This window comes from Bos indicus, chromosome 16, assembly GCF_029378745.1.
Source record: "Bos indicus isolate NIAB-ARS_2022 breed Sahiwal x Tharparkar chromosome 16, NIAB-ARS_B.indTharparkar_mat_pri_1.0, whole genome shotgun sequence".
Lineage (NCBI taxonomy): Eukaryota > Metazoa > Chordata > Mammalia > Artiodactyla > Bovidae > Bos > Bos indicus.
The window spans coordinates 72,117,684-72,347,691 of NC_091775.1; the positions used below are offsets into that span (position 1 = coordinate 72,117,684).

General features: G+C 41.6%; 2 protein-coding genes across 2 annotated transcripts; one reads left to right on the forward strand and one right to left on the reverse strand.

The window, feature by feature from the left end:
* Window positions 1-95,421: 95,421 nt before the first annotated feature.
* Window positions 95,422-145,896, reverse strand: DTL (denticleless E3 ubiquitin protein ligase homolog). Its single transcript, XM_019976916.2, has 15 exons — window positions 145,697-145,896; window positions 139,747-139,872; window positions 138,851-138,949; window positions 134,588-134,649; window positions 134,382-134,502; window positions 126,933-126,998; window positions 125,561-125,673; window positions 124,247-124,320; window positions 122,449-122,552; window positions 122,043-122,147; window positions 117,353-117,465; window positions 111,478-111,567; window positions 108,753-108,888; window positions 99,225-100,057; window positions 95,422-97,390 (listed from the first exon to the last, which is right to left on the reverse strand). Exons 1-15 carry the CDS (start codon window positions 145,746-145,748, stop codon window positions 97,292-97,294), a joined length of 2,193 nt encoding a protein of 730 aa, XP_019832475.2. The 5' UTR covers window positions 145,749-145,896; the 3' UTR covers window positions 95,422-97,291.
* A 181-nt stretch (window positions 145,897-146,077) lies between these two features.
* On the forward strand, window positions 146,078-229,496 carry INTS7 (integrator complex subunit 7). Its single transcript, XM_019976615.2, has 20 exons — window positions 146,078-146,296; window positions 163,125-163,254; window positions 164,408-164,554; window positions 165,889-166,026; window positions 173,010-173,056; window positions 177,346-177,545; window positions 178,145-178,267; window positions 191,375-191,492; window positions 198,285-198,419; window positions 199,743-199,840; window positions 201,149-201,388; window positions 203,268-203,405; window positions 204,251-204,457; window positions 213,232-213,426; window positions 213,988-214,091; window positions 215,331-215,399; window positions 219,444-219,576; window positions 222,878-222,976; window positions 224,312-224,497; window positions 227,982-229,496. The coding sequence occupies exons 1-20, from the start codon at window positions 146,203-146,205 to the stop codon at window positions 228,267-228,269; spliced, it is 2,889 nt and encodes a 962-aa protein (XP_019832174.2). The 5' UTR covers window positions 146,078-146,202; the 3' UTR covers window positions 228,270-229,496.
* Window positions 229,497-230,008: the final 512 nt, after the last annotated feature.

Here is a 230,008-nt window from a genome sequence, read left to right on the forward strand (position 1 = left end):
TTAAAGCTATAAGGAAGCTTAGCTACAACATGGAGGAGAGCAGAAGGAACACCTGGTCAACCCAAGAACACTGGCTTGGCCATGTGCTGTGCTGTGCAGCAGGCAACAAGGCGTGCAGAGTCAGCATCCACGTCTGAAGACTGTATAATCTCAAGCTTTTGAAAATTTTTCACTGGCACTGACAAATGACTTGATTTCCAAGTGGAGAGGTGCATTAAGAGGTTGCCCTCAGTCCAGCTTGTATAAATTAGGTTTGGCTGTAGTTGAGAGCAGTGGCGACTAACATTTCTGGGACGGGCACCTGCCAAGTGGTCGTCGTTATCCCGGGCATTTGCAGACTGCCGCAGAAACTGTTGGTGCCCTACTCAAACTTGCAGTTCTCCCTTTCTTTCATGTTGACAGGGCCCCAGTCTTGTTCATCTCTTCTTTCATTTTGAGGCTTGGAGAAAGGTGATCTATCCCCCAATTCCAAAGATAAATATTAATCCATCTAAACCAATCACAATATTTCCATTTTCCTTGATATTAACTAACTGGCATAGGAAGGGTCATGTGATATAATTCTGGCCAATAAAACATAAAGGGAACTCTTTTTGGAGGGGAGAGGGAGGGTTCTTGGAAGAGACACAGAAAGAGATAGCTTTTCTCTCTGGGTATTGTGTTTGGATGACATTCCTGAAATTGTTTGCATTCATCCTGTATCAGCCTCAGGATAAATGTCAGCACAGACAGGAGGACAGAGCCAAGAGTCCTGATATTCTCCCCTGAAGCCTGGGATAACTCTGGACTTCCTAGCTCATGATGTGATAACGTTTTTATTGCTTGAACTTCCCTGGTGGCTCATATGGTAAAGCGTCTGCCTATCATGCAGGAGACCTGGGTTCAATTCCTGGGTCAGGAAGATCTCCTAACCCATATTAAATTGGAGGTTTTGGTACTTGCATCAGAAATTGTTCTGATATCCATAGGTTAGTCCACTTAATCTTCACCATTGTCTGTGAAAAATATAGCTCCTTTTTACAGTTTAAGAAATGTATTTAAGTTAATACACCTGGTAAATAGCGCAAATTCAATGCAGTTCTAACTTTATGAAAGAGATGGAACCAGGCATCAACCTGAGGCCAAGGGCAGAATTTTGTCCGCAATGTCTAGTACAGTGCCAGACATGCAGTAGCCATTCTAAATGAACTAGCCCAAATCCCAGGTTTATATTATTACCGTATGCTACTACTTTCAGTTCAGTTCAGTTTAGTCGCTCAGTCATGTACGACTCTTTGCGACCCCATGGACTGCAGCACTCCAGACTTTCCTGCCCATCATCACTTGCTCAAACTCATGTCCATTGAGTTGGTGAGGCCATCCAACCGTCTCATCCTCTATCATCCCCTTCTCCTCCTGCCTTTAATCTTTCCCAGCATTAGGGTCTTTTCCAGTGAGCTATCTTTTCTCATCAGGTGCCAAAGTATTGGAGTTTCAGCTTCAGCATTAATCCTTTCAATGAATATTCAGGACTGATTTCCTTTAGGATAGACTGGTTGGATCTCCTTGCAGTCCAAGGGACTCTCAAGAGTTCTCCAACACCACACTTCAAAAGCATCAGATCTTTGGTGCTCAGCTTTCTTTGTAGTCCAGCTCTCACATCCATACATGACTACTGGAAAAAACATAGCTTTGACTATATGAACCTTTGTCGGCAGAGTAAAGTTTCTGCTTTTTAATATGCTGTCTAGGCTGGTCACAGCTTTTCTCCCAAGGAGCAAGCATCTTTTAATTTCATGGCTGCAGTCACCATCTGCAGTGATTTTGGAGCCCAAGAAAATAAAGTCTGTCACTGTTTCCATCGTTTCCCCATCTATTCGCCGTGAAGTGTTGGGACTGGATGCCATGTCATTAGTTTTTTGAATACCGAGTTTTAAGCTAGCTTTCTCACTCTCCTCTTTCATTTTCATCTTGAGGCTCTTCAGTTCCTCTTCACTTTCTGCCATAAAGGTGGTGTCATCTGCATATCTGAGGTTATTGATATTTCTCCTGGCAATCTTGATTCCAGCTTGTGTTTCTTCCAGCCCAGCGTTTCTCATGATGTACTCTGCATAGAAGTTAAAGAAGCAGGGTGAGAATATATAGCTTTGCCATACTCCTTTCCCAATTTGGAACCAGTTCGTTGTTCCATGTCCAATTCTAACTGTTGCTTCCTGATCTGCATACAGATTTCTCAGGAGGCAGGTAAGTAATCTGGTATTTCCATCTCTTGAAGAATTTCCCACAGTTTGTTGTGATCTACACCTTAGCACTAGCAGATAACTTCTATTTCCCATAATATGGTGGAGCAGGCATTCTTAAAAATCCTGTCTTTAAAAAAAAAACCTAAAATATCTAAAAATAACCTAAAATTTTTTTAAAAACTTTAAAAACATATTGCTGAGCTGCTGTGCCTATACATCACCCCCCTCCTCATATACACACAGACCGAAAAGGAAAAACTAAAAGGCAAAAAAATCGAAGCAATAGAAAAATCTAGAGAGGTAAGTGAATGCTAAAGCTAGAGGTACCATGAAGAGACATCTGTCAGTTTCTAGCAACCAGAGGGCCACAGAAGCTTAAGGATCAGATACCCCAGTAAAAACCTGGACTTCTGCAGGGTCGAATTGCAGTGGAAGTGGGGTGCCCTACGAAAGGACTTAAGGAATTACTTCTCTTGGCTTTTGCTCCCAGTTTGAGAGAAAAAAACAAAAAGTTCCCTTGAGATATGTGTCAGCATAAGCCATTTCTTGACTCAGGTTTAGGGTTCAAATTCACTCTACTTACATATTCTAGAAAACCTCAAATTGAGAATTTTATTTAAATTGTTTCTGGGTAGGTGGTGACTCCGAGCACTTAGAAGAAGCAAGTGTAAATCCTCTCTTGTGGAACACACCAGGCTTAGCCAGGTATCAGAGAATCCCAGCAGGTAAAGACCCAATAAATATAAACTCACAGTTTTTTTAAGGAATTCCCTGGTGGTAATGGTTAGGACTCTGTGTTCTCACTGCTGAGGGCCCGGGTTCAATCCCTGGTTGGGGAACTAAGATCCCACAGGCCATGTTGACATGGCCAAAGGAAAACAAAACTCACAGTTTTAAAAAACAAATGGTAAAATATATGAGGAAATAAAACGCCACGAATGAGAGTCCAAAGAAACAACCAACAGAAGAATCAGACTACAGAGACTGTGCACTGTTTAAAGCATACCCTTTAAGATTATTTGATTCTAACCTTTCGTTGCCTTTGATTTATTTTAAAACTCTGTGGGTAGTAGAGAACTGATAGCATGTATAAATTAATTATGCTCACCCATGGACACTCAAATGAATTCTGTCCAGTGAAGGGACAACATTTCTTCTCCCCACCCTAGAAAAACCAGTTTTGTATCTATTTGCAAATGCTTTGCAATATTCCTGATTGACAAATGTGCTGCCCTTTGGATTCCTGTGAGTCAGCTGTAACATCTGCCTAGTCTTCTCATTGTGTGTGCTGTGCTTAGTCGCTCGGTCGTGTCCGACTCTTTGCGACCCCGTGGACTGTAGCCCACTAGGCTCCTCTGTCCATAGAATTCTCCAGGCAAGAACATTGGGGTGGGTTGCCATTTCCTTCTCCAGGGGATCTTTCCAACCCAGGGATTGAACCTGGGCTCCCACACTGCAGGCAGATTCTGAGCCACTAGGGAAGCCCGAAAAAGAACATATATATATATAAAACGGAATCACTTGGTTGTACACCTGAATCAACAGTTGAACAGTTGTAACTCAACTGTACATATGTATATATATGAAAAGTGAAAGGGTAGTCACTCAGTTGTGCCTGACTCTTTGCAAGCCCACGGACTGTAATAACGGATACAAGTTGGAGAAGCGATGGTGACCAGTGCGAGGTCATTCAGAGCGTACTCCCCTACTCCTGGGCAGAGTCCACCACTCTCCTAAAGGCTGCTCCCAAGGTTAGCAGCTAACCCAGTTTTCTTTGGAGCAAGAATGCCAGGCTTCAAACCATGGCCCCAACATTCAAATCTGAGAGACTTGGGTCAAGTTACTTAAACCTTTCCTACCTCGGTGTCCTCACATAGAGAATGAGAATAGTAATACAGCCTTCCTTAGTGGGGTTCTTGTAAAGATTAAATGAATTATATTTGTAAATTACTTGAAATAGCACGTGTGGCCCATGGGTGAAAGCAAGTATTAGCTAACATTATTTATTATTGTCAGCATGACTCGGTGGCCTATTTTTTTTCAGGCCAATTTCAATCGGAAACAGGATCACCCCTTCCCAATAAAGTGGTGGCTTCTTAATCTTTCTCTTTGCTATTCCTTTTCACTCACTTACTGTTTCTGGTGGTCCCAGAAACAAACTGTATGGGGTCGATGGGTGGGTGAGTGGGGACACAGAGAGCAAAGAAGTAGGGGTAAATGCCAGGAATCAGTGGAACTGGCCATCATCAGAAAAGCTGACATATCTGTGGCAGCTGACCTGAAGTAGAAAAGGAGGGAAATGTTGAAAATTGTTTGTCTCAAAATATTCTACCCACCTCAGGCCTGTGGTCAGGGAGATATTCCTACTAGTCAATTCATGTCCCCAGAGGGAAGATATTTTCCCCAGAAGACCCTGTTAAGAGGTGGCAGGGTGAGTGGTGAGCCATGTGGTGAAGTGAAAGTCACTCAGTCATGTCTACTCTTTGTGACCCATGGACTGTAGCCCGTTAGGCTCCTCCTTCCATGGAATTCTCCAGGCCAGAATAGTGGAGTGGGTAGCCGTTCCCTTCTCCAGGGCATCTTCCCAACTCAGTAATCGAACCTGGGTCTCCTGCATTGCAGGCAGATTGTTTATCGACTGAGCTGCCAGGGAAGCCCTGAGCCACGCGGGGCAGTGGCTAATTCCGCAACCTCTGATGCTAGGTCGCCCATGTCTGTGTCCCTGGTCTGCCATTCTCCAGTTGCGGTATCTTGCATGATTTACTGAAATTTCTTTACTTGACAGGGCTTTAAGGAGGAGCCTGGTAGGCTGCAGTCCATGGGGTAGCGAAGAGTCAGACACGACTGAGCGACTTCACTTTCACTTTTCACTTTCGTGCATTGGAGAAGGAAATGGCAACCCACTCCAGTGCTCTTGCCTGGAGAATCTGAGGGACGGGAGAGCCTGGTGGGCTGCCGTCTGTGGGGTCCCACAGAGTCGGACACAACTGAAGCAACTTAGCAGCAGCAGCAGATGAGATAAGAAATATAAAATGCCTGGACAGCAGTCAGTACCCAATAATCCAAGGGTGGTACAGTGTGGGCATAGAGAAGGCCTCGTTCAGTGGTCTTTGACCAGGATTTCCCATTGGAACCACCAGGAGTGTATTAAAATACCAGGGCCCAGGTCTTTCACTGGTGGGGAAACCCTGGGGGCTGAGCAGATTTACTCTCCCAAGAAGGGGAGGGGCTACAAATAAGCCACAGTTGTCTCCTGCCTTGGCTGGCAGTTCTGCACCAGAATGTGAAGTTGTTACCCGTGTGGTGCCCAAAATACCAGGTGACACGGTGGGGATGGCACGGGCCTTGGTGTTACACAGCTCTACAAGGAGACGCAGGCCCAGTCTGTTGCTGGCTGTGTGACTATGGTCAGGGCACTTCATTTCTCTGAACCTCAGTGTCCTCATCCGTGCAGCAGAGATCTCTATAGATTTCTTTCAGCTTGTGGTGAGGATTCATTCAGGCCCAACAGTGCCTAGCGGTCAGTCAACGTCAGCATCACTTGCCTTTTCAGGCTGGGGCCCTCACACCATTCAATACCAAGCCCCTCTGAGAAGATGGGAGATGAGCTTCTGAGAGCATCCCCGGCAGTAATGGAGCTGTTCTGGTATGCAGCTGGCCTTTAGGCATTAAATGAAACTGAATTTTCTGCCGGGGGAACATCTGCCAGGTCACTGGTCAGTGTTCCTGGTGGTTGGGTCACTGAGGACGGGTAACAGCTCAGAGGTTACAGTAGTTGGGAAGCTGGGCAGGGCCGAGACAGGCAGTGGGGAGGGCCACTGGCTTCTTCCTTACTGAAAAATGAACTGTTCGTTTCAGAAGCTAAGAGCCTTCATATTAGCCTATAGGATATTCCCTCCCTGCCAATGGATCAAAAACATCCCACCTGTTGAAGAGCAAAGCAAGCTCTGTGATGGTTGGTGGTGGTGGGGTTCCCCTTCATCCAACCACCTGGCTAGAGGAAGAGTCTCTTTGATCTGCCTGCATTTGCTCCCTGAGTTACACTCTTGTGATGAAATATCTAACTTCCAGGATTAAATTCACAAGCAGAGTCACACACGTTATAACACAAAACCAGTGATACACAGCCAAACCAGAACCACAAGAGGCTTAGTCAATGGAAACGACAGACACTACATCCCCTTCTCATCTCCCATCTCCCACCCTGGCACCCCAGCTGCAGCCCCCCATCTGTCCAGGTGAGGAGGAAGCCCTCAGATGGGGGCTGTTCCCACTGCTCTTGGGGTCAACTAGAGCAAGGTATGGCCAGTCTTTACCAAGACCTTTCTAGCCACAAGACATTCCCAGGGAATATTGGGAACGGGGGTGGGGTGGGGAGCTTAGAAGTCAATCAGCTTTCTTTGCGGTTGTCTCTTTCACGTTCACATTGTGACTCTTCTTGCTTTGGGGCTCTTGCTGACATTTGCCTTTACTCTGACTTTTGCTGCCTCCTGCCCTGTTTCCAAGAGCACGTGCACCCCATTTCTCTCGCAGGTGTGCAGTAGAAACCTCCAGGAACCCCTCCTGGAATGTGAGTTCCTCACCTGTCTTGTCTGTCTTTACATCCTCAGCACTTAGCCCAGTACCTGGCACCAGGATAGTCCCCAGTCAAGGGTGCTGAGCCAGGGGCCAGCTTGTTACTGTCCTAGAACTGAGACTCACTTAGAGAAGGGTGGCTCTGTCACCTTTCTCTAAAAGGTGGCTCTCTCCATCGCTGGCTTGACTGAGCAGAGGGCCCACGAGGGGTGGTGGGAGGAGAGGAATCAACAGCTTTCCAGCTCCTTCTCCAGGCGACAGAAGACACCTGGGAGGTGGAACCTGATACCCGAAACCATAAGGACCATTAACTTAAGCCCTCTGAACCTCAGTTTGTTTGCTGATTTCCAAGAAGATACAGGATTCTCCTTTCTTGACCCACAATCACAGAGGTTCTGACAATTCAAGAACAAAGGTTTCTATGAATATGATCTATAAAGAAGTATATGAGTGACAGCCTTTATTTTTTGTAAAGTGGTTTCACTAGTGGGTTCAGTGTGGTGGCTCAGAGGTTTTAGGCACTTACCGTGTGTTAGCACTGGGCCGGGGGTTTCAGGAAGTCCGCAAGGTGAGGAGAGCACTCTGAAGGGATCCCAAAGAAGCTAGCCATTCACAGACCGAGCTCAGCCTGGGGGTGTCCTAGAGGTTTGTGTTGCTAAAGCAGCCTGGAGCCTTTTCTCCTCTGGAGTCTGAAGCTGTAACTAACACCCAGATCATTCCCATTTGGCTTCAGGACCACCCCCAACCCCCCAGGCTGAGTCTGTGAATTACTCTTGATGCTGCCCGCATTAGCACCAGTGCGGGCCACATCTCTGAGAATATTGAGAAATAACTGAATATAATCTATGCTGAAGCCACATTTGAATTATGGACATCATATGACTTCAAACATCAGCATCCATTCTAATAGGAGATAATAAAGGAAAAAAAAATTAGTAGACAAACAGAGCTGCTTCTATTTCCCTCCCCTCCCACATCAGATCAGATGCTACAGATATGCCAAGTCCTCTGCCAATAGCCAGTGCCACTGATTCCTGGCACCTACTTCCTACTTCTTTGCTCTCTGTGTCTATTCTTCGTGCAGTTTTGCTTCCGAGAGTCCACAAGAAACAGTGGGTGAGTGCAAAGGCATAGCAAAGAGAATGATTAGGGAACTGCCACTTTAAGAGGAAAGGGGAGGGCCAATACTAGGGTAGAGGGGCAAGAGATGCAAATTACTAGGTATAAAATAAGCAATAAGGATATATTGTACAACGTGGGGAATATAGCCAATATTTTATAACTAAAAATGGTGTGTAACCTTTAAATATTGTGAATCACTTATATTGTACAGTAACTATACTTCAATTTTTTAAAAAACTACCACTTTATTTTAGTCCTAAAAGATGATGCTGAGTAAGTGTGGCACTCAATATGCCAGCAATTTTGGAAAACTCAGCAGTGGCCATAGGACTGGAAAAGGTCAGTTTTCATTCCAATCCCAAAGAAAGGCAATGCCAAAGAATGTTCAAACTACCTCACAATTGGTCTCATCTCACACCCTAGCAAAGTAACGCTCAAAATTCTCCAAGCCAGGCTTCAACAGTACATGAACTGAGAACTTCCAAACGTTCAAGCTGGATTTAGAAAAGGCAGAGGAACCAGAGATCAAATTGCTAACATCCGTTGGATCATAGAAAAAGCAAGAGAATTCCAGACATTACTTCTGTTTTATTGACTATGCCAAAGCCTTTGACTGTGTGGATCACAACAAACTGTGGAAAATTCTTCAGGAGATGGGAACACCAGACCACCTGACCTGCCTCTTGAGAAATCTGTATGCAGGTCAGGAAGCAACAGTTAGAACTGGACATGGAACAACAGACTGGTTCCAAATAGGAAAAGGAGTATGTCAAGGCTGTATATTGTCACCCTGCTTATTTAACTTTATGCAGAGTACATCATGTGAAATGCTGGGCTGGATGAAGCACAAGCTGGAATCAAGATTGCGGGGAGAAATGTCATTAACCTCAGATATGCAAATGACACCACCCTCATGACAGAAACAAAGAACGAAGAGCCTCTTAATGAAAGTGAAAGGCGAGCGTGAAAAAGCTGCTTAAAACTCAACATTCAAAAAACTAAGATCATGGCATCTGGTCCCATCACTTCATGTCAAATAGATGGGGAAACAGTGACAGACTTAATTTTTGGGGGGCTCCAAAATCACTGCAGATGGTGACTGCAGCCATGAAATTAAAAGACGCTTGCTCTTTGGAAGAAAAGCTGTGACCAACCTAGAAGGCATATTAAAAAGCAGAGACATTACTTTGCTGACAAAGGTCCATCTGGTCAAAGCTTTGGTTTTTCCAGTAGTCATGTATGGATGTGAGAGTTGGACTATAAAGAAAGCTGAGCACCAAAGGGTTGATGCTTTTGAAATGTGGTGTTGGAGAAGACTCTTGAGAGTCCTCTCAAGGAGATCAAACCAGTCCATCCTAAAGAAAATCAGTTCTGAATATTCATCGGAAGGACTGATGCTGAAGCTGAAACTCCAATACTCTGGCCACCTGATGAAAAAAACTGTCTCATTGGAAAAGTCCTTGATGCTGGGAAAGATTGAAGGCAGGAAGAGAAGAGGACGACAGAGGATGAGATGGTTGGATGGCCTCACTGATTCAATGGACATGAGGTTGAGCAAGCTTGGGAGTTGGTGATGGACAGGGAAGCCTGGTGTGCTGCAGTCCGTAGGGTCACAAGGTGCCGGACATGACTGAGAACTGAACTGACCACTGTATTGGGAAGCAGTGATACCATTTTAGATGAAAAGATGCCTAAAAATAGACCATGCAGTCCTACACAAAATAATAAATTATATGCAAACACTAAACAATTATGCACATTTTAATACAAGTATTCCATGTGGTGCTTCAGGGTATTTGGAGATGGTGTGAGAACACCCCCAAGTACAGTCTAGCGATTAAGAACTAGGTGCTGAACTCCATCAGATCTAGGTGTTGGGCACAAGCTGTGCTGATTACTAGCTGCAGGACTTCAGGCAAGCTCTATGACCTCTCTGTGCCTCAGTTTCCTCCTCCATAAAATGGGATGTAATGTAGTACTCACCTCTGGATAGGCTGTGAGAACTGAGTAAAGCACTGTAGACTCTCCTTGATAGTGGCTTGAAGGAAAATAGTGACCCTAAAGGGATTCATTTTTCTGTTTTCCTCAATCCTTGTCAATGACATCTCCCACACAAGGGCACCTAATTCAATGCAGACTCTTCTGCCTTCAAGGTGGGGAGCTGTGTTCTTGGCTTTAAAACAGATTTCTTAAATTGTCTTCCACAGTTACAATGACTCAGCTGTTGCTTAGGGATTTAATTAACTAGCAATCAGAGGCTTGAAAGACACAAACGTCTGGGGACTTTTGCTCTGGTTGGCTTTCAGAAGAGGGAGAATGGAATATAAAGAAGCTTCCAGAACTTCACTGTCCAGTATGGTAGCCACAGTGGCTACTGAGCCCTTGAAATGTGATTGTCCAAATTAAGAATATGCTGCAAGTATAAAATACACCCCAGATTTTAAAGATTTGTATTAAAAGAAGAATATGTGTCTCATTAATAATTCTTATTAAAAGTTGAAATGATAGTATTTTTGACATATGTGTTTACTTTTGTTGATGTGGCTACGGGAAGATTTCAAACTACCTCTGTGGCTGTTGGAAGGTGCTGTTCTAGAATTTTCATGATTTAATAGTGACTTAACAGGCCAACACTATTTAAAACATAGATCACCTTTTAATATTTTTAAGAGGTAGATATTGTTATAACCAATTTTCAGACAAGGGCAGCAAGACTATAACAACTCATTCTGTGTTGACAATCAGTAGACCTGAATAGATCTAAGCTGGGGGCTAATCAGAGGGAAGAACACTGACTTGGGAATCAAGAAACCTAGCTTCTTGTCCTTGCTATATCTCTAAATAGCTGTGTGACTCCAGGCAAATTACTGCCCCTCTCTGGACCTCTGATTTTTACTTGAAAAATAAAGGGATTGGCTGGATTTGAATTTAAGAGTGGGAAGCTAGAAGCCTGTAGACCAAATGCAGCCATAGATCTGTGTGTGGGGGGCAATGCCATTTTTAATTTACACGGTTTTAAGTAGGGGTCAGCAGCTCTTCCATTGCCCAGGGCTCCTACCATTCCCCTTGGACTCTCACTCCACCACTTCACAGAATTTGTTACTTGCCTCAAAATCCTTAGCTGCAAATTTTAAACTCCAGATACAATGACCCCATGGAGAACGGTCTACTTCCTTCTATTCACTCCAATTCTGACCATTGTCAGGACTGGGGGTCTTAAGTGGTGATCACCAATCTACCCTAGGCCAAATTTTGTCTCTCTTTTTTTTTAAATGATGTATTCCAACAAAAATAGTGCCATACCTTCCTGTAAATCATAAATATTAAACTAGGAAGAAACTTAAAAATAATCTATTCAGGGTAAACTTCTCATTTTACAGATAAGGAAACCAAAGGAAATTTAGAAGATATCATGCTTTTATACTTACTATGTCCATGATTTTATTCTCTGTTTTGAAAAGTAAGATAAAAAATTATTTTTGAAATCAAATCTTATTTGCATTTCCTTTACATGAAATCCAGGTAGAATTTTCTTCTTCCTCTTTTTACAAAAATTCAATGGGATGACTAGCTACCAAAAAAAAAAAGGTGGAATAGAACTGCTTCCCTTTCCTTGTGATTATGCTATATAAAACTTGTAACAAAAAATAGGTAAATGTAACCCACGCAATGAAAGTAAATAGCTAAAGGATTTTAAAGCATTGAAAGAAATCTTTTTGCAAGGATAATAGTAAGTGGGACGTGAACTACAGCTTTTGCATATTAAACGCAGGCCTTTGTCTCTTTCACCTAAGTAGTGTGAGAAAGCAAAATCTAATTTGATGGGGGAAAAGGAAAAGACCATAAATAAAAGGGTATGTTGTTTTCTGAGTGACAATCTTCCTATTGGCATTCTGCCCAGAAGCCCTTTCTTCTTGTCTAAACCACATGATCAGGATAAGTTGAGTAACCAAATTGAGACCCCAGAGGGTCAGGAGATACCGCAAAGCTGATCAATACTTTCAGGGTCCAGATGTCAGCCAGACCTGACCGTTAACCTGGTCAATATTGCTGTTGGATGAACACAGAAATTCCATCTGTGATCTCGGTCAGGGGACACTCAAGGTCCGGGATGGGGGAGGTCCTTCCCAAGGTTAGGCGGTCACAAGGCACCCCAGAAGTGTCTGAAGATATAATTACCCCTGCCCCCCAACACTGCTCCCAGGATCTCTTGCCAGGAGAGAAGTCTAACCTTGGGTCCATGCCAGATTCAGGCAAGGAATAGCTCCTTGTATTTTTCCCAGGAACTTTGCTGCCCATCACAGCCATGACCTCTACCCTCAGGAAGTCAAGGTCCAAAGCACAGAAAAGATAGACCTATTTTTCATCCATGGAAATATAAAAAGGTAAATGCTAGAGGTTGCATCAAGGATTCAAGAAGAGGTGAAAGCAAAAAAAAAAAGCCTTTGCAACTGGCAAAAGCCAATCCAACCAACTCAAGTTGGAAAGAAGATGAAAATTAATAGTAAAATGTTTTAAAAAGATACAATTTTTCTTGATTTTTCTATTCATTTCCTCCCCTGCTTTTACACTTTCTGCACAGCAGGTCCTTAATTTTCCCTCTGTTTCTCCAACAATCTATTCTTTAAAGGTGCATCAAAGATTTCACTTATTAAAAAAAAAGAATTCCACTTCTCCCATGAAGCTTTTCTAACCCTTCAACCACAGAATATCTTACTTTACTATCTGCACTATTCATTTGCCACTTAACTATGGTCTTGATGCGACCAGGCTGTAGACCCTTCCCCGGCGAGCTGTGTGAGTGACAGTGTCTAGCTGAGCTAAGCAAGGAGCTATAGAGAGCAGCCCAGGGAAGCAGCTATCAGCCTGGACCCTTCCCGCTTCCCATTCGCAGCATGCCCTTGGACACTGCACCTTCTGCTGACTCCCTCCTGGTTCCCTTCTGGACCAAACAGGAACCACTTCTTTCCTCAATAAGAAGGCTGAGAAAACTAGAGGGCTTTATCTTTGTTTAAAAGATAAAGTATCAGGGAAACAGAAAGTATTATCAACTGTTCAGGGAGTTTTATAACAGCAATTACCATTATCTGTATTATTAAGATTTTCTTAGAAATCCAAGTCTTTTCCCATGGAACAGACTGAGACCATTAAAAGAAAAAAAGGAAGCAAAGAAAAACCTTTCACAGATTCTTTCTGGATACTGTTACCATGATTCTGAGGACTTTTTTTTTTTTTTTTTTTTTAGCAAATATGTATTCATTGGGTTCGGGGGCTTCCCAGGTGGCTCAGTGGTAAAGAATCCACACGTAACCCAGAGACACCAGTTCGATCCCTGGGTGGGGAAGATCCTTTGGAGGAGGAAATGGCAACCCACTCCAGTATTCTTACCAGGAAAATCCCATGAACAGAGAGGCCTGGTGGGCTACTGTCCATGGAATTGCAAAGAGTCAGACATGACTTAGCAACTGAGCACACATTCAGTGGGTTTACACAGTCCACAAGTTAAAGGCAGGCAAGTCCATAAAACAAGCATTAACAACAAAAATACAGTCCATGTTGAACTGAACGTTTAAAATGGGTAAGATGATGTACTTGATGTTGTATTTTTACCACAATTAAAAACTGAAAACAAACCAACCAACCACACAGTCTGTGTATGGTGCCAGGCACTAAACTATGAGCAGCAAGTTGAAAATGGAACCTGCGAGAGTACAAGTTATGGTGCAAGATGCGTGAAGATTTTAGCTTAATTGGAGGGAAGTACAATCGATAACTGCGATATAACGCTAGCTAGGCAAGGAAGAAAATGACTTAAAAACTCAACCATGGAACAGAGGTAGGCATTTGTTAAGACAAATTATTATACTTGGAATGCACATGGAACTGAATGCAGAACTAAGCACTGTATTCATTAGATGTCTGTTTTTATTTACGTAATTCACTCCCTTCGAAAAAGACTACGAGATGGAGTCAAGATTTGCAGTCTTATATGGCTGAATGCGTGTGTAACTTCATCCTTTTCCCCCTAAGTTAAGTCAGTACGTGCCAAGAACATAAGATTCCAGCCGGACAAATGAGGAACAGAGGAAGGAAACGGCCGCTTTGGCCGGCGCCTTTGATGGGCACATCTGTAGAGAAAGTACGAAGCTGGGGGCGGATTCTCCCTGCTCAAAACCCTTAAAAAAAAAAGATTCCCCATTGTTTGTTGCAGTGTTTCTCAAACACATCTGATTTCAGGACAATTTTTATGTATAATACATTGAGAAAATTACCAGGAGGAGCTAATAAATTGCATCACCATAATGATGATAACAGATAGCATTCGCTGATACTTACATGCCAACACTGTTCTAAGCACTTCATACACATTGACTTGTTTAATCCGCAGAGAAACCTGCAAGGTAAGTATTGTTACTACATCAGCCTTCTGATCCTCCAAGTTTCATACTGGAGGATTCAACCAATCTTGGATAGAAAATACTCAAGAAAAAAAATTCCAGAAAGTTCCCCCCAGAACTCGAATTTGCTGCATGTCAGCAACTATTTCCATAGCATTTACATTGCACTTACAATTATTTCTATAGCATTTACATTGTATTAGGTATAGTATGTCATTTTAGAGATGATTTAAAGTATATGGGAGGATGTGTGTATTATATGCAAATACCACATTCTTTTATATATAATGGAGTTGAGCAACCCTGGATTTTTATATCTATGGGCAACCCTAGAACCAATTCCCCTCAGATGCTGGATTTGAGGGCTGACTATATCTCCCATTTTACAGCTGAGGAAACAGAAGCATAGACAATCACAGAGTAATTTGTTCAAGGTCACAGAGATAATAAGGGGCAAAGTCAGGATGCGAACCAAAGTAGTTTGACTCCAGAGTCCAGAGGCCTTAACTGCTGCTGTGAACTGAATGACAGTGTTCCCCCAAAACGTGTAAGCTGAAGTTCTAACCTCAGTGTGATGGTATTTGGAGATGGGGCCTTTGGGAGGTAATCAGGTTTAGATGAAGTCATGAGTGTGGGACCCCCTACCTAACCCCCCCGACCCCTGACTGGATTACTGTCTTTATTAGAAGAGACATAAGAAAACTTCTCTCTGTCTCTCTTTCCACAAAGAAGAGGTCCTGTGAGCACACAATAAGATGGAGGTTGCCTACAACAGGAAAAGGACCTCAGAATGAAACCTACCCTTGTTGATATTTTGATCTTGGACTGCCAGCCTCTAGGACTGTGAGAAATAAATTTCTGCTGCTTAAGCCACTCAGTCTATTTGCTGTTTTGTTACAGCAGCCTGAGCAGACTAAGACAATCACTATATTTCACCTTCCTGCCCAGCACAGAATTTTAAGGAATGGTGTGTAAATGTTTAGGCCACAATAAACATGGAACAGCATAAGAATGAATGCTGAAATCACAGGATGCCTGATGAGAGGTGACTCTTGATTGGTTAGTCTTGCTGCCTCTCTTAAGCTCCCAGAGCAGGCTGGTATGCTATGCATAACATGCTTCTATAGAAACATCATTTTTAAAGGAAAATGGACTGTAGGGGAGAAAAGATAAATGTTTTTAGTGTCTTTTAAAAAATAAGTTTTAGCTTTTAGAACACTTTTAGATTTACAGAAAAATTGCATGTGGCACTATTTAAAATAGCCAGGACATGGAAGCAACCTAAATGTCCATCAGCAGAGGAATGGATAAAGAAGACGTGGTACAAATATACAATGGAATATTAGCCATAAAAAGGAACAAAAATGGGTCATATGTAGAGATGTGGATGGACCTAGAGATGGTCATACATAGTGAAGTAAGTCAGAAAGAGAAAAACAAACATTGTAAATTAATGCATATATGTGAAATCTAGAAAAATGGTATAGATGGTCTTATTTGCAAAACAGAAATAGAGACACAGATGTAGAGAATAAACGTATGGATTCCAAGAGGGGAAAAGAGGTGTGGGGTGAACTGGGAGATTGGGATTGTCATATATACACTACTATGTATAAAATAGATAAGTAATAAAAACCTACCATTTGGCTCAGGGAACTCTCCTCCATGCTCTGTGGTGACTTAAATGGGAAGGAAATACAAAAGAGAGGGGGAAAATGTATAGCTGGTTCACTTTGCTTTATAGTAGAAACTAACACAACATTGCAAAGCAACTATACTCTGATAAAAAATAATTTTATCAGATTATTTATCTGATAATTTAAAAAAATGAAAAAAGAAAAATTGCAAAAATAATATAGCCCATTTATTACAATTAATAAAACAATATTAATACATTATTTCCAACTGAAGTCCATACTTGATTCAGATTTCCTTAGTTGTCATCTGATGTCCTTTTTGTGTTCTAGTATCTCATCCAGGATGCCATGTTACATTTAGTTGTCAAGTCTCCTTAGGTTCCTCTTGGCTATGACAGTTTCTCAGACCCTGGTTCGATTCCTGGGTCGGGAAGATCCGCTGGAGAAGGGATAAGCTACCCACTCCAGTAATCTTGGGCTTCCCTGGTGGCTTAGCTGGTAAAGAATCTGCCTGCAATGTGGGAGACCTGGTTTCAATCCCTAGGTTGGGAAGATCCCCTGGAGAAGGGAAAGGCTGCCCACTCCAGTATTCTGGCCTGGAGAATTCCATGGACTGTATACAGTCCATGGGGTCAAAAAGAGCAGGACATGACTGAGTGACTTTCACTTTCACTTTTCAAGTTGTATAATGATAGGTTCTTGCTGTTTTTTCTCTGCCTTCTACAATCTGTTTTTTTCTTTTGTAACCCCCATTTCCGAGTTCTGAGGCATATTTCCTCCTTTGTATCACCAGTTGCATAGGTGGGCCATGGTTTAGTCTCTCAGTCGTGTTCAACTCTTTGCAGCCCCTTGGACTGTAGCCTGCCAGGATCCTCTGTCTGTGGGATTCTCCAGGCAAGAATACCGGAGTGGGTTGCCATTTCCTTCTCCAGGGTAGAGAGGTTTTTCTCAGGTACAGTCCTGCCTGGGAACCAGTGGATGTCAGAATGGTTGTTTGGCTATCCCTAGATCTGTGTATTTTGGAAACAATGAGAACATTTGTGGGACACGGGCAAAAGCCCACATGGACTCCCATGTACCTATATCTAAATATTTAAAGTTATGAATCAAGAGAATAAACTGTTAAATAAAATGTTTTATTCTCCTACTTTGACAAGTGCACCTTCATCATGACCTAGAGAGGCCGTTTCAAGCGCAGAATTCTGGATCTCCTTGGAGTTCTGTGCTGAAATGGAGTGGGTCCTGTTTCCCCGCTCAGTCCCCACTTGTGTTTCTGCTCCTGGCTGAGGGGCCTCCTGAGCAAGGCCACGGCTACCTCAGCCTGTGGTCCAAACTCTGTCCACAGTTTTTGCAAACAGCTGCCACAAGGCCGCCTGAAGATCTTACAGGCACAGAGAGGTTAGCGCCAGAGGCAGGGTCCTGGGAAAAGGTCACACAGGCCCTGGAGGCAGGATCAGGAAAGGCCCTCTGCATGGAGGATTCGGGCATCCCTGCTCCTTGAAGCATCCCTGCTACTTGATGCATGGTCTAGAAGGGGCGGTGGGCCCTGGTGGCTGCATCTCCCAGGCCCAGAGGACTCCGCATCCAGTGAGGACACAGCTGAAGGAAGCCCATTTCTCAGACTCGAACGTGCATGTGAATTACCCGAGACCCTGTTTAGTGGGTCTGGGGTGGGGGCTGAGGTTACAGGTCTAAAAGGCTCCCAGGTGATGCCAATGCTGTGGTCCAAGGACCATACTTTGAATAATAAAGCTCTAAAGCAGGGCTCCCCAACCTCTGGGATCTAATGCCTGAAGATCTGAGGTGGAGCTGCTGTAGTAATAGTAGAAATATAACGCACAATAAATGTAATGCACTTGAGTCATAACAAAACTATCCCCCTCTCCCCCTAGTCCTGGAAAAACTTGTCATCCATGAAACCAGTACCCGGGTCAAAAGGTTGGGGACCACTGCCCTAAAGTATAGGTCCAAGGTAGGGGTCCTTCTTGCCTTGGCAGACTAATACCGTAGGCAAAAAATGATATAATTGATATTAATTTAATCACACCCATTGTTAAATTGGGGCTTCCCAGGTGGCTCTAGTGGCAAAGAACCCACTTGCCAATGCAGGAGACACAAGAGATGCGAGTTCGATCCCTAGGTTGGGAAGATCCCCTGGAGAAGGAAATGGCAACCCACTCCAGTATTCTTGCCTGGAGAATTCCATGGACAGAAGATCCTGGTGGGCTACACAGTCCATGGGGTCACAAAGAGTTGAAACAACTAAGCGTCTGAGCATACAAGCACAGCTTGGGTAAATTACCAATAGAACTTGGTATACTTTCACTACACAGACATGTAGATGAAATACACATTTGAATGTAGCATCAGTGCCCATTCGGGGAGTTCTTTAGTTCAGCAGGACCCAGTAAGGGTCACAGCTTTCAGCCCTGACAGCTGTCCTTTTCTTCCCCTTCTGGTGTCCTTGACCCCTTCCTGCATGTGGCTGGCCCCAAGTCCCTCCCTGTCCGGTTACTGGCGTTTCTCTTGGAGCTTTGCTGTCCTTTCTGCAGATTCTTACAAACATTTCTTACTTTTCCTCATCATTTATTCCACTCTTTCCTCTCATGTGCTTTCCCACACTCTCGGCACCTTTCTTCCGGCAGTGATTCCAGCAGACTTGCTACTTTTCTGGGTCCCTCTGCCCTTTGCCCTCAAGCCCTCAAGCCTCCTCCTCTGAGTCACCCTGCTTGTCCTGCAGCTGCTGCCCCCGTCCTCAGGCTCCCGGAGGCGCTCACTTTCCTGATACTGGGAAGCACCCTCCTGAGGTCTGCCTTCTGGGGCCTGGGGAGGCGTCTTCAGCCAATTCCATGTGGCCAGAGAAGCTATTTCTGCCTTTCGGAAACCTCCTCACTGGGGTAGGAAGTGACCAACTTCCTGGCAAAGAGTTCTCAAAGGGAAAAAAAGAGAAAACATACCTCTGACGTACACGATGGTTTCCTCACTTTTAACCGGCCCTGCCTGCAGCCAGTGATGTGGCTCAAGGCTGATGAGCTTCTGCTGGTGGCAGACACCTACCCTGTGCAGCCCACTCAGACTCAGGGTGTTGGATGTGTCAGGCGTTAAGTTAGCCTTGACTGAATCCAGTTTAGCTTCCTGGGGCTGAAAACCTGTTTCCTATTTACTCTCTGCTTCTGTGGCTCCTTCCATGGGGCGAGCCAATGGTAAAGAACCTGCTTGCCAATGCAGGAGACATAAAAGACATGGATTCAATCCCTGGCTGGGGAAGATCCCCTGGAGGAGGAAATGGCAACCCACTCCAGTATTCTTGCCTGGAGAATCCCATGGACAGAGGAGCCTGGTGGGCTACAGTCCATACGATCACAAAGAGTCAGACATGACTGAAGTGATTTATCATGCACACATGCTGTGGCTCCTTTCAAGGGACACCGCCAAATATTGATTAATACATAAATTGAATTTTTTGCTAAAGGATTCGGACATGTCAGATGCTGAGTCAAGCAGATCATGCCACGGGCATAGAGGAGGATGCAAGCTTTCCTCCAGAAAGAGAAATGATGTAAAGTGGAGCCAGAATGCTTACCTCGCCCACTCTGACCACCTCCCTAAACCCCCAGAAAACAAAAAACAGAGCAGAAAAAAAGTTCTGTGTTGACTGGAACACATGAGGATGTTGTTTTAGGATTATGTACTTTGGCCACCTCATGCGAAGAATTGACTCATTGGAAAAGACTCTGATGCTGGGAGGGATTGGGGGCAGGAGGAGAAGGGAACGACAGAGGATGAGATGGCTGGATGGCATCACTGACTCGATGGACGTGAGTCTGAGAGAACTTCGGGAGTTGGTGATGGACAGGGAGGCCTGGCGTGCTGCAATTCATGGGGTCGAAAAGAGTCGGACGAGACTGAGTGACTGAACTGAACTGAACTGAAGAGATGGCTTTAAGGGGCAATAAACAAGCTCTTTCCAAACAGTAGCATGTTGATACATGTGTACATGCTCAGCCCCTCAGTAGTGTCTGACTCTTTGTGACCCCATGGACTGTAGCCCGCCAGGTCCCTCTGTGCATGGGATTCTCCAGGCCAGAATACTGGAGTCGGTAGCCATGCCCTCCTACAGGGCATCTTCCCGACCCAGGGATTGAACCTGCCATCTCCAGCATGCAGGTGGGTTCTTTACTGTTTGAATCACTAGGAAAGCATGTTGATATAAATGGACCCCAAACCAGTTTACTCACTTTGGTTGTATGTACTGTAAGGGCTTGTTAGACTTCAGCAAAGACTACAGGTGAAATCACTGCTGACTGTGGTGTCGTTTTGAAGTATAATTTTTTTCAAATATTCTATTCTAAATTCTAGCACTCAAAGATGTGCCTCCAGCTCAAAAAGTTTAAGAACTGCCATCCTACCGCCATCTAAGATGCAACAGAACTATCCCCAAGGGCAAACTGAAACAGAAGTGTCGGTCTTCAGGATGTCATTCCCTCTTCCTGCTACCAGCTTCTTGCCCACCATTGTTGGTTTTATCTCCGTGCAGAAAACTTACTGCTCTATAGTTCTTTCTCCCCAGGTTAGCAGTTCCAGGGTATCGTCTAGCTAGCCTAATGGACTAATCCATGCACACCTGTGTGCTAATGTGCTTCAGTTGTGTCCGACTCTGCCAGGCTCCTCTGTCCATGGGATTCTCCAGGCAAGAATACTGGAGGGAGTTGCTATGCCCTCCTCCAGGGGATCTTCCCAATCCAGGGATCGAACCTGCATCTGCTGCATTCCAGGGGGATTTCTTTTTTTACCGCTGAGTCCCTGAGGAAGCCCAATCCATGCTATCATGCAAATGGACATGGGCCCTTCCCTCCAGTCAACGTACATGTTCATGGAGGTCTCAGGAGACTCGACCTCTCTAGTGCCTGACAGGACAGAAGACGGACACATGAGGAAATCTTGCTGAAAGAGAGACTTTCTCACAGGTGTGATCTTGGGATCCTCTTGTTCTCCCCTGTTACACTCGTCGTCTCCTACACAAGTGATTCAACTTCCCTGAATTCCATCCTCTCAGTTCAGTGAGACCACCAGGCTTTGTTTGCTTTCCCCATCCCCTGAATGAAGCCTAGAAACTGCCTCTAACTAGTAACCTAAAGGTGAAAGAGGAGAGTGAAAAAGCTGGTTTAAAACTCAGCATTCAAAAAACTGAGATCACGGCATCCAGTCCCATCACATCATGGCAAATAGATGGGGACAAAATGGAAACAGTGACAGACTTTATTTTCTTGAGCTCCAAAATCATTGCAGATGGTAACTGCAGCCATGAAATTTAAAGACACTTGCTCCTTGGAAGAAAAGTTATGACCAACCTAGACAGTGTATTTAAAAACAGAGACATTACTTTGCCAACAAAGGTCCATATAGTCAAAGCTATGGTTTTTCTAGTAGTCATGTATGGATGTGAGAATTGGACCATAAAGAAAGCTGAGCACCGAAGAATTGATGCTTTTGAACTGTGGTGAGAAGAAGACTCTTGAGAGTCCCTTGGACTCCAAGGAGATCCAACCAGTCAATCTTAAAGGAAATCAATCCTGAATATTCACTGGAAGGACTGATGCTGAAGCTGAAGCTCTAATTCCTTTAGCACCTGATGAGAAAAGCTGGCTCACTGGAAAAGACCCTGATGCTGGGAAAGATTTAAGACAGGAGGAGAAGGGGATGATAGAGGATGAGATGGATGGATGGCCTCAAGGGACATGAGTTTGAGCAAGCTCCAGGAGATCGTGCAGGACAGGGAAGCCTGGTGTGCTGCAGTCCATGTGGTTGCAAAGAATTGGACATGGAAGAAAAGTTATGACCAACCTAGATAGCATATTGAAAAGCAGAGACATTACTTTGCCAACAAAGGTCCGTCTAGTCAAGGCTATGGTTTTTCCAGTGGTCATGTATGGATGTGAGAGTTGGGACTGTGAAGAAAGCTGAGTGCTGGAGAATTGATGCTTTTGAAGTGTGGTGTTGGAGAAGACTCTTGAGAGTCCCTTGGACTGCAAGGAGATCCAACCAGTCCATTCTGAAGGAGGTCAGCCCTGGGATTTCTTTGGAAGGAATGATGCTAAAGCTGAAACTCCAGTACTTTGGCCACCTCGTGCGAAGAGTTGATTCATTGGAAAAGACCCTGATGCTGGGAGGGATTGGGGGCAGGAGGAGAAAGGGATGACAGAGGATGACATGGCTGGATGGCATCACTGACTCGATGGATGTGAGTCTGAGTGAACTCTGGGAGTTGGTGATAGACAGGGAGGCCTGGTGTGCTGCAATTCATGGGGTCGCAAAGAGTCGGACACAACTGAGCAACTGAACTGAACTGAACTGAACTGAGTGACTGAACAAATAAGCTGAAGCAATCATAGGACTGACCTTGATTTTTTCCCGTTCTTAAGGGACCACAGTCCTGTGCTGACTATTGTCCAAGGTCTGAAACCACTGTGTCATAGTTTGCCCAGATTTTTAGTTACTTGAGGTAAGAGAGTAACCTCTGGAGCCTGTATTACTTCATCATGGGCAGAAGCTGAACTTCTCTTAAGGCAGATTTAATGAAACAACATATGACGTTTTAAGTCATGGTGTTTTTATTTAGTAGATATTGGACATTTTTTCCATTTTGTTGCATAATTTTGGTAAACATCATTTAACAACATTTTAAACTGTGTATACATTCATTCACTTACCAAACACATTGGTTGAGTAATTCCTACGCTCCAGGCTCTGGATAAAGCAGTGTATTGAGATAAGATCGCCAGCCTCCCAAAGCTTTTATGCTAGAGGAAAGAAGATAGGTAAAAGATAAACCTGTGATAAGAGCTAGAAAACAGGGTGGTATGTTAAAGAGTGATAAGGGCAGCTACTGAAGATTTGTATTTAGGGAAGCCCTCTCAGAAGGTATGATGTGGGAACTGAGTGATTTGTGGGGCAGTCACGTGCAGTGTTCCAGGCGAGGCAGGGATGTGCCTGAGCCCCAGCAAAGTGGCAAGCCTGGTGCGTTGGTGGAACAGAGAGGAGACTGGCTTGATGAGAGTACGGTGAACCAGGCAGGAGAGTGATACTAGATGAACGCAGGGGCCAGGCTCTGTGGGGCAAAGAATGTCGTACAGAGGCAGAATTTATTTACTTAATTTTATCGTCACATATTGACTTCCTTATTCCTGTCCTGTGAAACTTAGATTTTTGCATTTTACAACATCGTATCATAAATAACACTGCAATTAAAACCTTTGTTCTCCACAATCCCCATACTTAGACTTATTTCAATATGGCAGAATTTCAAGACTGGAATTAAAGAGTCAAGAGGTAGCAGCAGGAGCTGATGGTGCCCTTGGGGTCCCTGTTACATTCAGGGGTGTCTGTCCTCAGCTGCGGTGGAGCTGCTGACACATCACACTTTGCATGACTAGAGCCACCTCCCCACGTGCCTGGGAATGACACCCCTCCAAGCCTACAGCCAGTGGCTGACTGGTGTGCAGATACAAAAGCTCCCACCTCCTTGCCTCAATGCAGGACAAACTCTGTGGTGCCATTTACACTCCAGAGCTCCTGAAAGGACCAGGCGGAAGCCATGATTCTCCCGAAGTCACATTCTTGCTTAGTTTTTCCTGTCGATTACCCTACTCCCCCCTCCCTCCCTCCCAGATTTATTCCAGAATGTTCCCCCTAAAAGTCACCTGCACAGGAATCCCCACATCAGGATCTCCTCTAGAGAACCCAATCTAAGACAGGATATGAGGTTTTTGAAGATTCCTGATTTATCCCTGGTGGCTCAGAGGGTAAAGCATCTGCCTGCAATGCAGGAGACCTGGGTTCGATCCCTGGGTCAGGAAGATCCCCTGGAGAAGGAAATGGCAACCCACTCCAGTATTCTTGCCTGGAGAATCCCATGGATGGAGGAGCCTGGTGGGCTACAGCCCATGGGGTTGCAAACAGTTGGACACAACTGAGCAACTTCACTTTCACTTTACGCAGGAGATGCAGGTTCGATCCCTGATCCAGAAAGATCCCACATGCCCTGGAGCAACTAAGCCCGTGTGCCACATATATTGAGCCTGTGCTCCACAGCAAGGGAAGCCACCTCAGTGAGAAGCTCAAGCATCACAGCTACAGAGTAGCCCCTGCTCACCAAACTAAAGAAAAGCCCACACAGCAACAAAGACCCAGCACAGCCAAAAATAAATAAATACATACATACATAAAATTATATAAAAAAAGAAGAAATTCCATTTTTAGAAACACTGTCCACTGAAGGCAATTTGAAAGGCACACAGTTCCCATGAAGGGTAGAAATTACTAGGAGGTCGCAGATAGGTAGCTGAAGGATAACTAAAGGTCTGGAGGTGAAGGACTCATGGTAGCTGATGGCTCCATGTGGGATGAGGATTAAGATTGCATTGGGTTTGGAGGAGTTAGGAGCACAAGCCTGTGAAGACTTAGGAAGAGCCAGACTTGACCTTCAGCAGCAGGAGGTCATTTGAGAGCATCAGGTGAACTTGGTCCTTCTTTCAGCGACACCGAGAGCCTGCGGGTTATCCCACTGGTCCCAGAGCACCCTCCCATTCTCCCCCAGGAGTCTGCCATTTGATCCCAGGGGCTCTGTGACTTTAAGATAAGAGGACAAGAGAACAGAAACACTGAAGCCGGGGATGGGAGCAATGGTCAAGAGAAAGAAGGAGACACATTGAGAAATGAGAAAGAGGGTTCAGAGCAGGGGAGGAAAACTTAAGGGATCCTGACACTTTAATTATGATTCTTGTTCTCCTCTGTGCTATGGGAGAAGAAGGCAGTCACACAGGAAAACTGAAGATCAGCAGTGGCTGTCACATGGGTGTGTGTGCTCAGTCATGTCTGACTCTTCGCAACCCCATGAACTTTAGCCTGCCAGGCTCCTCTGTCCATGGGATTTTCCAGGCAAGAATACTGGAGTGGGTTGCCATTTCCTTCTCCAGGGGATTTTCCTAACCCAGATAGAGACTGAACCTGTGTCTCCTGCATGGGCAGGCAGATTCTCTACCACTGCGCCGCCTGGAAACCGAATGACTATCACACACGCACACACGCACCCTGGTACTCTTCCCTGGGCCCCCATCTCCCCATCCTTTGAAGAGAGGATCTTAGATAAGGGAGCCCCAGTAGAGGGTTTGGAAGCACCTCTTATTGAGAGTCTGGGCAGATGCCAACCTGGCTTCCAGAGTAGATGACAATTCTACTGCCAACCATTTCTGAAGAGGCTGATAACTGAAGAGGCTGTGATCTAGAATCATTAACAAATCTGACCAAACATCAGGAAAGTAAGAAAAGACTACGTGCAGGAAGGCAGTTGGACTTGCTCTGGATTCTTGTGCTATCTCTACCCATCAAAACGAGAATAGCGATGATTAGGTACACACTGGACCATACCCTTCATGTACTGAACACACACACCCTTCCAGCTCTAAGGTGGCATGGTCCCAGAGCTGCTTTCCAGGACTGTGGATGGGTCTCACTGAGCCAGTTTTCAGGATGATGGTAATAACTGAGACTTACACAGGACTCTATAACTTACAAAGTATTTCAGAAATACTACATTTAGCTGCCACTCATCTGTAAGACAGCTGCTCTTTATCATTGTGGTTTTCATTTTTTCATGACGAGTACACTGAGATGAGTACATTGAGGGTCAGAGCAGTGAAATAACTAGCCCACACTCCCATAGCCAACATGAAGCAATCCTTTTCTAGTGCATCTGCATCCTGTTCGTTCTCACACTCTATTTGCCTGCCTTGTCCCTTTCTCTGACTACCGGAGTCTTCTTACATCCTGCTACTCAAGGCTAAGAGGTCTAAGATCCTAAAAAGGGCAATAGGGCATTGGCCACCCATGGACTCCTGAAAGCCTATACTCTCTTTCTAAAGGATCTTCTCATGCTTGATGGGAAAAGACCATGATGGTACAGCCTTTTTAATTTGGGGGTACAGCTCCCAACTTCCTGAACTCACGAAGCACTCCCTTCTCTGCCTAATTTGCTCCTCTGTTGCTCCCAATATGGCAGGCATCTTCACATCAGTGGAAAGACAACAAGATGCATGAACCTATCCCTGCATGTGCATCCTCTGCACCGCAGGGCGTGCAGGAAGTGAGAGCTCAGGTCACCGGCCACTGAATGCCAAGCACATCGCTTTATAACCTGCCCCACCAGCTCCCTGTTACTCCCCCGCCAGCAGAGCTGCCTGTGTGACTAATCTGGGCGGATAGAAGGCTAATTCTTTCTCTCCTTACCCTAAATGAAGTCTCGTTAGGAAGGTAAATGCTCTGCCTGGAACAAATACATCACTTAACATATTCCAGAGACACATTTAAATTATCTAAATTATTTTTAGATGATGTGCCCCTTTGGATTATCCAGACCATTGCTGCTTTCCTTAGCAAGAATAATTGACACAAAAAGAAACTCACCTGAAGCCCCAAACCCCAGGGCTTAAGCCAACTTGCAGAACAGGTATAGAGCCTACTGTGGAAGGAAATCTACAGCGATCATGTCTGGGAGAATTCATCAGCCTGAGGAACGTGGTGGTGGTAATTCCAGCCTTTGCAAGCCCTGACTCACAGCAGAGCGTGCTGCGCGATGGCGACAGACCCAGCTTTGGCTTGGATGACTTTCTCAGGTGGAGACACCCCGCAGGCCTGGGAGGCTCCATAATCCTCACCAGGGCATTATTACCATTGCCAGTGCTAGCCGTTAGTAGGCACAGATGCCCTGCTGAGGTTCCCAGGTGGGACGTGTGGGGCCAAGACTCCTCAAGAAAATAGAAGAGCCTCTAGACTGGAGGTTCCTTCCCCAGCTCACAGCAACAGGGGCGCTTAGTCCAGGGAAGCTACGATGGTGGCAGAGAGGCAGGGAGGGAGGAAAACTGTGGGTGGCCCACCTCCTAGAGCAGTGTGCCTGCCATGCCTTGGCACCGGAAGCAGGCTAAACAGCCACGCCGGCGCCCACAGGTCTGTTGGCTAGCCCAGGAGGCCCCATGAGGGTGATTAGAACTAGAAGTGTTTGTCAGACAGCAACACCAATCACAGACTCTGGAGGAAACCAGGCGAGAAACAAGAAGGGTTTCCTCTTGGAGCTGCTGCAATGAGGCAGGGAGAGTTCTGGGTCAAAGGCCAAAGACCAGCAGATTTAAGGAACAGGCTGTGGAGGTGATCAGTGAATTAGAGTCCCTCCCATTCCTAATGTTCTGTGGTTCGAGTTTATGGGAGGAGACTGGATAAACTCACTTCGAAAATACACAAATGCTCAGCACCAGGAAATGTCAGTGATGCAGTCAAGACTGTCTGCCTTGAGCATGATCTTTGTAGGCCACTGACAGCAGAGCTGAAGACTGGACGCCACAGACAGAGGGTGTGGGTATAAGAAAAGGTAGGTGATTCTAGCTGAAATATCGGGGAGCTGGTTATGGAACAGATTGGAAGGGGAAAACTCCATAAAATGAACTCTTTATTTTTTTAAACTCAAGGCTGAAGATCTCATCTTTCCTCCTGGGGAGAGAGATTCTGCTACTGTTTCAGCCAAGGTGTGAGCCTCCTAAAGGAGGAGACGACTCAGGTGTTCCCTCTGGAAAGGTGGCTGCTGGTGAGAGAAGGGGGGCTACAGGGGACTCAGGGCTGACTTAGGGTTTGCCACAGTGATTGAGATGCCCAAGACCCTGACTTCCATGGGTCAAAATCTTGAGTTAGGTCCCTCATGCAGACACACAGGTGGTTGCCATGTGGATGGTCTGAGATGCTTCTGGGACGACGACTTATAAATGTCTCAAGGGCAAGTCACTACGCAGTTAAGCTAGGGGAGGGGACAGATGTGATGCTTTAAAGCTAAGCAGATTCATGCAGGGCCAGGAAGGTGTTCTAGAAAATGGGGTTTCTTTTTTAATTTGTTGCTATTATTATTTTTGCTGCACTGGGTCTTCATTGCTGCCCATCAGTTCAGTTCAGTCGCTCAGTTGTGTCCGACTCTTTGCGACCCCATGAATCACAGCACACCAGGCTTCCCTGTCCATCACCAACTCCAGGAGTTCACGCAGACTCACGTCCATCAAGTCAGTGATGCCATCCAGCCATCTCATCCTCTGTCATCCCCTTCTCCTCTTGCCCCCAATCCCTCCCAGCATCAGAGTCTTTCCCAATGAATCAACTCTTCGCATGAGGTGGCCAAAGTACTGGAGTTTCAGCTTTAGCATCATTCCTTCCAAAGAAATCCCAGGGCTGACCTCCTTCAGAATGGACTGGTTGGATCTCCTTGCAGTCCAAGGGACTCTCAAGAGTCTTCTCCAACACCACACTTCAAATACATCAATTCTTTGGCGCTCAGCTTTCTTCGCAGTCCAACTCTCACATCCATACATGACCACTAGAAAAACCATAGCCTTGACTAGACGGACCTTTGTTGGCAAAGTAATGTCTCTGCTTTTCAATATGCTATCTAGGTTGGTCATAACGTTCCTTCCAAGGAGTAAGCATCTTTTAATTTCATGGCTGCAGTCACCATCTGCAGTGATTTTGGAGCCCCAAAAAATAAAGTCTGACACTGTTTCCACTGTTTCCCCATCTATTTCCCATGAAGTGATGGGACCAGATGCTATGATCTTCGTTTTCTGAATGTTGAGCTTTAAGCCAACTTTTTCACTCTCCTCTTTCACTTTCATCAAGAGGCTTTTGAGTTTCTCTTCACTTTCTACCATAAGATGGTGTCATCTGCATATCTGAGTTTATTGATATTTCTCCCGGCAATCTTGATTCCAGCTTGTGCTTCTTCCAGCCCAGCATTTCTCATGATGTACTCTGCATAGAAGTTAAATAAGCAGGGTGACAATATATAGCCTTGATGTACTCCTTTTCCTATTTGGAACCAGTCTGTTGTTCCATGTCCAGTTCTAACTGTTGCTTCCTGATCTGCATATAGGTTTCTGAAGAGGCAGGTCAGGTGGTCTGGTATTCTCATCTCTTTCAGAATTTTCCACAGTTTATTGTGATCCATACAGTCAAAGGCTTTGGCATAGTCAATAAAGCAGAAATAGATGTTTTTCTGGAACTCTCTTGCTTTTTCAAGAGATGATCCAGGGGATGTTGGCAATTTGATCTCTGGTTCCTCTGCCTTTTCTAAAACCAGCTTGAACATCTGGAAGTTCACGGTTCACATATTGCTGAAGCCTGGTTTGGAGAATTTTGAGCATTACTTTACTAACGTGTGAGATGAGTGCAATTGTGCAGTAGTTTGAGCATTCTTTGGCATTGCCTTTCTTTGGGATTGGAATGAACACTGACCTTTTCCAGTCCTGTGGACACTGCTGAGCTGCTTCCCATGGGCTTTCTCTATTGTGGCGAGTGGAAGCTACTCTCTAGTTGCAACATGCAGGCTTCTTGCTCCAGTGGCTTCTCTTGTTGAGGAACATGGGCTAGTCGCAGCATGCAGGCTCAGTTGTTCTGCGGCATATGGGATCTTCCGGGACCAGAAATCGGACCTGCATCCCCTGCACTGGCAGGTGGGTTCTTAACCACAAGACCATGAGGGAAGTCCTAGAAGAGGGGTCCTCTGATCTGCCTCTCTGGGGAAAGAACTGTCCTGGCTCCTGCATGATCTGCCAATGCATCTCTGTGTATGCCCACTGCACCTGTAGCGGCGGGACTGTTTAGCTCTGGTCCTTGGACTCTTTCATCAATGGAAACTGATGAGGTCAGGTGAGGAGTTCAGGCAAGGCTTTAACTGGGACTTATGCTGCAGCAGTGGGGAGCGAAAACAAGTGATAGTGTCCATCTCTAGGGAGGGTGGGCTGGTCCTTAAATGAGGTGAGGGTAGGGGTGGATCAGTGCGTCTGATTGGAGGAGTGGCTTAGGTCTGCTCACCCGCTTGGTGGTGCTGTGGGCAGGATCATATGCAGTACCCTGCTTTTGCTCCCAGCACCTCAGAGTTGGCTTGTGGTCTTTTTGTATCTTGTTCATAATTGCCCCAATAGCTCATGCATGCAGTTATTTTTCGTCGCTTATTGTAGGAGTCCCCAGACTCTAGGATCTAATGCCTGATGATCTGAGGTGGAGCTGATGTAATAATAATAGAAATAAAGTGCACAATAAATGTAAGGCACTTGAATCATCCCCAAACCATAAACCCATCACGCCCCCCCGACACTATTTCGTGGAAAAATTGTCTTCCACGAAACTGGTCCCTATGTCAAAAAGGCTGGGAACTTCTGCCTTAAAGTTTTCCCTGTATTCTGTTGCTTGAGGAGATGTTTGTCCAGGTGCAAGCCCTCTCGTGGCTCAGATGGTAAAGAATCTGCCCGCAATGTGGGAGACCCAGGTTTGATCCCTGGGTTGGAAAGAACTCTTGGAGAAGGGCATGGCAACCCACTCCAGTATTCTTGCCTAGAGAATTCCATGGACAGAGGAGCCTGGTGGGCTACAGTCCATGGGGTTGCAAAGAGTCGGACACGACTGAGCAACTAACACCAACACAAGCCCTGCAGTAAAGGTTCCCGTCTGCCTCAGTACAGCTTTTAAGCATCCAGGTAGATAGAATCTCCTTGATGGGTCAGGGTGAGCTGGGGATGGGGGGCATTTACTGAGCTCCTACTGTCCAAGGAGGCTGGTTCGTATGTAGGAAAGCCCTTGGGTTGCCAGAAAGATCTGGGTTCAAGTCCTGCCTGACTATGTTGCTGACCTCTCTGATTCCACAGAGTCCTTGATTATAAAACGGGGACAATCACTCCACAGGGCTGGAGTGAGGATGTGATAAATGTGATAATATACAGCCCTAGGTCAAAAGTAGCTCCAGTCATTTCGCTTCCTGTGCGTGTCAGAAACACAGTAGGAGAGCAGGACCTGAGATCGAGGTGGATTAAGGAGCTGGAGGAACAGGTGTGCCCAACTCGGGGCCCTCACTGTGCTCGCCTCTCATCCAGTGCCGTGAGGAGGGGAACCAGCCTGAGCCCAGGGCACCTTACGGAGATGGCAGCCCGTCACTCCAGAGACTCCTCAACGCAGAACCTGTGACAGGCCCGGGACACACGAGCCGTGCAAACTGTGCCTCAGCACTGCCTTTGGCAAACAGGGTCACCCCGGAAACCCCACTAAGCCCAGACTCTCTGGCCCTGCCTGCACAACACAACGCAAACACACATTAAAGCCCAAGGTGGTACACCGGCCCAGCCTGTGGTGCGTCTCCTTGGTTGAGACGATAAGGGCGGAGAAATGAAAAGTAATTTCCAAAGGGGAAACGTTAGTTAAGATCATGTGGGCAAACTGCCAGTGGATAGACTTTCATTTTTCTTTTTACATTTCAGCCCTATTTGTGTGTGCTTTTTAAAAAATATTTTAATTTATTTTTGGCTGTGCTAGGTCTTCATAGCTGCTCGAGGTTTTCTCTAGGTACGGTGAGCTGGGGCTCGTCTTTGTTGTAGTGTGTGGACTTCCCTGGAGTGGCTTCTTTTGCTGCGGGGCACAGGCTCTGGGTGGATGCGGGCTTCAGTAGTCGTGGCACGTGGGCTCAGTATTTGCAGCTCCCGGGCTCTAGAGCACAGGCTCAATCGTTGTGGCGCGTGGGCTTCGTTGCTCTGGGGCATGTGGGATCATCCCTGACCAGGGACCGAACTCGTGTCTCCGGCATTGGTGGGCAGATTCTTTACCACTGAGCCACGGGGGAAGCACCCTATTTGCATCTTCTTGTATGAGACTGTGTCTGCCAGGTATTAAATGTGTCAAGCCAAAAGAGAAATAATACGTTCTGGGTTCCAACTCCAGCTTTTGTTAACTGAGAGAGACCTTGGGCAAATCCTTTAATCTTGTTGAGCCTCAGTGATCTCATTAAAATGGGGAGACTAGTGTCTTCTTAAAGGGTTGTATGCTATGCTATGCTAAGTCGCTTCAGTCGTGTCCGACTCTGTGCGACCCCATAGACGGCAGCCCACCAGGCTCCGCCGTCCCTGGGATCCTCCAGGCAAGAATACAGGAGTGGGTTGCCATTTCCTTCTCCAGGGCATGAAAGAGAAAAGTGGAAGTGAAGTCGCTCAGTCGTGTCCGACTCTTAGCGACCCCATGGACTGCAGCCTACCAGGCTCCTCCGTCCAAGGGATTTTCCAGGCAAGAGTACTGGAGTGGGGTGCCATTGCCTTGGTTAGGATCAAATAAAACAACGAGTGTAAAAGCCCTTGGTGAACTGGAGGCAGAAGTGATACAAGTGGAAGCTCGTTTTTGCACATTGAATGTTCCTTGACTGCTTGAAGCGTCTGTTATTACCAGGTCGACGTCCAGGTTATCGAGTGGTATCTTGGCAGACATCTGAGCCTGCCCCTTCTCTGCTCATTCAGTCCTTAATTCGGTCTCACACCTCCATCAGGTCAGAAGAACTGAGACAGTGTTGGCTCGTGCCTGGGGCAGGTCGGATGTTGCTGAATAGTCGTTGAGGACTCTCAGGCAGCGGCCCCCAACCTTTTTGGCACCAGGGACCAGGGACCGGTGTCATGGAAGACAGTTTTTCCCCGGACCGGGAAGGAAGGGATATTTTGGGGATGATTCAAGCACACTAAGGTTCTCACTCCTATGAGAACATAGTGTTGCCTCCGATCTGACAGGAGGTGGAGCTCAGGCGGTAACACAAGTGACAGGGAGCAGCTGTAAGTACAGGTGAAGGTTTGGTCACTTGCCTGCCACCCACCTCCTGCTGTGTGGCCCGGTTCCTAACGGGCCACAGACCAGGATCGGGTTGTGGGGCCCCTGCTCTGAGGGACAGAGGTGATGTGACAACTTGCTGGTGTGAGTGTGGGAGCCATTCAGTGCTTGCCTTGCACACCCTCTCAAAGCTCCTCTTGCCCCAGCCTTTCCCTCCACAAGGGCAGCCAAAGAGGAGATGAGGAAAGACAGTGCACAGGGTGCCGACTGCCATGGCCTCCAGGTTGCTCCACCCACAAAGCCTCCATCAAACACTTGAATCCAAAAGAAAGAAACACAGCCTCTCAGGTTCTCCCTTTTCTCCTCACGCTCTCCCTTCCCACACGCTGCAAAGATGATCAGAGACGAGACTGTAGACATACAGCTAGGAAGCCAAGGAGCAGGTGTGATTCCCAACCATGCTTCGTGAGTGGAGTTTACTGTCTCTTGCTCACCATGCTTTGAGCAGAAACGACCTTGTCAAATCAATTTTATTAAAAAAATTAAAGCCACTTGCTAACCATAAGAGAACACACACTTGTTGTAGAAAATTTAGAAAAGAAAGTGATAAAGAAGAAAAAAAGACTCTCCATAATTCCACCATTACTGACATCTTGAGTGGGCTTCCTTTCCGTGTTTCCTCAGTCACAAAATCTGGGTACTGGGTGTACAGTTTTGTGGGCTTTTTTACTTAATGTTCAGGAAAATTTTCTCATAGGGCTAAAATCCTCAAAAAAGAAGGATTTTTAATGTTTGCATGAGGTCTATCACATAGATGAATCACAAATTGTTTAACTGATGCCCTATTGTTCAACATGGAGGCTGTTTTAATTTTTTCCATTCAAAATAACACTGCTATTAATATCCTTGTACATGAGTGTCCATGTCTCTGATTATTTCCTTAATATAAATTACTAGAAATAGAGCTACTGGGTCAAAAGAGTAAGAACATTTCTGAAAGTCTTGCTTGATCTGTGCTGCCAAACTGCCCTCAAGAAAGTATATACCATCTATTAGTGTCCTCTTTGATTTCTTTCACCAGTGTTTTATAGTTTTCTATATATAGGTCTTTAGTTTCTTTAGGTAGATATATTCCTAAGTATTTTATTCTTTCCGTTGCAATGGTGAATGGAATTGTTTCCTTAATTTCTCTTTCTGTTTTCTCATTATTAGTGTATAGGAATGCAAGGGATTTCTGTGTGTTGATTTTATATCCTGCAACTTTACTATAATCATTGATTAGTTCTAGTAATTTTCTGGTGGAGTCTTTAGGGTTTTCTATGTAGAGGATCATGTCATCTGCAAATAGTGAGAGTTTTACTTCTTCTTTTCCAATTTGGATTCCTTTTATTTCTTTTTCTGCTCTGATTGCTGTGGCCAAAACTTCCAAAACTATGTTGAATAGTAATGGTGAAAGTGGGCACCCTTGTCTTGTTCCTGACTTTAGAGGAAATGCTTTCAATTTTTCACCACTGAGGATAATGTCTCTAGTAATTTTCTGGTGGCATCTTTAGGGCTTCCTATGTATAGTGTCATGTCATCTGCAAACAGTGAGAGTTTTACTTCTTCTTTCCCAATCTTGATTCCTTTTATGCTCTTACATTTAATCTTAAATGTATATAATTATTTAGTAGTTTTTTTAGGAAAAAACACACACACACACACACAAAACCCTCTGTCTCCTCAGTTGGGTCAGTCACTGGAGGGCAGGGGATACATGCCTTTTATTTCTCTTAGAAGAAATGAGTATAGCACCAAGCACACACTGACGTTTAATTTTTCATTTCTTAATTCTCTTATTTAACAAGCATCGTTGAGCATCCATTAATATGTCAGGCATTGCACTCAGTGCTGAAGAAACTAGCTCCCCTTCTGACAGGAGTGGGGTATGTCAGCACACAGGCTGTTATGAGAGCATTAAGCAGAGATCTCACACCAGGATTGGAGGAAATAAGGAGGACTTCCTGAAGGAGATGGTGGCTGACAGGAGCTGGCCGATAAGTAATATGGCTGAGGGGATGGGTGTTTCAGGAAAAGAAAGAAGTACTTGTGGAGTTATAGTCGACAAAGAAGGTATGAGGCTTGAAGGAATTTACTACTGGCTCAACACAGCCAGAACTTCGGGAGCAACAGAGAAAATGCAGGAGATGAGAGAGTTGCAAACTCTGTTACATGTGACCAGCTTTGGGCCTTACCAGTCAGTGTATATATAAGCAATCCCACGGCGTCAACACCCAGCTCCCGTGTGCTCTGCATCCCATTGACCACAGGAAGTCAAGATCTTGGAGGCAGTCAGAGTTCAGCGTCTTTCCCATCGAGTGTTCAGGGGACTCTTTGGGAAGTACGTCCGTGCTTCAGTGAAACAACCTAGGTCACCCCTCACTGCCATCTCTAGCCAGGCTGCAATACTGCAGTCCCAGGCCTTGGTGCTTCAGCAACGGTGCCAGTGCAAGACTGGAACAAATACCCAGCAGACTGAGGAGCTTCATGTGTTGAAGTCGGAGCATTACTGCTGCATCTGAAGACCAGAGATTATTGCACTGCTCTAGCAAAGTGTGAGGGAAAATGCTCTTACCGGATACAATTCATATAAGGGTTCATAGCAAGGCTGCTCAGCTTCACAGAACTAGCTCTTTAAACATCCATACAAGCCCCCTTTCTTCCAGGAGCCGCACATGCTGCCCACACGGCTAGGGGAGATAAGTCCTAGAGTTAGCTTCCACTGTGAACCCGGAACACCATCCTCCTTGGGCACCTGGGCCCAAATGCTAGACGAATTCAGGGAGGCAGATCCCTTCTTCTCTATGATTGCTGAGTTCTCAGGCCTCACTACCTATAATCATGCCTCCCTCAGTGCCACCCCAGTTCATCAGGTGGCTGATTCAATCAGGAGTAAGGTTCAGACTCTTTCTCATAGGTCTCAATCAACAGGTGTAAATGGATACATGGAGGGAAGGCAATGGCCCAACCATTCTTATTAAAGGCATCTGAACACCATCTCCTGCTCAGACAACACATTTGGCTTTTTGAAAGTGTTTTATTTTTATTTTTTGGCCGTACCATTCAGCATATGGTTCTTAGTTCCCTGACTAGGGAACAAACCTGTGCCCCCTGCAGTGGAAGGACAGAGTCTTAACCACTGGACCATCTGGGAGGTCCCCACACCTGGCTTTGTTATAGTACATAGACTTTATTCTGTAAGCAAAGAGGATCCAATAAAGTTTTCATGTAATATATTAGTATACTAACTGTACTATACTGCTGCTGCTGCTAAGTTACTTCAGTTGTGTCCGACTCTGTGTGACCCCATAGACGGCAGCCCACCAGGCTCCCCCGTCCCTGGGATTCTCCAGGCAAGAACACTGGAGTGGGTTGCCATTTCCTTCTCCAATGCATGAAAGTGAGAAGTGAAAATGAAGTCGCTCAATCGTGTCCGACTCTTCAAGACCCCATAAACTGCAGCCTACCAGGTTCCTCCGTCCATGGGATTTTCTAGGCAAGAGTACTGGAGTGGGGTGCCATCGCCTTCTCTAATTAGTGATTAATATCCACAAAATATACATGGAGCTCTCAGAAACTGGTAAGGAAAGACAAACTTGGTAGAAATGGATAAATGATACGAATATGCAATTCATGGAAGACAATATCTAAATATCCAGTAAATGTACTTAAAATATGCTAAAGAAAATTAAAGCAATAATGTAATTTTACTTTCTACCCTTCAGATTGGTAAAAATTAAGAATGATAACACCTACTGCTGGTGGCAATAAAGAAGAAACAGTTTTTATTGCTAGATGAAATATAAATTGCTACAAACTCTTCGGCAATCAGGCAAAGACTATAAAAACTTAACACATACGTCCTTTATCCCAGTAATCCCATTGCTGCTAATTGACCCTATAGAAGCACAGTTAACCCTTGAACAATACGGGTTTGAACTTCGTGGATCCTTAATGGGTTGTTTTTTTTTTTTCTTCTGTAGTAAATACTGTAGTAGTAAACAATCTGTGGTTGGTTGAATCAGCAGATACAGAAGAACCACAAATAGAGAGGAGCTGCTTCCCAGGTGGCGCTTGTGGTAAAGAAACGGCCAGCTGATACAGGAGAGATAAGAGGTGTGAGTTCGATCCCTAGGTCGGGAGGATCCCCTGAAGAAGAAATGGCATCCCGCTCCAGTATTCTTGCCTGGAGAATCCCATGAACAGAGGAGCCTGGCAGGCTACAGTCCATATGGTCGCAAAGAGTCAGGCATGACTGAAGTGACTTAGCATGCAGATACCTATATATATAGCAGGCAAAGTATGGTGGCTCAGATGGTAGAGAGTCTGCCTGCGACGCAGGAGACCCGGATTCAATCCCCGGGTCGGGAAGATCCCCCTGGAGAAGGAATTGGCAGTCCACTCCAGTATTCTTGCCTGGAAAATCCCGTGGATAGAGGAGCCTGGCAGCCTACAGCAAGCACATGGGGTTGCAAAGAGTTGGATAGGACTGAGAGAGTAACACACGCACCAGGTACACACAGGTTTTGGACTGCGTGGAGAACTGGCTCTCTAATCCCTGTATTGTTCGGTGTCAAGTGCAAAAGCAAAGGACAAAGGATACGTGTAGGAAAGTGTTTATTGCTCTATTGTTTATGGTTGGCAAAACACTGAAAACAAAGCGAAATCCCACTATTAGGGGAATGACTGAATACGTAATGATGTACACAGGCTGTGAGGAGTTGTTTAGCCTTAAGAATATGTTAGATTATACTCATTGACTTAGAGGGATTTCCATGAAGTGTGATTAAGTGGGAAAAGCTATATGCAAAGGTGTATATGTACTCTGATCCAATTTTAGAAAATGCAGGCAGCTACCGATTGCAAAACAACAACCCTAAAACCTTGTGTGTGTGTGTGTATTGTCCTGCCTTGCAGATAGGAGTGACCAATGAGATATAAGTGGAAGTTTTGGATGGAGTGTTTGCTGAAGTTCATTTTTACTCCAGGTCTTCCCCTTTTCTTATTTGAAATAAGGATGTGATAGTTGGCATTTTTACCGTCATTTTATGGCTTTGAAGATATGAAGTGTGAAAGACTACAAGGCAGATGGAACCTGGCTCCCTGATCACTTTATGGAGCGCTGGACTTTGTACATGCAAGGATAAAACCTCAAGTGACTAAACGCCTGTAGTTTGGTCACATAATGAAGGACCAAATATAATTATGATTATAATGAAGAAAAAGTATGAAAGTACACATTCTTAGCATTGATTACTTGGGGTGGGTGTGGGGGTGCAGGAAGTACAAAGAGAGACCGGAAGGAAGGTACAAAAAAAGTATCTAAATAAAAGGTGTCCTTTATTCAAAACAAAGCATTATGATATAATTCCATTTGTTTCCAATTATGTACTCACTCTTTCCAGGCCCTCTTTGTTTCTACTTAAAATTATTCCTCCCTCAGGGCCATCCATCTGAATCCCAAAGAGGGACGAGGTTTAGACCCTTCTATCACATAATCAATCAATGCAAAAAGGAGCCCATAGTGATAACCATCAAAACATTAATGGGGAACGGGGCTATCACAGGGAGGAGGATTTCAGGTGATCATTTCTTTCTTCCTTATATTTGTATGAGTGTTTTAATTTTTATATTGATTTGTATTATTTATATAATCAGGGAAAAAAACAATGTTATTTTCATTGTGAAAGTGAAAGTTGCTCAGTTGTGTCTGACTCTGTGATCCCATGGACTGTAGGAGTTCTCTGGGCCAGAATACTGGAGTGGGTAGCCCTTCGCTTCTTCAGGGGCTCTTCCCAATCCAGGGATCAAACCCAGGTCTCCCACATTGCAGGTAGATTCTTTACCAGCTGAGCCACAAGGGAAGCCCAAGAATACTGGAGGGCGTGGCCTATCCCTCCTCCAGAGGATCTTCCAAACTCAGGAATCAAACCAGGGTCTCCTGCATTGCAGGTGGATTCTTTACCAACTGAGCTATCGGGGAAGCCCATTTTCATTGTGGAACAACAAAAATAATAAAAAGACTGGAGTGAGGCAAGATTGGAGGCAAGATCGACTACAAAGGCATTTCAATCATCCAAGTAAGAAATGATGATGGGTTGAAGGAAGGTAATGACCATTGGAGATGGAGAGATGTAGAAAGACATAGTAAGAAATAGTAAGGAGATACACTGGGGCTTCCCAAGTGGTAAAAAATCTCCTACCAATGCAGGAGATTTGGGTTTGATCCTTGGGTTGGGAAGATCCCCTGGAGTAGGAAATGGCAACCCACTCCAGTACTCTTGCCTGGAAAATTCTGTGGGCAGAGGAGGCTGGTGGGCAACAGTCCATAGGGTCACAAAGAGTCAGATATGACTGATCATACATGCATGCACACCAAGGAGGTAGATTGATAGGATGTAGTGATTAATTGGAAGAGGAGGAGAAGGCAAGGTTTCTAGATTGAATGAACAGATGGAGAGGTGTGCCATTCCCAAAACGAGCAACAAGGAGGGAAAGTGACTGAGTGGAGGACATATAACATCCGCAAAATACTGATGCCGAAGCTCAGTGTGAATCACAATCTCTAGGCACATACTGCAAATGATTCCAGGGCACAGTCAGTGCTGAGAAAACACTAGTAAAGACCCCGACAGAGGACTAAGGACCAGAGGACAAGGAAGTCTGAGACTACGAAAACAGGATAAGAGAAAGAGGAAAGCTGAAACTGAGGTTTCATGTGCTCACAAGGTTTGCTTGTTCAACGCTTTTGGGAAAGAGTCTGAAAGGGTTTGTGGGTGAGAATGGCGGCAAATGTTTCCGAGAGGGAGAAGGGAATTGAGTATGAGAGCAGTGTGAGGAATTGCCTTGGACAGGACATGTCTTCCTGTGACTGGGGAAGGAGAGAAGTGTTCAGTAAGTATAAATGCAATAATTTGTAGGTGCAGAGAGAGAGAGGAGATGGAGAAAGTTCATGACTGATAGTCTTGGTGTCTATTTACAGCCAGCAAGGCTGTATTCGTCTATTTTTTTAAATGTGTATTCATTTGGCTCTGTTGGGTCTTAGTTGCAGCACCCAGGATCTTTATGTCCTCATGTGGATCTTTTGTTGTGGCACATGAACTTCTAGTTGGGTGTGCAGGCTTAGTAGCTCCGTGGCACATGGGATCTTAGTTTCCAGACCAGGGATCAAACCCATGTCCCCTGCATTGCAAGGTGAATTCTTAACCACTGGACCCACCTGGGAAGCCCCAAGGCCGCCTTCTAAGAGAGGTCTTGAATAGCCACCATAGGGAATGACGGAGGAAAGGGACACATGGAGACATTGCCAAGTGGTACCGAGTGCCTGGCTTTGAATGGAGATGTGACTCTGTCTTGGCCCTGACCTGCTCCCATGTAGCAGATGTACCCACTGTTCTGTCAGACTGGGTTTTTTTTTTTTTTTGGTCTGTATTCTTTTACTTTATTATTTTTTTTAATATGTTATATATATATATATATATTTAATTGGAGGATGATTGCTTTACAGTGTCTTCTGCTGTACAACAACACCGGCATGAATCAGTCGTAACTACATGCATATCCCCTCCCTCTTGAGCCAATGCAGACCTAGAGATCGGACTTGCAGACACAGCAGGGGAAGGAGAGAGTGGGAGGAACTGAGAAGGCAGCGCTGACAGTGTACACACCACGTGTGTCACGCAGCTTTGGCGTACTTGTGGCTTGTCCCGGATTTGTCCCTGGGGACCCTGTGGCTTCTGGGCTCAGGAACCTACAGAAGCTCCACATGGCCGTTTCTCTCTGAGAACCTGTGGAATCTGATCATGAAAGAGTCATTTTAGGACAGGGGCTTGCCTTGAATTCTGACTTCCTGATGGTTTTTGATTGGGGGCCAGTATTATACTCAGTCTGTGTGTGAGCAAATGTGCTTCCTTCACTTCTGCTCTTGGGGACTTAATTTACTGGAGGGGAAGCACCTGTAATCCCTGTTTGGAAAAATGTCTGCTTAACGGCGAGTCTCCCGGATGTGACGCGCTTAACAATAAGAGTTCTAATGGAGTTAGGTCTCACTGTAGCCCAGTTTACGTATAGATATGATCAGACATTTGACTGGCTAGCTGGAAATGACTGAGTCCTCAGAATGATCTCCCTTATATGTATTCTCTGACTTTATCGGGATCTCTGGTGTTTCTTGATGAAAGTGAAAGAGGAGAGTGAAAAAGTTAGCTTAAAGCTCAACATTCAGAAAATGAAGATCATGGCATCTGGTCCCATCACTTCGTGGGAAATAGATGGGGAAACAGTGGAAACAGTGTCAGACTTATCTTTTTGGGCTCCAAAATCACTGCAGGTGGTGATTGCAGCCATGAAATTAAAAGACACTCCTTGGAAGAAAAATTATGACCAACCTAGATAGCATATTGAAAAGCAGAGACATTACTTTGCCAACAAAGGTCCATTTAGTCAAGGCTATGGTTTTTCCAGTGGTTATGTATGGATGAAAGAGTTGGACTGTGAAGAAAGCTGAGCACCGAAGAATTGATGCTTTTGAAGTGTGGTGTTGGAGAAGACTCTTGAGAGTCCCTTGGACTGCAAGGAGATCCAACCAATCCATTCTGAAGGAGATCAGCCCTGGGTGTTCTTTGGAAGGAATGATGCTAAAGCTGAAACTCCAGTACTTAGGCCATGTCATGCGAAGAGTTGATTCATTGGAAAAGACTCTGATGCTGGGAGGGATTGGGGGCAGGGAGGAGAAGGGGATGACAGAGGATGAGATGGCTGGATGGCATCACCGACTCGATGGACATGAGTCTGAGTGAACTCAGGGAGTTGGTGATGGACAGGGAGGCCTGGTGTGCTGCGATTCATGGGGTCACAAAGAGTCAGACATGATTGAGTGACTGAACTGAACTGGTGTTTCCACCCCTCCATTTTCTTCCACTTCAGCACACCTCCTGGTGTATCTTCCTTCTATATCCTGCCTGAAATTCATGGCCTATCCTCTGGCATTCTTAGCATCCAGGCTCCAAGATTTTCCTGTCACTTCTTCTTTATCAATCATCAGCCTTGGATTAATCTAGCCATTTCCTCTGCTTCTATGTCAGGCCTACTGAGCCCTTCATCAGGGCCTGGGTTTTTGCTCCAATATGGTCAGCAGGGATTAGAGGGGAAGGATCCCACTGATGGGAAACAGTGACTGCAGAACCAAGAACTGGCCCCAGAGTAGCCAGGGTATTGGTTACATTCAAGAGAATTGAGCAAATATGTAACATATTAAGGATAATGACAGTGACTCATTGTTAGTGAAAGGAATTCCAAATATGAGAAGGGTAAGGCTAAGATAAACCCTGTGATACTAAATTGAAACTGGAAGTATTGGTGAGAACTTGTGGTTTTTAGTAGGCCAACATGGAAATAGATATACAGATGTGCATGTGTATATACGTTTATGTTTTCCTAACTCTGTCTATTCCAAGGACGGGGGCCTTAGAAGTAATAAATGACACTCCAGTAGCAATGAGCACACTGAATACCCAGATCCTGACTTATGAATATCACCTTCCGATAAAAGGAATCAAGTCTCCTCAGAGAAATGGCTAATTTAGGGGCCAAGGCAAGGAGTATAAGATGATTCTAGATCCTATTACTAAAAGTAACAAAATATTCAGAGAATGATGGAGTCATACCGTAAGGACACAGGAGATAACTTGAAGAAATTGCTACTGGTCATATGTATGGACAATTTAAAGATAAAAAATAATAATAGTAATAGATTATAAGTCATTGAATAAAATAGAAATTCATGAACTTTCACAACTGACTTTTAACTACAAATAAACAATTTATGGGGCTTATAAACTGTGTAGAAATAATTAAGCCTATTACAATAGCACAAAAATCAGAAGGGGTAAAATATAAGTGTATTACTGTATGTTTCTTACATTATACATGAAGTGATATAATATTTCTAATATACAATATCTTGATTTCAAGAGATACCTGTGAAAAGCTAAGCATGGATATTGTAATTTCTAGAGCAACCACTAAAATAAACAAAAATCTCATGAGAAATAGCTAAAATGTCGAAAGAGAAGACAAAATAGAACAGTTTAAAAAATGTTTGTTTTTTTGCTCTATACAAAGGAAAGCAGGAAGAGAGATTAAAAAAAAAAAGAACAGAGAACAAATGGGGTAAATTGAACATAAATAGCAAGAGAGTTGACTTAGAAGCCAGTTCTGTCAATAACTACACTAAATATAAATAGTCTAAATACTACAACTAACGGGCAGGCTGGATAAATAGAATGGTCTAGGAAGGCTTTACCACAAACGTGACAGCTAAGCGAATACTTGAAGGAGAAGAGGGAACAAGACGTGCAGATGGGTGACAATGTTTCAGGGAGAAGAGAGTGTGTGAGACTGATTTGCACTATTTTAAAAACAGAGAGCTGATTAGTAGACACTGCTCAGAGGTGAAAGTGAAAAGTGGAAGACGCTCAGTTGTGTCTGACTCTTTGTGACACCATGGACTATACAGTCCATGGAATGCTCCAGGCCAGAATACTGGAGTGGGTAGCCTTTCCCTTTTCCAGGGGATCTTACCAACCCAGGAATCGAACCGGGGTCTCCTGCACTGCAGACAGATTCTTTACCAACTGAGCTATCAGGAAAGCTCAGAGATGAAGCTGTCTGGATTCTCACTGAAATATCCAGGAATATTCTTAGGATTATATTCTAGTAAATTATTATGGCCTCAGAGCTTTGCAGGAATATCCCTTAGAACATGACTAGTTCTGGTTCTCAACTATGCCTTTTCTGAGCTCACATGTTCACTGTTCTCCATCACAAGCCACTATCCTTTATCACAAGCCTTTAAAGGTTATAGTGATAATAATCACAGAGTCATGGAATTAGGGATTGGAAGCTATCTCAAAGGTCATCTGGCTCCAACCTCATATCTGTGACATGGCTGACAAATAATGAGTCAGAGTCACATCCAGTGGAAATGATTTCACACTTCCCAGGGCCAACTCTTCATCTCACGAAAGGCCTTACTAGAAAGTTCTTTCTTCTGTGCCTCACTGCAGTTAGATTTCTTTCTGCGTCTAAGCAACCGTGATGAATGTCTTACCACATGTAGTGAATGAGAAAGTGCAAGAATTTCAAATTGACCATAAGTTTCTCGGCTTTCATCACCTTCACAGGGCCTGTCAAATGGTTTAGGTTTCAAAACTTAAACTCTTGGCCTTCACTAAACCTTCCCAATATCTTCTGTCAAGAGGCTTCCTGGACTTTTGAAGGGAAAGTAAACCAAATGGGCGTTTGTTTCTCATCAGCGAAAGCAAAGTGCTCGCAGAGGCCAGCCGGGCTATTTTTGTCTGTGGGTTGTGGACGGTTGCCAAGACTGAGCAGAGGTGTTTGCCTGTGGTAAAGACACAGACAGGGACTAGTGGAGATGACTACTGACGCAGGAGAAGGATTCAGAACCTGAGAAGCTTGTTGAGGTGATCCCAGCTTGGCCTGCAAGCTCAGACCTCTCGTTCTCCTCACTTGCACCTCCTCGTCTGTGGGCTCAGGACTGCTATGGGATTCCTCTCCAGATAGAAAGCAGACATCAAGCCTTTGGTTGGGCCTGGTCATGTAGTGCCTTCATCTTACTGTATGATGCTCTCAATCCTGGTACCCTGAGTCCAAAGTATCCTCACCACCATCCTCCCTTGTGGGACTCTGCACTGCTTTGGCCAGATGCAGACAGCTGGGGTGGGAGGAAGAACCACCTGAGATTTTTGTTGTTGTTGTTGTTTGGTGACTACATTGTGCCCAGATCTTTGTGACTGTTTGGACTGCAGCATATCAGGCTTCCCTGTCCTTCACTATCTCCTGGAGTATCTCCTGGAGTTTGCTCAGACTCATGTCCATCTGATGCTATCTAACCATCTCCTCCTCTGCCACTCCCTCCTCCTTTTGCCTTAAGTCTTTGCCAGCATCAGATGTCACAAAATCTCAAAGGGGTCAAGTTATCTGAGGGATCTAGGGACAGATTCAGATTCAAAGACTAAATGTCATCCAGAAAAACACCAGCTCCACCAGCCCCGGAATGCTAGGATTTCAGAGCCAAGAATTTGTCATCAGGTAGATTTAAGATTGGGGCTTCCCAGGTGGCTCAGAGGCAAAGAATCCGCTTGCCAATGCAGGAGACACAAAAGATGCAATTTCGATCCCTGGGTCAGGAAGATCCCCTGGAGTAGGAAATAGCAACCCACTCCAGTATTCTTGCCTGGGAAATCCCATGGACAGAGGAGACTGGCAGGCTACAGTCCACGGGGTCACAAAGAGTCAGATGAGACTGAGAACAGATCTAGGGTTATAAGGAAGCAGTTTGGGAACAAGCCAATGCAGTTCAGTTCAGTTCAGTCACTCAGTCGTGTCCAACTCTTTGCGACCCCACAGACTACAGCACATCAGGCTTCCCTGTCCATCACCAACTTCTGGAGCGTGCTCAAACTCATGCCCATCGCAGGGTCCTGAGTTATTTTAGTATTTGCATTTTCCTTTAAGAGTCCATGCGTATTGAATACATGCACATGAATGAGTGTGAATTCAGGGTGATTAAAACAATTGTTTTTATTTGGCTTGCCCGGTTCTTAGTTGCAGCTTGCAGGATCTTCAGTTGTGGCATGTGAACTCTTGGTTGTAGCATGGGGGATCTGGTTCCTGACCAGGGATTGAACCTGGGCCTCCTGTTTTGGCAGTGTGGAGTCTTAGCCACTGGACCATTGGGGAAGTCCCAGAGTGATTTTTTTAAAAAATATAGATTTTTAAATATAGATTTTTAAAATATAGATTAAAATACAGAGTTCTGGGCCCTGCTTTTAGAAATTTTGATCCAGGCAGTCTGGGTGGGACCCAGAAAGCCATCATTTGGAAATTTCCTGAGATGACTCTGGTTTGTGTTTGGGAATCATCAGCTTAAATGGCTGGGGGTGAGGCAGACACCTGTGCTGGGTCTCTTTGCTGACCTCTGAATTTTCTGTCCTCAACTGTGGTACTGCGTGGACCGTATCTTTTCTCTCACCTACCTGGATGCCTCTTGTGACTTGATTACCTCCCTGCCTGGTTTTAGCGGGTCTCAGGGCTGCTGTGAGCTAATGATAAAGAATACTTAGCACAGCGCCTAGTATTCAATAATCATCACTCAGTGGAAGTCAGTTGTTATTATCTCTGATTACAATTATATAATAGGCCTGAATTGGACAACCTATTAGACTTTGCAATCATATTCCTTGAAGACAGTGTAACTAGGTCAACCTCCTACCTATTACATTAATCCCTGGAATCTTACATTAATCTCCTCCAGAAAACTTCCTCCTATTTGGCCCCACTGGGTCCTCACTTGGTGCCAGTCCGATTTTCTTGGGTTTGCTTTCCCTGTTTTTGGCAGGAACCGGAGCAGGTGTAACCCCGCTTTGTTTAGCAATTCTCCCCAGTGGGTGGGAGGAGCTGGGCTCCCACTCGCCGTGTTCTGGTGGTGTGTTTCCGTTCCTCTGTGCTTGTGGTTATGCTTGTGGTACAACTACTTGGAACTGAACTGCAGTTTCTTTGGAGACAGGGGTATTCTGTAGACATAGTGTGAAATTCTTTGGACTGAGAGGTCCCTAGAATGTAATATAATATCTCTGCTGGCTCTAGAACTACCCGGAGTAGATAGGACTCTACTGTTACAACTAGAACTAGAGTAAATGCCGGATTCACTCATTCGTTCATTTGCTCAACTAATGTTCATGAGTACTTTGAGTGTGCGGGCACTATGCTAATACTGGGAAGAAAAAGAGGGCCCCACATTTCAGCGCCCTTTGTCCCCTCTCCAGTCCATTGATTGCAACACTGCCAAGTTAACCTTCACTCGTTCATACTCATAGTTACTGAACACCTACTGTGTGCTGGGTGAAAAAGTTGGTAGGATATAGTTCCTGTCTCCCAGGAGCTCACACTGACAGGAAAGCAAGCTCAGAACCACATAACTATTCTATTTCAAGTACTGTTTGGAATGAGTGAAATGTGTTTATTCTACCAAGGCCTTAGTACTAACTCAGAGCTATAACAGAAATGTGTGTAGAGTAAAGGAGCATAAGAATTAAATTTACTTCAGAAGTGTCATTCATTTAATAAGCGTTTACTGAATGCCTACTATATGCCTGGCATTATTGGCAACCCACTCCAGTATTCTTGCCTGGAGAATCCCCATGGACAGAGGATCCTAGCAGGCTACAGTCCAGGGGGTCGCAAAGAGTTGAACATGATTGAGCTGCTAAGCACATGCTTGGCTATAGAGAAAAATAGCCTCTGCTTTTATGAGATAGACTTTAGAAGTGTGGACTCTAAAGAGTAAGAGAAGGATACAAATTCACAGGATACTGAGTCTGTATCCTGGCTCTTCCATTGATTAGCTGTGTGATCTTGGGCAAATTACTTACCTTCTCTGAGCCTCACAATTCTCATCTATAAAATGGAGGGAATAACATCTACTATACATAATGGGAAGGTTAAAGAGGATTTTTTAAAAAAGCTTTCGGTTTAATCACCCTTCCCTCTCATCTCCTACCTTATATAAAAGTTAGGCAGTGCCTGACTGTTGCCCTGGACTCTAATTTCCCAAGGGTGGTGACTGTGTCATATACAGGTTTGTATCTACTGTGACAGCTTCCTGTTGTCTCCCGCCCATGTCTGGTTTATGGTCCCTCACAGTTGCTGTTCCTGCTCCCAGACCTGGGGCACCATCTGCTGACCAGGGCCCTCCGGCCAGGCTGAACTGACTCTTATCGCAGAAACAATGCAAAACCGGGGCACGGAGCAGGAAGCTGGTGTGGTCAAGTTCGTTCCTAGTCTCCTCCAGGTTCTGATGTGCCCCTCAGTTTTAACCTCCACCTCCTCCCAGCTTCCTGAACCCGGCCCTGCCCCTGCCCTCTCCTCTGCCATCCAGGTTGCACTGCCTTGTCCGACTTCCTGCCTGACCTCATGCTCCGCGCTGGCTCTCGGGGCCTGACTGATACAGCACTGTCTGCTTTGGAAACCTGTGCTCACACACTCGCCCCAGCTGGCCTCTAACCTTCCCACTAACCCTCCCACTCTGACCAATGCCCTAGTGGAATCCTTGCTGTCAATTTTTCTGCCCCAGTTGGGCTTCTGCCCACCCCGACCCCTCCACAAAAACGCATTGAGTTCTAAAGTGTGCCAGGCTCTGGGTTGGGGAACACACAGATAGATGAAATGGTCCGTACTCTGAACCACATATGTGACTGACCTGGTCTTCAACTCCCTCAGGATAAAAAGAGTTGTGTTGGAAAAGGAGTCTCTAGTCTCAGCCATGAGGTTTTCTTGCTCACTTTGATGAGCAGACAACAATGTGCCTTCTTGCGGAACCCTTCAGGCACCCCTTTTATCTGACCTGCAAGAACCACGCAGGGTAAGGAGCAGTGGATTGATAAACAGTTAATGAACACTCACCATGTTCCGCGTACTGGGCATACAACAGAGACTATGATCTACTTTCTGTCCTTGTAGAGCTTGGAGCCTGTGCTAGACAGAATAGAGGAACCCAAAGATGTCCGTGTACTAATCCATGGACGCTGTGGACGGACTATGCTACCCAGCAAAGGGAATGAAGGCTGCAAATCAAAGTTAAGATTGCTCACCTACTTTTTTTTGGCCAGGCCACGTGCCTTGTGGGATCTTAGTTCCCCGGCCAAGGATCAAACCCAGGTCACAGCAATGAAAGCACCAGGTCCTAACCACTGGGCAACCAGGGAATTCCCTAAAGTAGGGAGGGTATCCTGGCTTATTTAGGTGGGATCTGTGTACTCACACGATCCTTAAATGTGGAAGGGACAGGAGAGTTGGTGTCTGAGTGATGTGACATAGGAAAGACTCAACCAGCCATTGCTGGCTTTTCAGTTTTTCTTTTTGTTTGTTTTTTTTTTTTCCTTGCCACATGTCTTATGGAATCTTAATTTCCTGACCAAGGATTGAACCCAGGCCACTGGCATCGGAAGCTCATAGTCTTAACCTCTGGACTGTCAGGGAATTCCACTGCTGGCTTCGAAGATGGAAGAAGCTATGTGCTAAGCATCTACAAACTGGAAAAGGCAAGAAACCAGATTCTGCCTGGAGCCTCCAAAAGGAACCGAGTCCTGCCGCCACCTTGGTTTCAGTGAAATCCATTTTAGACTTCTGACCTTCACAACTATAAGATAGTGAATCTGTATTGTTGTCAGTCACTGTGGTGATCTGTGACAGCAGCAGTAGGAAACGAATCCAGAGCTCAACTCAGAAGATGGAAGTTAAAAGGGATTAAGGTTCAACGTGATGAGTGCAGGGACAGAAGTATTGAGCTCTGCAAAAGTACACACAAGAGGCCCCAGCCCAGTCTTAGGGGCGTCGGTAAGGGGGCAGTCAGGCAGTGCCTCCTGGAAGAAGAGGGCTGGGCACCTACAGGACAGAGAAGGAGTCAGAGAAGAATCTTCTGTAATCGTGAGAAGGGACAGTGATCTAGTCCAACAAGAGTCCAGAGGTGTGGGGTGTCTGGGCTATGAGAGTGAGAGAGGTACCCAAAGGACTGCTCTGGGCTAGTCCCTCTGCCTGCAGTTTCTCCTTTTAGGAGAGGAATTTTGCTCACGTTTTCAAAATGTAAAAGATGGATAAATTACTGGTAGCAAATTCATACCACAGACAATTATGCCTCCATTAAAAAGTAAATTCAAATATTATTTTCACAGAACAAAATGTAAAAGGCACAATTTGACCCAGCAAGTCTCATTGCCAGTAATTTATCCTGCACATGTACCTTTACAGTTCAGCTCAGTTCAGTTCAGTTCTTGCAGCACTCCAGGCCTCCCTGTCCATCACCAACTCCCGGAGTTCACTCAGACTCATGTCCATCGAGCCAGTGATGCCATCCAGCCATCTCATCTTCTGTCCTCCCCTTCTCCTCCTGCCCCCAATCCCTCCCAGCATCAGGGTCTTTTCCTATGAGTCAACTCTTCACATGAGGTGGCCAAAGTATTGGAGTTTCAGCTTTAGCATCAGTCCTTCCAATGAACACTCAGGGCTGATCTCCTTCAGAATGGACTGGTTGGATCTCCTTGCAGTCCAAGGGACTCTCAAGAGTCTTCTCCAACACCACAGTTCAAAAGCATCAATTCTTCGGCACTCAGCTTTCTTCACAGTCCAACTCTCACATCCATACATGACCACTGGAAAAACCATAGCGTTGACTAGACGGACCTTTGTTGGCAAAGTAATGTCTCTGCTTTTGAATATGCTATCTAGGTTGGTCATAACTTTCCTTCCAAGGAGTAAGCGTCTTTTAATTTCATGGCTGCAATCACCATCTGCAGTGATTTTGGAGCCCTCCAAAATAAAGTCTGACACTGTTTCTACTGTTTACTCATCTATTTCCCATGAAGCGATAGGACCAGATGCCATGATCTTCGTTTTCTGAATGTTCAGCTTTAAGCCAACTTTTTCACTCTCCTCTTTCACTTTCATCAAGAGGCATTTTAGTTCCTCTTCACTTTCTGCCATAAGGGTGGTGTCATCTGCATATCTGAGGTTATTGATATTTCTCCCGGCAATCTTGATTCCAGCTTGTGCTTCTTCCAGCCCAGCATTTCTCATGATGTACTCTGCATATAAGTTAAATAAGTAGGGTGACAATATACAGCCTCGAGATACTCCTTTTCCTATTTGGAACCAACCAGTTTGTTGCTCCATGTCCAGCTAACTGTTGCTTCTTGACCTGCATATAGGTTTCTCAAGAGGCAGGTCAGGTGGTCTGGTATTCCCATCTCTTTCAGAATTTTCCACAGTTTATTGTGATCCACACAGTCAAAGGCTTTGGCATAGTCAATAAAGCAGAAATAGATGTACCTTTACAGGAGTTCAGAGATGAATGTACAGGAAGCTGAATGGTTTCTAACAGGTAAAATGAGAAATATCCTGTGTCCATAGATGGGTGGATGCTTTCGAACTGTGGTGTTGGAGAAGACTCTTGAGAGTCCCTTGGACTGCAAGGAGATCCAATCAGTCCATCCTAAAGAAAATCAGTCCTGAATATTCATTGGAAGGGCTGATGCTGAAGCTGAAACTCCAATACTCTGGCCACCTGATGAGAACTGTCTCGTTGCAAAAGACCCTGATGCTGGGAAAGACTGAAGGCCAGAGGAGAAGGGGACGACAGAGGATGAGATGGTTAGATGGTATCACCGACTGGATGGACATGAGTTTGAGCAAGCTCTGGGAGTTGGTGATGAACAGGGAAGCCTGGCATGGGGCAGTCCATGGGGTTGCAAAGAGTCGGATATGACTGAGCGACTGAACTGAACTGATAGATGGAAGATTAGTTATATTAGTATTTGAGGTGCCCATGGTGTTACATTCTATGAAACTTACTAAAAGCAAGGCATGAAATCTATTTGACCCGATAAGTAGAGACACTTATCCAAACCAGGATGCTTTGGGAATGGGAATCTGTTGATAATTATACAGGATGGACTGTCCCAGGAAAACTGGGACATACAACCATTCCAATGAAAAGAATGATCTCCAAGGAAGATCTTTAGGTGAGAAAGCAAGATGTATAACCGTATGCATAGCATGACTACCTTTGTGTGAGACTTTGGTTTTTGTGTGAGATCTTTGTTTCTGTTTTAATAATATTTGTTTATTTATTCTGGACTGCGCTGGGTCTCCACTGCTGCCTGGGCTACTCTCTACTCGTGGTTCTTGGGCTTCTCACTGTGGTGGCTTCTCTTGTTGCAGAGCACAGGTTCCAGGGCATGTAAGCTTTGATAGTTGTGGCTCCCGGGCTCTAGAGCACAGGCTCAATAATTGTGGTGCACAGGCTTAGCTGTTCCTCGGCATGTGGGATCTTTCTGGATTGGGGATGCAACCTGCGTCTCCTGCTTTGGCAGGCGGATTCTTTACCACTGAGCCACCAGGGAAGCTCTGTGCGAGTTTTTTAAACAAATGATACACTGTCCTAGTTAGCTATGCATAAATGCTTTTTCATAAGACTATGTAAGGAGCTGATCACCACAGATCTGGGGAGAATGCTGGAATGCCTCCACACGAGGTTCTTATATTCATTGTGTAATATATATACTGGATATTTAAATTACTTTTATAATAAAAACACCAAGTTGACTAGGTACATATATTCCTTTCATAATAAAACTTCAAATTCAAATAAAGTCATAGAAAGTCAAACACAATTGAGTTAGCTGTTTGCTCCCAATCTACCTCCAGTCCTTAGGTCAGCTCCCTCATCCGTCTCCCCACTCTCAGTCTGGTCCAGGGTCTTCACACACTACTGAGTTTGAATCCCAGCAGTTTCAATAGAAGGTGATGGAAAACCAAACATAGTCAATAAATAACACATCAATATCACATATGAAAAAATTCCTCTTGGTGTCCAACTGGGACAATTATAAAAGTAGAGGCTACATTTTCCAGAGAAAATTTTCAGCCTCCTCTTTAAAGGAGCCAGTTCTTGCCTCAGAGGAAACAGGTGCCCCTTTGTAGAAAATGTTTCTCTTCTGTTAATATATTCTAAAACCTACTGCTGGACAGTAACTTGTTCCTGCCACTCCCTTTTCCTTCTGCCCTGAGAGGAGCACATTTGACAACTTCCCTCCTTTAGACGATAGGTTTCTTCCACGAAGGGAAGGGTTGAATTCTAGGTCATTCATCCACCCACTTCCTGAGAAAAGGTCACTTCCTCAGTCCTTATTACGGATCCGCCTGAGAGCAGGGTGGGAAGGACTGTTTTTCAGCTGGTGGGGTCACATTTGCCTCAAGACCTGTTGGTTTCCATGGATGTTTATCTCCCTGGAACTTCACTTTCAAGGAAAAGGAGGCCCCAAAGCAACCAGTTGAAGAGACTGAGAGGGTGGAGGTTTTTCGGTGTTTCCTTGAACAACTTTTTGACAGAATTCCTGTCAGACTCATTCGGTTCCTTCCCTTTCTCCACCCCTCGAGACCACTTAACTCTTCTAGCCTTGGAGAGCTTTCCCTCCCAGTGAGGCTGCAGGATGAAGGGGAATAATAACACTAGTAAGTGGTTGAGCTAGGGCTTGACCAAGTCTGTCTGCCTCAGAAGGCTGTGCGAGGAACTTCCTGGTGGTCCAGTGGTTAAGAATCCGCCTTGCAATGCAGAGGACACATGTTCAGTCCCTGGTCAGGGAACTAAGAGCCCATGTGCTGCAACTATTGAGCCCATGGGCCACAACTGATACACATGATGCAAGGAAAATCTGATGCAACCAAAAAAAAAAAAAAAGCCTGTGAGATCTCCATACACCTGGCCCACTCCTGAAACTGAAAGTGTGTATCACTCAGTCGTGTCCAATTCTTTGTGACCACGTGAACTGTAGTCTACCAGACTGCTCTGTCCATGGAATCTGCCAGGCAAGAATACTGGAGTGGGTTGCCAAGCTCCTCCAGGGGATCTTTCCAACTCAGGGATTGAAACCAGGTCTCCTGCATTGCAGGCAGATTCATTACTGTCTGAACTACCAGTTAAGTTCAGCTCAGTCACTCAGTCGTGTCCAGCTCTTTGTGACCCCATGGACTACAGCACACCGGGTCTCCCTGTCCATCACCATCTCCGGGAGCTTGCTCAAACTCATGCCCATTGAGTCGGTGATGCCATCCAATCATCTCATCCTCTGTTGTCCCCTTCTCCTCCCGCCTTCAATCTTTCCCAGCATCAGGGTCTTTTCAAATGAGTCAGTTCTTTGCATTAGGTGGCCAAAGGATTGGCGTTTCAGCTCCAGCATCAGTCCTTCCAGTGAACATTCAGGACTGATTTCCTTTAGGATGGACTATCAGGGAAGCCCTTTACTGTTGCAGCACCTGGGAAGCCCATCCCATCCCCAGCTCATCCCATCTCTCTCCTTCTGGAAATTCAGTGCCCGATTCAGGCAGGACTCTTCTCAGCTCTCACCTCCCCTGCACCTCCTCTTCTCCAGATATGCTCCACCCCATCCTTCCCATCCTTACTCCCTGTTCAAGTACCTCACCTGTTCAGAGTACCCTTTCAGTCCTATCTCTTTCATAGAGATTTCCCTGAGCACTGATGTTATGCTAAAAAGATATCAGATTTTAAAAAAATTATGTAAAAATGATATGCAGAAGACTGTTCTCATCATTAATGATAATAAAATCATTGTCGTAGGGGGGCACATTCAAGCTTCAGGCTTTGCCCGGTGGCAGCCTGTGTGAGAAGCACTGGATCCTCCGGGCTGCTTTCCCCAACTCTGACCGAGAGCAGCAGGGGTACTGACAGCCCGAAGGGCCCCCAGGCTGTCCTGCTGTGCAGGGTGAACACTAAGCCAGCCAGAACCAGCCTGATGGCAGGAGGTACTTCGAGAAAGCAGACTGCAGTTTGCACATCAAATCCCAAGCTGCTTGGCCTCAAATACAAAGGAGTCACTTTCTAAGAGGAAGTCAGTTCTTTCCATGACTGATGTGATGCCATTGAAATATCTCCTGGTCACTCTCTCTCTTGGGGTATGGCAGGGAGTGGTGTGGTCTTCAGATGGATCCTAGACACTCATGCATCTGGCTCCTCTGACCAGGGCATTCTAGCTGACACTGCCAGTCCAGGGGTTTCTATTTCCAGCTGTTAGTGGAAAGAGAATCTGGGATGGAGTCAGAGAATCATTAAATGTTCGGAGGTGGAGGGATTCAAGGAGAAATCCAATACCCTCTGATAAGGTATTAATAAATGAGGCCAGAGAGATTTCAGAAGTTGGTCCCAAATATGGATCCTGGTATCTGCCAGTCTTCTGAAAAGCAAAAAAAAAAAAAAAAAAAGGACAAAGTTGTTCAGTCGCTAAGTTGTGTTTGACTCTTTGCAACCCCATGGACTGCAGCACGTCAGGCTTCCCTATCCTTCACCATCTCCCGGAGTTTGCTCAAACTCATGCCTGTTGAGTCGGTGATGCCATCCAAAAGTAGTGAATTTAAAAAATAAATGAAAGTTATTTAATTTTAAAGACACCCCCTTTATTCTGGTATTCTGGTTTTGCCTTGTTTTACTGTTAAAATGCCTTTTCTTCTATGAAGTGATGTTGATAGTAGATGGCAGGTGATTTTTAACGCTCTTAAAAGGAAAGTAATGACTGTCCTTGAAATTCCAGCGTGTGGATGCTACGGCTTGGGTTTACTTAGCAGTGGCTGTTCACATATATACCTCGCCAGGGCGGAGCTGAGTTTGCATTTCTGTTACTCATTGTTTTCTAAGAGACATGTACGCCTGACTGCGTAAGTGATTTTACATCCTGGCTTCATGTTTTGCGTCTATAAAATGAGGGATAATAAAACCTGCCCTGTCACAAAGGCTAAAATGAGATAACGGAGAGGAAAGAACTTCAAGAAGTAAAATTTAGACACTAAACAAGGGCTTGGAGTGATTATTGTGTCTGTCAGTTGATTCTTGATGCTCCAGCTGTGTGGACTGTTTGCTTTGAACACTGTGTTAGTTTCCTAGGGCGGCTGGAATGAAAAACCACAAACCAGCAGCTTACAGCAACGGGAATGTGGTCGCTCACAGTCCTGGAGGCGAGGTCTGAAATAAGATGCGGGCAGGGTCATGCTCCCTCCAAAGCCTCTAGATGAGCTTTCTGCGCCTCCTCCAGTTTCTGGTGGCCCCAGGCTGTCCTTGGCCTTTGACAGCTTGTCTCCTCTCTCTGCTTGTGTTTTCCCACGGCTGTCTCCTCTCTGAGCGTCTCTGCCTCTTCGCCTGGTGTTCTTTTTGTAAGGAAACCAGCCATACTGGATGAGGGGTCCAGCCTCCTCCAGTCCGACTCTATCTTAATTGAGTTCATCCGCACAGACTGTTTCCCAATAAGATCACTTTCCGGGTACTGAGGGCGTCCCTGGTGGCTCAGACGGTAAAGAAACTGCCTGCAATGCAGGAGACCCGGGTTCGATCCCTGGGTCGGGAAGATCCCCTGGAGGAGGATGGCACCCCACTCCAGGATTCTTGCCTGGAGAATCCCATGGACAGAGGAGCCTGGCGAGCTACAGTCCATGGGGTCTCAAAGAGTCGGACATGACTGACAAACACTTTCACTGAGAACTAGGATTTCAATATATCTTTTCTTTGCGCGTAGGGGGAACACAATTCAGCCCACCACAAAGATCATCTAGGTACATTTTAAAACATGTTTATTTATTTCGTTGGCTGCCTTGGGCCTTAGTTTCAGCACACAGGGTCTTCACTGCGTCTTTCATCGTGCTGCGCCGGCTCTCTAGCTGCGTTGCGGATGGGCTCAGCAGTTGTGGTGCGTGAGCTTAGTTGCTCCACGGCAGGGGGGGCTCTGTTCCCCTCACCAGGGATCAAACCCGAGTCCCCTGCGTTAGTAGGTGAATCCTTAATCACTGGACCACCAGAAGTCCCATCTAGGTAAGTTTTAAGTTGTATTTTAAGTAGCGCCAGCTACCCTGATTTTAAGAAAAGCAAATTTTATTCTTCCACCCTTCTAAGAAGAAACGCTATGAAGCAGAAAGGAAGAGAAGTGGTGGGAGGGGAGGTGGAGAATTTTGGAGGAGAATTATAGCAGCTGATTAATCCTTGGCTCCTGAGAAATGGAGCCCCTTGAGCAGCAGTGATCAGAGCTGGAAAGCAAATCCCAGGCTGGGTTGATTCCTCAAAGAGCTTTTAACTGGAGTGCGGCCCCCGCAGAGCGATCTGCAGGGCCAGGGAGAGGTGAAGGAACCACAGCTTCTTCGGTCAACAGGCTTGGGCCTGAAGCAATGTTTATTCATGACGGGCCTGAGCTGGGTTCTGCTCTGCCCAGAGCCGACACACCGGTGGCAGGGACACTGCTGGGCAGTGCGGCCTCGCCAGGCCCCGGGGCCAGTTGAATCAACACCAGCACCTTTCTTTCCTAGCTGCCAGCCTCCACTTCCTTCCAGAGAACTTTTTTTTTTGTTTTTATCCTGACTCAAAGGTCAAAGGCAGCTGTGTTTAGTTCTCCAAAGGACTGGGCCAAGGAAGAACATGATCGCAGAAGGAATTCTGCTCCGCTCTTGTAAAGAAGCCATTCTCCATCAGGTTTATGGACCTTTAAAAAGCTGTTACTTAAGGAAGACAAGGCTGCATTATGGCTTTTGCTGGCCCTTGACACTTTTGCCCTTGTGGCCCCCTTCCTCCACTAAAATATATTTTAAATTATATTTTATATATAATTTGTGTAAAGAATATAATCTAGGCCGGCTTCATTCCTATATGCTGTTGTTCAGTCGCTCAGTTGTGTCCGACTCTTTGTGACCCCATAGATTGCAGTACACCAGGCTTCCCTGTCCTTCACTATCTCCCATCAAACTCATGTCCATCAAGTCAGTAATGCCATCCAACTATCTCATTCTCTGTTGTCCCCTTCTCCTCCTACCTTCAACCTTTCCCAGCATCAGGGTCTTTTCCAATGAGTCAGTTCTTCTCATCAGGTGGCCGAAGTATTGTATATATATCATTACTCTCTCTCTCTCTATATATATATATCATTACTATATATCCACTATTATTACATTCTTTTTTCCTTCTAGTATTAAAAGAAGTTAAAATATTTGTGTCAGTCCTTAAAATATCACAGGCCCTTAGCACTGAGCCTACTCTCTTTGGATCAGTTGGCCCTGGGGAGAGATTGTGCTCTTTTTAAGCATGTGGGAGATGGGTACAGTGAGGCATGTGTGTGTGTTTATTAGATCTAGGAGAAGACTTAAAACTAGTCCAGTCTGGACACAAGGGAATGACTAAAATGATCTTTTGAGACCCATGGAGCTGAAGGAATGAGATTGAAGGTACCATGCCCTTTCTCTATATAGTTAGATGCTTCTCTTCCTCCTAAGGACTCAGATATATATCCAAATGGAAAGTGTATCTGATGTCCAACTTCAATATCTGGATACCTTGTCCAACCTCAAGATAAAAGCGTGGAGGAAGATGGACAAACAGGGTTGCGAGATGGGGAGAATGCCAGGACTAGTCTAAACAGGGGCCCAGGGCCTGACAGTGTTGCAAATCAGCACAGATCCTTCCTAGCTGGGGTCCCCCCCTAACAGTTTTCTCTCAGGCTGTAGCTATTCATAGTTTTGAGTACAAAGTACTTCATCTTCCACCTAACCGAGCACTAATCTACCTTCTCCTCCATCAAGGGAAGTTGTACCAATTTTACAGAGTCTGGGGAGCATTTATTGAGTTTTGGGGTTGGCAAACTTTTTCTGTAAAGGCCCAGGCTGTACCTATCTTAGGCTTTGCAAGTCCTTTCGTCTTTTTGAAACTATTTAATTCTGCTGTCATAGAACAAAAATGGCCATAGATAACCAATGTGTATGCTGCTGCTGCTGCTAAGTCGCTTCAGTCATGTCCAACTCTGTGAGACCCCACAGATGGCAGCCCACCAGGCTCCGCCGTCCCTGAGATTCTCCAGGCAAGAACACTGGAGTGGGTTGCCATTTCCTTCTCCAGTGCATGAAAGTGAAAAGTGAAAGTGAAGTCGCTCAGTCGTGTCCGACTCTTAGCGACCCCATGGACTGCAGCCTACCAGGCTCCTCCGTCCATGGGATTTTCCAGGCAAGAGTACTGGAGTGGGTTGCGATTGCCTTCTCTGAACCAATGGTTATGGCTCTGTTCAAATTAAACTTTATTTATAAAAACTGACAGAGGGCAGGATTTGGCCTGTGGGTTGTAGTTTGCTGAACCCTAGACTAACCTATTTTTCATTTCCTGACCATACCCTATTTTTCCTGCAACTTTTCATGAGTGTCTATTATGTGATATGAACTATGCTAAAAACATCATTAGGGGAATTTCCCGGTGGCCCAGTGGTTAAGAATATGCTTGCCAATGCAGGGTCCAAGGAAGATTCCACGTGCCACGGGGCAACTAGGCTCGTGAGCCACAACTACTAAGCCCCTGCTCCACAGCAAGAGAAGCCACTGTGGTAGGAAGCCCACGTACTGCAGCTAGAGAGGAGCCCTCGGTCGAGACGGCTAGAGAAATCCTGTGCACGGCAACAGAGATCCAATGCAGCCAAAAGTAAATAAAATAAAATAAAACAAACATTATTAGACTTTGTGATATTGGAGTTTTCCTGTATTTATTTCTTGTTTCTCCAGTGACCTCAAAGGCCCTCTTTTCTTTCATCTCCTCCTTGAGGTTGAACACAGTGCTGAGCTGAGCATATTTTGGTTTCTTCTGATATTTCTTGCTTCAATTTTTCTGGTTTTGAAATCACTAGGGAAGGAAATAGTTAAATTCACTAAAATCCACTCATCTGTATTTGGTGTTCAATCACCTTTCCGAATTTCAGGCTTCTACTTTCTTCATGGAGCAACCTTCAGCTCTCCCTGCAAGGCCCATCCGACAGAGCTTTTCTTGCAGTTAACGACATTCATCATTTGTCAGTCAACAAGTATTTATGGAGTGTCTACCAATATACTCTAGAGTATGCTGGTAAATGTGAACACTAAAAAAAAAAAAAAAAATACAGTCTCAACTGTTTATAGACTGTGTTAGATATTGGTGGACACATTCCCCCCCAAACCATACTGCCCATGAGTCATACCCTTTTGAAGTCCTCTCTCTCATTGATCTGGGTTTGGTCGTGTGACTCCCTTGTGAGATATTAACAAACATGAAGCGACTAGATAAGTGCTTGCACAGCAGGGCTCTACTTCTGGAAATGCTGCCTTCTGGAACTCAGCTGCCATGCTGTTAGAAAGCCCAGGATGACCTGCTGGAGAGGAGGTTATGAAGAGAGGCCCTGGAGAACAACACACCACATGCAAAGAGGGGCCAGCCAGTTCCTAGCTGTTCTAATCTGCTCAACTGAGAATCAGACACGTGAATGAACCCCTCTTGGGTTTTTCCATCATTGTTGATCCTCCAGACAATGACAGCTTCGTGAGTGACATCAAGCCAATCACCAGGAGAACCACCAACTGATTCTAGCCCGTATTATAGAGTTGTGAGTAAATAAATAGTTGTTTTAAGTTTTGGGTTTTAAGTTTTTAAGTTTTAAGTTTTAATTTGTAATGCAATAAGATAGACACAGGTTTCCCCCACTATCCAAAAACAGAGTGCTTCTACAAAGCTTTTCCTAAGCAGAAATGGGATAAAGTGAAGAAGCAATTATCTTTTCTCATAAAAGTGAAAACCCCTTTGGATTTCTTTTGGTTAATGAAAACAGGTACTAATGTAGGTCGTTCGTAAAAGCTTTCGAAAAGTGGGGGTACCTGTAATGGACAAACAGGCTGATTAGGAAGTGTATGAGCTGCTGCTGCTGCTAAGTCACTCAGTCGTGTCCTACTCTTCGGGACCCCATGGACTGCAGCCTACCAGGCTCCTCCATCCATGGGATTTTTCCAGGCAAGAGTACTGGAGTGGGGTGCCATTGCCTTCTCTGAAGTGTATGAGCATGCACACACAAATACACACAACACACACACAGAATCCAACCAAGAAGCCACACAAGACCAAATCTGCTGGATCAAAGTCTCATACCAGCAGTATGAGTCCTCCCAAAGAGGAAGACAGGCCAGAAGAGAAGCCCTGAGGAAGTGCTCTAGACATGAATGACTCCAAATAGGCTTTGAATGTGTGTGGAAAACAGCAACCTAAGCAAAGGAACAACCAGAGCAAAGGCACATCTCTCTCTGGAGTAGATGCTTTTAAAGGAAGACTTTGAGGGCTAAAAGTGTCCTTGAGGACCACCTATGATGATGGACTTCCAGGAATAGTAACACAGGGAGGTATTTTGGCATTCCCCTGAGGCACCCTCTCGTTTCTCTCAGAGCACACACGTGGGTGGCAACCTACCCACCTACTCATAAAGCCAATACAAATATTTCTCTTGTCATTTTAGAAAAATCGTAAGGCAAACCCCCGGGAACCCTACTGGGGCTTCTCTCTTTGGAAGAATAGCCAAGAACAGCCGGGTTTACACCTTCTACTTTATAAAACGGTCAAATGCTAGGTCTCATTTTCCTGTTACCATCCTGGTCCTTCTTGTTTACAACATGATTTGGTTTCTTGTTTTTATTTACGCACTACCCAATTAAAGGCTGAGTGCTTCTCTGCCATCTGATTGTTGGTTCCCTGATGGCAGCACCCTGAGTTAAGATCCAGAGCTGGACAACTCCCACAGTGTACGGTTGTTGATGGCTTGCTTCTCTGCAGTCCCCACTACAGCATGAGATCTTCAGACGCAAAGATTTCTTCTACTCGGTGTTGTGTCTCCAAAGCTTAGATAGTGGCCAACGTGGATGGATTCAGTAAATGTGTAATGAATTAGGGAGAAAACCCAGAAATATAACAACCACAAAACCAGGCAAATTAGGGTGGAAGGCATACTTGGCATAAAACTTCACTAACATTTATTGGCACAGCCTGATTCCAGATTCTGTGCTAGCCACTTTAAGAACATTTTGTTCTCTCTCTTTTAAGACAATTTCTATTTATTTGGCTGCACTGGCTCTTAGCTGTGGCGTGTGCGATCTAGTTCCCTAATGAGGGATTGAACCCAGGGATTGGGAACTTGGAGTCTTAGCCACTGGACCACCAAGGAAGTCCCTCTCTCTCTTTTTGTGTTTGCAAGTTTTAATTAGATTTGGAGAAGTTAAATTACTGACCCACAGAGCTGTAATTCAATTAGGCCCTTCTGTTCCCAAGTCCACACTTCTCTTTCCAGCTCTTCTTCTGGGTCATGAATTCTACCCACTTGCTCCCTTTTGGAGGTTACCAAACAGGAGTGGCACAGTGGTAAAGAACCCACCTGCCAATACAGGAGATGTAAGAGATGCGGGTTCAATCCCTGAGTTGGGAAGATCCCCTGGAGTAGGAAAAGGCAACCCACTCCAGTAGTCTTGTCTGGAAAATTCCACAGGGAGAGGAACCTGACAGGCTTCAGTTCATGGGGTCACAAAGAGGCAGACGTGACTGAGTGTGCACACACGCAAACGGGCAGAAGATGGAGACTGAGGTGGCTCCCTTAGGGGATTTTTGCTTGGGGCTCAGGAAGGACTTACTTACCCCTGAGCGCGTGCTGGGGAGGACTAGGTGCAGACAGAAGGGGCCTTTACCATCTTTGCAGACCTTTTCCCGGGTGTCAGGAGGAAGGGTTTGGCACCCAGACTGCACTGGGGGTCATAAGCACAAGTCCCTCCCAGGCTGATCTCTTCCTCCTCAGGACAAAGTTACTGTTCTCTGGAAGGACTGGCAGGTACAAGAAGGCAGCCAGGCCTGCCCGGGCATAGGGTGGGGCATCATGATTAAGACCAGGAGCCAGAGGTGGGGCGGGGGTGTGGCACTGGCGCTGAGGCAGAAGAGGAAAATTCAGGCTCTTGTAGGGCCGGGTGGAGCTGGGGTGACTCAGGGGGCAGGGTACAGGGCAGCCTCCGGGCGGCAGGGGCAGAGCCGAGAACAGCATCTAACCACGATCGGTGCCTGCAGCAGTGCGGGTACCCTCTGAAAGCTGCAGAGGTTACGGAGCCCGGGGCTGGGTCTCCACTGTCCTAGGCTCAGAACCGAGCTGTTGACTGTCTTTTTCACTTTTTTCAAAGAATTTATTTTTATTTATTTATCTTCATCTTTGGCTGTGCTGGATCTTTGCTGCTGTGCCCGGGCATTCTCCAGCTGCGGCAAGCAGGGCCTACTCTCTAGTTGCGGTGCGTGGGCTTCTCATTACGGTGGATTCTCTTGCAGCAGAGTACAGGGCTTCAGTAGTCGTGGTACACAGGCTTGGTTGCCCCTGCGGCATGTGGGATCTTCTCAGATCAGGGATCAAATTGTTCCCTGAATTGCAAGGCAGACTCTTAACCGGTGGACCACGAGGGAAGCCCGGCCATTTACTGCCTTGATGGCGACAGGTGAAATCACATCACTGTTCAGGGCTCCAGTTTCCCCTTTGATAGCATAGGGCTGAAAAGATGGATTGGGGCGACAACCCAATGAGAAAGCCTGCTGAGTGTCAGCTCCCCTCCGTCTCCCTGTCCTGCTGGCTCTTGATATTCAGTTCCATTCAGTTCAGTTTAGTTGCTCAACTCTTTGTGACCCCATGGACTGTAGCACACCAGGCTTCCCTGTCCATCACCAACTCCCGGAGCTTGCTCAAACTCATGCCCATCGAGTTGGTGATGCCATCCAACCATCTCATCCTCTGTCATCTGGCTCTTGACATTAGCCAGAGCTTTAAAGGCGTGCTGTGTCAGGCAGGGCCACAGTGTGGCTTTTGTGGGTCCCTTCCACCTTTCTGGGTTGTTCCCTCCATAAGAAAATATAAAAAATTCCATCTCATGACTGTTGATATAATAATCCAAGCTGGATTTATTATCAAATATTAATTATTATTATGCTCATCTCTCTTTTGATTCTCTTTTGATTCTAAAAGGAATTACAGCTAAAATATTTTTGTGAGCCCCTAAAAGTATCATGCCTCATGAACACCCCCTTCCCACTGTGGCTAAGTACCAACTAAAGGAACTCTTGCAGGCTCAAGTCTCTTACTTCTTCTGGAATCTTTGAGTCTCATTGTGATCCAGATGGTTCAGGACAGTGAATTCACATCTGAGAGGCACTTCCACTTGAGGTGTGTATTGGGTCACTGAGAGGGTGTGTTGCACATGATGCCTGGTGCTCCCATGGTGGTCTTGGTGTGTCTGCATTTCAGGATGTAGTTATTCTGGAGTGCAGGGGGTGGGTAGTGTGAAAGCCTAAATTGTAAAGTCCCTGAAACTTGATTGGTTCATCCAACAAATATTTATTTTTTGAGTAGGTACTATATTCCAAGCCCCGTTATAGAAACTAGAGAGATGGTGCAGTAAACAAACAACAAAGTTCCCTTTCTCATGTAGCTTTCCCTCTAAAGGAGGCAGGTAGACAAACAAACAAACAAACAAATTGATGTCGGTTGGTAAGGACCAAACAAGGAGGGTTGGGAGAATGGGGTGGTGATAAGGTGGGGATGGTGTTTTGCTGTTACGTGTAAGATGGACAGGAAACATGTGCTGGATGAGGTGATATCGGAGTGGAGCTCCAAGAAAATAAGGGGTGTGGCTATCTCCGGGAACAGCATTCCAGGCAGGGGAGAGGCAAGTACAAAGGCCCCGTGGCAGGAGCATCCCTGGCGGGCTTGAGGAACAGCATAGAATAGAGGCTGGAGCAGGCAGAGGGAGGGGTGGGGTGGCTGGACTGGAGGTCAGACAGGTGGTACAGGCTGTTGTAAAGGTTTTGACTTGTAGTCCGGGTGTGATAAGAAGCCTCTCGGAGAATTTGTTAGAGACATGATGATCATTTTGTCTGCTTGCATGGAAGAGAGGAAAGGGACAGGCACAGAGGCAGGGGGCCAGTTAGGAGGCTGTGGTGTGTTGCGGTGAGAGATGATAGGGAGTTGGAGCAGACGGTTAGCAGTGGTAGTGCTGAGAACTGGTCAAATTGTGGCCACGAAGGTACGGCCAACAAGATTTGCTGGTATATTAGATGTTCGGGAAAACAGAGAGAGTGAAGTCAAAATTCCAAGGTTTTGGACTGGACAACTGGAGGCATGTGATTGGCATTTACTGAAATGGAGAAGTGGACACGTTTCAAGAGGAGTCCAAGAGTTTGGTTGCTGGCCACTTTAGCCTTCTGAGATGGCCAATACTCTGTCTGTGGAGTGTGCTTCTCTCTAAATAAATCCACTTCTTAACATTAAAAAAAAAAGTTTGGTTTCTTTTTTTTTTTGAAAAGTTTGGTTTTGAACAAGTTAATTTTGAGATGGTTCTTGGATAGAGATACCCCATACTGAAGCCCTGAGCAAGGATTTGTAGCCCCACATTGACAGGTCTTTGGTTGTGGGCCCCCCCAGCGAGGGTGTGCAGAAATGAGCCAAGAAAGCTCCTTTCAGCTGACAGCGCTGATCAGAGAGGGACACAGCCATGAGCCATCATAGGCAACACTCCTGGACGCTGAGGGAATGCAAGTCTCAGTCCTGAAGGGGGACCTGGACTGTCTGTTACGCACCCACCTCTTGTAACATTCAAATCCACTCCATCGGGGAAGAGCTTCTCAGGGATTCTGGCTGGTCTGTTCCCCTGGGGGAACTTAAGGAAGTTTAGCAAGATGAATGAGTCACCCCCGCCCCCACCCCTGCCCCCAGTACTGCAGTCCTGAGATCATAACGAATACGCAGCATCTCCCTCCTGTACTGCCCACTCCAGCGTGCCCTCACCCTCGGCTGGCACCTCTGCTGTTCCAAGTGGTGTGACCCAGCCCCTCATCCCCAAGGGATGTGAGCAGTGGGTTACCATGTCTTCCTCAGATCAAGGCTGCTACACTTTTCCATATACCTTTATGATCGGAAGGAGGACTATCAGGAGATGCTCCAATGGATTACAGGAATGCCAGAGGTGTTCCTCCCTGTCTCCACAGTTTAACACAGCCTTCTGATCATCAGGGTCAATCACCTCGGCCAGATTGGTGATGCTTTTACTGTCTGCTGGTCTCTTAGCATGAGGAGCTTGCAGTTACCAGGCAGCAGCCACGGCTTACAACTTACTGGAACACCTGCTATGCCTCCTCCTGGCGGAAGCATTCTCCCTGTGGGAATCAGGGCCTCTAGACCCATACATAGAGCCTAAAGTTGCAGGGGCTGGATGTAGAAATTCCACAAGGTCACTGGAGTCTACCATGTCCAGGTCTACCATGGTTCCTGGACATATGTGTTGCATCTACTGGGGACACAGTAGTATATATCGTTGTGCAGTTGCTAAGTCGTGTCCGATTCTTTGCTCCACGGACTGCAGCACACCAAACTTCCCTGTCCTTCACTATCCCTCAGATAGTGAATGAGTGAATGATTGCTCAGATTCATGTCCATTGAGTCAGTGATGCCATCCAACCATCTCATCCTCTGTCACCCTCTTTTCCTCCTGCCCTCAACCCTTCCCAACATCAGGGTCTTTTCCAGTGAGTCAGCTCTTCACATCAAGTGGCCAAAGTATTGGAACTTTAGCTTCAGCATCAGTCTTCATAGCAGAATATAACGGTGGTTGATTAGGGTGATATCAGCTCCAAGTTGGTGTCTCAGCTGCATCATTAAGCAGCCACTTTACCACTATCAGCTTCTGGATGTGAGCTAGGACTAGGGGATACCAGGTCATGTACCCACTCCCACCTTTGCTGAAGAGTGAGGCCCAGATTCCAAAGCAAGGTTACACTCAGTCCTGTGTCCGTGGATCTAACACTCTAACAAGCCTTTGGATTGTGGTGTTGGCTCAGGCTCTCCTGGCAGAAAAAGCTCATCCAAACCTAGAATATCAACCAGGAAGATGTCGTTTTAAAATTAAACCTTTATTTGATAATTATACATGCATATGCAGTTGTAAAAAACAATTCCAGAGAGATCCAATGTACTCTTTACCCAGTGTCCCCCCAAGGGTAGCATCTTGCAAAGATAGTACGATGCCGCAGCTGGGAGACACACACGATTACAGATCAGTGTGTTAGTCGCTCAGCCACGTCTGAGTCTTTGTGACCCCGTGGACTGTAGCCCACCAGGCTCCTCTGTCCATGGAAATTCTCCAGGCAAGAATACTGGAGTGGGTTGCCATGCCCTTCTCCAGGCGATCTTCCTGACTCAGGGATCAAACCCAGGTCTCCCGTGTTGCAGGCGAATTCTTTACCACCTGAGCCACCAGAGAAGCCCGTTAGAATTCAGATCGCCCCAATTTTGCCTCTCCGTCTTTCTGTGTCTGTGAGTCTGTGTGTATGTGCTTCATTCTATACAATCGTATCATGTGTGTAGGTTTGTTTATCCACCTCCGCAGTCAAGATACAAACCAGTTCCAGCCCCACAGAATTCCCTGTCTTGACTGTTGCTTCTCCCTCTCTTTTCCCCAATCCCTACCCTCTGACAACCGTTCATCTGTTCTCCATGTTTCATCATCTCTAAATTTTTTAAAAAGCTTTTTTGATGTGGACCATTTTTAAAGTCTTTATTGAATTTTGCTTTTTTTTTTTTAAAAATGCTTTGGTTTTTTGGCCGTCAAGCATGCAGTCAAGGGATCTTAACTCCCTGACCAAGAAGGGAACCTGCATCCCCCGTACTGGAAGGTGAAACCTTAACCACTGGATTGCCAGGGAAGTCCCTCAAAATATCTTAATAAATGGAATCATTCAAAGCATAACCTTTTAGAATTGGCTTTTTCCACTCAGTATACTTCCCTGAAGAGTCATCCAAGTTGTTGCGTTCACCAATAGCTCATTCTTTTCTATTGCTGAGTATTCTACGGTATGAATGTACCAGTTTGTTTAACTTTTCAAGCATTGAAGGACAGCTGGACTGTTTCCATTTTTTTTCCTTTGGCTGTCATGAATAAAGCAACTATAAACATTTGTGTATAGGTTTTCGTGTGAACAGAAGTTTTCATTTCTCTGGAATTAATGCCCAAGAACTCAATTGCTGGGTCATAAGGCAATTTTATGTTCAGTTTTGTTAAAAACAATAACAACAAACCTGCCAAGCTGTTTTCCAGTGCCACTTTGCCATTTCACGTTCCCGCCAGCAGTGTGAGGGAGCCAGTTTTCCCACATTCTCACCAGCATGTGATGTCACAATTATTTACTTTAGTAAATGTGTAGTGACATCTCATTGTGGTTTTACCTTATTTTTCTTTAATGGCTAATGCTATAGAACTTTTTGGCCATGTGTTTATTTTCCATCACTATACCTTTAGTAAAATGTCTATATTTTTTGTCCATTTTCTAACTGGACTTTTTTTTTTTTTTTACTATTGGGCTTTAAGGGTTCTTTATGTATTTTGGATACTGGTCCATTGATAGGTATATGCTTTGCAAACATTTTCTCTCGATAGCTTCTTTTTCATCCTTTTCACAGTCTTTTATCGAGCAGAAGCTCTTAATTTTAGTGAGGTCAGATTTATCACCTTCTCCTTGTATGGATCAAGCTTTCGGGGTCAGTTCTTAGAACTCATTGCCTAGCCCTAGATCTCAAAGACTTTCTCCTCTGTTTTCTTCTCCTTAAAGTATTTTATACCTTTACATTTTATAAATAAGTCCAGGATCCACTTAGAGTTAATGAAATATGTTTTTTAAGTTGGGGCTTCCCTGGGGGCTCAGATGGTAAAGAGTCTGCCTGCAATGCGGGAGACCGGGTTATTTAAGTTAGACATTTAAAAAGTATACTTTATTATATAGATACAAACTTCAAAAATTTCTATATGCTATTATTCTAATATCAAATAAACATACTATTTAGTTTTTCTTTTTATTCTTCTTGAATTGAAACTGTAAATAATAATAGCTAATAATATTAAATATTGGTAATAATAAACTAATATAAATCTTAAGTGATCTTATAACTGGACTTATTTAATATGCAAATTAAACTGATAGGTTGAATGCACACCCCTAAAAAATTACCATCAGGTGTCTGAAATGAAACTTGGTCCTTGATTTTGGGTAGTCTAGCAGATTAGTGCCTGCTTTGGAGTTTGTTTGCCCATTGATCCCTCTGTTCTTAGTATTCTTTGCCTGATACATAGCAGACACTCATCAGATGTTTGTCGAATGAACTAATGCAGGGCATTTGGGAATACAGAGGTCCTCCGTTGTACAGTGTTTTCTTGTTTGACAGAGAATAAGTATCTTTCTATAAAATGAGGCAGAAAGCAAATAACATTTTGATATTGACTTTCGTTAGGACTTAACTGTTCTTACAGAGACATTTTTCTGTATGGATATAGTTGAAAACTTGTGAAAAGGAGTGAGTTAAAATGGTAATTACCCGCTGTATGTCACAGGTACTATAATTCTGGGAGAACGGCTTTTTCCCAGGGTAAATGAAATATGTTTTAATCCCAGTCAAGATAAACTGTTATCTCTTCCATGGTGAAGAAGAACCAATGTAATCAGCTTCCCACAAGTGGCTGGTTCTTGTCCTTGAAAAAAGGTTCTGTATTGGGGGCCATGCAATCTGAAAATTGCCTCCGCCTCCACGACTGAGGGCTCACCTCATTTGCTTCCCTTCCCTGAGGGATCACAGTCCCGTCTTGCCTCTGATCCAATGTCTGGAAATAGTTGTTTCACATCTTTGATCCAGTTTTTCCATTGTTTATAGAGAGATAGTTAAGTCCCATTTTTCATGGATGAAGGCAAACCTGAATCTGTTTTTGAAGATCAGGCCAACAGGATTTGATTATCAGTTGGATGCAGGTTGTGAGAAAAAGAGGACGTCAAGGATGACTTCAAGTTTCTGGCCTGAGGATTTCCCTGGTGGTCCAGAGGGTAAGACTCTGCCTTCTGATATGATGGACCCATATGGGTTCTAACCCTGGTCAGGGAACTAGGATCCCACATGCCGCAGGACAGCTAGGCCCACACACCACATCTAGGGAGGCCACACACTGCGGCTACTGAGGCCGAGGGCTCTAGAGCCTGTGCTCCTCAGCTAAAGAGAGCCCGTGGGCCCCAACAAAGACCCAGCACAGAAAAAATTAAAAATAAATAAATGAATGAAGTTTTTGGTTTGAAACTGCAAAAGTGATATTGCCATTACCTGAGATGAAATCAGATTTAGCCGGGGAGGCGAGGAGGTAAAGTTAGGAGTTAAGCTTTATGTGTTAAATGTGAGATGCCTGTTAGACATCCAAGTGGGGATGTCAGCTTTTCATCTGGATGCACTGGTCATGTGTTTAGACTCGAGGTCAGGCTAGAGGTGTGAAGCTGGCGATCGTCTCTGTATGGATAGTGTTAATACTCAAAGCCGTGGGTCTGGGTGAGATCACGAAGGAAGGACGGACAGAGCAGGTGGAAGTCCAGGACTGGGCCCTGGGGCTCTCCGATAGGAAATACTGGGGAGATGAAGAAGAGCCCACGTTGTCTGTGCCAACTCTTCCTTTCCCCACAATTCTCTTTTGCTCTCGAGGCCATGCCCCATCCTGTCTGCTGTCAGCACACTCTTGCTGCCTTTCTGGCACTGACTTTTGCTGACGTATTTGTCCTGCAGCCATCCAAGTTTGGGCCTGACACATCAGGCCAGACCTCTTTTCATCTGAGGTGGTAACTTCCAAGTTGAAAACTTGGAAGAATAGGGAAAGAGCAGATATATATATACACTTGACCAAGCCGGGTTTTTTTCTGCCTGAGTCTGTCCTTCTCAATACTGCTCTGTGGGTTACCTAGATAGCTTCCTCCATGCTCCTGACCTCAAAAATGAAGTGTACATTTTCCCCAAATTCCCAGTTTCCATATAGCAGTTTCTTACTGACTGGATAGTAGTAATTCATATTAGCATCTCTCATCTAATCACATGCAAGGAGAGTCGTATAAGGGTGATTGTCACAGTGCTACTTATAAAGGCAGAAGTGTTAGAAAGGACCCACATGACCGACAATGGGCTTCCCAGGGTTCGATTGACCCTGGGTTCGATCCCTGGATCAGGAAGATTCCCTTGGAGTAGGAAATGGCAACCCACTCCAGTATTCTTGCCTGGAGATTCCCACGGACAGAAAACCCTGGCAGACTACAGTCCATAGGGACGCAAAGAGTCGGACATGACTGAAGCGACTTAGCGCTCATACACATGACGAACAGTAGGAGATTGAGTAAATAAGTAAATAAGTTATAGTACATGCATAATATATGCCCACTAAAATAATTTTGCAGATATGGGAAGATGTTTATAATAAAAAGCTGATTTTAACATTTTCACAAGGCAGTTCAGTGTAGTGTGCAAAAGCACTTTAGAATAAGAGACTTAAAGAGAACTTTATGCCTTGAACTCTAACCATGAATGGCTAGGTAGAGAAGGATAAGTTTGTAAAGGAGACTGAGCAAGGTGGTTAAAGACAGAGACATCAAACAAGGAGACTGTTGTATCGTGGAGGATAAGGGAAGTTTTTTTTTTTTTTAAGAGAGAGAATGGTCATATATAACCACTCAACAGAGTCAAATGCTAAAGAGGCAAGATGAGGACTGAAAAATGACCACTGTATTAATCATGAATATCCCTGATGACCATTGAAAAAGATGCTTCAGGAGAGTAATAACAGTGAAAGTCAGATTGGAGAGTACTGAACGTTAAAGGGAGGAATTAGATTGTGTACAGGAATAGAGAAAGAAGGCCGCAGACGGAGAAAGATGTATGTTAGTCTCTTTTTTAATGAGAGAGATATGAGTTTGTTTGAATAACCACGAGAAGGGGACTTCCCTGGTAGTCCAGTGGCTAAGACTCCTCGCTCTCAGGGCAGGGGCCCAAGCTCAATTGCTGATCGGGGAACTAGATCCCACATGCCACAACTAAGAGTTCGTATGTCTCAGCTAAAATATCCTACGTGCTGCAAGTAAGACCTGGTACAGCTAAATAAATACATTAAAAAAAAAATAAGTATGAGATGGACTGAGTACAGAGGAAGAGACTTAATATGCAACAGAAAGATTCACTAAATTACAGGTAAGATTCACTGTAGGAAGGTGGAGGAGAATGGGATATAATACACAAGTGGTGGGATGGCTCTTGGTTAGAGAGTAGACAGGAAAACTCTTCCAGCGTAATGGGGAGCAAGAAGGAGGGAAGTCTAGGTAGGCTGAAACATTTGACGGGCTTCCCTGGTGGCTCAGATGATAAAAAATTCGCCTGCAATGCAGAAGATGCAGGTTTGATTCCTGAGTCGGGAAGATCCCTAGAGAAGGGAATAGCTCCCCACTCCAGTATTCCTGGAGAATTCCATGGACAGAGGAGCCTGGCGGGTTACAGTCCATGGGGTTGCAGAGTTGGACACGCCAGAGTGACTGATAATTTCAACACAAAAGAGGAGGAACTGGAAGATGATGACTTCTGAGGAAAGGGAGGGTGGAGGTGAGGGCACTCAGGGGAGTGGAGAAGGTTTGGAACAGTGTTGATAGGAATGTGAACTGACCCAGAAATCCAGTAAAATTGTCAACCATGCTTTGGTGCATGCAGGGTAGATGATCCTCTGTTACAATGGAACCCATCTGCCTGGGGGCTTCCAAGTTAGCATAGTGGTAAAGAACCTGCCAGTCAATGTAGAAGATGCAAGATAGATGTGGGTTCGATCTCTGGGTCGGGAATATCCCCTGGAGGAGGGCATGGCAACCCACTCCAGTATTCTTGCTTGGAGAATCCCCATGGACAGAAGAGCCTGGCCAGCTACCATCCACGGGGTCACAAAGAGTCGGACACGAGCACGAGCCATCTGCCTGATGGTAAGACTTTCCTCAGTGGTGTTTGGGGTCTTGAGTGCAGACAAGAAGCAGGTAGAGAGATCAGTTCTTCAGGCGTTGGACTTAGCCGTCAAGAAGAGGTGAGAATCTTTCCCCTCCCCTGTTTGCAGGCCTGGGGGATGGGGATAACCAGCTCCCAGCTCTCAGTGGAAGCACAGCTTGGGGAAGGGGTCCTCTGTCTCCACAGAGTGAGCATCCCTGCAGTTCACCTTCCAAACTTCCTGCCCTTGGGACAGCCTGACTGATTGCCCACGTGGAGCTCAGCCTCCCTGCACTGTCTCAGCAGGCTTGTTGGGAACTATTCCTTTCAGTTTTCAGAAAGTGCTGTTCTTTGATCCGTACTGTGCTTGTGAGTGCACGGGAGGGACAGGGTTCGACCCCTGAGGAGGTCACTGTCCAAGTCCAGTGAGGACAACACAGCTTTCTTTAATGCTTTAACTAACTCGACAGTCTGGTGCCCACACTGCCTTCAAGGAAGCAACGGCTTCCTCTGGCCCTTGGCTTCTGCAGAGAGTGATACAGAGTGGAGATGCTTCTGTCCCTCCACTCTGGGTTTTTTACCCATGGAGGAGAAACAGGGCAGCCAGGTTATAATCTGTGCATGTGTGACAGTCCTAACCTGCTCGCTGGGCCAGAGGTGATGCTGAGAAGGGAAGGGCTGGTGGAGGAGGACAGAAGGAGTGGTGGATTTTAGGTTGCAGCTTGTGCCCAGGCCTCAGGGGTGGCATCTACTGTTTGGAGAACGGAGGAGAGCAGGTGAACACAGGGGCGAGTCGCTGATAGACCTGCTGAAGCATGGGCAGTGTTCCCTAAGCCGGCCACACTTGGGAAGAGAGCAACCCCACTCTCACCTAGATATACACACTCCAGCCAGGGAAAGGCCACACATGTCTCCTGTGTCTTAGCTCCCTCTGGGCAAGGGAGTGCCATTTAATTGATTACCCTCGGCCAGCTGATGAGTACTAGGTCCCTTGCCATCTCTGGGCCTGTTACTTCCCCTACAACTAAACAATATAATCGCTAGGTTCCTTCAGTTCCAGCTACAAACCTGACTGACCAGCAATGACATCAGAGTTTTATTGTCTTATGGTCATTGGATCCCAAGGTCTTAACCTCTATTGGGTAATTACACACAGAGTTTCAGCACTGCTCATAAGGCTGGTGGGGGTAGGAGGAGAGGATACTTTAGGATGGCCCTGCCCTGAAGAAAGGGTTGAGACTAGCTTTGATTCCACTTTTTAGGCCCCAGTTTCTTCAACTCTTAAATGAGACTTGGAAGCCTAGGAGATCTTTAAGATGTAGTTTTCTGAATTTCTATACCTAAGGTCTACCCTCAGGGAATTTTGAGCCCCAGTGGATAGGACTTACCAAACTATTTGCTTGGCATGTGTGCAGTGCTACGGTGGGACACGATCTCTATCTTCAAGGTGCTCACAATGTGTTTTTAAAAAATAACCCAGGGACTTTCCTGGTGGTCCAGTGGTTAAGAATCTACCTTTCAGTGCAGGGGATGCAGGTTCGATCCTCGGTCTTGGTCCAAGATCCCACATGCCTCAGAGCAACTAAGCCCATGCACCACGACCACTCAGCCCTCACGCTCTGGAGCCTGTGAGCCACAGCTGGAGTCCATGAAATGCAATGAAAGATCTTGCATGATGCAACACAGCCAAATAAATGGACAAAAATAATTAAATAAATCTTTAAAAATAAAAAACAATAACCCACATACATAGGACAATATATCATAAGATGCAGTAGCATCGTGGTCGAATGAATAACAGAGACCACAGAATGACTCTCTCAGCACACTGGAGGCTGGAGGAGTCACACTTACAGCTTGCTTCCCCTTGGCTTCCTGCTACTTTGGCTCTTAAAGGAGCTGTGTAGGGGCCAGACTGCAAAGTTTAGTTTTGGCTTTACCACTTGCAAACATTGGGGAAGTTACTCGAGCTTCTAAGCTTCAGTTTCCTGATCATTAAGATGGAGATAATAAAAGCACCTCCTTGCCATGTTATGGTAAAGATTACTAAGCCCTCAACAAACTTGGGCTTCCCTGGTGGCTCAGTGGCTCCCCAGTCATGTGGGAGACCTGGGTTCAATCGCCAGGGCGGGAAGTTCTCCTGGAGAAGGAAACGGCAACCCACTGCAGTATTCTTGCCTGGAAAATTCCATGGACAGAGGAGCTTGGTAAGCTACACCATGGGATTGCTTGCATATGGCTGAGCCACTTCACTTCTCAACAAACTGGGCATTGAGGAACTTACCTCAACATAATAAGGGCCATATATATAAGTTCACAACGAATATTACACTTAATGGTGAAAAGCTACAAGCTTTCCCCTTAAGATCAGAAACAAAATGGATGCCCACTGCCACTACTTTTATTTAACATGGTACTGGAAGGCCTAGCCAGAAGAATTAGGCAAGACAAAGAAATAAAAAACCTCCAAATCAAAAAGGAAGAAGCAAAATTGTCCCTCTATGTAGATGTCATGCTATTATGTGTAGACAACCCTAAAATGCCACCAAAGATTGTTAACACTAATAATCAAATTCAGTAAAGTTGTAGGACACAAAATCAATGTACAAAAATCAGTTGTGTTTCTATACACTAATATGAACTATCAGAAAGAGATATTAAGAAAACAATCTCATGTATAATTGCATCAAGAGAATAAAGTACCTAGGAAAAAATTTAACTAAGGAGGTGAAAGATCTGTACACTGAAAATTATAACACATTGAAGAAAGAAACTAAAGAAGACATAAATAAATGGAAAAATATTCTGTGCTCATGGATTGGAAGAATTAATATTATTAAAATATCTATACAATCTAATGCAAACTACAGATTCAATGCAATCCCTATCAAAATTCCAATGGCAGTTTTCACAGGACTAGAACAAACAATTCTAATGTTTGTAAAATTCTAGAATTCTAAAATTCCGAATAGCCAAAGCTATCTTGAGAAAGAACAAAGCTGGAAGTATCATACACCCTGACTTCAAATTATATTATGATGCAATAGTAATCAAAACAGTACAATATTGGTATAAAACTAAAAACAAAGATCACTGAGACAGAATAGACAGCCCAGAAATAAACCCATGCATACATGGCTAATTAATTTTTGACAAAGAAACCAAGAATATATAATGGGGAAATGATAGTCTCAATAAATGATGTTGGGAAAACTAGGCAGACACTCGCAAAAGAATGAAACTGGACTCCTATCTTACACCATACACAAAAATCTACTCAAAACGGATTATGGACTTAAACGTAAGACTTGAAACCATAACACTCCTAGATGAAACATACAGGGTAAGCCCCTTAACATCACTCTTGGCAATGATTTTTTGGATATAACACCAAAAGCAAAATAAACCAGTGGGACTACATGACTACGTCAAACTAAAAAACATCTGCATAGCAAAGGAAATCATCAACAAAATGAAAGGCAACCTGTGAGATAGGAGGAAATATTTGCAATTCATATGTCTGTTAAGGGGTAAATATCCTGCAAAGAGTTCCTCTTGGACCCAGTTCCAGTGTGTGTGGTAGGCTTCCCCGCACCAGCAAGCAAGGTGTCCAAAATTGCAACTCAATTCTGACACTATCTGCCTGTAGATAGAATCAGAAACCACAGGCAAAGAGCTCAGTCCCACAAGAGAGCTGTCCTCCACATCAGTGGTCATTTGTTCTTCCGACCTACTGGCTAAAACAAGAAGTTCCCACGACTGCCTCCTGGGCTTGATTAATTTGCTAGAATGGCTTACAGAACTCAGGAAAACCTGTGTACTCACTAGATTACCAATTTATTATGAAGGGGCAATAAAGATTATGAATCAATAGCCAAATGCAGAGATACACAGGGCAAGGTCCTAAACAAAGGCGCTTCTGTCCGCACGGAATGTGGTGCCGGACATGGTGGCACATGGATGCATTCTGGTTCCCCAACGTGGAAGCTCTCCAAAAAGGACCAAAAAGCCATCCTCATAGACATGATTGACTCAATCATTGGCCAATGGTGTCTGATTGAACCTCAAACAGCTCTCTCCTTTCTGGAAATCAGGGTGTGGAGCAGAAGGGTCCTGTAGTCACAGGGTTGGTTTACCTGGCCACCAGTCCCCACCCTTAGGTGCTTCTGAAAGTTACCTCTTTCACATAACAAAAAGCACCTTTATCATTCTCAACACTTAGGAAATCCCAAGGGTTTTGAGAGTTGTGAGCCAGGAACTGTACATGAAGATAAAATATATATGAGAAATACATCTTGGCCTTCTGAATAAGCAAATATATTTTTCTTATACATCATAATATCACAATCCAAAAAAAGAACTCACAAAACTCAGTAGCAAAAAACCAAACAGGGACTCCCCTGGTGGTGCAGTGGTTGACAATCCACCTGCCAATGCAGGGCACATGGGTTCAATCCCTGGTCTGGGAAGATCCCACACGCCATGAGGGAACAAAGCCGGTGAGCCACAACCACTGAGCCCGCCCGCCTAGAGCCCATGCTCTGCAACAAGAGAAGCCACCACAATGAGAAGCCCATGTACCCCAGTGAAGTGTAGTCCCCACTCGCCACAACTAGAGAAAACCCAAGCACAGCAATGAAAATCCAGCACAGCAAAAAAAAAAAAAAAAAAAAAAAATTAATAATCAAAGCACCACATTAATAGCATGAGTGAAAAAATAATATTAATAACACACCATCATCTCAATTGATGCCAACCCACCCCCAAACAATCCAATCAAAAGATGGGCAGAGGAACTGAATAGACAATTTTTCCAAAGAAGACATACATATGGCCAACAGGTATCTGTTAATAAAAACATGCTCTGTATCACTAATTATCAGGGAAATGCAAATCAAAACCACAAGATGATATCACCTCATACCAAGACTGTTGAATGGCTATCATCAAAAAGACAAGATGGCAAGTTTTGGGGAGAATATGGAGAAAAGGGAACCCCTGTACACTCTTAGTGGGAATACAAATTGGTGCAGCCAGTACGGAAAACAATATAGGGGTTCCTCAAAAATTTTAAAATACAACTACTACAGGATCCAGCAATCCCATTTCAGAGTATATATCCAAAAGAAATGAAAACAGGTTCTTGAAGAGATATTTGCATGCATTATTCACAATGGCTAAGACATGTAAACAAGCCAAGTGTCCATCTACAGAGGAATGGATAAAGAAGATGTGACACACATATACAATGGAATATTACTGAGCCACGAGAAAGAAGGAAATCCTGTCATTTGTAACAATGTGGATGGACTTTGAGGGCATTATGCTAAGTGCAATAAGCCAGACAGAGTAAAACAAATACTCTGTTACCATTTACATATGGACTCTTAAAAACCAAATGAGATGTAGAGAAATTGAGTAGAAAAGTGGTTTCAGGGTCTGAAGAGTGAGAGAATAAGGAGAGATTGATAAAGGGGCACAAAGTTTCAACTATAAGATTAATAAGGTCTTAGGATCTAATGTGGGCTTCCCTGGTAGCTCAGCTGGTAAAGAATCCCTGGTTCAATTGCTGGGTCAGGAAGATCCTCTGGAGAAGGGATAGGCTACCCACTCCAGTATTCTTGGGCTTCCCTGATGGCTCAGAAGGTAAAGAATCTGCCTGCAACATGGTAGACCTGAGTGTGATCCCTGGATTGGAAAGAGCACCTCTAGGAGGGCATGGCAACCCACTCTAGTAATCTTGCCTGGAGAATCCCATGGTCAGAGGAGCCTTTTGGGCTACAGTCCATGCAGTCGCAATTACCTCAGGCATGCAGATAACACCACCCTTATGGCAGAAAGTGAAGAAGAACTAAAGAGCCTCTTGATAAAAGTGAAAGAGGAGAGTGAAAAAGTTAGCTTAAACCTCAACATTCAGAAAACTAAGGTGATGGCATCTGGTCCCATCACTTCATGGCAAATAGATGGGGAAACGGGACAAACAGTGGCTGACTTTATTTTTGGGGGCTCAAAAATCACTGCAGATGGTGACTTCAGCCATGAAATTAGAAGACGCTTACTCCTTGGAAGGAAAGTTATGACCAACCTAGACAGCATATTCAAAAGCAGAGACATTACTTTGCCAACAAAGGTCCATCTAGTCAAGGCTATGGTGTTTCCAGTAGAAATGTATGGATGTGAGAGTTGGACTATAAAGAAAGCTGAGCGCCAAAGAATTGATGCTTTTGGCCTGTGGTGTTGGAGAAGACTCTTGAGAGTCCCTTGGACTGCAAGGAGATCCAACCAGTCCATCCTAAAGGAGATCAGTCCTGGAAGGACTGATGTTGAAGCTGAAACTGCAATACTTTGGCCACCTGATGCAAAGAGCTGACTCATTTGAAAAGACCCTGATGCTGGGAAAGATTGAGGGCAGGAGGAGAAGGGGACGACAGAGGATGAGTTGGTTGGATGGCATCACCGACTCGATGGACATGAGTTTGGGTGGACTCCGGGAGTTGGTGATGGCCAGGGAGGCGTGCTGTGGTTCATGGGGTCGCAAAGCATCAGACATGACTCAACGACTGAACTGAACTGAACCATGCAGTTGCAAAGAGTTGGATATGACGGAGAGACTAAGCATAGCACAGGATCTAATATAAAGTATTATCACTGTAGTTGATAATACTGTATTGTAAAACTGAAATTTGCTAAGAGAATATAACTTAAATGTTACATTAAAAAAAACTGATATATGTGAGGTGATGAGTTAATTAGCTAGATTGAGGGGGCAATCATTTCAGTGTGTGTGTGGTATATATATATACATATATATCTCTCAATCACCATGATGTACATTTTAAATATCTTACATTTTATATGTCTATTATACCTAAATAAAATTAAAATTTTTAAAAGTATAAACTATAACAAGCTCCTAATCAGAGTGTTTGCTCAGCATGTAAAAGAGCTAGTTCTGCCTACATTTAGTATAGGAAAATCACCTCCCTCCAACTCAGTTCATGATAGAAAAAGACCTTGAAGCCATGACCAGTGGAATCCCTGAGTGTGGACTGCATCTGAATTGATATCTGTGTGCCATGAAAAAAAAATACAGCATCGTAAGAAGGGGGTGTTGGCACTGATTCTGTGTGTCTGTTGATACTATGTTAAGGGAAGCTTGACCCTGATGGTAAATAGTACCTTGCATAGTGCCTGGCACTTAGTGTACATTAGATACGTATTTTTTTGATAACTGAATAAATGAACAGATGTATGATAGACACTAAGTAAATACTGGCTGCCTATCTCAGTTCGTGTGTTTAAAAATGAGGAGACTATGATCATGTGCTTTCCATCATATGCAAAATTATATCCCTGATTCACCATTTAAAGCCGTTCACTTGGTATTATGTGGTGTGGCCTGGGCTCTAGTCCTAGCCCTGTAATTACCATGTGACCTCAAGTAAATGACTAATTTTCTCTGTGCTTTTCTTTTCCTTTTTAATCTATAAAAAGAGGAGGTTGAACTAAGCACATACTAAGCCTCTTTCCAGGTCTGAACTTTTGAGATTATTCTGCGGTTCTGAGATAAGAGCTTCTGTGTGCAAAGTCAACTCACCCACAGAGGGACTAAATCCAGGAACCCTGTTCCACTACTGTTGGGCTGGAGCTGACTGTTCTGCAGTAGCTTGAGCCAGGCATCCTTAAACACAGACCTGCAGAGCCCCTGAGGCTCATCAATGGGCTTCATAAGGTCTATGAACCTGCAGACCCACAACCATACTCTTTCAAGCAACATTTTGCATATAATTATCTTGTGAATTTCTCTGTAGTGTGTCTCTGGATTTCAAAGATTCCCCCAAATGTGGATAATCCCCAGGTAAGAAAACCTTGAACTTTTCAGAGAACAAGTGTAGAAACTTATGCTCCCAACACTATTGCATTTAATCTGATAAATAAATTAAGTCCTGGCTATAGCCACAGAAAACGAATGAAATTCAGAATAGAAGTTATGTCTTCTGTGCACAAGACAGCCATTCTGACTACAGGGGAGTCATTGGCAGATGAATGACAGAAAAAAAACCCAACAGAAGCCATGACTACAGGACAATAATATTTGAGCCGGGAACAATAATATTTGAGCTGGGTAGAATTTCACCCAGCAGGGGTTATCACCGAAAGGTACGTGTCAGGTTTGCTAGGGTATTTATAATCTTCTACCTGATGTAGTGATGTCCAAGACTGTCCCAGAGAGACAGGTGGCAGTCGCAGAGAAGGAGCCTATGCCTGTAGCCATCCGTGGTTTGGTTTTTAGACTGGCACCAACCAGAGGCAAGCAGGCAGAGGTGGGCCAACGGAAAGAGGCAGGGACCCCACTGAGCTTCCATCACAGCTGTGCTGCAGAGTTCTTTCTCTTTATCATTTATGTGTTTATTTGGGTGCGTTGGGTCTTAGTTGCGACACTTGGGACCTCCAATCTTTGTTGTAGCAGGCGAGATCTTTAGGTGCAGCTAGCAAACTCTTAGCTGCAGCATGTGGATCTAGTTCCCTGTCCAGGGATCGAACCTGGGCCCCCTGTGTTGGGAGGGCGGAGTCTTACCCACTAGACCACCAGGGAAGTCCCCTAGGGTTCACACGATTCCACGCAAACCACTCAACCCTGTTGGACCCCAATTACTTTAGTTCATAGGGCTATTTAAGAAGAGAGAACTTGAATTCCTAAGAAGTCCCAAATAATTAAGAGAGTTTACTTTTTAAGAAAAGGAGGGGGTATATAGGAAGTCGAGATAGGAGACTCACCTCAGATCTAGACTTGGAACCCCTAAGAGACTTAAGAGAACTTGAGAATTAACCAGACCTACTATCATACATGAACAGAGAACTTTCAGATGTTCAAGCCGGATTTAGAAACCAGAGATCAAATTGCCAACATTTGTTGTATTATTGAAAAAGCAAGAGAGTCCCAGAAATACATCTACTTCTGCTTTATTGTCTATGCCAAAGCCTTTGGCTGTGTGGATCACAACAAACTGTGGAAAATTCTTCAAGAGATGGGAATACCAGACCACCTGACCTGCCTTCTGAGAAATCTGTATGCAGGTTAAGAAGCAACAGTTAGAACTGGACATGGAACTATGGACTGGTTCAAAATCAGGAAAGGAGTACGTCAAGGCTGTATATTGTCACCCTGCTTATTTAACTTATATGCAGAGTACATCATGCAAAATGCCAGGCTGGATTAAGCACAAGCTGGAATCAAGATTGCTGGGAGAAATATCAATAACCTGATAGGCAGATGACACCACCTATATGGCAGAAAGTGAAGAGAAACTAAAGAGCCTCTTGACGAAAGTGAAAGAGGAGATTGAAAAACCTGGCTTAAAACTCAACATTAAAAAAACGAAGATCATGGCATCTGGTCCCTTCATGGCAAGTAGATGTAGAAACAATGGAAACAGTGACAGACTTTACTTTTTTAGGTTCCAAAATCACTGCAGATGGTGACTGCAGCCATGAAATTAAAAGGTGCTTGCTCCTTGGAAGAAAAGCTATGACAAACCTAGACAGTATATTAAAAAGCAGAGATATTACTTTGCTGACAAAGGTCTGTCTAGTCAAAGCTATGGTTTTTGGAGTAGTCACGTAAGGATGTGAGAGTTGGACCATAAAGAAAACTGAATGCTGAAGAATTGATGCTTTCGAACTGTGGTGTTGGAGAAGACTCTTGAGAGTCCCTTGGACTTCAGGGAGATCAAACCAGTCCATCCTGAAGGAGATCAGTCCTGAGTATTCATTGGAAGGACTGATGCTGAAGCTGAAACTCCAATACTTTGGCCACTTGATGAGAAGAACTGACTCATTGGAAAAGACCCTGATGCTGGGGAAGATTGAAGTTAGGAGAAGGGGATGATAGACGACGAGATGGTTGGAATGCATCACTGACTCGATGGACATGAGATTGAGCAAGTTTTGGGAGTTGGTAATGGACAGGGAAGCCTGATGTGTTACAGTCCACAGGGTTAGAAAGAGTTGGAGACAACTGAGCAACTGAACTGAACTGAACTATCACAGAGCCACGAGTGTCCTCAGGGCAGTCTGTGGAGTCTTGCATTCAGAAACAACTAATGCAAAGGTTTGTCCCAGAGGCTCTCAGGGCCAGTTAGCTCTGGGTACTATGGGGTCAGAGATTTGACCCTTGTGTATATGTGACTGTCTCCATGTTAGACTGAGTCGTAACCCTAGCCAGCAGAGGGGACTGGCTGGGAGAGTGAGGGTGGCATTCCCATCTTTGGAAACAAACTCAAATTCACTCTAACTCAAACTACACACCTCAACCTCTCAGGTTCGGAGCAGAGTGTCTGTAGGTACCCCGCATGTCATGGTCATCTTGCAGTCAAAGAACGTGTGCAGGGAGAAATAACAGGCTTCACTGCCTAGTTGCCCAACTGGACTGACTGTTGATTCTCCTTGAGGAAGTAAGCACTCAGAATTTGCTATCTTCAGGGAAATCACAGAGCTCTTCTTTTCTTGCAGGGTCTGTCTCTCTGGGCACCTGTGTGAGCAGGGCTGGTCATTCAGACTCCCTGTGAGCTGTAGTGGAGTGTCAGGCACACGAACTGAAGGGCTGGGCTTTTGACGACAGCTCCCAAAATAAGGTGCCAAGCCCGAGTTCTCACTTTCCCCTTGTGCCCTGTGAGACGCTGGCACTTCCTCTGGGGCCATTACTCAGCAGCCTGAACGTTCAGAAATAGGCCGGGTGTGCTGACCCGGGAGCCCCGGACTTTTCCTCCGGCAGGTCCTGTCCCGGTGCGAGGGGCGCAGGCTGGGCTGTGGGGGGCCATTTCCTGGTCTTCCACATTCACTTCCTGTTGGGCAGCAATCCTATCACAAGATGGAGCTTCACAGAGTTCCTAGGCTTTTGAAGGTGTTTCCTTGCAGTCAGCCAGTGAACACACTTCCTCACTTTCATCATCTTTTTCACATACACATTTTCCATCTTCTTCTCCCAGTGAAAACATGGCCTGCCCTGTTCTCTGGTCCTCTCCAGAGCAGACCGTCCCATCTCCCTGGCCACCCCATTCAGTTGTCTATGGATCTCCAGCACACTCCCACTGTATTGAACATAACCTGGACGTGGCATCAGAATGGCCCATGGCATCACAAATTCTCACAACCTACTCTGCACGTGACCTATCAAACGCTTTCTGCCTGTGGGGGTATTTTGTTCCTCACCTGCTCACCCTTCTCAGAAACTCTTGTTTCTTCCATTCCTAGCCTGGACCCCTTGGCCTGCTGTCTCCAGGCTGCTCACTGATCTCGCATCTTTATTCTTCTCTGAGTCCTTCTCGGCTGACTCCCCATCTCAGGTAGTCCCTAACTCAGCTGTCTTTGCTTCTATTCCCATATTGTTGAGCTCTCCTGGAAATTTACAAGCTTTCTGTGATGTCTGAGCCCTCAAAAAACCATTCCTTTTAAGGGTCTGTATTTGTCAATGTCAGATTTCTTGAGTATGATAATTATACTGCGGTCATGTAAAGGAATTCATGTTCTCAAGAAATACATGCTGAATATTTATTAATAAATAAATAGTAATAGGCAGTCAATAGCAACAAAAGGACCACATGTGTCTTCAAATGAACTTAACTGTGAAACAAACAGACTTACAGATATTAAGAACAGACTTCTGGCTGTCAAGGGGGACGGGGTGGTTTGGGAGTTCGGGATTAGCAGATGCAAACTATTATAGAATGGATAAACAGCAAGGTCCTATTATATAGCACAGAGAACTATATTCAATATCCTGGAATAAACCATAATGGAAAAGAATATGAAAAAGAATTTTATATATATCTGAATCACTTTGCTGTACAGCAGAAAACTAACCCAACATTTTGACTATACTTCAATAAAATACTTTTTAAAAAAAGACCACGTGTGTCTGACTCTCTCCTCTACTATTCACTCTCCAAGGTAGGAATTTTGGCCCCTCAGAGCAGTTGGAAAAGATGGTGTAGGAGGTGGGAGGAAGGTTCAGGAGGCACCATATGTCTACCTATGGTATGATATATATATGCCGTATATCAACATGAATCCTGTTGATATATGGCAGAAACCAACACAATATTATAAAGCAATTACCCTTCAATTAAAAATATATTAAAAAGAAGCAGAAACTTATTACCTGCCTGGCCCTTAATTTGAGGACTTTACACAATCCAACTCATTGACTTCTCTGATGGCAATGAGAGAATTACTGTTAATACTTCTGTAATTTTTTTGATGAAGAAATAGGCTCAGAGGGATTAAGTAAATTGCATAATGTCACAGAATTACCAAGTGGTCGAGTCAAGATTAAGGAATCTGGGTGAAACATTATCTTATGTCTCATCATAAGATGATTGTAAACTCTGGGAAAAGTCTGTTGACTTTCATCAGAGCTCCTCCTGCAGTCAACAGTCTTATAAATCATCCCTTGTTTACTCCTAATTGGAGGTATGAATACTTCAATTCTGATGCTATCATTCTTGGTCAGGGGGGAACCAGAGACGAAAGGCATCACTGTGGGAGTTCCGGTGAGCATCTGTTGGAGTGTTGGGGTATTCTTCTGTTCTCTGCCTGTGTCTGACTGAACCAGTGCCCACACGAGCTTCCGGAGGTCAGCACTTGGAACTCTCCTCATTACTCACTAGCTTTCATGGGCAAATGGTTTAAACTCAGAGGTTCAGTTTATCTGTAAAATGGGAATAACAACAATCCCCTTGTAGGGTTGTATTTATCAAAGAGCCTAGCATAGACTGGGTCACAAATAGGCACATATTCGTCCCTTTCCCTCTTCCCACACCCACTTTGTTTCTTCATTCTCCGTACTCTGAAACTTTCCTTTTGGGTGAACTTCTTCAATGTCCTTATATCTCTATGAAAAATCTCTCATTTACAGCACCATGTTCTCAAAAGTAAGTTGGCACTTTTAAGGCAGGGATCTTATTGTTTTCCAGTCCCTTTGTCACAGTAATTCCGTCTCCAGGAATCTTTCATAAAGAAGAAGTAGTGGAAATGTGTATATGTATTCTACATACATACAAGATCTGGAAAATAAGTCAATTGCTTGTGAGTCCACTCTCCAATGCTGACTACTACTACTACTACATTACCTTTACAAATATTCAAATTCACTTACACCCTTAAAAGCAAAAGTAGATGTTACATCTACTATTTGGTAATTTATATTATTTCCTATCTTTTTTTCTGTCATTATAATAGCATCTTTCCTTTTATATCTTGAGTCTTCCCTGGTGGCTCAGATGGTAAAGCGTCTGCCTACAATGCAGGAGAACCAGGTTTGATCCCTGGGTCAGGAAGATCCCCTGGAGAAGGAAATGGCAACCCACTCCAGTACTTTTGCCTGGGAAATCCATGGACGGAGGAGCCTGGTAGGCTACAGTCCATGGGGTCGTAAAGAGTTGGACACGACTGAGCGACTTCACGTTCACTTTTCATACCTTAATTTATCTAACTAACACCCTATGATTGCTGGAAAATATTTTTATTTATTTTTTTAAACTTTTAAAAGGTTGAAGTATAGTTGATGTACAATATTATGTAAGTTTCAGGTTTATAACATAGTGACTCACATTTTTCATATTATTTTTATTTTTTCAAGATTATACGTAGCACTGTGCTGACTGCAGCGGCATCTCTGGGCATTTCCTAAATGACATCCTTGTCTGTCTCTGTTCCTGATGCCATCCCTCCTAAGACTCCATTGCCGGGACCCTGAGCCATTGCCTCTGGGCCGGCCCCTTGCTGTTGGCTTACAAACATTACAAACCTCCTCCAGGCACATCTAGCCTTCAAAACTCTCCCCCTTGATTCTTCTGGCCTTTCCTGGCATCCCGAAGGCCCCGCTGGCCTCACAGGGAGGGCTCTTCCTCCTCAAGGCAAAGCTTCCCTGTGTTCTGGATCCTCTTTCTTCCTGCCTCCATAGTTACCCCACTCCCGTCTTTGAACCCTCCCTCTTTCCTGCCTCCTTTCTCCTGGCCCACACATGCACTCAGTCTTTCTGTTCCGCAGATCTCGTCCTGACCACGACCCTGCCCCTGCATCCAGGGTCCGGACCTTCTCTTCCCTTCTCAGCCAAACGCCTCGGAAAAGGAAACCGTGTTTGCTACCTTCCGTCTCCTCCCGGACACAGCCACCCGACTCCAGTATTACCCTCTAAATTGTCAAATGCAATTGGCATTATTTGCTCTTCATCTTGTCCAACATTGTTCAGTTTTACTCCTTGAAACTATATCTTGAATCACCTCTTCCTAAAATGGCTCCCTCTCAGTCTCTCCTGACAGCTCTTCTTTCTCCCTGTGTTAATTGCTCAGTCGTGTCCGCTTGTGACCCCATGGACTGCAGCCCGCCAGGCTCCTCTGTCCCTGGGATTCTCCAGGCAAGAATACTGGAGTGGGTTGCCATTTCCTTCTCCAGGGCATCTTCCCAACCCAGGGATCCAACCTGGGTCTCCCACATTGCAGGCTGATTCTTTACCATCTGGGCCACCAGGGAAGCTTGCTTCTTTCTCTACTCATCCTGAAATGGGGGCTTCTCTCCACACAAATAAGCATGGTCCTCAGACCAGTACCATCAACCTGGCCTCTTGTTCAAGGTACAGCTTTTCAGGCCTCACCTCAGATCTCCTGAATTAAAAACTGGTGGAGTGTTCACCCAAGCTTGAGAACCACGGCTTGACATGTTCTCCCTGTCCATCTCCTCTCTGCTGCTAGTGCTAAGTCGCTTCAGCACCGTCTGACTCTGCGATGCCATGGACTGTGGCCCGCCAGGCTGCTCTGTCCATGGGACTCTCCAGGCAAGAATACTGGAGTGGGTAGCCATGCCTTTCTTCAGGGAATCTTCCTGACCCAGGGATTGAACCCACGTCTCATGTCTCCTGCATTGGCAGATTTCTTTACCACTAGTGCCACCTGGGAAGCCCTCTCCTCTCTAAAGCTCCACATTAACTATTCTTTTCACACCTAATACTCCTTAAATTCTTTCCAGCCCAGACTGCTCTCTGGAACTTCTATAGGGCATCTCTACTTGATACTATTCATCAGGGGTTTACAGGGAAAATAGTCTTTTCCCATAATCCTGTCCTTTCTACTGTATCCTTTCCCACCAAATGATATACCATTCACCAGTTGCCAGTATCAGATCCTGGGATTCATTCGATTCCTTCTCTCGTTTATCCACCTAGAAAACCACCAGTCTGCTGTCTCGGGAGCCTCTCTCAAATCGGCACTCTCCTCTCACTCACACTGCCACTGCTTCTTTCAGGCCTATTCCTCCTACTGCTGAGATTACTGCATCACCTCCTAACGGGGTCGACTTCCCAATTTACCTTCCACTCTGCTACCAGAAAAGTGAAAGTCGCTCAGTCCTCTTTGCGACCCCATGGACTTATACAGTCCATGGAATTCTCCAGGCCAGAATACTGGAGTGGGTAGCCTTTCCTTTCTCCAGGGAATCTTCCCAACCCAGGGATTGTACTCAGGTCTCCCGCATTGCAGGCGGATTCTTTACCAGCTGCTTCCAGAATCATCTTTCTAAAAGAAAAACCAGCTCGTACTTGTCTCCCGCCCAGTCACTCAGGGGCTGTGCCTGAGTCCCAACTAGTGGTGCAGTAGGGGCCTTCATGCCCTGCCCCCTGCCTGCCCCCACAGCCTCATCTCCTGCTGTTCTGGACACATTCCCTCTGCTCCAGCGCTAAGGAAACTGGAATTACTTGAGTTCCCCCAGCAGGCACGCTTCCTCACACCCTCAGACCACTGTTGATGTTATTTTGCTATTTCCTTTATGAGGAACGCTCTTTTTTCATTTACCATCTGTAAATTTTTTCTTCTCCAGGGCTCAGCATCAGCTTCTGAATAAAACTTTCCCTGGATGTCCAGGCTCGGCTGGATGTGCCCCGGCGCCCCCATCCATCATGCCTTCAGCAGAGACCTTAGCACATCGTGTCCGTTCTCGTCTGCCCTAGGAGACTGGGAGCAGCTTGAGGACAGGCCTTTGTCACTTCTGTTTAGTGCAAAGCCTGACACGTAGTATGTGCTAAGCCGCTTCAGTTGTGTCCGACTCTTTGCAACCCCATGGACTGCAGCCCTCCAGGCTTCTCTGTCCATGGGATTCTCCAGGTAATTTTACTGGAATGGGTTGCCGTGCCCTCCTCTAGGGGATCTTCCTGACCCAGGGATCAAACCCGCATCTCTTGTGTCTCCTGCATTGGCAGGCAGGTTCTTTACCATAAGCATCACCTGGGAAGCCCTAGGTGCTCAGCAAATAGCTATTTACTAGGAGAAAGACTAGGTTCTCTTGAGAGAAACCTACCTTGACTGCTCCTTTTCTAACCACTCCTGTTTTTCCCATCCCAGCCACCTTTCATCCCTGTGATGCTACTGGGATAGCTCTGGAGAAGGACAAAGACTTGCTGGCCTTACCATCAACTTCTCTGCAGCAGTCAATGACCCAGTTCGCAAAGAATTCTCTTCTCCGGGCTCCTGAGCAGACACTTTTAGAATTCTCTTTACGTTTTGGTCTGTGCTTCCACTGGTTCCCTTTCTTCCTCATGCTTTTTGCAACTGCTCTGCCAGGCACTATAGCAAGCATGAGGGTTGGTGGTAGTGGTGATGGGAAATATGCCTTGATGTGCAGTCTCTCTGGGGGAAAAAAGGGCCCTGATTTGTAGCTTTTGTTTCTTCCATGGTATAAATACTCTCACCAGTGATTCAGGCTACCATTTTAACAACCAGCTCACAAAATTCTTGAATATTTAATACTTGGTTTTCACGAGTCAGCTCTAGCACACCACTGGGCAGACAGGAATGAGTGAGTTCAGTTTGAATCTAGGAGGGCATAGTCTAGTGGCGAAATATGGAAGTAACTCTAAGATAAATGTGATAAGCACTAGTGTTTAAAAAAGGTGCTGGGGGTTCAGCGGAAGGCAGGCGTAATTATGAACATCTATAAATGCTTCCCATAAAAGTATATACTTCCCTTAGAAGTATAGAGAAAAGTGTTTGAACTGGACCTTAAAAAAGAGGATATTAAAGGCAGGCATAAGGGGTGAAAACTATTCCAGTCAGAGGAAACGCCTCGAACAGAGGTGGGACAGTCAAGCATTCAGGGGACGGGCTAATAGAGGAGAAGGACTGGCATGCAAACAGTGGGGCAGCAGAACGGGGGCTGCCACTATCTAGTTTTGTGATGCTGGTCAAATTGCTTCACTTTCCCAGGCCAGTTTCTACATCTTTAAAATAAGAATTTGATTTCTACGACCCATTTCTGTCTTAAGTTGATGACCGACTGTGGGAAAAGTAAGAAAACAAAAGATGAGGAAGAAGGAGAAAGGAAGAAACGTATATAGCATGGAGTTTTCAGGCAGCTAAAGGCTCCAGTGCTGCTGGATTCTCTTAACTCTTGGCTCAGTCCCAGTCATGAAAACTCCAGCCCCATGTATGAGCCACTGCACCGTTGGCTGAAGTCTCAGTTCTTTTCTAGTAAAGTGAACGAATATACTGAATCCTCACAGCACCTGTAGAAGCAACTCTTCATCCTTCTGCCTCAGGGGAGCAGAGGATTTTCCTTTTTCCTTAGAAAGTATCAAGAAGGTCTCCCAGGCTCCCCTGGTAGCTCATTCCCTTTGTGTAACTGTTATTTTCCAGTCGATCTAGAACTTCCTCCTCCCCACCTCCTGCCTGTCTTCTCTAGAGAACTCTCTCATTTTCATTCCTTTAAACATTGTAAATCATAAAATATGTAGAGTACATGAAACACGAATGCAATGTATAATCCTAGAGCAAACACGCATGTCACCACCAAGAGCAAAGGATAGAACCTTGCCGTAATCGGAAGCTGCCTCACTCCCCGCCGTATTACTTATACCAAGCACAACCCTCCAGAGGGAACTGCTGTCTTACTTTAATAGTCATATTTTTGTTTGGCCTTTTACCATCCATACGTATATGCCTCAAATGCTAGTTCAGTAACGCCTGTTTTTTAACACTTGATTTGAAAGGAATCGTACTGTATGCATTCCTTTGTTCTTTCGGTCAACATTCTAACATTCATTCACAGTGTGATGTATAGCTAGTTCGTGCTTTTTATAGTTAGTCTTCCGTTATGCGTAGCCTAGTTTATCCATCCTACTGTGAATGGACATTTGGGTTGTTTCCAGAATCAACGATGCTGCTGTGAGCACGGCTGCACACGTGCTCAGTGCAGGGCTTCCCTTGGACACACGGGTGGAGCTCTTGGTTCCTGGGCTACGTGGATACTCCTTCATTCTCCCCCTTATACGGGTGGGCAAGTCGTACTCCACTTTTCCTTTCCTCAAGAATTTTAACTTCTGTGCCTCTGCTCCTGTTGTTCTAGCTTTCGATCCTGTTTGTCAGTCTTCTTGTGTTCTTGTAATGTTATCAGTAGTGCTTCAAGCTTCTCGACTTGAGTGTCACCTTCCTCCTGTAGTTAACAATGGTTTCCTCTCTCAAGGAGTCATTTTTCAATTGCTCAAGTAGGAAATGTCTTTGGAGTATTTTGAGAGTTCTCTTGCAAATTTGCACAAAATGGAGAGCATATATGTGATGAATAGAGGGGCCAGGGTCAGGCTTTTTCCTGTGAGGCATTATAATACGGGAATTAGTACGTGGGCGTTTGAGTCAGCCCAGTCTACAAGCTGCTACTGGTTGGCTGTGGTGTCCTTGGGCGAGTTACTGAACTTTTTGTGCTTTAGTTTCTGCCTAAATGCGGATCTGTCAAAATGTGGGTAACAATTATAGTCACTTATGTGTGTATTGCATGAAATAGTCTATAAGTTTGATTTAAGAGGTTTATAAACTTGGTTCTTCAGATAGGGAGAACTAAGGAAAGACCAGAATTCAGAATGCCTTCAGGATGTGGGCACTGAGGATACAGACTCTTGAGTCTGTTCATCCTGAGCCTCAACACTATCCAGCCCCCTCCGTGGGGTGGCTGGCTAGGGGAAGCCTGTGACATGCTCGCTGCCTGTGGCCACAGAACAGAGTGAAGTGAATAGGCCCAGTTGGGAATCAAACTCACAACCCTGGCTTCATCTACTATTCAGCTGGCCAAAATAACACGAAACAGTGAAATGCTGTCCAAGTAAACAGGAAGGCATGAGGACACCACAGGATAACTCAAGTTAACAAGCTGCTCTTAACAGCATCCTCCCTGTGTGTAATTTATTGAACAGAAGAATTGGCTGGGATAGAAACCATTCCTAATAATCAAAAAACCACATTCTAGTTCTCCTAGTCCTGCAGGCACTCTTATGTAGAATTCTACACTTTGTCACTGACATTTCTTGGTTTTAGGAGGTAGTTTTCCAAAACCAAATACTTAATTATAGCTGCAACACTTAAAGGCCAATACTTCATTACCTAATTAGGGAGCTGAGAAATGTTTATTATGCACATCCTCTTCTCCACTGAAAGTTACTAATATTCATTTCGACTTGTCTGCTAGTCAGCTCATTGGTTTCTGGACTCAGAATCTTAACTTCCACATAAAGCTAGAAAAATTCAATAAGGTTTTTATGGCAGTAGCATTTCCAACTTGACATTAAGTGTTGGGCCAAATGTTAACCTATTATAAGGAGCAACAATGCCTACTGGATTTTAATTAAGTTTCTGTACCTTTTTTATTTGTTACACTTAATAAATCCTATAATGCTTCTTTTCAAATAACTCTTGGAAAGTTGTGTTTGAGTACACCATAGGTGATGGGGAAAAAGGTGGAAGAGAAATTAAAGAGGCAAAGGCTGGTATTGAATGATTATCAAGTGATGTATGACAGTATTTGCTAACTTTGTGTCAATATAGCAAGGCCAGATGGTTTATTTATGGTTTGCTGTTTCAGTAACATATATTATCTAGTGATATATTAAGGAAGGGTCCATTTGTATAATTACTTTTAGACTCTGACTTCAAAACTCTTAACATCTTCATCCAAATTGATAACTTTAGCAAAAACCCATGAAGAGGTCCGGCGTCAGAGGGAGATGCCAGCTCCTACTAAGATAAAGTTCTCATAAACTGGAAACCAGGGTCCTGAACAGCAACAGCGGCAGCACAGGCTGGTACTCGGGTGCCAACTGAACCCGTGCTGAGTTTGTCCACCGAAGGGCAACCCTTCATGGCTGGCACTTTGGCACTGATGTGATAATGGCAGTTAAGTACCACTGGCCTCGAAAAAGAACCCAGGGAAGATCTCATTCAAACGAGGGAAAAGAATCTAGAGTTCCAGGATACTTCTCAGCCAGATGTTCAGCAACTACCTTTCTTACAAAATCAGAGGGACTGACAGAGCAGAATGGCCTATTTTGAGTGTCACCTCCTCTCTCACCCGCCAGGGAACACAATAGGGGAACAAGCGATTAAGACTTGGCTCTAAGAGCGGACCAGCAGCAGCTTCCTCCCTAAAGGCCAACACATCTTAAACAATGTAGCAAAAATGAGCGCAGCCTTCAGAAAATGGGAGAGTGGCCTGGTGTGAGCAATGTCTTTGGCTGAGTTCAGGATACAGATCTGCAAATGATAGCCTCTTTAAACTGTGGCTGAGCCAGTATAGGAAATAACCTTGTATTTTTCATATATACCTGGTAAGAGTCATTTATCTCAAATATGTGGGGAAAAGGAAATTTTTTTCCCCAGAGTCCTCTTTGCTCCTTTTGAAAAATGCTAAGACTAGGAGACCCAGGAGACATTTTTTTTTAAAGCTTCCCAGGCGATTCTGATTTGGTTCCCGTAACTTTGAGACTTACAACTGTAGTGGAATAGGAATAAGTCAGAAATTACTGAAGTTACTTAAACCTGTCTATCCATTTATCAAAAATAGTTAACCCCTGCCCTCCCTACCTTATGGGAACAGCTAACAGTAATCATTCAATAAATTTAAGCTATTATGTGCTATTAGGCACTGTCCTAGGAGCTGCACTTGTAATAACCACACAGCCCATGGAAACTGATTCAGAGAGGTTAAGGAACTTGTCCAAGGTCACACAGCTAGGGTTGGAAACCAAAGCTGGGCAGCTCAGCCTAGAGATCATGTTTTTAACTGTTATTTAACAAGGTTGTAAAGAATATATGAAACATGCATGAGGGGACTTCCCCAAAAGTCCAGTGGTTAAGACTCCACATTCTGAATGCAGGAGGTCTGGGTTCAATTCTGGTCAGGGAACTAGATCCCATATGTTATAACTAAGACCTGGCGCAGCCAAATAAATATTTTTAAAATGTCATCAGATAAAAACAAAACACTTGAAACAAAAACATTCATGAGGATAGCATTTCCTGCTATCCTCATGAAAAGTTAAAGATGGTTTAAGTGGCCAGTGAATGAAGCTGCTGCAGGGAAGTCCGCATCTAGCCAGCACTTGCTACATTGTAGCTGCTCACGACTTCATTCATAGGACTTGAAAATCTGATATCTGCCTGTGTCCCTCAAATGGTGGCTTTGGCCTGTTGAAGCGCCACAGATATAAAGTGACTCCTGTGACAACTTAAAAGTAAAGGCAAGAACTCTGCAGAGTTCTTGTGCCAGGTGCCTCACACAGGGCTTGGCACTCAGGTGATGAATAAATAAGTGTTGGCTGAATTGAATACCTTCCAATCAAAGGCATTTGAAACGTACTATTCATATTCTACAAAATGGCTTGAACTATTTTGAATGTCAAAACAGGAAAGGGCATGTAGCAAGTTAAGGAAATTAAAGAGAAACTGGGTATAAATGGAGTATTAAACCTTTGAAATTCAAAATAAAGAACCTGGTTATGTATCTTTGAAGTCCTCTTCCCTGGCTTAGCAGGGAAGTGGGAGGGAGGAGCTTTGGGGATGGAAGAAGCCTGTGCTTCAATAATGTAACAGCTCTCATCTGTGTTGTACTATCTGCTGCAGGCATACTGATCCCAACAGGCTGCCCAGCAATGTTTTTAAAGGCTGAGTTCACCTTACATCATTGTTTAATGACCTTTACACTTTGCAACATGCCCTCAAACGTAGCTCAGAAATAAAAACAGGTTTTTCCTACCACTTTAAACGATAAAGTGGGTCCCTTATAACAAGCTGGGCATGTATTCTTGGCATTGGATCTAATGAAGTATTTGACTCATTTCACATCCAACAAAACGCTGTGTTTGGCCTGCCTGTAACTTCCAAGCAACCTCTGAAGAGCTCATGCCTAATACTGGTTCTCCCACAACTCCTAAGACTTTAATGAGTAACCGGTTAATCTGTGATGTGGCATGACCCAAACTGAGGGCAGGCAGAGAATCTCCTCTGAAGACATGTGTGGGAAGCGGTGCAATGCTCAGCTGGGTCACAATGCGGTCCTTCATAGAATGACGAAGCAGAGCTTTGCTGCACGGCCCCAAGGAGGACACAACTCAGTCGACACCCTCCCGTCAGTTGACACCCTCTCCCAGGGTCTCTTCCGAAGCACCTCTGTAAGATGATGCCCCCACCATCTAGCTGTGGAACCGATTCTCTTTGTGAGGCTGCTGGGCCTTTGCTTTAAGAACAGTGTGAGAGGAAGTCCAGTCCCTCTAGGGACTAGGAGTAGCAGAAAAACAGACCTAAGGGCAGTGTGTCTGCTACAACAGGTTCTCAAAATACACGTTAAACTGATATGTGTGACCTATACAAGAACACGACGTGCCTGCATGCTTTGTCATGTCTGATTCTTTGAGACCCTTTGGACTGCAGCCTGCCAGGCTCCTCTGTCCATGGGGTTTTCCAGGAAAGAATATTGGAGTAGATTACTATTTCCTTCTCTAGGGGATCCCCTGACTGGGATTGAACCTACATCTCCTGTGTCTCCTGCACTGCAGGCAGATTCTTTACCCCCTGAGCCACTGGGGAAGCCCTATTCCTCTCTCTCTCTCAAAGTTATCTCTAGACATCCATACTGGACAGTTGAGGTTTTAAAAAATGCCTCCTATTCAGGGTGTCCCAAAATAAGTCTTAAAGTTTTAAGTCATTAAGGCTGGGGATAAGGATGGTGAGCTCAATCTGCCTTCTGCAACCCTGGAGGCAGCTACACATGGTTTTATCACCAATTAAAAGTGTAGCCTAGATTAAGAGGCATTTTAAAGGACTAATTAGTCAACCCTCCCAAAAGTAAATTAAGAGCCCCTGTTGAAACAGCCAAAAGGAAACTCTAACACAGCTTTGTAGTAACAGTGCTTGGAGTGTATTCAAATAGAAAAGCTTGGGCTGGAAATACTTGTTTAGAAAAAGAACTACATCACTCCACCCTCTTTTATCAAGTAATCCAAGCCATCTTAAATGCTCAAGGTCTGATCAAGCAAGAGGTATTAAAACTTCTTTCAGCCTGAGCTAGATAGATTATGTCCTTGGGAATAAATAAATTTTATTCAATGAACAAGTAGAAGGGATTCTTGATTACTACTATAGTTCTTTTGTGTAGACAGACTGCTTCTAGGTTAATGCAAAAGCTCAGAAAGAACACCAGATCAGGTAAAAGGCTTTTTATTCAGAAGCAGCTCAAAGTCTGACAGGGACACAAGTAGGGATAATTATTAGCTTATTACCTTAGCTCACTGACCTTCAGCACCTATTTGAAGTACTAGTTTTCCAAGTGGGAATGTTATACCCATTAGACCCTCAGCAGTTTCTGACAGCCATACTTATCCCCAATTTCACTCAGTAGAGCTGTCAGGAGATGAGCAGAGACACAAAGAAGAAAATCATCTACTTTAGTTCTCTTCTTCATGGGTCACAGGCTTTCAAATCAAGAGAGACAGTGTTATTGGCAGGTATTGGTCATAAATAACACGTTCCCATAGTTGAACACTCAAAAATCAAACATCAAATATAACTAGAGTTCTTAAACATTCAGTTAATGCTACGCCATACTTTGTTTCAAAAACAGCATTTCTGTGGCCTTTTATTTACTTTTCTCCTTGGATAAAACCAGGAGAATCCATGCTTAATTGACCTATGTAGTTTTCGCAGATACAGCTTAATTTACAAGAATCAAAGGAATTATAGAGTTATAATTAAGAATACATTTTAAAATGACAGAATATATGAATAAAGTCTACACAGTCCTTAGGGAAATGGATAAAATGAATCAAGTTTCATGAGTGGAAGGGGACTCCCTTCTAAGGACATAGTACATAGAAAATACATGAAGCTTGTTTCTATGAGGTTACAAAGGGCTAAAATAGAAAACAATGGTTCATTTCAAGCTTATTGATACATAACTGTTAAGGTAAGAGATATTCAAGATATTTTGCACATTATTAACTGAGAGTCATCTATATACTCTATGTTAAATATCTATAGAGAAAATTCCACGACTTTCTGGCTCAGGGCTCTACTAGACAATCACTGCTTTTTAGTATATGAAGAGAATCCAAAAGATCAAGTTAAAGCAAAGATTTAATTTTTAGGTTCTGGATTTTCAGTATAGGAACTACTTACACTTTTATAAAAATATCAATAAGAAATCAATACTTTTTCTTAAAATTTGATAGCTTTTTTTTTTTTTTAAAGTAGCAGCCCCTAAAAAACCAAAGACTAAATTCAAACCCCAGCTTCAGCATATGACTACTGATTTTATAAACATCTTCCTCCAGGAAATGTCAAAAATCATAACATGAAGTTGGGTTGGAAACGCAGTAGATTGCTTAGTAAAAATTGAAAACCTCAGATCATATACGGGATATATATTTGGGGGGAGAAAAGACAAACGTTGCTAGTGTTCTAGTTTCGCCAACAAGTTGACATTTATAGCTGTTTTTAAAATAAAGATAATTTTAACTTAAGAGATTGTATTTTAATACTGAATCAATATAAATGTACTTATCTTAAAAATCGTATTTAACCACATACTTAAAAAAATCCACAAAAACGTAGTGAAAGGTTATATATTTTATGTGAAACTGTATTACTGTGTTAGAGGCAGCAGAGACCCAGGGTCCCGTTCGGCAGTCGACCTTCACAGACAGGCCTCCTGCTGTGGCCTGCAGAGGCATTCAGCTGCGCAGTCTCAGAGCAGAAGAGACAAGCCTTGTTAGTTTTTTTGCCTCTACAAACTGGGATGTCACTACTGTACAGGAGATACATCATTTGAGATGCATCATTCAAAATGTTACAGAGTGGCAAACTTACTCCATGAAATTTAAACAAAGCGTTCACTCTGAGGAAGCTGCACATAACTATGGTAGTGGAACCAGACTAGGTAAACTCTGGAGTCAAAACGATTTTCACTAAACATGAAGAAATGGTAGCTTTCTTAAAACCAGAGTTAGAGTCACTCTTGAATTTTTTATCTTGTTTTAATGAATCAAGCTTCAGTTAACTCACTCAGATGAGAATCTATAATTCTGTTGACTGTTCTGGACTACAGAAGTCATCTTGGGACTTTCTATGGAAGTATGTACAGATTTTCCGCATGGAGCTGGGAGTAATGGTGACCTAGAAGAAGAAAGTTCAGATTTCAGAGATTTTCTAAGATAAAGTTCAGCTATTACCTCAGCAAGTTATCACTATGGGTATTTTAAGTTAGGATGCCTGGAAATTTGCTTATGTAGCCAGATTTCAGTCTCAATTACTTGATGGCAATGTCTCTTTTGGTTGATTTGTACCAAATATAGAAAAACTGAAGGCAGCATGCATGAAAAGAAAACAGATTTTTCATGTGAATGGAAAATATGTACCAGTTAAGCCTCATAATAGGAACCAAAGAGGTTACAATTACCATCCTCTTTGATATAAATGAGTAAATAAGCCTTCCAAATTTACAAACGAGATAGGTATTTCAAATGGCAGATACTACCCTTTTCTGAAGTCTTTATCAACATGTACATAAAGAAAAAAAATGTTTTAAAGAAACTTTAGCTTCAAAAGGTTGAAATTATAAAGCCAGAAATATCTTAGATATTTTTTATCTATTTATTTAGACTATTTTTTAAAATGCCCTTAAGATGTACACATTCATGAAAATAATTTTTTATTGAAATTGTTTTTCTGCTAACACATAACTCAGACCAGCTCCCTTGAAAAAAAATAGAAATTTTGGCTAGGGGCAAAGATTACCTACAGTGCGAATTCTGAGAGAAGAAAGACTCCTTACAGCCTTTTTTCCCCTTTATACTCTATAGCAAGGCCTTGGACTTTGTGTTTGAAGTAATCTTTAAAATATTTCTAGTTTATCTTTCCTAAAATTAGGGGATAGGCTTATTGACAGTAGGAGCGGGTTATGAACATTTGTTAAATTAGTACTGGCCTAAGGTTATCCAATCTCTGCCCTTTATAAGGGCAGATCTTACTGGTCATGATACCTGGATCAGGTTTCATTTCTTCCACCTTCTCGCTAATACAGAAAGAGCTACGGGAGAAACTTCCTTAACCTGCCTCCATCCTTAACTTGCAACCTGAGTAGCAGAAGCTTTCTATTTTCTTTGACTGGTGCCCACAGCTCACCCAATGCTCACAGCTACTTCTGCCTCCATCATTGAGTCAAGCTTTTCAAGGTTCACAAAGGCATTTCTGCCAGCAATATCTGTTTTTGAAATTATCTAAGTTTAATGAAAAGATAGGTAAAATTAAGATGAATGTTTAAAAAAAAGGGAGATACAGGTGAGTTGCCAAAAATACCAGTGTGAGCAAGATGATCATAAAAGACTGGAAAAAAATCATATAACTCTAGAAGGATTCTGCACTTAAAACTGCTTTGTAAGTATCTTAATTTTGCTTTATTTTAAATAATCATAAGCTGTAATTACAAAATCAAAATCTATTTGTGGATGTTGGCAACTTGTCCATGAATTATAGCTTTCTCTATAAAAAGGGGAAGGAAATCTATAAAAAGAGGTTGCAGGAGCTGGGGGATGGTGAGGCAGACTTTTAAAAAGCAAGGAGTTGTGGGAGGGAATAATGTCAAACAAAGAAGGAAGTTATTTTTGAATTGATATCCTAGAGGACGAAGAAGGCTTTAAACAATTGGGCAAAAGGGCTGAGGGGTATGGACTTTGACAGAAGGGATTTTAACTGGAGTAAATAGGATTGCCAAAGAAAATACAGGACACATGCAGTTACATTTGAAATTCAAACAACATTGCAGTATGAAAAATTTTTAGTATAAATATGTCCCATGCAATATTTGTCCTATATTTTTATGTACTAAACCTGGTGATCCTAGGAATAAAAAGATTTACTTAAAAAAACAAAAGCATTCTGACTTCTGAGAAGGCATCTGTGCCTGCCCTGGCCAAGTTAGGAAATGCATTTTCTATCGCTGCCAACTTACCGGGCCTGGAGAAGTCTTTCCGCTCTGTCTCCTGGGATTGGGGGTCTGGGACGATGGACTTCGTGGAGATGAATTCTCCGCCTTCCGTTTGGCTGCCATGGCCAACAACCAGTTTTTATTCTCTGGGGAGCTATTCTCTTTGCCTACCACTTCAGAGCCTTCTCCACAAGATCCCAAAGGAAGAGGTAGCGTTCCACAGCCTTCCGAAGCATAAGGACTGGCAGGAGAAGGAGGCTCAGAGACACTCATACTAGCTCCTTCGATCTTGCTTGGTTTGGTAGGACCTAGCGAGTCCTTCCCAAGGTCTTCCTGGGCACCAGCAAGGCAGCACAGATCCAAATGAAGCTTTTCAACGGGGTCATCAAGCTCAGTCACACAGCTGCAACTCTTTACACACTTTTGTTTCACATTCTCCAGACAACTGGAGTCTAGCCTCCTCTTCACTCTATTTCTAGACTCAGAGCAAGCCACTGCCTGGGATGATTTCAGGCTCACAGGTATGAGGGCTTTTCTGGGAGACGTGATCTTGGTTTCGGAAGCAGGTGGAGTGACGGGTGGTGATAAGGAAGCCGTTCGGGTCATCCAGTTTCTAATGGACATCTTGAAAGATGAGGGTGGCTTGGGAGAGACGGAGGACACAGAGCCTCTTCTGCTGATGGGAGACCGGGCCTTGGCAGGAGGGGTCTTAAGAGAGAAGGTAGGTGTATTTGAAGGGAGGGGCAGGTCCCCGGCGCAGCTCGGAGCACAGGCTGCCGACGACGGGGAGGAGGTGCACGGACTGCTCTTTGCTCTGGGTGCTTTGGCCGGAGTGCTCTGGCTGCTGGGCACTGCCACTGAGAAACCAAAGAGGTCACAAAAGTCAGAGGTGAAAGCTACAGAATATCCCGGGGTTCTCATCAAAGAAAATTATGTCAATAGCTAACTTAATCATCCAGGGGCTGACTCCCCAGTGTGGATCACATAAATCATTTGATTCTTCCCATTTCCTAACTGCCAGCCCCTAAGACACCCTGTTGTAAAACATATGCTTGTAAAAGTCTAGAAAATACAGAAAAAGAAGAATTTAAAAGCATCCAGGTGAACCATTTTTTATACTTATGCATATGATATCTCTCAAGCTTTTCTATATAAAAATGGGACCAAGATGTACAAGATACTTAGTAACCTGCTTCTTAATGTATCATGAACATTTCCCACAGTAACACAGATCTGTACCATTTCTAACAGCTACAAAGTATTCTAAGGTAACAGTAAGACATCAGGGTTGTTAACGACACTTTGTTTTCCCTAAGTAGTGCTGCTCTTAGTATTTCTGTGATGCTTCTAAGCAATGCTGGGCCAGAGAGGCACCGCACGTCAGGAGTGCACAGGTCTCCACTCCCGCATAATCGCTTACTACGTCACCTGGGTACAACTGTTCTGTTCAATGGAGATAGCTTTTAATCTCCACAAAGGTAATCCCATCAATTACTTGTTAAGGTTATCAGGCCTCGTGTGCCTTCCACCTTAATATACAATTTATGATTTTCCACAGGCAAACAATGGCAAAGAACGTTTCCAAAATGTGATGCAAAACGAATCACACTGTGGGGAGCACTCTGCTCCATCTGTCCTGCCCCTTGTCTCTAGGCCAGGACCAGTACTTCAGGCAAACTCGCATAAACCTCGTGTTTCTTCCTCCTGAGGACCTGACACAGACATGGTATTTTCTCACTCTCCCGAGCTTTCCAGATTTCTGAAAAAGGGTTCCAGTCTTCAGATAACAAGGAAAAGGCATTTATTTCTCAGTTACCCAGTACTACAACTCTGATGTTTAATTCAGTTTAACTACTTAGTTGTATTTATACTCAAATAAATACAAGTCCTAACTCTGGTCAGTTAGTTTTCCTGTACATTTTACTTTCTGCTTTTCCCTACTCAAACAGCCTATCCTTGAGACAGAGAAGTTCTACAAACTGACTTTTGTCTAAACTTTTCTCATCAACGGTATGTTTAGAGACAAAGTGATACAGCTTCTTCAACAAAGATCATCACTAGAAAGCCCCATGTCATCATAACAAGCTATAGAAGGGGGGTTAATGATTAGGACCAGTCCATGCAGTGTTTCGGAGAAGGCAATGGCACCCCACTCCAGTACTCTTGCCTGGAAAATCCTGGAAGCCTGCAGTCCATGGGGTCGCTGAGGGTCGGACACGACTGAGTGACTTCACTTTCACTTTTCACTTTCATGCATTGGAGAAGGAAATGGCAACCCACTCCAGTGTTCTTGCCTGGAGAATCCCAGGGACGGGGGAGCCTGGTGGGCTGTCTATTGGGTCGCACAGAGTCGGACACGACTGAAGCAACTTAGCAGCAGCAGCATGTGGCGTTTGGTGATGGCTCTCACACTCATGTTTCTAGAGCCTGAGTACTGTTACTACTTCCGGAGAGAAGAAGCTTTCATTTGCTTCACTCCTCAGTGCAGGTCCACAGTCAATGCACAGCCCCTACAGTTATCAGTTTCATTAAATTGAGCTGAAGAGTATGTTTAGGGCAGAAAGTCCGAAAATACCATGGGTCAGATTCTAAGGCAGGATTCAGGGAGAAGGAAAAGTTGGGCCAGAGACAAACCAAATATATGTTTCTGACACTTCAGTGGCAGAAATCTGAAGTGTCTACTAAAGGCCAATGGAAAATCTGGTATGTGAAAAGCTGTATCCTCTTCAGGATGTTATCATCCAATTTTCTTCTCTTTTTCTTTCCTTCCCTTCTCTGAACAGCTACAGAGGGGAATAAGTTAACAAGCAAAAGGTCTTCTTTTCAACCATCTCATTTCACTCTCATGCTGCTGTGTATTCCACTATTTTCTATGTACCTATTAGCACTCACAAAGGTATATGTATATCACACTTAAAGATTACACACACATACACATTCTGCAATTTTCTCTTCTCTGAACATCTTCTCTTCTCTTTACACCTCTTCATAGAAGTACACTTAGATGCAATCCAGCCTTTTTAACAGCTGTATACGAGTCACTACACTGGCCTTTAGACTTAAAACACAGCATGCCTTTAGTTCTTCATCTACTAAGTGCAGCCCCAACTCCTATGGACCCTAAGTGCTGCATGGTATCTGATGACATGGTGGCACAGACTGGGCTACTGCCCTAAAAGCTTCATGAAAGTAGGTTCCTTTGAGGAATTATAGAGTTCACTAATCATCCGTCCATTTGGAGCTCCTTTCTTTAGAAGGTTTGCCATCTGGCCTCTCCCTACCTTCTCAGTCTGATCAGGGGCTCTGCCCCGAGGATCCTGTTACAGGAGACCACGAGCAGCTTCCTGAGCAAGCTGTGTGCACTGTCACATCTCGCTGTTCACGTGGTTTTCTTGCCAAGTCCACCCCTTCTTTTCCAGGCTCTGATGACAGTGTTATTAACTCCTTTGTGCAGATTTCACAAACTTCTTTCTTCCTCTCCCACAGGAAGCAAGTTCTCAAACCCTTTTGTTTACATAGCTGGGTGAAATGTTTACAATATACTATAGTTTTTGTAGCTGCCTCCTGGATTAGACTATGAGCATCCAGAGGGCAAGTGATAATGATTTACTCATTTTTAGGTCTAGTGCTGCTGTAGTTCCTAGCAAGGAATTATTAAACAATGTTTGTTAAATTTCATTACTGCTGACAGGGATGAGGGTCAAGTTCCAGCCATCAAAGAACAGATTGTGTAAGTACTGTGTTTGACTTTAAGTCTACAGCAAGCACTTGAGATAGAACAGCTAACATTTCCTTCTTTTTAAGATAATCATCTTTTCACTCAGTGATACCTAGCAGAGGTTCTCAGTCTGGCTGCATATCGGACTCATTTGGAGCTTTATGATAATACATGTACTTGGTCTCTACTCTAGGCCTACTTAACAATTTCTGGAGGCATACAAATTGTTTAAAAGCTCCACAAGTGCTTCTGATGCACAGACAGGATAGAGAACCCCTTGGCCTGACAGTGCTGAGATCGCTGGCTGAAACAGTAAAAGAATAGCAAGTAATGGAGCAGGTGCTGACTGGGAAAAGTAGGACAGAAGGGAATGGGGCTGTGTGTTGCGATTCAAAGCCTGCCAGCTAGTAAGTTTAAAAGGGCCAAAAGAGAAGACAGGCAATCCAGGACAGCAGTGAAGGGTTGGGGTGGCTATTAGAAGCTTGGGCAAGCAGAGGAACATAATTTTCAAAATGGCAGTGTGATTAGCAACAGCCAGTCTGTCGCTGGGAACTGGCGTAAAGGCCTGAACGGCCAGTGCACCAGCCTTTGGTCCCTGTGTCAAGCTGTTGCTTTCTTGCTCTTCAGAGTAACTCTAGCATTACCCAGAAACAGAAATCTAGGTCTAATTCCTGGACCAGTCTTCATCTAAACTCTTGTGCTGGGTTCTAAAGGAGGCAGTACTATAGGCATGAGCTTTAGAATCAGACTGCAAGGGTCTGAATTGGTTCTATTATAACTTCACAGCTGTGTGACTTTAAGCAAATCTAAGTTCCTTGAGCTTCAGGTTTGGTTGTTTGGGGAATTACTAATAAATGAGATAATACAAATAGGTCTTTAGAACAACTATGCTAATACTTAATAATGGCTAAATGTTATTAATATGGTACAAATTCGGTCAACATATGTAACTTTTTTGTGACTTAGTTTCCAAAACTAAGAATAATTAATACCTAGAAATACCTAGTTAAAAGACAACATATTTTTCTTCAAAAATGTTTATAGTCATTAACACAGAGATTTCACCTCTGGGAACCTATTTTAATGGGAAATGAAGACCCTAAATTTAGAAAAAACCATTCCCCCACCCCCCACAAAACACTGGAAATAAAATGTTTAACTACAAGAGAAGAGCTAGGTAAACTATGGAACATTTAAATGTTTTGCTAAAAAGGTAACAAGGAAAGTGCTTAGAATATCATGTTTAGTGAAAAAATCTTCAAGAAATCCAAATGTATACGTAGCATGACTCAGTTAACAAAAAAATCTCTATGGATAAAGGGATAAAATCTAAAAAATAAGTCAAAATGTTAACTAAAATTGTGTATGAGTGTTGGGGAGGTTGATGACTTTTTCCCTTATATAATTCTTTTCTTTTTTTCAAAATTAGGAAGCAAAATTAAAAGACAAGGCAGCAGAAAGACATCCCATGTTCATGAATCAGAAGAAAATACTGTTAAGATGGCAATACTCCCAAAACTGATCTATAGATTCAATGAAATCCCTAACAGAATTCCAGCTGACTATTTCTGCAGAAATTGACAAGCTCGTCCTAAAGTTTGTATAGAAATGTAAGACCCAGAATAGTCCAAACAATCTTAAAATTTAAAAGACAATTGGAGGGCTCAGAATCTCTGATTTTTAAAACCTACTACAAGGTACAGTAATCGAGACAATGTGGTAACAGCATAAGGACAGACTTATAGATCAATGGAATGGAATTGAGACTCCAGAAACGAATCCTTACATTTATGGTCAATTGATTTTTGACAAGATTACATTTATGGTCAATTGATTTTTGACAAGAGTGCTGAAAAAATTCAATGGGGTAAAGAATAGTCTCTTTGAAAAATGATACTGAGAACGTGGGCTATCCACATGCAGAAGAATTTAGACCCTTACCTACCTCATACTATACACAAAAATAAACGCAAAATCAACAGTAGCCCCCAAACTAAAACACTCCTACAAGAAAATACAGACATAAATCTCTGTGACTTTGGATTAGGCAATGATTTCTTAGATACAACATCAAAAGCACAAATTACAAAAAGAAAAAAACAGATAAACAGGTCTTCATCAAAATTAGAACACTGTGTGCCAAAGGACATCATCAAGAAAATGAAAAAACAACTTACAGAATAAGATAAAATATTTATAAATCATTATATGACAAGGGACTTATATCCAGAATATATAAAACTCAACAATAAAAACAATAGACAAATAACCCAATTAAAATATGGGCAAAGGATTTATTTGCATAGGCACTTTTCCAAAGAAAATTTACAAATGGCCAATAGGCACATGAAAAGATATTCAACATCATAAGCCATCATGAAAATATCAGTACAAATCACAACCACAGTGGGATACCACTGCACAATCAGTAAGATGGCTATAATTTAAAAAAAGAAATAATAACAAGTGTTGGCAAGGTTATGGAGACACTGGAAGCCTTATTTTGGGCCTTGAAAATAGACTAGAACTAGATTATGTTGACTGCCCAACTCTGAATATACTGAAGAACATTGGCCTGTACAAACAGGTGAATTTGTGGTATGCGAATATATCTTGACTTTTTTTTTAAGTCTGAAGGGGAAAAAAAAGTATAGGAAATAAAAAGAAACAACTAGTTACCACTTAGCTAAATTCTGAATAGAAAATACAATGACAGTAATAACTCTCGATCTAACCAAAATTATGACCCTATGTTGGGAAGCTAGGGGAATGTTGAGTGTGCAGAGGTTTGGTAATCATGGGGACATAGGAAAGAGCTAAGTGCTCATCTCACAGAGTAAGATGTCAATAGATAATGCTGAAGCAACAACAAAAAATCCCGTAAGAGATAGAAATGCACAAATATTACTTAGAGATATAGGAATAAGTATCAAAAAATTAGCTAAAAGATTTGAAGTTGTCACCCTGGGAAAAGGGAACTATGGTAGGGTATCTAAAGAATGCTATTTACCTTATGTAGCCCTGTAGAGTTAGTTGACTTGTTAAAAGTATCAACACTTAAAAAAATTTTTTTTTTAAAGAAAGCAGAAACCAAAATTAAACACTTTATAGAGGTAGACTTAGAGTGAAAGATTCCTCTGGAGTTTAGTTACGCTTGAGGTATCTTATAAAAGACTAAACAAGTCAGTAGAAAAATGAGCATATATTCTCACCCTCAAATCCTCATTACCTTAGGCCTTGACGGCTGACATAAGTTTTAAGCTGGAATTTCAAGCTTATGACTATCTATTGATAACATGTGGATTCCCTTTGGCTGGCTCAGTGCTTAGATTTTTGTTCTTGATTCCCTGTCACTCTCTTTAATTCTACTCGTCAGTTCAGACAAAACCCACATTCATAATCTTTTCAATATCCTGTTTTCTCATTTTCTTGACCTTCTTCTTCTACAACAGCCTTGTCCTTTCACTCTCTTATTCCTTGGCCTTATTACTACCAGTACCTCCATTACTACTAAAATCCTCCACTATCTCAATTTCAACCACCACCTATTTTCCCAGTTCTCTTCAGCACTTCAGTGCCATCAGCTCTTCATGCCCAGGGGCCGCTCAGTTCACTGACCCTACCACTTCTACCCTCAGTCCAATTATATCCTCACTTCCCTCTTTACCCAGTTTAACTCTGATGGTATATCTGTCCTCAACTCCCTTGGCCCTCCACTCACTTCATACTTGTGGATTTAAACCACATCCCTGATTAAAACCAACTTTTCCACCTACAGTCTGCCTGTACCTGTGCAGCAGACACACAACCATACCGACTGCTCATTTTCAATGAAGGAGTAGTAGTAGCCTCAGGTTGATTCTTCGCTCAACAATCATATTTCCCTGGCCTATTTGCTCTTCTATTCTCTATGTGACTATTTCAGACTTTCTTTTCTTTCGTCAAATCTCTATCACCTCTTCCGCTAGTCCTTATTCTTAATCAGCTGATGATCCTGATTCCAATGTCACTAAGAAGACGGAAACTTCCACAAGTTCTGACCTTCCCATTTTCTCCACCTACCTTCGCCGTGCGTCTATTTCTGCCTTCTCATCACTATGGACGAACAATCCACACCCCTGGCACAGGCCTGCTCTTCATCTTGTATATTTGAGATCATCCCCTCAGTCAAGGAAACTGCTCCAGCAAATTTCCCTGCATCAGTTTTCTCCTGGACTAGAGGATCCTTCTAATCACATACAAAATGCTATATTCTCACTAAAAACAAACTTCAACATTGCTTCGTCCTCTACCATTTCATTGTTCTCCTTTGCTTTCTAGCAAGATTCCTTGAAAGAGCCTCCTCTCTTTCTATCCTCCTGAACAACACTAACCGGGCCACTGACACACCACCAAAAATTGCCCTCACCAAGGTTGCTAAATAACCCCTGTACTGCCAAATCCAAAGGTCAGTTTTTAGCCCTCATCTTACTTGGCATGCCAAAAACATTCAACCAAATTCATCCCTCTTCCCTTTACTTACTTTATACGATATTCTGTTTTTCTCTTACTTCTCTGGTTGTACTTGCTGCTTCCTCTCTCCCAACTTATATTAGGATGCTCCACGGCTCAGACCCCAGACTTATTCTCTTTTCCATATATAGCTACCTTTTACCTATATGATAATAAATCCCAAATTTACAACTCTAGCCCTCAACTGCAGAATCAAATATCTAACCACCTCTTTGACATCTCCATTTAGATATCTAATAATCATATCAAACAACGTATCCAGTTGTTCCCTCCCTTAAACTGCTCCTCCTGCAGTGATTCTTATAGAGGTTAATGGTTACTCCATCCTAGCTTCTCAACCAAGAACTCTGATGTTATCCTTGATAACTCTCCCTCATATCCCATATCTGATCCCAAAGAACCTTCTGTTGTCTCCATCATGTAAATATATCCGGAATTTGAAGACTTTTAAAAGTTGTATCGTCTGCTACCTCTCTGATCCAAGTCACCACCATTGTTTCCTAGGTTACTTCAGTAAGTTTTTAAATTAACTTCCAGTTTTACCCTGATCCCCTTACAATTTGTTTTCAACACAGAAGTTAGAATGACCAAGGAGAGTCAGATCGTATACTTCTCTATTCAAAATCGTCCAACAGTTTTTTGTCTATCAAAATAAAAGCCAAAATTGTACAAGAACCTTATTTTCCACTACTATTTCCTGTCCTCTCTTTAGCCACAGGGATTACAGCTACATCAGCCTCTTTGAGGAACACAAAACATGCCAGGTCTGCTCCGGCTTCAGGGGCTTTGCGTTTGTTGTTTTGTCCGCCAGAAACGTTCTCAAACGTACCGCCATGACTTACTACTTCACTTTCTGTACTCAAGCACCATCTTTTTTTTGAGGTTTCTGTGGGCACCTAATTTAAAATTTTAACAGCATGCTGTTATTCTCCCATTCCTGCTTTCCTTTTTCCCTAATCCATGTATTACTACCTAACAAGCAAATTTTATTTAACTTGTTTCCTGACTCAAACTAATATCTAAGCTTCATTTCTGATTCTTGATTCTTTTGATTACTGCAGAATCCACAGCAAATCAGAATAGTGCTTAAAACACAGTAGATGTTCAACAAATATTTAAAGAAATAAATCTACACTGTATTCCAGTGCCTTGTGTAGATAATAAACATAGTGTTCAGAAAATATATATAAAAAAATGCCAGTAAGATGGTGTTTTCCTTCAAAATCATACTAAAATAAGATCAAATCTAGCTCATCATTCTGTACTGCAGAACTAAACCAATAAAAACATAAAAAACTTAGAAAAATGCATGGGATCCTTACCAAGGTCGGCTTTCACCTCTCTCTTCTTCTGAGAGGCCCATCCCACTATGGAGAGTTTATCTCCTCCTGATTTCTCCTCTAAATCTCTGTTCAAGCGCCAGACTTTCAGTGTATTGTCATCAGAGCAAGTAGCAATCTACAGAGAACCAGAAAGGGAGTTAGTAACTTTCAATCAAAGATTCACAACAAAGTAAAAAGTAGACATGTCTTTAAGGGCTCATGACTAGACAATTATACTTTCTGATATAGAAAATGCTACCTAAAAGGTCAGATACTTTCATTCCTTGCTTTCAGAAATCATTCCAGATTTCCAAAAGAAGTGGATCCTTTAGTTTCTTCTTTATATATACTCTGTGGGTATGACTTTTGTAACCAGTGATTTCTCAGCTAACCTAAAGCTCTACTATAAAAGCAGGTTCATGTCATTTTATTTTCAAGAAGTTGTGGAAATCATTATCACCTTCTGTATAACTATAAACATACATAATTAAGACGTCGTTTTTCTCTTACGTGATCGATCAGTGTTATGTCACTGACATTCAATTTATATGACTTTCTTCAGAATTCTTCAAGTTCTGGCTTATTCCAAGTAATGGGATCACTCCCAAGATCTGACTTAGCCCATGACTCTAGTATGCTGTGACAAGTAGAATGAAACGATTCCCTAAGATTCTTTTTCAGATAGGTAAAGGAGCAATCTGGGAAAACAAGTTCACTAGCCTGAAAGAAGTTAAAAATAACCTTTGCCCCTTTAAAAATATCTGACCGTTCCTGATCTTGGTCCCAAGCCTTTTATGGCAGAGAAAGTCCAGCTTGAAGAGCTTGTGGCAAATGGCCACTGGTACCAGAGCTGTTCCCTAGCATTTGTTTATATAATTTCTCTATTTCAGTAACTAAAGAGAGAGAGAAAAAAAGAACACACGTTCTCTTAAGTCTTGGCCCCCAAGAGGCTGGCAGCGTTTTCCTTTCCTTACTGGGAGGCCAAAAGAAGACACACACATTTAAGCGCTCAAAGAGATGCCTAGGATCCCCGTCGTTCTATAGTCTATTATCTAGTTGTTACTTACAGAGCAACTATTAAGTCTGAGTGTCCTAAAATTAACATTATCTTACTTAATACTCATTATATAGAAGCCTGACACTCAAATAACCTCATCTACAAAATAAGAATAAAGTTATTTGCCCAAGGTCACCACAATTCAGTGGCAGAGCTAGAATTTATTTATTTTTCAAACTTTAAACTTTTTATCTTGTATTGGGGTATAGCCGATTAACAATGTTGTGACAGTTTCAGGTGAACAGTGAAGGGACTCAGCCATATGTATACATGTATCCATTCTCCCCCAGACTCCCTTCCCGTCCAGGCTGGCACATAACAGTGATCAGAGTTCCATGTGCTATACAGTAGGTCCTTGCTGGTTATCCATTTTGAATATAGCAGTGTGCACATGACCTTCCCTAACTGCCTAACTATCCCGTTCTCCCAGCTCAGAGCTAGAATTTAAATCCAAGTTTTTTCAGTTTCAAAGTCTAAACCTTTTTTCTTTAAAGTGGGTATTTTACATTCCTAATTGTAGGGTAGGGACAAAATTATTTTAAAGACCCTTTTGAAAAGGTGGTCGTTAAATGAATATGGGAAAACAGCCCTGCTACTACTTCCTTTGAGTCTTTTTTGTGCATAGAGATAAGGACAATATACAATGGATGGAGAAAAATGATATGATTAACTGAGTAATTTGAAAAAATTCATCTTCAAGTTCTAAAATTCCTCATTAAAAGCAGATATTTCACTGGAAATCACATGGAAACTTAGAGGGAAAATGTCACTGGGATGTAATTATTGGTGATAAAAGCAATGATTTAAAAAAAAATGATTGAGCTATCATGAGCTCATCACAGAAATGGCTATACAGGGATATAGAAATAAGCAAATCCATAGTAGTACTTGAAAGCCAGCGGGGATGTCCTGAGTAGATGAGACCATGAGAGGATTCTAGAAGATAGAAAAACAGATAGGCACAAAAGGCAACAAACCTTTAAAACATAATAGACGAAATGGAGCTCTCCACAGAAGGAACATTTCCGGTAAATCCAAAATAACCCAGAGACCAAAGGTGGGGGGCTGGGAGAGTCAGTGGAACTGGGGACACTATTATATGAAATCCCTATATATATGTGGAATTTCTGGGACTTCTGCCTTTCGGGTTTTAAAAATTTGTTTGAAGTATCACTATTAAAAAATTATTTTAAAGTGAGTAGTATATTTTCTTCTTTTCAAAGTGTCTATAACAGTTTAGAGTTACTTCTTCCATAGTTTAGTCACAGATAGCCAAACATTTTAAGACTTCATAGTAAAGCATTTTCAGGCATGTGAGAACCCAAACTGGTCTGTGAAGAACAGTCAAGATGTTACTTTTAACACACATTAAAAATACATACAAAGTCAGAAACACTAGTTTTCTTCACTTTAGATTTTCTTTTCACCTTAATTTTAAGATGAAATTTTACTAACGTTAAAAACTTAAATTCTATGTTTAGGAAAGGAATGACTCTAAAGAACCAAGAAATACACTTAGTAGGAAAAAACAGAATGTGTGATTAATGATGATATAGATCCTGAATGGCCTCTAGATCTTTAAATGTTTATTTAAATGTAAAAGTCTGTATTGGGAAAATCTACAAATCTGTGATCTTTTAAACCAGCTACAGAGATTTGCTTACAAACCTTTGTGAAGTCTGATGGACACCAGCACACAGATGTGACCTCTTGAGAATGACCCAGGAGCACAGTGGGAGGATGCCAGGGCATGGAGACCTATCACACCATCAAAAACAAACAAGTCAGCAGGCAGTGTTAGGTCTCCAGACAGCGGCTTCAAATTTATCCATACTTGTACCTTAGACAGCTGTAGAGCTGTTACCAAAAATCCCTAGACATGCCTAGTTATAGCTCAGAACAAGAGGCCCAATGGGCACTGAAAGTATTTCTGTCATTAATCTGAGAAAATAGAAGGAAAACAGCAAAAATAAGTAAACAGTATGAGGTAAGATACCAGGACAGCTCTTATTTCAAATCAGGACTACTTCAGTTCAGTTCAGTCGCTCAGTCGTGTCCGACTCTTTGCGACCCCATGAATCGCAGCACGCCAGGCCTCCCTGTCCATCACCAACTCCCGGAGTTCACTCAAACTCACGTCCATCGAGTCAGTGATGCCATCCAGCCATCTCATCCTTTGTTGTAGTTATACATATTTTGATTAAAATTCAAGACTGAAAGGGTGAGTTTCAGCAGCTAGGTATAACACTTCAAGTGGAACCTAGACTAAATTTTAGATCTTCTCTAGTCAGTTACTTCCAGGAACACTGCACTTAACTAAATCCTGAAGGTACTTAAGAAATGTTAGCAGATCTCTTGGGACAAGGGGATAGTCTTTCTTCCAAAAGAACTCACTGACTTCTATGAAAGCCCAAAGTTATACTCCTTCATTTTAAAAGGGCAAAAGCTATATTCTACATGGCACTTTGGTATTTTTTTTGGAAAAAAAAATTCTCTGAAATTTTATTTTCAGTTCATTTGCTTAAAGAAACTGAATTTTAAAGTTAAGTATTGCCACATTTTAATGTACAAAAGAAGGGTCACATTGTGCAGTACTACACAGGTGACTAAGAATGATATTTTCTCCCTCACTGGATGCTATTAGTGACAGGCGTTTGACAGCTGTCTCATTCAAGAGCTGTCAATCCCTGTCAGAGGCCATGGGCATTAATCAGCACAGCACAGAGAGACAGACCCACGTAGCTATTATTAGCATACGTGTTTGAAAAAGAGAAATTATTATCTTCTCATTTACCTGAGACTCTTAATCATTGCTCATTCGTATGAAGAAGGAGGCGGCACTCTGGGAAGAATATTTGGAACAATGACTAAGTAACTTAATGGACTCCTCAGACTGTAGTTAAGAGATTCGACATACTGATTCATAAGGTATCCAACTCAATTATTACTACTCCTCTCCTTGGTTAAATGGCACTATGTAATGATTCAAAAAGCCAAAGACAAAGAGCAGAATCTGATTTGCCTTGCTGGATTAATTAAAGTTTACCAGAAAAGGAGACTTTTCTTTGAGCTCTAAAAGGATCTCACTGGCTACCTACTCCTACAATCCCACAGAACTCATTCTCACAAGGTGGCATATTTTAAAAAAGACTTTCAAGATAGACTCTAATGATCTCAACAGTCACAGAAATTCTCAATGGTCCCAGCCTATAAAGTTTCCCTTTACCCAAGACCCAAGGAGGATTGGTAACAGCAAATTAAAAGAGGAAATCCTATGTCCTTCTGACCCTCTCGGGTAACAACGTATTATTTTGCTCCATGTATTTACTTGCTTGTTGCTTCTAGCTCATCATCTCATGGTACTGTCCCTTCCTCAGTCTCCTAGGCATTACATATACCGAGGAGAACTTGAGTGTCTATATCGAAGATTAAAATAAATGTCAAGAAAAAAAATGTCCACCAATAGAATGTGTGTACATTTCTGCATTTATCTATAGGATTTAAGAGGGAAAAAAAAACCCCCAAAAGATAGACCTGTTGGAAAATTTTTTATAATTTGATAATAAGGCAGGAATAAAAATAGTAACAATAAAAGTCAGCATTTATTGAATGATTGCCATGAACCAGGTATCTTACATAGCATTAAAAGTGAGGGGAGGGTTTCTAAAAAGTTAAAAACATAGAATTAGTTACCATATGACCTAGCTATTCTACTCGGGTATACACTCCCAGGAGAATTAAAGACATGTTCAAACAAAACTTTTTACATGAATGTTCATAGTAGCTCTGTTCATAAAGCCAAAAAAGTGGGGACTTCTCTGGTGGCTCAGTGGTTAAGAATCCACCTTCCACTGCAGGGGACATAGGTTTCCTCCTCGGGGGTAACTAAGATCCCACATGCTGAACGACAACCAAGTCCACACAGCACACTCACTGGAGAGAAGTCTTTGAGATGCAACACACGACCCCGATGCTGCAACCAAGACCGCATGCAGCCAAATACATAAATAGATGGATAGTTTTTTTAAAAAGCCAAAAAGTGGAAAAGTTTAAATGTCCATCAACTGATAGATAGACAAATACGGTCTAAACATCCAATGGAATATTCCTCCATAAAGAGGAATGAAGTACTGATACATATAACAAAATGGATAAATTTTATGAAAGCAAAGCCAGACATAAAAGATCATGTCTCTATATAATTCCACTTATAGGAAACGTTCAGGATAGGCATATCTACAGAGACAGAATGCAGGTTACCGGTTGCCAGAAGTTGGGGGAAGGGAGGAATGGAGTGACTCCTAAAGGTTATGGAGTTTCTTTTGGGAGTGATAAAAATGTCTGGGAATGAGATGGGATGGCTGCACAATACTGTGACTATACAAAAAAAAAAAAAAATCATTGAACTGTACACTTTAAAATGACTACAGTGGTGAATTTTACAGTATTCAAATTCTATCTCAATTTAAAAGAAAAAGTTGAGGGAAGGGCATGCTGTAGACTGGAATGAGAGCTTATGTCCAACAAGTCTTTATGAACATTAGTAACAAGTGTTTTCACAGTTGAGGACTATCCTAGTATGGTAAAGTATATTGGGTGACTACTCCAAAGAAGATTAATTTCTTCTAATGAAATTCAGGTGACTTAAATCTTTGATTCTTATTCAAATATGTTTTTATTTATTGTCACTTCATTATAATATTCATTGTAATAATTATAATAAAGTGTTATCATAATGACATGATTTCACTTTTGAAAACCTCCCTCTACTTTTAAATAGGAAGAGGAGACTATTAAGTCCAAGGGACATTTACATCTATGCATTCTGGGAAAGGTCAAAACACAAAAAAATTGTCTTCTCTTACAAATTTTAGTTGTTACAGAATAAAGGCTTAACTCAAGGCAGGAGAAATTCCTAAGGTAAAACTCTCAGAACAATGAAGGTACCTTTAGAAGCAACTGGTCCTAAAGTACAGACCTCATAAAACATTTTGTATACTTTAACAGGCAAAAAAGATCAGCACCTTTCCTCAAAAAACCTCCTTACTCTGCCCCGTTAGAGACCAAACCTAATCTTCATTTCTGCCATGAGATCATTTACACTTCCTAAAGTGTCAGGCTCAATGTTTCGCCAGTCAGCGGTAGAATGACGGTGCCAAATCAGTTTATTTATAACCACTTCAATACTATTCAGGGGCTCTATCAGAAATGAACCAGGGAAGGGGGGCAGGGGTTAGGGGAGGACAAGGGGTAGGCAATTAAACAAGAAAAAAACATAATATTACATGTTTTTACTCTTGGGCCTCAGTGTCAGAAAGCCTAACTAAACCACATCTCCTTTTTGCTGGGCAGTAATTAGGACGGGAAGGCTATTCATTCTCTTCTGCCCTGAGATCTAAAACTTCAATCTTTCACCCCATTTTCTTGTGCCCATGGGCTTTTTTGGCATAGGAAAATCCTTATACCTGAGAGAATTCTGACCTAATGGCCTGACTACTCAGCTTGTGTGTAACTGTTTTTAAATTACACACTACATTCCACCCCTCTTTTCTTACCATGGAAAAGGAAAATTGAGCCACCTCACCAGGCAAATTCATTTTAGGAGCAGTAAGTTTGCCAAGATCTCAAATATCAGAACCTGCACACTGAGTTATGTGTGGACAGGCAGGAGAACATCATGTCTGAACCACATCACTCAGCACTGACATGTGACCCAGCCTAGAATTCAGAAAGGGTCACCCATGTGTGATACCCACTGACTGGATGTTTGAAAATGAGTTACTAATGAACAGCCAAGTATCTTTACTGCTTGTCTTTAAGGAGAGAAAGCATCCCTCAACCCAGATTTTCTGGAACCAAAAAAAAAAACAAAAAAACAAAAACAAGCAATCTTTTGTATCAGAGCTAAGAGGAACTTTAGAAATTGGCAATAAAAAAAAAAAAGAAAACAAAGCCAGAAAACAAACAAAAGTATTGGCAATAAACTATAAATACACACACACACACGTAACTATATAATTAAAAAACTGATTTTAAAATATGATCAGTGCCTAAGTTGTTTTTTGCATAATCCTTTATTAATGCTTTTTGATATGTTTGCAATTTTATTTTCAAGAAAAAAAATTTAAAAGATACTGACCTTGGTAGGAATAAAATCCTCTAGCTAAGTTGGGAACCAAAGCAGAAAAAGGAATGTAGGTAAGATAGTGAGGGAAGGAAAAACCAGAAGATAATAAATATGCAGCATAAGACCAGATTATGAAACAGAAACATCAGTGCTAGTCACATAAAGTTTAAAGCTCAAGTAAGAAGAATTTTATAGACAAGAAGTTATGTAAAACTCTTATCATAAGATGAGGGTCTCAAGTATATATTTTATAAGAAAATTATTTAAAAATACAGTAGGTATGTGTGAAGAAAAAGAGGCAAGGTCAACAAAAATGCATCTTGGATAGAACAATATCTCCACCCTGTGATTATCAAGGTTATTGTTACTAAAGCTTTTGAGAAGGTAGTGTTACATTTGATCATTTTTTAGTACCTCCCTCAGGACTAGTTGAAATTAAGCTGAAGAATTATTCCTCATATCTGACAAGATCTACCCTTGTCCTGCATTAAAGATATGACTTCCTAGAAGTTGGCAGGACTAAAGATGACACAAACTGTCTCCTGAAAAGGGATTTAATAATATTGAACCTACAAGTCTATGAAGTTTCAGTCACTATGATTCTAAAATCTAAAATCAATAGACTTTGATCACTTATTTCACCAATGTCTATGACATTTATGAAACTATAGGGCAATCCAGAAGATAATGATTTCTAGCCCTAGGAAAACACCTTAATGGTCTTTTTCTTTGAACTCAGACATTTCTATAATTAATTATTCCACAAGAGCCATTTTCCAGTGGTTAGGAAATGCTACTTGTATTTCAGTTTTCTCCTCTTGACTTCAAATGAATAGCTTTAAATTTCTTAGCCTATAGTAGCTGCTTTAGAACCACTATTTAAAATGAAAAAACAAAAAATTATAAATTCGTGTAACAGAAATGGGGAATCTGTAAATAAATGAATAAATAATGCTATTAAAGAAACACAAAACTGACAAAGCAGCCACATCTATTTTAATAACCTGACAACTACCCACTTAGAGGAGAGTAAAAAACACAATTATTCCATGAACATTTTTGAATGAGTGTTTTGTGCAAGGCTCTATGGGTGACTGGCGTGTAGGATTCAAATACTGTGCTCTGTTACTGTTCCAAATTTTATGAGAGTCCGAAAACACAGGGCAGTAAGGCAGTACAGCATGTTTTTCCAGGAAGCAGGACAAAGTATTTAAGAGTCTTTTCAGTCTTCTGAATTCTCAACTTCCTCATAATCTGTAAATCTGCTGGAGGATATGGATTTAGATTTCTGAGAAGCGTACAGTGAAAGTATGATATATTTTGTCACAGTCAGGGTGAAGTTTCAGCTGTATTTAGAGGCAAAAAGCAATTTTTACTTAACATCTGATATAGAAAGGCTAAAGTTTGGTAACTTACCTTCCAGATGTAGGCAGCTTCATCACTTGAGCCACTGACTAAAAACTGGTCATCTGGACTAATACTGGATTTAACATAAAAGGTAGAGTTCTGATGTCCACTGAAGACAGCCACTGCCAGAAGGAAAAAAATCAAATTACTTCATTTCCAGTGTTCAAATAAATGCAGACAGTATACATATCCTAATAAGTTTATTAATGTATTGACTAATGAAGCAGATGGTCAAGTAAGTCAGCAGTTTAAAAAGAACTGGACAGTGGCAGAAAAAGAAAGGAAATCCTAGGAAAAGGCTTTATATTAGACCCAATCTCATGATCTAAGCCCAAATACTTGGTATGGAGTTAGCTATTGAGAAGAAAGGGACAAAAAATATTCTCAAAGGAAGAACAGAGTCAGTGTCCAATCCTTTAGTAAAAATGCCTTTGTCAGACCCTCTCTTTCCACCCCAGGCTAGGTTTTTTCCATTGCATTAAACATTGGTCTTTCTTCCTCTTAAATTAACTTCAAACCTCTTAAGGATATATTTCACAAATATCTTTTTCTTTCTTTACTAGACTTCAGATTTTATAATGCTTTACAGAGGAAATCTTCAAACATTTGTTGTATGAATAGGTAAAAATCAGTGAAAGGAGAATTAAGATTTATGGATAGTCTATCTGAGATGCGGTAACCTTTAAACTCGACTTTAAGTAGGCTGAAGAGTAGAAGTGGCCAATGAGGTAAACTATATATTCATATATAAGATACTCCAACTAGGTTAGGTTTAGACTTCTCACTATCCAATCTAGGAATCTCCTTAATTCCATCCTAAGGAGACCAAAAGCTGAGGCCTCAGGCATTAGAACTCTACTAGGAAATTAAAGGAAAAACATCTCGGTCATTGGAAAATTTAAGGATACGTTCAGGAAGGAAAAAATACTTCACTGCAATCTTCTAACGGAGGGGGAAAAAAGAATTATTATTGGAAGGACTGATGTTGAAGCTGAAACTCCAATGTTTTGGGCACCTGAGGTGAAGTGCTGACTCATTTGAAAAGACCCTGATGTTGGGAAAGATTGAGGGCAGGAGGAGAAGGGGATGACAGAGGATGAGATGGTTGGATGGCATCAGTGACTCAATGACATGGGTTTGGGTGGACTCCGGGAGTTGGTGATGGACAGGGAGGCCCGGTGTGCTGCGGTTCATGGAGTCGCAAAGAGCCGGACACAACTGAAGACTGAACTGAACTGAACTCAACAGCTTTCTATAACTACTCACAAAAATCTCTTCCTTTTGCTAGAATAAAAAATTGGATTAAAAAACAAACTTTGTATTTAGAGCTTTTCAAGAAAAACCCTGCATGTCAAATACACTGCCACATCAAATACTGCAACTGTTAAAGTTAAGCAAGACATGAATCAATTCAGATACATGTATTATAGAGTTACTATGACAGATAAATCCTCACAAAATAAACAGGATCCTTTATTCTGAATACAATTCCAAAACTATAATTGTTCATCTTTCTCAGCTCTTAGCTATGAATGGAAAACTAGACCAAATTTTCCACTAAGCTCTTAAGTATTTATTGCCCTCTGCTGGTCTAAGAAAGCCAACATAAAGTTTATAGAAAAAAATCCTTCTAAACCTATATTGGCTTTAATTAGTTTAATTGTTGACAATTTGGGCTCTTAAAATGCTTCATTAAGATGCTTCAATTGCCAACATCTGCTGGATCATCGAAAAAGTAAGGGAGTTCCAGAAAAACATCTATTTCTGCTTTATTGACTATGCCAAAGCCTTTGACTTGTGTGGATCACAATAAACTGTGGAAAATTTTGAAAGAGATGGGAATACCAGAGCACCTGACCTGCCTCTTGAGAAATTTGTATGCAGGTCAGGAAGCAACAGTTAGAACTGGACATGGAACAAAAGACTGGTTCCAAATAGGAAAAGGAGTACGTCAAGGCTGTATATTGTCACCCTGCTTATTTAACTTCTATGCAGGGTACATCATGAGAAACACTGGGCTGGAAGAAGCACAAGCTGGAATCAAGATTGCCTGGAGAAATATCAATAACCTCAGATATGCAGATGACACCACCCTTATGGCAGAAAGTGAAGAGGAACTAAAAAGCCTCTTGATGAAAATGAAAGAGGAGAGTGAAAAAGTTGGCTTAAAGCTCAACATTCAGAAAACTAAGATCATGGCACCTGGTCCCACCACTTCATGGGAAATAGATGGGGAAACAGTGCAAACAGTGGCTGACTATTTTTGGGGGCTCCAAAATCACTGCAGATGGTGACTGCAGCCATGAAATTAATAGATGATTTCTCCTTGGAAGGAAAGTTATGACCAACCTAGAGAGCATATTCAAAAGCAGAGACATTACTCTGCCAACAAAGGTCTGTGTGGTCAAGGCTATGGTTTTTCCAGTGGTCATGTATGGATGTGAGAGTTGGACTATAAAGAAAGCTGAGCACCGAAGAATTGATGCTTTTGAAGTGTGGTGTTGGAGAAGACTCTTGAGAGTCCCTTGGACTGCAAGGAGATCCAACCAGTCCATCCTGAAGGAGATCAGTCCTGGGTGTTTGTTGGAAGGACTGATGCTAAAGCTGAAACTGCAATACTTTGGCCACCTGATGCAAAGAGCTGACTCATTGGAAAAGAACCTGATGCTCGGAGGGATTGTTGGCAGGAGGTGAAGGGGATGACACAGGGTGAGATGGCTGAATGGCATCACTGACTCAATGGACATGAGTTTGAGTGAACTCTGGGAGTTGGTGATGGACACGGAGGCCTGGCGTGCTGCGATTCATGGTGTTGCAAAGAGTCGGAAACGACTGAGCAACTGAACTGAACTGAAGATGCTTCAGAGTTGTCCTTATAAACATCACTTAGTATAATAAAGTGCTGTGAACTAAAGGTATAGAACATCAAGTACTGACTTCAGGACCTCAAGTTTTGAAAAAGACAAGCAATTACTAGATCTCTCTTTCTCTCTCACACACATATCTGTCAATTTCTAAGGAACATACCTATCTGCCTACCTACCTACCTATCTATATATGAGAGCCAATAAAACAATTTCAGGAGTACAGAGGAAAGGTTATTAAATTATTAGTTAAGTGGCCTTGGGCATATTTGTTTGATGGCAGAAGAACAACTAAATTTAAGGCCCCTTTTGGTGTCACACATAACAAAATGATCTTGGACATCTGATAATATAATTAGGCTTTCATCTTCTAGGGAAAAAATTTGAAGAGTTTGTTTTATATGGTTAAATAAACCAAGAGTTGTTCAAGTTCTAATTTCAATCAAGGAGATAGCAAGCAAAGTTATAAAACCTCTTTCCTTTTCTTGTTTACATTCTTACTCTTGTTTAGACAACATCAGACCTAACGCAGGGCATTAAAAATGCCATGTATGATACTGTCATAGGTACTGAAGTCCTAATAATGGCTTGGGGTCAGTCTTAGGAAACTTCTGTAAATGCCCAGCTAAATTCTGCACTATTTCAAGATTTCTTTTTTATCCATGTATCTTACTTTAGTGGGAACTGGGTAGCTCTAGGGATTGGTTATAGAATTCAAAGTCTTTTTCTGACAGTTATATATGAGAAATAAGTAGGTAGGTTACAAGTATGTAGCTTGCTTAAACAACTGATAATGTCCTCAAGATGATGTAACTCTAACCCTCTTGAGAGTATGCTTGAGAAACTAATTTTTTAAAATGTCATTTATTAGCTTTATATATTCCACTTATAAATATATGTAATATATATAAATATAAAATATATAAGCTTTTTATAGTCCATTTATAAATTATATATTCCACTTATAATTTTCTTAAAGAGAAAAAAATGAGATTAGGAAAAACATCCAGAGATAAAATAGCCTCTGTCCAACATTAATGAGAAGGCTGAGGTGGGTAGGGACTATTTTGAGGGCTTAAAACTAAGCCCCCTAACTTTAACAAATAACCCACATACAGGACAAAAGCTGAACAGAACAGCCTTCTCTATCCCACAAATATTGAAATAATCTTAAGTATATCTGCTGCTGCTGCTGCTGCTAAGTCGCTTCAGTCATGTCCGACTCTGTGCGACCCCATAGACGGCAGGCCACCAGACTCTCCCATCCCTGGGGTTCTCTAGCCAAGAATACTGGAGTGGGTTGCCATTTCCTTCTCCAATGAATGAAAGTGAAAAGTCAAAGTCAAGTCGCTCAGTCATGTCCAACCCTCAGCGACCCCATGGACTGCAGCCTTCCAGGCTCCTCCGTCCATGGGATTTTCCAGGCAGGAGTACTGGAGTGGGTTGCCATTTCCTTCTCCAATGAATGAAAGTGAAAAGTCAAAGTGAAGTCGCTCAGTCGTGTCCGACTCTTAGCGACCCCATGGACTGCAGCCTACCAGGCTCCTCCGTCCATGGGATTTTCCAGGCAAGAGTACTGGAGTGGAAGGGGCATAATTTCGGGAAAGACTTACTATTAAAATTAAGCCACCACATGGAGCAGGATTCTGTTCACTTGTGAAACCACAAGATAAGTACACCTATGAATTAAAACATCACTGGAGCTAATCAAAGACCCCAAAGCCCCTTTATGTCTTCATAAATTCAGTACAAAAACCACAAACAACATTAAATTATCATTAATGAAAAAAACCCATATTATTTTTAGGAAAGAATTTGAATGACTAAGACCCTACCTGGAGAAGTCTTTAATCCAGTCATATTGAACATGTAGATGTTGTCATCTGTGCAGTTAGCAAATAAAGTGGAGCCAGTAGAATCCAAAATCAGACTTGAGTATCCTGGAAAAAGGAATGAGTTAGCAAGGGCTGATGACCGAGTAGATCAGAGGTGAAAATGATCTTTTTAGATCATTTCATTACAAGTATCATCCCTATTCTGATTCCCCCAAATTTCTACAAACCAAAATTATTCTTCTAAGTTTTTGTAACTTCAAAAAGATACTTTCATATACTAGTTTCCTAAGTCAGCTGAGAATAACAGTTGCTGAAAACTAGTTTGATATTTATTTTAAAATTCTGACAAAACTTACATATCCAAAAAAGCCCTACAAAAGAGTCCAACAGAATGAATAAGGCTTACCTAGTTTTCGAGTGCTGCTACCTGGGTACAGGAAAGACTTGGATGCTATGGGTTCCTGTCGATAAGCAGTATAATTCTTACGTAAATCCCATATTTTGATTATGCTAAAAATCAAGGTTAAAAAATAGTTATTTTGTAGTCCTTTTCCAACACCAATCAGTTTCAACTACGTTTGAATGTGAAATGACTTTTAATCTAATTCCTCTGGCACATCAACCAGCTACAGTGAGGATATTTCATTGGGAAATAGATTGAACTATCTCATACTCTTGTCTCCAATGTCTGGCTAACAATTCTAGCAGAACGGAAACAGATGTGTTCTGACCCACAGATGGGTTTCCCTGAGTTTACTTGAAAAGAGCGGAAAAGGAAGATGAAGGTTGAGTGCTGATAGTCATTGTTTCATTGTTTTCAGAAAAAAAAAAACAAAAACCACACACTTCCTAAGCCTTTAACATTCCGCATGTAACCTTTGACATCATTAAGTACAAAACTGTGTCCTTATGGTTGTATCCCTATACATTAATTCTTTAAGAAATGTAGTCTAAACAAACTTTCCTGTGAAATAGAGTATTTTTACATTTCACCTATTGGGATAATTTTCCTAATTTTCAAGATCTACTTTGTAGACAACTTGAAAACACAAGCTTGGTTATAAGAGGGCAGTATTCCTTGGAAAGAAAGCTTTCACAAAGAAAGCCATTTACAAATATAACTAATAATCTTTAGATAATCCTTCATTTGTGCCTGAGAATTTGGTCCACAGAAGAGTTTTAGTGTTTAGAGGACACAACAGAAACCTTAGTTTATTAAGCCATTATATTTTTAAATTAAAATTTTTGAAGGGAGGGATATCTTGGGAGATATAATGGGCAAAAAGAGGGCAAAGAAGAATATTTTAAAAAGAAGGAGCCCCTGTACTCAATGAACTTAAATTTCAACAAAGCAAAAAATCAAGAAGTATCACAAACTTATACGGAAGTATAAAGTTCCCAAAATTCAGACCAATCATGGATGGAAAGTATGTGTAAGTCCTTAGGCCTTAACATCAATCTAGTTAGAGTACTCCCTGAAATGCCAGTTACATGCCCAGAATCAGGTTCTGTCTTTTAGGATACTACTGAACTAGAGAAGACAAAACCCAAAATATAGGCATATCTCATTTCACTGTGCTTTGCAGATATTTCATTTTTTCACAAATTGAAGGTTGTGGTAAGTCTATAGGTACCATTTTTCCAACAGCATCTTCTCATTTCATGTCTCTATGTCACATTTTAGTAGTTCTCCTAATGCTTCCATTTTTCATCATTATTATTTTTGCTATAGTGATCTGTGATGTTACCATTTTAATTGTTTTGGCATTTCCCAGCAATAAAATATTTTTAAATTAAGGTCTGTACATTGACATTTTTAGACACAATGCTATCTTACACACAACAGACTACAGTAAAATATAAACATATCTTTTAAATATAATGGGAAACCATTGATTAAATTATGCAGCTCACACAAGCAAGTTACCATCAAGCTTCTCTGTAACAGCAGCAGCAACAAGTGCCAATGCTGCTCCTAAGTGCTAGACAATGTGCTAACTGTGACAATTATCTCATTTAATTATTTGAGCAAGAGCTCTAATAACTAGATATTTTTCAGTGTGATCTAGAGTTCTTCTCAGCTGGGTACTATGTTGAAATTTAAAAGCACGCACATTAAATTACAATGGGATTAGGTGACTTCTCTATCACAGTTCATGAAAGAAAGCTCATCAAAAGAACCAATAAATAAAGACTCTTCTTACCCATCCACGGCTCCTGCTGAGACTAATGTGTTCTCATCCTGAAAGAGGACCACAGTAACACTCTGCTGGAAATCCTAATAGCACAAGGAAGAAAAAAAAGAAGGAAATCCTATTTGGGGTATAACAATCTTCACTATTAAGAGACCAAGGCGCTAAAATGATGCCTTTATCCCCTAAACTGAACTAGACTAAATCTTTCCCCTGCAGTATCAGTCAAACATATACTGTAGACCAAGAAGTAATTTTAGCAAGAAAATGACCTAAACATCAATTTATATCATACTATGAACATTTTGACTTGCATTCAAGAAAAAAACTGGTGATTAACACAGTATTTTAGTACCTAAGTCTACTTGCTATACTAAAAATCATTCCTACCGTGTATCCTTAGGAAACTCATTTAACTTGCGCATGTTTCATCTGCAAAATGTTGATATCTTTCCAGATTATCATATAGGAGTGTCTTAAGAATTACAGATAAAAGATGGTTACGTGCTCTGAAAAATCTAAAGGAGCAAGTGGAATTTTACCTCCTAATCGATGCTAAGTTTTCTTGGCCCCAGAATCTGATGAAATGTCTGAAAAGTTACTCATTTTAACTTTATCTGGCCTCCAAAGACTACATACTAACCCTGTCAGTTTCCATTCATGCCAATGTAATTTAAGTCCTAATGTTTTAGCAACCACACATCCCCAAAATATTAACTTAGACCCTACAGAACAGGAATACTAGAAAAATAAATTAAGAAACACTGATAATTTCTTTCTTTTTTTTTTAAGAAAAAAGCTATATTGTGGGCACTGTTTGAACTTTGACTGTAAAATGCTAAAGAGGTGCTTATATTTTTCCTAATGTTTCTCAAAATATTTTGAAATCTTTTGCCAAGTATGTTAAAAAAAAAAGAACATAAAAAAACTCACATCTGTTCTGCAGTTAGTATTATGAAAACAACAACAGGGATTCCTTTGCCCTACAGAATATGGCACCATGGCACTTAATATGCTTTTTAAACCACACATCTCCCTCTCCTAATGAGTTTAGATGATGTGCATGCATGGAGGTCTCTAGGTATGAGTTTCAGGAAACTGAATTTTTAACATATTTCCCAAGTGACTCCGTTGCACCCTAGAGTTTGAGAATTACTACTCTAAGTACTGAATGAGTATTAAACAATAAACCACTGATATCAAGAAGAAATAAAGACTCTCATTCACTAACTGAATCACTCTCATTTTATGCCCAACAAATTCCCCAAATGAGACTCAATGATGCTGTCAAGATCTGCACACATGTACACAGCTATAAAACCTTACCACAGAAGGAGCAAGCCCTTTGGAATTCTGTTTCTTCTTAGGTTTTGAAGGGGTTTGCTTGTCTAAGGTATTATGAGCTCCACTGATTTGGTTCACTTGCCTGTAAAATCCATCTGAAAAATATTTTTTTCAGAACATAATTGGTTTAGGTTTCAGAAATTTATTCCCATGCTGAATGTAACATTTATATATAAGATCCCATAATTATACTGTTTTAAATTAGTAAAATTAGAAGCCAGCAGGGTCACTGTACCATCATCTCTTGTGTGAGATTATAATATATAGAAAGGAAATAAACACATGGATATTTATAGCAGCTTTATTCTTAATTGCCCAAATCTGGAAGCAACCAAGATGTCCTTCAGTAGGCGAATGTATGAATAAAAGTGTGGTATAAGTAGACAGGTGAGAGAAGGCAATCTGAAAGGCTATATATACTCTAGGGTTCCAATAATATGACATTCTGATAAAGGCAACACCATGGAGATAGTGTAAAAGATCAGTGATAGGCAGAGTTTAGGAGGGAGGGTATGATGACTAGGTGGAGCACAAAGGATTTTTAGGGCAGAGAAACTACTCCGTAAGATACTGTAATGGCACACACATGCCAGTTACACATCTGTCAAAACCAAGAGCATGTGTAATGCCAACAGTGAACCATAATGTTAGGTAAATAAGATGGACACTGGGTGATAATGGTGTATCAGTGGGTTCACCAGCTGTACCAAATGTCCAGCTCTGGGGCAGGATGTTGACTGGGGGAGAGACTGTGAGGACAGCAGGTATAGCCATACAGAGAACTCTGTACATTCTGCTCAGTTTTGCTATGTATCTAAAGCTGCTCTAAAAAACAGTCTATTACAAATAATTTTTTTTTAATGATGTAAGCAGGGAGACGATCATTTGTTGTTGCTCATTTGCTAAGTCATATCTGACTCTTTTTGCGACTCCATGTACTCTAGCCCATCAGGCTTCTCTGTCCATGGGCTTTCCCAGACAAAATACTGGAGTGGGTTGCCGTTTCTTTTTCTGATATGATCATTGCTTTCTGCTTAATGGCATTAGGGGGCAATGTGAGTATAATTAAATTTAATTTAATCCAATTCTTTAAAGTCCTCAAACTTTTAAAATTAAAATGAAAGATCATGTACTAATAATTGCAATCCCATTAATAATTTAGATAAATGGCATTATAGTTCATAAGGTAAATATGGAGGGTAATACTTGAAGAAATCACTAAGAACCTGAGAACCAGAGAAGAATTAGGGATTATGAACCTGTGCCCCCTGGTGGTAAACAAGTGAAATCATCAATTCTTTCAAAATTATGGAGCAATACCACACTTGTCAGAATTGAAATGGAACTAGATTACCTTTTTTGTTGCACCTGGTATCCCAGACCATAATGTTGCCATCTCTACCCCCTGTACAGAAGACAGCTGTAGACATATAAATAGTTTATCAAGAAGTTAACAAAACCAGTTAATGACACATATATTTCAATTTATTAATAAAGTTTCAAGGGTATCTAATATATGCTAGGTACTGTAATTGGCACTGGAGACTAAAATGATAAAATATACATTTTATCATACACAAACAAGAGAAAACAATAAGCTCAACACAAATAAGAGAAAACAAAGCTGTAAAGGGAAAGTATTAGAACTCAAAATGCTTACATTGAACAAAAACTTGATAGAACAAACCTCTAAGTTTTCCTAAAGCCACATGAAATACTATATTATATACTAAAGTTGTAGTAAGAATAATGATAAATAAGCAATAACCAAAATATACTGAGTCCTTACTAAGTTCTAGACACTATCCTTTTTTATAGATGACCTTTTTTAAAGAACACCTCAGTGAGAATTATTATCCCCATTTTATAGATGAGCAAATTAAAGCATAGGGAGGATAAGTAACTTGCAAAGATTATTTTTGGCAGTATGTACCTGCAGCCCATACTCTGAATTTCCAAGCTATATTCTCAGTATAAAATTATAAACTAGATCAATATAAAATTTGTGAAAGGAGTTGCCTCTGGGGATGGAAGAAGGGCAGTGACATTGGAGGAAGAAACACAAGAGGAACTCCAATTTACCTGTCACATGTATAGAACAGTCTTATGGACTCTGTGGGAGAGGGAGAGGATGGGAAGATTTGGGAGAATGACATTGAAACATGTAAAATATCATGTAAGAAACGAGTTGCCAGTCCAGGTTCGATGCACGATACTGGATGCTTAGGGCTAGTGCACTGGGACGACCCAGAGGGATGGTATGGGGAGGGAGGAGGGAGGAGGGTTCAGGATGGGGAACACATGTATACCTGTGGCAGATTCATTTTGATATTTGGCAAAACTAATACAATTATGTAAAGTTTAAAAATAAAATAAAATTAAAAAAAATTATAATAAAAATAAAAAAAATTAAACCAAAAAAATTATGCTTCCTGTATGAGTGAGCACTTACCAAATTAATCCACATGCATTAACTTGCAGCCACTGTAGACAGATTAATTTGGTAAGTGCTCAGGTCAAAATACAAAAACTACTTGAGGGCCCTACAGACACTGAACAAAAATGCAACTTTTGAAGGAAGTCAACTGCTGAAGCAAGTGACTGGCCTAGGCTAAGGTACTGGTTTTTTGTGGTTTTACCTTGAGGGCAGCCAGAGTTGTACCATCAGGACCAAGAAGCTAAAGTACCAGTACAAAGACCACCTTTTGAGCTGGAGGAATTAGGAAAAGGAGAGTGGGGCAACGCGAGGTGTAAGAAGCAGGGAACCCTGGAGAGGGGAGAGAGTGGGAAACCCTAATACTGTGTTTATACTTAGTGCAAGTCTCTGGCTGACTCCTGAACCGTGTATGTATGAGCAGTAAGAACTGAACTGAGATCTGATCTTCTGAACTAACTGCTTTCCTAGAGGTCTGACCATGCAGTTTGAAAGCAATCAATCAATCCAGTCGCTCAGTTGTGTCTGACTCTGCGACCCCATGAACCGTAGCATGCCAGGCCTCCCTGTCCATCACCAACTCCTGGAGTCCACCAAACCCATGTCCATCGAGTCAGTGATGCCATCCAACCATCTCATCCCCTGTTGTCCCCTTCTCCTCCTGCCCTCAATCTTTCCCAGCATCAGGGTCTTTTCAAATGAGTCTGCTCTTTGCATCAGGTGGCCAAAGTATTAGAGTTTCAGCTTCAACATCAGTCCTTCCAACAAACACCCAGGACTGATCTCCTTTAGGATGGACTGGTTGGATTTCCTTGCTGTCCAAGGGACTCTCAAGAGTCTTCTCCAACACCACACTTCAAAAGCATCAATTCTTCAGTGCTCAGCTTTCTTCACAGTCCAACTCTCACATCCATACATGACCACTGGAAAAACCATAGCCTTGACTAGATGAACCTTTGTTGGCAAAGGAATGTCTCTGCTTTTGAATATGGTATCTAGGTTGGTCATAACTTTCTTTCCAAGGAGTAAGCATCTTAATTTCGTGGCTACAATCACCATCTGTAGTAATTTTGGAGCCCCCAAAAATAAAGTCAGCCATTGTTTCCCCATCCATTTGCCATGAAGTGATGGGACTGGATGCCATGATCTTAGTTTTCTGAATGCTAAGTTTTAAGCCAACTTTTTCACTCTCCTCTTTCACTTTAAGAAGCTCTTTAGTTCCTCTTCACTTTCTGCCATAAGGGTAGTGTCATCTGCATATCTGAGGTTATTGATATTTCTCCCAGCAATCTTGATTCCAGCTTGTGCTTCTTCCAGCCCAGTGTTTCTCATGATGTACTCTGCATAGAAGTTAAATAAGTAGGGTGACAAAATACAGCCTTGACGTACTCCTTTTCCTATTTGGAACCAGTCTGTTGTTCCATGTCCAGTTCTAACTGTTGCTTCCTGACCTGCATATAGGTTTCTCAAGAGGCGGGTCAGGTGGTCTGGTATTCCATCTCTTTCAGAATTTTCAGTTTATTGTGATCCACACAGTCAAAGGCTTTGGCATAGACAATAAAGCAGAAATAGGTGTTTTTCTGGAACTCTTGTTTTTTCGATGATCCAGTGGATGTTGGCAATTTGATCTCTGGTTTTTCTTGCTTTTCTAAAACCGGCTTGCACGTCTGGAAGTTCTGTAGAATTTTAAGCATCACTTTACTAGCATGTGAGATGAGTGCAATTGTGCACCAACTCTTTTCTGAGCAACATAATAGAATCCAGAGTCCAACATACCATTCCCAACGCACAGGGTACAATCTTAAATTATTTACCATATAAAGAGCCAGGAAAATGAGTCATTCTCAAGAGAAAAGAAATCAACAGAGGTCAACCTCAAAACGACCCAGATACTGATTTATCAGGTCCGGTTGTAAAACAGATATAACTATGTCAAGTGAAATAAAGAGACAATCAATGAAAAAGATGAGAAATCTCAGCAGAGAAACAAACAGAACTTACCAAAAACAAATACAGATTTTAGAACCACCACCCACAACTTCTGAAATGATAAAATTCACTGGATGGGCCTAAGAGCAGAATGGAGGGAACAGAGGAAAAAGTCTATGAACTTGAAGACAAATCAACAGAAACCATTCCATCTGAGGAAGAGTGAAAACTAAGACTGAACATTATGCTAAGTAAAAGAAGCCAACAACGTATTATATGGTTCCATTTACATGAAGGCATAATAGGCAAATCTATAGAGACAGAAAGAGAGACAGAAAGAAAGTAGGCTGTGTAAGGCTGGGGAAGACAGAAAGTACTGTTAATGGCTCTGTTGGCTCTGTTTTCTTTTTGGGCTGTTGAAATTGTTCTAAACTTGGACTGTGGTGATGACTGAACTCTATTAAAAAAAATTAAAAATCACTGAAACATACACATTAAATGGGTGAATTTTATGGTGTGTTAATTATATCTCATTTAAGAAAATGGAAAAAGATGAATAAAGCTTCAAGGATTCATGGGACAATTTCAAAAAGTCTAGTACATGAGTAATTGTGGAGTTCTAGGAGAAAAAACAGGGCAGAAAAAATATTTCAAAAAATAATGGCAGAAACCTTCCAAGATTGGGGTAAATCATGAGTTCAGTTTCAGATATGCTGAACTTGAAGTCCTAGCAGAAAAGTCAAAGTTGGAAATATAATCTGGTTCAATGTAAGTAGAGCAAAAAACAAAATTGGACTAGATGAGACCGTCCAGGGAGAAGGTACAGACTGAAAGGAAAACATGGGCAAATACCAAATTTTGGGCCATGCCAACATTTCAAGTTAGGTAAAGAAGCAAGAGTTCACAAAAGTACTTAGGGGATACACAGAAATACTGAGAACCAGAGGCAGTGATATCATAGGTTCCAAGGAAGAAAAAAATTCTCATGAGGTTTAAAATAAAAGGCCAAATGCACCAAATGTTGACCAAGTAGAAAGCAGGCTGATTTCAGGAAGAGAGCTGGGAATGGAAAACAGAACCAAACTGAACTAAATTGAGATGAGGACATTTAACCTAATTTTGATTACTCTTAAGAAACTTAGAAGAGACAAGGAAATAAGAAAGGGTGATAAGACAGGGTGATAAGATGTTCTTTTAGGGACAGGCCACAGATATGCTTGCATTTTTCCTAGGAAGAGCCAAGAAAAGGAAAACTGTGGAGACGTAAGTGATGGCATAAGGTCTTGGGGGAGGATCAAGAATGCTTCTCAACATTAGCAGCACGCTGGAATCCCTTGAGGAATTTTAACAAAACAGATGCCTGGCCCAGCTCCAAGAGAGTCACACTTAATTGGTATTTTAAAAAAGCTCCCTAATGTGTGTAACTGAGTCACATTGTTATACAGCAGAAATTAACACAACATTGTAAACTTCAATAAAAAAAAACCAAAAACCTTTCCAGGTGACCAGTGAGTCAGGATTGAGACCCCAGTACCCTAGAAGAAAGACTGGTCTTGAATTGGAGAATGAAGAATGAGAAAGAAGGTACAAATTCAAAGATAATGTACGAGGGGTAATAGAAATATATTTGTAATTACTTTTAATTACCCACTAGTAGTTCCAGCAACCCTTGGACCACAGAAAAACACATCTGGGAGTAACTGACAATTAGAAATGAAAATATTTTCTGGGTTTTAAGGTGGTAGATATTTAGGAAAGGCAAATTACACTAGTATTAATATAACTATGTCCTAACAGGGTTATTTGTATCCTGCTCATGTAGGGCTGAAAGAACTTGATCATGATCTTTTCTACCACATTGACTACAACCGCTCAAAAACCAAGAAAATAGACCAAGCATTTATATGCTCCTCAGTTTTGCTTTTTTCATTTGTTGCTGTTGTTTTGTGCATGCATATTACACCTCATTTTTATGCTCATAAGGAGATCAAACCATTCAATCCTAAAGGATATCAACATTGAATATTCAGCGGAAGGACCGATGCTGAAAGTAATACTTTGGCCACCTGATGTGAAGAGCCAACTCATTGGAAAAAACCCTGATGTTGGGAAAGATTGAGGGCAAGAGAAGGGGGCGACAGGGGATGAGATGGTTGGATGGAATCACTGACTCAATGCACATGAGTTTGAGCAAACTCCAGAAGACAGAAGCTTGGCATGCTGCAGTCCATGGGGTCGCAAAGAGTCAGACATGACTGAGCGACTGAACAACAACAAAAATGGTTTTGTAAGTTAAAGAGGATATTTATCTCACTAAATGAACATTCAGGGAGATAAAAATGACTTTGCCTAAGAATTTAGAGGCAGAAATCACAATAAAACATGAGGTCTTCTATGTATGGTGGTAAAAGTATGCCCTGCACAAGAACACTTGGCTAAGGAGAAGGGGTTAAAATCTGTGTTTTAGCAATCAAACTAGATGGCCCTGGGGGCAGTGTCCCACCAGACTAATTCATACTGGGGCAACTGTGGACTACTGGGAGCCAGGATAAGGTTTGTGCTTTCTCTATGCACAGAGTTTTCAAAATTAAGCAAAGGGACTGAATGATAATGGCGTTTTCCTTCTCTGTTTGTTTGTAACTAAGATTACAGCATCTGGTTCCATCACTTCATGGCAAATAGATGGGGAAATAGTGGAAGACTTTATTTTGGGGGGCTCCAAAATCACTGCAGATGGTGACTGCAGCCAGAAATTAAAAGACGCTTACTCCTTGGAAGGAAAGTTATGACCAATCTGCTGCTGCTGCTGCTAAGTCGTTTTAGTCGTGTCCGACTCTGTGTGACCCCATAGATGGCAGCCCACCAGGCTCCCCCATCCCTGGGATTCTCCAGGCAAGAATACTGAAGTGGGTTGCCATTTCCTCCTCCAACGCATGAAAGTGAAAAGTGAAAGTGAAGTCGCTCAGTCATGTCTGACTCTTAGCGACCCCATGGACTGTAGCCCACCAGGCTCCTCCATCCATGAGATTTTCCAGGCGAGAGTATGGGAATGGGGTGCCATGACCAACCTAGACAGCATATTAAAAAGTAGAGACATTACTTTGACAACAAAGGCCCATCTAGTCAAGGCTATGGTTTTTCCAGTGGTCATGTATGGATGTGAGAGTTGGACTGTGAAGAAAGCTGAGCGCCGAAGAATTGATGCTTTTGAACTGTGGTGCTGGAGAAGACTCTTGAGAGTCCCTTGGACTGCAAGGAGATCCAACCAGTCCATCCTAAAGGAGACCAGTCCTGGGTGTTCACTGGAAGGACTGATGTTGAAGCTGAAACTCCAATTCTTTGGGCACCTGATGCAAAGAGCTGACTCATTGGAAAAGACCCTGGTGCTGGGAAAGACTGAGGGCAAGAGAAGGGGGCGACAAGGGATGAGATGGTTGGATGGCATCACCGACTCAATGGACATGGGTTTGGGTAGACTCTGGGAGTTGGTGATGGACAGGGAGACCTGGCGTGCTGCGGTTCACGGGGTCACAAAGAGTTGGACATGACTGAGAGACTGAACTGAACTGAAACAAATTTACCTTAGGAATTAATATATTTTCATGACCTTAAATTATTTTCATAAACTCAGAATGACCTCTGACACAAGTGAAGTAAACTAGAACATAAGCATATATAACTGTACAAAATAGATGTGCTAGGGAAAAGTTAGGCAGATATAAAAACTGTGTCATATATTTCCCCTCATGGTTCCAGTCTCAATAGCAACTGATTTTTTTTTTTTAAAGTTCAAACCAGTTTCACAACTTGGTTTAGTACTCCTGAGTGCTCAGGTGAATAAAGGAAAATATTCCTTTAAAAAACAGAGTATTTTTTAATGATAAAGGAGACTATAATGTTTATTTCTATTATTATGAGACTGAAGTCAGATGGATCAGCCACTTCTTTGAGGTGAAAGTTTGTTGTCTCACTCTCATTTAGTGAGAAACAAATGGAAAAACAAACAAACAAACAAAACAGAAATTAAGAGCTAATTCAGAGACCCCTGCTAAGTTTTTCCCTAACTACTATAGTACTATTCTGTATTACAGCGCTCCTTAAACCTTCCTTCCCCACTATAGTAAATAAATGTAGAAAGATTAATTTTGAGTAATAGCTGAAAACAGAAGTATCATGGCTATTTGCAAATTTTTATCTCATCTGTAAGATTATAGAAAGAAATTATCTGAAGATGCTTGACTTTTAGGGACAAGTTAGAGGCAACATCCATTAGAACAGGACTAAAATCCAACTTGATTTCATTGAGGTTTCCAGGTCATCTTAAGAATCTCCATCATCTATGTAGGGAAAGGTGCAAACCTGATAAGTACAAACAACTGCAGCTTATTACTTCACCATGAAGGAGGTTAAGGACATGAAAGAGGATAAGCACATACTTACCTTTCTCAAACTTAGAAAAGGCAACTGACTTGAGGCTACACTGATGACCTTTGCAAGTTCCAATCAGCTCACCAGCATTTACATCCCAAAATTTGGCTGTCTGATCACCTGCTGCTGTAACCTTTCAAAAATAAGGTATCATGGTTTAATAAAACAACCCTTCACCAGTATTTACCCAGATTCCCCACAAAATGAAAGTCACTTACAAGCTTAAATTCACCAGGGACCCAGGCCAGGTCAAAAACAGCATTCCAGTGAGCCATCCATTCTAAACGAAGAAAATGGTGAATGTGAAATGTCTAACTATGTTCTGTGGTAGCCATACCAACAATTTAAATGGCTTGAAAACTGTAGTAAAAAGATCAGTGGTCAATACAGTAAGGTCCATGGGCCAAAGAGAATTTGTGGATTCACACACATTATGCATTCCCTTCACTACCTCATAAAACTACCATTTGATATCAAATTGCTTTCCATGAGGGGATATATTCTCTAAAACAGAGTATTTGTGAAACATTCTAAAAAATCTTCATCATGCTGTCTGAAAGGAGTCTAAAGTACTTTAGTTGGACATTCAAAGTTCTGCTCACGTTGGCCGTTTCTCTCATTGTTCTCTATGTACCTTATTCCAATCAAACTGCATTTCTCCCTCTATCCACACTACTTCTGACGCTTTCCTATCTTGAGGCCTTTGCGAATGCTTTTCCCTCTACTTGGAGTGTCCAATTCCACCTCCACCGGTCTAAAATACCACAGTCCACCTTAAACGTCCCATCCTTCATGAAAAATTTCCCTCACCTTCTTTACTAGATGAGAGCTTTCTGAAACCCCTACAGTGTTTTCTTTGTATTTCATCTACATCATCTAAAGCCTTTTTTCTTCTTTTCCCAACACCTGAATTTGCTGTTGTTGCTGTTCAGTTACTAAGTCATATCTGACCCTGCGATCCCACAGACTGTAGCATGCCAGGCTCCTCTGTTTTCCACTATTTCCCGGAGTTCCCATGCTCAAATTCATGTCCATTCACTCACTGATGCTATCTAACCACTTCATCCTCTGCCACCCTCTTCTCCTCTTGTTCTCAATCTTTCCTAGCATCAGGGTCTTTTCCAATGAGTTGGCTCTTCGCATCAGGTGGCCAAAGGCTTGAAGTTTCAGTTTCAGCAACAGGCCTTCCAATGAATATTCAGAGTTGATTTTCTTTAGGATTGACTGGTTTCATCTCCCTGCAGTCCAAGGTACTCTCAAGAGTCTTCTTCAGCACCACAATCTGAAAGCATCAGTTCTTTGGCTCAGCTTTCTTTATGGTTCAACTCTCACATCCATACATGACTACTGGTAAAACCATAGCTTTGATTATATGGACCTTTGTCAGCAAAGTGATGTCTCTGCTTTTTAATATGCTGTCTAGGTTGGTCACAGCTTTCCTTCCAAGGAACAAGCATCTTTTAATTTCATGGCTGCAGTCACTGTCCGCAGTGATTCTAGAATCCAAGGAAAGAAAATCTATCACTCCTTCCACTTTTTCTATTTGCCATGAAGTGGTAGGATTGGATGCCACAATCTTAGTTTTTAGAATATTGAGTTTTAAGCCAGCTTTGTCACTCTCCTCTTTCACCCTTATCAAGAGGCTCTTTAGTTCCTCTTCACTTTCTGCCATCAGAGTGGTATCATCTGCATCTCTGAGGTTGTTGCTATTCTCCTGGCAATCTTGATTGCAGCTTGTGATTTATCTAGCATGGCATTTCACATGATGCACTCCACATATAAGTAAAATAAGCAGGGTAACAATATACAGCCTTGTCATACTCCTGCCCCAATTTTGAATCAGTCAGGTCTTACCTCCTTGTCTGGTAACTGGTCTAGTACTCCTATCGCTTAGAATTTTCCAGTTTGTTGTGATCCACAGGTCAAAAGCTTTAACATAGTCAATGAAGCAGAAGTAGATGTTTTACTGGAACTTCCTTGCTTTTTCCATAATCCAACCAATGTTGGCAATTTGATCTCTGGTTCCTCTGACTTTTCTGAACATAGCCAGTACCTCTGTAAGTTTTCAGTTCATGTACTGCTGAAGCCTACCTGGAAGGATTTTGAGCATAACCTTGCTAGCATGTAAAATGAGCACAGTTGTATGGTAATTTGAACATTCTTTAGCACTGACCTTCTTAGCAATTGAAATGGAAAATGACCTTTTCCAGTCCTGTGGCTACTGCTGAGTTTTCCAAATTTGCTGACACACTGAGTGTAGCACTTTAACAGCATCATCTTTTAGGATTTGAAATAGCTCAGCTGGAATTCTGTCACCTACACCAGCTTTATTCACAGTGATGCTTCCTAAGGTCCACTTGACTTCACACTCCAGAAGTCCAGCTCCAGGTGAGGGACCACACCACTGTGATTATCTGGGTTATTAAGACCTTTTTGTATTCAGTTCAGTCACTCAGTCGTGTCCAACTCCTTGCGACTCCATGAACCGCAGCACGCCAGGCCTCCCTGCCCATCACCAACTCCTGGAGTTCACCCAAACCCATGTCCATCGAGTCGGTGATGCCATCCAGCCATCTCATCCTCTGTCGTCCCCTTCTCCTCCTGCCCTCAATCTTTCCCAGGATCAGGGTCTTTTCCAATGAGTCAGCTCTTTGCATCAGGTGGCCAAAGTACTGGAGTTTCAGCTTTAACATCAGTCCCTCCAATGAATATTCAGGACTGATCTCCTTTAGGATGCACTGGTTGGATCTCCTTGCAGTCCAAGGGACTCTCAAGAGTCTTCTCCAGCACCACAGTTCAAAAGCATCAATTCTTCGGTGCTCAGCTTTCTTCACAGTCCAACTCTCACATCCATACATGACCACTGGAAAAACCATAGCCTTAACTAGACGGACCTTTATTGGCAAAGTAATGTCTCTGCCTTTTAATATGCTGTCTAGGTTGGTCATAACTTTCCTTCCAAGGAGTGTCTTTTAATTTCATGGCTGCAATCACCATGTGCAGTGATTTTGTATAGTTCTGTGCATTCCTGCCACTTCTTAATTTCTTCTGCTTCCATTTGGTCCTCACCATGTCTGTCCTTTATCATGTCCATCCTTGCATGAGATGTTCTCTTGATATCTCCAATTTTCTTGAAGAGATCTCTAGTCTTTCCCAAGTTCAGTTCAGTTCAGTTGCTCAGTCGTGTCCGACTCTTTGCGACCCCATGAATTCCAGCACGCCAGGCCTCCCTGTCCATCACCAACTCCCGAAGTTCACTCAAATTCACGTCCATCGAGTCAGTGATCCCATCCAACCATCTCATCCTCTGTCATCCCCTTCTCCTCCTGCCCCCAATCCCTCCCAGCATCAATCTTTTCCAATGAGTCATCTCTTCGCATGAGGTGGTCAAAGTACTGGAGTTTCAGCTTTAGCATCATTCCTTCCAAAGAACACCCAGGACTGATCTCCTTCAGAATGGACTGGTTGGATCTCCTTGCAGTCTAAGGGACTCTCAAGAGTCTTCTCCAACACCACAGTTAAAAGCATCAATTCTTCGGCGCTCAGCCTTCTTCACAGTCCAACTCTCACATCCATACATGACCACTGGAAAAACCATAGCCTTGACTAGATGGACCTTTGTTGGCAAAGTAATGTCTCTGCTTTTCAATATGCTATCTAGGTTGGTCATAACTTTCCTTCCAAAGAGTAAGCGTCTTTTAATTTCATGGCTGCAGTCACCATCTGCAGTGATTTTGGAGCCCCCAAAAATAAAGCCTGACACTGTTTCCACTGTTTCCCCATCTATTTCCCATGAAGTGATGGGACTGGATTCCATGATCTTAGTTTTCCGAATACTGAGCTTTAAGCCAACTTTTCCACTCTCCTCTTTCACTTTCATCAAGAGACTTTTTAGTTCCTCTTCACTTTCTGCCATAAGGGTGGTGTCATCTCTTTAAGGTCATCAGAACTTTGCCTTATGCATAAAAGACACTTGTTCAATATAAGTATTTTGAAGCAATGTTTCCCCACATTAAGCATAAAAAAACTTAACTTTTTAAAAGAAAAATTGTTTTTAATCCTAAAATGTACTTTTCTTAACTCCCAGTAAAGATTTTGCTGTAGTTATTGACAGAAAGGCAGCCCACCATTTACTTTCAGGTCTGATCCCTAAACAAACTTAATCAGAAGTGAGTATCACTGAGAATTTATTCAAATAGTAATTTCCTTGTGGTGGTGGGTTAGTCGCTAAGTCGTGTTTGACTCTTGCGACCCCTTGGACTGTAGCCTGCCAGGCTCCTCTGTCCATGGGATTCTCCAGGCAAGAATACTGGAGTGGGTTCCCATTTCCTTCTCCAGGGGATCTTCCCAACCAGGAATTGAACCCAGGTCTCCTGCATTTCAGGCAAATTCTTTACCAACTGAGCTATGCCAGAAGCCTAGTTTCCTTGAGGCTTTATGAATTAAAAATATTAAAACAAATATTTTAAATCTTGACTTACCTTTGATGCACTTCTTTCTACTGGTTTGTGATTCTGTGTTATATAACCTAACAAAGCCTTCTTCATTGGCAACTGCTAGTATATGCTCCATACTGGGAGCTACGTAAGAAATAAAGAATAAAATAAAGAGTAAGAATAAATGTTAAAGCCAAGTTTAAAGCTATATATATAAACAACATAATATCGATTAATTGAAAAATACAAGGTAAACACAAAGAACCTATTTGGAAAGAGGCAAGACAATTCTGCCCATATAGCATCTGGTATAGTAGAGGTTTTTCTGAGTTAAAGATGGCTTAAAATTTGCCATAATATCTAATTTAGTAAGTGACTAAAAAATACTAATCTTCAGATAATCTCTTATTTAAAGGGGAGCTGAGTCAAGAATGATACCTGAACAAAACAAGAGTGGTACTGGCCAATGGCAAAAAAAAAAAAAAAAAAAAGAGGGGGCACACATGACATAGGCCTCCAGCAGGCTAACCCTATTAAATTAATATCCTTTTTCCTCAACTTTTTACTTTTCCTCTCTTAAACTTTTAGCAGCAGGGACAAGCACTTCTACTTCTGTGAATATGTTCCCAATGCACTGCAGAAGAGATAGATTCAATGAGATCAACATGATGGCTGAACTTTTGTAACCCTTTCCTGATATCAGATAAAAACAAACAAACTAAAAATGATGCTCTAAGAATCTTATGCTTTAGCAGAAATATATAATTATGCACAGAGATTAAGAAAAGTATATCTTATAAATGAGAAGAGAAGAGATATTAGAAAAACTCTACCATCTAATTTACTTTTTGTTAAAAGAGAGACAGCATAGGATATTTTCCCTCTAAAGAGTGAAGCAGATCATTTCTGACCAAGCCTCGCTTATTCAGTAACTCTCTTACCAGAAGAGAAGGTGCATCCAAAAGGAGGAACTGGGGTTCCTGTTTCTCCATAAGAAGTATGCTCGTCATTATAGTTGCACTGATAGCCAGTGAGCAGGGACTGTAGCGGATACTGTGAAGACCATCCTAAAGGAAGACAAAATTCCTTATAGATTCTAATATATCATCACATTTCAGTACTTCCAACAAATGCAGAGGCAAAAATTAACTTTTAAAAGTTCCATATACTTTACTATAGATCTATTCACTATCCATGGCCCTCTGGAATACAGTTTCAGGTATTCTCCTAAGTGGTCCTAAGGAAAAAATGAAAGAGCACTTCTCAACTTCTGGTGAGATAGAGCTTTGGGCTTACCATCTTGAATGAAGACTCTTGCTAACGTATTTAAGATGGCAAGACACCAGCGGCCTTTGTATGTTACTCCTTCCACCATCCTTTGGTGACAATCACGAAAAATAACCACAAAGATTACCCAGTCATTCTTATCAAGTAAAATTCCATGTTTTTAGAGTTCTAAATCATTACTGCAAACTTAAGTTACTAGCAACATCACACACAATCCAATGGTCGGAGTCAAAGGAAATAACGTATGAGGTTGGCCAAAAAGTTCGTTCAGGTTTCTGGTAAGGTGGTGTGGAAAAATCAGAATGAACTTTTTGGCCAACCCACAACGTCAATGCACCTACTGTAGCCACTAACATCAGTTCAGTTCAGTCGCTCAGTTGTGTCTGACTCTTTGAGACCCCATGCACTGCAGCACACCAAGCCTCCCTGCCCATCCATCATCATCTCCCGGAGTTTACTCAAACTCATGTCCATTGAGTTGGTGATACCTTCCAACCATCTCACCCTCTGTCAGGCCCATTCTCTTCCTGCCTTCAATCTTTCCCACCATCAGGGTCTTTTCCAATGAGTCAGCTCTTCACATCAGGTGGCCAAAGTAATGGAGTTTCAGCTTCAGCATCAGTCCTTCCAGTGAATATTCAGGACTGATCTCCTTTAGGATGCACTGGTTGGATCTCCTTGCAGTCCAAGGGACTCTCAAGAGTCTTCTCCAACACCACACTTCAAAAGCATCAATTCTTTGGTGCTCAGCTTTCTTCACAGTCCAACTCTCACATCCATACATGAACACTGGAAAAACCATAGCCTTGACTGAATGGATCTTTGTTGGCAAAGTAATGTCTCTGCTTTTCAATATGCTGTCTAGGTTGATCATAACTTTTCTTCCAAGGAGCAAGCATCTTTTAATTTCATGGCTGCAGTTACCACCTGCAGTGATTTTGGAGCCCCCAAAAATAAAGTCTGTCACTGTTTCCCCATCAATTTGCCATGAAGTGATGGGACCAGATGCCATGATCTTAGTTTTTTCAATATTGAGTTTTAAGCCAGGTTTTTCACTCTCCTCTTTTCACTTTCATCAAGAGGCTCTGTAGTTCTTCTTCGCTTTCTGTCATAAGGGTAGTGTGTCACCTGTGTATCTGAGCTTATTGATATTTCTCTCGGCAATCTTGATTCCAGCTTGTGCTTCATCCAGTCCAACATTTCTCATGATATACTCTGCATATAAGTTAAATAAGCAGGGTGACAATATGCAGTCTTGATGTACTCCTTTCCCAATTTGGAACCAGCCTGTTGATCCATGTCCAGTTCTGTTGCTTCTTGACCTGCATACAGATTTCTCAGGAGGCAGGTCAGATGGTCTGGTATTCCCATCTCTTTAAGAACTTTCCAGTCTGTTGTGATCCACACAGTCAAAGCCTTTGGCATAGTCAATAAAGCAGAAGTAGATGTTTTTCTGTAACTCTTTTGCTTTTTCGATGATCCAATGGATGTTGGCAGTTTGATCTCTGGTTCCTATGCCTTTTCGAAATTTAGCTTGAGCATCTGGAAGTTCACGTACTGTTGAAGCCTGGCTTGGAGAATTCTGAGCATTACTTTGCTAGCGTGTGAGATGAGTGTAATTGTGCGGTAGTTGAGCATTCTTTGGCGTTGCCTTTCTTTGAGACTGGAATGAAAACTAACCTTTTCCAGTCCTGTGGCCACTGCTGAGTTTTCCAACTTTACTGGCATATTGAGTGCAGCACTTTCACAGCATCATCTTTTAGGATTTGAAAGAGCTCAACTGGAATTCCATCACTTCCACTAGCTTTGTTTGTAGCGATGCTTCCTAAGGCCCACTTGACTTTGCATTCCACGATGTCTGGCTCTAGGTGAGTGATCATACCATTGTGATTATCTGAGTCATGAAGATCTTTTTGGTATAGTTCTGTGTATTCTTGCCACCTCTTAATATCTTCTGCTTCTGCTTCTAATATTCACAAGTAAATATTAGTTCTTATACTCTCTCTTTCCTTTCCAGCACTGAAATTCTAGGACTCTAAAACGTTAACGGTAACAAGTCATAGTATCTTAAAGTTTATCACAGCAATTTTAAGCCCTGAATAGTAGTGGTAGGTAGGGTCTGGAAGTCTTTAAAGAAGGTGAAATCAAACACAAGTTTTGAAAGGGGAGTAAGTGCTCAATGAATATATGAAAGAGTAAGAAATTCAGAGTGGAGGAAAAGCTTACTCTGCTTGGGTCAGAGACCCGATGTGTACTATGGTCCGAAAATAGTAAACCATCTACAAGGTTTTGTTTTACCATTTTGCTGTGTAGGTTAACATATTTCAAATATATAAAACATTCATTTAGTATACAGTTATTGAGAACCAAATATAGTAAGCATTGGAGGAAACAATGAAGCTACAATCTACAGAACAGTCTAAATAATTAAGAAATTCATGCACATTTTAGAGTACTCTCAATTCTTACTTTTGGTGATATAAAAACTGTCATTTGGAGAAGACATTTTAGCCTGATATAATCTCACACAAATCTAGTTCTGCAGGTTCACAGAAATAACCTGAAGGAATACAAAGGAGGCAAAGAAATTCAACTCAGATTTAGTCATTACTCCTGGGGGCATTGCCTTAAGGCCAGATATCATTGTAAACAAGCCATTGAAGACCACTAAGAGAATAATATGAATACAATAGTTAGTTATGTTGTAGAGTTCACAAATATCCATCTACAGACAGAAAGGCAGGCCTTAAAAGCCTCTGTTCTAAAATGATATTAACATACAGTTTTTTACAGAGTAAGATAGGGTGATCACAAAAATGACTTTTCAAGCTTAAAGTCAAATTACATTAGGATAAATCTGTGGGAAAAATAAAGTGGGAATATATTCAAGGGAAAAAAAACTATGTAGAATATCTAGCAGTTCATACTTTAAAAAATGGTTGATGTGACTATTAAATCATTACTATAATATTTATAGTGTATTAGACACAATTTAAAGACTGATGCAGCATTTTCATTTAAGAAGGTAAACACAATACGGTCAGAAATGATAGATCCTTTGCATCTGTTTAAACTTCTGAAGAAAACCTCAAGATCAATTTAAAAATACACAGAAGAGTAATCAGCTTTCATTTTAGAAAGATCATTGGCAGCAATATGGGAAGTAAACTGGAAAGAGGGAAACTAAGAGGCCATTCAAGAGACTTGTTATAGTCCAGACAAGAAGGTATAAAGGCCCAATTGAGGGAAACAGAATGGTAAGCATAATATAGATCCAAAATATGTGAAGAGGCAAAATCAGTGAAGACACAGAGAAGGAAGGATTCAGGAGATTTTAAGGGAACTTCTCTGAAAGGGTATCTTGAGGAAAATGGAGGAATTCTGATTGACTTTCAGGTTTCTGACTGTGAAGACCAGTTTAAAACAATGAGACCATTTCCTAAAGTAGGTAGTATAGCAGGTTAGGGGAAAAAGTGAGTTTGGTTTTGGTACATGAGTTTGAGATGTTTCTGGGACTGACCACCTGGATGAGGATGCTTATACACCTCTCACAGGTAGAAGGCTGCAGGTAGTAGTGGAAGAAATCCTGGTTACAGCTATGATAACCCATGGGAGTCGGTAGGGACAGAAAAGGGGCCTAGTATAGGTCACGAAAGAAGAAAGATGGTCCTACAAAGTTTGGTGCATGATATATAACAATGAATGAATTTCAGTGCCTAAACGCAAAACAATGAATGAGTATTTGGGGGCTTGGTGTGGGCTGTCTCAATACATACCATAACAGCATATTGATTATTTTGAACTGAAGTTGCTTGAGAAGCAGCTGATGCAAGAAGGAAACCCTGACCTTCCTGTCTCCCTGAAAAGCAGGAAATAAATCTCTATGAAAGGTGCACTCCTTGCAACTGGAGGTAGAAGGTCACCCTTATCCGACAGAGAGGAAATTCAGAGCCAAGAAGCCTGTGTAAACAAACCTTGTAACTTCTTTTAATTTACTACCTCAAGCCCAAACTCTGCTTAGATTCCTTACTAATTACGTAGCCCAAACTTAAGTTTCTTTGTCCTGTCAATTCCTCACAAATTTATTGCCTTTTTTTTTGGTCTGAAAAGTATAAAAGCTGCCTGCTTTGGCCACTTCTTAGGTACCATTTCTATGAGATCTCCATGCACATGAATTAAAATTTGTTTTTCTCCTGCTAATCTCTCATGTCTAATAAATTAGTCCAGCCATACATACTCAATCAGGGTAGAGGGGAAAATTTACCCTTCCCGGAAAAATATTTATGAATCAGAGATAAAAAGAAAGTTGACAGAATGCAGAGTTAAGAGAAGAATCTGTTTCAAAAGAAGACTACATAGCTTGATCCAGGTCACACAGACAAGTAAGGAGTGGAGGTGAAATTAATCAGGAAGACAGAGCTCTTAACTTCCATGCTATACTGACATTCATGACACCAAGGATACAGAAGTTAGTAAAGCAAGGTCGCAGCAGAGACAGAAAGGAGAGGCTTTTAGAATATAATTTAAAAGACTGTCTAAGAGATAAGGATGGTAGAATTTTAGATTGGAGGAAGGAAGTTGAGGAGCTACTCCCCAGTCTGCTCAATATCTTTTTTCAAGACCTATGCCTTAAATATAAAAAGCTCACTTCTCACATTTTCTTTTTGTTTTCCACACGGTTTCAAGGGGAAAAAGAACTTGTTCATCTTTAAATGAATGAGATTTCATTTGCAGCCAAGCTTAGTTTGGGTGGTAACTCCCTTATCAAAAACTTACCAGAAAGTTTCAGGTTGATGACACTAAAACCTAAAGCTCAAAATTCTTATTGCCAATGTTTTAACCTAAGGAACTTCAAGAACTGGAAAGAATAAATTGGAAGCCTATATACTAACATGAAGTATTTCCAAGTTCCATCGTAAAAGTAAAGAGATAAAACATTTTAATCCCACTTCCACAAATAACAATACTTCCTACTTCTGGCATTGAAAAACATTTTGGAATAAAATACTTCAATCTATTAATAGTGGTCATTTGTGGGAAATGTGCTTACGGGCATTTTTCACTGTATCACTACGAATTTTCATACCCTTGAATTAATCAGGAAGAAAAAATTCTGACCATGCTAGAAGCAGATGTTCTGTTCTCTCTGCCTGACTGAGTTCTTTTTAAGAGCCGATCCTATTCTCTGGTGTATATAGCAAACGGTAGGGCTCACTGTTTCCACTACAAATGAATGAATTAATCAATGAGTACGAGCCTTGACGATCTCACACAGCTGTTCGTTCAGAAAGCCACACACACGAAAATGCACGCGTTTTCCAGTTAACGTGCAAAACAGACATAAACCGTAATGGAGGTCAGTTAACTCAACGTCCCTCCCTCCCTCAGCCTACACGACTAAAAAAAGCCTCGATTACGACGAAAAGTATCTCGAGGGCACGCAAGTGCGGCTTTCTTCAGTATTCCTAGCTAGTACGAACTCATTCTGGCTGGGGGAGAACTCGGCGGCTGGGAAACTGAACTGAAATCGGCATTGGTCCGAAGAGTTGTTCTGGGGGAGGTGAATCCCGCCGGCAAGAGACAGCGGTTAGGGCCGTTACTCACCATTTCTCGGGACGCCAAACTGGGGCTGGCGGAGCACCGAATTGAAGAGCATCTGGGACGGAGGAAAACGCTCAACTGAGGAAAAAGCCGTGGAAATGCCTCCAGATTCAGCGGAAACTGTACCCTGCGCCCCTTAGACCACGACTAGCTAATGCCTCCAACTCCCGCCACTGTAAGCCCCGGTCACCAAACTCCCCGCCAAACTGACGTCACGCCCTCTGATTGGCTCTCGCCGCGGCGTCCGGGCGCGTACGAGTCACTTCCCCCTTCGAAGCCCCGCCTCCTTCTCGCCCAGCCGCGGGAACCTAGCGTTCCAGAGCTCCCTGAGCGCCTGCGCGGGGGGCCGCAGGGGCGCTGGCGAACTGCTGGGAGCCCAGGGCGCATGCGTAACACGGCTTGACAGAGCGCGGAGGAAAAATCCGCGAGAAGGTGGTGGAAGAAGATGGCGGTGGTGGGGCCGAGTTTGCAATCTCTATGAATAGGCTAATCGAGTAACTGTATGGGTCATGGCGTCAAACTCAACTAAGTCTTTTCTGGCAGATGCCGGCTATGGCGAACAGGAGCTGGATGCTAACTCTGCCCTTATGGAGTTAGACAAAGGTATTTCGAAAGAGCGGGCTGCGCGGGTGAAACGGATGTGGGGGGAAGTGGCGCCACCAGGTGGTGGTAGCCGCGCGAGAAGCTGGGAAGGCGCATGCGCGGTGCTTCCTGGGCATGGGCGGGGTCGGGCGCCCTTGCCTTTGGTGAGCCCAGGGCTTTTCGGGGCTTTGGGAGGCTGGCAGAAAACGGCAGCGTTGCTATATTGGCCTTGTACAGCTGAAAAAGTAGAGAGCTCCCGCGAAAGGCTCGTTTGGACCACTTGAGGGCACAGCCCCGCGATTTTCCACGCAGTTTCTTAAAGTGCTGTATTGAAATTATGAAATTATTTTTCAGTATGTGCAGTTGAGACCAGGTCTTCACCAAGACTGCTGCATCTTGCACCGACTTTACAGCGATTCATTTGATTTCTGTAATTCTTACCTGCCGGTTACTAGGCAGGTCACAAATAGGGCCAAGACATCCGAAAAGCATAGCCCCTACTCATTCTCTGCTTCCCTCATAGCTCACCCGGTTAAAGAATCTGCCTGAAATGCAGGGTTCGATTCCTGGGTCCGGAAGATCCGCTGGAGAAGGGATAGGCTACCCACGCTAGTATTCTTGGGCTTCGCTTGTGGCTCAAGCTTAGTGTAATTAAAGCAGTGTACTTTAAGGGCAGGGTCAGATCAATGGAAAGATTAGAGAATCCGGACTTACTTGGGAGCTTGTGTGTGATTGATGATTTTCTAACTATATTTCCCATATTTGGTAGTTTTAAAGGGGATATTTGAAGCCTATCGATAGAGATGAAGTAGTTTTACTTAGAAACTACAATTAAGTCCTAAAAACACAGTAAGTGAGACGACATATATCCTATTTCATCCATTAAGATACGTATTTTTTCACATATTAACATCTCTGAAACTGAGAGTCATCTTAAAAACCGGTAAAATAAAATCTTAGTTATTATTTAATTGGGCTCCCTTTGTGGCTCAGCTGGTAAAGAATCCACCTACAATGCGGGATACTTGGACTCGATCCCTGGGTTGGGAAGATCCTGTGAAGGGAAAGGCTACCAGTTCCACTATTCTGGCCTGGAGAATTCCCTGGAGTGTATAGTCCTTGGGGTTGCAGAGTCGGATATGATGGAGCGACTTTCACACACATTCTCTGCAGATGAGTTCTATTTCCTTAGGGCAGTGAAGGGACGGGACAGGCTTGGTGTAGTAGTAGAAGCTTTGGGGAGACTTGAGTTGAATTCTAATTTCGCTAGTTTTATGATCATGGACATGTCACTTAACCAAACCTAATCTTGTTTTTTTTTTCTCTGCAAAATGAGTAAAATACTACTGAGCTGGCAAGATTGTTGTAAATATTAAGTGATATAATGGTATGCAAAAAAGTCCTTATTAAATGCAGAAGAGATTTGCCTTATCTTTTAGATAGGGATTTGGAAGGCAAGGGCAGGTGTTTCTTAGTAGAGAACTCAAAGTATTTCAATGACTCTTTTGTTTCAGTGTACTTGTTATTTTTATTGAATGGGGGAAACATCACTTGGTATACAGTTAATTTTTGATTAACTGTAGCCAGTGTGTAATATATTAAGAACTGGACTAGAGGTTAGAAGGCAATGGCACCCCACTCCAGTACTCTTGCCTGGAAAATCCCATGGACAGAGGAGCCTTGTAGGCTGCAGTCCATGGGGTCGCTAAGAGTCAGACACGACTGAACGACTTCACTTTCACTTTTCACTTTCATGCATTGGAGAAGGAAATGGCAACCCACTCCAGTGTTCTTGCCTGGAGAATCCCAGGGACGGGGGAGCCTGGTGGGCTGCCGTCTGGGGTTGCACAGAGTCAGACATGACTGAAGCGACTTAGCAGCAGCAGCAGAAGTTAGAAGGATTTTAAAGTCCATTTGGAGCCATTTCCCAGCCCTCTGACTTGGACACTATGTTAACTTTTCTGGGACTTAAAATTTTTTTTACCCTGTAGACATTTAAAGTGCAGTTGGTCCAGATAAGAGTTTCTCAGACCTAAAAACAAACAAACAAACGTTTAACTTCTTTTGATCAACATGAAAGTGTCATAACACTTCAATGAGATATTCCTTTGGTTGAGTCACAGTAGTGCAAGTCCATCATCCAAGAAAATGATGTTGAGCTTTGCTTTCTCTTAAGGAAAACTATAGGGCTTTTTCCTTCTCAAACAGAAAATCATAATATCAGATGTGTTTTTTAAACACTGCATAACCTTTTCCTCCCCATTCTGTTAATTCCTTCCCTATTCCCCAATAAGAGTTGCAGGTCTACATATCTAATATTTCTACTAATTCTAAAGAAATTTTCTACCACTGTGGTCTGGGTGGGCTCATCCCATGACAGCAGAGCAGTACAGTAGTGTAGATCAGAATTGGGATAGGACTCTGAAGAGAGAGATCTAGAATTCTTTAATTCCTAAAAACTTGCAGTTGTGGTCAGAAAAAAATGTAACATAATTTTTCCTTCCCAAAAGTTGAAATAGGAATATTTTAGACCTGTAAGAAGTGTATAGATGGCTACTGAGTGTTTACCTGTAAACCAGGTGTTGGTCCTAGATCATTTTTAATCCTCCCAGCAGTGCCTTGGGTGATGTAAGATGTTATTCCATTCCATAACATCTTATGGAAGAACGCAAAGTAATTTTTTGACCAACCCAGTATTTTACAGGTGGAAGTTGGTCTGGGGTTGTCTGAATGCATGGATACTCCACAGATACCAGTGGGGCTACTGCTGTAGAGAGGAGGTGGTTGTAATAATCCAGGGAGAAGAGAATAGTGGCTTGGGCCAGGTTACAGTGAAGCTGTGTGAAGTGCTGAGATTATGTATGTATTTTGAAGGTAGGGCCAACAAGATTGGCTAATGAATTAGTTGAGGACGTGAGAATAAGAGGTCAGGAGAAACTCAGAGGTTTCTTGGTTTTTTTTGGTCAGAGTTATTGGAAGTATATATTGTCATTTACCGAGTGGATGAAAATCAGATCCTTGTGGGACTATTGAATTTGAGCTATCTCTTAGACATACAAATGGAGATGTTGGGTAGGCAGTTAGATATACAGATGTGATACTTGAATTCCATTATAAAGAAGTATCTGTAGTACAAGTGTCAAGAAACCCACTTGGGAAATATTGCCATTGGAAAAGACCCTGATGCTGGGAGGGATTGAGGGCAGGAGGAGAAGGGGACGACAGAGGATGAGATGGCTGGACGGCATCACTGACTCGATGGACACGAGTCTCAGTGAACTCCGGGAGTTGGTGATGGACAGGCAGGCCTGGTGTGCTTCGATTCATGTGTCGCAAGGAGTCGGACACAACTGAGCGACTGATCTGAACTGAACTGATAACCTGTTATATGGTTATGACTGTTGCACTTTGTTCTAAGCATTTTGAGCAAGCATGGCAGTAAGGTATTTATTTCTGATCTCTCTAGGAATAAATGGATGCTCTTTTAAAGCCGACTGAAGTCCGTTTGTTTAGGATGTAGTTAGTAACACAGGACAATAATCATTCATATAATAGTCATTAATTCATTTAATAAATATTTACTAATCACCTGCATTGTGTTAGGCACTTAAACTTGGAGCTGTATTAGTAAACAAAACAGCTTTAAGAACCTCACCTGAGGGAGGGAGGTTCAAGAAGGAGGGGATATAGACTATGGCTAATTCATGTTAATGTATGGCAGAAATCAAACCAGTATTGTAAAGCAATTATCTTTCAATTAAAAATAAATTATTTTTTTATTTTTTTTTTTAAAGACCAAAAAGTGGGCAGTGGCCCAATTCCTGGAAATCTCCTCCCCTCCCCGCAAATAGATAGACTAATCCTCCCATTCATTAGCCTATGAAATTGTCCGGCCCAGAAAAACTAACCATGGCCGCATTTCAAGACCACAGCACTTGCCCTCTGTAGTGGCCCACACTGTATCTATGGAGTGTGTTTCTCTTTGAATAAATCTACTTCTTACCTATAGAAAAAAAATAAAAAAAAGAAGCTCACCTAAGGAATCAGACAGGACTAGATTAAATATGGCCTTGTTAGGACAAGAAGTTTGGATTTTATGCAAAGTACATTGAGAAGACAATGAAAGTTTTTAAGTGGAGGACTGACATGGATTGGTTTACATTTTTGAGGATCACTTTCGCTCCTATGTAGAGGTCTTTTTGCCTTCCCCTTTTTAAAGTTTTAAGCTGATAACCATGCCGCCTGAGTTATGAAGACAAAGCAAACAGAATTAACTGTTAAATCAAGTACAACTTACGTATATTGGACATTTCATAATACAGCACATCGTCTCACATAATTTATTCAGTTAGTGTAACTTTTTCACTAAAAATTATCAGTCTAAAGATTTTTAAGTCAGCTGATGGGAAGTGTCCCGATGATTTAGGAAAATGTACGCAAGATCTCCACCCTGGGTGGAAAGGAGAAGCTACTGCAGAAGACACCACTCAGCATGCCTGCTTTCTGTGAGGTTGGTCTTGGGAGGGATGAGATCAAAGAGCAATGGAGAAGAGAGCAGTTTCCCTTTCCTGTGCCTGGGCAATGAGAAAGGAGGACATGCAGGGGTTGGAGTTGCTATCTGAGGTGCTGGTGAGCTTAATGCTGCATGGAAAACTTGACGGTATGTTCAATGAAGAAATTGATAATGAAATAGATCAGGTCAGATCAGATCAGTCGCTTAGTCGTGTCTGACTCTCTGCGACCCCATGAATCGCAGCACGCCAGGCCTCCCTGTCTATCACCAACTCCTGGAGTTCACTCAGACTCAACGTCCATTGAGTCAGTTATGCCATCCAGCCATCTCATCCTCTGTCATCCCCTTCTCCTCCTGCCCCCAACCCCTCCCAGCATCAGAGTCTTTTTCCAATGAGTCAACTCTTTGCATGAGGTGGCCAAAGTACTGGAGTTTCAGCTTTAGCATCATTCCTTCCAAAGAAATCCCAGGGCTGATCTCCTTCAGAATGGACTGGTTGGATCTCCTTGCAGTCCAAGGGACTCTCAAGAGTCTTCTCCAACACCACAGTTCAAAAGCATCAATTCTTCGGCGCTCAGCCTTCTTCACAGTCCAACTCTTACATCCATACATGACCACTGGAAAAACCATAGCCTTGACTAGACGAACCTTTGTTGGCAAAGTAATGAAGTATGCTGTAAATCAGGACAACTATCTTCTCTCTCTTATTTTTCCGTCTGAATTATCAGACAAGAAGAGCACAGGTTGCTTTTACACTGTCCGTATTGGCACAGATGTAGTTGGCATGATAAAGAAATGTGAGGCCTTACAAGTATCCTCATATCCCCTTCCAAAGAGGGAGATCTCTGCAGCCAAGATTGTACCAAGTGACTTAATTCCGTGCCATAACTGATTCAGAAATTGACATGTGATCCACACTGAGTCAAATTCTTTCTCTTTAAGAATCTGTACTACCAGATCACACTTAGTTTGATAGTGTTGATAGGTGGACCTCTTGGCGTTGGCACATGTGTGCTCAGTCGTGTCTGACTCTTGGTGACCTTCCTCTGTCCACTGAATTTTGCAAGCAAGAATAGTGGAGTGAGTTGCCATTTCCTACTCCAGGACATCTTCCCGACCAAGGGATCCAACCCATCTCCTGCATTACAGGTGGATTCTTTCCCACTGAGCCATCTGGGAAGCCCATGGACCTCTAAGATCATGTATAATAGAATTGAGGTGAAGGTCAGACTGTTAACTGAGTCACATAAAAACAAGCATTGTAATGGACTGTTTCTTAAAGCCAGTGATCCCTTGGCCAGCTGTGAGAACTGCTCCAAAAATTCAAGACCCTTCTTTGGTTCTTATTGAAATCCACAGATTCATTTTTATGTGTGGCTATTGCTCTCATCTCACATGCTAGTAAAGTAATACTCAAAATTCTCCAAGCCAGGCTTCAGCAATACGTGAACTGTGAACTTCCTGATGTTCAAGCTGGTTTTAGAAAAGGCAGAGGAACCAGAGATCAAATTGCCAACATCTGCTGGATCATGGAAAAAGCAAGAGAGTTCCAGAAAAACATCTGTTTCTGCTTTATTGACTATGCCAAAGCCTTTGACTGTGTGGATCATAATAAACTGTGGAAAATTCTGAAAGAGATGGGAATACCAGACCACCTAACCTGCCTCTTGAGAAACTGTATGCAGGTCAGAAAGCAACAGTTAGAACTGGACATGGAACAACAGACTGGTTCCAAATAGGAAAAGGAGTACGTCAAGGCTGTATATTATCACCCTACTTATTTAACTTCTATGCAGAGTACATCATGAGAAACGCTGGGCTGGAAGAAACACAAGCTGGAATCAAGATTGCCAGGAGAAATATCAATAACCTCAGATATGCAGATGACACCACCCTTATGGCAGAAAGTGAAGAGGAACTCAAAAGTCTCTTGATGAAAGTGAAAGTGGAGAGTGAAAAACTTGGCTTAAAGCTCAACATTCAGAAAACGAAGATCATGGCATCCGGTCCCATCACTTCATGCGAAATAGATGGGGAAACAGTGGAAACAGTGTCAGACTTTATTTTTCTGGGCTCCAAAATCACTGTAGATGGTGACTGCAACCATGAAATTAAAAGACGCTTACTCCTTGGAAGGAAAGTTATGACCAACCTAGATAGCATATTCAAAAGCAGAGACATTCCTTTGCCAACAAAGGTTCATCTAGTCAAGGCTATGGTTTTTCCTGTGGTCATGTATGGATGTGAGAGTTGGACTGTGAAGAAGGCTGAGTGCCGAAGATTTGATGCTTTTGAACTGTGGTGTTGGGAGAAGACTCTTGAGAGTCCCTTGGACTGCAAGGAGATCCAACCAGTCCATTCTGAAGGAGATCAGCCCTGGGATTTCTTTGGAAGAAATGATGCTAAAGCTGAAACTCCAGTACTTTGGCCACCTCATGTGAAGAGTTGACTCACTGGAAAAGATTCTGATGCTGGGAGGGATTGGGGGCAGGAGGAGAAGGGGACGACAGTGGATGAGATGGCTGGATGGCATCACTGACTTGATGGATGTGAGTCTTAGTGAACTCCAGGAGTTGGTGATGGACTGGGAGGCCTGGCGTGCTGCGATTCATGGGGTTGCAAAGAGTCGGACATGACTGAGCGACTGAACTGAACTGAAGAGCTGTTATCTTGTAAATTACAAAATAAGTTATTGAATATCCTGAAAGTTGGTGTTCATAACATTAATTTGTATATGATTCTAAATCAGTATTCTTTGTGTATATTGCACAATATTGCATACCTTCTCACCATGTATATTTATAGACAGTTTCTGAAATTTGGGGGAGGGATGCTTTGTTGACTATCATACATATGTCAGTTTTTTTTTCTTGCTTTTTAAATAATTTACTGAGATGTTACCATGATCAGTTTGTTAAGCTGTGGGTTGTGGGATGGCCTTGGTATTATGTGTGGTGCATGCTTGAGTTTGTATTTCTCCCTTCCTTCGTTCATTTTTAGGGAATAGAGTTTAAGATGTTACGGTTTAAGATGTTAGGATGTTACGGTTTCATTTTGAATCATCCTTACACCTTAGCTAAAGCAAATGTGTCCAATAATGTGTACTCTCATTACAGTTCGTATTGGCAGTGTTCTTTGTAGTGGATACTAGTAATATTGGTGGCCCCTTCGTGTCTTATGAACATTTTCCTATGCTTGAGGAGTGGCCCACATCACAAGCCTGTCTCATTGACGTGGAAGCAAAAGCTCACTTTCCTAGTTTCCCTTTCAAGAGCGCAGGATGTGAACTAGGCTTTGCCAGCCAAACTTCCTCCAGGCTCTGTGATTTAGAGACACAGGAAGGCAGAGTGGAAGAGTACACTGCCCAGGCAGCAGCGAGGGCTACAACATTCCTAGATGACAGGAGTGCTAATTCTAGCATTTGGTGCTTCCCAGCAACAAAAGTTTTAGTCATCTAATCAGTTTGGTAGGGTGGAGATAAGCATTCTTAAGAGTTCAGCCTTGAAACTGTTTATTACTTTAATAAACCCTCGGTCAAAACTCACTTCCTGCATAATCAGAGTTAGCTTCTGTTGCTTGCAGCTAAGAACTCTGACTGATACAGGCTACCTATAAATGCATGCTGTTTTAAAAACTTGATTAATAAATCCCAAGTTTACCATAGTTTATATTATTTCTCTTCAGTTCCTTGAAATTTGTCATCCTTCAGAAGTGTACTACTCGAAAATCCCATTGGAATCTCTTCTTTAGTTTTAACCTTTATCCTCTAGTTGCTTGCTGGAAATGCATTTTAGCATAATAATTAGGATCAGATTGCTAGGATTTGAGTTCCATCTCTACCACATATTAGCTGTTTTTCTTAGGCAGGTTGCTTACCTATTCTTTATCTGTGTATTTTTAAAATGGGCATTACTGAATAATATCTAACTTCTATTAGTATCAGATCAGATTAGATCAGTCGCTCAGTCGTCTCTGACTCTTTGCGACCCCATGAATTGCAGCACGCCAGGCCTCCCTGTCCATCACCAACTCCCGGAGTTCACTGAGACTCATGTCCATCGAGTCAGTGATGCCATCCAGCCATCTCATCCTCTGTCGTCCCCTTCTCCTCTTGCCCCCAATCCCTCCCAGCATCAGAGTCTTTTCCAGTGAGTCAACTCTTCGCATGAGGTGGCCAAAGTACTGGAGTTTCAGCTTTAGCATCATTCCTTCCAAAGAACACCCAGGACTGATCTCCTTCAGAATGGACTGGTTGGATCTCCTTGCAGTCCAAGGGACTCTCAAGAGTCTTCTCCAACACCACAGTTCAAAAGCATCAAATCTTCGGCACTCAGCCTTCTTCACAGTCCAACTCTCACATCCATACATGACCACAGGAAAAACCATAGCCTTGACTAGATGAACCTTTGTTGGCAAAGGAATGTCTCTGCTTTTGAATATGCTATCTAGGTTGGTCATAACTTTCCTTCCAAGGAGTAAGCGTCTTTTAATTTCATGGTTGCAGTCACCATCTACAGTGATTTTGGAGCCCAGAAAAATAAAGTCTGACACTGTTTCCACTGTTTCCCCATCTATTTTGCATGAAGTGATGGGACCGAATGCCATGATCTTCGTTTTCTGAATGTTGAGCTTTAAGCCAAGTTTTTCACTCTCCACTTTCACTTTCATCAAGAGACTTTTGAGTTCCTCTTCACTTTCTGCCATAAGGGTGGTGTCATCTGCATATCTGAGGTTATTGATATTTCTCCTGGCAATCTTGATTCCAGCTTGTGTTTCTTCCAGCCCAGCGTTTCTCATGATGTACTCTGCATAGAAGTTAAATAAGCAGGGTGACAATATACAGCCTTGACGTACTCCTTTTCCTATTTGGAACCAGTCTGTTGTTCCATGTCCAGTTCTAACTGTTGCTTCCTGACCTGCGTACAAATTTCTCAAGAGGCAGATCAGATGGTCTGTATTCCCATCTCTTTCAGAATTTTCCACAGTTTATTGTGATCCACACAGTCAAAGGCTTGGTTTTCCTGGAACTCTCTTGCTTTTTCCATGATCCAGCGGATGTTGGCAATTTGATCTCTGGTTCCTCTGCCTTTTCTAAAACCAGCTGGAACATCAGGAAGTTCACGGTTCACATATTGCTGAAGCCTGGCTTGGAGAATTTTGAGCATTACTTTACTAGCGTGTGAGATGAGTGCAATTGTGCGCTAGTTTGAGCATTCTTTGGCATTGCCTTTCTTTGGGATTGGAATGAAAACTGACCTTTTCCAGTCCTGTGGCCACTGCTGAGTTTTCCAACTTTGCTGGCATATTGAGTGCAGCACTTTCATAGCAGCATCTTTCAGGATTTGGAATAGCTCAACTGGAATTCCATCACCTCCACTAGCTTTGTTTGTAGTGATGCCAGAGGTAGCCAGAATTGCTGGAGAAAGTCATACGACTAGGTATGTTTGTGGCTATTATCAGAAATGATATGAACCCTAACTGGCTTTCTACACAGACCTGCAATACTACGATGTTTCTTTAGTCACGACTCTCTCAGCTTCTTCAGTGACATTTCAGATGTTTTAAATTTTCAGAAAAAGCCCAAATTCTGGGTTTTATATGAAATCTCATTTCATTTTTTAAGATTTGACAGTGCATTCAAAACCTTTAAAAAACATTGTATCATAAAATTATTCTCAGGGCCAGATTCAGGGGTCTACTATTAATAGTTTTAAGTCAAATAAGATACATGGCAAAGACTAGCCTGAGGATCTACTTGCCTTTCTTCTCAAAGCAGCCTCATGGCTGCTTGGCAGATCCCACCCTGGAGATTTGCTAGGTTTGGGGAGGAACCCTGCTGCTGCCGCTGCTAAGTCGCTTCAGTCGTGTCCGACTCTGTGCGACCCCATAGACGTCAGTCCACCGGGCTCCCCCGTCCCTGGGATTCTCCAGGCAAGAACACTGGAGTGGGTTGCCATTTCCTTCTCCAATGCATGAAAGTGAAAAGTGAAAGTGAAGTCGCTCAGTCCAGTTCAACTCTTAGTGACCCCATGGACTGCAGCCTACCAGGCTTCTCTCTCCATGGGATTTTCCAGGCAAGAGTACTGTGCATAGACATTTTTGAAAATTTTCACCAATGTTTCTGATGCAGAACCAGAGCTGATAAACCATTGGCCTAGCAAAATGTTCTGCACATTTTAAGTGAGAAATAGGAGAAATTTCACTGCTGCCAAATGAATTTTAATTAAATAAGCTGTTTACAGACAACTTGCTTTAGTTCTTCCTAGTCTCCCTGTGTGTTGTGACTAAGTTAAGCACTGTTTATCTCCAGGCACTGGAAGGGAAGAGAACTCTGCTTCTTTGGCGGGAGAATAAAAGGTAAAATACAGTAAAAGGCAATCATATCCGTCCACAGTAGGTCTTCACAGGAGCATTCTTATGATCACACTTAGGTCTTTTGATCAGGGCATTTCATCTCAGATTTGTTGTAGCTAGCATCAGAAGTAAAGTGAATAACCTCTCTTAAACCCCTCTAAGGGTAGAATCTGATTGTGCTGAGCCCCGGTTTTCGGTGCTTGGCTTATCCTGGAGTTAAAATTGGCCTGGAGCAAGCAAGCTGGATACCACACTGTCCCAGGCTAGGAATGATCTCCTGGGGAGATCAGTGAGCGGCTCAGAAGAGAGGTCTTTGCTCCCTTCTCCAGGATTGGAACCTGGGTAGCCTGGATGGAAAATAGGAATCCTGACCAGTAGACCGCCAGAGACTGGAGGCTAGAAACAAAATGGCCTTGGCTCTTTTCCCCATTTGAAAGCAAGAATGCTTTCAGGAGGCAAAAACCATGAAAACAGGTAAAAGTTTTTATTAGAGACACAGCATAACATGTGGAGGAGCACACAGAAACAGTTTAAGATAGAAGCAAGGCAGAATTACATACCCTGAGCAAAAGGGTTTGGGTGTCCTGTCTAATGAGGAGGAGCGCAGTAAACCAGAAACTAGGCAGAGACACACACCAGGGGAAGAGGGCAGGCATCCTGAATGAGGAGCGCAGAAAGAATGTGGTTAAATCACTTAAACAGGACAGTCCTTCTGGATCTTTGTTTGCATTTGGCCAGTTATCTTGTTTCTTTCTTTATGCCTGACTGGTCCTAGCACCCTCCCCAAGATGGGTGTGCAACTTTTTGTTATGACGGATCCCACCGCACAGGCCTGTGGTTACGTCTCCATGCTTACTGTGTGGGGAGGGGGTGGCAGGGGCTTCCCTTTTTGACCCCCAAGAAGCCTTCCTGTGCATGTATAGATAGGGAAATCTTCCCTGACCTCAGGAATGGGGACCTTATCTCTCTACTTTAGCAGAGCTCAGCTTTTGCCACTAGCTTTGTCCTTGGGGTGTCTGGATGAGAAGAAAGCTTCAATTTTATTCCACTTAACAAACACCAGCTGTTAGGCCCAGAGGTTCATCTGTCTCCTACCACAGGAATGTTGCTATATCATAGGCCTTAATGTACTTCTTAACCTCAGATATGCAGATGACACCACCCTTATGGCAGAAAGTGAAGAAGAACTAAAGAACCTCTTGATGAAAGTGAAAGAGGAGAGTGAAAAAGTTGGCTTAAAGCTCAATATTCAGAAAACAGATCATGGCATCTGGTCCCATCATTTCATGGCAAATAGATGGGGAAACAGTGGCTGACTTTATTTTTGGGGGCTCCAAAATCACTGCAGATGGTGACTGCAGCCATGAAATTAAAAGACACTTGCTCCTTGGCAGGAAAGTTATAACCCACCTAGACAGCATAGTAAAAAGCAGAGACATTACTTTGTCAACAAAGGTCCGACTAGTCAAGGCTATGGTTTTTCCAGTAGTCATGTATGGATGTGAGAGTTGGACTATAAAGAAAGCTGACCGCCGAAGTTCATGGTTTTGAAATGTGGTGTTGGAGAAGACTCTTGAGAGTCCCTTGGACTGCAAGGAGATCCAACCAGTCCATCCTAAAGGAGATCAGTCCTGGGTGTTCATTGGAAGGACTGATGTTGAAGCTGAAACTCCATTACTTTGGCCACCTGATGTGAAGAGCTGACACATTGGAAAAGACCCTGATGCTGGGAAAGATTGAGGGCAGGAGGAGAAGGGGACATCAGAGGACATCAATGGACATGAGTTTGGGTGAACTCCGGGAGTTGGTGATGGACAGGGCAGCCTGGCGTGCTGCGGTTCATGGGGCTGCAAAGAGTCGGACATGATTGAGCGACTGAACTGAACTGAACTGAATACGCTTCTCTCTTTTGCACCCTACCTTCTCATTTCCTCTCTCATAAGACTCTCATATCAGAAAATAAACAAGACATTTACTGTTCTTTAGCTCATGTACCCAAGGCTCTGTTACAGGAATAAATGTCTATCTTGAATAAAAATTGACCACACTAGAGAAATCAGAATATTTCTCTGGCAGATGCAAAATTATCTTTGGTACATTTTGAATTAGTTTAAATAAATTGGTCTGAGATTCTGTTTTAAAGGGAAGGTAAAGTGGATCATATTCTGTTGAGGAGATTCCTTGTACCTAGACTACTTCCTTCTTTCCCTTTTTCATCCCAACTAAGGTTAATTTATTACAAACAGAACTTTGCTGTCATGTGCATCTCTAAACCAGGGAGAGAGAGAGAAGGAAGGAAACCCAGTTGCTCTGGGTTCCCCCGGCACATGTACACAAGCGCACGTCTCTCCCTTCTCTGCCTTCATCTCTGTCTTGAGGCTTGCCTTTCTTTCCCTTCACTGCCCTGGCTTTGTGTCCCTTGACCGCCTTTTCAAGGCTTCGGGAGCCATTGCTAGTCCCCCAGAAGGTCTCTGTTGGCACTTAGTGCATTTAATGGGAAGAAAACTCCAAGAGCTCCTAGTGGCAGTTCTTGTGTGTATGGAAGTTGGTGAGTGAGGTGTATAGGGAGAGGGGAGCAGACAAAGAAGGGATATGTTCTGAATTTCTCAGAAATTAATTTTGGATTAATTTTCCCTTAGCAACTTTTATTATAAGCAGACATTAGATCACAGAGTACTGTTAAATACTGATGGTGCTATTTTTTTTCCTATGAGGAAATATGTTCCAAGTACCAGATAACTAAGCTGAGTGTGCCTACAGAACTTGAGTCATTAGTAAGTCGTAGAAATTGCATGTGCACATTTACTTTGTAAGTCTTCCACAATGAGACAAAGAGGCACCCAGGAAAGAGCCCTCTGTCCACTGGGAATCAGCCGCACAGTGTAAGAGCGGTGAGTTCAGTTTCAGTCAGTGTCTCACTGAGGACTATAGCCCTGGAGACAGCTTTCCAGAAAGCTCTGAGAAATCGCTCTGAAGACGTAGGGGGAGAGGTCAGTGTATCGTGCAGTTTTGACTAAGGAGTATGTGCAAGCCGACAGATATCTCTGTAGGTTACTGACAGTCTCAAGGAACACACATCTCAGTTAATGACTTCAGTGCTTTTCTACATGTGGGAAAATGCAGGACTCCAGGTTCATAAATTTCCCCCCCCTGAAATATAACTGCCTAAGGGCATGTTTGGCCTGTTTTGCTTAAAACACGGAGTGCCTCATCTGGTTCTTTAAACTGAATTCCTTTCAGGGTGTACTGTAGGTCAGTGACTCATTCCTCATAGGACTGAATGGCGAGTGACATTCCTTGTTTTAACCCCAGGTATTTCCTTTGTCATTTTTAAACAATGAGCAGACTTTACTGAACAGAGGTATTCTTGGGCACTTATTCTTGTGCAGATATGATCAGCATTTTATAAGTGGCAAAATAATAAAAGAATTATTTGAGGTGATACTATTAATTTCATATCAGGATATTCATTCTTAATGGATTTTTTTAAGGATTGAACATTAACTGTTTGTTGAATTTTTGAAAAATCAAATTCATTGAGGGAATTCCCTGCTGGTCCAGCATTTAGGGCTCCACGGTTTCACTGTTGAGGGCCTGGGTTCAATCTCTGATCTGGGAATTAAGAGCCCATAAGCAGTGCAGCCAAAAGAAAAAAAGGAATCATTCATTGAGGCATAATTTGTGTGTAATAAAGTTACCAAATGTATGTAGTCATGAAGCCACTGCCTGGAATGTTTCACCCCCAGAACTTCCTTGTGCCCCTTTGTGGTCAGTCTTTCTTTAGCTTTCGGCAGCCACTTTCCACTTTCTGTCTTCATAGTTTTGCCTTTTCCAGAATGTCATGTAATATATAGTCATGCAGTAGTCTTTTGGGTCTGACTTCTTTCATTTAGTATGGTGATTTTGAGATCCGCCCATGTTGTCGCATCAGTAACGGGTTCCTTTTTTTTTGCTGCTGCTGTTCTGTCATTAAGTTGTGTCTGACTCTTCCTGACCCCATGGACCGTAGCACCCCAGGCTTCTCTGAACTTCACTGTCTCCTGGAGCTTGCTCAAACTCATGTCCATTGAGTCGGTGATGCCATCCAACCTTCTCATCCTCTGTTGCCTCCTTCTCCTCCTGCCCTCAATCTTTCCCAGCATCAGGGTCTTTTCCAGTGAGTCGGCTCTTCACATCAGGTGACCAAAGTATTAGAGCTTCAGCTTCAGCATCAGTCCTTCCAATGAATATTCAGGGTTGATTTCCTTTAGGATTGACTGGTTTGATCTTGCTGTCCAAGGGACTCTCAAGAGTCCCCTCCAGCACCACAGTTTGAAATCATCAGTTCTTCGGTATTCAGCCTTGCCTATGGCCCAGCTCTCACATCTGTACACGACTGCTAGAAAAACCATAGCTTTGACTAGATGGACCTTTGTTGGCAAAATGATGTCTCTGTTTTTTAATATGCTGTCTAGGTTTGTCAATGGCACCCCACTCCAGTTCCCTTGCCTGGAAAGTCCCATGGATGGAGGAGCCTGGTGGGCTGCAGTCCATGGGATTGTGAAGAGTCGGACACGACTGGGCGACTTCCCTTTCACTTTTCACTTTCATGCATTGGTGAAGGAAATGGCAACCCACTCCAGTGTTCTTGCCTGGAGAATCCCAGAGACGGGGAGCCTGGTGGCTGCCGTCTATGGGGTCGCACAGAGTTGGACACGACTGAAGCGACTTAGCAGCAGCAGCAGCAGCAACAGCTAGGTTTGTCATAGCTTTTCTTCCAAGGAACAAACATCTTTTAATTTCATGGCTGCAGTCACTGTCCACAGAGATTTTGGAGCCCAAGAAAACGAAGTCTGTATTTTTTTCCCAATCTATTTGCTATGAAGTGATGGGACCGGATCCCATGATCTTAGTTTCTTGAATGCTGAGTAGGAGACTATTGTATGGAGGTACCGCAGTTTGTTTATTCATTCACCAGTTGACGGACTGGGAATTTTTTGCCATTCTAGTAGATGTGTAGTGGTATCTTACTGTTGTTTTTAATTTATAGTTCCTGGATGACTAATAATGATGAGCATCTGTTCATGTGCTTATATTTGCCATCCGTATTTCCCTTTTAATGAAATTTCTCTTCACATCTTGCCCATTTAAAAAACTGAGTTTTCTAGAGACATAAGAACTATGGATGAAGTCCTTTGTTAGATACATGTTCTATAAATATCTCTTCCAGTATGTGGCATGTTTTTTTATTCTCAGAAAAGTATATTTTGAAGAGCGTGTTTTAAATTTTTATGAAGTTTTAACTTATCATTTTTTAATCTTTTAGTCTAAAAAGCCCACTTTTTGTGTTTTATCTAAGAAGTATTTACATAATACAAGCATACAAAGATTTCTTCCTTTATTCTATATGCTTCATAATTTAGGTCTTACTCTTAGGTCTGTGGTTCATTTTGAATTAATTTTTGTATATGGTGCAAATTAAGGATTTAGTTTCTTTTTTTCCTCTTTTAAATTTCTCTTCTGATTTCTTCTTTTATACTTTTAATTCTTTCAATGATTCATCTTATTGGGTTTTTTAAATAACTGTGTTGCTTAATTTCCAGTATATTTGAACATTTTAAAATATTTTTCTCTTACTGATTTTTAATTTAATTCCATTGTGTTGTAATGGAGAACATACATAATATGATTTCAGTCCTTGCATATTTGTTGAAATTTACTTGTGGCCCCAAATATTCTATCAAGTCAACCTTTAAAAAAAAAAAAGTTTCTCTTTCATTACATCTTAAAAAGGTGGCACTTTCCAAAATTACTATTTCATGTGTCGTTTTTATTTTTGAAAACATAACGAGTTACTGTTGTACTTTATCTAATTGTTAAGAATGATTGTAATTTTACTGTGTAAATAATTTTAGTCTGTAATACTGTGTTGGTATTTGCTGTTTTTGCCTTACTATAGTCAAAAATTTGTAATCTGTTCTTCCCTTTTAATGGTTTCCATAGGTCTAAGATCTGGCAAGCTTGGTGAACAGTGTGAAGCAGTTGTCCGCTTTCCCAGGCTCTTTCAGAAGTATCCATTCCCCATTCTCATCAATTCTGCATTCCTAAAGTTAGCTGATGTTTTTAGAGTTGGGTAAGTCTTTTTAAGCCCTTGGTGTCCTAAAGCACTTTGTTCACATTTCTTTGTTTTATATTATAGTGTGTATTCTTTTTGCCTTTCAGGACTTCCACATGATGGTTTTTTACCATTTTAGTGGACACACGTGGAAATTCACAACAAATTTTAGTGTGAAATTTAATAGCATTTTGAGCCAAAGTAAAGAGTATAAGGCAGAGAGTACTTATTTCTTTGGGGGACAGGATAATTCAAAATTAAAGACAACCTTGATATATAATTGTGTATTTTGGAAATATCTGTGGCTTTGTGCAGTTCATTTTGAGAAGTTTCTGATTTAACAATTTATTTTTATAACATGAGATTACATGTTACATGAGATTATGGGCCACTGTGAAGTGCCTGAAACATGTAAGCAAAGCCTGAATATATACCTGTTCTTTCTCTATGCCATTCCCTCTCCTACTTCTTTCCACCATTCTCCACATACTCGTGTGTTTACACACACACCTAATCCGACTTGCAGAAAAGAAGCTGTAGAATTAGCTTGAGAGGAGGAAGACCATCTTCTTGGTTCTAGTAGGATTGAGGAGATTAAGTTTGGCTCCCAGGCTTCTTTCTATGTTATGGCTGTTTGGGTGCCTTCCTGCAGGGCTGCAGGCTCTGCTAACTGCCTATGCTTAGTGCTCATCTCAGGGTTCTGCATCCATCGGTTCTACCAACCATGGGTCAAAAATATGTGGGAAGATAATTCCAGAAAGTTCCAAAAAGCAAAACTTGAACTTGCCACCCACTGGCCACTAGTTACATTGTACTTACACTTGTTTACATAGCATTTTCATTGTATTAGGTATTATAAGTAATCTAGAGATGATTTAAACTATGTGAGAGGATGCGCAGGCACTGTGCCATTTTACAGAAGGGAGTTCAGTCTCCAAGGATTTGGGTTTGGTAGGGGGCTAGTCCTGCAATCAGTTCCCCTGCACACTGCGGATATCACAGGGATGACTGTACAGGCTTTTGACTGTTTCTGTGGTAAAACAGAATGTTAAGATTGAAAAACATTGGCCTGTTGCTAAAATTTATTAATATCATTTGTGTTGCTTTGATTCCTAATTAAATATTACTTTCCTAAAGTGGTCTAATTCATTTTATCTGTGGTTCTTCCTAGAAACAATTTCCTGAGGCTTTGTGTTCTTAAAGTTACCCAACAAAGTGAGAAGCATTTGGAGAAGATCCTAAATGTGGATGAGTTTGTGAAGAGAATTTTCTCTGTGATTTATAGTAATGACCCTGTTGCAAGAGCCATCACACTCCGGTATATTCTGTTACGCCGCCGAGTCACCACAAGATTGTTTGAGTTGTATTTCTATACCCCCAAAAGGCCGTACATTTACTTCTGTTATTCTGAATATTAAGAATTCATTTTTGTTTTTCCTAGTAAGAGTCAATGAGAAAATATGGTAACCATCCCAATCTGTAAATGCTTTAGAGCTAACCGTCTGTGATACAGTTTTGGTAACTTATGTTTCAGACACTCCTTTTGTAGGTAGATGTTCTGATCTGTTAACTCAAATGTAAGTATGGTTTAAAAGAAAGAAAGAAAGTGAAGTTTCTCAGTCATGTCCGACTCTTTGTGACCCCATGGACTGTAGCCTACCAAGCTCCTCCATCCATGGGATTTCCCAGGCAAGAATACTGGAGTGGGTTGCCATTTCCTTTTCCAGGGGGATCTTCCCAACCCAGGGATCGAACCTGGGTCTCCCGCACTGCAGGCAGACGCTTTAACTTCTGAGCCACCAGGGAAGCCTCATGCTTATTTTGAACTTTTACCTTTCTGACCTTGTTCTTCCTTTTTCATGTCCGTTTTCTGTATTCATCTTTGGTTATGTGCTCATTTTTATATATGATAATTTATATCTTGACTCCTTGGAGAATGCCAGGTACAACCACCTTAGTTTCTTCAGCATTTCCTTTTCTTTCTTGGCATTAAAAAAATTTTGGTAGAATTTCATTTTGTAAGCCTTAAAACCAGCTTGAACCATATCCTCTTTTTAGGTCTGTCATCTATGAAATTAGTATGTGTAAACTTTGGATTTTTGAAATTCACTTTCCTAAACTATACCTTCCTCTATTCTGATATGAGCTCCAGGGGACAGCCTCTACTTCTCTTGATGTTGAGAGATTTGAAAATCATGATACAAGTAATTACCGATGTGGAAAAAAGACTGGGAAGTCTTACATTTTTACTTTGTGGGTCTGCTTAATAGTAAAAATATTGGACTCTTAATGCTTTGCTAAAATGGACTTCTTTATACAACATTAGAAAATTGGCATTTTGATGCTTTAGTAATTCAAAAGTTTGTTTTCCTGGGCTGTCTTTGGTACTTGGCATGTACTTCAAGGTGATTTTTTATTTTTTTTTAATTTTTGCTTGTGTTAAATTAACCATGTTAATTTTTCTTACATGTTGAAGTATGGAAAAATGTTTACAGAATTTGAGTCACTAATTTTTAAAATTGATATGTCATTAACCTGAGATTTATGGACTGACCTACAAACTTTAGTTTTGGTAAGCTTTGCCTGTTTCTTACTTTTCTGATCTTGAACTTATTGTATTTCCATTCTTTTTGGGTTTCTCTGTTTGCGTAGGATGTTGGGAAGTCTGGCATCAATAATTCCTGAGAGGAAGAATGCTCATCATAGTATTCGGCAGAGTCTGGATTCACATGATAATGTAGAAGTTGAAGCTGCTGTTTTTGCTGCCGCTAACTTCTCTGCACAGTCGAAGTAAGCCTAGGCCTTTTATAGTTTGGCTCCCCAAGAAGAGGTTTTGAAAGAATAGCTCATTTATATATGTAAACACTAAGGGATATAGAAAAATGTAAACGGCAAGATGTATTTTCCATGCTGGGAAAACAGGACTTAATCCATAAAATAGAAGAGTTAAGTACAGATGTTGGCATTAATGTGTAAATGAAATTAAAGTTCTCAGAAGGACAGGATCAGCCTGGGATTAGAATAGTTGGGGAAGGCTTCATTGGGAAGCAGAAGCTTTGTTCATTGAGGTGTCTTCCCCAAACCTATACTGTCCTAATACTGAATTATTCTTTTCTTACTATCTTCTCAAGTCTGGACAGTTTGACAGAGATAATAACTGGAATTGAAACCAATTTTAACTTCTTTGGGGTACCATACTCTATTATCTTATAAAATAGTATTTCTCTCTCCATATATATATATATATTATTTTTTGATGAAATATTGGCCATAGTTTTATTAATGTGTTTGACTTACTGGATTATCCTCTCTAAAAAATAATACTATTTCTTTTACTGACTGATGATGTGAAAATAACACTGCTTCTGGAGGGCATTTTGGTAATATGTATTTTGTATATCCCTTGGACCTAGAAAATCCACTTATAAGAATTTATCCTAAGGAATCAGCAGTGTGTACTGATACTTACTTGCAAGGATGCTAGTTATAGGGTTATAATAACAAAAAAAAATTAGTAACAAATTCCAACCAGTGTGCCAGTAAGATAAATAGGATTATACAGTGAAATACTATGTCAGCTTTTATAACTAATTTATTTTAGAAATATATTTGGAAAAAGGTTACATAATAGGTTATATGATATTACAGATTTATTTGAAAAGCAAGTATTTAGGATATGTATCGAAATATTGTCTCTGAGTGAAGATATTATCTTATTTTTATTTTCCTTTTTACAAATTTCTGTATATCCTGCTAGGAGCAAATTTTGGTTTTATAATCAGGTGACTAATGAATTTTTTAATGTAAAAATAGCATTTATATTAAGAGCCTCTGCTAAATTTGGATAAGACTTGAAATAGTTAGGAGAAGGCAATGGCACCCCACTCCAGTACTCTTGCCTGGAAAATCCCATGGACGGAGGAGCCTGGTAGGCTGCAGTCCATGGGGTCTCGAAGAGTCGGACACGGCTGAGCGACTTCACTTTCACTTTTCACTTTCATGCATTGGAGAAGGAAATGGCAACCCACTCCAGTGTTCTTGCCTGGAGAATCCCAGGGACGAGGGAGCCTGGTGGGCTGCCATCTATGGGGTTGCACAGAGTCGGACACGACTGAAGCAACTTAGCAGCAACAATCTTTATAGTTTAATTATATGCTCATTCATCTCTTCAACTGCTCTTATCAGACCTTCAGAATTCCAGGATTATTCACTGGAAAAGGAGATTAGAGAACGTAAACTGTGTAGTCTTTTATTTACTGATTGAAAGTAGTAGGTGTGACAGTAACTGAGGAAGAGAAATATCTAAGTAAAGATGATCCCTATTTGTGCTTTTGAAAATTGGCATTTTTTTCTTATTGAGAGTCATGGGTATTGCAAGAACTTTTTAAAAATTACTTTTATTGGTTAAGAGTTATATCTGGTGAATATTTATCACACTGTCATGGTGTGAGTACTTTAAATCTGTCCAATTAAGTGTGTCCTTGGAGTAGCTCTAAAAATAGTTTTCTAAATATAGATGATAAATTTGTGGTTTAGTATTAGAATGTGCTTATGAAAATCATTTTTGTCTCAGTTTTTCTCATGTGTGATTATCAGAAGCTAATTTTATCAGCTGTGGAATTTCTGATCTATCTTGGAAAAGATTAAGACTAAGTAACATAGTCAAGGCTATGGGTTTTCCTGTGGTCATGTATGGATGTGAGAGTTGGACTGTGAAGAAGGCTGAGCGCCGAAGATTTGATGCTTTTGAACTGTGGTGTTGGAGAAGACTCTTGAGAGTCCCTTGGACTGCAAGGAGATCCAACCAGTCCATTCTGAAGGAGATCAGCCCTGGGATTTCTTTGGAAGGAATGATGCTAAAGCTGAAACTCCAGTACTTTGGCCACCTCATGCGAAGAGTTGACTCACTGGAAAAGACTCTGATGCTGGGAGGGATTGGGGGCAGGAGAAGAAGGGGACGACAGAGGATGAGATGGCTGAATGGCATCGCTGACTAGATGGATGTGAGTCTGGGTGAACTCCGGGAGTTGGTGATGGACAGGGAGGCCTGGCGTGCTGAGATTCATGGGGTCGCAAAGAGTCGGACATAACTGAGTGACTGATCTGATCTGAACATAGGAATAACATGATTCTTCATTTATAGAATTGATGACCATTAAACATTTAACAGTTTATATAGAAGCAGTTTTTAATATACCAGGCTTCAATATGGTATACTTGTGATTTGTGATGTTTAAACATACCAAGTTAGTGCAATAGTTAAGTCTGAAGTACTTAGCAGAATGTATTAGAGAGTGAAAATCAAGAAAATACACCTTTTCCAGATTAGCATGTACCATGGGAAGTTCCATGGACAGGGGAGCCTGGTGGGCTGCAGTCATGGGGTCACAAAGAGTCAGACACGACTGAACAACCACGCATGCACACACACGCATGCACTTCCCTCAGAAATGGTGACCTGGTTTGAGATCAGATATCTCAACCAGTACAGATGGATTTTTATCTTAGTATCTTTATTAGTTTTGGATCTTAGAGTAGTTGACCAAAAAAAAGCTTTAAAAATGGATTTAATCCTGTTTCTACCTGTCTGCTACCATAACCACAGGTAACTTGTTCTGAGGGTGTGCGTGCTCCGTTGTGGCCAGCTCTTTGTGACCCCATGGACTATAGCCCGCCAGGCTCCTCTGTCCATGAAATTTTCCAGGCAAGAATACTGGAGCAGGTTGCCAGTTCCTTCTCTAAGGGATTTTCCTGACCCAGGGATTGAACCTGTTTCTTTTGCATCTCCTGCATTGGCAGGCGGATTCTTGACCGCTGTGCCACCAGAAAGGTTTTAATTGTTAAGAGCTAGTCCCAGAGGAGGAATTGCAAACCCAAATGACTTCAGGAACCTGGAGGCATTGTCAAGCAGAGTGGTGACCTCTAGTGGTCACTGGTGGACTGGAATGTGCACACCATCTGAAAGGGTAACTGCTCCTGGGTACCAGCTGACAGCGATGGTGCAGGAACGTATGACCAGTGTTGTCAGATGTGAATTTGGGGTGGGAAGAAGCTGGAGAATCAGATTATTCTGTAGTCTCAGCGAGTGAGACTATATATTCTTAACGTATTTTTAATGCTGACATTAAGAGTTTTAAAAAATATTATTAGACCAAAAAAAAGGAAAACTCCAGGCTTCAAACTTGCAGTTTATTGACCCTAGAGGCCCGTAACAATTTTTTAAACTTTGCATTTGTTAAAAAAGTTATTATTTAGTTAGTTAAGACATACTTAGTGAATATCCATTATGTCCAAACTCTATTCCAAGCACCAGGCATACAGGAGTGGAAAAGATGAATGCTCTGTTGCTATGTAAACCCACAATAGTTTCAGCTGCTCATTAATGTTACAGAAAAATAAAGTAGTTTTGTCATTATGATGATGACCTAAGTAAGCTCCTTAGGTAGAGTGATCGGGGATAGCCTCCCCGAAGAGGTGGCATTTGAGCTGAAACAGTCCTGAAGAAGAGGCAGCCATCTGGAGGAAGGATATTCCAAGCAGAAGGAATAACAAATACAAGAGCGCTCTGAAATTGAACAGGTCATCTATAGATACCTAATACACCTCTTGCCTTGTACCCAAAAGACATTTAGAGCTTACTTTTTCTTACTGAATATAAGGCTGATATCAGAGCAGTAATTTTCAAACTATTTGGTATCACAATCTCTTTACACTCTTTGGCATTATTGACACCCTCAAAGAGCTTTTTTTGTTTATATAGATTACATCGATTGGTATTTACTGTATTAGAGATGAATGCCTAAACTTAAAATATATTATTAATTCATTTAAAGAATAACAAATTCCTAATGTGTTGACACAAAAATATCTTTATGAAAATATTTTTCCAAAACAAAAATCAATTTTGTGGAAAGAGGGACATTGTTTTTTACATTTTGACAAATCTCTTTAATGTTGGGCTGGATTGTCACATCTGGTTCTGCATTTACCATTTTGCAATGTGTTGTTTTGGTTAAAGTATATGAAAAAATGCCAGCCTCACACAGATACATAGTTGAAAAAGAGAGGAGTATCTTTAAAGATTTGTAGGTAATTATGGATATTTTTCCTTGATCTCTAACAGAACTAGAAAATTGTTGGTTCATAAAAGTTAGTTGCAATGTGAACTCTAAAACCGTATCAGTGAACATGTACTATTACATTGAAATCTGTTGGCATCCCTTACCTATGTGTGGTTTTATAACTTAGACATTGGTCTTTTGGGAAATATTGGTTCACTCTGTTAATGCAGGTCTACCAGATGTTGGCCCTTTCCATTGTAAAATATCAAATTTGTTGTTAAATATCAAAGGATCATATTTGTTGTTATCACCACTGATCTCATCAGGAAAGGCTTTAAGTATTAAGCTGTCAAGCTCATGGTGACAGATACAAGTTTTCTGAAGTGCTAGTTTTTGTTTAGAAGCTATGATTGGCAAAAAATTTACCCAGTTATTGTTCTTAAAGTTACATGCTTACTTTATTTATGTTTTTAGAAGATAATATGCAAATAGCCATTTCTGAATAGTTATGGAGTTTCATGAAAAAATGGCTAGTTCATCTCATAACTCTAAGGATTGCGTAGTGCTTACCCTGCAGACAGCCGCTGTGTAATTTATGTGTGCTTTTTATTTTGTCAGAGAATGTTAAAATAATATCTTAATGGCAGAAAATATTTTATATAGACATCCATTGAACTGCAGAGTGAAAGTATTTCATGCCTTATGTGTCATGAATCATGACTGAAAGAACCAAGTTTGATCATGTTACCTGTATCATCTTTCCTTACATATTATATAGTTTTATCCCAAGCATTCATGTTACTGATAACTTTTGCAACATTCAGTGTTATTTCAGTTGCAACAGACTCAAAAGCAACACCTTAGAAAATACTTTTCAGATATATAATATTTTGAAAATGGCTACTTTTAAAATTTTTTATTTAATTGAAGTATATTTAACTATGTTATTTTTAGGTATACAGCAGAGTGTTCAATTTTTTATATATATATATCTTTTTTATATTCTTTTCCCATATAGGTTATTATAAAATATTGAACATAGTTCCCTGTGCTGTATAGTAGGTCCTATTGGTTGTCTAGTTTATATTTAGTGGTGTGTGTGTATTAATCCCTAACTTCTCATTTATCCCTCCTCTCCCCTTTCCCTTGGTGACTACAAATCTGTTTTCTGTATCTGTGGGTCTCTCTCTGTTTTGTAAATAAGTTCATTTCTATCATTTTTTTTTTTGATTCCATGTATAAGGGGTATCATAAGATGTTTGTCTTTCCTAATCTGGCTTATTTCATTGGGTATGATAATCTCTGGGTTCATCCATGTTGCTGCACATGGCATTATTTCTTCTTTTTGTGGCTGAGTTATGTTCCATTGTATGTATATACCACGTCTTCTTCGTCCGTTCATCTCTTGATGGACGTTTAGGTTGCTTCCATGGCTTGGCTATTGTAAATAGTGCTGCAGTCAACACTGAGGTGCATGTATCTATTCAAGTTATGTTTTTCTCCGAGTGTGTGCCCAGTGGGGGGATTGCAGGATCATATGGTAGCTCTGGTTTTAGTTTTTTAGGGAACCTCCGTACTGGTTTCCAGAGTAGCTGCACCAGTTTACCTTCCCACTAACCTCGTAGGTGGGTTCCCTTTCTTCCTCACCTTCTCCAGAATTTATTATTTGTAGACTTTTTGATACATGGCTGTTCTGACTGGTGTGGGGTGATACCTCATTGTATTATCGTTTTGCTTTGCACTTCTAATAATTAGTGATGAGGGGCATCTTTTCATGTGCCTTTTGGCCATCTGTATGTCTTCTTTCTTCTTTGGAGAAATGTCTATTTAGATGTTCTGCCCACTTTTTTTATTGAGTTTTTTGTTTTTCGATATTGAGCTGTATGAGCTGCTTGTGTATTTTGAAGATTTATCTCTTGTCAGTTGCATCGTTTGTGTTTTCTCCCATTCTGTAGGTTGTCTTTGTGTTTTGCTTATGGTCTCCTCTGCTGTGCAAAAGCTTTTATGTTTAATTAGGTCTCATTGTTTATTTTTGTTTTTATTTCCATCTTGCTGGCAGACAGCTCCAAAAAGATATTACTGCAATTTATGTCAAAGAGCATTCTGCCTGTTTTCCTCTAGGAGTTTTATGGTATCTGGTCTTACATTTAGGTCTTTAATCTAAAAATGGCCACTTTTAAATAATTTGGCTCTACCCATATTTCCCACTGCGTTTCTACTACTTCATACTTACTCTGTTTTTCTAAAATTCAGAATATTTTATTTTATTGTTTATATTTTATTGTTTTATTGTATATTGTTTTATTTTATTATTTTATTGTGTATTTTATTGTTTATATAAATGATTAGCTTGTGTGTCAAAAGCTTTTCTTAATTAAAAGTGTGTCCTAAAACACTGTAGACTGAGATAGTGACCTTGAGTATTTCAGACAATGTCATTCAGTAATGAAATTGCAACAGTACTCATAAATCAGAGCATCTTTCCTTGAAGATCATGTGGGGACAGTGTTGGCATAAGCCCACTTGCTTTGTGGAGTTTTGGTTTTGGTTGCATTTCTTTCCCCATCCCCAGCATCTGACCTTAGGAATATTAGTTATGATTGGAATATTGCATTTCTCCTGAGCTCACTGTGTTCTATATAAGTCCTTAGAAAACTTAAGCAAATTTAATTTTTTTGGTTTTAAAGATTGTACTGTTTTCTCTTTCCTAAGGGATTTTGCTGTAGGAATCTGTAACAAAATCAGTGAAATGATTCAAGGTATGTATTCTTCATTTGGTGTTACGAAGTGACTTAATGGTATTTATACTAATAATAGCTGCTAACATTCATTAATTACTTACTATGTGCTAGTCACTATTCATTCATTTATTCATCGAAATAATGTTTATTAAGTGTCTTCTAAATGTCAGAACTATTCTAGGAGCTTAGGATGCAATACTACACAAAGCAGAGTCCTTGCCCTCGGGTAACCTGCATTCTAATGGTGGAAGGGGTGGTAACAATAGATGAGCCAATTTATGACATACCAGGTGCTATGGAAGAAAGGTGAGGTAGGGATAGTCCCTAGAGTCCATGGCAGGATGGAAGGGGAGATGTTTCTGTTTTATATCTCTTGATCAAGGAAGACTTCTGATCAAGTGATTCTTGGTAAGAAATGCATATTTTTAGGGGGAAAACATTCTGACCTGGGGGAAAACTCAGGGACTCTCTTCACTCTGCTAATATGCCTCCAGTATCTTCCAACTGCGACTAAACCCAAATCCAAATTGCGTACTGTAGCCTACAAAGGCTTCCCATGTATTACCCCATTTACTCTCGTAATAGTCATAAAAGAAAGCTCTGGGGTTACAGCATTGCACAACTCTAGAGAACACTACTTCTTTTGTATTTTTCTAAATGGTGTGTCTTTGTATTGTGTAATTTGGCAGACTTGAATAGGTAATACTCTTCTTTTATGGAAAAGGAAATGGAGCCATAGTAAGATCACTTAGTTGGAGACCAAGATAAAGTGATTGAGCTCTCTCCGGTTTCCCTTTATTCCTTTGTCTTCCCCCTCTACCTCCAGAAAAAGGCTGCCCTGCAGAAAGCTCTCATTAGAAGCAGCATCACTCATACATTAAGCAAGTTTTTGCTAAACTTCTGCTGTATCAGACAGCATCTCAGCAGGAAACATGTCACACTTGAATTGCAGTAATTCAAATAGGGTTTAATGAAGGAGCCATTTACAAAGATGTGGGCAGAGTAAACTAGAGGGGATGATGTTGTCCTGCACTGTCTGAGCTGCAGGGGAGGGAGTGCTTATCAGAACCTGGAGTCACATCCAGAAGGCCACTTTGGAATACTGACGTTCAGGGGGATGCGACTTGATGTGACCTTGTAGAGGAGCCAAGGAATAAATACGCTGACTGACCTGAACTTCCCATCTGCTGGGGCTCTCCACACAGACAGGGCAGATAGCAAGGGAGTTGATGAAAGCTATACAGGTAAGCCTCCTAGGATGCTGGAGGATTCTGTATAACTTGAGTGGTGCATATATATGAATATAGATACAGGCATATGTAGAAATCTATTAATGTACGTATTTAAGATTCATTTTTGTCCTTTAGTTTTATCTATACAAAATTAAAGTAAATAAACAGGAATTAGGAGGTACAGAGAGAAAGGGAGAAAAGCAATGGGGTAGGAATGGGGGTGGGCTTCCCTGGTGGCTCAGATGGTCGAGAATCCACCTGCAGTGTGGGAGACCTGGCTTCAGTCCCGAGGTTGGGAAGATCCCTTGGCGGAGGGCATGGCAATAGTGGAGGGCCCACTCCAGTGTTCTTGCCTGGAGAGTCTCCTTGGACAGAGGAGCCTAGCAGCCTAAAGTCTGTGGAGTCGCAAAGAGTTAGACATAACTGAGCAACTAAGCACAGCACAGAAATGGGGGCAAGGTGGAGGAAGATTGGAGCCCAACATACAGAAGTGGCAGGTGAGTTTGAGGAATAAATATCCTTAAATTTTAAGCTGCTTGTGTTTCTGCGAAGTAAAATTTTGAGTCTCCCTAAACATGACTTGGCAATTAAACAACAACAAAACCTTCGGTAAAGGTGTCTGTAAACACAATGAATCCTCTGACTGCTGGACTGAGAATAGGCTTGCAGAGGAGAAGGGAGGGATATGAGACAGGAGTCTGCTGTGGGGAAGCTCTTAAGTAGAGACAACACTTAGGAAACTTTACAATGATCCAGTCAGGAGATAGTGGTAGAAATGAACCAGTATGACAGCAGTGAAGGTGGGAAGACTGTCCGATTTGGTTTATATTTTGAAGATAGAAACCAACAAGATTTGTTAATAAATTTGGATGTGAATGTAAGAGAAATAAGAGAATCAGGAAAGACTCCAGGGTCTGAGAAGCTGTGATGATGGAGTTGTCATATTTTGAAACGGGGAAAGTTTTACACAGACAGTTTCATAGTAAATATCAGAAATTCTCTTTGGGCCCTGTTAAGCATAAAGTACTTCTGAGATATCCCATTGGTGATGACCAGAAGGTAATGGGACATATGCATCTGAAATTCAGGGGGTAGGAATGAGAGGAGAGGCAGTCTTTAAAAGCAAATAGCTGATTGCAGAAGCCATGGGATTATATCAGCTCACTCAGGGAAAGTACATAGGAGAAGAAGATAATTTATTAGCAACCCCAAGGAATATCAGAAATTAAAGTGTGGATAAAAGAGGAGAATACAAAGATATTGAGAAAGGACAGCCAGAGGAAGGACAAAAACCAGGAAGAGTGAAAAAGCAAAAGCCATTGAGAAAGAGTTCAAAGATAGAATGGTCTTGCAAATGCATTCAGTAACTTAAGGATCAAAACAGCCGTAACACAGGCCTGATCTGACCCTGCACAGAGAAAACCAGGGAGTAAATACTCTGACATTCTTCTCTCTGCCATCTCCTGGGGGTGCTCTGCTTTGGCTAAATCTGAAGAGCGGCCAAACAGTACGGTAGTCGGTGTAAGCCACTGTTGGATGTTGAAATGTCATGTATTCACACTAACAGTTACTGTTATTGTTAGTGTTATTCACACTAACAGTTATTCACTGTGGCAAAAAGCACTCATCAGCAGAGATAAATTAGCTTTTGGCATATAAGTAGGACATTATGATTGACAGTTTTTTATTTACTATCACTGTTAAGCCACGCTGTAGAAGCAAAGACTTTCTATTTATTTAGCTCCAGTGTTGACAAGAAAAGATGCTTTGGAATCAGTTCTCAATGAAATTCCAGCTGTGGATGCTGTAAAGAAAGGCAATGCTACACAAAGTTCAGAGAACTTTGCAACTGCTCCATACATAGTCGTTCACATCCTGATCTTGACTTAGTGTTGAAGGAGATAATTAAAATTGTAAATATAACAGGTTATCGCCATTGAGTTTGTGTATATGCATGTGTATATATGTTCATGAATATGTATATGTTTTGGTATGCTATGGGAAGAAAGAGGCAGCAAATATGACTGCTTTCTACTGTGCCTTTTAAGGATATTTTTTACTATCAGCCTGTAATTTAATAATCACCCCCAAATCAAGATAAATACTTTAGAAAAAACTATTGAACTTGATTACCTCTAATATAGTATTACATAAGCATAATATATAAGCGTAATATAAATTTAAGCATATACTAGTGTACTACTTGGACTTCCTGGTGGCTCAGGTGGTAAAGAATTCACCTGCAATGTGTTTTTGTTCCTTTAGTTTTATCTACACAAAATTAAAGTATATAAACAGGAATTAGGAGGTATAGGATTTCCCTGATAGCTTAGTTGGTAAATAATCCACCTGCAGTGCAGGAGACCCTGGTTCAATTCCTGGGTCAGGAAGATCCCCTGGAGAAGGGATAGGCTACCGACTCCAGTATTCTTGGCTTCCCTTATGGCTCAGCTGGTAAAGAATCCGCCTGCAGTGTCGGAGATCCAACCTGGGTTGGATCTCTGGGTTGGGAAGATCCCCTGGAGAAGGGAAAGGCTACCCACTCCAGTAGTCTGGCCTGGAGAATTCCACTGACTTTAAAGTCAATGGAGTCGCAAAGAGTTGGGACACCACTGAGCTACTTTCACTTTCACTCTCAGGAGGTACAGAGAGAAAGGGAGAAGAGCACAGGGTAGGAATCAGGGCGGGCTTCCCTGGTGGCTCAGGCAGTAGAAAATCCGCCTGCAGTGCAGGAGACCTGAGTTCAGCCCTTAGGTTGGGAAGATCCCCTGACAGAGGGCATGGCAATACTGGAGGGCCCACTCCAGAGGGTTCGATCCCTGGGTCAGGAAGATCCCCTGGAAAAGGGAATGGCAACCCACTCCAGTATTCTTGCCGGGAGAAATCCTGTAGACAGAGGAGTCTCGTGGGCTATAGTCCTTGGGATCGCAAAGAATCAGACATGACTGAGCGACTAACCATTGAGTGTGCTGTTTGCTTTTAAATAGTCATTTTGCTAATGGAATCAGCCCTTTTGAATGTGAGGTATTATCCAGGATGAGGTCAGAAATCTCTAAGTGTTCTTCCCATGTGCAGGTCTAGCCACTCCAGTAGACTTGAAGCTGAAGTTGATCCCCATTCTGCAGCATATGCACCACGACGCCATCTTGGCGTCCAGCGCGCGTCAGCTGCTACAGCAGCTGGTCACCGCCTATCCTTCCACCAGAATGGTGATTGTCTCTCTGCACACTTTCACTCTGCTTGCAGCTTCATCTCTGGTTGATACGCCCAAGCAGGTAATTTCAGTTTCCTTTAAACTTCCTTTTTCTTCAGTAAACTTGCCTTTTAAGTATTAATATGCTAAAAAAAATAAGTAAGTAACCCATAAGTTTTGATAGTATTGAGATCCCTTTCTTTGAAAGATCACAGTTTAATTTCCTTTTGCTTGTTCTTTTCCCTCTTTGTATTCACAGTATTGATTCTTGGGAGTCTTGTGAAAAAAGAGGTGGTGGTGAGGGTACAGAGCACAGCATGGAGTTGGTGTGGTAGGGAGGAAGATTTGAGTTGTATTCTCAGTGCTGATTCTTGGGAGTCTTATAAAAATTAAATGAGGTGGAGGTGAGAGTACATGGCAGAGCATGGAGTTGGTGGGTGGAAAAAGGAAGAGTTGAGTGTTTAAGGCCAGGTCTTGTGCTAGAACCTTGCAAGTTAAGTGAAGGTGTATTTTTATACAAGAGGAGAAAGGCCCGAACATGGGTACATAGCGAATAAATGACAGGGCTGTAATTTGAAATGAGCCCTATCTCAAATCTAAAAGTTTCACGAAACTACAGTGCATCCCTAACGATAATGTCAGTGATGGTGTCACTCATGGAGTAACTTCTTTCCTCTATAGATTCAGCTTTTATTGCAGTATTTGAAGAATGACCCTAGGAAAGCAGTAAAGAGACTTGCTATTCAAGATCTGAAATTACTTGCCAATAAAACACCACATACTTGGAGTAGAGAAAACATTCAGGTATGTAGAACTTCAAGCATCATTATTTTATATAGAAAAATAATATGATGTCATATTACATTTCACTTTACATTTTTATGTTATTTTTGTCATCTTAAGTGTTTGAATATGGAAGATTTCTAAGAGTATTGTTGATATTTATGGCAGAAGTTAAAACTGGCCAAGTAAATATATAAAAATTCTTTATTGTTTTCCCTTTACTTTTTTCTCAATTTTATTGAAATATAATTGACACACAGCACTGTGTAAGTTTAAGGTATATAGCAGAACGATTTAACTTAGAACATTGTAAAGTGATTATCTCAGTAAGTTTAGTGAACATCCATTTGTGTCTATCTCATATAGACACAAAGTTAAAGAAAAAATTTTTTAGATTTACTTTCTTAACTAATTTCATATATAACTTACAGCAGTGTTAATTATATTAACCATGTTGTACATCACATCCCTAGTCCTTACCTATCTTATAAATGGAAGTTTGTGCCTTTGACTGCCTTCATCCAACTGCCCTCTGCCTCTGGTAACCACAAATCTCTTTTTCTGACTGAGTCTGCATGTTCGTTTGTTTTCTTGCTTTTGATGTATAATTGAGCTATAACATTGTTAGTTCCTGTTATGCAAGGCAGTCATTTTTTCCATACATTTGAAAATGATCACCATAAGTCTAGTTGCGATGTGTCACCATACAAAGATATTACCTAGTTACTGAAAAGCTTATATCCTTTAATGTTTAGATTTGTTGTAGTTCATTAGACTTATCTCTTAGTTCCTTTTCTAATTGTCCCATAGCAGCACCATGGCTAGTTGAGAAGCCCTGTTAAGTTGTTTATTTTATTCCTGTCTCCTTTACTCAGTTTAGGGAGAATAGTTTTGGTGCTGGCTATGATTTATTAGAGAAGAGGTAAAGCTTATTTCTCCTTTTCACACAGAGGAAAAGACAGTCTTAAGTTTTCTTTTGTTAATACAAGAGAAGATCTCAATCTTTAGACTTCTAATGTTACATCTTTTATAGCATTTCTTAGGTTACATTGATGTTTAATATTTTTCTCAAGATAGAACCCTTTTTTTTTTTTCCACCCATTACTGATAATGCACCACTTTTTAAAAAATGCTGCTTAAAGTGAAATGGAAAATTGTTAAATTCAATCTTTATTTTCATGGATTTTATTATTTCTTGGTATCATCATAGCTACAGTGTAACAAAAACCACTGAATTTCAGATTATGAATACTGAGCTGCTCTTTTTTTTGTTTGTTTGTTTTTTGCAATTTTCTAAACGTGTCTTGGAGAAGGCAATGGCAACCCACTCCAGTACTCTTGCCTGGAAAATCCCATGGACGGAGGAGCCTGGTGGGCTGCAGTCCATGGGGTTGCTAGGAGTCGGACATGACTGAGCGACTTCACTTTCACTTTTCACTTTCATGCATTGGAGAAGGAAATGGCAACCCACTCCAGTGTTCTTGCCTGGAGAATCCCAGGGACGGGGAAGCCTGGTGGGCTGCCGTCTATGGGGTCGCATGGAGTCGGACACGACTGAAGCGACTTAGCAGCAGCAAACATGTCTCAGTGGGCTTCCCAGGTGGCGCTTGTGGTACAGAACCTGCCTGCCAATGCAGGAGACATAAGAGACGATGGTTCAATCCCTGGGTCGGGAAGATCCCTTTGGAGAAGGGATGGCTACCCACTTCAGTATTCCTGGGCTTCCTTGCTGGCTTAGCTGGTAAAGAATCCGCCTGCAATGCAGGAGACCTGGGTCCGATCCCTGGGTTGGGAAGATCCCCCCAAGGAGGAAATGGCAACCCACTCCAGTATTTTTGCCTGGAAAATCCCATGGACAGAAACGCCTGGCGGGCTACAGTCCATGAGGCCGCAAAAAGTCAGACACAACTGAGCATCTAAGCCAAACATGTTTTAATATATTATGATTGATAGTTGCAAATATCCCAAGAGATGAAGACAGTTATTAGTATTTGTACTTAATAGATGAGCAAATTAGGATTCAGAGAGACTTAATATGGTTAAGAGAGCTTCTTAAGAGGGCTTAATTAAGAATTTAATTAAGAGAGCTCTGTCCTCTGGTGCCTTTTTCCTACTAAACAGGAAGAGAATGTGCTCGGCCACTTTAGGGAACCAGACCCAGTGAAAGCACTGTATTATTATTCCATCTCATTTCTTTCCTTATTGTGAATAAATCACACACACACTTGTAGAATGTATATTTAATAGTTTAAATAATAATTGTAAGTCAGCGCATGTAGTCTCCATCAGCTAGAAATAGAACACTGCAAAAATCACAGGACCCTGCTTCCTCTTCTCACATGCTTCTCCCTGATCAGAGCCTTAATACCGCCCAAAGGAAACCACTCTTGACTTTTGTGATAGTCACTTTTTGCTCTTCATAGTTTTACCATCTATGCCTCCCTAAAAATACACTGTTTAGTTTTGCGTTTACTGCTTTTGCTCAACATTGTACTGATGAGACTCGTCCATGTGGCTGCATGTTTTTTCCTTTCATTGCTATTCCTGTGTCCCTTGATGGCATTGGGGGATTGGGTCTAGTACTCCCTACTGGATACCGAAGTCCTCAGATGCTCAAGTTCTTTGTATAAAATGAAGCAGTTTTTGCATATACCTATGTATATCCTCCTATATACCTTTAATCTCTAGATTACTTATAATACCTAATACAATGTAAATACTATGTAAGTAGCTGTAAATAAAATCTAAATTCAGTGTAAATAGTTGCCCTTTCCATGCTCTGAAACGGTTAAGAGCTTTGACATAAAAATTTTCTGTCTTGAGGGTATAGCTTTATAAGGGCCATAAATCGGTCTGAACCTGGGCCTTCTTCCAGGGATAGCATTTTGAGAATATTTCCTATTCCTTACATGGTTGTTACCCTGTTGAGGTTTTCTAGCTCTTCTTGAATCAGTCTTGATAATTTTTTTTCATGTAATTTTTTTTGCAGATTCATTAGTATCAACAAAAGGAGAACCTTTATAATTTGTAGTATGTCTATATTTAAAATTTTATCTTTGTTTTATTCTTACTATTGTGTTTATGTTTCCCTTTTCTTTATTAAACTTGTCAGCAGCATGGCTTTCTTACGCTTCAAGTGGTTGGTACATTTATTTTTATTCTTCTGTTTAATAATGGAAGCACTTAAGGCTATTAATTTTCATCTCAGTGCAGGTTGCCACGTTCCATAAATTGCAACTTTTAGTGTTCCCTTTGCCATTAACGTGAAGTACACTTTTAAAGTCAGATTTACTGTGGTGTCATTTACTCACTGAAACTTTTCCAGGTATCCAGTTCTAGATATGCAGTTTGTTTCGATAAATCTATACAGTTGTGTAACCACCACCACAGTTGTGATGTAGAACATTTTTCAGTCACTCCAAAAAGTTTCTTCAGGCCCCTCTGTAGTCAGTTTTTCGCCTAACTCCTGACTCCCACTGACCAGATTTCTAGCCCTGTGAGTTTGCCTTTCCAAAATCTAAATGGATTTATATAATTTGTAGCCTTTGGGGTATGGTTTCTTTGGCCTAGCATAATGCTTAACATCATTCATCCATATTGTTACATGAATAGTTCGTTCATTCCTTTTTACTGCCCACTCCAGTGTTCTTGCCTGGAAAATCCCAGGGACGGGGGAGCCTGGTGAGCTGCCGTCTATGGGGTCGCACAGAGTCGGACACGACTGAAGCGACTTAGCAGCAGCAGCAGTATCCCAGTATGTGAACCACAGTTTATCTGTTCACAACTTGATGGACATTTAAACTGTTTCCAGGTTTTTTTTTCTATTATAAATAGAATTCCTGTTGTACAGACCTTTATAGGACATTATTTGAGTGAATACCTAGAAGTGGAATTTCCAGGTTGTGTGGTAAATCTGTGTTTAACTTTGTAAGTTAAACAAATTGTTTCCTGGAATAGCTGTACCATTTGGCGTAGTCACCGGCAGTGTCTGAGTTGCGGTTCTGTATCCTTGCTTGCACTTTCTCTTGTATGGTTCTGTAGTTGTAGCCTTTTGAATAATTGTGGAGTGCTATCCCATTGTGGCTTTAATTTGCATTTCCCTAGTGACAAGCCTGTTCAACCTTTTAGGCTTGTCATCACCAGATCTCTTCTTTGGTGAAGTGCGTATTCTAATCTTTTATGCTTTTTTTTTTTTTTAAGTTTTCTTCTTCTTTCTGAGTTTTCTCTATGTTCTAGATACAAATTCTTTATCAGATGTATATTTTGCAAATATTTCCTGCCAGTATGTGCCTTTAATGCAGTGCCTTTTAAATTTTTTTATTGTGGTAAAAGTCACATAATATAAAACCTACTATTTTAACTGAATTTAACTGTACAGTTCAGTGGCACTAAGTACATTCACACTTTTGTGCAACTATCACAATCATCCATCTCCTAAAGTTTTCACCTTTGTAACTGGATCTCTAATATAATAAGTATTTTTTGAAGATTTTTGTTTTCATGAAATCTAATTTATCATTTTTCATTCCTTTTGGGGATTTATTTTTGAGTTTTATCTAGGAAGTCTTTATCTAACCCAAAGTCACAAAGATTTTATCATATATTCTCTTCTAGAAATTTTATAGTTTTAAGTTTCATATTTAACTCTATGTAGTCCGTTTTGAGTTGACTGTTGTGCAGTGTAGCAGACCTGGGTTTGTTCCCTGTGTCAGGAATATCCCCTGGGTCCCCTGGAGAAGGGAATGGCTACCCACTCCAGCATTCTCGCCTGGAGAATTCCATGGACAGATGAGTCTGGCAGGCTACAGTCCATGGGGTCGCAAAGAGTCAGACACGATGGAGCGACTAACACTTTCACTTTTCATCACGTACGGTGGAAGGTAGGAATCAAGATGTGTTTGGGTAGCCGTGTGTTCCAGCACAATTTGTTGAAAAGACTGTGCTTCCTCTTTGAGTTACCTCAGCATCTTTGTTGAAAATCAGTTGACCTTATCTGCATAGATCTATTTCTGGATTCCAGTCTGTTCACACAATTCTGATTTCTGTAGCTTGAAATCTATGTCTTGAAATCAGGTGGTGTGGGTCCTCTAGTCTTTGTATTTCTTCTTTATCTTGGAAGTTGTAGGTCTTTTGCCTTTCCTTGCCTTGCCTTGAATCAATTTGTCAGTTTCTGCAAAAAGTCTGCTAGGATTCTGATCGACATTTGCATCTACAGATCAATTTGGAGAGAGTTAACATCTTCATAGTGCTGAGTTTTCTATGAACACGGCACATCTCTCCATTTATGTAGAGCTTCCTCTGTTCTCATCAGTGGTTTTTAGTTTTCAGCATACAAATTTTGCACATATTCTGTATGGTGTTCCTAGGTATCTCATGGTTTTTGGTTATATCCTCAGGTTCCATATCTACAGATTCAACCAACCCCAGACTCAAAAGTATGAAAGAAAAAAAATCCCAAAAAGTCCCCAAAAGCAAAACTTGAACGTGCCACCTACAAATTTGCCAGCAACTATTCACATAGCATTTACATTGTATTAGGTATTGTAAGTAATCGAAAGATGATGTAAAATGTATGGGAAGATGTGCACAGGCAACTTACATGCAAACACACCACTTTAGAGAAGGGACTTGAGCATCTGAAGACTTTGGTATCCACAGCAGCGCAGAGGGTCTTGGAACCCCTGCAGATACTGAAGGTTGACTGTATTTTAAATCATTTCGTTCTTTTAATTTCCTTGAGAGCCGTTTTGATTTCCCCTTTGGCATGGAATTAGTTTTGGTTTGCATCCATTGTCTCATATAGATAAAAAGAAAAACAAAAAAATTTTTTTTTTGCTTGTGAGGGTAACTCTTAGGATTTCCTCTAACAGTTTTCCTATGTGTCACGAAGCGGCGTTAGCTACAGTCACCATGGTGTGCACTATACCCCTAGTACTTACTTTTCTTATAACTGGAAGTTTCTGTTTTTAAAGTGATAAGCTTTTTATATTTGTTGATGGAATTTTTGTTGTTGCTAACCTCTTGTTCAGTTCAGTTGCTCAGTTGTGTCCGACTCTGCGACCCCATGGACTGCAGCACGCCAGGCCTCCCTGTCCATCACCAACTCCCGGAGTTGACTCGAACTCATGTCCATTATTAATTCCTAATTTTAAAGTTTCTTTGCAGCCCAGTGTAGGGTCACTTTTTATAAACAGTTCATGGAATTTGAAAAGAAGGTATATTTTCTATATAATGTAATATATTAAATAATATAGATAAGTATATAATATATATGTATTATGTATTGATGTTATATATTATTAACATTTATTTCAGTATAAAACCGTATGAAATCTGTATAGTTAGATTTACCTCTTTGGACTTACTCTGAATCTTTTTTAGTAGTACAACATGACTTATTTACAGCTCTTGATGTAACTTCCTTCCTCTTAGACTGTTTATAACGTGTCCTTTTTGTGTCTTTTGTTTCATTACTTTGCTTTGTTATTTTGATCAGGTTTTCTTTGTTTATTCTCTAGTGAATTAAAGAGACTTTGACATGGTAATTAAACATTATTCTTACTCTGCCTACCTCTATACTTAATATATTAATGTAAGAACTTGTGTATCTCTATTCAGAATGAAAAGTATGTTTCATTGTTGCAAATTTTGGCAGGCTTAAGTACTCTTTTCTACTTCCCTTCATTCCCACCCCTTCTCTTTTGTGTTAAGATAATCTGGAATATAAATACCAGTTACTGTTTTTTCTTTAATACTATGTAATTTCTTTTTTGTAGTAAATTTTTTCATAATATTTCCATTGAATTTCACAGCCACACGAATGGTCACTTAAGTGTTAACTGTTTTGTTGATTTCACAGCTTACTAGTATTTCTTCAGTATACCCCATGTTCTCTGGAGTTTTTTGTTCTGATTTATCTCTTTCTTGTGGCTTTTTTCATTAGTTGTTTTTAATTGAAAATATGTATTTTTGAATATTTGTCTCTCCCACAAGGAATATTTTCCTGAAACCTGATTTTAATTAAATGGATATGATCAAAAGATCATTTTTTTCAAAGTGTGGTGTATTTTTTGAAAATATTAAAATACAGCAGGAGAATGTTCTAATGATTTAATCTTTACAGAGTAATAGCTTGTTGATTTCAAATTTGAATTTTGCTCTTAGTCACCAAAAATAATTATTTTTCTTCTAGGTCTCCCTCTTCTTTCTTCATTCTTTCCTTCTTTTCTTCCTCTGAGCCAGTCTTAGCTCTTGAAATACCAAGCTCTCAAAAAAACTTGATTTTTGAGTTTTGGTATTTCCAATGCAAATTTAATCTATTCTATTGCTACTTTTGCTGGTGTTTTGGTAGGTATTATAATTTCCACCTGTAATCAAATATTCCAGCTTTAAAAGAAGTACCTTCATTCTGAATGTTTTAAAAACCTGAAGGAAGGAAGAGCTTAAAATCAAGGCCCAAGAATAGTGTATTCTTGTTAAGGTTGTCAGAAATAATTTCGTAGGAACAAAGATAGTTTTTCACATGTTTATATTTTTCTTTGGATTTAAAAAATTTTATTTTTAATTGGAGGATAATTCGCTTTACAATATTGTGTTAATCTCTGCCACGTGAAAAGTGAAAGTGTTAGTTGCTCAGTTGTGTCCCACTCTTTGCAGCGCCATGGACTGCACATATGATAGGGAGGGAGGGGAGGACAGGGAAGCCTGGTGTGCTGCAGCCCGCGGGGTTGCAAAGAGTGGGACACAACTGAGCGACTGAACGACAGCAGTGTCTTTGACACAGTACGTGTATTTTTAATTGAAGTGTAGTTGACATGCAATGTTATGTTCGTTTCAAATGTAGCCCGGTGATTCAACATTTAAATACTTTATGAAAGGATCATCACAATAAATCTGATAACCATTTGTCCTCATTCAGGCTTACTGTAGTGTATTCACCAGATTTCTTATGCCGTACCTCACATGCCGTGACTTTTTTTTTTAATGACTGGAAGTTTGTACCTCTTAATCCCCTTCACAGAGTATTTTTCATGTGGCATGTCTCTTTAAGGATTATAAACCGCCATGCCTTTCTAGAACACATCCCTGGTGGCCAGTCCCATACCAGAGTAGAGGAGAAGCCCCCACTTAGGAGCTGACCCAGAAAACAGTAAATCAGGACAGAGCCTCAGTTGAGCAGTGAGTTAAACCAGCCTAGAGAGAGAGAAATCCAGACCAGATAGTCATTGACAGTAACAGTGGTGGTGTGTGAGAAAGGGGGCCTTCATTTGAAGAATTAGATTTTTCCTTTTGGTTGATATGAAAAACAGTCCTGGTAAGAACAATTTTTTAATAGGTAACATCCTTGAAACAGAGACTTTACCAGAGTTTATCATTGAAATATGACTAATGTGCTGTCTCTAGGGAGCTTTGATGAGCTCAGTTAATTACTACTTTGAATTAATTGGACCTTTAAGACCAGTATGTCATTACAGAGAGCCTTTTAGAAATCCAGTACTGTGCAAAGTGACACTAATTAGAAGATGACATTGTAAATAATTCTAATAAGATCTTCTAATGTTTTGTTCAATTTTTTAAATGATAATTTTTCTTCTTTAAAACTTTTAGTATCATCTTACATAACATGTCTCTCTTACCTTCTTGATTATCCCAAAAGGTTAATCGTTCTCTTATACATAGAGCACGTCATAATATATAATTTTGAATTTGCGTAAATACAGGACATAGCCTCTGGGGCTATTTGATTGAGAATTTTATTCCTAGATACAAACAGTACAAGGCAAACCAGTTAAGGCAATAAAAAGTGGATAAGTGGAAGTGGTCTCAGTATTTGAATAAATAAGTTATAACTGTAATGTACCTAATAACAATCACCGTTTTTAAAAAAAGCTTTCTTTTGAACTTCAAAAAAGCATCTCTATCTGCTTATATTTCTTCATCCCCTACTCTGTCGGTAACACACTTGGATATAATTCTGTCCCCTTACTCCTTTGCTTAGTTAAAGATCACCAGTGTTCTTCTTAATGCTAAACCCAGAGCTTTTTCTGCCTTGCCCCTCTTTCCTTTGGGTCCGTATGACACCGTCAGCCTCTCTCGTCTCTGGCTTCTTTGGGCCTCACTGTCCTCACTTGCTTTTCCCACTCTCTGAACTTCAGCTTCTCGAGATTCTTCACTGCTCCCTTTCCTCAGAGTTGAAGTTTTTGAGTTGAGTTCGTCTACATGCTTTCTTCCATTTACTCTCTGCCTCCCTTAACCTCAGCCGCTACATCCTCTAACAATTGAGCCCACTTATCTGAGCTCAGTTGCTCTCCAGCACAGTAGCTTAAAGAGGTTGTGAGTGCTCTTTTGTCTCTTGGTAGCTGTTTGATCTTACAGATGATATATGTCACCTCCTCTTATATTTTAAATTTCACTTCCATTTCTTTTAATGCCAATACACTCATGTGTCAAAATTCAGATGCTCTAAAAGGCTATCTGGACTTCCCAGGTGGCTAGTGATAAAGAATTTACCTGCCAGTGTAGGAGACGCAGGAAACGCAAGATTGATCCCTGGGTCTGCAAGATCCCCTGGGGGAAAATGGCAACTCATTCAGTTTTTTGCCTGGAGAATCTCATGGACAGAGGAGCCTGGCAGGCTACAATCCATGGGGTTGCAAAGAGTCAGACATGACTGAGCACAGCACACAGCAGTAGCAAAAGGCTATGTATATAGTAAAGTATTTCCCACCTTTCTGCCATCTAGTCAGCTCCTTTGCCCGGTGGCAACCAGTGTCTAATTTCTTATATGTTTTTCCAGAGATATATAAATTCTGTGTAAATCTTTACCCCCATTTTACAGACAAAGAAGTTGAGACTCAAAGATTTCAATAATTGGCTCAGATCACGGAGATGGTAAGTGGCAGAGCCAGAATTCTAATGCAAGTCTTCCAGTTAAAAATCTGCTGCATCTCATATTCCAAATGCCCGGTGGACATTGCTTTTTTGTATTTCAAATCTCCTCCTATTTTCTGTTCTTATGCAAACATTCATTTATCCACATAAATTCTTAAGTCTTTGTAAATGGAATCAATATTCTCTGGTCATCAGTTTTTAAATGTTGTAATAATAATTGAATCCTTATTCATTCCCTCATGTACAATCTCCTTCCAAGTGTCTCTCATATTCATCCTCTATTCTCCACTCCTGCCACTGGGTTCTAGCTCAGGCCATCACCAGTAAATGATTCACTGGATTACTGCCATAAACTACAGGATGGCTTGTTAGCTCTCAACTTTCTTTGTTAACTTGTTCTGTTTACCACTGCCAGAATAATCTTCCCATCACTTTAGATGACTTTATTCCTCTCCAGTGGCTTCATTTTTTCTTTCTCATCCTGTTTAAATTATTCTGCCTAACTTTCAGAGCTCTCTAATCTGGCCTAATCTTCCCTACTCAGTATTTCTCTCTCTTAGCCTTCATCCCTTTTACATACATCTCCTCTTACCACAAAGAAGCACTTCATATTCTGGCCTTACTGACCCAGTTCTTTTTTATATCACCTAGACTGGCTTCCCTTCCATTACCAAAACCTACTTTGTGTTTCAAGTCCATTTCTTTGCTTTCCACAGTAGTGTTTGCTGCTGATGGTGTTTTGTTATTAACTAAATTTTTCTTTCAATTGAAAAAGTATTGCATGCACATGATATATATATTTTAAAAAAGCAGTTCATAGGTGCACAGTGAGCAAAATATAAGCATCTTCCATCTCTTCCCTCAGGTGTCCTCTGTAGAGGTGATCACTGTTACTAGTTTCTTAGGCATCCATCCTTCCTGAATTTCTTCATCCACATGCAAGCATGTGTATGTCCCATCTTTTTTCTGTACAAATGAAAATAATACTCTATCATGTTAAGAATTTTTTATCACTTAAGAGTATATCTTGGAGAACATCTCATATTAGCACACAGATCTACTGCATTCTTTTACCAGCTATGTAGTACTCTCTCTTTATTCCCAGTACTCCATCAATGAAAGTTAGAGTTGCTTCCAGTATTTTTACTGCTGCTGTTTATATTGCTACATTGACTAGTTTGTTTAAAAGAAAAAAAAAGTTGCCTCTGTGGACATAAATTTCCAAAAGAGGAATTTAAGTGCTGGAAAATGTTTTGTATTTAATGCCAGTTACCAATCAATGAGATTGACACCCTTTGCCTTTCTGTCAGGGCTTCCCAGGTGGCTCAGTGGTGAAGAAACTGCCTGCCAGTGCCTGAGATGGGGATCATTTGATCATTTGATCCCTGGGTCATTAAGATCCCCTGGAGTAGAAAATGGCAAGCCAGTCCAGTATTCTTGCCTGGGAAATCCCAGTGGGCTACAGTCCATAGGCTCACACACAGTTGGACATGACTTAGCAGCTGAGCACACACACATGCACCTTTCTGTCAACAGTGTGGTAGAGTGCCTGTTTCCCCATACTCTTTTCAGTGTTATGTATTATTAAATTTCAATCTTGGCCAATCAGATTGGTGAAAAACAACTCTAACTTTTATTTAAAATTTCAAATTATGAATGAAATTTTAAAATATTTGTATAAATTTTTTCTGTGAACTGATTTTTCTTTTTGTTTGCCTATTTATTAGTAAGAACTTTAATACAAAGATTGTTGGACCTCTGTTGACTTTACATGATACGAATTTTTCTTCCAGTTTTGTCAATTATCATTTTATGTTTTCTTTTCCCTTGTTAACTCTTTGTACTTTTTAGTTTCTTTTGATTTGCCATAAAAAAAGAAAAAAATCAAGTTTTTTTTTTTCCAGGTGATTGGCCAGTTGACCTTGAACTGTTTATTACCTGGTCTCTCTGATTTGAAATACCATTATCATATATTAAATTCTTTGTGTAATTGAATCTGTTTCTGGGACCAGTTCTCTTTCGGTTTCTATGAAATAGGAAAAATTTATTTTATTTCTTCAAATTTATCGTATATTTTAATGTTTGATAGGGCTTATTTTGTCTGTCATTATACTTTGTCAGAATGTTCTGCATATTTTCTCGTTTTTATTTTTCCATATGATCTTTAGATAAAGGTTATCTAAGTTCTCCCCTCCCCCCAAGATTTTGTTGACATTTTTACTGGGGTCATATTAAATTTATTGTTTAACTCTTTGTGAAATTTAATTTTTTATTGTTTCCCTAGTCTTTCAGTTTTGTTCGTCTTCTGAAACTTTGCGAGAGAATGGGAATTAGTTTAACAGGACAGTTATTTGACCATATGTATATTGTTATAGAGTCATAAGAGTAAATATCCAGGATGAGCCAACAGTCACTATGCTAGCCAACGGTCACTAACATATTCAGGGTTAACTGCAGTGAGAGAAAAACTAGCACCTTGATTTTAGTAATACATCAGAGCACCTAGGTAAGGAGTAGAGGAAGTGACCTGAAATGGAGAAGAACAGAGAGACAGCCCACTCACTTATTAGCTAGATAGAATGCTACACTCTCAATTATTTTAAATATATATATGTGTGTATATATATACACACACACATATATTCATTTATGTTCAGCTAATACTCATATCTCTTAGATAAGGTAAATATGTTGGAACTTCTGCTTGTGAGAAGTAAGCAGTACATAACTGATAATAACCTTAATAAAAAGTTTATCATGACTTTTTTTAACAGACTGTATTTTTTCAAACATGTATAGATTTACAGAAAAATGGAGAAGGTAGTACAGAGAACTCCCACATACCCACAACCAGTTTCCCCAGTTATTAATGTTTTACATGAGTATAGTAGGTTTGTTAAAAATCAGTGAATCAAAAAAAAAAAGAAAAAAAAAATCAGTGAATCAGTATTGAAACATTATTATTATTAACCAAAGCTCATACTCTGTTCTGACCTCTTCAGCTTTTACCCAGTGTCTTTTTTTGTTGCTGTTGTTCCAGATCCATCTAGGATACAACATTATATTTAGCTAACATATCTCCTTAGGTTCCTCTTGGCTGTGGCAAGTTTGACTGAAGTATTTTCTTGTGGAAGAAAGATACAGTTTCTCTGAAAGCTGGAACATTCACAATGAGTAGACAGTTTTAAGGCGTATGGATGTTTTAACTTACGTGTTCCTTTCTCTTCTGCATTTCAGGCACTCTGTGAATGTGCCCTGCAGACTCCTTATGACAGCTTGAAACTAGGGATGCTGTCGGTCCTTGCCACGCTGTCAGGGACCATCGCCGTCAAACATTACTTCAGCATAGCTTCAGGTAAAGAGAAGAAAGATGATATATGGATAACATGCTAATAATCTTTTATTCATGTCATGTTTATATTTCAATTTAAAGCTTTAGAATCAAGAAAGGTTTTAGTTTCTTACTGTTACATGTTAGTAATTTCTTAAAAAATGATTTCTTAAGTAATTCCTAAAATAATAAAATCTTGCATCCTTGATCTTAACTCAAGGCTATAGTTTTTCTGGATTTGCCTTTTTTTGCATTGTTATGTGGATGAAATAATATTTTTGAGAGTGCTTAAAATAGCTGGTTTGCTTTTGTATGTCTCTGACTTAAATTGCCCTTTGGATTTAAGTATATTTCAAAGGCCAAGTGGTGGTGAATTTTAAAAGCAAATGTCATATGCTTCCTTTTACGCATATGTTATCCTTCTGGAAAATGATTAAAATACAATTTTGCCTCAGTTCAATAATGCTTTCCTACTTGCCTGTTCAAAATGATTTAACTCCAAAATGCCTCTATTAATGCCTCATGAGGAGCTTGCTTATATAACACACTTAAGCTTAAAGGTTTTTGTTGTTTGAATGCAAGTTTTGTAGGATCTCTATTGCTTCCTTTTCTAGTTCAATTCAGTTCAGCCGCTCAGTTGTGTCCAACTCTTTGCAACCCCATGGACTGCAGCACGCCAGGCCTCCCTGTCCATCACCAACTCCCAGAGTTTACTCAAATTCATGTCCATTGAGTCGGTAATGCCATCCAACCATCTCATCCTCTGTTGTCCCCTTCTCCTCCTGCCTTTAATCTTTCCCAACATCAGGGTCTTTTCCAATGAGTCAGTTCTTCACATCAGGTCACCAAAGTATTGCATTAGCATCAGTCCTTCCAATGAATATTCAGGACTGACTTCCTTTAGGATAGACTGGTTGAATCTCCTTGCAGTCCAAGGGACTCTCAAGAGTCTTCTCCAGTACCACAGTTCAAAAGCATCAGTCTTTGGCATTCAGCGTTCTTTATAGTACAACTCTCACATCCATACATGACTACTGGAAAAACCATTGCTTTGACTAGATGGACTTTGTTGGCCAAGTAATATCTCTTCTTTTTAATATGCTGTCTAGGTTGGTCATAACTTTTCTTCCAAGGAGCAAGTGTCTTTTAATTTCATGGCTGCAGTTACCATCTGCAGTGATTTTGGAGCTCCAAAAAATAAAAGTCTGTCACTGTTTCCTCTGGTTCCCCATCTATTTGTCATGAAGTGATGGGACCAGATGCCATCATTTCAGTTCAGTTCACTTGCTCAGTCGTGTCCGATTCTTTGTGACCCCATGAATTGCAGCACGCCAGGCCTCCCTGTCCATCACCAACCCCCAGAGTTCACTCAAACTCACGTCCTTCGAGTCGGTGATGCCATCCAGCCATCTCATCCTCTGTCGTCCCCTTCTCCTCTTGCCCCCAATCCCTCCCAGCATCAGAGTCTTTTCCAGTGAGTCAACTCTTCGCATGAGGTGGCCAAAGTACTGGAGTTTCAGCTTTAGCATCATTCCTTCCAAAGAACACCCAGGACTGATCTCCTTCAGAATGGACTGGTTGGATCTCCTTGCAGTCCAAGGGACTCTCAAGAGTCTTCTCCAACACCATAATTCAAAAGCATCAATTCTTCGGCACTCTGCTTTCTTCACAGTCCAACTCTCACATCCATACATGACTACTGGAAAAATCATAGCCTTGACTAGACAGACCTTTGTTGGCAAAGTAACGTCTCTGCTTAGTTTTCTGAATGTTGAGCTTTAAGCCAGCTTTATCACTCTCCTCTTTCACTTTCATCAAGAGGCTCTTTCATTCTTCTTCACTTTCTGCCATAAGGGTGGTGTCATCTGCATATCTGAGGTTATTGATATGTCTCCCAACAATCTTGATTCCAGCTTGTGCTTCATGCAGCTCAGTGTTTCTCATGATGTACTCTGCATATAAGTTAAGTAAGCAGGGTGACAGTATACAGCCTTGACATACTCCTTTCCTGATTTGGAACAAGTCTGTTGTTCCATGTCCAGTTCTAACTGTTGCTTCCTGACCTGTATACATATTTCTCAAGAGGCAGGTCAGGTGGTCTGATATTCCTGTCTCTTTAAGAATTTTCCACAGTTTGTTGTAAATAGTCAATAAAGCAGAAGTAGATGTTTTTCTGGAACTCTCTTGCTTTTTCAATGATCCAACAGATGTTGGCAGTTTGATCTCTGGTTCCTCTGCTTTTTCCAAATCCAGTTTGAACATCTGGAAGTTCAGGGTTCACGTCCTGTTGAAGCCTTGCTTGGAGAATTTTGAGCATTACTTTACTTGCGTGTAGTTAGTTATTCTGAATTGAATTAATTAAGGAACTGCATTATGCATTTGTCTTTCTTATGGCTTCACAGCATATAAACTCACTTATTGGGTAAGGGAAATTCCCCACCATATAAGTCTTGGTAGGAAGCTCTATTGCCAAGGCTCCTGCCATCTAGGGTGCACGCAGCGGTCTGGACTCAACTAATTATTTTCATACTGGAGAATAAATTGGAAGGCAGTGACAGCAAGAAGTAGTGATATCTGAGAATCCGTTCTGATGATACAGCAATGACCACAGCAGTATCCAGTTTCCAGGGTGCACTGTAGCAGGGGTGTTTGCCGTATCTGCTCCTTTGGCAGCAACATAAGCTGTGGCAGCGAGCAACAGTAGCAGCGGTGAGCATGTCTTCCCTGGGCTAATTCTGTGCATGGTTTGGGCTATAGCCTTTGGTTGGTCTCTAGCCTCAGCTTATTCCTATCCATCTTTTGAACTTAGTTTTCCAGCCTTTTCAATAATTGTGTGAGGTACCTCTGTATTAGTTATCTATTACTACATAATAAATCTAAACTCTGTGACTTGAAACCACAGTTGTCTGCCATCTTGACCAGATTGGATGGTCTGAGATGGCCTCATTCACCAGCTACAGGTCGCAAAGACTTTCACCGGAGGCACTGTGGTTCTCTTCCTTCTGACTCTGTAGCAGTCCAGCTTGGGCTTGTTGACATCATGTTCTTAAGGTTCTGCTGCTGCCGCCAAGTCGCTTCAGTCGTGTCCGACTATGTGACCCCATAGATGGCAGCCCACCAGGCTCCTCTGTCCCTGGGATCCTCAAGGCAAGACCACGAGTGGGTTGCCATTTCCTTCTCCAATGCATGCTTGCATGCTGAGTCGCTTCATTCATGTCTGACTCTTTGCAACCCTATGGACAGCAGCCCACCAGGCTCCTCTGTCCCTGGGATTCTCCAGGCAAGACCACGAGTGGGTTGCCATTTCCTTCTCCAATGCATGCTTGCATGCTAAGTCGCTTTAGTCACGTCTGACTCTTTGCAACCCTATGGACAGCAGCCCACCAGGCTCCTCTGTCCATGGGATTCTCTAGGCAAGAGTACTGGAGTAGGTTGCCATTCTAGCAGCACCCAAAAGAAGACAAGCCACCAGCATATGAGCACTCTTAGCCTTTTGCTTGCACATGTTTTTTAATGTCTCATTGGCCAAAGCAAGTCGGATGGCCAAGCCCAGATAGGTGGAGAAATAAACACCTGCTGATGCAAGGAATTGGAAAGTTGCATTGCAAAGGGGCATGCCTACAAGAGATGAGAGAGGTTATCACAGCCTTTCTTTTAAATCAACAATTTAAAAAAATCAATGATCTACTTATACTCATTGTGTTTTCAATAAATTCTTTTTTCTACATAAATCAGCCAATCTCAGTTTATTGTTGTTCAGTCACCCAGTTGTGTCTGACTCTTGGCAACCCCTTGGACCACAGCACAGCAGGCTTCCCTGTCCTACTCCATTTCCCGGACTTTGCTCAAACTTGTATCCATTGAGTCGTGATGTCATTTAAACATCTCACGCTCCGTTGCCCCTTTTCTTGCCCTCAATCTTTCCCAGCATCAGGGACTCTTCCAGTGAGTCGGCTGTTCGCATCAGATGACCAAAATAATGGAGGTTCGCCTTCAGCATCAGTCCTTCCAATGAGTATTCAGGGTTAAGTTCCATTAAAATTGATTGGTTTGATCTCCTTGCTGTCCAAGGGTCTTTAAGGAGTCTTCTCCAGCTTGCAGTTAATATCCTTGACTGCTGTCACACACTGAAAGAGCAGCAGTAGGCAAAGTATTAATTTCATCTTACAGTTTATAGGCGCCCTCCCATACAAGGGCTTTTGTACAAGTCCCTGTTCAGTGAGGCACGTGCACAGAAGTTACAGGTGTGGGATCTGAGGCTCACAGGGTTTCTATGGCGTGTCCAAAGTCACATACCTGTGAAGCACCCGGGCCCAAGGGCTCTGCCTCGGGATTCTTCGCTATACTAAACTGACCTAGATGCAAGATGTCTTTCTTTTACTTTACTTTCTAGTTCCAAAGACCTTTGTAAGTGTGTCAAGGTATAACATTCAAGCACTTCACGAGCTAGATATTTTCTTTGTCCTTTTTTTTGAATTTTGTTAAATTGTAGTTTGTATATGGAATTAAGCAAACAACTTAAACAACCAGACTAGGTAATGCCCACAAGAAATAAATGTCAGGTATTTTCTAAAGTCAAATTATTTCCATAACTAATAGTGAATATTTAAGTATATTTTCATTGATTAGAGTTTTAGTATAACCAGATAAACAGTTTGTAAAACAGACTTAAATTTAGTGTGTCTAAATTATCCCTAACAAAATGGGCCTTAAGCATGTAAAATACCTAAGAAAAATGCAAATTAAAGCAACACTGAAATATTTTTCTAATCAATCAGTTTGGCAAAGATTCAGAAGTTTGATAATATGTTGTGTGGACAAGGGTGTGGCTAATCAAAAGCTACTCTCATTCACTGCTGGTGGGAATGTAAATTGTTAAACTTCAGCATAGGTAATTTGGAAGTACTCCTCAAAATTATAAGTGAAAAACATAGAGAAATTCCACTTCTTGGAATTTATCCTACTAATTTAGTCTCACATTTGAGAGATGATATGTACATGGTTATTCATAGCATCATTAATGTAGTAGCAAAATATTGTCCATCGTTGGAGATGGAGTACCATAAGAAGGTCCATCAATAGGGAACTCATTAAATAAATTATGACACATAACTGCAATAGCAATCAGTGCGGCTTACTAAAAAGAATATATGGCATGGAATAGTCTCCATGATGTAATGTCTGGGGGAAATAAAGCAGGATGCGCAGCAGTGTATATAACAGGAAAAAAGAAAGGATTTTGCTTACAAATGTGTACACTCTTTAGAATGATACGCAAAAAATATAACCTTAGGTGGTTGAGGAAGACTTTTCACTCAGTAACTTTTTACCTTTTTCCTACTCTTGGTTGAACTTTTCAAATCAAGTAAATTTATCTTAGTAAATTATTTCTAAATAAAAAAACTAAAAATAATAATTTTATCCCTGAAACAATTGACATAGAAAAATGCTCACAAATATTATATTTTAAAGGCAGAATATTGACAGTATCTACTTATCCTGATTATGAATTTTAAAACTGTATGCATAGGGGAAAAGATTTTTTAAAGTATACAGAAAGCTAATTAAAAGGTTATGCTGGTTTGTGAGTTTAGAGACTTTTTTTTCCTGTTTTTTCCCCCAAGTTTTCTTTGACATCTCAATGAGAAAAAAAGAGAAAAGCAAGTTCAAAACATACTTGTAAATTTATAGATGAGTTGTCATTGCCCATATTACATGTACAAGGGAAAGAATGGAGAAAATTACAATTTCCATTGTTTTGTGAAAAAAAATCATCGTTCATCTTTCACATGTTTTGCCTGTTGAAAAACCACTGAGGCTTTACCTACCCTAGTAGTTTTATGTCAAAGTGGAAATCAGTAAAGTGACCATATGTCCCAGACCACCTGGGGTAGTCTTGGTTTATGCCTGTTGTTATTAGTAACAGTGTCCCCCTTCAAACCTCAAAAAGTGTGATTGCCCTCGGTGTAAAAGACAAGGTTATAGTTGATAGGAATCATGGAAAAATAAACAGGGCAGAGAAGGACAGGAATGAAAGACCCTGCTGAGAAGTTGAATTGGCTTTAATCTTCAGATTCTTCTTGATGTTAAACTCACCTATAACTGAGAGCTTCTCTGCTATAAATAAAAACATTCACAGCATAAACCTTATGTTACAGAATTTCAAGTGTGATTTTTAACTATAGGATAGAACTTAACGTATAAAGCACAAAGCTGGTGCATAACTAACAAGTTTATATGACCTCAGTGGCAAGATGCTTAAGATCTTTAGGCTTCAATTTCTTCTGTAAAAATAGTATTGAATCAGAAGATCTCCAAGTCCTCGCTAGCTCTAAAATCATAAATTCTTACATAAACCTTTTGCAGTATAACTATATGCCAGCAATTGAGGTGGGAAGAGCAAACTTAAAATTTTTGTTTCTCTTTTCTCTCCTCTCTTGAATGAAAGGTTTTTATCTGACAAGAAGCCTTGTAATGATTGTGTTTTAATGAGAATTCATTTGAATGTTCAAGATACAATCTTGGCTTTTGCTGTGTTTCTTAGTCAATTTTTATTAATATTTGGGGGGGGACTATTATGTTAATTTTAGATCTTAATCATTACACAACTACTTAGCATATACTTATTTTAAGTATGTGAACAGGAGAAAAAGGGATGGTTTTGTATATTGATCATAGGGTAGAGGTAGAAAATTTTGTTGAAATTCATTGTTAGAGATTTTCTCTTGAAAATGATAAAAAATGAACCTATAGAATGAACTGCTTTTGAACTGTGTAAATTAATTAAATCTGCCCTACTTTTCTTTGCTTGTTTAGGAAATGTGGGTTCGTCCCCTAGATCCTCTGATTTAGTCAAATTAGCCCAAGAGTGCTGTTACCATAATAACAGGGGCATTGCAGCTCATGGAGTGAGAGTCCTAACTAATATAACTGTATCTTGTCAAGAAAAAGGTAAGTTTGATCAAGACTGATATTATGTATGAACTTTTAGATTGGAGTTTCACCAGAGTCCTGTTTGTATTTCGTTTTTTAATCCCTTATTATTTTTAGGCTGTGTGCTTTTATCTATTAGTCATCTCCTCCTGAATGTTCTGAGGGCAGATTTTCTCAAGACTACTTAATTCTTTGGGAAAAGAAAATGAGGACCTTGGGATTGGGAGTGCAGAACTGAAAGGTTGTATGGAGCACTGCCCATCTCCTCCTATGCTTTACCTTTGCACGTATGGTGCTGTGGATAGAGACTGCTTATAACCATCCAGTGATTATCAGTTTGCTCACTTGTTTAAAAAAAAAAAAACTAGAAAATTTAGGGGAGAAAAAGCATATGAAATTATTGAGAGGCTAAAGTAACAAATAGTTTTCACCTGGAGGGCAAATGAATTAACAGAGCAATGTAAATTAAATTGTCATGGAATTTATCTCTAGGTATCTATAGCATTAAATGACTTGCATAGTCAAGAAGGATGTACGTAGAAAATAATGCATATATTTTATTGTATTCTTAACATCTTTTGACCTAAAGAAATTCATGCTGGTGTTCAAAACCAGGAATGCATTCTGGATGTTTCATCTGTTTCAGTGCTTATTTTGATATTTGTTAAGGATCAGCAGTCCCTCTTATCCCCACTAGGCTTCAGCACTGCTTGTGACTAGTACCTTTGTTTTCCCAGCACCTTGATCTTCACCAGACATTGTTTGCCAAGCTCTTACACTGACTCAAAAGGCATTTAATTTGTTTGTTCATTCTGATTTCAGTAACTCAGTTTTTGGCGTAGTAATAAGTATTATCTACCACGTAACACAGAAAACCGCTCTGTATTCTCAAAGCTGACATATATTAATATTAACCTAAATGTAGTTTTATATATATGTATATATACATACACACACAGAACTTTAGAGAAATTTTAGCTCAAAAGTAGTGAAAAGATGATATAGTACTGGTATTACATGAGACATATAAAGGGTTTATTTCTTTATGATCTGACTTAAAACACTAGTAAGATAAAGTGGGATCTTGATTATTTCTAGAAAGCATTTCTACCTCAATAAGAAGGTTGCATCCTAGGTAAAAATGGACCTGTGTAATGTTAGACTAGTTTGGAAGATTTGACACACGCCATGTCGATACGTGGTTTGCTGTTCTTAGTATTCTTCCTGGCTAAGCCGTTTTGTATTTTCTCGTCCTGAATGTTTTTTCTTCTGTGTGCATTCTGTGTGTGTGTATGTCAGCTTCTCTACTTGACCATTAAAAACGCAGTATTTTCCCTCTAGACCTTTTGGCACTGGAACAAGATGCTGTCTTTGGCCTGGAATCCCTTCTGGTGCTTTGTAGTCAAGATGATAGCCCAGGTGCTCAAGCCACTTTAAAGGTGAACATCAGCTATTTTAATATAATGCCTGTTTTCACTGCCGGAAGTGTAGATAGCCAGTCTCTCTGTAAAGGGTCAGATAGTAACTATTTTAAGCTTTGCAGACAATGCACTTTTTGTCACAACTACTCAGTTCTGCTATTATAGGGAAAAAAATAGCTGTGGACAATGTATTTTTTTTTTTTTTAAGGGAAGGATTAATGGTATGACTGTGTTCTGGTAAAATTTTATTTGCATAAACAGGCAAGATTTGATCAAAGTGCAAGAGTTTGTCAACCTCTGGCTTAAACAAATATTTGCCCTTGATCTTCACTTTCAAAGCTAGTATTTTGACTGTTGTTATTCCAAAAGACAGATGAAGTAAAAATTTGAGTTTGGCCTATTTTGCCATCAGTTGAAAGTATTTATTAAGTTGTAATAGATATTTATGATGGTCCTAGATAATGTAGGACTTCCCTGGTGGCTCAGACGGTAAAAGCATCTGTCTACAATGCGGGAGGCCCAGGTTCGATCCCTGAGTTGGGAAGATCCCCTGGAGAAGGAAATGGCAACCCACTCCAGTACTATTGCCTGGAAAATCTCATGGACAGAGGAGCCTGGTAGGCTACAGTCCATGGGGTCGCAAAGAGTCGGACACGACTGAGCAACTTCACTTTCACTTAGATAATGTAAAGCAAAGTTAAACAGACAGAGCTCCTGTACTTTTGCAAGTTTTGTAATCAGAGGTAACACTGATAAGGTCACAAAGAACTAATGAAATTACTGCAGCGCAATTCATAACTGTGTGAGTGTATATTAGTTTATACAGTATAGAAGCCCTAGTGTTAATCCACTCACCGAGCTATCATCTTAGAGATAGTTAAACATTTTAAGGTGAAATGAGACTATTATTGGAGTTAAACATGAAAAGTAATATTTGATGGCAGAAAATAATTAAGAAAAGTAGGACTGAAAGAAGTAAAAGGCTGTTAGACACTGGAGAATGTAAGAACTGTAGCTTGTTTAAGGTATAGTTTGAGAAAAATCATGACTTACTTTAGCATGTTAAGAAAAGGTATGATGTGGTTATAATGATGAATAATAAAGATGCTGGTACTGTTAAACAGAAGCTGATAATCAAGAGGTGGTGAAGGAAATAGGCACCGTGTGATTGGCAGATCCCCAGAATCCCTGTGGGACCACAGTACATTTTTTGTGCCTACCAACAACCTTCTTGATTCTTCCTAGTAATTTTAGAGAGTTACTTTCTTTAAAGCTTCACTTCATACCTTCTAAATGTAACTAGTCCACTTTCTATTCAATATGCAGATTGCTCTGAACTGTATGGTGAAGTTGGCCAAGGGCAGGCCCCATCTCAGCCAGTCCGTGGTTGAGACCTTGTTGACTCAGTTGCACAGCGCTCAGGACACTGCCCGCATTCTGATGTGCCACTGCCTGGCCGCCATTGCCATGCAGCTGCCCGTGCTGGGCGATGGGATGCTCGGTGACCTCGTGGAGCTCTACAAGGTGATCGGACGATCAGCCACAGACAAGCAACAGGAGCTTCTGGTAAACAGCTACTTTTCAAACCTCCCATGGATGAATGGGTTCCAGTCTAGGGAGGATTATCAGTAATCCAAGAAGTCAGCAGGTTAAAATAATTAGCTAAGACCAGGAGCATGCTGAAGTGAAAATAGGGTGGGGACCTGGAGCTTTTTGGTGTTTCCATTTTAGGTATAGAAAGCCCTGTTTAGTTCACATGTAAAACAGCTTTCTTCCTGCTGCTGCTGCTGCTGCTGCTGCTAAGTCGCTTCAGTCGTGTCCGACTCTGTTCGACCCCATAGACGGCAGCCCATCAGGCTCCACCGTCCCTAGGGTTTTCCAGGCAAGAACACTGGAGCGGGTTGCCATTTCCTTCTCCAGTGCAGGAAAGTGAAAAGTGAAAGTGAAGTCGCTCAGTCGTGTCCGACTCTTAGCAACCGCATGGACTGCAGCCTACCAGGCTCCTCCGTCCATGGGATTTTCCAGGCAAGAGTACTGGAGTGGGGTGCCATTGCCTTCTCCGGCTTTCTTCCTAAGTCCTGTCAAATCAGCTTAGTGTAGCCAAAGCCTTCAATCTGATATTTTTGCTTACAAAGGACAAAATGAAACTGAAGGGTTTGTTTTTATTTTTTTCCTCTTTTCTACAAAGCAAATAAATAATGAACCAAACCCTGTTTTGTCCTTCCAAAAATATAAGTAAAATGACCTAGTGATATCAGCGACCATAAGAGGAATTAAATCAATTCCTCTTTGCCAGTCCAGGACCTCTTTAGCTGTTGAGGATCCAGTTTGGGTTTCACTGCAGTCCTGGCATTGGAAAAGGTACATGCTTAGAAAAAACCCAGAAGGCATGGAAGTTGTGTAATAATGTTTACTTGAAAGTTCTCCAGGGCTGAGAGTAGACTGCATGCTAAATAGGCATAAATTGGAATTAAGCTTCAAAGTAGCCTCTCCATATTGTTTGTGGTCATCTGATTATATGGCTTGGGAAAAAGCTTAATGAAATTACTTCCTCAAGCCCATTTTATGTTTAATCCTGCAGGGGGCATTATGTAAAAGATCGCCCCCGTCTCATCATTTGCTATCAGGAAAGGCTACCCTGATGTCTTAAGTGGCAGTGGTCGTGGAAATCATGCATTTATCACAGTATGTGTGGATCCTTGTATGTGTTGGCTTTGGAATACTGAGAAGCAAGTAGCCAAGTCTGCTTTTCATTGAAGCAGCATTGTCAATTAATGTTCTTTATCCCTTTTTTTTGTTAGTACTATTTTAAAAGCAACTTTAAATTATGACACAAAATATTCAAAAACACATCAGGAAAAATATGATGAGAGGTCTTGCATCCGTCACCTAGTTTAAGAAAAAAACGTTGTTAGTACAGTTGACCTGTACCTGCCTGTGTATCTCCCTGATGGTGTCTTCTTCCTTCCTGTCAGCATAGGTAACCACTATCCCAAAACTGGTGTTTGTCATTCCCATATGTATTGTTCTATATTTACTGCCTTAGTATATTTCCTACATGATATGCAAGATTTTTTGTATGTTTTAACTTTATATGTTATCGTACTACATGTAATCTTTTGCATTTTGCCTGTTTTATGTGAATCTATATTGATTCTATATTGATAAGAGTATTTCTGGTTTATCCATATCACTGCTCTATAGTTTTTCATTGTGTGATTATGTTAATATCATAGTTTATCCATATTAATGGGCATTGTTTCTAATTATTTGCTGTTATACACAAAGTAATGGAATAAAGTGGAAATTTAGTAAGTGTCAAAGGAAGACAAATGTTGTTCTTTTTCAGTAGGCTCTAATTAGTTTTTCACCCTTCTGGGTAAAGTTATCTATAACATTGGGTAGAGTTAACAATTTCCTTGACTTTGTTCTTGCTTGGTGTTAGGTGAGCTTGGCCACTGTGATTTTTGTAGCCAGTCAGAAAGCACTGTCTGCTGAAGTAAAGGCAGTAATAAAGCAGCAGCTTGAAAGCGTTTCCAATGGATGGACTGTCTACCGGATTGCCAGACAGGCATCCCGAATGGTATGTACTGTCCTGCGGGAACTGGGTTGTGAAAAGGGCAGATTACGAGCCTTTAGGTTGTGCGATTGTTCCTCCTAGTCAAAACTAAAGATGAAAGTGGAAGTACTTTTTAGTCATGGGATTAAAAGGTGATGAAGGAAAGGACCTAATTTTTAACATACACACATGAGAACAATATATACATTGTTAGGGAGAGATTCCACGGGAATTCCAGAAATAGGAGCTTCCGGCTGTAGGTTGTTAGCAGCGCCTTCAGTTTATCGTGTGCTCTCGGAAACACAGCTCCTTCCCACTCGTGTTTCTGTCCTCCCCTTTCAGCTTCCCACGTCTTTCTTCCCTTTTTCTCCCACACCTTATCATTCCTATACTGGGCAGGACAGTGAGCATCCCTCACCCCCAGGCATTAACAGCCATTCACGTCCCCCCTCAAATCCCTCCCTCTCCGTCAGTCATTTCCAGGGGGCACAGTAATACTTGATGGAACTTGACTGGACTTCTCCCCACCCTACTAAATAGCTCATACGAAAATGACATACAATAAGGATGTATACTTTCTAAATCTTGAACTAGAATTCTAGACCCGGGTTATAGATACCACCATTCGTTTTCTCTTTGGAACTTTTTGGTACAGAACTTCAGGCATTATGTTACGTAAAAGCGGCTCAGCATATTTTCTCTGAAGAGCTACTTTGACGGAGACTCACACAGTTATATAATGTGAGGAATGATTGCTAAAACTTTATCCAGGGTTTGAATTTCTCTTTTAGCTGCTACATCAGGCCGTTCAAGTGAAAGAATCTCATCATGCCCCTCATTTCTCCCTCCCCCCACTTTTTTTTTTTTAGGGTAATCATGACATGGCCAGAGAGCTTTATCAGACTTTGCTGACTCAGGTTGCCTCCGAACATTTCTACTTCTGGCTGAATAGTTTGAAGGAGTTCTCACATGCAGAACAGTGCCTCACCGGGTTACAAGAAGAGAATTATAGTTCAGCACTTTCTTGCATTGCTGAGTCTTTAAAATTCTACCACAAAGGGATTGCTTCCTTAACAGTGAGTGCGCTTAATTCTCCTTTGGTGATGATGACTTGTGAGAATGGTTTCTTTTTTCTTTTGGGGCTATTCTCTTTTAACCTTGAAAAATTTGCTGATACACATGTATTTGGCAGTATTAAAATAATGAATAGGACCTGGAAGTAGATCATTAACCCCTCCCCCACTTTTTACTGTTCCTAGATTGATGAACATTTATCATTTTGTTTGTATCAAGTATCAGGTACACATGTGAAGAGAATTGCTGAATCCATGCAGGAGGGATAACTGGAGGTGGGATCCCCCCTTTCCAGACTCCTATGAGTAAGACCCCAACCTGGATCACTACTGTTGTCAAATGTGAACCCTCCACCCCATCTCATACCTGGCAGCTACTTACTAGAGTTTCTTATTTTGTAAATAAAGAAGAAATTATCTAGGATGCCAGTATCTCACCTTTTATCCCTCTGTGATGTCTTCCCATTCCAAATTAACAATCAGCCAGCTACTACCATTTCCATTTTTTTTCCTGCCAAGAAAGAAAGAGGGGTGCAGAGAGAGCAGATCCTTAACATTTTCTTGAAACCAGTTCTATTTCTTAAGTAAGTACCTGTTTCCTAAAATGTGCGTTTTATATATTAATGCAAGGACTTTTTCCCCTGAGGAGTAGAAAGTTTGTGTAATCACCATTAAGCATGTTTAAAGTATTGTCACTTGACTTTAAAAATTATATGTATATAGATGGGGCCATAAAACTTTTGGTATCTGTTTTATATTTATCACATAATCTAAAATGTTTTTAATAGTGGGTCATTCAAAGAGAAGTGTTGCAAACAGAACAGAGAACAAACAGATGTCACAAGACAGACTGTTCAGATAACTGTGGGTGCATATCTTTTGAGGAATGATTTTAGGGGGCTGGGATTGATTGACTACTGTTTTAAAACAGGAATATAGGAGTGGCTCCCCTCCATTTTAAGGGGTAGCACTGACTTCTGTGGTTCTCTTTCCTTGATTATCCTGGGAAAAGATCGTTGTTGCCTATATCCGGCTAATAAATACCTCAGAAAATCTAAAAGTACTGTTACTGGCTCTAGTCAGTAGAATTATTTCATTTTCTAGTTGATGTGGAGCAGAAAATTGTTAATCACTTAGTACAGTGAACAATAGGAACTGTGATACAGGCTAACAAAATAGTGAGGCAGGTAGCATTAATATTATGGAAAAAATCTTATCGAATACTTAATAGTCTTAATGATTTGTGTGGTATGTGTGTTTAATGAGGTTTGGCAGTAATTAAGAAGTGAATTCTGATGTAGGAAGAAAGCAGCCAATTGACAGACAAAAGAACCTTGTCTTAGCCTCTGTTCTGCAATTAACACATTGTGACCTAAGGCAGGTTATTGATCTTCAAATCATCTTTTGAAATGGAGTTCCTTTATTCAGCAGACTGTAAGCACTTGCTATGTGCCAAACACTGCTTTGAGGATAAAAGAATCAGGAAATAATTCTTCACTTGAGAGCAGTCTCAACAGGAAGGAAGTATAAGCCTTAACAGTCATTTGGAACTTCTCACATATAGATTATAAATACTATACTATCACGGTTTTGAGGTTGTTTTTTTTTTGTTTTTTTTTTAAGATTTTTAGAAAATTTGTTTATTTGACACGTGTGGATTTGATGATAGCTTTCTGTCTTTTTAATAGAGATGATTTGAGCATGTGCTTAGTTGCTCAGTCATGTCCAGCTCTTTGCCACCCCATGCACCGTTGCCCACCAGGCTCTTCTGTCCATGGGATTTTCCAGGCAAGAAATGCAGCAGTGGGTTGCCATGCCCTCCTCCAGGGGATCTTTCCCACCCAGGGATCAAACCTGGGTCTCCCACATTGCAGGCAGATTCTTTACATCTGAGCCACCAGGGAAGCCCAAGAATACTGGAGTGGGTAGCCTATCCCTCCTCTAGGGGAACTTTCTGACCCAGGAATCAAACTGGGGTTTCCTGCATTGCAGGTGGATTCTTTACCAGCTGAGTGACCAGGGAAGCCTAATTGCCCTTTTGTTCCTTGATACATGAATGATCTAATTTGAGGTTGTCAGCTGTGATGATTATGCTTTTTAAACTTTCTTCAACCAAACTAAACTGTGCTTGTTGGAGGTGCTATAGCAATGTTGGGTATTTGATTTCCCAGTAGATTGGTTAAAGATAGTTACCTTGCTTCTTAGGAATAAAATTCATAAAAAGTGTTTGTATCAGCTTTCTGTGCTGTGAAACAAATTACCACAAATTTAGTGGCTTAAAACAGGACCCATTTATTATTTATTGTTTTACCATTTGCATGAGTCAGAAGTCCAGGCGTGACTTCACTGGGTGCCCTGCTCGTGTTGTCACAGAGTTGCGGTCAAGGCGTCAGCCAGGGCCAGTCTTGTTTGGGATTTGGGTGCAGGGTCCCCTTCTAAACTCATGTAATTGTTGGCAGGATTCATGTCCTCACAGCTGTGAGACTTGTGGAAGCCTCAAGGCCAGAAGGAACATCTCTTACCTTCAAGACTGTTTTAATGGACTTAGCTGATGAGGAGTGATCTACCCAGAATAATCTCCCTTTTGATGAGTATAAAGTCAGATCATTGGACCTAAATTACATCCTCACAATCTATTACTTTTTCCATATTCCATTAATTAGAAGCAAGTTACAGGTTCTGTCCACACTTTAAGGGAGATTACACAAGTTGTGGAGACTGGAATGGGAATGGGAAAGCATGATTAGATGAACCATTGTAGCAATCTGCCTACAGATGGTGGGTCTTTATTTTTTACTTTATTAAATATTGAATAGGTATTATATCTATATATTATGTAGGGTGTATAAAGATATCAAATATCCAAGTATAAACTTATATGCAGAGTACATAATGAGAAACGCTGGGCTGGAGGAAGCACAAGCTGGAATCAAGATTGCTGGGAGAAATGTCAATAACCTCATATATGCAGATGACACCACCCTTATGGCAGAAAGTGAAGAAGAACTAAAAAGCCTCTTGATGAAAGTGAAAGAGGAGAGTGAAAAAGTTGGCTTAAAGCTCAACATTCAGAAAACTAAGATCATGGCATCTGGTCCCATCACCTCATGGCAAATAGATGGGGCAACGTGGAGACTGTGGCCGACTTTATTTTTCTGGGCTCCAAAATCACTGCAGATGGTGATTGCAGCCATGAAATTAAAAGACGCTTACTCCGTGGAAGGAAAGTTATGACCCACCTAGACAGCATATTAAAAAGCAAAGACATTACTTTGTCAACAAAGGTCCAACTAGTCAGGCTATGGTTTTTCCAGTGGTCCTGTATGGATGTGAGAATTGGACTATAAAGAAAGCTGAGTCCCGAAGAATTGATGCTCTTGAACTGTGGTGTTGGAGAAGACTTTTGAGAGTCCCTTGGACTGCAAGGAGATCCAACCAGTCCATCCTAAAGGAGATCAGTCCTGGGTGTTCATTGGAAGGACTGATGATGAAGCTGAAACTCCAATACTTTGGCTGCCTGATGCAAAGAGCTGACTCATTTGAAAAGACCCTGATGCTGGGAAAGATTGAGGGCAGGAGGAGAAGGGGATGACAGAGGATGAGATGGTTGGATGGTATCACCAACTCGATGGACATGGGTTTGGGTGAACTCCAGGAGTTAGTAATGGACAGGGAGGCCTGGCGTGCTGCGGTTCATGGGGTCGCAAAGAGTCGGACACGACTGAGCGACTGAACTGAACTAGCACTCAGTTTAGAAAACGGGACATTACCAAAGCTTGTAAAGTTCGTGTGTGCCCCTCCATGCTCGTGTACCTTTTCGTACCTTACAAAGGTAACCACTGTCCTGAATCTTTACATTTTTAACATGCTCTGTTTTTAAACAAGGTACTGTTTTATGCTGCTTGTTTTTGAATTTTATATGAAAAGAAATAATGTGTTTTTCTCTGACTTGTTTTGGTTATCTAAATTATATTCCTAAGATTCATCCATCTTGTTCCATAAAGTTATAGGTCAGTTTCACTGCTGTATATGTCAGTTTATTTTAATGTTAATGGAAATTTTTATTTTTTTTCCATTTTTTTGCTGCTAAAGCATTACTGCTATGAACGTTCTTGGACATATTTTGATGCACCTATGAAAAGATTTCTCCAGGACACTGATTTTAAACTGGGGATGATTTTAGCTCCATTTAGCAATGTCTAAGGTCATTTATGGTTATCACAACTAGCATTTAGTGGATAAAGGCCAAAGATGCTGCTAAACATCCAACAAAGCACAAGACAGCTCCCCTCAAAATTTGAGAATTATTCCAAAATGTCACTAGTATACGGAGGTTGAAAACCCTTCTCTAGAGCAGTATACCTCAATCAAAACTGTGTATCTGCCCCCTGCTCCAATTTAGAAATATGTGAGGATGTTTCTGTTTGTCCCAGTGATAGAGTGGTTGGAGAGACTGCTGCTAGCCTAACCGTCATTGACTGGAAATGCTGAATTTTCTGAAATGCTGAGGATATTCCTGCTCCTATTAAAAGATACGGATCTAAAGTACTGCCTTGGAGTAGAATTGCATAAGTTATGTGCATCTTCAGTTGACTAGCTGATACCAGGAGTTTTTCCATAGTAGTTTTAAATTTACAGTATTTCCAGCAGGGTATAAGAGTTCTTGTTACTCTACATTTTCCCCCTTGGTATGTTCTGGAAGTTATGATTGGAGTAATTAATACAATTAAACTTTATATATCTGCATATTTGAGTTGCTTATTATAGAACATAGTATTTGTTTCAGATGTGCAATAGAATTTGATATTTTATCTGTTGTGAAATCACTACAGTTAAGTCTGGTGATAGTTAAAATCTGTCACGTATATAGTTACTAATTTTTTTTTTTCTTGTGAAGAGGACTTTTAAGATGTACTATCTTAGCAGCTTTCAAATATTCAATATAGTGTTTTTAAAACTTGTTTTTTCTTCCAGTTTTATTGAGATATAATTGACATAAAACACTGTGTAGTTTAAAGTGTACAGCATGATGATCAGTATACATCATGAACTGATTATCATAATGGGGTTAGTGACCATCCATGGTCTCATATAAATACAACATTAAAGAAATAGAGAAAATAGCTTTTTTTATTGTGGAAAAAACATGTAGGATTTACTCTTGTCTTTCATATATATCATACACCTTATGTACATTTTATCCTTAAAACTTACGTATACCTGGAATTTTGTACCTTTTGACTACCTTCTTTCAGTTCTCCGCCTGCCCCCACCCCCAGTCTTCCACCTCTGGTAGCCAAAAATTTGATTTTTTTGTTGATTTGTTAAGTATAATTGACCTACAAAACTCAGTTCCTTATACACTATACACTGATTCAATGTTTGCATATATTTAAAAATGGTACTGTGATAAGTCTAGTTGGCATCTGTCACCATAAAAATATATTACATAATTATTGGCTGTATTTCTCATATGGTACATCACATTATCTGTGGCTCATTTATTTTGTGTCTGATAGTTTAGACCTCTTAATCTCCCTTGTATGTTTCATCTTCCCACCCTCTTCCCCTCTGGTAACCGCCTCTTCTCTCGGTCTATGACTCTGTTTCTATCTAGTTATGTTTATTCATTTGTTTTGTTTTCTAGATTCCATTTATAAGTTAAATCGTACAGTATTTGTTTTCCTCTGACTTTTTTAGCTTAGCCTAATATCATCTAGGTCCATCAGTGTTGTTGCAAATGACAAGATTGCCTTCTTTTTTTTATGGCTAATATTCCATGGTATATATGTATGCTGCATCTTCTTTATCCATTTGTCTATTGATGGGAACTTAGATGCCCTCCATATCTTGGCTGTTGTAAATAAAACTGCAGCGTGACGGTTGCATAAATCTTTTTGAATTAAGTGTTCTTGTTTTCATTGGGTAAAAACACAAAAGTGAAACTGCTGGAACTTGTAGTTCTATTTTTAATTTTTTGAGGACCCTTCATACTGTTTTCCATAGTAGCTGTGCCAGTTTACACTCCTGTCAGAAGTGCACAGTGTTCCCATCTCTTCACATCCTCTCCAACACTTGTTACCTCTGGTCTGGATAATAGCCATTCTGACAGGTGTGAAGTGATATCTCATTGTGGTTTTGATTTTCATTTCCATGATGATTAGTAATGCTGAGGCCATCTATGTGTCTTTGGGAAAATGTCTATTCAGAGCTCTGCCTATTTTTTAATCAGAATGCTTTTTTTTTTTTTACTATTGAGTTGTAAGAGTTTTTAAATGTATTTTGGATATTAACCCCTTATTAAATACATGATTTGCAAATATTTCCTTCCACTCAGTAGGTTGTCTTTTCATTTTGTATGTTCTAAATACCAGTTTTTTGTAGGTAATATGAATTGCACATACCTTTTCATTCACAATCACTCTAAGAAATGTTTTCCCTTCAAGTCATTCCCTTTACCTTTCTCTACAGAAATCATTTTTGGTTTCTAAAATTATAGATTAGTCTTGGCTTGTTTTTCATTATCATTTAAGAAATCATGCAGTATTAGACTTTTAATTATAGCTTCTTTACTCAGCTTTATACTTATGTGATACAGTAATGGTTTTTGTTACATATTACAGTAGTTTGTTCATTTCATATCATCATGATATTCTTTTGGATGACTGTTATAACAATCTGTTTATCTTTTATTTTTGATCAACATTTGAGTTATTTCCAGGATGGGGCTATTTAAAATAATTTTACTCTGAACTTTCTTTGCATATCTTTTGGTAGAAGTGTGCATATTTTCTGGATGGTAGTGCTGTGTCACAGGATATATTCAAGTTCAGCTTTAATAAATACTACCAAAAAGTTGTCTGTGGTGGTTTCCAGTTTATACTTCTATCAGAATAAGTGCCTTTTGGGGTTCACAGTACTTCTTGAATATATGGCTTGATGACTTTGGTCAGTTATGGAACATTTGCCATTATCTCTTCAGCCAATGACTCCAAGTACCCCTTTGTTAATTCTTTTTACCAAGTCTCATATATCTCTTCATTCTCTTCTGTATGTTTTGCCTTTTTATCTCTCCGTACTTAGTTCAATATTTTCTTCTGGCCTGTCTTCCATTCCCATAATTCTCATTTACATTGTGTCTAATTGATATATTAAACTCATTCATTAAGTTCTTAATTTCATTTATTGTGTTTTTCCAGTTTCAAAATTTACATTTGATTATTTTATATATTGTAATTCTTCTTTAGGATCCTCTATCTTGTCATTGAAATTCTTTAATATGGTAATTATAGTTATCTTGAAATTCATGCTGCTAAGTCACTTCAGTCGTGTCCGACTCTGTGCGACCCCATAGACGGCAGCCCACCAGGCTCCCCCATCCCCGGGATTCTCCAGGCAAGAACACGAGTGGGTTGCCATTTCCTTCTCCAATGCATGAAAATGAAAAGTGAAAGGGAAGTGGCTCAGTCGTGTCCGACTCTAAGCAACCCCATGGACTGCAGCCTACCACGCTCCGCCGTCCATGGGATTTTCCAGGCAAGAGTACTGGAGTGGGGTGCCATTGCCTTCTCCCTGTCTACACTGACTTGACTTAAATTCTTTGCCTCCCTTACCTTGATGGACACTGACTTGATTTAAATTCTTTGCCTTCTTTACCTAGCTGATGCTGCTCTTTGCTATTTAAGACTTATCCCTGATTTTTCTCCATTCTCCTTGAAACTTGTGTGTTATAACCTATTCCTTGGTAGCCTCTCTGTCCATTCTAAATGTCTAATGAGAAATTCTCTTTAAAATTAATCTGGGCTTGAGACTTTGCTTGTGGTCCAGTGGTTAAAAATCTACCTGCCAATGCAGGGGACCAGGTTTGATCCCTGGTCTGAGAAGATCGATCCTACATGCCACGAGGCAGCTAAGCCTGTGCACCACGACTCCTGAGCCAGAGCTCTGGAGCCCGTGAGCTGCAGCGATTGAAGCCCATGAGCCCTAGAACCTGTGCTCTGCAACAGCAGCCACTACAATGAGGGGCTTGTGCACCACCACTAGAGAGTAGCCGCTGCTCGCCACATCTTAGAGAAAGCCCGTGCACAGCAATGAAGACCCAGTGCAGCCAAAAGTAAACAGATTTTTAAAATTAATAAGTAAGTAAAATAAAGTTGACCTGGACTAGTCATGGAAGAAAGCAGCCATGAGGCAACATGCTTTGTTTGTTGTTGTTGAAACTGCCTTTTAACCACATTTAAAACATAATCCAGAACTTTGCCTGTTGTTTGCAGGCCCCACATAATCTGGCTGTCCCTTGCCTCAGCTCTACCAGCAACATGCTTTTTATGCAGTGACTGTCTAACAGTATATTTCTCCTGCCTTACCTTCCTTTTCTCCCCACCCCAACCTTTTAAGAATTCTGCTAATGATTCCAGCATGAAAATTTCAGGTTAGAAAGGTAGGAATGTCATAAGGGAATCTGGGGAGAGTGTTAATGTCCATGAAGCACCCTTTATATGGTATCTTACTGCTGACGGTCTAGCTGATCCATGTGTTGTAAGGTATTTGCAGATTTAGGAAGGAAGGATCCTCAGGGTTGATAGAACCTAGATTTTCAGAGTTGCCACTAATAACAGTGTCTTCCTTTCTATATTACATCCTCCCGTTATAGGTGTTTATCCATTGCTATTAGAACTATTGGTCTTTTGCACAGACTACGACAAATACTTTGCCCTTCACCATCTTCCTTTTATGTTTACTTTGTCTTAAATATATCTTTTTTTTTTATTCCCCAGGCTGCCAGTACACCACTGAATCCTTTAAGTTTTCAGTGTGAATTTGTAAAGCTCAGAATTGACCTTCTACAAGCCTTCTCTCAACTTATCTGCACTTGTAATAGCCTCAAGACAAGCCCCCCACCTGCAATCGCCACAACTATTGCCATGACCTTAGGGAATGACCTTCAGCGGTGTGGTCGCATCTCCAATCAGGCATGTCTTAACTGTATTTTCAGTGCAGTTTTTATTTACACTTTAGAAGTTTTTGAGGTTAGTTGTGAGATCAAAAAAATTGTGAAATTTAGAAATCAGTGGTTTGACTCATAGGCAACAGCAGTGCTTATAAACTCATCTGTCTTGCAAAACACAAGCTATGAAAGCTTATTAAAATGACAGAATGATTGATGATACCTCACTCCATGCTATATATTTATATAAAGAGAAAGGACATACATTTTAAAGAAACTTTGGGATGTTCACAGCTATTATTTATTTTAGTAGAACTTTGAAGAAGCTAAAAATGCACTGGTTTTTGTTTCTGTACATGGTATGTAAATTATTATAATCTTAAGCCCATTTGTGGTTTCATTTGCCACCTTTGTTAATCCTCAACAGTTCATAAAACTGAGTGAACTGAAAATGAAAAAGAGTTGAAGCATTTTTTGCCTTTTTTAATTGAGGATTTTTCCTTAGGTTTCAGTGTTTGTGTTGTTTACACAATAATGATAGCATGTTTGTTTATTTATCATAATTGATATGTTTCCTTCTTTATAGATGAAGCTGTCCATGGAAGAATTCCGAAGCCTTGCTTCCCGATATGGGGATCTTTATCAGGCATCTTTTGATGCTGATTCGGCAACTCTGAGGAATGTAGAACTGTATCCTAAACTTGCCTGATATTTCTTGTTCATCGGAAGTATTCTTTTAAATGTAGAATAAATACTTCAGATATGCTTAACTAAAATATACATTAGATAACTAAAATATACATTAAATAACAGATTTACAATGTGAAAGTCACTCAGTCATGTCCGACTCTTCGCAACCCCATGGACTATACAGTCCATGGAATTCTTCAGGCCAGAATACTGGAGTGGGTGTCCGTTCCCTTCTCCAGGGGATCTTCCCAACCCAGGGATCAAACCCAGGTCTCCCGCTTTGCAGGTGGATTCTTTACTAGTTGAGCCACCAGGGAAGCCCACAAATTTACTGTAAGTAATGATTTTTTTTTTTGAAATCTAGTATGAACAGTATAATTATACTTTTCTTTTTCAACCAAGCTTTTTAAAAGGTGGTGACTCAATGGTGGGTGGTCTTTTTCCCTCTTGAGTATCCAAAACCAAGGTCTGATCAGTTTTGAGGTCTTTGTGCTCACTTGAGTTACAAAACATTTTTCCACCAGAGAGCCATTTTCTCTCTTGCCTCACCTTCTTTTCTTCGCAGCTAACAACCCTAGATCCCATCACCTTTATTAATGATATATTCAGTTGTTTCAGTCATCACTTTTGTTCCCTAAGCCATCTTTAGTTCCCCATATTTTTTTATTAGCAGCCTTAGATCCTTTTTGAAAAGGAAAGAGATAAATTGATTTTTAGTTGTGGGACCTATACATCAATAATTTATGACAATTTCCCTTACCCGATGGAAAACCTAATAAATGCTATGGACTCTCTCCCCTGAAAAATGCATATATGCACATACCCTCCCAGAGTTTGCATATCATTTCAGGAGGGTTAACAGATCCCTTGAGCCCCAGCCTAGGAATCTCCAGGGTAACCACTCTACAGACCCTTATTGTGGTGGTGGTTTTTAACTTTTATTGGTGAAACGCCTGTATCTAAGATAAAGAGCTTTTGTGAGTGAATCACAGAGCCTGTTGCTTGGGTTCCTCTTTCCAACATGAACCTCTGAAGCACCCTTCCTAGAACTATTACAGACAACATATATCCCTTAAAAGGAAAAAAAACAAAACTGCCACAGACTGTTTGAATTAGTAACATAGTTACCTTCACCAGGAATATGGTGATTTTCATCTTGCCTTATTTAATATTCAAATGTAAAGTCTGTAGGACATTTCTCTATTATCACGTATAACGTATAACCTTAACATAATTCAGACAGCAGCAGAGCTGTCTACTGATATCTCATGCAATTGAAGCCCTCATTTTGGACCCAGAATCAGCAAGGTATTTTTTTTTAAGGCTTTCATTTTTTATCTACAATTTATTTGGCTTTAAGGCCTTCATTGTAGTGTGCAGTGTCTTTGTTGCATCCTGTGGGATCTTTTGTTGTGGTGCCCGGACTCTCTGGTTGGGCATGCAGGCTCAGCAGTCATGGCCCCTGGGCATCTCTCGTGGCACGTGGACTCTGGAGCTTGCAGGCTCAGCAGTCGTGGCCCTTGGGCATCTCTCGTGGCACGTGGACTCTGGAGCTCGCAGGCTCAGCAGTCATGGCCCTTGGGCATCTCTCGTGGCACATGGACTCGAGCTTGCAGGCTCAGCGGTTGTGACGTGCAGGCTGAGTTGCTCTGCGGCAAGTGGAATCTTAGTTCCTCAACCAGGGATCGAACCCATGTCCCCTATTTCTCAGTATATTATCAGTGAAGCATTCTATTTTTTTAATTATTATTTTTTTACAAAAGGATGTCTATTATAATATTCATTCATTTATTTTTTGAACTTTAACTTTTTGTCTTGTATTGGGTCATAGCTGATGAACAATGTTGTGGTAGTTCCAGGTGAACAGCGAAGGGACTCAGCCATACATACACATGTATCCGTTCTCCCCTAAACCGCGCTTCCATCCAGGCTGGCACGTAACACTGAGTAGAATTCCATGTGCTGTGCAGTAGGTCTTTGTTGCTTATCCGTTTTGAAGACAGCAGTGTGTACATGACCTTCCCAAACTCCCTAACTATGCCTTCCCCCTGACCCCCGGCAACCATAAGTTTGTTTTCTAAGTCTGTGAGTCTCTTTCTGTTGTATAAGTTCATTTGTATCATTTCTTTTTAGATCCCACATATAATGGATGTCATATGATAATACTCCTTCTCTGTCTGACTTTCTTCACTCAGTGCGACACTCTTCAGGTCCATCCATGTTGCTGCAGGTGGCATTATTTCATTCTGTTTAACGGCTGAGTAGTATTCCATCGTACATATACCGCATCTTTATCCATTCTTCTGTCAATAGACATTTAGATTGTTTCCATGTCTTGGCTATTTAAACAAAGCATTTTAAATTTCTCTATCCTAAAGCATTGGCTTAACCATTTTTTTTCTAGGCAGTATCAAAATCCTGGCCTTCTGTTTTGAAGTCCTGTCTACTCTCAGACTAGGCCACTTGGCTGTTTTTTTTCCCACTTACCTGATTCATTCCAAACTTTTTAGAATACTGCGTGAGAGAAAATCTCCATGACCTTGAGGTCAGCAAGGACACAAATAGCAGTTACTATCAAGAAAAATATGTTTAATTGGATTTAAAAATTTAAACTTCTACTCTTTGAAAGATGCCACTAAGAAAATGAAAAGATAGGTTGCAGGGTGAAATTATTCTCAAACATATTCTGTCAAAGTTCTTGTGTTCAGAATATTAAGGAAACCATACAACTCAAGATAACCCAATTTTTAAGAATTGACAAGATTTTTTTTTTAGATTTTATTTATTTATTTAGCTGTGCTGGGTTCTCGTTGCTGCTCAGGCTTTTCTCTAGTTGGGGCAAGCGGGGGTCCTCTCTAGTTGTGGTGTGTGGGCTTCTCATTGAGGAGGCTCATCTTGTTGCAGAGCACAGGCTGTAGGGTGCTCGGGCTTCAGTAGTTGCGTCTCCTGGGCTTTAGAGCACAGGCTCAGTAATTGTGGGGCATGGGCTTAGTTGCTCCACGACCTGTGGGATCTTCCTGGATCAGGGATCGAAGCTGTGTTTCCTGCACTGGCAGGTGGATTCTTTAGCCCTGGGCCACCAGAAAAGCTCTTGACAAGAGATTTGAAGAGACACTTCAAAAAAGAAGACATATTAATGTCCAATAAGCACATGACAAGATGCTTAGTATCATTAAATATCAGGAAAATGCAAATTAAAATCACAGTGAGATAAACACCCACTAGAACAGCTGAAGTTAAAAAGCCCTCTAATGCCAAGTATTAATTAGTTGTAAGAGCTTGAATTCATACATTGTTGGGACTACAAAATGATTCAGCCACTTTGAAAACTGTTTGGCAGTTACCATATGACCACCAGTTCTATGCCTGCTTACTTAAGAGAAAAACATTTTTACAGAGACCTATACACAAATTTTCTTAGCAGCTTTATTTATAACAACAAAAATTGGAAGGAGCCAAATATGTCAAGAGACGAGTGAGCAAATAAATTGTAGTATATCCATACAGTGGAATATTTAGTCACTTCACTCAGTCACGTCCAACTCTTTGCAACCCCATGTACTGCAGCACGCCAGGCCTCCCTGTCCATCACCAACTCCCAGAGCTTGCTCAGACTTAACGTCCATTGAGTTGGTGATGCCTTCCAACCATCTCATCCTCTGTCGTCCCCTTCTCCTGCTACCCTCAGTCTTTCCCAGAATCAGGGTCTTTTCCAATGAGTCAGTTCTTTGCATCAGGTGGACAAAGTATTGGAGTTTCAGCTTTAGCATCAGTCCTTCCAATGAATACCCAGGACTGATCTCCTTTAGGATGGACTGGTTGGATCTCCTTGCAGTCCAAGGGACTCTCAAGAGTCTTCTCCAACACCACAGTTCAAAAGCATCAATTCTTTGGCACTCAGCTTTCTTTATAGTCAAACTCTCACATCCATACATGACTGGAAGAACCATAGCCTTGACTAGACAGATCTTTGTCAGCAAAGTAATGTCTCTGCTTTTTAACGTGCTATCTGGGTTGGTCATAGCTTTTCTTCAAAGGAGCAAGCATCTTTTAATTTCATGGCTGCAGTCACCATCTGCAGTGGTTATTGGGGTTCTGACTAGGAAAGGTGCATTTTTGTGATTTTGTAACATATCTTAGTAAAATTTATTTTTAATTAAAGGAACACTCCTTTTGTATTGAAGGTAGAACAATGGATTCTGGTTTTTTACCCTTTTATTAGGTCACTTTGTCAAAGACCTTAAAATCATCACGCTTTGTTGTGTGGTGTAGTTTTCCTTAAAGTTCACCATATAAATGAGGTTTGGTTCTTGTCTTAATGCAACTTAAGAGGTAGTACAGAGTAGGGAACAAAGCTTAGGAGCCAGCCAGATACTCATGCGCTTACAGCTAGGAGTGAGTAAATCCCTTATGACTCACTCCTAGCTGTATGAATATAGACATGTGATTTCATCTCCCTGAGCCTGTTACACATAAACTGTAGGTAAGTAATGATGCCTGTCTCTTAAGAGTGGTTGTGCTGGTGAAGTGAAAAACCTCTATAAAGTACCGAGCTGAAGCACCTTGCGCATAGTAGGCATTAAAAGGGTAATAAGGGAGTGATAAGAGAAGTATTAACACAACATAGTTACCTGTATTGCATTTTCTAATAGCCCTGTTGAAGTTTAGTTAGAATGCAGTTTTGCCACCTCTTTCCATTTAGAAATACTTCGAAAAATATCTCTGGGTTTGGGGCAGTAGAGAGAAAATTGAAGAAATCTGGATAAAACTTTTTCCAGCGTGTTCCATATGGTAGCTCTCTGCTGACCATTCTTGAGCATTTCACCTGCTTGCTTTGGATTCATGCCCTTTCCCCGCTGTGAATACCCTCCACACTTTTCATCTCTTCACATCTTATCCTTGCTACTTGTGTAGTGATTTGTCCAAGATTGATGTCTTCTATGACATTCCTCAACTCCTTCCATAATCTGATGACGTGCATATCTTTATTGCTGATTTGGCCCTTGTCTGCTGGCTTTATTGATAGTTACCTTTTCAGATATCTTTTGTCTGTTTCACCTCATGGCAGGAACAATTTTTAATTAAACATTTTTCATCTAGCTAACAACCAAAGTGATTAAGACTTGTATAATTTGAAATCAGGTCTGGATTTGCATTCCAGCTTGTCACTTATTGTGACTGAAGGCAAATTACTTCACGTCTCCAAGCCTCAGTTTTCTCATCTGTGAAATGAAAATAACAGTGTCTACTTCGTTATTTTAAAGATTAAATGAGTGTGTGGAAAGTACCTGACACATTTTGACATTAAATTACTGTTTTCGTTGATTCATTGATACTGATTTTTGACTTCAGTTTCCAGGAATATGGGTCTACAGGAGCAGCCCATGCTGATAGTGAATATGAGAGAAGAATGATGTCTGTATATAATCATGTCCTGGAGGAGGTGGAATCGCTCAATCGGAAATACACCCCTGTTTCTTACATGGCAAGTCGCATTGGTTTCATTGAGGTTTTATTATGTGGAAGTGAGTTTTTGTCTGTCTCTGGCGCTTACTGTGTTGTGACTTCAGCACGTTAACCTCTCTGCCTGTTTTGTAACAGGGTTAGTACAGTACTTGCGGCATGGTAGTTGTGAGGATGGTAATCTGTGAAAGCTGCTACTTAACACATCTGTAGTGGCCACGTAGTCACACAAACATGTCAAATCTGCTCTACCAGAACGCAGATGAAACTATTTTTCCCCCTTTTTAAACTGTTTAACTGAGATTGCAGTTGTTCTCAACCTTGGCTACACTCTAGAATCACTTTGGAAGCTTTTTAAAAAATACATCAATATCCAGGCCCCACCACAAACCAGTTATCTTTGAATCTCTGCGAGGCCCAGACATTAGTATTTGTAAAAGCTCCCAGGTGATTCTATCATGACACAAGGGTTAAAAACCACTGGTCAATTAAAACAGAAAGAACTGGGCTTATTATCTGACTGTCAGTAAATCAGTTCCTGCCAGGCGATGCCAGTGCTGTCCTTTAGTACACCTGGCCACTTAGCCTGCTGAATCTCTGGTGCCTTTGGTTCTGTTGAGCACCTGCTCTTTATCCCCTGACTTTGCAATCACAGAAGGCACTTGACACTCTTACCCAGATTTCCTCCTCCCTGTCTGGCCATTTCTCCAATGTCATATTCAACTCAGGTTCCTATAAAAAAAATAGACATAGTACCTTAAGCAATGGCCATTTTCTCAGAGTTCTGCAGGCTGAGAAGTCCAGAATCAGGGTGCCAACCAGCTTGTTTCGTGGTAGGGCTCTCTTGCTAGCCTGCCAGCTGCTTTCTTGCTGTGTCCTTAGGAATTGGAGGGAGAGGAGGCTCTGATGTCTTTTTCTCTTCTCCCGTCACGGGGACCCCACCCTCATGTCCTCATCGAAACTTAATGACTTCCCAAAGGCCCACCCTCAAATATCAGCACATTGGGAGTTAGGGCTTCAGCATGTGGGTCTGGACCCAGCAGCACATTCAGCCTGCAGCACCGCCTTTGAAATTCACACCCTGGAGGCGTCCCTTGTGCTGCCCACACCCTTGCGCTGCCCACACACTGGGTGCTGATTCCCTGTAGCTCTCTTCTGTCTCCTGCTCTCCTCATTCTGAACTCGTCATTCATCAAGTGTTTTAGAAAAAATTGACAGGATGTGTCATTAAAGAGTCAGATTAGATATCAAGGTTAGAGACTCTGCTTTACACACTGCTTTCCACGTTAGATTGTCAGTATGTATGTGCTGAATTGAAATGACATAGGTAGCTGTTTGATACTGAAATTGGTTGCTAAGGACGGTTGTAAAGATAATCTTTGTAGGAAATAGACATATTTGTGTGAGACATTGGTTAAAATATTTTCGTATTTCCTCTAAGCTCCACCCTAAGAAGTTAAATAAATGCCACACAGTAACTTGAGTTTGATACATTTGAACCCACTGAATATAATGGAAGAAATGGGAATTTTCTGCTCAGTAGGTGTGCAATGTAAGAGAAGACCCCTTGGGTCAAGTTCTACTGCTGCCAATCAGCAGATCATGATTTGAGGCAGATTTCTAATATCCTTTTCTGTGATATGGAAAAATATCTACCTCATAGAGTTTTTGTGAAGTTTAAGTGAGATAATGCCTAATGCCTATCACATTGTCTGGCCCAGCATAAAAGGAGTGGTTACTAAATCTTGATTCCCTTTCCAAATTGTCTTTTATAGATTTGGTACTTTCTGAACCCAAAATTCAGTTCAACAAGTATTTATTGAATCCTAGGAATAGAAAAATGACAAAGAGGATCTTCCCTCAAGTTGTCCATAGTCTGATAAGAAAGAAAGATTCTGTAAGCAAATACAGTTCCTGTGCAGTGATGGAGCTCTGTGCAGAGTAGAGCTGCGGCACAAAAAGGAGAGTAATTCACGCTGAAGGGTGGGGAAAGCAGGTGAGGTGCGAGCCAGAGAGAAGATGAGCTTGCATGTGGGTTTTCCAGGCAGGTACGGAAGTGTGGAGAATGCGAGGCAGAAGACGGTATGTTCTAAAGCAGAGGCAGAAAATAGCATGATGTCTCCTGGGAACAGTGTGTTACTGCTGCAGTATAATGCCCAGGCTCGGGACTAGAGAGGTGGTGGGCAGAGGCCAGATGACAAAAGGCTCTGAACACAGTCTTCAGGAGTTTGGACCTTATCCCCTAGGCAGTGGGGGCCCTCTTTAGGAATTTTACATGGGGGTGGGAGAGAAGTGGTTAAGCTAAGACTGTACATTATGGCTCTGTAGAAACAGAACAGGTCGTGGCCTGGAGGGCAGGGAATTAGAAGAGTGGTTACAAGACTCCTGCAGTTATCCAAAGTAAGGGCCACACGGATAAAATGGGAGGAAGAATGAGAAGAACAGATACATAAAGAGTGTTCAGGTGTAATATTTTCAAGGCTTGGTTTTGTTTTGTTTACTTTAAATCAGATGTGAGAGGATGCAGACATGACCTCTGTGTTTCCAGCTTAGAAGACCCTGTGCACAAGTGGTTGATACTTTACTGAGACAGAATACAGAGGGACAGTGGGAGAGGTGAAGGTTTTGTTTGTAAACCTGTCAAACCTAGACAGTTGGATAATAGGTCTGGTGTCAGAAGGAGATAGACTGCGATGCATGGAAGTTGTCATGACATAGAGATTTTTCATGTCCTGGGAGTGAAGAAAATTGCCTGTGAAGAACAAGTGGACCGAGAAGACAAAAGGACTGACGTGTCAACACTGAAGGAACAAGCAAAGGAAGAGAATCTTAGGGCAGAAGATGGGAGAAGGGAGCAGGCAGAAACAGTGAGGGCAGGGGCCGTGAAGGGGCATTTCATGGAAGAGGACCATTGTCAGGTGCCGCAGAAATGTCAGAAAAATCCAAAGGCTGAAAAGTATTGGGTTTGCAATGAAGAGAGTATTGGAGATGGACTAGTCCTCCTAGCAGGTTACTAACCATGCCGTGTGGTTATCATACCATGGGATATGAGATGTGATTTCACATCTCCAGACTGGCACGTTGACAGTTACCTGCAACTACATACCTCTGGGGTGGGCCCAGGGGCTGTAAATCTCTGACCTCAGCAGGAGTGATTGACAGATGTATGAGTTCCTAAGTGTTATCTCTGGTAACCTGCTTGGTGTGTACTTTCGTAATAATCATGAACATTTGAAGTTTTAAACTTCCTCCTGAAAGTAACTATTCATTGATGAAATTTGGAAATTTATTTTCACTTCATTTTCCTTTTTTTTTCCCCCCAGCATACAGCATGCCTCTGCAATGCCATCATCTCTTTGCTGAAAGTTCCTCTTTCATTTCAGAGATATTTTTTCCAGAAACTTCAGTCTACCAGCATCAAGGTAATATAGGATGAACACTCAGGTTTAATGTAGTTTAATACTTTCTTCTGAAGATGACAGGGAGCAGAACTCTGTTTCGGGATCTTACCTTTGGTTTAGATAAAACTTACACTCTTCAGTTGTAAGCCTTTCCTTCATCAACTGATTTAGGAGTTAAACCTTCTCTCCTTTCTTACCTGACAGCAGCCAATGCAGTGTGATAGGCATTTGGGTACCTGAAGTTCTGACCTGTCTTCAAGAATGATTTGAGTGGTATTCATCATAGTAGCCCACAAGGATCTTGAGCTGAATCCATGTCTAATCAGCCTGTTCAGACCCAACTTAGAATGAATCAGGTCCAGTGAAACATTACCAGCCCTACCTCCAGAGCATTTTTTTCTGTGAATAACAAGTTTTGAGGAGCTGGTCAGTGAGTAAGCCACTCAAAATTTAAAAGCTGTTTTGATTCAAAGAATGAAATTGTTGGGAAAGAGGGGAATTGTCACTTTGAAGAGATTCCCTGGATTATCCGTATCAGTAAATGTCTTCAGCGTACTTTTGGATCCATTTGAATGTTTTTGACTGCACATGATAGAACATTCCATTTCAGAATGACATGAATAATAAGGAAAATTGATTATCTAGATAAGAAGTCCTAAAGGCACCATGTCTCCAGGGTTGATTAGTTTAATGGCTCAACAACATTATCAAAAAGATCCAATTTCTTCCCTCATTTTATTTAAGTAAGATTTGAGCTTTCTATAATTAAAGTGTATTTAGGATTCTTAATATGTTTTTGAAAGAAAAACTAGTGAGGTTAAAAATGTCTTTGGCTTAAAAAAAATTTCATTGGAAATTGACTTTTTTTTTTTTTGGAAATTGACTTTTATACCATGGTGACTTGGTGGTGTATGTAATCCTAGAATTTTGGAGTCATTTGCATTTGCATTTAGTCTATTTAAAATTACCTAAGGCCAAAGAGACAGCAACTGGACATGAAAATTTCCATAGTGCATTTCCCTGCTGGAGTTGGTTCATTGTCAAAGAAGTGCCCCACCTCATAAATTGGGAGAGAGAGAAGGGCCCTTACTGTTCTCTAATCCTCTGTTCCCCTCTGTTGGGGGTAAATTCAAATAAACAAAAATTGGTATTTTAAAAGAGGCGCTGGGGATAAGGAACCGTAGACTTTAAAGGTACAACTGTCTGGTCGTCCCAGCAGTCAGGTCATTAAAGGGGGATGTGTGTCTCTGTGTGCAAATACCATTTTAATCTGTGATCAGCGAATGGCACAGGTGTGTTTGTTGGAAGGAAGCTTGCTTTCGGTTGTGAGCATTCATTTTGGTGTTGGCTTTCCAGCTTGCCCTGTCACCGTCCCCCCGGAACCCTGCAGAGCCCATCGCGGTCCAGAATAACCAGCAGCTGGCACTGAAGGTAGAGGGGGTCGTCCAGCATGGGTCTAAACCCGGACTCTTCCGCAGAATTCAGTCCGTCTGTCTGAACGTGTCCTCCACACTGCAGAGTAAATCCGGGCAGGACTACAAGGTAATGTAGAAAAGAGGCAGAGCTGTGATGCAGGTTTTATCAACTCACTGATGGAAGTTTTCCATGGTTAAGCAGACAGTACTTCACCTTCCAAAGGACACAGATGGACATAAGTTAAAAGCACGTATTGTGGTGTGAGGGAGCTAATCAGCAACACTTCTCTTTTCCCTGCATGAACCAGTTGACAGACAAAGCATCCAGGCAGTGGAGTGTCACCCCTGTTAGAGCTGGAGGAAGCTAACTCAGTTCCTGGCAGCAAGGACTGCCTAGCCTTGTAGCTCTGAATTGCGTTCTCCCACCAGCCTCCACCACTGGAGAAGGCAATGGCACCCCACTCCAGTACTCTTGCCTGGAAAATCCCATGGACGGAGGAGCCTGGTGGGCTGCTGTCTATGGGGTCGCACAGAGTCGGACACGACTGAGCGAGTTCACTTTCACTTTCACTTCACCAGCCTCCACCAGTACATACAAGAGCCTGCCCCGTGAAACTAGGAGGAGCAGTACCCTGAAGCCCAAAGGAGAAGGGAGGGAGAAGGTGCTTAGCACCCCAAGTCCAGCCCCCACCCCACAACCTACCAATCGGTAGCATTCACCTTCTCCCCTAGACACAGGTACTGTTCATCTAATGAAAGGTCCCTCCACATGGAGGGAAGCATCAGGAGTGGGGAATAACTTCTCCCTAACCCTTTGACCCCAAAAGAACACATCTGTTTATTTTTCCTTTAAGTAAATGGTAGCATGTTCAAAAAAAAAAAATTACTATATTGATATGCAATGATCAGATGAAGTAAAACCTCTTGTTAAGGATTTAGACTTAGGAATGTGCTGCTTTGAGAAATCATGAGGTAGATTAGCCAAAATCATGCTTACTTTGTTAGTCAAAGCTGAGATTCTGAATCTGTGCCCATGAGACACCAACGTTCCAAATGTAAAATGTTCTGTCTTTATAGACATCTCTTGCCAGTTGCTTGGAGATTTGTTCATCCTAAGTGGAACAAGGAAACAAGTGCGCAGTTGTGTGAACAGAGTTGTTTAAATGCCCAAATGGGTTTATTTGTCGGCGTCCGTGAGCTCAGGTCCAGAGCAAGGCAAATGGGGTATCAGTAAAGATGTAAAATAACAGCCACAGGAAGGTCTGGTGTAAGCCATCACTGCTTGCCTTACTTTGGTGACTCTCTCTCTGGGGGCTCTGTGCCCACCCTGAGAAGGCTCCGTCTTCATTCCCTCTCTCTCTTTTGACTTCCATGGCATAAAACGCAGCACCTTATGTGGCCACTCAGTAGATGTGTGGAGAATAAGGAAAAAATCATTTATTGTGTTTTTAGTACAATTTTCTTATGTTGCAGTGATCTCTGTTGTTACTCACAGAAGATCATAATGAGAATTTACATAGTTAGCTTATCCTTGTTTGCAGCTCTTTGCTCATTTTGAGTTTGAAAGAACAGTGGTGATTTCTGTTTTTCAAAAAACATACATTTAAATCGAGGTCTTTTCATTGTTGACTTTCCTCTCAAGAGACATTGCTGAAAGCCAAGAAGCTGATGTTAACAAGCCAGGTGGTACATGATTGCCTTATAATGTTACTTGTAGTGAGGTTGCAGCTTAAAATGCATCATCCATTTAGAGGGATCAGGTTGCCTCCTAGGCCTATTTCTGGTCCTTTTAAGGAAGTTCTTGTTTGGTGGACATATTCTTTAGGGAAATAAACATCCTACAGAATTTGAATGTGCAAATAAAAAACAAAAAAGGACTTACAGATAACTCTAAGATCTTGAATTGGTTGTCAACTTCATTTCATTAATGTAACATCAGTGTCTTTGGAAAACTGACCTCGTGATAACTGCCTGCAGAGACCCAAAGCTTCAGGGCACGTTTATATAATTAATCATACAACAAAAACATAGAGAAATCAGGTCAAATATTCATTCTGATTACCTCTATATGCATTCTCAGAATTAGTGTCACTCTTGACGTACTTCGTCTTGGGTACAGATAAGGGTACATCCACAGGTGTTATTCTGTTCTGTGAAGGACAGAGGTTTGAATATCTAGCTAAATAAGTGAACCAATGTGTTCATAATATAGTAATCAATATGTTTCATAATATATTATACTGATAGTCTGAACAAGACACTGATTTGTTGGGACTTCCCTAGGAGTCCAGTGGTTAAGATTTCACCTTCTAAAGCAGGGGGTGCAGGTTCGATCCCTAGTCAGGAAGCTAAGATCTCACATATCTTAGGGCCAAAAACCCAAAACATAGAACAGAAGCAATATTGTAACAAATTAAAGACTTTAAAAATGGTCCACACCAAAAAAGAAAAAATCTTGAAAAAAAAAAACAGTCAATTTGTTAAAGGAGGAATCACTACTAGCTAGGATTTGGAGAAACTATATATTTACTCAGCATTATGTTGTTCTTCTGTCTTCTAGATTTTAAACTCCCTGAAAAAGATGTTTGCATCCTCTTTCTTTAGAATATCTCTTCACAGGGTAAAGAAAGATGGAAATTGGGTTGGGGTTAATCTAGCAAGTGTATGGGGAAGAGAACTTTCTCTTTTATCCTCAGGGTCTCCAGCTGGGCCTAAGATTGAATTGACATGAAGGCAGATTAACAGGAGAAAAGCACGCCAGTTTTATTAGCATTTTACATATATGTGGGCGTCTTCACAGAAGAATGAAGACCAAAGAAGTGACCAGGACAGAAAACTTAAATGCCTTTTTTTAGACACAAACAAAATATTCTTGACAAAATGACAAGACAGAGGGGTTTGGGGCTAGAGGCAGTAAGTCAAGGAGACTGTAAGGCAGGGAGATGTCTTGGGACAGTGCGGGGAGACCGTGGAAGGTGAGGGTTCTCTTCAGAGGCTGGTTTGTGCAGCTCCGTTTCAGTGATTCCCAGGCTCTGCTGCTAAGGATGGTCTTCTGTTCCCCGTGCAGGGAGGTTCCCTTTCTCATGGAGAATTTGACGTGTGTTTTAGGTTAAAGAAAGGAGTGTGTGGGGCAGGTCAGAAAGCCCTTTCTGTATCTGTTGTTTTTCAGGTACCCTTAACTGCCTCAGCAGCCTACTTGGGGTGGCATGTTCTGAACCCCGTCACAAAACAGACGGCCAGCGTGAGAAGGTAGAACGTGAGAAGGTAGAGCGTAAGAAGGTAGAGAGTGAGAAGGTAGAGGCAGAGGCAGCCCCTTCTGCTCAAGGACAGGGAGGAGGCATTGTCGCCTGATGATGGAGCGTGGAGGCCCTGGAGTCAGCCTGCCGGGGTTCAGATGCCTGCTGCCCCGCTCGTTAGCTGTGTGACCTTGGAGAAGTTACTCAACCTCCCTGCCTCAGTTTCCTCATTCATGAAGCATGGATCGTATTAATACCTTCCTCTTGGTTGTTTGCAAGGGTTAAACAGTGCTCTCTTATCACCAGGGCTGGCTCACAGCATGCCCCTCTATGCGTGTCAGCTGTTGCTCTCATTTAACAATGTTTTCATTCCAGATACCCATTGACAATATGACCAATGAGATGGAGCAGCGGGTTGAGCCTCATAACGATTACTTCAGTACTCAGTTTCTGCTGAACTTCGCCATTCTTGGCACGCACAACATCACGGTGGAATCTTCTGTGAAAGACGCCAACGGTATCGTGTGGAAGACTGGTCCCCGCACTACCATATTTGTGAAGTCCCTGGAGGACCCTTACTCCCAGCAGATTCGCCTACAGCAGCAGCAGGCCCAGCAGCCGCTACAACAGCAACAGCAGCGAAATGCCTACACGCGGTTTTAGCCACGCAGCCGACGCACTGCAGACTTCCCAGGGACGGATCAGTTGGGCGAAGATAATTTGCTTTTTCTTATGGATTAAGATATGAACGTTGGAATGCGGAATCCATTTATTCATCGGTTTCTGTAATGTAACATTCTTGGGGAAAAAATTTTTTTTTTCCTTAAAAATTTAGTTTGAGAAATAATTGGGGTCCTAACCAGAAAGATTTTTATTTTTTCCTGACTTCTTCTCCCACCAAGCCCTTCATCTCATCTTTAACACTTTTGTTGTTTTGCTGTGATTGCTTTTATTGTGGCTGAGCCTTTTCTTTTTCTTTCAGGAAAAGTCACATATTGGGATCGTTGAATTACTAAATTTGACTGCTTTTCTACCAAAACATATCACTTGCTGCCTGACATAGACCTCTAATTCTGAGCTGGGCCTTGGGAAATCCTAGTTCTGATCAGTAGGTGCTGGGTTTACTCAGGGTGTAGAAACAGAGCCCTCCCATAGTTGGTTGGAGTTGAAAGTGTCCCCTGAAACATCTGGTCTTGTGGGTTCTGGGCATGACCAGTCTGGCAGAATTGAAATATCCTGCCGTATTATTTCAACTATTTACCTATCTTTTCCCTGCTAAAGCAATTTTAATTTATTGTTTTAGCATTTAATTGACCCAAACAGCAGCTAACAATTAGATAGAAAGATTGGAAATTAATAATTTGTTTTTTCTAATATGTGTGTGATTATATATACTACAGACTTTTTGTTTATTTCTTAGAGTGAAAAAATCACCCACATTTAGTATCTTAATATTTTAAGTTAGGCGGGCAGATCCTTTCCTTTGATTGGTTAAGTTCTTCTTGGCAAGTTAGGTAATGCTAGACTTGATTGTCTAGAAACTGCAGTCTCTTTATAATACAACCTCAGTGACTTGGAATGCTCAGGGAATAGATGTTTTCTGGTTAGGCCAGAAAACCCCTTTTTTTTTCTGTTTCAATACTGGTTGAAAACCATTATGAAAGTAATAATAATAGACTTTCTTGTCTGAGCACAGTGTCCTAGATGTCATTTAACTGTTCCTTCCTGATTTGGGATCACTCAGTGCTTTGGGATCATGATTTCTAGACATCAGGGATCACAAGATCGCAGACACCGCTGATATGGGCACTTGGGCCAGAAGCTGCTCCCAAGATGAAGCGCAGGGCACATTCCTGGAAGTTTTCTTTTAAAATAAATCTCTCAAATTTCTTTGCTCATCTTGCCTTTTTCTCTTTAAGGTTGATGTTGGCTTAAAGGAGGGGTAGAGTTTAAAGGAAAGAATGAATTTACGGGATTTGTGTGTATGTGTGATGTGATGGGGGGTGGGGGGCGGTGCGCACGGAGCTGGTGAAACTGATTGGCAGGTAACTCGGGTCCCTCTAAGATCTCTTGGCTTCAGGAGCGGTTGTCCCAGCACAGCACTTCTGCCAGTGGCCTGGGCGTTGTCATAAAATGTGTGTAAATCCACCGTGTCCGCTGTACCTGACGTGCTTCAGATGCAGCCCCGATGTACGCAGTGCACCGGTGTGATAGTGCCTCGGAATGCACGCCTGGAGACTTGCCGGAAGAGAATGGGGGTGGGCGCAGACCGCTCGGCCGTCTACCTGGTGTGGTGGAGCCTGGGTTCCCCTGTGAGCGCTGGTGAGTGAGCCCAGTGGCCTGGGCAAGTCATGTCATTTCCCTAGACTTCAGTGTCCTTGTCTGTAAAATGACTGGATTAG

What these genes read in the sequence shown, in the direction of transcription:
- DTL (XM_019976916.2), bottom strand. Translation starts at nt 145,748, where the DNA reads ATGCTCTTCAATTCGGTGCTCCGCCAGCCCCAGTTTGGCGTCCCGAGA. An exon ending in TGGATGCACCTTCTCTTCTG is followed by an intron (nt 138,950 to 139,746) that starts GTAAGAGAGTTA and finishes TTTCTTACGTAG; the next exon opens with CTCCCAGTATGGAGCATATA. An exon ending in TAGCAGCACTCGAAAACTAG is followed by an intron (nt 122,148 to 122,448) that starts GTAAGCCTTATT and finishes TCCTTTTTCCAG; the next exon opens with GATACTCAAGTCTGATTTTG.
- INTS7 (XM_019976615.2), top strand. Translation starts at nt 146,203, where the DNA reads ATGGCGTCAAACTCAACTAAGTCTTTTCTGGCAGATGCCGGCTATGGC. An exon ending in TTACTTCAGCATAGCTTCAG is followed by an intron (nt 191,493 to 198,284) that starts GTAAAGAGAAGA and finishes TTGCTTGTTTAG; the next exon opens with GAAATGTGGGTTCGTCCCCT. An exon ending in AATCCGGGCAGGACTACAAG is followed by an intron (nt 224,498 to 227,981) that starts GTAATGTAGAAA and finishes TTTTCATTCCAG; the next exon opens with ATACCCATTGACAATATGAC.